Consider the following 264,870-nt stretch of genomic DNA (forward strand, 5'->3'; position numbering starts at 1 on the left):
TGTGATATCAACTTCAGCTGCCTGGGTCGGGGCAGGGCCGCCTCACGGCCTCAGTTCGCTCAGGGGGTTTATGCAGAGACCTTCAACAATGGATCCAGGCTCCTGCCTGCTTGGGGAGCCCCAGTCTGCTCCCACCTCCGCTGGTGCCTCCCGAGGGGGCCTGAGTCATGGGGGCTCCCCACTCCCCTCTCGACCCGCTGAAGAGACCCTCTCACTGACCCTTGTCACTTGTGGGTAGAGGGACCCGCGTGGCTGCTGGAGATTCTGTCCCTGAAGCCTGCTCGGATCTGCCCCCTGCTCGGATCAGCTGCTCTCGGCACCGGGCAGCCACAGCAGGACTGTGCTCGGCTCCCAGTCCGTGGTGTGAAGAACCTTTTGCAAGAGGTTTTAAGGCTCTCTGGAACAGAAATCTTGTCCGCTCCGCTGTTATGTGGCTTCTTCTGCTCCCGAATTTATTGGCAGCTCTTTTCTACAGATATTTCATGGGCTGTGGGTTCGGAGCTAGAGTATTTGTGTGTTTCTACTCCGCCATCTTGGCTCCCTACTTTTGACATTCTGTACTCACAAATAATGTTGCTATAAAAATATTTGAATATTCTCAAGGTATATTTCCAACAGTGAAATGATTAGATCAAAGGCTATTATGATTTTCATAACCTTTACTGTAGATTGCCAGGCTACTTTCCAAAAACATCGCAGGAGCTTTCAATTCCATCACCCCACACTGCCAGTCTTGATGAACTTAGTTGATTTTTATTATTTTTGCCAATTTCCTGGGTGCGAACAATAGTGTCTCAAAGTTGTCTTAATTTGCTTCTCTGAATATTGAAGTTAATAACTATTTTTGATTGGTGATTATTAACATTTGAGTTCTTTCAATGCAATCTGTCGAGGAACATATATTAAGCTCCCTATGTGCACTAGGCACTGTGCTAAGGGATGAGGACATCCAGAAAGGGAGAGGAGAAAATCCTGCCCCCTCACCCCAGGAGTTTAATTTATAAGTGAAGAGACAACATGTACATAAATCATAAATTGGTATATAAAAGATACACAACCGAGTTGATGCAAGGCAATTGTGGTGGGGAACATACCAGGAACTGGGAGTGGGGGTGGGGAGAGACTAGGAAAGGGCTCCTGGTAGTTTCCCATAAGGTGGTACTTGAGCATTTAAATCTTAAAAGAAGGCAAGGATTCTAAGAGGCAAAGATGAGGAAGGAGAGAGAGAATTTCAAATATGAGGAGACTCAGTACCAGGTAGAGCATGAAACTCCTTCACACTTCATAAAGGGATAACTGTGCTCAGAAAGATAAATGAAGTTCATTTTCCACATTAATACTTTTTTGAGTACAGGCATATCTCAGAGATATTGCCAGTTTCGTTCTGGACCACCAACATTAAAGTGAACATCGCAATAAAGTGAGTCACATGAATTTTTTTGGTTTCCCAGTGCACGTAAAAGTTATATTTGCACTATCCTGTAGTCTGTTAAATGTTTAATAATGTTGTGTCTTGAAAAACAATGTACATACCTTAATCAAAAAATACTTTATTGCTAGAAAATGCTAGCCATCCCCTGAGCTTTCATCAAGTTGTAATCTCTTTGCTTGTGGAGGGTCTTACCTCAACACTGATAGCTGCTGACTGATCAGGATGGTGGTTGCTGAAGCCTGGGGTGGCTGTGGCAATTTCTTAATATAAGACAATAATGAAGTTTGCCTCATCGATTGACTCTTCACCTGCACACTTAGAGGCTATCGTAGAAATATTAACTGGTCTCATTTCAGTATTGTTGAGTCTCAGGAATAGGGAAGCTGCAACAGATTGATGGGAGAATTAGAACACACAACATATATGAATGAAGTTCATCATCTTCTATGGGCCTCGTTTATGACACCCCCAAAACAAGTACAATAGTAATGTCGCAGATCATTGATCTCAGATCACCATAACAGATTTAATAATAAAGAAAAAGTTTGAAATACCATGAGAATTACCAAAATGTGACATAGAGACACATGATGTGAGCACATGCTGTTGGAAACGTGGCACCAATAGACTCGCTTAATACAGAGTTGCCACAAACCTTCAATTTGTAATAAACTCAGTATCTTCAAAGTGCAATAAAGAGAAGTGCAATAAACAAGGTAAGCCTGTACATCAATAGAGCTGGTGGTGATGTGGGAAAGCATATCCTCCCCCTACTGCACACCTTCGAGGAAGTTTAAATGACCTGATCAGGGTCAGCCAGCTTGGAAGTGTCTGAGACAGTATTAAAACCTAGGCTTTCCAAGGCTAGATGGTTATAGAAGCATAGGCCCGGATGAAGCTAAGACGATGGAAATAGAGAGCTTTCTCCAGGGTTCCTTTTTCAATACAATGAGAAAATTAGCCTAAGGATCTTTCAAATGTTAACATTCTGTTATTTGATGTTTCTCCTGGGGTACTTACTGTATTTGCCCAGAGACATCAATCCTAAACTAGACTAGCAGCAGCCATAGCTGCTTTAGCCATGCCAACACCAAAATACCCTTAGGTCGCAGCTTCATCAATTCTCCCTTGACTTCCAGGTTCATTTTCTTATGAGTCTATTTCTTTGGGTCCAAAAGTGGGAAAGATTTAGGGCAGGATTTCTCAACCTGTGTGCCATGGACTCCTTCAGCAGTCCAATGGACACAGGTTATAGATTCCATGTCAGAATAATATTTTTAATTGCACAAAATAAAATATTTGGAATTATTATGTAGGAAACCGATTATATTAAAATACAGCTTCCAATATTTCAATATGATTGTTATACATGTATATGTATATGCACACACAAGTTCACTATTCTTTCTAGTGGTTAATTACCCTAGTATGATCTGAATATATATGCATTCTAGAAAAATATTAAGAATAGCAAACCCTCTCTCACTGGTTCTGTCCTCACCTAAATTCTGCACTGAGAAAAAAAAAATCTCTTTCTCTCTCCCTTGGGTTTGCCTTCCCCTCTTTCAGTCTCACTGGCAAATTCACAGTCAGACATATTCATGTTAGATGATCATCTGAGGTATTTTTTCCATGTAAAACATATTTCCATATTAGCCATATTGCAAAAAGGTAAATAAAAATAAAATAAAAAGTAAGAAACATAAAGTGGGACAAAAAATCTGCCTTTAGCATTTTTCTTTTTTTTTTTTGCCAATGCCTTCGTTTCACTTGATTTTTTAAATTTTTATTTATTTTATTCAGCATTTTTCATCATGAGTCCTTTGGAATTTTCTTGGATCATTGTATTCATCAGAATAGTCAAGTCTTTCACAGTTGATCATTATGGAATTGCTGGTACTGTATACAATGTTCTGGTTCTGCTCACTTCACTTTGTATCAGTTCATATAAACTTCCCAGTTTTTCTGAAACCATCCTGTTCATCGTTTCTTATAGCACAATAGTATTCCATCACAATCATATATCATAGCTGGTTCAGTCATTCCGCACTTGATGAGCATCCCCTCAATTTCCAATTCTTTGCCACCACAAAAAAAGCAATATTTTTGTATGTATAGAACCTTTTCCCATTCTTTGATCTCTTTGAGATGCAGACCTAGTAGTTGCATAACGGGGTCAAAGGATATGCACAATTGTATAGCCCTTTGTGCACAGTTCCAAATTGTTCTCCATACTGTTTGGACCAGTTCACAACTCCACCAACAGTGCATCAATGCACTATTTTTCCACACTTCTTTGTCACCTGGGTGTTTAATGAATTAGTGTCCAGTAGAATAAAAAATTAGGGGAAACAATTGAAGAAGTAAAGTTTTTTTTTTAATTCAAATGCTAGCTCTTTGGGTTGTAACCTGAGAGGAGACAAATAGCTTCCCCTCCAGTTCTCTCCCTTTTTGTCTCTTCCCTCCCAGCTAAAAGGGAAACAGGGATTGAATAAGTGACAAGGACAATGAAAAGAAACTCTCCCTGCTCCAAGTACTGACGGGGGAAGAAGGTGCTATGGTTGCTGTGAATCACATCTGACCAACCTGCTCTTAGTTTCTTGCTCCAAATTCAGCCTATCTCTGCCTCACCTGCATCGGAACAACTCCCCTGCTCCAGTATTGGTCTTCACTATCTTTCAATCTCTTTTCCCACCTCCAAATTCTACATATGCTTGCCAAATGGATATTTCTAAAGTCTAGATTTGACTGTGAGATTTCCCCTTCTCAAGAATCTTCAATAGCTCCCTATTGCCTCAAAGATTAAGTACAAACTCCCTGCTTGCTATTTATGGCCCCTCATAGTGTGATTCCCATTTACTGTCAGCTATATGCTACCCACACTGGTTAATTTGTTGTTCTTTGACCTCAGCATTCCATTTCTTCCATGTTTTGAATTTTAAAATCCAGTCAGTAAACATTTAGTAAGCATCTAGTACCAAGCACCGTACTAATTTCTGGGGATACTGAAAAGAAGCAAAAGACAATCTTTGTTTTCAAGAAGCTCACAGTCTAGTGGGGGAAACAATAAGTAAATACATATACAAGTTATGTATAGGATAACTAGTTGTGTTTGTCCTTCGTTGCCAAAGAAGACCACGCTGTCAGAGAAATGATGACATGACTTGCACTTGACTTTGTTTTGAGTGAGGGAGGGCTGTGCAGGTCACCAGTCTCACTCTTCCTCCAGAACCATCTGAATACAATGACCAGATATTCATCAGGATGACTGGAGATGACCAGGATGCACTGGGAGACCTTGGACCCTTTAGGCCAAAGTCTTCCGAAGGTGCTCACTTAGGGTGAGGCAACGCCCATTCATTGAATAGGCCTGTTTAAGAAGTAGCCAGGGCATGGCCCCTTTGGAGAGGCAAAGAAAAAGAAAGACACCAGGCTGGGAGGGAAACAGCAACAATTACTATTGATAAATAGGAAATAACTAAGAAAGGGAAGGCACTGGGATTTTTTTTAATGATAATTACATTTTATTTTCCCCTTCAATTACATGTAAGAAATTTTTTGACATTCACTTTTTAAAAAAATTCTGAGTTCCAAGTTCTCTCCCTCCCCTTTGTTCCCTCATTGAGGAGACAAGCAATTTGATGTAGCGTATACATGGGAAGGCACTGGGATTAAAAGGGTTGGGAAAGGATTCTTGCCTTCCTACGAGGTTCGACTCATTTGCCTTTCCTAATTCCCTTACTTACTGTTCACTCATTCCTCTTCCAGTGATGAGGGCAAATAAATAACCATAACTGAAAAGTTTGGAACATGTGGATGCCGTTGCTGCTAATAGAAACATTGAAGTCAAAAGGAGAAGCCGATTTAGAGAGAAAGATGATGTTCTCTGCTTTGGATACATTTCAGTTAAGGTGTCTAAGGGTAGAGAATGGAACTTCCAGCTTGAGATTTCCTGTAGACTATGGGAGGGGCTGATTGGGAACTCCGAAGACAGATCCTGGCTCAGAAGATTGATGTCCCAGATACTCTTGTCTACAATTATAGGCATCGTTGAATCTTCATTGCATAGATACAGTGTTACTCTACCATTGTGTGCAGTTGATAGATAAAACAGTACAGACTGTACATAGACCATGAAGTTAACCTCTGCCCTTTCAAAGATGTGGATTCTGTAGCCTTCAACCAGCTTAGGAAATGTTATATGTGTGTCACTTTGTATTTCTATTCAGAAATCTTTAAACTCCTTATTCCAAGAAAATAAGACATCATATTTACCGATCTGGCATTTTGGGTGGCATCATAGGTTTAGAATTAGCAGAGTCCTTCAAGGTCATCACCTCCAATCTCCTCATTTTGCAGATGAGACCACTGAGGCTCAGGAAGACTTGACAGCTTGCCCAAGTTCTTTCGGTTAGTAAGCGTCAACTAGGGTTTGAATCCAGGTCCTCTGAGGCCAGATCCTTTGCCAGGAAATGCTAATAGTGTTTGAAATAATAAGAAGGAGGACAACAGTTGACATTTGTACAGTTCTTTCATCACAGATATGAGATTTGGAGCTCAAAGGGGCAGTTAGAGGTCATTTAGACCAACCCTCTCATTTTGCAGATAAGCAATCAAGACTTGCCCAAGACCAGGGAGGTGTCCAAGGTCTCAAATTCCGTGATATCTATGAAAGAAAAACTTTGATAACTACAGATTTGAATTCTTGAATTCTAAGCTGAATTTCAACAGCCAGAGGGGACCACAGTTAATAAGAGATTCCCTATTGTATGTATATAGGTAGAACTAAATGATCTCCAGGTTTCTTTTTAGAGATTCTATCATTCTGTTGGCCATGAATTGCTGTATGTTCATGCAATCTCTTCTTCTGTTTTGTTCTCATGGCCTATCATAATTCTTGGCATATATAGGGCACTAAATAAATGTTTGTTAAATTGAATTGAATCCACTTTATGCAGAACAAATTCCCATTGGAAGGCACTTTATAATGGTCACATGTCATTCCCAGAGAAGATGTTGGTCATCAATGATACTTGTTATAGTAAGAGGTAGAACTATCTGGTCTGGCTTTAATATCTTGCTTCAACACTGGGATTGTGGGTTGTTGATGTAAGATTACTTTGATGTTTTATAGTTTGGTAGCAATTTAAATTATACTGAAGGAAGCAAAAGTTTCCTCTAGTGGGGGAGATGTTGCCACACAAGCTTCTATGTTCTATTGAGTTTGGTTTCGTGATTTAATTGAATACCGACTAGGATCAGAAAGAACTCATGAGTGCCAAGTCTTAAGAGGGAGGGAGGGAAAGAGCCAAATGAGGGAGTGTAATCTAAATGACAAATGGAGACAAGTGAAATCACCAGAGTGTTTTAAAGCATACTCCACAAGCCATGTATATCTGATATGAATTTTTCAGACTTTTTAGCTGCCTTGAGAGCCCTGTTGGCACCAAGGGAAGGAGATGTGCCTTGTGTTACCTCAGTGAAGGGGAAACTTGAGGGAGATATGATCTGTTGTCTTTGAGTATTTGAAAAGTTGTCAATAGAAGAGGGATGAGACCTGTTGTAGTAGGCCCCAGAGAGCAGCACGAGGAGCACTAGAGAAAAGATAGAAAGCGGTAGATTTAAGCTTGAGGTAAGAAAAAACTTCCTAATAATTCCTACCCCCAAATGGAATGGGCTACCTCTCTCTCACTAGAAGTCTTTAAGCAAAGTTGAGATCACCACTTGAATTATTTTCTTCCTTCCAATTGCCTTATTTTCAGGTATGTACGGGTGAATATTTAACAACCCTCAAAAATGTATGCACAACATACCTTTCAGTTTGACCTCCTTTACTAATATTTTCTCCACCACTGTGGTAAGTCTAGAAAATCAACCAAAAAATAAATTAAGCTCTGTATAACAAGACCTAACCATATAGAGAACCCCTGGGGAATCAAACTGAAGAAGAAGTCAAGAAGTCTTGGACTGTCTTTGACTTCTAGACCTAAATGTGCTACTAACTCATTCTCTCTCCACCTTTCTGGGACTCAGTTTCTGCCTATGTAAGATGAAGGGGGAAAGTTGAATTGCCTGTTACCTGAAGTACTTTTTTCTCTGATATTCTAAGTGCCTATAATTTTGTGGTGAATCCAGTATGGCCACAAATACCATTTTTTTAAAAGTTGCTGCAATGCTTTTTTAAAAAGAATTATAGTCATCTCTGGATATTCCATTTACCTCCTTTCTCTACCACACCCTTGTAACAAAGAAAAACAGCTTAAAAAAACAACATATACTCAGTTACCCAGCTTTTGCTGAGAAGAGGGAAATATGTTTCATTATCTGTTCTTCTGGATCAAGATTGATCATCACAGTTACTGAAGTGTTTGGATTCCATTTAGTATTCCTCTTCTTTGAATTATTATAGTCAAATAAGTTGTTCTAATTCTGCTCATTTCACTGTCACTGTACAATTCTTTCTGTGTTTCTCTGAATTCATTCCACTCCTCTTTTTTTTAATTATAAGACAATATTCCATTACCTCCATACACCATAGTTCACATGGTCATTCTACAATCCATAGGCATTTAATTTGTTCCCAATTCTTAGCTACTAGAGTTGCTGTGAGTTTCAATGTATGTTTGGACCTGAGAGAAATGACTATTTCTCTCTTGTATTTAATAAATAATTATTGAATTAGGACTAAAGTTTTTACCCTTTTCTACCTCCTCTTCCAGAAATCAACCAGTGTGGGAAATCTTACTCAAAGACTTACCAAGCCAGAATGGCTAACATGTTATTAAAGACAGTGAAAAAATTCTAAGTTTAGGCAAATGGCTGCATTCTTGCTCACTGTGTTTACTTAGACAGGCTGACAGAAATCATAGATTTTGTAGATGATGGGGAAATTGACAAATCTCTTTGACCAAGATTTAGTTGCTCATATCATGTACCTCAAGACCTTCACTGGAATAAGCCCACATCTCATTATAATGTTCATCCTCTTATTATTTGTTAACCAATCAGAGTTGATTCTTACCCTCAGGCATACCTCCTTTTCAAAAGACTTTATAAACATTGAAGATTCCACAGGCTCAGTCTCTTTGCTACTGAAAGGACAATGAACCTGTTTTGTTGACTACTTTCTGGACGTAGTCAATAAAATTGATTTTAATTTACCCAGGAACTCTCTCAGAAATTTTGAATCATCACAGTCCTTTCTTTCTGTCTTTGACCACACCAATATCTTCTTATGTACAAATACTAACCCTCTCTTCAGAACACAAAATTAAGACATATTATCTGACATAGAATATTACTTTGTGAAGCTTCATGAAAAATACAGTCTTTTCTTAATACCAAGGTTGTCCTTGTATGTTAATACATATTGTTCAGTAAGAACAGAAACAGCAGAATATAATGAATAGAAGGTTGTCCTTGGAGATGGGAAGGCCTGGGCTCAAGTTCTGTCTTTGACAGTTACTAGTTGTTTGACCATGTGTATATCCCTTAACCTTTCTGTGCTCCAGGAAATTCTCCAATCTATAAGTTACGTACAATGTCTATGTGAATGGGAGAGGAATGTCTACACTTGGAGATCCACACAAATAAAGTCACAGGTCTAGACTTTCCCCTCTCCCCTGCCACACACACATAAACACACACACAAACACACACACACACACACACACACACACACACACACACACACACACACACACACACTGGTTCAGTATACACAAACCACAGTCAGTGGAATCTGGGATATGTGACCCTATGTGTGGTACCTTACATAGTCTAGGGAATCTTGACTATACTTTCCTCTATATATTCAATGTCTTACACAGGTGCAGAGTGGAGGATTCCTGGATATATGGTTCATGGAGATACAGCATCTCACTTAGAGGATCTCAAATGAATGGTTCTAGGCATCTATAGCCTCAGGCCTCTTCAAACCCTCATACACACTCAGACTGGAGGATTTAGGATGCATCACCAGGAATGTGGTGGTAGATATCTAACCCCTGGCTATCTAAAAATGCATAATACATCTTTAAGTTTAATGTGCATTAACATTTCCTCCATAACATTTTTTTTTGTTTGTTTTGAAGCAATCCGGGTTAAGTGACTTGGCCAGAATCACATGTCTAATAAAATGTAGGCCAAATTTGAACTCAGGGCCAATGCTCTAATAAAGCATAAATGCCCCGAGGGTGTAACTGTGGTTAATATTGTATTAGCTTTGAACCTCCTTATAGGTTAATATGTTGGTTCTCCCAATAAAATGTCAATTCTTTGAGTGCTGGGTCTGTTTTGTGTTTTCCCCTCTGTATGCCCAGCCCCTAACAGTGCTTGGTACATAATCCAGTACTTAAAACATGCTTGTTGATTAACAGATTAATTGTGTCTTACTTGCCTTGATACCATCAGTATCCTATCAACACAAGACTTTGCATATAGATGGTACTTAATAAATACTTCTGGATTGTACAAAAAGTACATATATGAGTTGTATGGTCAAAAAGTCATAGTTCTACATATATATACCTACATATACACACATGTGAATATACACACATATCTATCTGTCTGTCTATCTATTTTTTATCTGTCTACCAATGCTCATGAAAGGAATCAGATTTGCAAAGGCTGTTAGCTCAAGACTCAGTCGATTGATAGACTGCTTTCTAAATAGACCTGGATGCATGCCAGTCTTATCAAGCAAGTGCCCTTTGTTAGGTAATTGACTAGTGAATCAAAATAACTCTATCCAGACAAGAGGCAAGAAAACCTAAAGCAGACATGGACAGAAAAATAGGGGCCTGGGGGGTGGGAGATGCAGAGTCATGCTTCTGATTCATGACCAATTGGGAAAAAATTATTATAGGACAAGGAAAGGCCATACAAAGAATTCTTCTTCATGTTTTACTCTAGGAAAGACTTAGAGAAAGTGGGAAGCAATGAAGGCTTTGCTCTGTTTATAATAATGGTACAAAATAATCATAATTGTCACCTTAACATTTATGTAGCTTTTTGAGATTTGCAAAATGCTTTCCTCACAGCACCCTTGGGAAGTAAGTAGTGGACATGTCATCATCTCCATCTTGTTATTCAGTTGTTTTCAGTCATGTGCAACTCTTTGTGACCCCATTTGGAGTTTTCTTGGCAAAGATACTGCATCGGTTTGCCATCTCCTTCTCCAGCTCATTTTACAGATGAGGAAACTGAGGTAAACAGGGCTAAGTGACTTGCCCAGGGTCACATGGCTGTTAAATGTCTGAGGCCAGATTTGAACTCAGGAAGATGAGTCTTCCTGTCTCCAGGCCCAGTACTCTAACCACTGTGCCACCTGGCTGCCTTTATGTGCGTCTTACAGATGAGGAAACTGTGGTTCAGAAAGATTAAATGGTTTGCCTATCCCCTAGATAGTAAGAGTCTAATGGGGGATTTGAACATATATTTCCTAAGTCCTGTCTCTCTGCTATACCATCCTGCCATTCATAGTAAAGAAGTTCCAGGTTTGGTCTAAGTGATGAGCAAGCATTAATTAATCAGAGAGGGAAGTTTTAAGTGTCACACATTCCTGCTGCAGAACCAAATCAACCAACTGAGGAAGCTGGGGACTAACAGAGCTGCAAACTTCAAAGAGAATTGTAAATTATGCTGGTGGAGCACCAGTACTTTAATTATAGTTTTCAAAATTGGGACATTATATGTAAGGGGCTCAATGAAGCTTTGTCTCTTTTATGTATTACACTTGGATGGATCCACGATCTTCTCTCAGGTACCCATGTTCTCCAGTAAAACCTCCACAGAGGATCCACTCAATGCACTGGATACCTTCTTCTGGTTCTTTTTAATGTATACCTCATGGCTGTCAATCAGCATATAGAGATTAGATGAGAAATAGCTTCTTCCTCACTGAATTGAAAGTTTACAGTCTGCTGATGATTCATATCCAGCACTAGTCATTGACCAGCTATAGGCTCCTGGGCAAGTTACCTTACCTCTATCTACCTTAGCAACTTCATCTGTAGAATGGGGATAATGATAGTTACCTAACTCCCAGGATTGCCATGAGGGTCAAATGAGAGGAAAGTCTCAAGAGTTGCAAATATTATCTTTCCATGTAGGAATATAAACACTTCAACTTGGTATGAAAATCTATCTTACACTATGGGAAAACAGAGCGTATGGGAATAAGAGAAGGGAAGGGTGTGATAGAAGGGAGGGCAGATTTGGGGCAGGGGTAATCTGAATACATGCTGTTTTGGGGTGGGGGAAGGGGAGAGATGGGGAGAAAATTTGGAACTCAAAATCTTGTAGAAGAGAATGTTGAAAACTAAAAGTTAATAAATATTTTAAAAAATCATCCTGCAAAAAAAATTACCAGTGTGGACAAAAACACAGTGGTGACAAGAGCAGAGGACTTGATGAAAAAGTGAGTTCCCAGGGTAAAAAAAAAATCAGCAAACACTACAAATCAGGGATGGATTTATTAATTGTCTAGACTAAAGAATGTGATAGGAAAATGAAACTTAAAAGTGTGTTGCCTATATTGTCCCCCCTGGAGATCCCCTTGTTAAAAATTTACCAACATATTCCCTTATCTATGTCTTTATTCAAGTCATTAAGAAACTATCAAAGAACGCAAGTTCAAAAAAAGAAAAAGAATTCCCCTCTTTATCCAAAGTGAAGCTCAAGTAATGAACGCCTCCTGCAGGAAGCCTTCCTGACTCCCTCAGTTACACTACCGCACCCTCCTCCTAGAGTACCCTGCATTCAACTACTTTGTATAGGTTTACTTCTTCACTTTACATTTAATCTGTATGTAATTACGTGTGTACTTGTTGTCTTCCATGCTAGAATACAGGCCCTGGAAAATAAGGATGGCTTTTTGGTTTTTATGTCTCAGTGCTTACTGCTTGGCATATAGTAAGCACTTAATATATGCTTTTTTCATTGATTGGAACTCTGATCTCATCAAGTGGTACCATCTAGTTAAAAAAAAAGCTCTGAATTATGAATCAGAAGACCCGCTTAATATGAATTAAAACTGAAAGGGATCTTAGAGATCATCTAGTTCAACCCCTTTATTTTATAAAGAAGGAAACTGAGGCACAGAGTGATCAAGGGGCACAAATAGAATCATAGGCTAGAACTGAAGGATTTTTTGTTATCTAGTCCACAACTGCTTATTTTACTGAGGAGGACAGTGAATCTCAGAAACAGGTCAAGTGAAATAGGTAGGATCATGGGTTTGGAGCTGGAGGTGGCTAAATGTTTTTCAGTCCAACCTCCTTCATTTTACAGATAAGGCCTGGACAGGTAAGTCTAAGTGCCCAATGTTACACAGATAATAAGTGGCAGAGTTGGAATTTGAGTTCAGGTCCCCATGTTCTTTCCTCTGTACCACTACCCTCCTTAATAATTCACATTTTTAAAGCACTTTAAGGTTTTCAAAAGCACTTTTCACAACAAAAATACTGTGAGGTAATTAGTATGAGTGTGATTAAGTATTATCCTCATGCAGCTTTGTGTCTTTCCCACCAGTAGACCGTAAACCCTATGATAACAGAATACATCTTTGTTAAACTCTCCATCACCCTCAGGCTGGGTTTATATCCTGCCTCTCCCACTCACTGTACATCCATCCCTTTCCTCCTTGGGCCTTGGTTTCTACTTCTAAAGTTGGGGGTTGGGCCTCATGATGTCTAAGGTCCCTTCCAGTTCTGACATTCAGTGCCATTCTTTGAAAAGTTTTTCCATTAAGACACTCTCTGCCCAAAGCCCAGGTCTCATTATCTGTCTAGTGCCTGAGGCTTAGCAGTTTCAGAACTGTGCTATGAGTCCTAAGCAGGTATCTGGCCACCAGTGCTTTGGCCTGGAAACCTTGCAACCGATTTTTCATTGATTTCCCCCAGTGCCAGCATTCCCATTCCTAAGGGCGCCCGTGCTGGGCATGCTGACATTTGTGTAGACCTTTATGAGTGCAGTGTTTTTATCTTCATCGTTTCATTTGATCCTTGGAGCACTTCTCTGAGAGAAGAAATGACAGTTTAGAGTCTGCAGTAATAATTGCCATTAACTTCACACAGGCAAGCTTCATATCAGTGGGACTTTCCCTCACACCTACACTCCATTTTATGAGAAAGACAAGATAAGAAATGACAGGAAAATCAGTTGGGATCTGGGATGTTTGGAGGTTTTTGACATTGTTTGCTTTGCTTTCTCTAGTAAATATTTTCAAAGAGTATGTCTTACAGCAGACATCATTTGTGTGGCTGCATGTTTAGTGATAGGGCTCTAAAGAGAAATGTTTCTACTTAGGGCAAAAAACAGTTGGAGGGGAGTAGTGTGGTAGTGGTACAAAACACAGTTCCACCATGATGACAATTGCCTAGTTAGAGGGTTTGATCTAGATCTCAGTTCTGCCTGGGTTGTGAGAAAGAAGGCAGAGGAGAGTTCTGTCTTGGCCTCAGGACCTGGGGAGCGAATGCCCCAGGATTTGGTTGTACCATGTGGTGGCATCTTGGCCTTGAGGGGAAGCCAGTCCATCAACAGATATTTATCAATGTTTCAGGTTATCTCAAGACTTCAATCAGATAAAGACTATTCCTTAGGTATATTGACATATGGGAGCTTAGCTGAAATATCTGACACACAGACAGCATTCTTTATCTGAGAATCATTGCTTCATATATTATTTTGGGGAAGGGGATTTTAAAACTTTTTTAAAATTCTTTTTTTATTATGAACTTAGAAAACATCAAGCAGAGAGGAAAAAAAGATAATTGCATGTGAAGCAGAAATTCTATTACGTGAAGATTTTTTTTTTTGAGTGTATTAAATGGAATGGAATAGCAATAAATGCTTCTTGTAGCCAGAGAGTTGGAGGCTGAGTTTGGAGGCACAGAGGTACCTAGAATTCTTCTTTGGCAGCCCTCAGTCCAATTTAAGTCCTTTGATAAAAAAAAATACATAAGAAAAACCTAAGGAACACTTGGGGAGACATGAAAAGAGACTTCTCTACTACTCTCTGTCTTATCTTCAAAGTGGAGAAAGATATAATGGAAATAGACCTAGACTCGGGGATGAGAACCTAGATTCAAATTCCTGTTCTGCTGCATTCCAGCTCCCACCCCCACCCTCAGATTCAACCCTGGGGACATGACTTTATCTCTGAGAGTTTCAGCTACCTTGACAGTCAAAGGGGAAGGGAAGTCTTTGCACTAACTTCCTAAAGAGGTAAGGTTGTAAGGAAAATACTTCTCTAAACAGTACAATGGTATAAAAATGTAAGTCTTTACAAGGAACCAGGACAGCAAGAGTCTCCAGGTCAGGTAATCCCAAAAATCTCTGAAATCTATGAAAAAAGAATTTACTTTTCTTGCAAGATTTTCTTACAATTTACTTTACTTTACAAAATCCAGGATCTTGGCAATCTCAAGAAATGTATAGTATCAACCAAATCAAGATTTTGTTTTGATTTTTTTTCTTTCTCCAAAAAAGAACAAATATTCTTAGATTGTAAAATTTACTGGTATAGATTATTCATTCATCCATTCAACGAGTATTTACTGAACTCTTACTACACATGAGGTCATTCTCCTGTAGGGGAACATAGTTCTGTCCTTGAGCAGTTTATCGTTTGGAGGAAGAAGATGAGAAATACACAGATAGCTATAATGCCAGGCGGGAGGGTTTTGACAGTGCAGAAATGAGAAGAGATTACATGTTGGGGGTGGGGAATCAAGGAAAATACCATTGATGAGGTTGTACCTTAAATGATAACGTCTCCAAATTAGGCTTCATAAAGTAAGTGGGATGTGCTGCTGCTATCACCATATTCAGTGTAAAGTCTAAGGGAGAACTAGGTCACCTGTTCCAGTTTGGGACTTCTAGGATTGCATTTCTCTCCCCTCTCCTTCCTCACTATCCCCTTTCTTCTTTCTTTTCCCCTTTCATCTCTTTAACCGGCAAGATTAAAGCAGCCTTGGTACTCACATCTCATCAGTACTCTCTGCCCCACTGGACCTTTTGACTTAGAGGGCAGAGCCATGGATTCCAATACCTCCATTTAAAGAGAACACCCAGCCCAGTCTTCCCCTCAATCCCCACCACCCTCACTGCTTTTGGACTTCTTTTGATTTCTCCAACCCCTCCCCCAACTCTCCATTCTCACCCACTGGGTACTTTCACCCAAACCCACTTCATTTTCAACTTTCTTTTGTGTGTTCTCTTCCCCTATTATATGTGTGACCCTTGGCAAGTCACTTAACCCTGCTTGCCTCAGTTTCTTCATCTATAAAATGAACTGGAGAATGAACCACTCCAGTATCTCTGCCAAGAAAACCTCAAATAGTGTTACCAAGAGTCCAACGTGACTGAAATAACTGAACAGCAATTATATCTTAAGTTCCTTGAAGGCAGGAATATTTTCCTTTTTAACTGGTATTTGTATCCCTTGGGCACCTAGAAGGCACAAAAAAAATTGTTTATCAACTCTGATTGTGATTTTCACCTTTTCTTCTTTCTCCCCAACTTTCCCTTCCCTCTTTCCTTTCTTCATTCTTATGCCTTTCTTCTCTTTGCTCGTCCTTTTCCCCTCTCTTCCTTCTCTCTTCTTTGCTCTCCTCTTCCTCTCCCTCTCCTCTTTTTTCATCTCTTTCTCTCCTTTTACCGTCCTTCTATCCCCTCTCCCTCTCCTTCTGCCCATGTCTAGTAGGGGCTGATGGGTTATTTAAGCACATTTAAGGTGGTTCTTCAGCCCACCTTGTCCTAATTCTAGCCAAGCACCTACCCTGAGGCAGATTGTTTTCTTTTATAGACTCCTCAGGGTGGACCTTCTGGAGCTGACTTTTAGCATTCTGTTTAAATATATATATGTATTACAAAAATTAAGTGACCTTAGGAGCACAGGCCTGTCCAGAAGAAAAGCAAGATACTCCAATGATGTAAAGTCTTCCCCAGGTTTCTCAGGGAGAAGAGGACTGTGCTATCATGAGAGCAGATCAGTCTCCCATTCCTCCTCAAAGACTCTGGTGCAGATTAGGAGTTAGTGTGATCTCATGCAATGGAGTCTTGGTTCCCAGGATTTCAAAATTACTTATCAGTCACTGCCTCCAGCTATATGTAACAATTCCCCTTGAGTGGCAGGAGAGAGTTACTTTCAGCATTGTCCCAACCTTGGGATGATTCAGGCAAAGGCTGGATCACAAGTCCAGTGAGACCTTGCACAAGTCCCTTCTTTGTTCTTAGACTGTCCGGTGGGATGTTGGATTAGATCAGAGACATCAATCACACAGACTTGGTGCTGCTGAACCAGATTAAAATTTGGTTTTATTGGTATCAGAAGCACTCCAGCACACACAGGAGGGCCTGCTGTACAGGTTCTTAGATCTGCTTTTCTGAAAGGTAAGCAACTTTTGAGGGCTCAACAATCTTTTTTAATTACACTAAAAACAGGAAATACCGAGAAAATATAAGCAGAGAAATAAAGACCAACACTTAAGGCTTCTAACTAACCACAATACATGCCTGGGGCCACCAGTGCCTCATTAGAAATTAACAAAAGGTATGGCCCTTCCTACAAAAGAAGTCTCCCCTAATCAAGCTTCCCTTAAGGGGCATGGCCATTAATGGGCTGGGAAGATCTTTAACTCTTATTAATATAATTAACATTACAATTGGGCAATATTTAACAAAATAAAAATACAGTAGGACATAGATGATGTCAATATGTGGTTTTCTAAATCAATCTGCTACCCTCAGGGATCCTTATGTATAGTTTAGCTACTCTGTTTCTATCTGAGTTTGACACCAGGTGATTTCCAAGGTCTGTATTCCACTTCTGTACCTAATCCAGATATGGATGTTCTTAAGTCATAGGATCATAGACTTAGAGCTGGAGGAGACCTTAGAGGTCATTTAAACCAATACCTTCTTTTTACAAAGGAGAAAACTGAGGGAAGCCAAAGCATTTCACTAACTTGCCCAGGGACGCTCAGGTAGAAAATGGTAGAGCCCAGGGTTCCCAACTGGTTGCTCCTTCCAATGGACCACTCTGCTTTCTAGTCCTTTTTTATTTTTATTTTTCAATCAGCCTCACAAACCATTTCAAATAATTGTGAAGTGGAACAGTAACACTGTGCACTAGAAAGAACACTTGGGCCAGGAGCTGGGGAAGCGTAAGCTCTAGTCCTATCTCTACAGGCTAAGACAGAATGATGCTGGATGGTATACCCAGAGAAGTACGCATTTACAGTCCCTGCCCTCTGAGAAACCGGAGGCTGGGGAAAAGGAAAAGTATCGATTAAGCACCTACTATGTGCTAGGCACTGCACTTAGCTCTTTACAAATATCATCTCATTTCATTCTCATAATTACCCTGGGATATAAGTACTATCATTGTCATCATTCTACAGTTGAAGAAACTGAGGCAGATGGAGGTTAAATGACTTGCTCAGAGCCACACAGATAGTGGCTGAAGCCAAATTTGAACTCAGGTCCTTCTGATTCCAAGCCTATTGTTTTATCTACCGTACTATCTAGTGGCCTGGCACAGATACATTGATATAAATTTGCAGTGTGGACCTATCTTCCCCATTCCCACCATCCTGGTCAATGCATGATTAAAATCATGTGTATGGCAAAAACAGATACATTTAAATAGACTTTGGGGAAGATGGATCTTGAAGGCAATACACAAGAGAAGATGGAACATGCCTTTCTCTTTTCCTCCACTTCTTAGTCTATAGGATGAGGGAATGGGATTCAGTGGCCTCTAAGAGCCCTTCCAGCTTGGTATTCCATTCAGCTCCTAGTCCCCTTAGAGTGCCACAATGACTGAGCAGGGTTAGGGAAAGTAATCATTTTCTTTTTTTAAAAAAAATAGATTTTTCTATTGCTCTTTTGCTTTTATTTCACCTCCATTTCCCTGTATCACCCTCCTCCCTTTATAACAAGTCATTTGTTTTAAAGACAAAAAAGAGAAAAAAATTCAGGAAAACCAAACAACACTAGAAAATATCTGGTGTTTTATACAATGTTCCACACCCACAGACCCTTATGTCTTCTACAAAGGTTCATATAGCTGTGAAGGGAATTATGATTTTCATATAAATTGATATATGTGTAATGAATATACTAATAAGTTGCATTTCTCAGAGCGTCCTCTTCTGGCTTGGGAGTCGGTGGCTTACAATGCTGCTTGAAATGATCAGTCTTACCATTGGTAACCCCCTCATAATCACTGCATTTCTGTGCCTGTATACCTTAAGTGAAACGAATCAAAGATTGTCAAACTTGTTCCCATCACCGAACTCTGGTCCTATGTCCCACCTAGAAATAACCCCCAAAGGCTTGAAAATGGAGCATCTCTATTGTCCTGCACTCAGGCCCTGCCAATGATTGTTTTGTAATACCTTCCTCCTCCCTTCCCCACTTGTGATTTATGTATGTAAGCTGGGCCTTCACTCCAGCATAGGGAGCATTTGTCACTCCGAAAGTAATTAATGAAACCACTACTTGTTTCCTGGAACTCTTGTCTCTGGCCTGCTTTGTTCAGCTCCAAATCTTCACAGGTTAGAGACTAGTCCTGTCCAGACTATATCTAAAATCCTGTGAACATAGCATGTATCTCTCCTGTCTCATCTTGGGGGCCAAGCTTGTTCTTTATAATTTAGACATTTAATTTTGATGGTTTTATAGTGAAGGTTGCTGTCCTTTCTATTTACGTTGTAACAGGCATCATGTATACCATTTTCTTGGCTCTGTTTACTTCATTTTGCATCAGTTCATGTAAGTCTTTTAACACTTCCCGGTATTCATGTTTATCAGTTCTTATGGCACAGCAATATCCCATTACGTTCACATACCACAATTTGGTTAGCCATTCCCCAATTGATGGGCATTCACTTTAATCCCAGGTTTTTGCTTCCGTATATTTTGATGGAAAGAAAGTCTTTCTTTTGGTCAGTAACTTTCTTTTTGTCAAGGGGGAGGGGAAGTGGAATCTCTGAGTCAGAGGACTGTATTAATCACTTTATTTCCATAATTCCAAATAAGTAGTTATTTTAGGCATCTCTGAGAAGGTTTCATGGTGATTTCATGGGACTTTCAGGAGCTGAAATTTCAGGTCAAATCAGAGAAAGGAGGATTGGGTGGGGAACAGGGGTCATGTGTTCTAGGTAGTATGATCTCATTAGTTAGTATTCTTTCCTTCTGAAAATTGCTGTTTACTTACCTATTGGTATGGATGTTATATCCCTTCCAGTAGAATATAAGCCCTTTGAGGGAGGGGGAGCTGAATCTTTTGTGTCTTTGTATCACTTGGTTGTTTTCCTGGGCTTAATGATCTCCAGAAATTCATCATCCTTCAAGATAGAATCAACTCCGAAAGTCTCATCTCCTCAGATCATCTCCTACCTGACTGCAGGACTTCATCATGCTCCATCATACCCCTGTCAGGTCAACTTCCTCCTCCCCTTCCCCCTCCTGTTTTTCAGCTTCTTTCTATGTGTTGTCTCCCCCGTTAGATGTTGAGCTCCTTGAGGGTAGGGACTGTCTTATGCCTTTCTTTGCATCCCCAACACTTAGCACAGTGCCCAGAACATAGAAAAGATGTTTGTTTATTGACTGTGAGTCAGAGCTTGATACAATACCTTAGTATTGATACACATCTTAGCAGGTACTTAGTCAATATCTGTCAAACTGAATTGAAATCAAAACTGAATCTCAGGAAAGTTTTCTGTGGAGTTCTAAGCAGGGAAGAACGATAGAAAGTTCTCTGCATTTTTAAAGATTTAGAGATTTTCTATCACTGATGCTATTTGAAGAAAAGGTATTTTGCAGGGGATTGAGTCAAGTCAACAAGAGTTTAGTAATAAGCATCTCCTATGTGCCAGGCACTGTGCTAAGGGTTGGGGAAAGAAAGGCAAAAATAAAAACAAAACAAAACAGTCCCTCCTCTCAAGGAGCTTACACTCTAATGAATAGGGTGGAAAGAATTTCCGACTGGTAGGCAGGAGACCTGAGTTCTAACTCTTACCCTTCCATTACCTAGTCCACATTGGGTAAGGCACTTATTGCTTCAATTTCCTCATCTGTTCTTTGAAGAGGATACTCATTGTACCTGAGTGATTTGAGGTTCAGATGAGATAATGAATGTAAAAGTACTTTATAAAATCATAAATGTTGCTCCAAAAAACTAAAAATAAGAAAAATTCAAAGGAAAACAACTCTGAAGCTTTATATTATACTCATTAGCTTGTATAAGGTGACAAAAAGACAATAATGGTCAATTTTGGACATCCTATAGGAAGAGGCAAGGCAGTTAGGTGGCATAGTGGATAGAAGGCCCAGTCTGGAGTCAAGAAGACCTCAGACACTTACTAGCTGTGTGACCTTGGACAAGTCACTTAACTCTGTTTGCCTCTATTTCCTCATCTATAAAGTGAGAGGGAGAGGGAAATGGCAAACCACTGACGTATATTTGTCAAGAAAATCCCAAACAGGGTAATAAAGAATCCAATATGATTGAAAAAAAAAGCTCAACTCAACCACAACAACATGGAAAGAGGTGAACTAAAACACTGTGGGCGGAGCTGTAGTTCAGTCATTCTAGAAAGTAATTTGGAATCATGCACACAAAACGTCACTCAACTCTAAATACCTCTGTGACCTAACTACTGCCAGGCATATAGTCTAATGGCAGAGGAAAAATACCAACAATTATTTTTATATAGGTCATACATGTGTAGTCATGCAAAACATTTCCCTAACAGTCATATTGTGAAAGAAAACAGAGACCAAACAAACAAAAACCCTCAAGAAAAATAAAGCATTTTTCATCATAAGTCCTTCAGAGTTGTCTTGGATCATTGCATTGCTGAGAATAGCTAAGTCCTTCACAGCTGATCAACTTACAATTTTGCTATTACTTTGTATGGCATACATTTCACTTTGCATCAGCTCATGTAAGTTTTTTCAGACTTTCCTGAGAGTATCCTGCTCGTCATTTCTTATAGCACAATAGTATTCCATCATAATCACATACCACAATTTGTTCAGTCATTTCTCAATTGATGGGCATCTCCTCAATTTCCAACTCTTTGCCCCCATGAAAAGACCTACTATAAATATTTTTGTACGTGTTGGTCCTTTTCCTTTTTTATCTCTTTAGGGAAACAAACATAGTAGTGATATTGCTAGGTAAAAGGGTATGCATGCTTTTATAGCCCTTTGGGCATAGTTCAAAATTGTTTTGAAGAATGGTTGAATCAGTTCACAACTCCATCAACAATGTATTAATGTCTCATTTTCCTCACACCCCTTCCAACATTTGTCATTTTCCTTTTCTGTCCTATTAGTCAATCTAATAGGTATGGGGTAATACCTCAGAATTGTTTTAATTTGCATTTCTCCCATCAGTAGTGAGTTAGAGAACATTTTCTCATATGGCTATAGAGAGCTTTGATTACTTCATCTGAAAACTGTTCATTTTATCATTTTTTGATCATTTATCAAGTGGGGAATAGCTCTTATTCTCTATGTGCTTGAGGCCTTTATCAGAGAAACTTGCTTCAAATTTTTCCCCAATTACTATTGCTAACTGTATTTCCCTCCATCCGATCCCCCCATTTATTCTATTCTCTCTCTTTGACTACTTCCTTTCCCAGTCTGCCCTTCCTTCTATCACCCACATACCCCCCTTATCTTACCCCCTTCTTTTCTGAGGGTAAGATATATTTCTATACCCAATTGAATGTGTGTTATTACCTCACTGAGCCAATTCTGATGAGAATAAGGTTCACTCACTCCTTCTTACACCTTCCTCTTCCCCTCAACTATAAAAGCATTTTCTTGCCTATTTTATGTGAGATCATTTACTCCATTCTACCTTTCCCTTTTTCCCAATATATTCCTCTTTCACCCCTTAATTTTAGTTTTTAGATATCATCCCTTCATATTCAACTCACACCTGTGCCCTCCCTCTCTCTCCCTCTCTCTCTCTCTCTCTCTCTCTCTCTCTCTCTCTCTCTCTCTCTATATATATATATATATATATATATATATATATATATATATTCCTTCTAATAATGAGAAAATTTTTATGAGTTACAAGTACCATCTTCCCATATAAAAAGTCCAACTTTATTAAGTCCCTTATGATTTCCCTTTTCTGTCTATCTTTTTGTGCTTCTCTTGAGTCTTGAATTTGAAAATAAAATTTTCTATTCATCACTGGTCTTTTCATCCAGAATGCTTGGAAGTCCTCTAGTTCATTGAATGTCTATCCAACAATTAAAAAATAATAATAAAATAATGGCAAAGAACTGGAACAAGAGTGGGTGCCCATTAACTATGAAATGGCTAAACAAATTGTGACTGAATCTGAATATGGTGAAATATTGTACCTACAAAATGATGAATGTGAAGACTTCAGAGAAATTTTAGAAGGCTTGTGTGAACTGATATAGAATGAAATAGACTGAACCAGGGAAATGATTTCCACAAGGAACACAATACTGTAAAGGTGAACAACACTGAAAGAACTGGAACCATGCAATATCCAATACTGATTTCAGAGTCCTGATGGTTAATCATCCTTCTGGCCTCTCTTCAGAGAGTTGGTAGATGACAGGTGTGGAATAGGGCATGAGATATGGATGTGTCAGGATGTTTTGTTTGACTATATTTGTTACAAGGGAGGGTTCTAGTAGAAGGGCAAATGAGTGATGTATTTAAAAAGAGCATTAGTAAATTATTTTAAAGGAAAAATTATGTATTATACAAACATAATGTATATATAAGATACATGTATACATTTGTGTGTAAGACACATACATTCATATGTAAAATATAATGTATCTTATACAAGGAGTTTTCTTTTTATTCACCTCCTGAAGAAAGAGCTTACACAGAACATTGTTTTCCCCTTGTTGACTACAAATTCAGACTCAGGCTACCCAAGTTCAATTATTGGTCTCACACCTAACTCTGCCTCCTACTTCATTAGCACAAGGATGCTTGGAACAGGCTGCTTCTGTCTTCTCTCATCTCTACCTCAACCATAACAGAAGGAAATACAAGATGATGTTTCCAAGTTCTTGGAAGTCCTGGTTAGCAAAACAGTTTTGCCAAGGTTTGTCTGTCATAGCTAAGAAGCTTTAGTGAAGATGGAGGGAGGGAGGAAAAATGGAAGGAAAAATTTGGGTCCTGTAACCTACCTCTGAATTTCCTAGGACCCATTCATTAGGAATATTCTTTTCCATGCCAGTAGGGCACAGTTTTAGGCTTCTTCAGTTTGGAAAGGAGAAGGAGGATGACTAGAAGAAAATCACAAGGCTAATAGAGGACTTGTTAGTCTGATTGTTGATACTGTAATTAGGCATGCACCTTCTCTGATCCTCTCCTTCAAAGACATAAATAGCCTTGAAGCCTGAGAGAAAGAGAAGTTTAGGACAAAGTAAATTCCTGCTTCACACAGTAGGCCCTCACTGCCACAGACAAGGTAGTATAGACTAAAAATGTAAACAGCGTTGCCCCCCCCCTAAAAAAAAAGTTTAGATAAGCTCCTGGATGACACTACCGTGATGTTTAATTACAGGAAGTCAGGGATAATAATGACAGGAGACTTTATAGGATGCAATACTTTATGGTTTTATAAAGCACATTATATCTCTCCTCACTTGATCCTCAAAACAGTCCTGTGAGATGGTTTTGAGTATTCTCATGCCCATTTTACAGATGGGAAACTGAGGTTCAGAAGGTTAGATAAAGCCACACAGCTAATAAGAATTGAGTTCAGGTCTTTTGGTTCCAAATCCAGTGCTCTTCCCAATATCATAGCTGCCTTGTGTTTGTCCTTCATTCTCAAAGAGGACCATGACATCAAGATGATGATACGACTTGCAGTTGACTTTGGTTTGAGTGAAGGAGGGCTGTACGAGGTCACCAACCTCACTTCCTTCTCTTGAGCCATCTGGGTCCAGTGGCCTGATATTCATCAGGATGACTGGAGATGGCCCAGGATGCAATGGGAGACCCTGGCCCTTTCAGGCTAAGATCTTATCACATTCTCACTTTGAATGAGATATACCCATTCAATGAATAGGCTTTCTTTAATGACCCCTTTAATAAAAAAAAAAAAAAATCAAACTGGGAGGGGAAGACCCTCAGGGTTCCTTGGTAAAAAAGAAACAGTTACTATTAAGTTATTATATCCACTCTGTGCTAGGTAGGTAGGGTCTGATCTATGAGCTCCAGAGTGAATAGCTGCTTGCCTATTATGAAGAGAGAGACTGCTTGATGAAGACCTAAATTCTAGTCTAGGTTCTGTCACTAACTTTGTGACGTTGGGCAAGTTCTTTCCCCTTTGGAGACTTCAGTTATCTCATTTGTAAAATAAGGGGTTTTGACTAGATGATTTCTAAGATTTCTTACAATTTAGAGATCTGTGAGACTGAATTTACTGAAAGGAAATGTACCTCTAAGGGTCCTGGCCTTGGAGTTGAAATCTGGGTTCTAAGCCCTTTTGACATTTATCTCCTGGACCTAGGCATGTTGCTTCCACTTCTCTGAGGTTCAGTTTTCCCAGCTGTAAGATGGAGATAATCATCACACTTGCACGACCTGTCTCATAGAGGGGCTTTTGAGAAAAGGACTTTGAAAACTTGAAAGTCCAGTTGAAATGTGAGCTTTTGTTTTGGAGGACAATCCTGGTCTGGGGCTGTGTACTTGTGACAAGAGGGAGGGAAGGTTCGTGGGGTCCCCTTTGCATGCACCTGCTTAGACCTGTAGGTAGTCTGTCATCCGTATGAAATATTCCCTCCTCCTCCGCTGTGCAGGGTAGCCGTGCACATCTGTGCAGCGCCTTTTCCCCAATCTTTAGGGTCTTCCATGGCCACAGCCACCTCACCTGCACAAGACCCCGCCCCTGACGGCCCCGCCCCTTGGAGGCAGCTCCTCATTTCTCAGCCCGCTCCACTAGGGCCCCAGAAGCTACTGCAGGGAGGCTTGGGCTGGGCTGGGCTAGCGGAGGGGTGGGGGAAGAAAGGGCGGGGCGGTCGCCGAAGGAAAATTGAGCTCCCAGCTCCGGCTGCGAGAGCCGAGGTAGAGCTAAGGCGCGGGTTCTTTCTAGCATAGCGCCTCCCCTGCCCCAGCCCCAGCCCTAGCCCCTGCCCCTGCCCCAGCCCCCGTCCCCGCCCCAGCCCGCCCCTGCCCAGCAGTTCCACTGCCCAGGGACAGCGGCCCAGCGCTCGGGACCCAGCGCCCTAGAAGGCTGCATGGAGCTGTCACCGTTTGGGGGCTGAGTGGCTCCTGGCCAGGCTGGGCTGGGCGCCCGCCAGAGGCAGGGGCAGGGAAGGAGCAGAGCTGTACGGGACAGAGAGCAGGACGGACCGGACCGAGGCCCCCAGAAAGCGCTGCCCTCCCGTGCCCAGCCCGCCTCTTCCCTCTCTCCTTCTCCTCCTTTTCTTCCCCTCCTTTCTCCCCCGCTCCCTCCTCTCACTATCTCCCGGTTCCTGCCGGAGCCTGGTGCTCCCGGGCGAGACGGCGGGGGCAGCGCAAAGTGGCGCGGAGCTATGCCCGCAGCCACGGCGGCGTCGGGCCTCGATGTGTCCCGGACGGCGGTGCTGGCGGACGAGAGCGAAGATCCGGTCCCGAAGAACCGCACAGGTGAGACGGACTTGGGGGTGGGGTGGGGGCGGGGCGGCCCCCACACCGGGACTGACTGCCCCACGCTGTTTTAAGTTGAAAGAGAGAAAAGTGCCCAGGCGCCGGAGCCCCGCGGCTGCGGGAGCCCCACAGCTCTGAGTCTTCGCCTGCTCCGCTCAGGGACGAGGATGCCCCTGGGCTTCTGTGCCCTGGAGGTGCCAGCTGGCCCTGGGGAGCTGCGGGCGGGGCGGCGCCGAGAGGGGGAGGAAACACCTGGATTTGGCTGCCACGGCCTTTCGGGGAGACTTCACGACTCCCCGGACAGGAAAGCTCCCTCCTCGCCGCGCAGGGTTTAATACCGTAGCCCCGAGGATAAGGAGGGAAGTGATGTCAATGGTGGTGGTGAAACAGTCTTCCCTTTAGGTCAGATAATTTGTCGGGCTTTCTGCAGAGCCTTGCAGAAAAGAACTGGGATAAGTGACGAGATAACCGGAGGGATCTTCGACGCCGGGCTGGGGCAGGCACACACACAGACACAGACACACGCACACACGCACACACAGACACACACACACACGCACACGGTTTTATCGGACTAGCTGAGAACCACGTTAACCCTTTGTCTTCCCCTTTTAACCCGAGGTTCGGGTTTGCTGAACTTTATTTTTCAAACGAGGGCCCCCAGATCAGCCCTCCTAGCTCACAGATCTCCGTGGGCGGCGGTAGGTGCGGATGTGTTGCTTCTGTAACTCTTCCTTTCAGCTGTGGAGAAATGCTGAGGCAGTTTTGAAATAGGAACTTAACCCCCATCGGCTGTGAAAGCGGGCAAGCGCTAACCCAAGTGTTAGAGACAGAACTCTAACATGAGCAGACGTTTAGCCATAGATGACAATCCCCAGACGTGGTCTTTAGGTTTACGTCTAGGACGGTATCGGGTTTTGTTTTTAAACAAAGTTTGATGGAAGAGCGTTTAAAATAATTAAATAGATGTGATTTACCTTGGAAAGGGGTCAACGCACCCTTCTAAATGACCAATTTTGAGAATTGTGACTGGATCCCCACATTCCCTTGCAAAGAACAGGCACGCCGATTGGAGTGACGAATTTAGAATTGTAGGCTTAGGGCTGGAAAAGACCAGAGAGGACATCCAGTCCACTTTACAGATGAAGAAACTGTAGCCCAGAAAGGTTAAGGTGATGTGTCTAAGGTGGCACAGATGGTAAGGGGTAGACATTCTGACCCTTTTCTCTGATTTCAAATCCAGTACTCTTTTCACTGCACCAGATTTGGAGCCTTTAGGGAGGATCTGAAATGGATTTCTTTAGTGTAGGGAGTCTTTTTAAAAAGGGATGATTTCAAAATATTATGGCAATCTGCCTCCCAATCTTAAAATTCCATGCCTCAGCTCCCATCTCTTAGCACAGTACCAGTGACAGCTGCAGAAGATATTTGGGTCTTTGCTCAGGAAGCAGTGACATTCAGAAATCAGTCACTCATGTTGTCCTGTCTGTTTTACAATGACGTTAGTGGCAGGCTTCTGAGAAACAAATGCCTCTTCGCAGAAATTTGTTTTTGGGACCCTTAATGGATGAAAGCAAGTTACATTGATATAATTGAATTATTTCTGCTCCCTGGATGGGATTTGCTAGAGGACAGTGACTTTAAAAGCCCCAAACTGGAATGTGTTACTGCAAGTCAACATTACCAAGTAGTCCATGCAAGCAGGAATTCTCACAAAACTTAGTATGACTGGCAAGGACTGAAGATGGTTTTTAGTTCTAGGAACATTGAATTAAATGCAGTGCCTGTGAAAAGCACATATTGAAAATTTTCAGGGAAAGAACTCTTCACAGAAATGGCGTATTCACTCTCAGCCTTCTGCTAGAAAGACAAATGATACTCTCCTGACAAGTGTGCCACTTGTCTCAAAGAATATGAAGCCAGGATGTTGTTTCTGCCATGAAAATGGACAGAGTAGTAGGTGTGTGAGCACTTTAAAAAGAAGATTGAAACAAGGGATGAAAACATTTAGAGATTTTGATTGTTTCATATCTTCTGTACTCTACTGAGAGAATTTTCTCATTCTACAGGTATGACAATTATATGGGTGTAGTGAATAGAGTGCTGGGCAGGGAGCCAGGAAGGTTCAGATCCTACCTCTCACACTTAGTAGCTGTGTAGCCATGCACATATTAACTTCTTTGCACCACTATTTTCTTTTCTGCAAAATGGGCATAAAATAACTACCATACCTCTATCACAAGGCTGTTGTGAAGTTCAAATGAGATAACAAAACATGAGAGTACTTTGCAGTATATCCATTGACAAGCATTATTAAACACCTATCATGTGCCAGACCTTGTGGAAGGTCAGGAGATACAAAAACAACACAAAAAAGTCCCTGCTCTCAAGGAGTTTTCATTCTATCTGGGAGACAACTTGAGGTTATGGTATGTGTTTGTACGTACATGGTCTAATTAGCAATTATGTAAGTGTTAGCTATTATTAATTGTATTCACTCTCCTGCAAATTCCTTTCACTCCTAGTCTGTGACATATAGTTCAATGGTTATTATAGATTCTTTTATATGTAATGAACATATTAATGTATGACCCCAATTAGTTTTTTTCAAAAATGGGCCATCAGCCCTACTACTTTCAGGATAAAGACTATGTCTATATATGTTTTGTATTCCCCATAGCACATATCCTAGCCAGGACTGAACATACTATAAAGCCTCACTAGAGGCTTGTTAATTATGATGATTTTTAATAACATGATCATTTTAGAAGAGAGAGAGAGAGAGAGAGAGAGAGAGAGAGAGAGAATGAGAGAATGAGAGAATGAGAGAATGAGAGACTGGTTAGAAGCTAGTGGTTGACCAGATCTGCTGGATCCTTTTCCACTGAATGGTATCATTGGATAGGGCCTTTCAAAACTGTCTGGTCCAACTCTCTCAGGTTATGGAGGAGTGGTCTTTACACTGATATAAACAATTATTAAAGAGCTCTGCATTTCGTAGATATCTAGAAATTGACACTGCTTCTGATTACTCCCAGTAGGAATGCAGAGACAAGATTACTCATTGGGAGTCTTCTTGGTTAAAGACTTATAATAATATTGAAACACAGAATAAAATCTAATCATTCCTCTTCAGGATCATGATATTAAGAGCTGGAAGAGACCTGAGAGATCATTTGTTCCAACTTTCTCATTTTACAAATGAGGAAACTGAACCTCACAGAGGGGAAGTGACTTGTAAAAGGTCACACAAATTGTAAGTAAGGGAGCTGGAAGGAAAGCTGAATTCCTCTGAAACCAAATTCAGTTTGCTCTTCACTCCATCCCATTGTTTGCCCTACGATCAGTATAGTAGTGAGTAAAATAGTCTGAAACCCTTTAATGCTTGTATATAGAAATATATTTCATCTCATCATCCTACCCAATGCTTCTTAGAGATATATAGCTTCTATAGAAGCTAGAAGCTTTTCTCATTTTTTTCCTTCCCTTGTCAGTCCAGTTTTTATTTACTGCTTTATGTACTGAGACCTTTATCTTGGTTGGCTATGTCTGTTCTATATAAACTGAGATAATCTACAGAGCAGTATGGACATTGATTAAGAGCTCCCTGTGGTCACTGACCATTCTTTCTCCATCACTCATGAGTATTCTGTTACTAAACCAATTTAATATACTAAAGTTACTTAACCAATTTAATATCTGTCCCCTCATGTCTTTGGAATAATGACTGACCAGCATCAGAAAAGTCAGGAGACTTTTCTTCATGTCCTAAGCAATTCATGCTTCCAGGTGGTGTGTTTCTTACGTACTTCTGCTGACTGCATTACTCTTGGCTCTGGCCAGTTTAGGATGTATAATTGCAAATGTGGTTTTTTGTTTTTGTTTTGTTTTCCATCAGTATTCCCTTAAAGGCTTCATGCTTTGGGGAAAATGTACAGTGTGTGTGTGTGTGTCATACAAAGATAACTCTCCTGGGGCATTAGCACTATTTTTCTATTGGTAGAGATGGATTGCATTAGCCCATTCTCACTCTGTTTCTTATCCCTTTTCGGAGATGAAGCATGGTGCAATGGAAAGAATGCTGGACCTGGAGCCAGGGAAGACTTAGGCTTAAATCTTTTCACCTAACATGTATTGTTGGACCTCATGACCTTGGGCAAGTCATTTAATCTTCCCAAGCCTCCGTTTCCTCATCTGTAAAATGGGTGTAATAATGCTTCCAGTAATTAGTGCACAGTTGTATTGTGGGGATCAAAGGAATTAATATGTGTGTATATAAATATATATGTGTGTATAATATGTACATGTCATATATCTCTATATACATACAGATATATGATATAAATGTAAGCCGTTATTGTACAAAGTGCTTTTTAAGCCTTGTAGTTGTACATAAATGTCAGCTATTATTATTTTTCTTCTTATCCTTTTGGGTAGAGTTCAGAGAGAAGTGCTGTTGGAGCAAGTCTTTATTCTGCCGTTTTTCTTCTATATTTAATGTTATGAAGACTTGCATAAATGGATAAATAACTGATTTTTTAATGGAATAAAAATATCTGGATATAAGCTCATTTTTCATAGGCTCACTGAAAGCATCCTGAAGACAATTCCAATAGGAGACAGAAGAATAGGGGTTATTTGTCCTTCACCCTCTTCCTTTATGACTGATTTCTTCTCCAAGTCCCTTATATTTTGTTGGGCTTTTGGTATCATGCAACTTGGAGAGGCTGAGAATTTGGTACAGTGACATCAATTATTGAAAATGTTGATCTCAATTTTTTATGGAACAATGTTATGTTTGAGCAGTTGTGGGCAACAATCTGTGGTGATGTTCCAGGTCTCTCATTATTTATTTGTTGAGCTTTCAAAGATGTTTTGAGGTCTATGTTCCTTTGTCATCTGGAAGTATAGGACATATATCTAGCTTCTGATGTAGAATCCTAACCACCAGCCACCTCTTGTTCTAGGTGTTTGACAGATACTAAATTTTTTTCAGCTAACAGCAATGCGTTACGTGGTTTCTATGATTTCCCATATTTCATTCTTCTCAGATTTTTAGATAGAAATGGTCTTGGGACAAGTTTCTATCCTGCTGTTCCATTATATTTTCTCTTCTGAGGACTGATGAGCAGATGGATAAAATGACTGCTTTTTATAATTGAATAAAAGTATTAGGCGAGAAGGGCATCCGTAGGTTCACTGAAAGCATCTTTAAGACAACCTCAGTAGTACATATGAAAATAGAGATGATATGAACTTCATCCTGTTAGACAGAAAGCATTTATTAAGTATGCGCAGGGGTAACTAGGTGGCATAGTGGCTAGAGTGTTGAACCTGGAATCGGGAGTATTTGAATTCAAATATGAACTCAGACACTTGCTAGCTGTGGGATTCTGGGCAAGTCACTTCCCCCGTTTGCCTAAGTTTTCTCATCTGTAAAATGACCTGGAGAAGGAAATGGCAAATCATCACTCTAGTATCTTTACCAAGAAAACCCCAAATGGGGTCATGAACAGTCAGATATGACTACTTGATTCAACAACAAAAATGGGCCAGGTACTATGCTAAACACTGGAAAAAGATAGTACCTACCCTCAAGGAGTTTACGTTCTGATAGGAGAAGATGAACATAAAAGGGAGCTGTAAGGCTGGGGGGAACTGAAAATAAGGGAGGTATAAAAAAAGTCCAGATAGGAACAGAACCAGGGAGGGGAGTGAGCATGACAGCTCTAAGCGCAGCCTCAAATGAAAGTTTTGGGCAGAAATTCACCAATGGGCAGGGGGACGACAGACACTGGGGCAATGGAATCTCCAGAGTGAGAAGCCTGCTTGGGATAAAGGTGGAAGAGTAAAAATCAGGAGCAAAGCCTGGAGAAGAGTTTCCAAGTGATTTTAATTTTTTCCATTAGTTCTCTCCATTTTGAAAGCTTTACATTCAACTTAATTTGGAAATCATGACTATGCTATGATGACGTATTAAAAACCATTATTCTTCCATTTTTATGGATCACTTTTATTCCCTGACAATTGTGGGTAATGTTTTGGACTGTGATAATGGTCTGGTTCCAGTACAGCTTAAGTTCTCAAGGATATGTAGGGGTCTATATTTTGTAATATAAGAATTTTTCATCTGTCCATTGATGTGGGATAACAAGTATCTTGTGTATAATTCCTGGCCACTTGATTGTGTCTTTGTAGGTGTTGATTTATGTGAATTTTCTGTAACCATTTTCTGTAACCAGTCACACCATTTCTGCTGTTTCCTTGCATAGTCTTTACTGATCATTAAATCCAGACTCCTTAAAGATAACCTTTTCGTGATTTCTGGTGAAAATGACAGCCTTTTATTGCTATTATAAACTCCTTTCTTTCTGTAAATAAATCCATCATGTGAGCCAGCCTTTTGTTTGAGGTTTATCAATATTTCATTGGTATTGGTTGAGTTCCTACGGATTGTTGCCTTCCATGGGCAACATGGATTCCACGCTGGGACTGCAGCTATTTTATAGATTTCATTTGGAGGTAAACGCTGTTAAATTTGACACATTTTATGATCTGTGCCTTTACTATTACTACTGTTCTGTTGTGATGTCTGGTTCAGAAAAACTTCTGTTAAGTTTTAAATCTATTTTTCATCTCCTTTGGGTGTCTATTTTCTAAGGATGAAGCTAGCTAACTGCAGATATTTTTTGTGGGGGACCACGGGTATTCATGAAATGGTCTCCTTAAATTTGAAAGAGGTTATAAGATGTGTTTGTGGAAGGAGCATAAAGTCACTGACTGAAGTATTAGAGAATGTGCAAAGCACTTTGTCCTATCCCTTTGGGAGAATCAAATATAATTAAAGTTTGGTCCCTGATCTCATGGAGCTTACAAATCTAGCAGGAAAGTTAAGAAAAATACTCAAAAATGTAAACCTATACAACAAATAGGCACTAAGTATATTACAAAATAGAACATAAAAAGAGCTTTTGAGAAATAAAGATGCAATATGGCATTATAGATAGAGCACTGGGGTTGGAGTTAAGAAGACATGGGATCAAATTCCCCTTCTCTACTATCCAGGGCAAGGCACTTAACTTCTACATGCAATCTGTTATTCAGTAGTTTCAGTCGTATCCAACTCTTCATGACCCCATTTAGGATTTTCTTGGCAAAGATACTGGAGTAAGTTGGCTATTTCCTTCTCCAGCTAATTTTACAGATGGGGAAACTGAGACAAACAGAGTTAAATGACTTGCCCAGGGTCATACAGCAATTAAGTGTCTGAGGCTGGATTTGAACTTGCAAAGATGAGTCTAACTACTCTGGATGCTATTTACTAAGTCTTAGAATGGATTGTTGTCTGAGAAGATAAAGGAATGTTACCAACAGGGGTGCCGTGTGAGGAAAAGCACAGAGTTGAGAAAGTAATGGATTTGTCAAAACAAATGTTCAATGGTTTAGCTCGGCTGGAGAGTAAAGTACATGGAGAGGAATACGTAGGAGAAGGTTGAAACAGATGAAACTAGATTTAAGAAGGTTCTTGAATATAACTCTTCTATTCACCTTCTCTCTCTCAGCTGAGGAGGACCTTGCCTATGACTTTACTGAGAAAATTGAGGCCACACGATGTGAGCTGCCTCTTTACCCTATCTATTTATCTATAAACCTTCATATCATTCTCCAGGTGGCTCTTCTCACCAAGGCCCATCTCTACCTGTGTGCTTGAAACCTATTCACTTCCATCTTTTCCAGCAGATCAAAGGTCCACTCATTCTCTGATTCTGTTTATCTTGGTCTTTCTCTGTCTCACTGGTTCCTTCCATGACGTGCACAAATGGGGCCACAAATCCCACTTAACCTTACTGTTGCCTCATTGTGTTTTATGTCACTTGTGCTCCCCAACTCTTAGAAAAAGCCACCTATACCAATGGCTTCCACTTCCTGATCTTCCAATCTCAACCCTTTGCAATAAGCTGCTTTTGACAAAAGGGCCAACAATCTCTTTATTGCCAAATCAGATTTTTTTTTCCTCAATTCTTTTTTTTTTTAAACCATATCTGTACCAGGAGAACACAGTACACAGTGACAGCCACATTGTGCGCTGACTGACTTTGATAGACTTGACTCTTCTCAGCAATGCAGGGTTCTAAGACAACTCCACAAGACTCATGATGGAAAATGCCATCGACATCCAGAGAATGTCTGAATGCAGATCAAAGCAACTGTTTGCTCTCTCTGTTTTTCATTTTGTTTCTTCTTTCCTGTGGTTCATTCCATTGGTTATAATTCTTCTTTACAATACGACTAATGTGAAAATATATGTAATGTGAGTGTATATATAGAACCTGTATCAGATTGCATGCCCTCTTGGGGATGGGAGAAGAGAGAGGGGAAGAAAATTTAAAACTCAAAAGCTTGTGGAACTAAATGCTGTAAACTAAAAATAAATAAATAACTAATTAAAAAAACCCAAACATCTGTGCATTGATAGCGTTGACTCCCTTTTCTTCCTGGGTACTCTCCTTTGGATTTTTGTGACATCATTCTTTCCTGCCTGTTCACCTGCTTCTTCTCCAGCTCCTTTCCTGGCTCATCATGTAACCCACCCCACCCCCTAATAGTGAGCATACTTTAAGGTTCTGTCCTAGACCCTTTTATTCTCTCCCTCTCATCATTCTATCTCTGTCTCTCTCTCTCTAATCTGTTTGTCACCCATGGGTCTAAGTTCTCCATGCAGGTTACATCTATATATCTAGCCCCACTCTCTCTTGACCTTTAGTCCAGTGTGACCAGTTGCCCATTTGATATTTCAAACTGAATGTCCCAGAAACATCTCAGATTCAATATGTCCCAAACTGGGCTCATTATGTTTCCCCTCAAACCCTCCTTTCTTCCAAAATTCACTTTCTGTCAATGACACCAGTTGCCAAATATTTTCATTTCTGTCTCCGTGGTGTCCTTTTCATCTAACCCTTCCTCTTAGCTCCCACAGCTACAAGAACCTCAAACCCTCCCCACCTTTCTTTACCTAAATCATGACAACTTCTTTGTCTATTTCTTTTGGTTTTTCTATTTGTTTCCCTGGCTCGTCTCTCTGCACTCCAGGCTATTGTCTGCACAGTCTCCTAAGTGATTTTCTGTAAGTGAAGATCTGTCACTTCTCCCCTCTTATTAATTCTGGTGTCTCCATTTTGCTTCTAGGAAAAAGTGTCTATTCCTCTCTTTAGTTTCCACCCATAACCTGACCCTCATCTTATCTTTCTGACCTCAGTGGACATCATGGCTCTTTCTTCCTCAGGCACTCCACTCTGAAATCCAGCTAAACTGGCCTTCTCTCTCTTTCTTCCACAGCACGAACCACTCCTCCATCACCTGAGGCCATGCTTTTGTAACTACCTGATCTCATGTCTAGAATGCATTCCCTCTTCACTTCTGCCACTTGGAATATTTTTCTTTTAAATTTCAGTTTAATCACTTCTTTCTACAGAAGTCTTTCCGAATTTCTTCTCTCTAGCCCCCATCCGCTAGTGTGCTTTTCTCAAATGATCTTATAAATTATTCATTGTGCATACATTTATACGTGCACTTGTATCTCTATATTGTGCAAACTTCTTCTGTGTAGGTGTTTTCTTACCTATTTGTGTCCCTAGCACCTAGCACATAAGTATTAAGTAAAAGTGTTGATTGATTAACTAAAGGATAGAGTTTGCTTTTGGATATCCCATGGGTAATCAGGAGCTTTTAAAGTCATATGCAAATGTTGGTTCCTGTGATAATTATCCTCACTGTGGTCAGTCACATTTGTGGAAAGGGGAGTTGGAACTGGAGAGCACTTTGTGGTCATGGGATACAGTTTCTTTACCACTGAACACACTGTAGCTGCTTGTTGGATGATAGGTGGCACAGTCGATAAGAGTCCAGCCCTTGGAATCATGAAAACCTGAGTTTGAATCCAATTTAGCTACTTAGCTGTGAGCAAATCACTTCACTTCTCTGTACCTCAGTTTCCTCATCCATAAAATAGGGGCAATAGTAGTACCTGACTCACAGGGTTGTCTAAAGATCAAATGAGCTCACATGTAAAGGACGTTGCAAACCCTAGAGTGTTATAACAATAATAGGTAATATTTACATCTTTAAGACACTTATAAAAATAAAGCTTAACTATATTTTAGCAGATGGGAAGTTACTAGTTATTGATGTGGAATTCCTATCAGATTAACGTGTGTAGTTAATCCATTGATTAGTTAGCAAAGTTAGAATTAGAGAAAAGGTCAAAAGCAACGTCAAATTTGTCAAAAAGCTAAAGATAAGAAGTCATTGAGAACAATTACAAAGGATTCAACCCAACCTATTCAAATGAGCTGTTGATGACAAATAAACCGGAAAGAAGCAGTGATATTGATCGCTCTTTTCCTTTAAAGACTGAAATGAAATGGAAGTCACCAGAAGTAGAAGAACCAAGGAACCCAAAAACCATTTGTCCTCTTTGCCAAACAAGAATCAATGGCAACTGCAGGCAATCCTGACTTAAACCATTAATTCTGTTACGGAGGAGAATAGTAAAAGGTTATGAAAAGTGTTTCCTCTTAGGATGGGATGGAATTGAACCTGAGATGTCATTGCTGCAGAGGACTCCTGCAGATCAGCACCTGCTCCACAACTTTGTCTTTTAGAGTTGCCTTAGACACTCAGTGATTAAATAACTTGCCCATAAGACTTCTTGACCTTAAAGTTGGGGACCTGTCCACTCTGCCAAGGAGTTTCTTATCTCAAAACACCATAAAAAGCAAGTCTATAGAAAGTTTGGTGTAAGACTCATCTGAGCAAGAGGTTTCTAAGAGCTTTCATAAATATATGGGTTAACAGGAGGACAAGAAATAGACAAATGGAACAAATTTGTTAACACTTTTAGAACAATCTCTTTTATTTGGCAGGTGATAAGCCCTGGTCAGTCCTTATCTGGAACTCTGTGTTCAGTTCTGGTAGAACATTGATAAACTAGAGAATATTCAGAGGAGTGAAACCAGGATAATGAAGGATCTGTTTTATGCTATATAAAGTTCTGTTGTAAGAATTGGAAATTTTTAGCCTGGAGGGAAGGGGAAGGGAGGACGGACTTGTCAGTTGTGTTCAAGTATTTGAAGAGCTTTTATGTGGAAGAGAGAATATACTTCTTCTTAACCCCAAAGAGTAGTTAGGAGTAGTGAGTGGATACTACAAAGGGGAAAATTTAGACTTGATATCAGGAAAAGCTTTCTAACAATTAAAGCTACACAAATGTGGGATGGGCTGCTTTAAGACAGTTAAGGCATCTCCCTCACTTGAGGTCTTGAACCAAAGGTTTGATGGCTACTTATCTGTTGACAGAACAACCATACTTGAAACCTACTGCTTCAGTCCCTGATGTCTGTTACTTTAAGATGAAGTTAGAAAACACAGCTGCATTAGAACAGAAACACAAAGAGATCTGTGTTGGAGATGGCACAATCTTGAAAACATTGAGGTATTATTTTTATAAGTTATTTCAGTGAGAAGATACCAAAAGAATGGGAAAAAATAATGGAAGAAAATTTATTCAACCATTAAAAAGGCTATGAAGAGATCAGGTTGTTTTTTTCCATCTTTCTGAAATCTTTACAGGAGTGATCTACATACATATTAAGGGTATCCTTGATGAAAATGTGAGAAAGGAATAGGAAGGTTTTCTACTACAGACCACGCATCTTTATAGTTACACAAATGACCAAAAGATGTAGAAAATGCAAGATCCTGTGGGGTTTATTATTTTTCAATTACTAGAAGAAAAAAAAACATTTGTAGTTGGTTAAGGGTCTCTTCCAGGCTCTCCTGTAAGGAGTCTTAGGCATATATCTTATAATACATCTTAATGTATTAAGATGACGTAAGATTTCTTTATAATTGTAAGCACAGAAAGAAATCTTCAGTGACTCTGATTATTGTCTAGTTAGGCATAAAAAAGGAAATAAATGCTCACCAAAGATGTTTGCCAGTATCATGGAGGATATTCAGTGTGAGAGTCAGTGCTAGTGAAATTCCCTACAACTGGTCCTTAAAAATGTTCATGCTTACAGATGATATTATGCTAATTGTGTCATGTCCCAGAACGTTGTGTGCTTCTCGCTGAGATCATTACTCAAGAGAAGCACAATAGGCCATACAGGGAAAGCTAAGTGGATGAAGAAATGTCAGTTGTCCAGATAATGACGTGTAGTTGGATCATAGTTCATTGTGTTGATCTTCCATGTCTTGTACCTAGGATAGTCCCTGAAGATGGACAATGCTTAGGAAGAGAATGAGGGAAATAATGGAAGCCAAAAAAGAAGATACAACATTATGCGGGAAGCAGTGGTCAACAATTGCAAATGCTTTAGACATATTAAAGGTTGTTGTGTTTGTCCTTCGTTCTTGAAGAGAACCATGACATCAAGAGGATGACATGACTTGCCCATGACTTTGGTTTGAGTGAGGGAGCAACATTACCAACCTCACTTTCTTCTCCAGAGCCATCTGGGTCCAGTGGCCTGATATTCATCAGGATGACTGGAGATGGCCCTAAATGCCATGTGAGACCCTGGCCCTTTTAGGCTAAGGTCTTAGCAGACTCACTTTGAGTGAGATATACCCTTTCAATGAATAAACCTCTTTAAGTAGTTACTCAAGAGATGGCCCCTTTTAAGACAAGAAAAAACAACAATGATTTAAAAAAAATCAAACTGGGAGAGGAAGACCCTCTGTGTTCTGGGGTAAAACAGAAACAAGTCACCATTTAGTGATTACATTCACTGTGTGTTAGGTGAGCGGGGAGTCTTGTCTATGAGCTCCAGAATGAATTGGGCTTACGGCTTGTTCTTTGAGCAAGAATTGTAGCCAGTAGCTTTGGGCCATGGATATGTACCTTCCCCTGGGTAGAGAACCAGAGGAAAGAAGAGGGGAAGGGAGGGAAGGAGACTCCCAGGTTGTGTCTGTCCTTTGTTCTTGGGAGGGCTGTGCAAAGTCACCAGCCTCACTTTCTCCTCCAGAGCCATGAGATATTAAAGATAATGATAATTAGACTTTGATTTATTGAGATATCACTGACTTTTTGAGAGTAATCCCCATAGTTGTGGATAAGGCAACTGATTACAAATCCTTACAGATGAACATAGAGTGAATGGTTGTACCCGGGAGGCACAGGGTTATAAACAACTTTATCAGGTTTGACTATGCGAAGTATAAGGATAGATTGGATAATAGTTGGAGAAGATACAAGCACCAAAAGGCATTTTTTTTTTCCTAAGATATATTTGTAGGTTAAGGTGAAGGAACTATTGGAGAAGGAAAGATTGAAAATTCATGAGAGAGAGGATGAGTATCAGTGCAAGTTATTGGAAGAGTTGGGAAAGGAAGAGATCACATTCCCAGGTAAAAGGGTTAGCTTTAGCAAAGAGAATAAGGTCACCTTTTCTTATGAGGCAGGAGAGAAGAGAATGAGTTGAAGACCCCAAGAAATTCTGAGGTGGAAAAGCAAGTCTAAGGAAGTCTAAGGTAGCTTAGGACAATTGACCTGTATTGTTTCTCTAGAGTAGGAAGTACTGTCATTGGCCATTAGGGCAGCTAGGTGGTGCGGTGGATAGAGCACCAGTGCAGGAGTCAGGAGGACCGGAGTTCAAATCTCACCTCAGACACTTGACACTCACTAGCTGTATGATCTTGGGCAAGTCACTTAACCCCAATTTCCTCATCCTGGGTCATCTCCAGTCATCCTGATGAATATCTGGTCACTGAATTCAGATGGCTCTGGAGGAGAAGTGAGGCTGGTGACCTGCACAGCCCTTCCTCACTCAAAACACAGTCAAGTGCAAGTCATGTCATTATTTCTCTAGGGTCATGGTCTTCTTCAGCAACAAAGGACGAACACACGTGGGAGTGATGGATAGCGAGGTGCTTAAGGCCTTGAGTAGAGATGAAAATGTTCAGAATCATTTGTACGGAACAAGAGAGAATTAATAAAAATAGAATAAAAGTATTTCCAGGAGCCAGTGAAGACCCACTGAGGGCGGCATAACATAAATTTATAGTGTTTGTAATCAGCTCAATTTTAAGATTCTCCTACAATGTTCAGCAACTGGAAATGGGCTTCTAGATCTAAGGACCTGCCTGGACTTTCTGAATTCTGCCCCCTTTTAAGGTTATAGGATTTAGAGCAGGAAGGAGTCTTAGAGATCGTCTAGTCTAAACCCCTTGTATTGTAGTGGAGGAAACTGGAACCCAGAGAGATTAAGTGACAAGGAACTAGTGGCAAAATGTATAGAGTGTTGGGTCAGGAGTCAGGAAGACCTGAGTTCAAATTCCATCTCAAACACTTACTAGTTGTTCAACCCATTCCTGGCCATGTGTGAGAGCCACTTGGTTTCCAGTGGGAAGTAAGTGTATATTCTGCTCAAGGGAATCCTCCAAGAAGATAGATGTTTAAATGTGGTTCTTTTAGAAAAATCTCTTCATGTCTCACTGACTTACCTCCCATCCAGTAGAGCTGTCCCCTGTGGCCAATTTTTGTTGCTGCTTTTCAGTCTTCTTCAATAATGTCTGACTCATATGTCCCCTTTTGGGGTTTTCTTGGCAATGATACTGGAGAGGTTGCCATTTCCTTCTCCAGCTCATTTTAAAACGAGGAAACTGAGGCAAACAGGGCTAAGTGACTTACCAAGGATCACACAGCTAGTGAGTGTCTGAGACTGGATTTGAACTCAGATCTTCTTGACTCCAGGGTCAGCATTCTAGCCATTGTGCCATCTAGCTGCCCTAGCAAATAAGTCAAGCAACACAATTCAATACGTTGGCTGTGTCAGAAAACATATACTGTACTTCTAGTTTATCGCTTCCCTTCTGAGACTTGACCTGCCTTTGACCTCTTTTTCTTAATCTCTTCACAGTCAGTCTTCTGAATTAATGATTGATCACTACCTTGATCAGAGTTCTCAATCAATCAGTAACCATTTATTAAGCATCTCCTATGCTTAATAACGCTGTGCTAAGAGCTGGAGATACAAAAAGAGGCAGAAAACAGTCTGTGCTCTCAAGGAGCTTACCATGTAATGGAGGAAGTCACTCAGTGTTACTTTCCTTTGAGTTATTGTGGTCATGTACATTGTTCTTATTTTTTTACTCATTTTGCTTTGAGTTCATACAAGTCTTCCTAAGTTTCTTTGAATTCTTCTTATCATTTCTTATGGCACAGTAATATTACATTATATTCTTATACCACAATCTGTTCGGCTATTTCTTAGTTTATGAACACTCGCTCTCCTTCCAGTTCTTTGTACTACCAACCCCCCAAATGCTACTATAAATACTTTAGTACATATGGGCCATTTCCTTCTTCCTTTGCCCTCTTTTGGGTCTGGATGCATTTGGTCCAATTCCAGGAGTCTGTGGCCCTTGCTGTGGGCTGTGTCAAACTTGACTATGCAACCAGAGGCAGCCAGGTGGTGGAGCAGATAGCCCGTCGGGCTTGGTCAGGAAAGCCTGACTTGGAGACGTGTCCCAGACACTTACTAGCTGGGTGACCCTGGACAGATCACTTAATCTCTGTCTGCTTCAGTTTCCTCAACTAAAATGCGGATAACAATAGCACTCACCTCCCAGGATTGTTCTGAAGATCCAATGAAATCATCTGGGAAGTGCTTAGCACATAATGAGTGTTCTCTAAGTACTTATTCCCTTCCTCCTTTCCACACTACTCCTTCCATGTACTGTTGTTGGATCCCATCTGGACCTCTCCTTTCTTCCATCTCATCCCTGTTTCTTTGCTGGTTGTCCCTTATTCCTAGAATGAGTGTGCCCCCCACCTACCAAGTCTGTCTAGTGTGAGATTATCCCTTCCTTCATTAAAGGCTTATCTTAGGTGTGTGGGGTGTTCAGGGAGAACTAGAACCTCTGGTGGGTGGGCTGGCAAGCCCTTTCCAGGGCCTGTTCATCCACCCTTAGTGTCTACCTGGTACTCAACTCAACTGTGGTTCCAAGAAGCTGTAGCATGCCCAGTTTTCTTGTGCGATGGCTGATGAGTGAAACCTATGGACCTATACTCAGAATAATGTTCTTAAGTGTATAAAAGAAAACACACAAGATTACAAAAGAAACCAATTCTATTGAAATTATCAAAATCACAGTTTAAAAAAACAAATTCATGGACCCAGGCTTAAGAATCTCTGAACCATCTCTTAGGATGATTTACTAGCACAACTAAATTTCCTCTCAAGGTAACATACTTAGTTAGGAAGATTTAATAGTACAACCATACGTATGCCCTTTGATTCAGTACAAACACCAATTGTAGAATGCTTGGTTGATATTATGAAACAGTAACCCAAAGGGCAATGGAAAAACACTTGTGGTAATAAGGATGTTGCTGGGTGTTACCAAACACTGCTTCCACTTGAAAAGTGGCAAAACGATTGGGGTAAAAAGACTCGAGCCATGGGCACTGGCTTCAGATATGTGAAAGTCTATCACATGGAAACTGTGTGACTCGGGGCAAAGCTGGGAGGCAAGGGGGCAGATGTGGGCTCATTTGAGGATGTGGAGGGAAGCGTTGCCGTGACTGTGGCTTCACTGATAATACAGAGCTCTCTCTGAGGAAACCCCTTTTACCAATAAAGACCTGCACGTGCTTTGCAATTTAGAATCTAAGAGAATGACTTGCCAAAGCCCCCAGGCTAGTATGTCTTAGAGGAAGAAATGGAACCCGAGTCCACCAGACTCTTAAGGCTGGCTCTGACCACTGGACAACACTGCCTCCTCAATGTAAGGAAGACTTTTCCCAAAACCAGTGCTGTCTGATAATGGAAAACATTGCCTCATGCAGTGAGCTCCCTGTCACTAGAAGTCTTCAAGTGGAGGTTGGCTGAGTTGGGATGCTATAGGGATGCTTTTATGGAAAGCAATTTGTCTTGATTCCATCTGTGTTCCCTTTGAGATAACCTTTGAGGTTCCTTCCAATTCTTGAGATTTCTGTCATCAGGAAACCTCTTCTAAGCTCTCCATTCTAGCTTCTGATCTCATCATCCAACTGAAACTGCTCTCTCCAAAGTTCCTAGTGATCTTTAATGGTATTTCTTTAATCCTTAAGCTCTTGGGAACATTTGACATTATTGTTCTCCCTCTTCTCCTGGATACTCTCCCCTCTCTCCATGGTCATTGCACTGCTCTCTCCTGGTTCTCCCCCATTTGCTTGTGATGTCATTAGTTCACTTCGAAAATGCAGGACAAACAGCATGTTAGGTGCCACCTCCTTAAAGTCTCCCCAGATTATCTGCCACCTTGAGCAGAATGTAATTGCTTAGTCCCCCAAATTCACAAAACACTTGACCTGAATCTACCTCTCTTTTGCTTTTAAACAATCACATTCTCCTTTATATCACAGATTTTGTATACATGCCTTTTCTTTCTTATATGGCGAGAGCCTTAGGAGTGAGAGAACTGTCTTTATGTCTAGCACCAGCGCTGTGCCCTACACAAAATCCTTTGGATACTTGAGATCCTTGATATGGGTCCTTCCTTCTCTTGGACACAATGTAGCTCCCTCAGACTTTTTCATCCAGTGCCATTCTTGTCCATGTCTTCCATGCATAGTTTTACCCAATGCTTCTTCTGGATCTTTCTGCTATGATTCCAATTTAACCCTTGAGTTCTCTGTCCATCACCTCTTCCCTTGATCCATAACCAGTCTACATCTTCTTCCAACCCCTGGTGATATCTTTGTGCCACTTTTTAAGTAGAAGTGTTTGGTAACACCCAACAACATCCTTACTTCCCCCATGTGTTTTTCCATTGCCCTTTGGGTTATTATTTCATAATATCAGCTAAGCATTCTATACTTGGTGTTTGTACGAAATCAAAGGGAATACATATGGTTGTGCCATTAAATCTTCCTGAGTGTTATCTTGAGAAGTAAATTTAGTTATTTTCATAAGTTCTCCTATATGAGATAGTGTAGCTCAGGGGTTCTCAATCTGGGTCCACAAACTTTATTTTATGCTTCTTTGATAAACTGAATTTCAGTAGAATTGGTTTCTTTTACAATCCTGTGTATTTTAAAAGCTTAAAAATATTATTCTGAGGATAGGTCCATAGACTTCATTCAACAGCCACATAGGTCCATGGCACAAGAAAAATGGTATCATGGATAGAGCATTGGATTTGGAGTTGAGATTTAGTTTCAAGTTCTGCCTTATACCCTTACTAGTTGGGTGGTCAAGGACAAGTCATTTATGCTTTATGGGTCTCTGTTTGGGGATAATAAAGCTTGAAACATCCACTTCATAAGGTTTTTTGTGAGGAATAGCACTTTGCGAAACTTATGGCTCTATGGAAAGGCGAGCTGTTATCCTAATGGAAATAGTCCTTCAGCACAATTTATTTATTCAAGGGTTTATGACTAAATCATGACATCCCCAATAAGGAAGAGATATGGCTAAATCAGAAAATAATAACTAATATCTTTACAATTCTATATCAAGTTAAGATTTACAAAGCACTTGACTTAGAATCTTGTGGGGTAACTGATGTAAGAGTTTCCTTTCCCCATTTCATAGATATGGAAACTGAGTCCCAGAGAGATTAGGTGGCTTGTCCCCAGGATCAGACAAATCCCACAAAGGTAGGAATTGAACCCGGATCTCCTGAGTTAAATTCTAATACTTTCCCATTCTCTCAACATGCCCTAGTTCAACCTCTACCAAAATTCATCCTGTTTGTGGGGAACTCTGAAGGAGGGGAGCAAACCTTTGCTCCACTCTGAGCACCCAGCATGACCAGATGGTCTCACCAACTGCTCCTGCAGAGGAGTCCCCCTTAGCAAGCAGGCAGCATTTGCTTCTGTTACCTCTCAGGCAGGTTGTGGTTTGGATTGGAATACCCAAAAGGTCTTTTTCCTCCTTGAGCATCTCTTCCTGCCTGTGCTCGCCCTGGTGGAAACTAGAAAACTCTGTTGGAGACATGTGAGTCAAGGTTGAGCCTAGCGACCCCTCCCTGTGCTGCAGCAGACAAACTGAAATTAGGTCTGGCCTTTTTTTTTAAATCTTTCTGTCTGTTTCATAATAGCTTTTGGAGAAGTTGCTTGATTATAGACCAAACTCTGTGTTGCAACAAAGGGTATCTAGATATACCTTCAACTTATACAGTCAGGTCACCATTTAAAAAGAAAAAAAAAGGCTGATGAGCTTTCCAATGGTCAGAGGCTGGGGGATTACGCTGAATGAAAGTGACCCTTTCCAGGGAGAAGGGTCTGTGGTTCGGCACACTTTCCCAACTGTCTGTTGCAGCTTAGTTAAAAAGGGCTGATTCTCTCTAGAATCTACAGTCTCGGTTTCCCAGAAGTGACGGCAGGCCCCAGGTGTGGGTTTGGTGGGTGGGGCTGGGGGGAAGCTGAGGACCTGTTTAAAGAAACTTCTTCCACTGCTTGTTTACTCTGGCTGCAAGGTCAATTCCCCCTAACCCCTTCCCACTTCCCTTTGTGAAGATCTTTTAACTTTTCTAAATGTTTAATTATTCACCCAAATATTTGCTGCAGGCCAAGGTCCTTTACTCTGTTCATCTGTCCAGTGAGGAAAACAATCCAAAGGATTGCTATGGTTCAGTTAAAAGAAATGAAAAAAAATGAACATTAAATAATGTTTAATTATTTAAATATTTAATTATTTAAATAATGAACATAAATAAAGGTGGCACAATAGATAGAGGGTAGGGCCTGGAGACAAGAAAACCTGAGTTCAAATCCAGCCTCAGATACTAACTGTGTGATCCTGGATAAGTCACTTAATCCTGTTTGCCTCAGTTTCCTCAACTGTAAAATAAGCTGGAGAAGGAAATGGCAAACCGATCCAGTATCTTTGCCAAGAAAATGCCAAATGGGGTCACAGAGAGTGAAATGATTGAACAATAACAGCTGTCTACAGCCATAACAACAGACACCCTCAGGGCTGTCCCCTTTTACCCTGCCTCTCCTTTCTTTATCCCGGGCCATGCTATCTGGTTCCTTCCCTTCACCATCAAACCCACTGATCACCACCTCAGTTTCTTCACTTATTCCTCAACTTCTTTTAGTCTGGTTCCTACGGTTTGAGAGGCTAGATAGCACAGAGCACTCAGCGCAAACATGCTAAGCCAAGGATGCCACCTATGTGAACCTAGGCAAATGATTTCTCCTTATGTCAGGGGCTCCTAATCTGGGGTCTGTGAACTTGTTTTTAAAAAATATTTTCATAAGCATTTCAGTCTAACTGGTTTCCTTTGTAATCCTCGATATTTTATTTTATACCTTTGAAAACATTATTCTGGAAGGTGTGCATAATCATCACCCAAACCAAAAAGGTATCCATGAAATAAAAAAGTTGAAGAACCCATTGACTTATGGGACCACAGATTCAGAACAGGTCAACTAATCCAACCCCCTCCTTTTATGGATGAGAAAACCAAGGCCCATAGAGGGTTAACTGAATGCCTAAATTCAATGTAATAAGTAGGATTTGAACCCTCTGACTCTAAATCCAAGGCTCTTCCCACTGGAATGGGAATGGGTCTCAGTTTCTTCATTTGTAAAATTCGGTGATTTTGCTTGATAATCTCTAAGGTTCCTTCGTGTGAGCAACTGAAGCTCCTGCCTCGAAGGTTACCACATCCAATGGTCTTTTCCGAGGTCTTGCCCTCTTTGGACTTTTTGTGGCATTTGAAATTATTGGCTAGTCCTCTTCTTTCCTGAAACTCTTTCCTCCCTGTCTTTCTTGTTGTTGAACTACTTTGGTTTTTCTACCTGACTGTTCCATCTACTACTGGCATTCCCTCCTATTTGTTAAAGCAGTGTAGACATCTCCTAAGGTTCCTTCCTGGCCTGTGTCTCTCCTTCTACATCCCCTTCCTAAGAAAGGTCATGTGGTTCAGGAGAGAAAACTCAGAAAATGGAGTTCGAAGATTAGGGTTTGGACCCAGATCTGCCCCATTTATTAACTGAATAACACTTGGCAAATTACCACTCAGACTCAGTTTCATCTTCTCTAAGGTGAATTTAATAATACTGGTACTACTTGCTTCACATAATGGCATGGAAAACTACAGAATTTTAGACTATTTTAAATGACTAGAAAGTATAATGTTGGAATATTACTGTGGTATAGGAAATAATGAAATGATGGACTTAGAAAAACATGGAAAGACTTAGACCTATGAAGGAAGATGTTATCTACCCTCAGAGAAACAGGACAAGCAAATAATAGTGTGGTCTTAGATAGATGCATATGAGTGGATATGTGTATATATGAGTATGAGTATAGATCTCTAAGTATATGTATGTGCATGTAAGTGTATGGATATGGATATATGTGTATATACATGTATGTATTTGTATATGTGTGTGTGTGTGTGTATGTATAAACATATTTACCTTTAATTGTAACCTTCTGGGGAAGAGGAAGGGGGAGAAAAAGAGCAAAGTAAAAAGGACGCAGCAGAAAACAAAAGAACTTACAAGGAAACAAAGAGAAGATGGACAGCTTGGAACACAATGTGAAGTGTTTATTATGGAGGCTTTCTGGAAATGGAAATCTACTGCTGTATATTTTTAACCCTCTCTTACATTCTGCTGTGTACATGGCAATGCTTTTTTTCTTTTCCTGTTTTGTATTTAAGTTTCTATTACGTTTCTTTTTCTTTTTTTATTGTCTATTTAAGTTGAAAAGAAATAAATAAGAGAAAAAACCTCCAGAAATCAGAAATTATTGCTATTCCAATTCATTCTCATGCCTCTGTGCAGATGACTCCCAAGTGACTAGTGGGATTCTGAAGGTTGTTCTATCCTGGATGGTCAATCAATAGCAGTCAGTTTTAGAGCTGGATTCTTTGATCATTACAATATCACAGCTTTCGGGTTCCCTCCCCTGCTTTCCTCCTTTGCATGGTTGTAGTTGCTGTGTTTAAGTATCATGCCAAGAGCCCTAGACCTGGAGTCAGAGGTTTGGGAGTAAGTCCAATCTCTGACACTTATTATATGTATGACCTTGGGCAAATTACCTCATCTCTTTGGTCATGTAATCCAACTCCTCTACTTTATTTCATTTTAGAATAAGTTTTGGGAGCTAGCACCTTTCCTTTTTATGTCAGTCATTTTTTTTATTTATGAAGATCTTCCCCCTGCCTTTCAAACTCCGCTCAAGTTTGTCCTTCCTTGTCATCATCTCCCCCTCACCCCAATAAATTTCAGAAGCTCCCTATCACACCCAGAAGCAAATATAAAGTTTTCTATTTAGTGCTTAAAGCCTTTTATAATCTGCTACCATCCCCATTCCTCTATCTTTCCAGTCTTCTTCTACTTTACATTCTACTTATATCCTATATGCAGTCCAGTAACATTGACCTCCTAGCTGTTCCTCCCATAAAACTTTCCGTCTTTGATTCTGGTCACTTTCACTGGCTGTCCCCATACCTGGAATTCTCTCCTTCCTGACCTCTGCCTCCTTGCCTAAGTCACAGCTAAGGTTCCACCTCCTACAGGAAGCCTCTCCTGACGCCCCTTAGTTCTGGGGCCATCACTTGGCTGATTACTCACTAGTTTATCCTTTCTATGTCTTCTTTGTATCTAATTAATGTTAACATGTCTTCTTGAGAACAGGGCTATGTTTTGCCTTTCTTTACATCCTTAGCACTTTCACAGTGCCTGGTATATAGTAGGTGCTTATTTATTAGTAGGTACTGATTCCCTTTTGCTGTTACTGCGTCATTTTAGTCTTGTCCAAGTCTTTTTAGCCCACTTGGGGTTTTCTTGGCAAAGATGCTATAATGGCTTGTCTTTTCCGTCTCCAGTTCATTTTACAGATGAGGCAAACAGGGTGAAGTGACTTGCCCAGGGCCACATCTGAAGCCAGATTTGAATTCAGGAAGATGATGAGCCTTCCTAACTCCAGGTCCAGCACTCTATCCACTCTACCACCTACCTGCCCTACTGATCCCTTACAACAAAGAAAAACAGTTCAAATAGAATTAACACAGTGACCGTCTTTGTGTGGCGCTTGCTCCCCTACCCTTTACTGAAAGGATGGAGTTACTTCTTCATGTCTTTGCCAAGCCAAGATTGAACATTCTAGTTATTCATCAGTCAACTTCCTTTTCTACTCCTTCATTTTACAAATGAGGGAGTGGAGACTCAAAGATATGAAGTGACTTGTTCAAAGTCACTCAGAAGTAGCGAGAAACAGACCTGGATTTTAAACCCAGGTCCCCTGAATTCCAGCGTTCTTTCCATTTAACTATGACTATCTCAATCACTATTTTTGTGATTTACTAATTTTTAGTAATAAATATTTATTTTACCTTATTTCTTTTATTTCTAACCATTTCAACAACCACTCTTTATTAAGCACCGACTGTATACAAAGCATTGGGGTAGGCACTGGAGAATTGAAGATGAAAGTAAAATAGTCCCTACCCTCAAGGAGATTATACTTTCCGGAAGTTCCTCTTTTCTGAGTATCCCTAGCACCTAAAATCCAGCCCAGAGAGGCAGTGTCCTTCAGTAAAACAGGGATGGATCTAGAGTCAAAGGGCCAGAATTTGAATTCTGGGCCTCAGTTTCTTCATCTGTAAAACAAGGGAGAAGTGACTGAATAACTCCTAAAGTCCCTTCATCTCTAAAGCCGGGATTCTGTGTCTTTCCCTGACCTAACCAGCATCTCCTGGAGACTTCCCTATTTGATCGATGATGTCGCCAATCACCTAATGACTGTCTTTCCTTCATTCTTCTTTGTTTTGAAAACATTGAAAAATATTATCTTTTGTCTTTACATCAACTTCATTTCCAAATATATACCTAAGCCAGCCCTTAAAACTAAAACGATTTTAAAAGAGAGAAACAGTTCAGGAAAGCTAACCGTCACATCTGCTGAGTCTAAGCAATGCTTCATACCCATAACTGTGTCTCCCCTGACACTGGCACCCTCTCCACATTTTCCCATCCTTCTCACTCCCCTTCGCCCAAGAAGGGAGGGTGAGCATTTTCTCATCTCTTCTGGGTAGTATAGACAATATCTAATGTGTTGAGGTTGTGGCTAGAATTCTGTCCTGTAGAAAATCTAAGAATTGCATGTGGACCATCAAGAAAACTTGTTAAGAAATGACCCTTTGGGAATGGTTGCATCTTTCTTGGGGTATAAATAGCCATAAGCATTTTCCCCCCTGTGCACAAAAGATACCAACTTGTCCAGGCTAATTAAATGAAGGTAAATCTGTAGCTGGAGATGGAGTAGATGGACTCTTCTCCCCTCCCCCACTCAATCTACCTTTAGATGACTCTTACCCTTCTTCCCTTTTTCCACATTTTGTTCATGATTCATTTCCTCCTAAAGGCTTCAGATTTCAATCTTACAGATCCCTTGGTAAGAGGTGTCCTGGGAATGATTAAAAGAGCAGTGACATTATAAGGGATTGCTTGTGTCAAAGGCATTAGTCTAATATTATATGACCCTGTTCTGAGTGGAGTTCAGGGAGGAAAGTTTATGAATGCTGCACTCTTCCCTCTCCATCTGAAGGCAGCCTGGCTTGGGATGTCATTAGCAGCTAGACTTTGGGGACAGTGTGAGATTTTACAATTCCCAGAAACTGAGGTGTAATATTACATTCAATCTGTGTTGTTAAATGTAGACCGTAAAAATCTTTAACCTAAGGACAAATTGCAGCCCAGAGGAAGTAATTTCCAGAGAAACCCCTTGGATGCTGTTTCCATGGGAACAACAAACACAGACTTACTCTTGGTGCCAGATGTGTGCAGGACTTGTGTATTTTTCAATCACGTTATCACAATTGTCCCAGATGTATGAGCATGTTTGGGCTGGCTCATCCCAAAGCCAAAGTTGTCATGAGCCTTGTGAGAAAGCCATGTTAGAAGCCTTCTCACTCCTCCTTGTTAAGCTTAGAGAAAACTTTGTAAATGGTTGATCCATGTTTGAAGAGATCACTCTTCTGAAAAGTTGAGATCTTGGCTTGCTGTTACAGCAGCAATGGAATCACTGGTATCTTTTCCCTCTTATCTCTGAAAAACTTGATTAATCTGCTACATTTACGTAGAGCCCATCTGGGGAAATTTGGTGGCTTTTCAGGAAGAATTGGAGCTGTGGAACCTCCTGAGTAGGTGTTTTTCACATGGCTGAAACTTTCCCTTGGAGATGAGAAGTGATATTTAATGCTAAGAAAAATGCTGACAGAACAGAGCCCTGTAGGTCATGAAGTGCTGAAGAATTTTAGATTCCCAAACTCTGCTCTCTAAAACCCAGTTCCCTATTCGCTTTCTGGGCCCTGAGCTCTGAAAGAGGATGGAAAGGTTTGTCTTTTATGGGTTCAAAGGGTTTTACAGCTCGATCTCTTTCCTGGGTTTGGATCATTAAAATTCGGTCTTGGGGGGCCGTTTCCACACCATTTCCAGAATTCACCTCTTTGTGTTAACTGACTTTTTTTTCCTGACACACTTGGCACTAACCAGCCAGACCTACAACTGGATGCATGGAGATGGTGGCATCGATCTGCATTTTGCAAGGTACTTCTCTTCACAGCTGCATGGTGGGGCAGTATGAGCATTCCCTTTTTATGGATGAGGAAATCAAATTGAAGATTGTACAGCAGCAAGCAGGTGTTGGAGCCGAGGGTGACATTTCAGGTCTCCTGACTCCCCGCCCTCCATTCTTTCTACAATTTCATGCTGTCTTTCTAGGAACAATTGAATCTGAGGGATAACTCCATCTTACAGAGGGTTTTTAAATTATTTGATGCCCTTACAGGCTTCTCATTTCATTTTTAAAATAATCTTGTGAAGTAGGGACTGCAGGTGTTGTGGAAAATTTTATGTCACTGGTATGTTGTCTGGATTATGACCTGAATTTCTCTTGGATACAGTTCTAAGGTCTGATTGACATGGGTACTCCCTCCACCAATGCAGATAGTAGTTCATCCTTGCCCACTCATCTGATGAATCTTGTCTGTGTGCTTCAATATATCATTTTCAGTGTGTCCATTCAACGTGATGGAGGTCTTCCTCTAAATCTCCTGACGTGTGGATGGTTGATTCCAGTGGAGTACATGGGCTGTCCATTGACTGACCCTGGATCTCCCCAGTTTTCCAATCATGTATCTTAATGACACCCTTTAGGCTACTTCTCTTGCATTATTCATCATTAGTGAGGTGTTGTAGTCTACTTATGCCCATGATGAGTTTCTCCGTTGCCTTCAGGAGAAGCCCAAATCTTAAATCTTTGGAGACTGGTAGTCAATGACAAAAGTCCCCATATATTTCTTTTATTTAAAACAATATTTTATTTTAATAATGGACCATATCATGTTGATCTAAACTATTTCTTCATTGAAAAATGTACATTTCTTCCAACCTTTACAGCAAATACAGCTTTACCAAGTCAAGTTTACATGTCAATACCCTTGAGAAGTACTTAATCCTTCCTCATAATGCTATTTCCCCTTTAAGAACTTGCTCTGGGTCATCAAATTTATAACACACAAGGCACATAATACTACAAAAAATTTTTACAAAGATAATATAGTATGTGTAATGTAACAGAACAAAAGATCCCATTTCAAAGATTTATTTTTTTAATCTCAGACCAAATATTTCTTTTAAAATCTTTAACTTTTTCTGGTCAGTGACCATCTAATTTCACATAACATCCAATTTCAGAAAATTCAATAAAACTAAAGTGTAGATAATGCCTTGGGGTGATATTTGGTTTATAGAGAATCCATGTCAGTCCCTACAGAGTGGGCTTTCTGATCCAGCTGCAGCCTGAAATCCTGATAAATCTTTATCTATATGAAGTCCTACTCTATTGCAGTCTGTCTTACATAGTGCTGCCAAAGTAATTTTCCTTCAGCACAGACATGACCATATAACTCCCCTACTCAATCAATTCCAGTGGTTTCCTACTGCCCCTAGAATAAAATAGAAACTCCTGGTTTGTCTGTGGTTGGTGTCTGCTCTCCAGATGGGACTTGGTTGAACAGGTTCTGACTTGGTCTAGAAAGCTTTGTGGCTAATTTGGGAGATAGTAGGAAGTAATAGGAGTCATAGTTGGCATTTACATAATGACTTACAGTTTAAAAAAAAAGCCTCTTCCTCAGGGAGGTAAGGAGATAGAATCAGGAGTCAGGCAGTCTTAACCTCTGAGTCCAGCCAAGAAAAAGAGTATAATGGCTCTGAACTGAGTATGAATAAACTAAGTAGAAATAGATAGAAAGTCATGGGCTCATAAGATCATAAATTTAGAGGTAGAAAGGTACCCCGTCCAGACTAACCCCTTTGTTTCACTAATGAGGAATGTGGGGCCCAGACAGGTTAAATGACTTACCCATGGTCATACAGGTAATATGGTGGCAGCACCGGCATTTCGATAAATCCAGCTCTCCTTTGCACCGCATTGATTCTACTACTTCTGACATTGAATGACCCGAGGAAAACTATGTAGCTTCTCTGTGCCTCAGTTTCCTCTTCTGCTAAGAAGAGATAATATTACTTGCGTTGTTGAGCATTCCACGATTGTTGTGAACTGCACAGGAAAGGCATGGGAAAGGGCTTTGAGAAGCATAAATTGCTCTATAAATGTGTGGGCATCTTGCTGCGTATTAAAAAATTTTATTGAGTCTTTACTGCTCTGATTCCAGGACAAATCAGTGCACCTAAAAACCATAGAATAAACACATATTTAAAATGTTTCACTGAAAAATTGAAGGGTTGAGGTTTTTGCCTGTAGATGTATCAAATGCAAATTATTTAATGGTACAATTTTTTTTTTATCAAACAACGCTAGGGATACATCTGGTTTTGTTGAGTCTCAGGTCTTTAGCAGTTTACCCACTCGCAGGAAATGAGTTGAACGAGGTCGTCATTTCCTGGCTCATCAGTACAGACATTTGCATGCTTAAAAACCCCACTGGGTCTTGCACATTGTGGGTACCTAATAAATATTTTAGTGGCTAGATATGAATCCATTTTAATGTACTTTGACTGTAAATATCCACTTATCTCGGGTTCCATCAAAAACCTTTGTGTCAGAGCAGTTAAAGATGGTTTGAAGTGTGGACAAAAATATGAAGATGTAAACGTGTTTTAATTCTACTGATGTTGGTTCTGAAGAGACCGAGAAAACAGACTGGATTCAGAGAAATTACCTTGGGAGGCAGGGCAGAGGAAGGATCTCCCAGATTGGGGTTGGAAGGCAAGATCCAGACTTTCTAAGGACTACACTAGGGCTCAAGGACAAATATTAGGGCTGGGGAAACTTTTATGGTCTTTGTGTCATGAATCCTTTTGGCAGCCTGATGGAGCCCATGGACCCTCTCTCAGAATCATGTTTTTAAACGCATAAAATAAAGTACTTAGGATTGCCAAGAAAACCAATTACATAGAGATAGTAATCTATATTGATACCTAGCTATCAATATAAAGATATAAATACAGAAATAAACCAGCTTCAGAGCCCCCAGGTGAAGAACCCACCTGCATTAGAGACTCGGGTTAAGGGGAGGAAACCCCTTAGTTTTGAAGGGGAGCTGAGCATACAGATTGCAAGTGTGATTACTAGTAATGAGCTATGGGGTAGATCCTCATTACTGTTACTCTGAATCCTGTGTTTGGTCCAGTGGGTGGCCCTGGCTTCTCCAAGGCTGTTCCAGCCAAGTTTTAGCTCTGGCAGCTTATAGGTCTGTTTTCTGAGCCTAGATAAGTTGTGACAATCTTATCACCAGGTTGGCCACAAGGTAATGAATTTTGTAGCAAGTCTACTAAATTAGTTATATTTAACCTATACCACCTGCACACTAACCCTCTTTTTCTCATTGGAACTGGCACTCTGGGCTCTGAATGGTGAAATAACCTTATCTTGCCCAGATCCAGGCTACCATGCCACTTACGGAACATTTCCAAACCATACTGGCTACACTCCCATCCACTCTCCTCCTACCATTGGCATTGGGAATGTGCTTCCCTTTGGATAGAAAGATTGGAGAAAAGATAAGCCTAATAATTGTAATACTAAGTGAAAACTGACCAAAATAAGCCTCAAATGAGTGAGCTTACACAGTTTTTTTCCCATAATAGCTCTTCCCAAGCCATGACACTACCATCAAACTACTCTCATTTCTCCTCTTTTCTAACCGCAGTACTTAGATCATAAATTCATTGAGAGCAGAGACTACCTTGCTTGTTTAGGAGCTGTTGCTTGACTCAGTGCCTGGAGAGAGAGGCTCTTAAATACTTATTCTTTCTTTCATTCAGGTTGCTAGAGGGAGTCCTCACTGAAAAATCAGATACTCAATCAGTTTTACAGACTTTCCCCCCTCTTTCTTAAAAAATATACTATTTGTTATATGGGATAGCTTTTGGAGAGGGGGAGAGGGTGGGATATATGGGACACTAGTATGATATAAAGAACAGAAAATAAAAATTAAAATTATTTAAAAAGAAAAAATCAGATATTCTTGAGGTTTTTTAGATAGTTAAGTGACTTACTAAGGGTCACACAGCTAGTCGGTGTCTGGATTTGAACTCCAGTCCTCCTGACTCGAGGGCCAGTGCTCTAACCACTGTGCCCTCTAGCTGTCTGGAGGAGCTTATATTCTAACAAGGAAAGTTAACACTTATAATATGACAAAAAAATAAACATTTCATCTTAAATGAAGGTAGATCAGAAGATCATAGATCTAGAGCTGAACTCTTATTTTACAGATGAGGAAAATGAGGCAAACGAGGTTAGTTGACTTGCCAGAGGTCACACAGAAGGACAGCTGGGTGGCACAGTAGATAGTGCCAGGCCTGGAATCAGGAAGACTCATCTTCCTGAGTTCAAATATGGCCACTCACTAGCTGTGTGACCCCTGGAAAGTCTATTTACCTCAGTTTCTTTATCTGGAAAATGAACTAGAGAAGGAAATGGCAAACTATTACAGTATCTCTGTCAAGAAAACTCCAAGTGAAGTTACAAAGAGACAGACATGATAGAGTATTAATAAAATACTATTAAACTATGACACACTGTGGAGGAAGCTATGGACTGGTGCCACTAATTTGTTACTACAATTTTTTTTTAATGAACTTTTAAAAGTTGGTTTTCTCTCCTCACCTCGCATTGCAAAAATAAAATTCAAAACCCCTATAACAAATATGTATGTTCAAGCTCATCAAATTCTCATATTTGCTATGTCCAAATATATATATAATTTCATTCTGTACCCTGAGTCCATTACCGCCTGTCGGAAGGCGGGTACCATGCTTCATCATTAGTCCTTTGGAATCATGGTGGGTCCTCTTGTTGATCAGAATGTCTTATGTCAGGATTCTTATGGATAAGGGCACGATGGGAAGAGGGCTGCAATACAAGCCAATGACAACTTAGGTATGAGAAGTGGCATAAAAACATTATTGAGGACAAGCACATGGATCATTGAGTAAGAATTCAAGAAAATAAAAATAAAACAGGGTGAGTTAGGTTTAGTGTTACTCTGTCAAATTAAAAAAAAAACCCAACAACTTAGAGGATGTCTTTGAGGACTCTGAAAGGATCAATCCTCTATGAATATGGCCAAGAGTCCCACTGGATAAGACACAGAGGACTGCAACTTGTATGAGTGGGAGGAAATGCCCATGATGACAAAATCCTAGATCGATCAATTATGTGAATGTCCAGAAAGAGAAAGGCAATGGTTCTGCCGCTAAGTGGTACAATATATAAGAATTCCAGACTTAAGAGTCAGGAAGACCTGAATTCAAATCTAACTTCAGAAATTTACTAGCTGTGTGACCCTAAGCATGTTGCTTAACCTCTGTCTGTCTCAGTTTCCTCATCTATAAAATGGGTCTAATAATAGCATCTATCTCCCAGGGTTGTTGTGAGGATAAAATGAGATATCTGTAAAGGATACATGAATAAATGCTAGCTCTTTATTAAAAATCATTATAGTTGACTGCTTCATTCTGAACACAGCTGTGGTATGGAGGCCATTTGGGGGTACTGCATTCCAGAAGACACATTAAGAAGGCATTGAACCTCCAGAAAAGGCTGAGCAGAATGATGAGAAAACGGGAAACCATGACATAGGATGACCTAACTACAACAGAACTGTCACAGTCCTTTTAAGTCTTTTCTTTCTTGAGATAAATGTTCTCAGGCCCTTCAAGGAGCACAGTCTCCATTCCTCCTACCGTCTCAGTTGCCCTGTGGGTATGCTCTGACTTAGCCATGTACTTCCTAAAATGTGGCCAAGATTGAACCACAAGCCTCCAGATGTGGTTGGCCTCGGACAGAAGGCAGCAGGACTCTCACTTCCCCCTCTGTTCTGTGCTTCTCTTAGGACACATTCTATTATACTATAGCTTCTATTATTAGCTTTCTTGGTTACCTCGTGCTGTTGACTCACTGAGCTTACTGACCCACTTGAGACTCACTAACACCTGTGGGTCTTTTTCCACAGGGATTTTTATCTAACTATATGCACTACCCTTACCCTACACTTTTGTAGTTTATTTATTTATAACCAAAGTATAGGATTTTCTACTTATCCCTATTTCATCTTGTGAGGTTGGACCCCTTGGTCTAGCAGCTAGATCTGTTAAGGTCCTTTGTGTTCCTATTAAACTGCCAACTCTACGAGGTAGGAACTATATCCTAGCTACATTTCATGAGGATTCTCAATACAGGATGATTTCAGAAAAAACTGGAAAGACTTACATGAACTGATGCAGAGTGACATGAGCAGAACAAAAACATTGAATGCAGAAACAGCAATATCATGTGATGAACAGTTGAGAATGACTTAGCTGTCCTCAGCAATACAGTGATCTAAGACCATCCCAAAGGACTTATGATTAAAAATGCTATCCGCCTCCAGAGAAAGAACTGATGGCATCTGAATATCGACCAAAGTGTACTGTTTTCTCACTTTCTTCTTTTTTCCCCTTTGGTTTGAATTTTCTTTCACAAAATGACTAATATGCAAATATAGGTTTATACATGTGCAATCATGTAAAATATACCAGATTATTCATCATCTCAGGAAGAGGGGGGGAAGAGGGAGGGATGGAATTTGGAACTCAAAACTTTAAAAAAATGTTAAAAGTTTTTACTTGTAATTGGGGAAAAATAAACATTATTTTTAAAACAATGCTCTGTATACAAGAGATGCCTAATAACCATTTATTGATTTAATGAATTAAATGTTTAGCTTGAAGAAGACTTAGCTGGGTCATAATCCCTACTTTTCAATATACAAAGGGCTGTTAACATGAGTAAATGGGATTAGATTTGTTCTCTAACTATCACTGCGTAGAGAACTAAGATCAGTGGTCCAGAGTAACAGAGCTGGTTTCAGATCATTACAAGGAATGTCTTCCTGCCAGTTGGAGTTGTCCAGCAGTAGAAGTGGCTACTTCATTATCACTGGTAGTGTTCAAGAGGATGCTAATAACCACTTGTCAGTGATGCTTTAGTCAGGATTCATCCATTAAGCAGAGAAGAGATGTGACCTAAGGTTGATTCCAGATAGAGCCTTCTAGAATTTCATTATTCCCTATGACCAAAAGTGGCTCCATTAATACAATGAATAATTCTTCTCAATGGCCTCAGGATATAATCTGATGATTTCCTAAACTGAATCTGGCCCTGTGGAATGAATGTGAAGCTTTGATTAGCAAGGACAGGATGACTGCTTTCAAATAAGATCATCTACTTAATTTGGGGGTGGGGGTGGGTATTTATCATGATTTTATTTATGGGTTGGTTTTTTTTTTCCTATGGAAGGAAAAAATGGTTAGGTGCCAAACAAATTAATTCATTGAAATCATTAGAGAATATTTTTGAAATGTGGGCAATTAGCTAACCTAATTATCTCTGCATTCATTGCCTTTCAATCAGCTTTTTTTCCTCAGTATTTAGTTTCATATCTCATTTTGATGCACATTTTAGAAAAATAGAAAAGGGAGAGGGTTCCTATTTGGATTGGAATAAAGTGTGAGTCAGATCCAGATGTTGATGCCATCAACGCAGAATAAGTAACAACACACAAGTAAGACTTGCATAACCAGTCAATTCATTATCAATACCAACTCAATTTCACAAATATCAGTAAGTGCTTACTGTATAGACTATACTGACGGAAGATCTGGCATTTTTATTACTCTTTATATACATGATCACATTTGGTTCTCACAACAGTCCTATGAAACAAGTAATGAGGCATCTGAGTGGAGCAGTGGACAGAGCATGGGGCCCTGAACTTGGGAAGACCTGACTGAGTTCAGATCCAGCCTCAGACACTTCCTAGCTGTGTGACCCTGGGCAAGCCACTTAACTTTCACCTGCCTCAGTTTCCTTAACTATAAAATGCAGGTAATAATAGCACCTACCTCCCAGGGTTATTGTGGGGATCAAATGAGAGAATAGTTGTAAAGTTCTTAGCCCAGTGCCTGACACACAGTAGGCACTTAATAAATGTTTATTTCCTTTCTTCCCCTCTCTTTTCATGGATGAGGAAACTGAAGTACAGAGAGGTTGTGGCTTGCTTGCCCCAAGGTCACACAACTAGTTATACATAAAGCCAGAAAATGAGCCCAGGTCAAAGAATCACAGGATTTAGGGCTAGAAGGGACATCTGAGATTATCTAAGCCAATCCTTTCATTTTAAAGATGAGGGAAACTGAGGCCAGGAGAAGGTAAGTGACTAGTCTTTGGCCACACAATTCAAAAGCAGCAGGGCTGCCATTCTGATATTTGACTCCAGACCTCTTTGGTGCTCTTGCCTCACAGCTGACTCCTAAGATGTTTGTCCCAGCTCTCATGGACATAGTAGAAGGAGGAGACTCAGACACAGCCCAAGCACAAATAAATCCAATACAAAATAATAAATGCATCAGGCATGAACAAAAGGCTGTATGAAATGGTGGGAGGGAATGAGTGCGAGTTCAGCAAGTAAGGAGTGAAGGAGGGAGGCCCTTCCAAGGAGAGACAATATTATGGGCATAGACTTAGACAGGAGGAGGAAAGCTCAGGGGCTTGAGGTTGGGGAACAAGGACAGGAAAGCCTAGTTTGGAGATATTTCATATACATGTATATATACATATATATAAAATATATGTTGTTATATATTATATGTATCAATATATTCCATATATATGTAATAGAGGGATGTTGGTATGAAATAAGGCTGGAAAGATAGATTGCAAAAGGTCTCAAATTTATTGTTTCTCTTTCAGTTTTCAAAGAGGACCAGTGACATCATGGGGTGATATCTTGACTTGTGTGTGAATTGGTTTGAAGCGAGGCAGAGCTGCACGGAGTTCTCAGCTTCATCCTCTTTTTCAGAGTCATTAAAATCCAGTGACAGGACAAAAGTCTGGGCAACTGGCTGTGGCTCAGAGTGCAGTGGATGACCTTGGCATCTTTACTGTCTGATACTGTACTAGGTTAAGAAAGTTTAATCCTTATTCTAGAGGCAGTAGAGAGCCTTTGAAGGATTTTGGGAAGAGGAATATTCTGGTGGTGATCTGAAAGGTGATATTAGGGGTGGGTCTGATTCAGACTAGTATCCTGCTCAGGTTTGATTTTGGGGGCACTCATAAGTCATTGAAAAGTTAATAAAAGAAGTTGATTTAGCATTAACACAGAAAGGATATTAAACCAGGGTATGGAAGCACTCATCTGTAATACATCTGGGAACTCTCATTTACTTGTTCTGTAGGCCAGGCTGTGGTGACTCTCTAGGCCTGGGGATATCCATTTAAGTCTAAAGGACCCTAACCTCACATGGGTGAGGATCTATCTGATGCCTGTAGGTAACCAGGAAGCCACATCCATATGGTCAGAGGCTACCAGAAAGCTCAATCGTGGTAGATACAGTTTGAGCCTTCCGGTCAAGCAAGTCCCAGCTTTTGGGAAAAACAGAGCTCCCTGGTAGAGATTGTGCAGATAGCTTGCAGCTGGGAGGGAGTGGAGGCAGACTGAGTAAATCACAAACGAGCAGTTGTAGGCAGTGGCAAAGAGAAGGGGATAGTTGGGGACAATGCCTGTTCGGCTGAATTGCCTGATAGATATTAAGTACTCAATGCATGTTTGACTATCTGAATCTTTGGCTCTATGACCTGAGGCCTCTTCTCACTTTGAGATTCTGTGACTGTATTTACTTGAGGTAGAACGGGCACAGCTTTGTTTTTAATTAGGTATGAGAGTTAGGGAAAAGGAAGAATCAGAGACACTTATAAGAATTTAAACGTGAGACATTGGGTGAACAGCGGTGCCTCTGGGAGAAAATGAGAAAGCAGATAGATGATGCAGGTTTGGGAAAAAATGCCAATATCGCCCATCCTTCTTGTTTGTTTAACTCAATTTTATTTTCGGTTCTAAATTCTCTCCCACTTCCCTTCCCTTCAAAGAAATTTCAAAAAAGCAAAACAAATTTATTCTTTAGCCACATTCTAAGAAATAGAAGAAAATATCCTTCCGTTTGCTCTCTGAATACATCATTTCTCTTTCTGGAGGTGGATAGCATGATTCATCAGAAATCCTTTGGAATTATGGTTGATCATGGTATTATTCAGTGTCATTACTAAGCCTTTCAAAGTTGATCATCTTTACAATATCGTGTAAATTATTCTGCACGTACTGTTCCATTCACTTTGCATCAATTCCTACAAGTCTTCTTAAGTTTTCCTAAAACTGTTATTGCGCTCAATAGTTTTCAAACGAATTCATATACCATATGCCACAATTTATCTAGCTCTTCCTCAATTAATGGGCATCCTTCATTTTCCAATTCTTCGTTACTACAAAAAGAGCCATCATCACATCTTAAAAAGTTATAAGGGGCTTTATAGTACATTTATTCCAACCTCTATATTCCATCCTTCTTTCAGTAACACATCTGCTAAGTGTTGGAAACCTTGTTTGACCAGTGGCTTCCGCCCTATTTTAGAGGATTAGATAAAGTTCTTCACATGGCTCACTCTTTCAGACAGTCCTAGCCGTACATTCTTCATGACCTACTCTAGGTCATCTTGGTATCCATGGTCCTCCCCATCACCTCATCATCAATTCTCCACTCCACTCCCACCTGCCTCCTACCCCAATTCTGGAACCATGTTCAAATTAACTTTGCCATTATTTCTTGATGAGATGTGTCATCCTACTTCCCTATGACCCCACTCATCACCCTTAAACTCTGTAAACTAAAGCCTCTTTGCCCTGACCTCCCACTTTATACTTTTCAAGGGCAGAGGCTGTCTTTGCTTTTGTATTTGTATCCATCAGGCTTAGCATAGTGTTTTGTACCTAGTAAGTGCTTAATAAATGTATTTTCATTCATTATTCTTATGTTAAGTTGAAATCTCCTTTGAGGGGACGTGCTCTCTGCCCAAGGAGCCTACTGGTCCTCATTCTTCTCTCTGAGGCATTTTCTTCTCCCTTCTCTGGAGTTCTCTCTAGGTATTCAATTAAATTCAACCAATATTTAATAAATGTTTGTCGTGTACAAGACGCCGTGCAAAACCTGGACTATAAGGTTAAAAAGAGTCCCTACCCTCAAAGAACTGAGTTTTACTATGGGGTAAGTCAATACAAGAACATTTAAGGAGATAGTCTTTATTACCAGTCATGTTAAAATAATGAATGAGAAAGCTCCTTATAAAGTTTTAAAGGCCTTTGGAGTCTTATAATAGTAGGAATCCTTTGCCAGAACCCCAGATATGGTTTATGTTGGACACACTCAATTTTGAGGACATAGCAACAGATCATTCTTTTTGATTCATATCCAAACCTAGGATTTCTCTTTTACTAATAAACTATGCCTGAATTTATTACTAGTGAAGGGCAAAATTCTGATTTGTCACTCCACAATTCATCTCTGTCTTGTGGGACATTGTTGTCCTTCCCAATGACATCCTTTCCCCATCATAGAACTGCCTCTTGTAACAAAGAAGTACAGCCGCTTTAGCCTTATCTGAACATGTATCTCATTCTGTACCTGTAGTTACCCACCTATCTGCTGAAAGGAGGGAGTGCACTTCACCGATGAGCTCTTGTCTCCAGGAAGCAGGCACCCCCCCCTCCCCCCCCCCCCCCCGCAAGTCTACCCTCCATGTAGATAATCAGCCCTTCTGCTATATTTATTTCTTAGTTCTTGACTCTTTCTTTATAAGAAAGAGCGGAAGAGTTGAAAAAATGTTGAGTGAAGTCTTGTTTCAGTTTTCAATTGATTTCTAAATTGGATGAGAGTCAAGCATAGGATCCAGTCAGTCTTTGCTTAAAATGTATAATTTGTAGGGTGCTGGGCCCCAATTCTACCATTAACAGTTTCTTTCTATGTATTATGTGCTGTGCCTCCTCTCTCTGGGCACACCTGGAAGGAGGTCATTAATGTAGGAATCCCTTAACGCCTCTGATGTTCTTTCATACTGATCTTCTCTGCCCTGGTAGAAGAAACTGAGGGCCACATGAAAGGCCCTGGACATTTGTGTAGGATGTTTAAGCAAGCAATATTTTACTTGAAATTGATACCCAGTGAATAAATGAATAACTTTTCCAGTTTTGCCCTGGGTCAGCCCCTGTCCCAGAGGGGTAGGTCCCACTGTGATTTAATAGAAAGACTGTCATTATTCCTGGAATCAGGAGAGACAGTTCAAATCTCAACAGTTATTGTGTGCTATGGGTATGTCACTTAACCTGAATCTCAGTTTCCTCATCTGTAAAACAGACGTAGTATCTGTATTATTTATAGATTCATTGTGAGGATGAAATGAAGTCAAGTTCAGTGTAAAGCTTAAGGACTACATAAATGCCCTGATGGTTACCGTCATCCTCCAGCCCGCTCTCCATTCAGCCCCCAAAATGATTTTCCTAATGTGCTGGTCTGACTCTGTCACCCCCTTATTCAGTAAACTACATTGACTTCCTATTACCTCCAGGACAGAACATAAAATCCTCTCTTTGGTGTTCAAAGCTCTTCAGAACCTGCCCCGGCTCCCCTTCATCTTTCTCACCTTAAACCTTCACAGGGTAGCTAGTGGGCTCAGTGGATAGACTGCTGAGCCTGAAGTCAGGAAGACTCATCTTTCTGAGTTCAAATCTGACTTCAGACACTTACTAGCTGTGTGACCCTGGGCAAGTCACTTACCCCTGTTTGCCTCAGTTTCCTCAACTATAAAATGAGCTGGAAAAGGAAATGGCAAACCACTCTAGTATTTTTGTCAAGAAAACCCAAAAATTGGGTCATGAAGAGTCAGACGCGACTAAACAACAACGAAAACCTTACACCAACCCCCACATGCTCCGATTCAAAAGCCTCACTGCTGTTCCCAGAACAAGACACTCCATCTCTTGGCTTCTGGCATTTTCTCTGGCTGTCTCCCATGTCTAGAATGTTCTCTTTCCTCATCGCTACATCCTGGCTTCCTTTAAGTCCCCACTAAAATCCCACCTTCCGCAGGAAGCCTCTTCCAACCCCCTTCCTTCTTGTGCTTTCCTTCTGTTACTTCCTGTTCATGCTATATATAGCTTCCTCGTACGTATTTGTTTGCTTGTCTCCTCCTTAGATTGTGGGCTTGAGGGCAGGGACTTTTTCCCCTTTTCTTTACGTCTCCAGTGCTTAGTGCAGTTGCCTAGCACATAATTGTGGTTTAATAGATGCTTATGAACCGACTGCTTATTGACTGTGACTGACTGTTATCATTACTGTCATTCAGTGCTTATTACTAGCTGTCATGGTCTATCGCTAGGGTGGGCATGGGAGGGAGGAAGTATTAAAGAAATTTTAGAGACCATTCAGTGGTGACAGCAATGGGCAGTTTTACATTTCAGGCATAACTGGAGACATCGAAGAGGAAACTGAGGGGATGTAAAGATGAGTAAGAGAAGAGTAAGATCCAGTCACCCCAACAGGGACAGCAGCACACACTCCCCAAACTGGGGCAGCACGTGAACATCCCCATCATACATGGGGGCGCTGCTGACACCCCTAAAACTAGAAGACCTCCATCCAAGGATGGCTACAGGTAGCCTCAAGCATTAAGGTCAATCTTCACTGAGAGGAGGACATTCAGAATGGTTTTAGTAAGAGGGGTGGTCCCAGGCTGATGTGTTACTTCCCTTAAAGGAACTCCTTTGGTGAGGAATGAGGGGTGTCATTCAAACTTGAAAGTGAAAGCCTCCAGGCTGGAAGGTAGGATGAAGCACTGAGGAGTTTGAAGCATTGATCGAATTAGTCCCCTTGAAGGCATTTTTTTCCTGGTGTAGCAGCTGCATTCTTGTCCAATGGTTCCCTATGCCCTGAGGGCCCCAGAAGTCATCAGACTTCCATTCAACCCACATTTAATAAGCTCCTGGTTTGATGGAGACACCAGGATAGACCGAAACTACATAGGTTAAAGAAAAAGAGGTATGTAATCTGAGGAGGTCACTGATAAAAAGATCGACCCATTAGAGCTGCCCTTCTGCATGGTAACAAAGAACTGGGAGTAAAGTTGGATGTCTCGATTGGAGAATGGCCAAGCAAATGGTAGCAGACAGAGGGAATGAATTATTCTTCTGCTGTAATACGCTAATTAGGAATACAAAGAACCTCAGAAAGCCTTAGGAAAACTGAGCACAGCCAAGAAAACACAAGATGCTGCTGTAGAAGGACAAAGAACGTGGTCTCGAAGAATGGAGACGAGAAGATACCTCACTCCTTTGCAGGAGGAGGAGATCATGGGAATAAAGTATTGCATATTTTCAGACTTTTTCAAATCTTGATTATTTTGCTGATTGATTTTATCATCCTCTTTTCTTGTGTGTGTGTGTGTGTGTGTGTGTGTGTGTGTGTACTTTGTTATATGAAATTGTTCTTGGAGAGGGGGAGGAATACATAGAAAATTTAGGGGATGTAAAAAAAAAACCCAAAATAATATATTTTTTAAGCAATCCCTCTCTCAAGGAACTTACAATCCACTGGAATGTATTGTAACTTTTTAAAAATAAAACTTTAAAATGCCAGTTCGACGTCTTTGTTAGATAGACTAACTCAGCCTCGGGCCATACCAAATCATGCCTAGTTATGGTAGAAAACATGTCAGTGGCTACACATGTTGTCTCTCTCCCTTCTCTTCCAACTGGGAAAAGAAATACCTCCTCAAGGCAGAATAGTAGGTAAGAGACTTAGACCATATAGGAGTGAATCTTGCCCCTTTCTCCCAGCTGCCACATCAGAGTCTGGGCCCCTCTTAGTCTCATCTCATCGTCAGTTGGCTTTTCCCGTTCTCTTCACCTTGTAGAAGAATGGTGAGTGGAGTGGCAACGGACTGCCCTGGGGTGGGACTGCCTTCACTCTGTCCCTCTCTTTAATAGAGAGTTTAGGACCTGAAAGTGGGCACTAATGGAAAACAAGAAGGTAGAGAAGTTTCCACCCTTCTGTCTGATTTTTGCAGTTTGTATCTGGTAAGAAATAAACAGCTTCCCTGGGCCTCCAGGAATGAGGAACTAGAAACCTTAAATGAGGAACTGGCAGCCAAGTCTGCTTATTTTAGCCAACTTGACCAGTCCGTGTCTGAGATCATGGCCAGCTAAACTCTTCCTCCAGCTTTCTCTGCTCCAAGAACTTACTTCCTTACTGTGCTTTGCTCCATGAGGTGAGGGCTACATCACAGGAGATACCACAGAATTAATCAAACTAAAGAGGCAGGTCTGGATGACAGTAGTGTAGACCCCCCTACTAAGACCTAGCTCCTCAAATGAGGATTATGACTCAGGTTTCATTCATTTCATCCGACTCAATACAAAGGATGTGCAAAGCCCTGTGCCAAGGGTTGAGGATATAGAAACACAAAACACAATTTTTGCCTTCAAGGATTTTACAAGGATTTTCTTCCAGATTGGGGAATGGGGAATGTACCTAGATAAGGGAGAGAATGATAAGGGCAGAGATCCAAAGTACTCGAGTCAAGAAGCATTTATTCAATGCTTACTAAGTGCCAGCAGGCACTGTACTTTCTATATGTGGATACAAAAGAAAAAAAAAAGACCCAGACTTCTCTCAAGGAACTCACATTTTAACAAGCCAAACCCAAGGCAAACAACTATGCCCAACATATAGATGTTTGGCAAATATTTGAATGAATCAATGTCAGGTGAGTTCCACAAATAACTTATTAACCTCAACTTGCAAAATAGGTTCCTTTCCCAGCAGAGAGCTAGGTTTCTGATGTCTTGGGGATGACATCCCCATACTGAAGAATCTTTTCCATAGTCAGTATAGGAACCAGGAGGCAGGGCTATTTTGTACCAGGATCGGTTTTGTATTAGTAAGGAAAGTTGGTGGAATATCTTGTTTCCTTTTTTCCCCCCTCTTTTTTTAAAAAAAGTTTTATTGGTGTATTTTGTTTTAACATGAACATTTGCAAGTCATCCCCATTCTGTGTGAAGTCTCTCCTAACAAAGTAAAACGGTTAAGTACAATTAATAATACAAATAAACATGTATAATAAAAATAATATTAAATGCATATGAAAGTTCTTGTAATATTCCAACCTTAAATGCATATGAAAGTGCATGTAGCACCCCCCACCTTTCTATTTTATTTTTATTAATAGAATTAATTTTCTCTCCACCCACCCCCATTGAAAAAGAAAAGAAAAATTCCTTGTATCAAATATACATAGTCAAGCAAAACAAATTTCTTTAGTGTCTCTATGTTTACGCACATGCATACAAAACACGTGTGTACATATATACACATGTGCAATACGTGCACATGTGATTTTGCATATTCACCACCACTTTGTCATTGAGCGTATTGCATCATCTATCCTCTTGTCTCATGAATGGTGTATCCACCATAAATTTTTTTCATAGAAATTCTTCTCGTTATACTCATTTCATTCTTTGCCTATTTATTAAAATCCTCGGCAATGTTCGTTTTTATAGCTGATGTCATAGGACAGATTGTTTACCTCATTCTGTTAACTTCACTGTGTGGATCCTTAGAAGTCTTTCTACATCTTTTGGAAAATCATGCGTCCTCTTTTGCACAAAAGTATGACATCTCAGCCATTTCTCAGTTTATAGGCACCCTCTGGGTTCCACTTCGGATTGTTTTTTACCATCACAAAAGGAGCTGCTGTTAATAGTTTATATACACAGTATGTGCATTTTTTTAGCTTGTATATATAGTATTTACGAAATTTTTAGATGTACCTTTTCTTCTTTCAGCAATAAATTTTTTCTTTCTTATGAAAAAATGCTCCAAATCAATCCAAATGAATCAGACAAACGGAATATAAAGCACTTCTGAGATTCTATACCTCATACCCATCAGAGTGGCAAAGATGCCCCCTCCAAAAAAGGAAAGTGATACATGTTGGAGGGGCTGTGGGCAGATACTAAACTGTGTGTCCTTTGACCCAACTATCCCTCTGCTAGGCCTGTACCCAAATTTGTTGTTGTTCAATCATGTTTAACTCTTTATGACCTCATTTGGGATTTTCTTGGCAGAGATACTGGAGTGGTTGGCCATTTCCTTCTCCAGCTCTTTTTACAGATGAGAAAACTGAGGCAAACAGGGTTCAGTGACTTACCCAGGGTCACACAGCTAGTAAGTGTCTGAGGGAAGATTTGAACCTAGGAAGATGAGTTTTCTTGACTCCAGGGTCAGCACTATCCACTGAGCCACTTCGCTGTCCTTTACATATCAAAGGGAAACTTATTTCTGAGTTAGGGAGTTATATGTAAGGAAAGGTGGGGGGGAGGGAAATTAGTGGTAGTGGCGATGGTTGCTGTTGATTGACTCACATTAAATTCATATCTCACCATTTGACAGCAATCTTTGTGACCTAAACAAATTACTTAATTTCCTTTAGCCTCAGTTCCTTCTTCTGTCAAATGAGGGCGTTGAATTCCATGACCTTCTGTCTATGATCTTATGATCTATCCTAGAGAATAAGGCATAGTCAAAAGTGGGATAGACCATTGGAAACTGGGAGATCCAGAGAAGTAAGGCATGCTGGGAATGAAGGCAAGTTGTCATTGGGGAACTGGCTGATCTAATGGGTGAATCTGGATAGAATGGACAGGGGAGGGGAGGAGATGAGGGGAAGTATTTGGCAGCCAAATTTGTGACTTTCTAGTTACTGTCAAGAAACAGTAACAAAAATTTACCCCATTCTCCCCTCTCCTGACCTAAGTCTGTTCTAGCCTGATTTCTTGGGATCAGCTTGAATTTGTGATGACTCATCATGAGCTTGCCACAGCCTCTTTTGTGGTCCCCTTATCAGAGACAGCAAGCCAGGAAAATTCCTTCTAACAGTTTTATGAGGTTCTGAGTGAAGAAATGATCTCTGGAGACACCATATCATGTTCTTAGTGACAGGTCATGGTAGAAAAGTATACTTCAGTTAGTGCATATCCTGGGGCTGCTGCTGCTGCAAGCACCTTAACATTGTCTCCCTTAAAACAATTATTGGAAAGGTGACATTCCAAAGGAAGTGTAGGAACTGTTGCTCAGATGATAACCAAGACAATTTGCCATTTGAATGACTCAAGTAAAAACTAGTTCAACCGAGGTCTACTTTGCAGTTAGCAAACCACCTCCCTCTTTGGGCTCTCATTTATATGTAATGTAGCCTGTATCAGATTGCATGGGGAGGGAGGTGTAGCAGTAAGCAACCTGGCATACACAGGAGGGCCTACTGCACAGGTTCTTAGGTCTGCTTTTCTAAAAGGAAAGCAACTTTTGAGGGGTCACTTTAATCAAACGTGTGTGTGTGTGTGTGTGTTCATGTTTGTCCTTCGTTGCCGAAGAAGACCATGCCATCAGAGAAATGATGACATGACTTGCACTTGACTTTGTTTTGAGTGAGGGAGGGCTGTGCAGGTCACCAGCCTCACCTCTCCTTCAGAGCCATCTGAATCCAGTGACCAGATATTCATCAGGATGACTGGAGAAGACCCAGGATGAGGCAGTTGGGGTTATGTGACTTGCCCAAGGTCACACAGCTAGTGAGTGTCAAGTGTCTGAGGTGAGATTTGAGCTCAGGACCTCCTGACTCCTGCACTTGTGCTCTATCCACTGCACCACCTAGCTACCCTAATCAAACACATATACCAACGGGGAAAATACAAGCAGAACCAACAGACAGGGCTTCCAACTATCTGACCATAGGCATCATTACCAGAGACATATGGGTCTTCAAAATGGGGGGTGGGGAAGGGTGGCCAGGTGGAAGGCGGGGGCAGCCAGGGCCAGCTGCCCAAAGTCTCATCTGGCCTGTGAACCTTCTTCCAAAAAGTAAACTCCAAAGCAAAATCAGCAAAAGGTGTGGATGGACCTTCGTAGGAAACTAGTCTCCCTCAATAGCCCCACCCGAAGGTTATCAATGGGAAGGGAAGATTTTTTGTAACTCTTATTACAGGAGGAGAATGGGAGGGGCAAAAAATTTGGAATTCAAAATCTCATAAAAGTGAATGCTGAAAACTAAAAAATAAATCTATATATTTTTTAAAAAGATATTATATATATATATATATATATAATGTTGGACAGTTTACCTCAGACAGAAAGATCTGGGCTCCAGTCCAGTCTCAGATACACACTGGCTTTGTGACCCTGGACAAATCACTTAAGCTCTTAGTGCTGTAGCCCGCCCCCTAAATCTAAATTGTAGAGAAGAGAATGCTGACTTGCCTTTAGAGCTCCTTCACCCAGGAGTTTCTAACACCAGTGAAATCACAAGCCTGGTCCCTGGTAGTCTGTAATTCTGTGGTTTGGTATCTGGCCAGACCTGGAGAAATGATGCAGGTTAAGAATTAAAAAGGAAAAAATAGGCATTGCCCATGATGGGTCTTGTACTGTTTAATTTTTAAACTTTTTAAAAGCATAGTAAATATTTTATTTTTACGTATCAAAAATAAAGTTACTGTGTATGGACATAACAAACTTAGATGTCTTGAGGCTAGGGAGTTAGGAGAGTAGAGGGAGGAGGTAAGCCCAGGAACTCCTAGAATCTCAAAGCAGGAAGGGACCTTAGGGTACATCTGGTCCTCATCAGAACCTCAGAAAGGTCAGGTGACTTTGTCCAAGGTCACACAGTGAGTTAGTAGCAGAATAGAGACTGGACCCTGATTCTGGTGTGTCCTACTATGCCACAACTGCATTCTGGTGAATCTGGCTTGAAACCTGCATGATGTTATACGCGCATTTAGAATTGATTTGGTACCCAGTGAAGCAAAGATGAAATAGCGGGTTTTCCAAAATGATAATAGACTAATAGAGGTCACTGTAAAAAGATAATATATAGCTCAGATTTTCAGAGAGATGATCAGATAGCCAAGCTCCATTTTCCCCATGGTTGGGACTGCTCTCCAGTTCATGGAGCCAGGAACTTCCTTCCTTCCTTCCTTCCTTCCTTCCTTCCTTCCTTCCTTCCTTCCTTCCTTCCTTCCTTCTTTCCTTCCTCCCTCCCTTCCTCCCTCCCTTCTTTCCTTCCTCCCTCCCTCCCTCCCTTCCTTCCTCCCTCCCTCCCTCCTTCCTTCCTTCCCTCCTTCCCTCCTTGCCAACTGCATTTCTAAAACTTTCTTTGGTATACTGTCTGCAAAGGAGTAATTGATGACTTTTATTTTCATTTGCCATTTCAAAGACACCAAAGTGTCTATAAACTCCTCTGTCCTCAGATCTAAATGATCTTACACAGAACCTGATGTGGAACATTTAATTAGATATTGCACTAAGTAGAGCTGGGTCTAGAATTAATCCCTAGGCCCTGGAGAAAACATAAATTCATGTATTAAAACTCAAACAAAAGCATCCCAGAGCTGCCTTTGCTCCTAGGGAGTAGGAAGCAGTGGAAATTTAAAATGGTGAAGCTCATCAGTTATCTATCTCTCCCCCCCCACTTTTTTTTAAAGGCAGTCACTTTCACTTTTAAAATTTTTTAAAAATTAAATTCATTTATGAGGGTCAGCTTGGCATGTGACTAGAAAGCCAGCCTAACAACTGTGGAGCCATGAGCTCACATGTGACGTCTGTCACATGCTGGCTTTGGGATCGTGTTCAAATCATTTAATGTTTTAGTGCTAGGCAGTTCTCTTGAGGCTTGACATGTCTTTATTGATCAAAGGAAATTTCTCACCTGGTGCTTCCTACGATGGTAAAATCACAGGTTATTCCTATTAAAAAATACATGGAAATAATTTTGTTTTGATTCTACAGATGCTTTCCAATCAACCCTTTTTTACAAAGTACATTCCCTGAAAATTTAAGGGACATTTCTATCCTTTAATAATTGATAAATGAATTGTATTCTCAGGAAATGTATTTTATAAGAGAGGAATGGCTATTAATCTCATGTATTTATCATTTCTCTATAGTTATTGGATGTTGAACATCAAAGACTTAATTCAAACACTCTCCCCCCTCCATACTTTCTGTGATTCTAACTGCCTTGGTTGTGTTGGGGCAAAAATTGTAAATTTTACACATTTAAGAATGTCTATTTTGTACTTTCTTTGATAATTTTCCCCTTGTCTATAATTATAGATAGATTTAAAACCTTTAATTTTACTGTTATTATTTTCTGTCTCTTTACTGAAGCTTTTGTCTTTATTCATTGATTCTCCAGGATTCTCTAAGTAGATCAACCTATTATCTACAAGTAGAAATAATTTTGCCTTCTTTTTGCCTGTACTAGACTCCTTCAATTTCTTTCTCTTCTTGCTAGAGCTATCATTTCTATCACTGTGTAAAATAAAAAATAGAGACAATGGGCATCCTTGCTTTACCCTTAATCCTACTGGAAAAGCTTCTAGCTCATATTTCATGGTGGAGGGAGGAGCGGAGGTAATTCCCATCAGTAGCTTTAGGCTCTTCCTTGGTTTACTAGGAGAGGCCATTCAGAGGTTGATCAGTGGAGATCAGAAGTCTACTTTTTCTCCACTGAGTAAGAGAAAACTTCTCTTGTGTGTTAGAAGAAAGCATAGGAGGGTGAGGGTATGGAGTAGATCATAGGATGGTCTCTGGAGAAGAAACAGGAACTGAGGTCAGTGTTTTGAACAGACTTAAAAAAACCAAACATTTAGAGTAGACATTCGTAGGTTCTTAAGTAAACTTTGGAGACCTTAGAGACCATCTAGTCTAAACTCCTTATTTTACAGATGAGGAAACTGAGGCCCATGGAGGAGAAGGGATTTGTCCAAAGTCACATGTAGCAAATCTCACTGAAGGCAGAATTTAAACCCTGATCCTGGGACTCCAGAACTAACTGTACTTTTCTCCCGACCATGTTGCCTCTTAACCCAAAGTGCTGCTTCACACACAATAACAGCCCACATGTGGTCCCTCCCTCCACTTGGGGACCATATCCTTACATGTGGGTGCTCTGTCTATAGGAATGTAATTTTTGTAGCTCATATATTGTAAGGTATTTTGGGACTGGGGGCTAGATTTTTTCTAAACTCTAGGACAATTTACTTTTTGTCCTGTACAGTTTTCACTTATAATTTCTTGAAATATAGCTCTGAAAAAAACAGGTTAAAAAAATAATGGTTTTAAAGGAGTCCAGTGATTCTCTGGACCAACCCATTGTGTTTCAAATGGAGCTACTTGACTGTGCCTTTATGATATGGGGGGGAAAGCACTGGGTTGGGAATTCTTGTCTTGGCTTTTCCAATAATTCACTGTGTGACCTTGAGCAAGTCTCTTCTCTGTGTTCCACAGTTTCCTCATGTGTAAATTGAGGGAATAGACTAGATTTTCTATTACATGCTGTTATTATGCCTCTCAAGTCCTTTGATGGTCCTTACCATCTATAATTATACACAGACAGACATCACCAGAAGTAGAGCAAATACTAAGAGATCACTGGTGGAAGACAACACATTCCTCACCAGGCTGCCTTTTCCTGCCTGTTGGATGGGATTGAGAATGGTAGACACTGACCTTGTCATGGTCTCTGGCGTCAGTCACACTAAACATCAAATGCTACAATCTAGTCACGTCATTCTCCATCCACAAGATTCTTTGCATTTGTCCTCAGTCTTCACAAGAGATCTTTCTGATTAAATCTACAGGTCAGTGTAGCCGAGCCTTTCCACCTCAAGGAGGCACCTTCCAAGTAATCCACGGCAATGGCACCGCCATTGGGACAGTACTGATGTTCCATTGTCCTATAGGCCACCAGATGCTGGGACAAGGCATCACTAGCTGCATCTGGAGAGAGAACGGCACAGAGTGGACAAATAAGACACCAACATGCAAGGGTAAGGACACACTCCTTGAGCTTTCCCTCAACTTTGCCCCTCCCTCTGCACCTAACTGATCAGACAGTCTTCTGAAATCAGTCTTAGCAAAATGTTACTATCTGACTGACTGAGGACCAATTAATCTCCATACAAAGAAAAATAGTTTGTGTATTCTTCATCGTGCTTCTGCTTAGCCTTCTGTCATAAGGCTGATTATCTGTTCCAGAAAGACCTGCTTCTGTTAAAAAATGAAGATTTCTTTATTAAGCATGGGTTCCCAAGAGAAAATGCAAAATACATTTGTGGAAATGTTAAGTCACTTTCTTAGGGAAAGGTTATGATTAAGGCAGAAATACTTACGTAAACAAATAATTAGTTTGGAAAAGGAACAGTCATAGTAATTATTTACAGTTTGAGAGCTTTAAGATGTACAAGACTTCTCCAACCTTCCGGAGTCATGGTGCAGAGACTGTTAATTACATCGTACAAATGAAGGAATAAAAGATTACCTGCCAGCAAAAAGAAGTCTAAACAGAAAGTACAATGCAGGAATTTGCGATTGTTCTTTTCTCCTGCATTTTCTTCTTAAATTAAGGTAGACTCCCCTCTGATGTAGTCAATGGATAGAGGGCTGTAGGATAAAAACCTGTCTCTAAGAAGGATCAGGAAGTATCACTCTGAAGTGGAGCATAAATCAAAATATTTGCAGCTGTAGGGGCCCATTGGGACCATCTAATCTAGGAACTGGATCTGTGATTTCCTTAGTAGATGCCCCAGTGCAATCCTTAGAGGACTGCCTAGAGCATTGAGAGATGAAGTACTTACCCAGGGTCACACAGGCAGTATGTTTCAGAAGCTGGACTGGAACCCTGAACTTCCTAGCTTCAGGGTGAGTTCTCTATCCACTATAACTACCTTTTGATTTAACACTGATTTTGTAGAAGAGAAAGTTGAGATCTAGAAAGAAGATATTTGCTCACAATCACAGATCAATATAAATCAGTCGTATTTGACAGATTCATCCCAGAAGTACCACGAGTGTACTGAAGCCAGCTCATGCTTGTCTTATGAAGTCCATTTGTTAAATTTTCACTGTGAGCATTTACACTTTGGAAATCCAGCAAACACACCAAATCAGGATTTGATTTACTGGTTTATCTAAATTTAAAATTGGATTATCTAAATTTAAGAAAGTGATAAAGTGTTAATACCGTTCAAACTTTAAAAGCGTGTTGTGTCCATTTCTCCCCCTAAAGACGCACTTGCTAAACATATACCAAGACACCAATGGAAGAAACTCATTCTGAGTGATTGTTGCTGATAATACTGAGTTGAAAACCTCAAGGAGTTGTGATTTCATTACAGTGCGTCGTTTCCCCACTGGTATAGACTGCAACCACATTCCACCTTAGTGGATAATCTTTATGAATTGCTAGGACTGAAAAATTCGTTACCTTGTAGTCCAATGAGAAATGAGCTTCTCTCAGCCTAGTTAGGCTGGCCCTTAGGTGACACAGTCCATCACCAAGCTCCTGAGTGAAGCTTCTTCAACTTGAAAGGGCTTCTGGCTTTCTTGCATTCTTCACCCCATGTCTCCTGTAGCCTTCTGGAGGCCTCCTTTGCTTCAGTTCCTGGAAGTTTAAATTAGTGTGAAATCATGCTCCTCTCTCCTAGGTAAGTGATTTTGAAGCACTTTCACTAGCTATTGGTTCTGCCCTTTAGGGAAAACTTGAAGGCTGATACCTTAGACCTGTTCTTCTCCAAAACCATATGGCCAGTGACCAATGGGCTTAGATGATCGTTTTCTGTGAGCCAGGGCCTCATAGGCTCACCTCAGGGTCCCACAATTTCTGATACAAGCAGGCCCAAGAAAATAGGGATGGCTCAGAAGTTGTCTTGAGAATTAAGTTGTCAATGATCTTGTCAGTGACATCATTACCCCTTCCTTTGGTGGTATGCCATGACTTAAGACAGCTAGCTGCTTAGTCACGCCTACTGTACAGTCCTTTTTCCAGGAGCAAACCCAAACCATAGAGAAAGTTAGCCAGGTGACCATACTGCCTAAACTGACATCTCCCCTGGTTCTTTCACTTTGATTCCAGTGGTAGAGAAGAAAGAGCACTAGTTCTGGAATAAGGGAACCAAGTTCACATCTTGCCTTTGATACTTCTTACCTGTGTGGTCCTTGGCAAGTCATTTCACTTCCTTAGTGTTGGACCAAGGTCATCTGTAATATCTTTTTAGCTCCAAATGTGATTCTGTGAACAATGCAGTCAATTCCGTAGCTCAGAGGTCTGGGCTAGCTTAGCTCTTGGCTAAGCTGGATCCGGGCAGCCTCACCAGGGATATAGATCGGTGCCCTTGTTAAGGTTATTGGCAAAAGTTGTGACTTTCTTTTAAAACAAAATCAATGTCCATTCTTCTGAATTGTGGTAACAAAAGATCTCCAACATGCTGAATGGCCTTTTTCTATGCAAAGCCCTTGTTCCTTGTTGGGTCTTAATCCCATTTTGGCATGCCCTTGTCCCCCAGTTCCTTGGCAGTGTTGGAATAACCAATATACTCCGGAACCAATGATCTTTGCATGTCTTTCCCTGATCCAGCTTCTAGCTCCACCTGCCATTTACCTGTTTTCTGAGGTTAGTCTCAGATGAGACATCTTCACCTTTCCTCCCAGACAGGAACTACTAGGACCTGCTTCTTTGGAGAGGAGAACTTATCTAGGTATCTGTGATTTAATCAGCATGGATATTCCTTTCACCAACACAGACCACAAACCCTCTGTGACTCGGTAATCAGACGATCTTCAGTCATTGATGTTACAAACAAAGTCACCACTCTATGACCAATCTGGAAATCAACTTCTCTGAACTTGGCTAGGCTGGTTTTCAGGTGACAGACACTTCATGACAGGCCTGCGTTTGAAGGCTTTTTGTGTGGTTAGAATCCACCAGAATTTATATCTTGCTGGCACAACCTTCAAGAACCCAAGGTCCCCTCCAAACCACAATGAAGTACCAGAGGAACACTTAAGGAGAAGATATTCTAACAATAATGGCTTATATTTATACTTATAAAATATGTTTATAGAATTCTTTATAATATGACTGTCGTGTGTTCCTGATGTCAAGAAGTCACTGATCTGAAGTGCAGCTCACGTCTAAGGGCTGTGATCTTAGAAAGGGCAACACATTGATGACCTATGTATGGTGGGTAATTCTTTGATTCTGGACTCTAGGTAGGGAGGGGAGTATCCTGTATTTTGGACGCATTTCTAGAATGGAAATGGGACACTCATCAAGCTACCGTAGTCTGATAGATATGTCCCGTAAGAATATTTGTCTCCCTACGTGTTGATTTTGTGCTCAGCAAGCAACCTTCACAATCCGAGTTGTGGTACCCTGTGAAAATGAAAAATCTTTGTTCAGGCACATCTCCAAATGGAAGAATAGTAAAGGCTCTTATTTGTAATGTGCTTTGCAACACTTAAAGGTCCTTCTCTGTCCTTATTTCTCTTGACTTTCACAATACTCCTATGATAAGCAGTTATCATTATCTACACTTTATAGATCAGTGAACCAAAACTTGGAGAGTTTAGGTAACTGGACACCAAGGACACATAGCTAGTAAGTTGCGTAGTTCAATGTTCTCTCCATTGTCAATTTACTCCAAGTTCGGTTTCTATAAATTATTTTTCTAAAGACTGATTGCTTCTGGGTGAAGTTAGATAAGTATGGTCTTTAAGTGAAGACCAGGCTCTAAATTCAAGGTAATACCAGTGAAGGACAATCTCACCTTATGAGGTCCAGGCTGAAACAAACTGTCCTTGGTCTCTTCCCATGGGGCAGGAACAGCTGGCAGGCAAACAGCTGCTCCATCTGGAAATAGCGACATTTGTGACAGACTCATAGAACCAGTGCCAGCGTTTCCTGGGATGGGCTTATGCCTGTTGAAAGGGGAGAGTATGGCACCGGAGTTTGATCTGATGGTGCTTTCCAGCAAAGGGGCCCCAGAGAAACATTCTCATCATTTGTGGTGACAAGTTGCTGGAAGCACATGATCAGGCAACATCTGCTTTGCAAAATGCCTCCATTAGAAACCAAAGCAAAGCATTCCAGGAGTCTTTGTGGCTCGCAGTCTTATTCCCTTTTATAGGAAAGCTTCTGTAGGGTGAAACAGGGCTCTGTGGGAAGCTGAAAGCTGAGCTCATTTTCACCAGGCCTATGGCACCTTGTAAATTGTTTCCATGTCCATTCCTCATTTGTACAGCTCTGCCCGTGTATGAAACCTTTGGGTTTAAGGTTGCTGTGATATCCTCCATCATAAGCTGTGCCATCATCCTGCTGATGTCCGTCGCATTTTTAACCTGTTGTCTCCTCAAATGTGTGAAGAAGAAAGAACGGCGCCAAACTGAAAGGTACATCTTGGTATACTGCAGAAGTTAGATCCACACGGGACTGAGACCATGTAGTTCAAAATCCTCATTTTATGTAAGAATATTTTATAGAAGGACCTAAGGCCCGCTGTCAGGGAGCGATTGGCCACAGGCCTTCTGCGTAATAAGGAGCAGAATTGGAATTCAGTTCTGGCTCCAAATCTTGCCATTCATTACCCCAATCTTGATCCATCAAACCCAGGGGCTATAGTCTGCAACATTCCTGAGATTTGGGGGAAAGGTTTTATTTCCCTCCCCCTTGATTTTAATTTCATTGTTTAGAAAGCTATTTCCCAGTATTTTTTTAAAGAAATAACCTAAGACATTTGATTGAAAAAGAAGACAGCCCAGTACCAAGATACACAAATTTACAAAGTATGAATAGAGAGCCCATTCTGGGAGGCAGATCTGTTTTTCTGAAAGTGACATGGAAACTTGGTAACATAGGAACCAAATCTGTCATACCTGGCATGGGTTTTGAAAGAGTAAGCCAGCCAGGTTTGGTGGTACACCCCTGTAATTCCATCTACCAGGGAATCTGAGGTTAGTGGATATCTTCAGTTCAGGAGTTCGGAGCTTTAATGGGCTAAGTGTCCAAACTGAGTTCAACAGTAATATAGTGAGTTCCTGAGAGCAGAGGGGCAGTCAGACTGCCTGAGAAGGGCTGAATCAGCCCGGGCTGGACGTGTAGTAGGTCAAAGCTCCTGTGCCGGTTAAAGCAAGACCAGGCCCATGTACTTCTAGCCTAATTGAGATATGGAGAAGAAAAAAGGAAGGAAGAAAGGAAGGCTATTTCAAATGTAAAGGTTAAGGAAAAGGAAACTGAGTAACACTGTATATTAAGAAGATATAATCCTATAGAGAAACCCAAGGACCAGAAAGAAAAACTCATGGTTGGGAGAGCATTTGGGTGAAGGCTCTCTATAGAGGCAGAAACAGAAGGCATCCCATCACAAGGTGAAGGAACCATTGACCTGATTCCCACCAACAGAGGAAGGACAGGTATTTGTAAGTAGAAATGATGGGAGACCTTGAGGAGAAGTGTCTGTTATTTCTTAGAATTTATGATAGTGAAGAAATAAGCTGAACGTAGGCTCACAATGAATTTCAGGAGAGAAGATTTTAAAGGGTTTAGAGCAGGGGTGAATAAGACCTCCTGGACAAAAATTTGACAGAGAAGGTCAGCCCTGGAGGGCATGGGAAGCTCTCATGAGTAAAATTCTGAATACTGTAAGCAGAAATTATTCTGAAGAGAGAAAAGAGGAGCAATAGAAGCTTGGATGTATAGGGAGCTCATTTACCAATTTAGATTTTAAAATGAAATGTGAAGATGGAAGCAAGAGCATGTAAATAAGGACAGATGCGAAAGTCTTACACATAGCCCTGTGAGAATTGTGTCAGGGATGCTAGAGCCCATTTACTGATTTGGGAACCTCTTGAAGGTGTTTGATGGTGGTCTACAGAGTTCGCATAGTGGTGTGCTGCTAAATGTGCTGCTTAAGAACTAGCTCTCCTTCTGCCCCCCTAAATGTATGCAGAACATTCTTCAGTTTCATCTGCCCTATTAGGATTGTCTCCATCTCTTTCTTAAGCCTAGACAATCGTTAAAACAATCACTCAAGGCCTGAGGTTAGCATTTGCTACATTCTGAGGTATAAATGCTCACTCTAATAATCCGACCCTCAGTTCTACCATCAGATCTAGCTGACTCGAAGCATAACCCTCACTAAAAAATTTTTTAATGGCGTCTTAAGCAGTAAGTAATTGAAAAGAACATGAGGAGTATGTTAAATTACCCCAGGGGTTGACATTTTTTTGTTGTTTTCAGAAAGTTCGGGGATAAAAAATGTTGAAAACCACTGGTTTTAATGAGCTGGGGCAAGCAATGAATGCTCAGAACATCACAAAGGATTTTTTTTTGTGGGCTTCCCTTTTGTTTTAGAGCAGTGGTTGTCAAAGTTTTGGGTCTTAAGATGCCTTTATACTCTTAAAAATATGTTGAACCTGGGGCCCCCCATAGTTTTTGTTTATGTGGGTTATATCTTTCAAATTCTACCATATTCAAAATGGAAACCTTTTATCATTATTTTAAAAATAGTTTCGATCTTGCAGATCCTCTAAAAGACCTCCAGGGACCCTAGGGGTGTGCAGACCACCCTTGAAGAATTGCTGTTAGAGCAGTATTTGGAGTAATAATAGTAGCACAGCTAGCATTTCTACGGGGCCAGGTGCTAAGCTCTTCACAAATACTACCTCATTTGATCATCACAACAACTCTAAGAGATAGGTGCTTATCATTATTCCCATTTTACAGTTAGGGAGACGGAGGCAAGCAGAGGTTAAATGACTTACCCAAGGTCACACAACCACTAAGTGTCTGAGGTTGGATGTATTGGCAAACAATCCATCAACCAAGAAGTATTTATTAGGTGCCCATTATGTGCTGGGCAGTGGGGATACGGTACAAAGAATGAAGTAACTCCTACTCCCAAGGAGCTTATGTCCTAATGGAGGGGGGAAAAAGTACATATAAAATATCTGCAATAAAATTAATAAATATAGAGACCGTAGTTAAATAAGAGGTAGATTGAGAAAGAGGCGGCCCCAGCAGCTGAGGGATGAGGAAAGACTTTATACAAAAAGAAGATGGTACCTGAGCTGCCTCTGAAAGAAAGAGAGGAATTCTGTGAGGCAGAGGTCAGGAGGGAGCACTTTTTGGCTCTGCGGGATGGACAGTGCAAAGGCAAGGAGATGGGAGATGGCATGTCTTGAGTAAGAAGGAACAGAGAGGAGGCCAGAGTGACTGGATCAGCGGCTGGGAGAGGGAGTGATGGGGCCGGGTTGTGAAGAGCTTTAAGAGAGGCATTGCCGTTGAGTAGGAGAGTCATATGGTCACATCTAAGCTTAAGGAAAATTACTTTGGGTACAATGTATAGGACGGAATGAAGTAAAGGCTTGTTATATAATGTAATTTAAGAGGTGGTGAGGGCCTGACCTAAGGAGGGTCACATTTCAAAGACGTTGTAAAGGTAGAAATGGTACAAATAGGCAACCAATTGGATGTGTGGGGTTAAGTAGAGTGAGGACTCCAGGATCATGCAGAAAGTAATAACTTAGGAAACTGGAAAGATGATGGTGACTTCAACAGAAACAGGAAATATCAGAGGAGGAGGAGGGCTTAGGGGAAAGATAATAAGTTCAGTTTGAGACATATTTAAAGTACCTTCAGAACATCGAGCTTGAAATATCTGATAGGTCATTGGTGATAAGGGACCAAAACTCAGGAGAGAGACTGTGGTTGGATTTGTGGACCCATAACTCCTCTATGTAAAGATGATACTTAAGACCCATGGGACTTGATGAGATTATCATAAAAGAAAGTAGAAAGAAAAAAGAGAAGAGGTCTCAGGGGAGATTCCTTAGGGAGCCTCCACAATTAGGAGACGTGATGTAGGTGAAAAGTCAGCAAAGGAAACTGAGAAGGAACAATCAGACAGGTAGGAGGAGAACCAGAAAAGAACATTGTCATGAAGACTCAGAAGCAAGCATATCCAGGAGGAGAGGGTGGTCAAGAGTGTTAAATGCAGCAGATAAATAGGATAAAAAGGAAGTTTTCTGAGAATGGAGGAGAAGGGCATTAGACGGTAAGGAAGGAACTAGTTGATAGGGAGAGGTTGAAGATTTGAGGGATTATTATTGATAAAGCATGCTATAGATCAATGAGTTTTACTTGTAGTCTTAACAAAGTTTTGGGGTGCAGTATTAAAAAGATGGTGTGTGAGTAATTAGAAAAGGAAGCAATCATCACCAAAATCCAGCCTGTTTTCGTCAATAATAAACTAATCTGATTTTCTTTTTTGACAGGATGACTAGGGTATTAGATTAGGGAAATGCTCTAAACACCGTATAATTAGATAACAGCAAAGTATTTAAGTCTTTCATGTTCTCCTGGTGGGTAAGATACTGGGAAATTCAACAATAAAATCCTCCAACACAATTCCAAAAGACTTGTGATGAAAAATGCCAACCTTATTCAGAGAAAGAACTATGAAGTCTGCGTACAGATCAAAGCATCACTATTTCTTTTTTTTCTCATTTTTCCTTTTTGTTTTGATTCTTTATTCACAACATGAATAATGTGGACATATGTTTAAATATGATTGTATAGCCTTTATCAGATTGTTTTCTGTCTTGGGGAGGGAAGGGGGAGGAAGAGAGGGAGAAAAAATTTGGAACGCAAAAGTCTTATAAAAGTGAATGTTGAAAATTATCTTTACATGTAATTAGAATTAAATACTATTAAATGGGAGGGGAGGGGGAAGATAACCGGGAGATTGTGGTACAACCAGGAGAGGTACTGGGTTAGATTACTGTATTGACTTATTGACTGCACGATATGTAGTCATTGGTTAGTTGATATTCGCTTGGAGGGAGGTCTGTAGTAAAATGCTCTTGAGAATTTTCCTTGATCCTACAATGCCAATATTTTAATCAATTATTTGGAGGAAGGTATAGATTAATTTAGTCAATGGAATGAAATAGAAAAGCACTCAGTCAGCATTGCCAAGCTGGCCTGTGCTGAGTGCTGAGGATACAAATAGAAAGATAAGACAGTGTCTGCTTTCAAGGAGCTCATATATTCATTAGGAGAGATAATGCATAAAACAAGGTTCAGCTTCATGACAGATGAAAAGACCAGGTGGTGTGTAGGCTCTGGCAGGCAAAGCGGAGATCAAATGGTAAGGTCCCATCTACCTTGGGGAACAGTGGCATGGCAGATGGTGGCTGACTAGCAACTGGTGGGAAGGGGACCAAGGGTCAGAGTGGTGTGAGACTCTGGGGTACATCTAGAAGAGGTCAGAATGGGAGTTGCTTGGTAGGCAGATGAGAGGTCTCCAGTTCTCCACCGTGCTGTTTACTGGGGCAGAGTAGGGGAAGATCAGTAAGTATTTATTAATCAATCAACAAGCATTTATTAGTCACAAAGATCTTGGCAAATGCAGGTGACATGAAATTTGGAGGGAAAGCTAACAGCTTCCAGATAACAAAAAGATCTCAGTGGGCCAAAATAATGAGCCGAATAAAATAAGATTAAATTTAATAGGAACAAACATGAAGTTCTACATTTGGATTCCAATAATCGTTCTCATGAGTGTAAAGTGCATGAGATGTAGCTCGACAATAGTTTCTGTGGAAAAGAGCTGGAGTTTTTAGACTGACAGCTCAGTATGAACAGAGGTATAAGTAATCCTCTGGCAGTCAAAATAAAGTAGTGCCTTTCTGGGCAAGAGGGCATAGTATCCAGGGGGAGGAATTGAAGAGTTCTCTTCTATCTTGTACTCTAGTCAGTTTTTGTGTGGACCACGAAGTTCAGTTCTAGCACCACATTGCAGAGAACCTTAGACAAGCTTCCATGTGTGACCACAAGAGGGTGGCTGGGATAGTAAGAGGACTGGCAAATGAGGTTTCATTGAAGTAAGGAGGGTATTTAATCTGGAGAAGGGAAGCTTCAGGGAGGATTTGATAATGGCTGTCTTCATGTATTTGAAATGGTGTTCTGGGGAAGAAGAATGATTAGATTTACTCTTCCTGGCCCCAGAGCACAATATTGTGTAATGAGTGTTGGTTGCCAAGAAAGATTTAGGATGGATACAAGGATTAGAGCTACCTCAGAGCTGAAGGGAGTTGCCTCAGGCAGGTTCCTGTTCATTGGAGGATTGCAAACAGAGAATGGATGACCACTTACTTGATTCTTTGGCAGCAGAAATTCTCAAAGTGTAGGCTAGAATAGATGCCCCCAAAGCACTTCCTTATGATTCCCAAATTCGTCAATACTTTTGAGTAATCTTTGCAGCTGGCAATGCAGAGAGGCAGCCCTACGTTCTCTTTAGCTCTGGGCCCCCAGTAGTTTCATGCCCATAATTTTTAGACAACTGACAAGGTTGTATACCATATTCACACATTACAGTTAAATTAGTTGGCCTTTTGACCCAGAGCAGAGCCGAGGGCTTCTAGGAACTGACCGGTGACAGCAACCTGGGCTAGACCTGTTTTGGTTTGGGGGATCACCACAAGAGGGAGCCTCAGCTGCCGATCTTCTATTTCTCTACTTCCATAAAGTTCCAGTGAGATCTAGAATGTTTCCTCCTACTTCCACACTGCATCAGGGATTTTTAGCAACAGCCTGAGTCACAACTTTTCATTTAAGGGCAGTGATTGAAATATGCCTTTGTATTTCCTGGTGTGGTTGAAGACCAAATTTTTCAAATTCTATTAAATTTCTCTATTTCCACTGAGTCAGTATTAGAGAAAACATGTTAGTTGGGAAATGGGGGTGTGGGGGCAGAGAAGAAAGGCCATCTTTTGTAAGAAAGATTTTAAAAGAGAAGGAATAAAGGTATTTAGTAAAACCACCTATGTCTGACACCATAGTTAATGTTCCATACCCATAGTCCTTCATTTATGCATTGAAGGAAAGGCCATACATTGTCAACTTTTCTTTGGGGTCAAGCTTAGTCATTATAATTACATAGAATATAAATTTACGTGGTACTTTGGAGTTTGTGAAATTTTATACACACACACACACACACACACACATATAATTTGAGCCTCACAACAATGCTGTGAAGTAGATAATATTGGTATTATACTAGTAAGGATACTATGGGTATTATCCCTATTTTACCAGTGAGGAAACTGAGGCTCCAGAGACACTAAGGGACTTTATCCATGGTCACACAGTGAGTACTGGACAAAATTTGAATCCAGAATTTTCTCACTGCATCTAGCACTAAATTCTTTTTATCCCTACTTTGTCAACAAAGAAACTGAGGCTGCAGAGAGGTGAAGGGACTTAAGTATGGTCCTATAGCTTATTAGTGCCAGAGGAAGCATTCAAACCCAGACCTTTCTCTCTCCCGGTCTAGCACTAGACCTACTACCTCCCACTGCCTCTGCCCACTCCTCCGATTCCGCCATAGTGACTCTTTCTATCTCATTACTGTTTCCTTCAGAAAGCTAAATTGGCAGCCACAGTAAGCCTTCCTGGGGTGCAGTGAACAGAAACCTGCAGGGGCAATCGGACTGTTCCCACACAAGCAATTTTACAAAATGTTTTCAAATGAAAGCTTTCACTGAAGGGTTGCTGTTTAGCAATGACGTTTCTTCATAGAAGATTTCTACAAAAAGGTTTCTTTTTTTGCTTAACTGAAAGTAACTGAGCCTTAGTTTCCTCTTCTGTAAGACAAGGATACCATCTAACCTGCCTTTCTCAGAGGGTTATAACAAGGATCAAATGAAAGAAGTAAGGTGTCATATAAATTGCATCATCATCATTCTCTGCCAGCTCACAGCTAGTTACTAATGGTAAGTACTTCTAGCCCATAAATGGTGGAACTCAGATTCAGACTTAGGTCTTCTGAATTCAAATCCAAGGCCTTTTCTGCCATACCATCCTGCCTCCCTAGTGAATTTCCTAGACCTGGTGTGGAAGAAGGTGTGACCTTTTCTCCCCATACTTAGGCAGAAGCAAGTCTTAAGGGTCCTTGGGAGGATCTACAGCATGTGTTGAGCTACACAACTTTGAAAAAGTATCGTTTGGCCTTCCAGAGACATGCAGTTGTGGTACCAACTCAGGAGCGAGGAACTGGAGGACATACAGGCCGCTCACTTTGGCTACAAGGGCCGAAACAACAGTAACAACAATTGGGCCAGGAACAGGCCAGCTAGTGTTGAAGAGGACACTGCGGCCTACGACAACCCAAGCTTTTCCAGGTGAGAGCCTCTTGTGGCCACTCTCCTGCAGAATGAGTGAACTGTATGTTCACAGACACTTGGAGGACCAGGAATATGAATGGGGAAAAACATTCCATCTTTATTTCCTTTGCTTTTCACTAGGCTTTAGTTTAATTTCCTTTGTATTCCTATGTATTTTATTTTATGTATTTAAAAACATTCTGCAAAGAGGTCCTGAGTGGGATTGGCCCTAGCTTGAACGCTAAACACACTTGGTCATCACGGACTTGTCCTAAGATGATGACACTGGACTAGGACAATTCCAACTGTGACCTTCTGTGTTCCAAGGGCCCTCCCTGCTCTGATATTCTGTGTTCCGAGGGCCCTCCCTGCTCTGACATTCTGTGTTCTAAGGGCCCTCCCTGCTCTGACATTCTATATTGTAAAGGCCCTCCCTGCTCTAACATTCTGTGTTCCAAGGGCCCTCCCTGCTCTGACATTCTGTGTTCCTAGGGCCCTCCCTGCTCTGACATTCTGTGTTCTAAGGGCCCTTCCTGCTCTGACATTCTGTGTTCTAAGGGCCCTCCCTGCTCTGACATTCTGTGTTCTAAGGGCCCTTCCTGCTCTGACATTCTATATTGTAAAGGTCCTCCCTGCTCTGACATTCTGTGTTCTAAGGGCCCTTCCTGCTCTGACATTCTGTGTTCTAAGGGCCCTCCCTGCTCTGACATTCTATATTGTAAAGGTCCTCCCTGCTCTGACATTCTGTGTTCTAAGGGCCCTCCCTGCTCTGACATTCTATATTGTAAAGGCCCTCCCTGCTCTGACATTTCTATGTTTGAAGGAAGACGTATCAAACCTGCTAACACAATAGAACAAAGATAATGTTAATCGGTGGTTTTCTAAGTCCATAGGCAGCTTGAAGGATCCTTGTAATACTATTTAAACAGCAGCCTCTGTTTCTATTTGAGGTTGATACCACCATTTTAAAGGTCCTCCCAGCTCTTACATTCTTTGTTCCTAAGGCCCTCCCAGCTCTAATATTTGTCATTCTAGGATTCTATTTTGAAAGCTTTAAAACTTATAATATCTCTTGGTCCTTGACCCTGATTCTAGTAGGGGTGTCATTTTCAAGTGCACGCCCTTAAAATACTCTGTCATCTAGACACATGTGCTTTTAGTTCTGATTTGTCCTTTCCATTAGCAATTGTCCTCTCACCAAGAAGAAGACCTGGTAATTCTATCTTTCTCCCTTGACGTTTGACGGTGCTTTATAGAAGCCCAAAGTAATTCACCTGTCAGGCAGCACTTACTGTTAATTTGCTGTGGACCTTTAATGGCCTATACCCCCCAGGGAGTATTGATCAAAGTTGTATAACATGCTGATCAAAACACCTTTTGTGCTATTAAGAGCATTTGGACATGGTGTGGTTTGACCAAAATCTGTGGATTGCATTTTTACCTTTTAAGACTTCAGAAAATTGATAAAGCTAATGATACATGATTACCCTCTAAACCAGCTTTACAGAAAGATTAGAATCCATTTAGAATAGCGGCAGGTCTTGTGATGTTGACATTAGCAAAAAGAAAAAAGTGCATTTTGTCGGGGTTTCTTTACTTCTGGTCCAAAAATGCCATGATAAACTTGTTTTTGAAGAAAATGAACAAGGTATCCAGTGGCTGATGCCATCTCCTCATATTGGAGAGAGTCAGAGTTTCTAAAACATAAGTAGAGTCGTGTACATTCAAGTCTGTTTAAGGTCAGTTCAGTTGAATTAATAGTATCCCACCCCACTTTTTGCATTTCTTGTCCTTCTAAGGTCAATCTCTGTTTCCAAGGTGTGACAATCTAGTTCTCTCAAAGTACTGGTGTTTCTGCTAGATAACCATTCAAGCTGTTACAAGGTGCTATCAAATCCCAGCAAGTCAACAGTGGATTAAACTTGACTAAGAGACAGATTACTTAAGGCCCTCTTCTTGAAGGATAATTCCTAGCTTTAGCAGGCCCTTGGCCAAAAATGGCCAAAAATGAGAGAGTGACTTTGTTCCTTCCAGCTGAAATCTGTGATCCTAAGGACTCTGGCCCACCTTCCATGGATCCCATCTTCCCTTACAGATGACCAAGTTGGAAGGAACCTCAGAGCTATCTGATTTAATCTGACTGACACTCCCAAAAAACAATCATCCATCCACTTTCTGCTTGGAAATCTCTAGTGAGAGTCAATTCTTTACATTCCAAGGCAGTACATTCGGCCTTGGGATTAGGAAAGTTTTTCTGTGTGCGTGTATGCATACATGTAGATTTTTATTTATTTCAATATAGAGAATATTAGGTTTTTAGCAACCATTTAGCCTAAAGATTTATCTCTGCCTTTTCTTCTCATCTTCTCACCCTCCTAGCCACCCTTCTGGACAGACTCTAGCTTATCAACGTCATTCCTAAAATTTGAACTGAATACGGTTTCAGAAATGGTCTGATTAGAGCAGTACAGTGAAATTTATCACTTCCCTCATTCTGGATGCTTTACTTCAATGCCACCCTGAACTCTGGGAAGAGAATAGACAACATCCTCTTGCTGTGAAATTCTGAAGTAATTATGCTCCCCCTACTTCCGCTTCCCAGACTGTCTAGGGCCATCCTCAGAGGTGAGAGGGCTGGTGGTAGCTACAGAACCAGATGAATCATACTAGGTCTGAGAATAGGGATGGGATGATGCCCTTCTAAGCATCTAGCCTATGCCCTGGAGGACCTCTTCTCCAATCCTCCCCTCTTCCAAGGATACTAGGACTTCATACTACTCAGAACAGGCTGTTACAGAACTCTATGGAAACCCTGATTCAAAACCTTTCCTTAACTCCTTCCCCTCCTTTGCACTCGCTATCAAAGCCCTCCTATTCTATGTCCAGTAATTTAATCTAAAGTCTTAATGGGCAATGATAACTCTCATATCACCCTCCCAAGTAACATTTGACTCAATGGAGTCCTAACTGAGAGATGGAAGAGATTTGAAATGTCTGTTCCAACCTCCTTCATCTCATAGATGAAGAAAGTAAGGGGAAGCAACTCAACCCAAGCCCAAGCTAATTAGAGATTTCCTTTTCAGAAGGGGAAGGAGGGAGACCCAAGGGAACCCATATCTCTATGGGTCCTGCGTTCCACCCCATCATCAAAATGGTCATTGTAATGTGAAATCTTCTAAAAGTCACTAAGTCTTAAAATGCCAGGAAACTTTAATCTAGGCTTGAGGTTGAGACATTTTTGGCCAAAGGAAAGAGAGGAGTAGAGTTTTCTCTACTCCTACGTACCCTCCACCATTGGAGGATGCTTCTGACACTGTACCAGTAGAGGTGAGTTCAGTTAAAGATACTGCTTTGAAGGAAGGAACTCTCCTCTATCTGCTGCTGGCTCCACTTTCAGCAGAAGCAGAGAGGGTGGAGAAGGCTTGGGGAACAATTCCAGGAAAGCACACTGGGGTTTTTGTTTACCTCCATTTAAGTGTTCCAAGTTTCATGATGCCTGGCAGATGGCCAAGGCTATTATGGAACAAGTGACCCACCCATACCCGTTGTTCATTTTCTTTGGTCTTTAAAGGGCTATCAAAGTGAGGTGGCCCTTTTGGTGACTGATATAGAGCCAATGGGTTTTCTATTCCCTCATGATCTCCCCACTCTGTTTAGTGGCATTACCAACTTAAAATCTTTATAGGCTCTCTCGCAAAAGGAACAGTTCACGTTGATAGGCACTACTTTTTTTAAATCACAAAGCACTTTCATGTATCTCATCTAACTTAACACTTCCAACGGCCCTATGAGGTGTTAATGTCAGTATGCCCTTTTACAAATGAGGAAATTAAAACTCAGATAAGCAAAAAGATTTCCCAGGGTCACATAGTAAGTGGCAGAGTTGGGCTTGGAGTCAGAAAAACCTGTATAAAATAAAATACTCATCTGTAAAATGAGAGAGACCATTACTCTCAATGGTCCCATTTAGTTCTAAATCTACAATCCCACAATCCTACATGACACACAAGAGAATTTTAACTCTTTGTATAACTTGTTTGTGTATTCTTCACACGGCTATGCCAAATACTTTTTTTTCTCTCCAGAAACCAGGAAGACCATGCAGAATGGATGGAAAATGACATGAACTCTCAGCATCAAAGTGAAAATGAGTTGTGGTCCATGGAGCAACTAGGCCATATGCCACATGGAAGATGTGTCCTGCCACGAGTCAGCCTTGGGATACAAACAGTGAGCACAATCCACCTGCCTGAAGTTTCTGAAGAAGATGTGAGGATTCCTCGGAAGCCTATATCATACATCCCTGGTTAGCCAAAAAAGACAGAACCTATTCGTGGGGCCCAGACCAGGACTCTGCTAGGAGACCTCACTCTTTGTGCCTTAAAAACTCCATTGACAGGACAGTGTCAGGCATTTGTTGGGAAAATTAATCTCTGTCTGAAGATTCAAACATGCTTCTAGGTTTAACCTGAGTAACATAACCATTGTTGATAATGAGCAGTGATGCTGGCTCTGAGCTGGCTAATTCATTGAAATCATAGCTGTCACCAAAAAATCCTATTGTGATCTTGCACTGAAACGTTACCAATAGCAGCCTGTCAGTTTTACTGCTTTGAATGTCACCCAGGAGCGGAACATCTTCCAGCTGCTGAATTCCTTTAACCTGAATTTCTTTTGTAAACTTGCAAATGGGGAAACATTTTGAAAACATATTTTTGCACAGTAGAATAAGAAAATTACAATAAAATATTTCTTTCTAAAGATGATGTGTATATACATACATACACACATGTATATGTTATATATACATATTTGCACAGTACTAACTTTTGTATCTTTGGTTGTACTGTCATTGAAAAATGCGGGGTTAAGATTTCATCTAGCTGACATCTTAGATTTCTGCATTATAGCCTCATTTTCTCATTTCATATAATTCTTTTCATCCTTGGACTCAAAGGGACCATGAAGGAATGTGTTGCCTGGGTCAGTGAATCTTTTCCAGTGGTGAGAATCTTCCAATAGTTAAGACTCCTATCTGGCCCCTGAATTTCAGTGCTGACCAATTTTTACACTACACCTCTACAATAGAATTGTCTATAATTAGCTCCTCTATTTTTATTCTGGCCTCTTTTTCCCCCATGCAGGTCTCATTTTAATGAGCATGTTAGTCATGATAGGACTATTGTGTTCCCCATTTTCCCAAAACCAAGATTTCTTCTCTAAACGGCAAAAACCCTGTCCCCAGATCCTGATTGGCCCCTGCCTCCCTTCACGCAGCTTCCTAGTCACCTGAGAGGATAAAAGAGACCTATTGCTGTGGAGTCAGGGCCCCTCTGATTTGGTGAGTGGCATACCCTTTGTGGATGACCAGGGGCACTTTCATGTAGAGACAAGTGGGGCCGTCTTTTAGAAGCTAAGTATTTTGGTTTCCTTGTTGCACATTTTTTTTCTGTATTAAGACAAAGTATAATGTTTCAGTGACCTATGCCTCATTTTATTCCCAAAATTGAACCTGACCTAACAGGTCTAGCATTGGTTCAGCATAATATCTATCTATCTATCTATCTATCTATCTGTCTGTCTGTCTGTCTGTCTGTCTGTCTGTCTATCTTTCTATATCTATCTATCTATCTATCTATATCTATAGATAGAGATATATATCTATATATACCTTGTACATCCTCTTAATGGAGTTCTCTCCAGATAGAGGTGGTCTACAGCCAAATTTACCTAAGAAACATTCTTCCTGAGCTCTTCTTTCCATTCCTTCCTCTTCACCACGGTATTCACTGGACTTGGGCTGTCCCCCAGGCTGTTCTACTTGGGACTATACAAAGCCCATATTCTGTACTTACCCTCTACTAACTTCCACCAAACTTATCTGACCTGAATCCTGAACCAAGCTGAAAAACTCCATAGTATCCTTGCCAAATCTTACAACAAAAGTTCATTGAAGATACTTAATAATGTGTATAATTGTTCTTGTGTTGTGGAATCATCAGGTATAAATAGTAAGCATGTCGTGTGCAAGTGTCAGGAATTAAGATGAGAAAGTCAATATCACTAGGGAATTTAAGCTTATTTTTTAAGGGCCTTTTCCCCCAGAGATATAAAAAATGTGGCCAACTTTCCATTGCAGAGATTGTGATAAGAGTAAGTAATGAGAGCCGGTAGTAATGCATATATTTATAGATAAATAATGTCTGTGAAATATGAAGTCATTTCTTGTTGACATCCAACTCCCCATAGCATTACTTTTACACATCCAAAATATTTTTTGCGGTCAGCTAGAAGAGAGAGTGGAATGGAAGAAATGTGTGCAGTAAGAAAAGAGACAACAATGGAAGCAAACGCTGGCAGTGGGACCAGACGACCCAAGTTCAAATCCCACCTTTGATGCTTCTTATGTGACCTTGGGCAAATCACTTAATCTAACGATGGGTGGAAGGGGGTAGCATGGCTGGGGCATTGGACTTGGAATCATGAATACCCAGGTTCTGTCCCTGCTTCAGACAGGTATTAGGTAAGTGACCCTGGGCAAGTTACTTAAATTCTCTAGACCTCAAGGTCTCTTCCTAATCCTATGATCTGGAAAATGAGAGAGTTGGACTCTATATACTATCTGAGGTCCCCTTTAGCTCCAAATCTGATACATATGAGCCTTCTCTGGAGTTGGCTTCAGTCTTCCCCACTTCCACTACTATCTATGACCCAGGAGAACCCATTCCAGGGGTTATTCTTTTCAATGTGACTTCATGGACAGAAACAGGTATTAAGAGACAGGATGGCACCCCAAAGCACACAAGAGAAGAACACCTTCCCCTCAAAGAAGGGGGAGCAGTCCAGAGACTTGAACTGGATAGGACAGCCCATGAGGCTTCAGTAAGATGGCGGGAGATGGGGAAGATGAATCCCAGTCTCCCCCCCACAATTTCTCCTTTGAGCAGGGAAGTAGATTATATGACTTGCCATTTCCTTCTCCAGTGGATTAAGACAAGCAGAGGTTAAGTGACTTGCTCAGGGTCATACAACTAGTGAGTTCCTGAGGCTGGATTTGAACTGAGGTTTTCCTGACTCCAGATCCATCGATCTATCCACTGAGCCACCTAGCTGCCTCCAGCCAGGCATATAGTAGGTTCTAACTAAATGCTTGCTTCTTACCTTCCCTTCCAGGGACAGCCTTATATATAGATATGAAAGTAGGTCTTTCTTTAGTTGAATGTTGTAATAGAAAGGAAAGCCTTAAGCACCTAATTTTGTTATCCTCACTGCCTGTATTTTGGCAGGCTAATAAATCAGTCTTCTTAAAAGAGTTGAGACAAGAGTTGAATAAGAAATCCCTTGGTCTGTTTATTTTTCCAGCCCTTGCTAAGATGCTCTGAGGGAAAGGACAGAGGTCATTTTGGAGGCTGGAGGCACTGTAGGAAAGTCTAGACCAAGCTCATTTCCTGAAGAGCTTTTATATCATGATGCCTTTTATGTTTAACATCAATTATTTTCAATCCATCCCTCACACCCAACCTTTCTTTGTAACAAAGGAAAATTACATCTGAAAGCAGGTACCAATATTCCATACCTGGTGTCCTGCATCTCTCTGACGAGAGAACTTGCATTCTCTGGGAACAAGATTGCTTTCCATGAGTTGTATTTCAGTATTTTCTATTTTATTTTTGCAAGGTATGACAAGGGTGAGTGTAATTCTGGCTTTCTCCGTGGGTGGACCTGGGTATGAGCATGCTAATCTGCTCAGTGAGCGCTGGGCCTGAAATCAGGAAGATGTAAGTTCAAATTCAACCTCAGACACTCACTAATTATGTGACCCTAGGCAAGTCACTTACCCCCATTTGCCTCAGTTTCCTCATCTGCAACATGAGCTTGAGAAGAAAATGACAAAGTACTCCAGTATCTTTGCCAAGAAAATCTCAGATGGGGTCACGAAGAGTCAAACATGGACTGAAACAACTGAACAGCTGCACCAACAATGGGTGTGGGGTTGCATTTCCTTCCTGTGTTTGACACAGGGGAACCCCAAGGTTCCCCACCCTTCACCACTGTTATACCCACAGCTTGCTCTCCATCCCCCAGCCTGCTATTTTTCTTCTCCCCCTCCGTTTGGGAAGGTCCCCAGAACCTGGGGTAAGGAAGGCCCCTGAACTCCAGGGAGTGAGTTACTCCCTCTCACATCCAACCTATGTAGACTATCTTCCTAAGATCAGACCTGCGTCATAAGCAAACTTTTCAAATCAATATCAGGCAGCTGACTTTACGGCAATATTCTCACTAGCTGGTGATCATCTTTTGGTAAATATTTATTTAGACAGGGAAGGGGAAAAAGTAACATAAAATAATACTCTCTCATTAATCTTATTCAGGCCTTGTCGGACTCCACTCTTAATTTTGTCTTGGATGTGCCTTATACATGTCTCACCAAGAAAATCAAGATGCTGAAAATTTATGTCTTCTGCATCGTTGGAAACCTCTTAGCCTTCTTCACAGTCCTCTTCCTTCAGAGTTTTGCCGTGACACTGGGACTAGTGGAGAGTTGGGCTAATTGACAGAATCTCCTCCCTCACACCCCCCTTCACATTTGGGGAAAGAAGAGAAGTCTTAGGAGGTGGAGGGGATAGAAATATAGCAGTCGGGCCAAAGTGGTATGGATGAAATCCTACGTGAAAGGTACTGAGACAATTCTACATTGCTGAAACTTATTTGGACTGGTGACTAAGCTAGTGATTCATCACTTCCATTTTTTCTCTTTGAGGTAGCTAAATGGCACAGTGGATAGTAAGAGCTCTGGGCTTGGAGTCAGGAAGACCTGAGTTCGAATTTGATGTCAGACACTTACTAGCTGTATGATCTTGGTCAAATCACTTAACCTCCATCTGTCTCAGTTACCTCAACTGTATAACTGTGAGAGAAAGAGAGAGAGAGAGAGAGAGAAAGAAATAACAGCACCAACCCACAGGGTTGTTTTTGAGGATTGAATGAGATAATATTTGTAAAGCACTTAGCACAGAAGCTGGGACATTAGTAGATGTTTAGTAAATGCTGGTTTCCTTGCTTCCCTCCCTGTCACTGATGAGGTTGGGTACTTCTAGGTCTATCTCCTTCCTCCTCATTTCTTTGATTTTAGCAATTTTTTGTGTATTTAAAAATCATTTTGATTCTTATGCAAATGTAGTAAATTATTAAGACTTACCCAGGAGAGGAGATAAGTGGAAAATTCAGTATTTTTCTAGAGTATGATTTCTGGCTAAGGACTTGATGTTAACAGGGCTGAGTAATTTTTACAACTTCCCAAGGAGAGAAAATACTTTTACCAAGGTTTTTCTGGGTAAATGAATGAGTCACAGAAATTGGGCAGTTTGCTGGTCAGCATCCAACAGCCTTGGCCTGGTAGAAAAGAAAAATGAGTCATCTGGGGAAGAAGGGGATGGTGGGTATGGCTAAAAAGAAAGCCACACCCCAAGGGGAAGAGTAACCAAGGCCATAAAAACCACATGGTGCAGGGAGCTAGAGTGAACCAGATACCTGCCTGCGGGCTCACCTCTTCATCTGAGGGACCTGTCCTTTGCATGCTTCATTGACTTCACTCCTGGCAGGTGGCAGGTGAGGAACAACCAGACCTTCAAAGAGGGCATTTGTTGTCTTTCAGTTTCCCGGTCTACTTTTCCAAGTAGATCAAGAGTGACCCAGACTTCTGCTGTGATCAACCTTCAAGTAACTTCTCCAGTTCTCTCCAGCTGGCCCGCTGGTGGTACTTACTTAGAGAAACACATTTCAGGAAACATTCCCAAAGATGGAAATGGGAGAGAGAGAACATATATATGCATGTATATACATATATACTATGTGTATGTATCTAGAGATACATGAATGTATATTTATACATTGGCATATGTATAGATTTATATGCATACATGCATGTCTATGGAGATAGACATGCATGTGTATACAATATGCCTACAACGATATGTATATAGATGTGTGTTGCACATATATGTTACATATATGTGCAGGTATGGAGAGAGAAGCGATTCTCACACAATTAGAGAAACCTCTCTTAGAGATCCACTGAGTCAATTGTTAATGTTACCTAGAGATTAGTCTCCCATCAATTGATCACCTTATCGTTTAAAGGTGAACAATCTTGGGGAAGACAGTCCACTAAGGTAAGAAATTCTTTATTGGATCAGCCTACCTGGGGAAGATTTCTTATTCTTTTTATAATGGGGAAAAACAATCATTACTTAGAGCCATCTATGACCCCCAGTTCAGGCCTTTTTCCCACTGAATCAGAGAAAAATTCCCAGAATAACTTCAAAGGGAGCTAGTTAAGAGACCCCAGACCCCTGTTAAGAAGGAGCCAGGCCTCCAGTCTCCCCCTGCTTCTTCTGCTTCTTGGCAAGCTATACCAACAATCTGCCCAGTCAACTGACTTCTGTAGCAGACAGCTTGCAGGCGTGTTCATAGCAACCTGAGATACCATAACAACCAGTGGGGGAGGGAGGCTTGTCATTGGAGCCTGGAATGCTGGGAAGGAGACAGCTTGTCCACTAGAAAGGGAGTGAAGGGGCCCAGGACCTTGGGGAAGTTACTGAGGGACCCTTCCTTCAGCTGTCTGCATTTCAGGCCTCCAGGGGTCTGTCTGCTAAATAAACCTAAAACAAATGACCAGATTGACATTGTCCAAGGACATCCTGGAAAGTCAGCTCTTGAACGACTTTCCCTCATTCATTCCCTTCTCCTCAACTGGATTTGTTCATCCAAGGAGCCAGAATTCCCAATTACAACCCTATTGTTGCAGTCATCGTGTGACGTCTTCTACTGTTTCTGCTTGCTTTGCTCTTAAGCAGTTCATATGTCTGCCCTTTGTTCCTCTGAATTCCTCATATCCCTCCTCTCCTCCAACACCCCAGTGTTCAGTTACATCCTCATGCAATGCTTTGTTCAGAGGGCTGTCCCTCTTGGTATAGTGGAAAGAATGCTGATTTGAGTGGCAGAAGATTTTAGTTCCAACCCAGATTCTTTTAATTTTTGCCTGTGTGAGCTTGGGTAAACCACTTAACTTTCCTGGGCTTCTGGATCTTTGTCTGAATAGGAGGGACTTGGGTTAGATGGCCCCTTAGACCTCTTCCAGCTCTAGCCCTAAAACAACATGGATACACTTCCGGGGAGAGGTGTTGCTGTAAAAAAAATAAGTACTGCTTTGCATATTTTGAATCATTTCCCCCCAAAATCCAATCATTCAATAAGCATTTATTAGGTTATCTGTCAGTCATTATGCTAAGGTGCTAGAGATACAGTGTCTCTCCAGAAAAGGAGAGAGAAATGAGCAAAGATAGTTCCTGTCCTCAAGGAGCTTATGTTCTAATAGGGGAGGCTTAGAGGGAGCAGTGCTAGCACCTGGGTAACCAGGAAAGGCCTCCTGCAGAAGATGGTGTCTGAGCTGAGTTTTGAAGGAAGCCAGGGACTCTAAGAGAGAAAAGAATATGTCAGACATGGTACAGGAAACATCATACAGGAGGAAGAACAAGGCCAGGACAGCTAGATCACAGAGGAGATGGAGAGGAATGGTGTGTAAGAAGGCTGGAAATGTAGAAAGGGGTCAGTCTGGGAAGGACCGGTCCATCAGTCATTCAATGAATCTTCCCCCAAACAAGTAGACATGTGCTGACTCTCTAGACTTGACCACCCAACACAAGCTAATGACCTAACCGGGGCTGATTATGAAAGGGAGTGCATGAAGGACCTTGTGGTTCCTGTGATCATGATGTATTAAAAGTTTGAGACATAGTTTCTGGGTAATCAATCTTGCTAGCATATAATGAATAAAATCAGTCAGTGACTCTCAAATGCCAAAACCCCTCATGGAACCCACTCAATACTGATACGCCCTTGGACGAATGAGTGTTCCTGAGGGTGGGAATCCCAGTCTTTCTCAGGCACCTCAGCGTTCTCTTGACAACTTCCCTCTTCCAGGAGAACTAAGTATTATTCACTCAGTTATTATTTATCAAATGACCACTATCTGAGTCCATCATAACACTGAAGTCATCTCCAGCTGCTCCTGCTCCTGGCTCATGCTCCCTGAGCCAGGCTCCAAGATGCTTTTTTGCCTCTTTTGCTTGAGCTTAATGACCAGCATTCTGTTCCATTCTCACCCCTTCAGGGAAACTATATGTTCAAGTGTTCACCTTTCTATTTCTAGCTCCCAGCCCAGAGCCTTGCACACAGGTAGTGTTTAATAAGTGTTTGTTGACTTGGATAGAGTTGGATCTGGGTGAAAGGTGAGAAGTTTGATTAATTGTCCAGTGGTGTCCAAATATCCAGGTGTTTGTCATCAGGCAGGAAAAAAAACCCAACAACCGAAGGGTTGATTGATTGGAATTCTCCTGTTTTCATTGGATACTTAGAATAATACAGCAATTGTCTTAAACTTAATTTTCTTTTGTTCTGTCATTTGATATTTAATGTGTTTACTTTTGGGGGAAAAATGAACTAATTCATTATTTTGTAAGTTGTGCCATATAAAAAGTTCGAGAGACCTAGGTTCTGGATAATTAATCTTGTTAGCATTTAATTAAAAAAATTGATCAGTGACACTCTCAGATACCAAAGACCCCTGATAGAACCCACTCAATGTGTATATGTCCTTGGAAGAGTGAGTGTTCCTGAAGGTAGCAATCAACTCTGATTGGTCAACAATTAATTAAGAATGAATGTTATAATGAGAGGTGGACATATTCTAATGAAGGACTGGAGGAATATGACTTTGACAAAGGATTAGACAAAGGATTTACCTCTGTGCCCAAATCTGCCTGCGTGGAACACTATGGGGTAGAATTCACCTTAAATTAAATTCTTTGTAAGGTTTTCTAGTTGGGTGGGGCAACAATTCCACCTAGCTAAGATAGTCAAGGTGAGGTATATTGGAGGGAAATGTCAGGGATCTTCCCAATATTTTGTATTTAATAATAATTTCTCTCAGAATGTTTATTTTATCGCTGCTATAACCAAGCATCAGTGTGGGCAGAGGCAAGATGTGACCAGTCTGATCACCTGGTTCATGGACCTTGGAGGGGCATTTGCTGCACTTTTATTCCAAAGTTTGACCCCAGGTGACAGCAAAACAGGGGAAAGACAAGTCAGGAAGGGACTCTTGCAATGTGGACCCAAGTTCAGACTCTGCCTCTTCCATTACTTGGGAATGCCTTCTTTGATTTCCTTATCCTTAAAACAAATAATAGCACTTGCCTTAAAGGCCCGTGGTAAGGATGTAACAGCAATCACCAATATTTCTATACCACGTTAGAGATTACAAAGCACTTAAAGTACGTTGTCTCATTTGATCCTCATAAGTCTTGTTGGCTAGGTCCCTGTCTTGTAGATGGGAAACTGAGGCTCAGAGAGCTGAAACAAGTCATCCAGGGTCACGTAGCTAATAAGTACCAGGTCTGAGATTGGGACTCAAATCTCTCCTGACTACAAGCCCCGCACTCCTTCCAATCATTCTTAATTCAGTCTAGCAAACATTTAGCAAGTACTTATTATGTGCAAGGTGTTATGCCGAATACTGGGGACACAGATTAAACCTTGACATGTTCCCTGTCCTCACGTTGTTGACATTCTACTGGGGAGGGTAAATGGGATACAACATGTATACGGATAGGTATAATACAGGGTACAGGTATGAAGTACAGAGATGGAAAGGAGATAGAAAAAATGTTTTAGGAATATTTGGGAGGGGGAGGGAATAGTCTTGTCAATAATATATCCTTACTTATATCAGTGATGAGATATCCTTAATAAATGATGGCTGGGGTGGTAAAGTCCTGGGTTCCAGTCTTGCCCCTTGTCATATATTAGCTAACTGACCAAGGACAAGTGATTTAATTACTCAGTGCTCTCTAAAACTCTAGGAGGGCAGCTAGGTGTCACAGTGGGTAGAGTATTGGGTTTGGAATCAGGAAGACTCATTTTCCCGAGTTCAAATCTGGCCTCAGACACTCCCTAGTTATGTGACCCTGGGAAAGTCACTTAACCCTGTGTGCCTTAGTTCTTCATCTGTAAAATGTGCTGGAGAAGGAAATGGCCAACCACTTCAGTATTTCTGCCAAGAAACCCCCTTAATGGGGTCATGAAAAGTCAGAAATGACTGAAAAGACTTAACAGTCAAAAAGCTCTAAAGGAAAGATAAGTTGCCGATGTAAATCAACAGAGAGCTTTTCTACATCCGTGGATATATCAATGGATAGGTCTCCACTGATCCCTCCCCCTTCCCAAAAATGTCCTTAATCTTCTTTTTTCATCACCTATATCTACTGTAAATGCCAATCACGTTGTGCCACAGTATGGGAGAACGTCCCATCTTTTGAAGAGTCTGGTTTAGCTAGGACTCATCATCACCTGTGGCATTTTCCCCACTTTCCCACGCCCCCTGCTGGTAGAAACTAGCCTTGCATCCAGCTTTCACTTTCACCTCACCCAAGCCTGGGTGCTTGGTTCGGTGTAGGAGGCAGTCTGGCTTCCTGGGAGCTGCTGAGAGCTCACCTGTCAGCCCTGGCTCCAGTGACTCCACAGCCTCATGGAAGATGTTCTACAGAAAATGTAAGTACCTGGCATTTCAGGAAAATCCTTCTTCTGACGAGTTAGCCAAGGACAAGTTCAAAGGCTTTTTTCCCCAAGTCTCGGAGGTTTGCTAGTTAGGGAGACAATGGAAATGATATGGACGTTTTACAGAGAAAGGTCAAATGCTTTTTTCTTCCTTCCAAAGTTCTTTTGAACATCCCCCTCCCCCCAGTATTTTTTTTTTTTTTTGGTGATTGTTTGAGGGAGCTTTGTCCTTTCCTCATTCTTTAGTGTTATTTTCTCCCTAGATCTATTTTCTTGACATTTGTCGAGATTTCACTAAACAAACCTCCTATTGTGCTGGGGTAGTGAAAGAATCCTCTGATTTGTTCTTCAAGTTAAGCAGCTGTGGCAAGAGACTTCTTTTTCTTGATCCCAATCTTAACTTGCTCAGGCTTTAAGGTGGTCCCATAACTCTAGTGTTCAGGATTGAGTGAGTAAAGTCCAGTCTGCCCTTTTCCATACAACCCATGATTTTATAGACCTAGACCAAAAGTTCACACCTGAGTTTATGGTTAAACTTGCCAACCAGACTAAGGAGACACAACCCAAAGAGCAGGCTCTCTGCCCTCCTCTTTGCGATCCTGTGTCTGGGCTGTGGGCTGAAACAATCTGAAGAATGGAGGGGTTGACAGGTATGACTGCCCTTCAGTAGTGTGGGAGGCCACACTGTTGACATTTGGGTGCCCAGGTTCTGGTATGTTTAAAATCATTGCATTTCGTATACCTCCTTTGGTCTGCAGATCATAGGCTCATAGAAAGCTAGAAGGGACCTCAGCAGCCATCTAATCCAGCCCCTTGGTTTTAGATGTGAGGAAATTGAGCCCCAGAAGGTTTAGTGACTTGCCCAAGGTTACACAACTCACAAGTATCAGAGGTGGAATTTGAATCCAGATTCTCTGATGTTAGGGCCAAGGCTCTTGGACCACCATGGCACTTGGACCTCATCTCAGGCTATTTGGGCAAGCAAAAAGAGCTTGCAATGTAATTCTCCTGCTAGTTGCCATTTCCTGCAGCTATGGGTAGACGGAGAAATCCTCTCCTCATCTCTCTTAGGACACTTTTCTCTGGAAGTCCAAGAGAGAGGAAACACTGAAAGGAAAGAGGGAAAAGAAAGGAAACTGAGGCTCAGGGACATTAAGTGAGAAGCAGCATGGTACAAGGAAAAGAACACTGTATTTGGAGTCAGAGGATTAGAGTTTGAATCTTGCCTCTGATGTATGTTACTGGTGTGATTTTAGGCAAAGCTCTTAAACTTCCTTTGACCGATAGGTCAGTATCTCCTGATAGGAGAAAAAGGCTTACTAAACCCTGTTCTAGAAATGTTCTTTCATTCACAAAAATAAGGCTGTGAATATAAACTAGCTAACTTTTTTCTCAGGGATTTAGTGTAATGACTGGTGTTTTCATATCCAGAAATCAACTAACATCTATTAAACACCCACTATTTGCAGGCACTGAGCAACAAGTACAGAGAATTAAAGAATTCCCATTTATAAGGAATCCACATTCTAATGGGGGGAACAAGAAGTACATATGGTAACACACAAAAAGTTCTTTTATTCACAAAAATAAGGCTGTAAACATAGGCAGACCAACTTATTTCTCAAGGGTTTGGGGTAATGACCGGTATTTTTGTTATCAAGCAATCAACCAGCATTTATTAAGTACCACTTAGTGCCAAGCACTGAGTTAGCTATTGGGGAGACAAGTCCAGAGAATTAAATAATCCCTATTTGCAAGGAGCCCACATTCTAATGGGAGAGACAGAAAAGTACAGATAGAAACATATGCAGCATATATACAAAGTGAAAAATACAAACTGGTTAAATTCAAACTAGCAGTTGGGGGATCAAAAATCAGTATTTTAAGTCTACAAAGTGCTTTATTAAGCCTATTAACCTTATAGATAATTCTGTGAGACAGATACTAGAGATATTGTCACCCTCATTCTGCAGATGGGAAAACAGGCCCAGAGAAAGTAAATGAATTGTTCCCTGGTGATATACTAGTAGATGTCAGAACGAAGGTCTGAGGGAAGGTCTTCGTGGCCATATTTTGTACTCTACTCTTTACACCACACTACCTCAATATAAAAAAACATCAGTCTCTGTGGCTGAAAATTCTGTCCACCAGAGTCCTTCCTACCTTAAACAAAATCGAACCCCTTTGCCAAAATATACCTGAATAACTCAAAAGATCCAGAAGAATCAACATACATATCCATTCTCTTAGGAGAGGAGGCACTCTAGTTAGCCTTAATTCCTATAAACCTGAATCTTTCCTTCTCTCCCATTCAAGTCCTTTTCTTCTTGGAGTAGCATTAGATTTACTTGTCCGCCCCAATGTGAAAAGTTATAAATGGGAGGCCTGTCAGTAACTGACTCTAGAAAGACCTTGCTTGAATCATTCAGAGACAAACCCCACAATAATGCCCTTGATCCAGATCCTTCTCTGACCTTGGGGCTGCCATCTCTAGGCTTTGATTAGTATCCAGACTGACCTCTCCTGGGATGGAATGAAAATGGTGAAATTTTCTGTCTCCACTCCCACCCCCCATTTTTCAGAGAAGGGAGTTGGAGGCCCAGAGAAGGAAAGAGACTTACCCAGGATCACACATGTAATTCATAATTAAGGCAGGACTAAAATTTAGGGTAAAGATTTATCAGTCTGGAGACCCTGAGGCACTCTTGCTTTGCATTCATAGCGATTAATGAAGATTCTCCCAGTCTCTGATACAAGTATGGAAGACAGGCCAATGGGTGATTTTTCCTTGGATGTACCAAAAAGGTGTGAACCAGGCACTGTAGTCTACTGAGCACTAGCCTGGACTCACCTTGTATCTATACTTCAAGTTGTTGTTGATCCATTGTATGTGACTCTTTGTGATGTGATTTGGGGTTTTCTTGGCAGATATTGTAGTGGTTTGCCATTTGGTTCTCCAGCTCACTTTACAGATGGGGAAACTGAGGCAAACAGGGTTAACTGACTTGCCTAGGGTCATGCAGCTAATAAGTGTCTGAGACCAAATTTGAATTCAGGAAGATGGGTCTTCCTGAGCCAGGCCTGGCACTCTATCCACTGCTCCACCTAGCTTCCCCAAGGCACTTCAAGGACACTAATCAAAAAGAAAAAAGACATGATGACAACCACAGATTTGAAGATAGGACATGTCAGGAGCCCTAGGTTCCAGTCCTCCCTCAATTGCTAACTACATGTAAGTGTGACCTGTTTCTTAGCAAGCCACTTTCTCCTTGTACCTTACTTTCAGCCTTTGTTAAATGGGGATAGCAATCCCTGATTTGGCTTATTCCTAGAGTAATTATGAAAAGGTTATAGTAACTTAAAGGGATTATTAATGTTTCTCTTCCAGCCTTCATCCAAGGCTAACATGGTATAATGAAAATATTGGTGCACACGGAATCATCAGAACTGGGTTAAAATTTTGGTTCTTCCACTTACTATCTGTACGACCTTAACCTCTCTGGGCCTCAGTTTCCAAAGTATTAAAAAAAGCATCAGACTAGATCAGAGGTATCAAACAGGAAGCCTGTGGGTCACAGGTAGTCTGTAACATTCCTAAATACAATCCCAAATTGGGAAATAGTTAACAAAATAAATGAAAGTACAATAAAACATAGATACTATTACTATGTGGTTTTCTAATTCAACACGTGGCCACAGAGGTCCTTATATGCAGTTTCTTTTTGAGTTTGAGATCACTGGTCCAGATGTCCTCAAAGGGTCTGTCTCCTTGTAACCATAGCACTACCTGATGGGCCACCTTGCTAAGCATCTCTGTGGTAGGGCCATCTACTGCCACAGGAAACTTATCCTGACATGGATTGCCTCATGGTTTCTACTGAAGAAAGAAGAGGTGTTTTTTTTTAAAGTTGCTTTAATTGCTTCTTTCAGTTTAGAAAATATGAACTCTAGACCCCAGCCTTCCTTAGTATTGACAATCCAACTCTCTTGCCTGCCTCTCATCTCTGTCTTGTATAAGAAATCAATGAGAATAAGCTTCTAATCCTGCAGTTAACATCAACTGGTCATGTAAGCACAAATCAAATGTGCCTATTTTGTGTTTGGAACACAAAAGAAGGCACAGAAGTTATCATCAACTATTGGAATTAAAAGCAAATTTTGTTTTTAGAAAACACAACGAATTTCTTTCAACAGCTAGCGACTCATCGACTGTCAGAGTTGGAAACGATCTCAGAGATGACCTTGTTCAAACCCTTTCATTTTTCATTTTCTGAGGCCCAGAAAGGGAGAGGCTTGCTGAAAGTCACCAAGTAAATTAATAACACTTGGGAATAGTCCCCAGGTCTCTTGATTCCTGTTGATTCTCTTTCCCCGTGCATATGCTGAAGTGATGTCCATTTTCCCAGATGTGGGCAGAAGGTGACAGGTGGGAGGAACATAAGCAGGGGTGTGCCAGAAGCAGCTCCAAAGGTTCTTGGATTGTTAAGTTTTCCAGATGAGCATTTACACCCCAGAAACTGGCAAGTGCTACAAAATAGTGCTTCATTAATTGTTTTGTTGATTGACTAAATGTAAATAAGTCAAGGTGAAAATATTATTAATGCAGATTAAACTTAAAAAGAATTTGTGCCTTTTTAGAGAGCTGATTGTTAAATAATTTGGCACTGGTGGACCTGGTTTCAAATCCTGTTTATACTGTATGACCTTGGAAAAGTAATTTATCATCTCTGGGCCTCAGTTTCCTGCCCTATAAAATGAAGTGGTTGGACCATATCAGGCGGTCTTAACCTTTTTTGTGACATGGACCCCTTTGGCAGTCTGATGTAACTTTTGAATTCAGAGCAATGTTTTTAAATGTATAAAACCTTAAAAAACGGGGTGGGGGGTGAAGCATCTAGGTGGTACAGTGGATAGAGTGCTGCACTTGGATTCAGGAAAACTCATCTTCCTGATTTCAAATCTGCCCTCAGCTGAGTGACCCTAGGCAAGTCATTTCATCCTGTTTGCCTCTGTTAAATAAGCTGGAGAAGGAAATGGCAAACCACTCCAGTATCTCTGCCAAGAAAATTCCAAATGGGGTCATGAAGAGTCAGACGTGACTGAACAAAAACATTTTTTGAAATGTAGGATTTTTATAAAGGAAATCAAAAGTTAATGAAAATAAAGATGTCATTTTTTTCCCTATCCAAGTTCATAGTTACCCTGAAATCTATCCATAGACTTCTTGAGGGCCTATGGACTGAATGATCTCTGTATAGTTCCTTCCCAGCTCCATATTTCTGCTCCTTTGATTATTCAGGGCACATTAGATGGCTCAGTCTAGATTTACAATTCAAGTCATAACTCAATTTTCAAGATTTCCACATTTGATGAAAGAGTTCGATAGGGTCAGCTTCCCATTATCCCAGGTACAATCACAGACAATTGGTGAATTTTTTTATGTTTGAGCTATCTTTGGTTTTCTTAGAAACACTCTCCCCAACCTGAAATCAGTGCGAGATTTTCTGGTGAATGACCTGACCTTATTTGCTTTTATGACAGGGAATGAGAGAAAGCTCCTCAGGAGGTGGAATGAGTCCATTGTGAGCTATTAGAGTGAGCACTGCCCCACAGCACTGAGGCTGGCCTCAGTGAGCATGCTTAGGGACACACAGACTTGATACCTGGTCCTTCTAAGGCTGAACTCCCCTCCTTGTTATTCTGCTCACACCACAGGATGCTAACATGTATGGTACCATGGCATCTGTTACAACTTGGTCTGGGATTAGAATACCAGGATCCTAGATCTAGGGCCGGAAAGAGCCTCAGAGGTCATCTAGACAAACCCCTCATTTTGCAGATGAGGAAACAGGTTGAGAAATTTGCAAAAGGTCAAAGAGACCTTGAATCCACATCTGCTTCTTGAGCCACTGTTCATTCTACTTGTCTAGTCCTTGTTGTACATGACCTTGGCAGGACCCCCTCTTCCCTTGGCCTTACTTTCTTCCTTTGTATAAAACGAGGGCAGGACTAGAAGGTCCCTAAGGCTTCCCTTACACCTCCCAGAGACAATGTTTTTCTGCTATGACTCCAGACCCCACCCCAGGCCCCTGCCCCACATACCAGCATGTGGGTGGAAACTAAATAATGTCACTAGGGTATAATTGCCCAGATCTGAACTTGTATGGCAAAGTAAGGTGAGGAAACTTGTTTCCTGGACTCTTTTCTGAATGCACCATTTAATATGCCGATCGTGACTGTCAATGATGCCCTCAGTTTTATTTATAAGTTCCTTGGTGTGCCTACTGGGCCATGCTCTGCTTCTAGCAATGTAGTGGAAAGAACGCTGAATTTGGAGCCAGAGGACCTAAGCCTATGTTCCAGCTTTGCTACTTCCACTTTTGTGATCTTGGACAAATCACTTCCTCTCAGTGGGCCTCAGTTTCCTTATCTGTAAAATGAAGAGGGTGGACTAGAATATCTCTAAAGTCCCTTCCAACTTTAAATCTTATGATCCTATTTTTTTTCCCAGTTCCCCATCATTCTTTTTGGAGCAAGGCCATGTGACATGGGGGCAAAGAGTTCTGGGCAGAGAGTCAAGTACTGGGGGGGGGTTTTCCCCTTTAAATTTATTTTATTTTCAATTTAGGGAACGAAACAAGCATTTCCATAACAACACAATAAAAAAGATGTTTGCATATGAAACTGCCGATCTATCGTGTACAACTTGCTATTCCCTCCAAATATACAACAGTTATCATGTAAATTTCTTTTTTCCCTTTTTTCTTCCCTCCCCTACTCTACAGATGGCTACCATGAGACACAAATAGATATACAGATATATACACATCTATATATATGTAAAATTATTCTATACATACTTCAATTAATCAGTTCTTTTTCTGGATGCAGATAGTGTCTCTTTTCATATGTCCTTTATTTTTAATTTGTGTATTTATAATAGTCAAAATGACTTACTTGCTCAAAGTCATTCTTCAGACAATATTGCTATTACTGTACATACGATATTCTCTTGGTTCTTCTCACTTTACCCTTCATTATTTCCTGCAACTCTTTCCATAACTCAAGTCAAGCCATCATCTTGATGTCATGCTCCTCTTCAGCAACGAAGGAAAAACACAACCTGGGCCATCCCTTGAGTAACTACTTAAAGAAACCTATTCATTGAATGGGTGTATTTCATTCAAAGTGAGAATGTAATAAGACCTTAGCCTGAAAGGGCCAGGATCTCCCATCGCATCCTGAGCCTTCTCCAGTCATCCTGATGAATATCAGGTCACTGGACCCAGATGGTTGAGGAGAAGAAAGTGAGGCTGGTGACCTTGCACAGCCCTCCCTCACTCAAATCAAAGTCAACTGTAAGTCATGTCATCATTTTGATGTAACGGTCCTCTTCGAGAATGAAGGGCAAACACAAAAGGATAAATGAACTCATCATTTTTTATAGCACAGTAGTTCTTCATGTATGAAGACTAGAGGATCTTTAAGGCTTTTCTGGCTCTTGTGTATTGGTAAGGTTATACTCTCAGGAGTCATAGAAACCTTTCAACATAAGGATGACGTTGTGAAATCAGCTCAGAGCTGGAAGTCTGGAAACTCAGGTTCTCATCTTGGCTCTGCCCTGAAAATCGGTATGAGTTTGGACGACTCCCTGGGCCACCTCGGTTTCCTTCTGTCTACAAAGACCATAGGCATTTAGAGAAGGAAGGGACTTTAGAGATCATCTAGTGTCCCTTCCTTCTCTAAATGCCTATGGTTCTCTGTGGTTTTAACAAGGTTGATTTGGGGGGAGGGAGGTATTGGAAGAGGGTTTGCTCTTGTGTTAATATTTGCTCAGATAGCTGCTTATAAAAGGCAGTTATTGCTTCCTTTTATCTTAACAGGCTAATCTTTCATTATTCAGTGTTTCCTGCAACTTTTTTTTTTTTTATGAATGTGTTACACGAAGTAGGTAGAGAGTATTCAGAGCACTCATGGCTTATGGCCAGTGCTAGGGTTTGGTATCTCTTGGGTGTGGCTACATATAGGCTGGTTTAGAAGGAACTGACTCATGTATAATCCTTCACTTATTTTCCATATTTAGCTTCCCCTTTTTGAGTTAACTTTCCAAGTAGCCACATGCACCCTGGGCACCCTTACTCAAGAGAATTTTTCTCTTCCTCTGCAGGTGAGGCCTCTGGGTCTCCACTCTACCCAGATGGGTTACTAGAGCTGGGATTATAAAGGATCCCTCTTCAGCAAATCTGTTAATCCTAAAACTGTAAGAGTTACCAGACTTCCAGCCCTCTCTCTGCCTGACACAGGGCTCTAAGCCACAGAATTCCTGATAAGAAGAGACTGCTGGGTAGTAGTAGAAGATCACTGGACCTGGGTTCAAATTCCATCTTCGATATTTCCATATATGTGACCTTTGGCACACTCGGGCTCTGTAGGCTTCCTTGTTCTTCTTTGCAGCATTGAGAGTGTTGACTTGATGGCTTCTGAGGTCCCTTCCATCTCTGACATCCTGACATTCTCTAAGAAGGGGGATCCCACTATCTCGCAGGGTAGCCTCTTAGTTCGTTGGACAGCTCCAGTTATGGGAAGTTCTTACCTAGTCTTCTTTATGAGTCTAAGATGTCAGCGAGTAGTCAGGCCATGGTCTGATTTCTCTCCTAGGCATGAGAGATGGTGCTGTGGAGTGTGTTTGAATCTCTGCCCACTGATAGGCAAAAAGAATGGGGTGGAGGGGAAGCTGTAAGTGCAGTAAGATGGAAAAGACTACGTAGAGTGGGAGAGGGGAGCAGATCTGGCCGGACAGAGAAAGGCTGGAAGAGGAGGAGGATTCCAGCAGGTCGGCCAATGCTTGTCTGGGAAGGGACCTAAACTGGGGGGTTAGGGACTGGATGGAGAAGAGGAATCGGCTTAAGGTGTGAGGGCAGCGTCGCTGGGCAGGGTCCCGGGGACCGGGAGAAGGATGGAGGGCAAGATCCCTGGCAGGCGCGGGCCACGGCGGTAATCCGAGGCCGGCTGGGGCGGAGCGGGCAGGCGGGGGCGGAGCCGGGGGCGGGGATCCCACTGCCCCCGCCCGGCCCCGCCCTGCCCATCCTGGGAAGCCCGGGCCCGGACACCCGCAGGAAAGTGTGCAGGGCCGGCCCTGTCCGGCTCCTGTGCTGCTGCCGCTGCGGTCACCGTCACCATGTCAGGTCAGTGCAGCCTTCTTGGACTCAGCGCTCCTGCTGAGCGCAGCGGAGCACAGGCAGGGGCTGGGCCCGGGCCACGGGGTCCCAGGCCGGCCCTGGTACAGCCCCCAGGGCCTGGGGATCGATCGATCGGGACTGGGAGAAAGGAACGGGAAGGATCCCGCAGCCGCGCGCTCGCTGGGCTGTGCGGGCGAGCTTGGTTTGTCTGTGCCTGCGCGGGCCCCGGAGAAGAGTGGGGGGCTGTGCCGGTGGGGAGGCGGGGGTCGTGAGCGCCCCTTCTGGGAGGGAGAGCACAGCCACGTTCCGTCCTAGCCCCACAGTCCTCGGGCCTGGGTCGGTGTGTTCTGTGTAGGGGTGGGCTTCACCCACCAGCAGCCCCCTAGTGACCGGGGCCGGCTTGGTCACTCGAGCTTGGGCTGGGCACAGAGCCCGAGGGCATCCTTGGTAATGGCCTCGGGTTTTCTGGAGAATCCCTCTGCCAACAGGAACAGACAGCTGTATCCGGAAAAGGAGAATTGGGTCTGACTCACTGCAGCCGACAGGGTTTTCCCCTGGCTGTTACTTAAACATGTGTGAAAATCGATGGCTCTCAGTTGTCAAGCAAGTGACTTCCAACTTTTGTTCCGGAGGACGTGCGTCCGGTCTAGTAAACTGCAGGACTTATCTCTCTCTCCTAGAGGGGATAATCAGCCTTGCTCTCTCTGGTCCCAAAGTGTATGTTTAGAAACTCAGCTCTGTCCCTAAGCAACAGAAAGGTGACTTTTCTTCTGGGAAGAAACTTGTTGACTGAAAAGTTTTGGAAGGGTAATTAGAGTATAGTAAGTGTAAGCTGGTATGGGGCGCGTGTGTGCAAGTGTGTTGAGTTCCTTGTAAATAGAGCTCAAAGATTTACATACATTTTTACATAAGGTATTTTACATACATAATCCCTCTTGATCATAGATCTACAGCAGGGTTCCTTACTGTGTGTGTTTGTGTGTGTGTGTGTGTGTGTACGTATGTGGTACCATGGACCCCTTTGGAAGACTGGTGAAGTCTCAGGACTAATGAGAATAACGTTTTTAGGAGCACAAATTAAATATGTAGGATTACAAAGAAAATAAATTATAATATTAAAAAATAAAGATTTATTTTCTTATCCGTGTTTGTGGACCCCCTGAAATCTACACATGGACTGACTCCAGGTTAAGAAACTCTGATGTATAAGAGATCCTAGAGATCACCTGGTCCAGCCCTAACATTTTACAGATAAGGAAACTGAAACCCAGAGATTGTGTCTTTGTCCAAAGTTATATAGAACTGAGATTTAAACACAAGTCCTCTAACTCCGAATCCAGTGTTATGTCTACTCTGCTTTGCTATCTTCATGAAATCACATATGGTACCATTTTTCTCCCAATCACCCAGGCTTGCAGTCTTGGGGTGGTTCTTTCCCTCCCCCTTGTCCCTTCTATCCAACTCAGTTTTCTGGAGGTGGGGCAGTGTAAGTATTACTGTTCTCATCTTAATGAGGAACAGACAGCCTCAGAAAAATGAAGTAAATTGGGGAAAATCATAAGACCTTTAAATGGGAGAGTTGGCATTCAAACCCAGGTCTTTTGGCTTTTAAAACCATTACCCTTTCTCCAGCCCCAACCTTGTTAATTTTTTAGGTGCAGCCTCTGGAATAAGCATAAATAATGCAATAGTCCTAAGACAGACATAAATCTTTTGCTTTGAATGATGACATTCTACTGATAAGGAGAATGTTGACCAGAGCAATCTTTGTACTGCCTGTGGTTGGGACTGGGACTTCCTCTCGGGGACCATTTCTTGAAACTCTCTGCAAGGACCCTGCCTTTCTCCAGAGGGCAGATCTCTATTTATTGTTGCTCATACTAACCCGCATGATTTCTGCCTTCTTGTCTTTGGATCTTTAGATGGTGGGATGAAGGGCAGAGAAAAAGCAGTGGACAAGAAATGCTTGCTCAGGCTCGAGCATGGTGATTCCAACTTGAATGCTCACATGCAGCTTGTAGTGCTGAAACTCTCTCTCCCCCTCAATGTTACTGATGGGGAATCAGATTACAAAGATGGGGAAAACGAGGTGACTTCCAGGCTCTGATATTCCAGTTGTCAAAGCGTGTTGAAGGCGACATGCATCAAATACCCCAGGAGTGTTGTTGAATTTAGAAACGAGTGAGTTGGTGTATGCCAAGTCCAACTCAGCTATTATGGGCCTTGCTGTTAACCACCTTGTGGAGAGACTTTCACAGCAATGCTTCCGTATCTAAGGGTTATATAAGTTCATGAACTTGAGCCCAGCAAAGGAAATGCTTTCATGCACTTGTAATATTAGTAATAATAACAACTCACATTTGCAATTTGTTCACCCCAACCTTGTCAGGGTAGGTGAGGTAAGCATTATTACCTATATTTTACTGATGAAACTGAGGCTCTGAGGGGTTAATTGATACAATACAGCTGGGACTGGAACCCAGCTTTCCCACCTCCAAAAAAAGCACTCATTCTCATTATGCTAGGGTAAGAAAGCTAAACAATTTATATTCCATTAGTTGCTTTTTGGTTTGTTTTTTTTTTAATAAAGCCCCACAACTCATGGTGCATGGAATTGTTTCTTAAATTGTCCTTAAGTATTGTAGATGTGTAAAGACAGAGTTAACAACCGGATTGCCTTTCCTGCTGAGGCATCAGGTTTGGGATTCCTATAGCCAGAGCTTGATTGACTGCCTCCAGAAATCCCTGAGAAAGCTGCTATTGACCGACCCCCATAGGGAAGAAGACTAGCTAGGCCCTCATTTGACATCTTCTATATTAATGGCATTCAAAGAAAAAGAGCTTTTAAAATGCACATTATGTTAGCAATATATCAAGTTTTTTCCCTTCTTCCTCATCCCTCCCTAAAGCATATGCGTATGTATGTTCCTCAATTTGTTCTCTCTGCTCCCATTTTTTTTTCAAATCACGATCATAGCCTGCCTATTGAAGGTACAATAATGGACTGGCAAGAGTGTGAGCTGTAGGTAGGTCCTAGTCACTAGCTCACGCTAGGATTTTGGCCAGGACCCCTCAATGAACCTTTGCCAACAGTTTGCTCATCTGTAAAATGAGGGCTTGGATTCTAAGGTTCCTTTCAGCACATGGTCTAGGATTCTACCTTTCCAGACTGTTCTACTGGGTATAGTACATTGAAGTCCAGGCTTCTTAGGAGCCCAGAAAGTCTTTCAGGACTCTTTCAACTCTGGTGTTCAATTCAACAACTATCGTTAAGCATGAACCATGTATATAGCTTTGTACTGTCCCAGAAATACAAAGAAAAGCCAGGCAGAGCTGCAATATGTATGAATAGTATGATACAAAGTAATAAAAAATAATACCTGTATTTATATGGAACTTTAAGGTTTGCAAAGCACTTTACAAATACTATTTTATCCTTACAACTATCCTGGGAGGTGCTATGATTATCCCCATTTTACAGAAAGCTGAGGCAGATAACTGAAGTAAATTATCCAGGGTCCCATAGTGAATAAATATCTGGGGTTGAATTTTCACTCAGGTCTTCCTAACCTCCAAGTCCTCTGGGGAAATGAATATTCCAAGTCATCCTCAATGCTGATGAAGGCTCCATAATGAGCCTGGAGTCAAGACAAATGTTCAAATCACGCCTCTGATACTTAATACTTGGGTAACTATGGACAAGTAACTTAACTCCTTTGAAACTCAGTTCTTTATCTGTAAAATGGGGATAGTTATGCAGGTAGTGCCTATTTCACAGGATTGCTGTTAGGAACAGATGGAATAATAGACACAAAAGATTTTGCAAACCTTAAGGTGCTATAGAAATACCAACTTCTTAATATGGGATGTGAGCTTGGAGAGAGACTTCTAATGGAATGCTCCAAGGATTTGTGGTTGGTTTGGGGACATTCAGCATTTTTAAAAAATCTATGACTTAGATAAAGGCATAAACAGTTTGCTTAGTAAATTTGCCAGTGACACAAAACTTGAAGAGATAGCTTACCAATATGTAGGGTGACACAGTCAGGATCCCACCAAATCTCCACAGGCTAGAATGTGAGGTGGAACCCAAATATGACATTTAGTAGGGTTGAAAGTGAAGGCTTGCCCTTGAATTTCAATGATCAATTTCACAGGGACCAGATGAGAGAACTATATGGCAATTCTGCCTTTGTGGCAGGCATTAGAACAGGGATTCTCCATCTGATATGATCTGAACTAGTTGATCTTTCAGTTCTGTGAGCTATCAGGCAACATACAATAAGAAATTTGAAGAGAGATCATTTTTGTTTGGGGGAATCAGAGAAGACCTCATGGAAGTGATGGCCCTTGAGCAAAGGCTTTAAGGAAAATCTGGATTTCAGCCGATGGGAAAGGGACATATTCTAGGGTGTGAGATTGCCAGTCTAAATGCACAGAAGTGAGAGGTCAAAGATTAGGAAATGAGTATTATAATAATAGTAATGATTAGTTACTAATAATTACAGTAATTAATAGTAATAACTGACTTAATACAGGGCTTTAAGACTAGTAACATTATTTCATTTGATCTTCACAATAACTTCACCAGGTAAGCATGTTATTCGCCATTTTACATATACAGAAACTGAGGTGAAGTAACTTGTTCATATTCCCATAGCTAGTAAGTGTCAGAAGTGGGATGTGAACCTGGTTCTTTCATATATTCAAGTACAGTTATCCCTTCCACATTGCCACTTTCCCTGTCATGCAGTTTCCATATATTGGGGTGGGCATAAGAAATTAAATGGGAATTTGGGGGGAGTTTTGTGGAAGCCACAGATGACATGTGGAGGCCAGCAAATGACACAGACAAAGTTTAAAACCTCAATGCACAAAATATATGTATAGTATTGTATAATATCAACCCAAATTTTATAATAACATACTGTGAACACCCCATAAAAGAAAAAGAAAAAAATTCAGACCTCTTTTATGGTGCAAAGGGAGGGTCAAAAAAATTTTCCCAGATTTTCCAGATCATGAAGGTGCCACATTCCTAATCCCCAAAATGTGAAAGGGATAACTATGTAGCACCCTTTTTGCACCACCACATTATATATTGGTAGTAGTTATTCAGCGTGTTTATAATGCAGGGTGTGTTTAGAGGATAGGGTGAAAGAAGTCTGGAGGGGTAGATTGGATGCCTGGTATTCCTGATTCCATGTGTCCTTAGGGCATACCTCCAATGAGATGCAAAGTTGGCCATTTCGAATCAGCCTAGATGGAAAATGTTGAATCATTGAAAGGCTGTTCTGTTTTTACATAGGATTTTGCTTCTGCCCCATGTGCCACATGTTCAGTTGGGAACCAGGTATCGCATGCAAAAGTCTCACGTTTCTCATGCTAGAGCCCTGACTGTATGCATTTGGCCCATGACAAGCCAGAGGAGGGAGACCAGAAGACTAGAACGCATTCCACACCTGTTGAAGGAACTGGAGATGTTCAGCCTAGAGAGGAGAAGACACGACTTGGGTGACTCAAGTCTTGTCTTCAAGTATTTGAAGAGCTACTGTGTGAAAGACATTTTAACTTGTTTCTTTGAGCAGCATGGGGCAGAACTAGGACCAATAGGCAGAGCCACAGGGAGGTAGATTTAGGGTCAAGATCATGTAGCTTATAGTATATAGTTAGTGATTAATAAATAAATGCATTTTCATTCATTCAAGAATGAAATGTTTTCGGATAAGGGACAGATCCTGGACCTGTGATTTCATTGGTATAGGAAATTCCCAGATGAGGAAACCTCCTCTACCTTGGCAAGTCAGCACTTTCTCTGCAACTTACAGTCCTAGAGTTGCCTAGAGCACTAATACATAAAGCAGCATGCCTAGTCACACCCATACCTAGAACTTGAATCCAAATCTTCTTTCCTTCCATTATACCCTTTTTTTGTTCAATCGTGTCCAACTATGACCCCATTTGGGGTTTTCTTGGCAAAGATACTGTAGTGGTTTGCCATTTCCTTCTCCAGCTCTTTTTACAGATGAGGAAACTGAGGCAAACAGGGCTAAATGACTTACTAAGGTAGTAAGTGTCTGAGGATAGATATGAACTCATGTCTTCCAGACTCCACATCTGACACTCTACTGCGCCGCCATACTGCCTCTCAAAACATCTAAATCTGTCTGAAAGTAAAGTGAGCCACCTGGTAAGGTTGTAAGTTCTCCATTCCTGGAGGTGTGCAAGCAGGACCTGAGTAGTCACTTGTCAGTGATATTTTTCAAGGAGGTTCCCTGCTCAGTTAGAGGTTGTACTACCTGAAAATCTGGACTACCTTCCAGCTTCGATATTCTGGGATTCTACATCCCAGGTCTTTGATAGTAGCCTTTGGTAGACAGCTTAAGAATGGTGAAGATGCCTTAGTGTTGATGTTTTTCCAATTGAACAAGGTCTCCCTCAAAACCAGTATTTTAGAGTATTGCCCAATGCCCTTCCCTCCTTCTCTGTTACTGTTGTCCTCTCCTCCACACAGTGCCTGCCACATGCCAAACCTCTCCTCTCCTCCATCCCCCAACAAGCGAAGCCTATAATCTAGCATCTGGTTTGTGGGTCCTTGCATTGGAACCCAGAGGAAATTTTGAATGGTGTCATTACTTCTAACCAAATGCATTTACTGGAGTGGCCACAGCCCATCCTTGCCCTGAGTTTGTGCCTGATTATTTTAGAGTCTCATAAAATATCTGAGCTGAAAAGGATCTTAGAAGTCACATAGACCAACCTAGTCATTCCACTATTCATAGAGTTAGCTTATTTTAGTGGATAGAGTGCCACCTTCCATCTCAGGAAGATCTATATTCAAGTACCATTTCTGACAATTAGTGATCCTGGGCAAATCACTTAAACTCTTGGAGCCCAGGCAGCTATTGAGACCATAAGTTGCAAAACAGAGATCTACATTGTTAGAGGGTATTTCCTCAATAGAGTTCCACACATGATATTAACATAATTTTTTTGTCCCTTTTTTAAAAATTTTAATTGAATTTTTTTTTACAATTAAAAAATCCATTGTATTTCCTTCTACTCTGAAAAATAAAACAATGAAAAACAAAAAAATATACGTAGTCAAGTGAGAAACATTTCATGGCTTAATATATATATGTGTGTGTATGTGTATATATTATATATATACATATATGCACACACATATACATGCACACACACATATGTGTCATTCTATACTATCATTTCTCTGTCAGGAAATGAGTAGCAAGCTTAATCATCTGGAATTTCCAATGGTCATCTTATTGACCAGAATTCTCGAGTCTATCAAAATTACTAGTCTTTACAAGTATGCCGTATACATTGTTCTTCTGGTTCTGCTCACTAAAGTTCATACAAGTTTTTCCAGTTTTCTCTGAAACCATCCTTTCATCACAGGACTCCACAATAGTATTCCATTCCATTCATACACCAGAACTTGTTCAATTATTCTCCAATCAATAGGTAGTTCATAATAATTAATATGACCATTATTGACACCATTAATATTATTATAGATATTTATTATTAATATGATTGTTTATACCAATTATCAATGTGGATGTTATTGGTATTAATTATTAAGACTAATATCATTATTAAGAGCTGGCCTTGAGGAAGTACATTAGGGTTTACAAAGCACTTTGCATGCTTGGTCTCATTTGATCTTTAAACAACTCTGTGAATTCAGTAGTGCATTTCTATTTTACAGATGAAGATACTTTAGAGATGTAAAATGACTTGCTTGAGACCATACAATGGAAGAATTGGGATTCCACTGGGCAAGATTTCCTGTGACATCTTAAATAGTATAAGTTACCAAAATGACATTCAGCAGCATATTTAGGGGGTGGGAAGATGAAACAAAACAATTGGGGGGATCAGGAAAGGTTTCTTGAAGGAGGTGGTACTTGAACTGAGCCTTGGAGGGCTTCTAAGAGGTGACGGTGAGAGAGCTTTCCAAGGATGAGGCATGGAAACAGCCTATAGAATATTGTGGCAGAGGAACCAGATGAAAATGTAACTGAGAAATATTTAACAAAATAAATAAAAATACAATACAACATAGATAATGTTAATTTGGATTTTTCTAAGTCAATACGTGATCTATGGGGGTTTGTTTTCATTTGAGTTTGACACCACTGTTGTATAGGAGAAAAAGCACCTAGGCCAGTTGATTGGAACATAGAGGTTGTGAAGAGAAATAATATGTAATTTGCCTGGAAATATGGGCTGGGGATGAGTTACAAAGGGCTTTAAATCCCAAGGAGAAGAATGGGGAAGCACAGGATCTTCTTAAGGAGAGGGATGACATGATGAGACCTGTGTTTTAGGAATATTCATTTGGCAGCTGTGTGGATGTTGGATTGGAGAGGAGAGAGACCAAAGAACTGTGGAAAACAAGACTATATAGATAGATAGAGGGGGAGGGGGGGGAGAAGGAGGAAGGGGGAGAGAGAGAGAGAGAGAGAGAGAGAGAGAGAATCAAAGAGTACTTTTTCAACTATGTGCCAGACTCTGTGCTGAAATAGCCCTGCCCTAGAGGAGTTTATATTCTATTGGGGAAAGCAGCATGTATACATATAAGCAAATACAGAATATGGAAAAGTAAATTAAAAAGAACTGGGGGGCCACAAGTGTTGGGGTAACATTTCTGTAAGTTACCACCAGCCTCTCCTCACCGGTAGATTTTTGAAACGAGTGGATTAACATGAAGAAATAGTCTCCTTTGAGGATTGCCTCCTCTGAATCCTCACCTAGGACAAATCTGTATGGAATTTGGGGTAAACCTGGAGAGAATCAGTCCTCTTAGCTTCTCCTTGAAGCTTCTAACCATATTCAGAGCAGAGAAGTAGGACAGAAGCAAAAAACCCACAAAAACAAAAAACCCATGAATCTGGAACACGGAAGATCCCCCAAGGAATAAAAACAAACAACAGAGCTGGATTTCAGGGTAACAGGGATGGGGGGGGTATCTTCCAGTAGAACCAGTCATTGAAAAACTGACCTCCAAAACTGTGAGCAGGCCAGCCAGGCAGGATAGGTCACCTTCCAGAGGGATGAGAGCTATTGTGACTGCCTGATTCAAAACTCTTTATAAGAGAAGCTTAACCAATCAGAAGATAGAGAATCACTCCCTTTGGTGAACTGGTACCAATGTCCTTGGAGGCCGATATCCAATAATAGGCTTGGTTCTGGGTGGCAGAACCCTACTACTGGGGCTTGACAAATCCTGAATGACACCTAGCAATCTCATTGTGGCAGGCAGCAGTACAAAGACTGACTTGGGAATCAGAGGACCTGCTGTGGCTTTAGAGAAACCTGGGAAGATTGTATGAATTGATAATGGATGAAAGGGGCAGAACCAGTAGAACAACTTATACCATGACAACATTTTAAATACAGATAACTTGGAAGTATTTCAGAGCTTTGATAAGTATAACACCCAACCAAGATTAGCCAAGGCATAAATTTATGGATATGGCAACATGAGGATGAGTTTTGCTTGACTATGCATATTTATTACAAGGGTTTTGTTTTTATTTTTTTCAATGGAGCAGACAGAGCAGAGATGGAAGGAAGAGATGGCCTGGGTTACGAAAAGAAAAAAAAAATAATTGAAATATTTTTAACGCACAGAACAAAACAGAAGGAAACATAGACTAGCACCACTGCTTTGAAAGTTACATGTTGAATTTATTGTTAACTTAAAGGGAAAAACAAGTTTCAGGTAATAGAGATTTACAGCTTCCTGTATTATCCTCTTTTCCCGTTTTACTTTGTATATGAAAATGCTCACTTTATTTGTTTTTTGAAGTTCAGAATTTTTTAAAAAAGAAAGAAAAGTTCCCAGTATGTTGTTGCCAGTAGGAGTCATGGAGATACTGAGATGGACTGGGGTGTGGTTCTTTCCATTCCAAAGCCACACTAGTGCCTATACCAGGTATCTTGGCAGAGCATGTGACTCTCAGAGCTTGGCAGAAAATCTGGGCCATATACCTGTTGACTTAACCTAAATTCTTATGCCTTCCCACAGCCTTTCTGGGAGTCGGTTGCACATCTAACTTTTTTCGTTAGCCTATTGTTTCTCCCCGTAAGAAAAAAAATGATTGATCAAGTATGCAGAAAATGAGGTGGAGTCAAAACTTGGCCATTCATTTGGTGGCATTGATTGGCAGGGCACTCAGTGAAGTCAATAAGACTAGTAGTTTCGATGATTTGAAGGATCATAGGATTTAGAGTTGGTAAGGACTTTAAAGGTCACCTAGTCCCATTCCTTTTATTTCACAGATGAAGAAACTCTCAAAGAATGTGATTGCCCACAATCACATGGGGAGTAATAAGAACTGGAATTTGAACCATCTTTTAACTTCAAATTCAGTGCTCTTTTCACAGGTGAGATACTGTGATGAGGTTTGCATGGGTCTGTTAGCTTTGCTCTATTTTATGGGCAGAGCTATGCTTCTAGCCCCAGCCAGCACCTCCCAGATGTGTGTGTCTGTTTCTAGTTGTAACTGGGCAAAAAAGTGTTCAGTAGGTGGAACATATCCTCCCTCCAAGCAATACTGTTCAAAGTGCCTGTCTTTTTGGGAGTGGGTCTATCATCTATAAAGAGGGTAACAGGCACTATCAGAGAATCATGGAACTTTTTTATTGGAAAGGACTGCAGAGACCACATAGTCCAATGCCCTTATTTTACAACAGAGAACACTGAGGTTCCTTAAAGAGAAAAGGCTCAAATAAAGTCATGTAGAGTCAGAGGCAGAACTGGAATTGGAACTCTGGTGTTCTACTTCCAATTCACTGTACTTTCTACCCTACCACAGTCCTTCTCAATTCAGGTTGTATAGATGGTTGTATTAAAACCATATGGTGGACTTCCTCAAAGAGGCAAAATATACAGAAAGAGACACACATCTTTGGGCTTGGCCAGTTTGGAGATTTGTTTAGCTTGACTGTGCATGTTTGTTACAAGGACTTTGTTTCCTTTCTTTTTTTTTTCCTTCAGTGGTGATAGATGGAAGGAGAGAAAATAAATACTTGTTAACTGAAAAGTTAAAATTTAATTTAAAAAGTCATACAGTGTAATACAAAGGAAAATGAACATGGCTCTTTATTCGTATTTATAACTACCCTAGAGAGAGTGGTTGAACCTGATGATACAATGTTGTTTAGAGATGATTTAAAAGAATTTGGAATGTTTAGGTACAAAAAAAGACTTTAAGAGCATGTGACAGTTCCCTTCTAGAATTTTAAGACCTGTCTTCTAGAAGAGGAATCAGACCTTGACCCCAGAGGGCAGAACAGGGAGCAATAGGTAGAAGTTGTAAAAATGATGATTTTAGCTAAATATAAAGAGACCTTCCTAATGACTGGAGCTGCCCCAAAGGAGGATGGGGGATTTCATAGTTGAGCGACTTAACTCCTCATAGGCATAGTCTTTGGAGGTTTGGTTTGAAGGGTAGAACAGCAGCCTTAGAAGCAGCAGGGCAAAAAGTAAAACAGATACAATGATAGCATGTTGGGAGGGAAGAAGAAGAGGAAGGTGGTTATTAAGCCAAGTTTGAATTCTAGTCCTTCAAGAAAAACTTAGCAACAAGTCCTGTCTCTGCTCTCCCCCTTCACCATTTCTTTCACCTTGCTCCTGAGGGACCCATTCCTATCTCCTTACCCCCTTTGATGGGCTCCTTCCATGGTAGGATCCACACCCTCTTTTAGCATAGTACCAAAAACATGAACTATCCTTTATTCTGAAAATATAATTAATGAGTAAAAATGTAAGAACTGGAGAGCACTTTAGAGACCATCTATTCTGGTCCTTCCAGTCAGGAAGATGAGTTCAAATTAGACCTCAAACACAATTATTAACTTCAGACTAACCTCCGACACTTACTAGCTGTGTGACCCTGGGCAAGTCATTTAAGTTCTGTGTGCCCCAGTTTTCCCCATCATCACCTACCTCTTCGAGTTGTTGTGAGGGTAAAAGGAGATCATATTTGTAAAGTACTTTGCAAATTTTAAAATATCATGTAAATTTTGTTGTTGTCCAACTCTTCATGACCCCATTTGGGGTCTTCTTGGCAAAGATACTGGAGTGGTTTGCCATTTCCCTCTCCAGCTCTGTTTATAGACCAGGAAACTGATTGCTTAAAAAATGGATACACTAGATCCACTGGAAAAGGAAATGGCAAACCACTCTAGTATCTTTGCCAGTTGGACATGACTGAAAATGACTGAACACAAAAACTGAGGCAAACAGAGTTAAGAGACTTGCCCAGAGTCATATAACTAGTAAGTATCTGAGGCTGGATTTGAAGTCTGAGCTTCCTGACTCCTCCAATCCTGGTGCTTTAACCACTGCACCACCTAGCTCCCCTGTGATATGTAAATAGTACTTATTAATACTGTTATTGAGCTGAGGCTCAGAGAGGTTAAGTGATTTTCCCCAACATTAAACAGCTAGTAAGTGTCTGAGATGAGATTCAAACCCAAGTCTTCTTGGCTGTCTGTCCTCTTCTCTTTCCACTATGCCCTACCATGTTTATTGTTTAAAAGGAAAAGGATGTGCTCAGGGTCATGAATCTAGGAAGTGACTGTGCTGAGACTAGACCCCAAGTCATCTTACTCTCAGTCCAGAGCTCTCTCTATGACACCACATTGTGGATAATAATCATAACAATTGATTTAAGTGCTTTAAGGTTGCAAAACACTGAGGTGAGAGTAATATTTTTCATATAGCCTGCACACCATTATTTACAGTAATTCTAAATACAAAATGCCTCATTAATCCCTTTTTTTGAACCTGATTGCACTGAGGTTATCCAGTCTTCAGCCCATTCTGTAATCTGTGTTTTCCACGCCATTGACCATGCACTCTGAATGGGGCTCCCGGCCTCTTCGGTCTATTTATTCTAGCCTTGTTTCAATAAAACTAACACCGTGTGAAAAGATTCTACTGTGGCTTAAAACCAGTTTTGTTCTTTTGAGAAAAGGAAGAACCTAAGAGATCGGACTGACAATTTATATTTCTTAGTCCTGAATTTAAAATATATATCATTTTCCCAATTACATGTAAAAACAATTTTTAACTTCTTTTTTTTTACATTTTAGGTTCCAAAGTCTCTCCTACTTTCCTCTCCCTCTCTTCTCATTGAGAAGGCAAGCAGTTTGATAAAGGTTCTATATGTGCAGTCATGCAAAACATATTTCCATATTAGTCATGTTGTAAAAGAAAATACAGACCAAAAACAAACAAACAAAAACCCCAAAGCCAAATAGAGAAAAATAAAATTAAAAGAAAAAACCAGTATGCTTTGATCTGCAGTCAGATTCCATCAGTTCTTTCTCCATAGATGTAGTATTTTTCGTCATATGTTCTTCATAATTGCCTTGAATGTTTGCATTGCTGAGAATAGTTAAGTCATTCATAGTTGTGCACAATGTTCTCCTGGTTCTGCACACTTCATTTTGCATCAGTTCATGTAAGTCTTTCCAGATTTCTGAAATCAGTCTGATCATCATTTCGTATAGTATAATAGCATTCCAGCACAGCCATGTGCCATAACTTGTTCAGCCACCTAACTGATGGACATCCCTTCAACTTCCATTTTTTTGCCACCACAAAAAAAGCTGCTAGGGATGTTTTTGTAAATATGGGTTCTTTTCCTTTTATCTTTTGACAATCCTAGTGGCAGTATTGCTGGGTCAAAGGGATGTAGTTTGATAGAACCTTAGTCCTGAATGTCAAAGTTGTCATGGATTATAGGTTCTCCCTGTACCATGTGGAGTAGCAGGATTCTGCTTGATCTCTTTGGGCTATGGCTTTATAGGCAATTTAAAACCAACACCTTGGCAAGAGAAGTCTCGAAAGGAAATGAACAGGAATTGGTAACCAGAAACTACCTGGAATATCGTAGAAAATGCCTGTGGCAGAGATGGGAAGGGAAGCTAGGGCACAGAAAGTCAGAGCTGGAAGGGGTCTGCAAGATTAGTCTATTTAAAACTGTTCTGGGAAGTGGTCTCAGGCCATTTTGTATATATTAATTAGCCAAGAGAACTCCAAACTCCTTTTTCCTCATTTTCTAGTCAGGTTCCAGAATCATAGATTAGAACTGGCAGGAACCCTAGGAGTTCAGCTAGTCCAACCCTCTCATTATTTAGATGGGGAGAATGAGGAGGAGTTGGGGGTGACGGGTAGCATGGAACTTTTGTCCATTGCCATTCAAATAATAAGCAACAGTCATGCTAGGGTTCAGATTCTAAACTTTCTACTCCTTTGACTACAGCTTCTGTAAAAGAGGACAGCAAAGACAGGTTAGGCCAAACACAGTTAACTCCTCTGAAGGAGAAATCCAGACATATTGATCGCCTGAACAGTGGCAGGCATCCAAATGTATTGTGAGGCTCCGAGGGGGCACCTTCCTGGGATTCTTTTTTCTGGGAATCAGAAGTAAATTGAGATGAAATTTTGGCTTGATACATGTTCCTGGTGCAATACAGGGCTAGCTCATTTGGTAAATAATTGATGTTTCAGTATTGAAAAGCCCCATGGAATGGCATATTCAGATCAAAGATATTGACTTGGGAGCCCAGTTAAGTGCTCCTTTTGAAAACATTAGCACATGGGGGCTTGGGAAACTATTTGTGTCTGGCGGGTTTAGCTGATGCCATGGCTTGCAAGAAGTTCAGTACTAGGAACTTGAGCAAAATGGTAACAGATGGTTATTTGGAATCAAAGACCATGGAATGGCAGAGCTGGATGAGGCTTTAGACATCATCTGGTCTAATCCCCTCTTATTTTATTTTTTTTTAATAGTTAAGCGCTTATTTTTTTTTTCCTCCTGCCTCCCCAACCCCTCTCTCAAAGGAAAACAAAACCTTTTTTAACAAATAAGCAATCAAACAAAACAAGTTCTGCTCTTGGCCACGTTCAAAAATGTGTACCTCGTTCTGCTTGTCAATCCATCACATCTCTGTTAGAAAATGATTCTTCATCATTAGTCCTCTGACATTATTCTAACTCTCACATTTTACAGATGGGCAAGTTGAGGCTCAGACAAGACTAAAGTCATGCCATGAGTTAGTGTCAGAGTCAGCCCTAGAATTCAGCAGAAATCACCTTATTGAAAGTCAAGGGATGACAACTCACTCCCAATTGTATCAGAATTGAATGTGAGGGAATGAATACTCTCTGTGGTCTCCAGAGAAGAAACACTCTACCAATGAGAAAATCACAGTAATTAGCTTCTATTAGTAGTTCTGGGCCAAGGACAAACCATTTGTGGCTAGAAAATGTCATCCACAGAATTGTACAGGAAATCATTTTGTTGCAACCTGGACAGAAAGCACAAGAGATGATGGTCAGTTGTTTCTTCATGTCTTTAGCTCTACAAATACATGGCAGCATAATCTTGTAGTTTGTCATTATAAGAGCTAAAATCATCTTCATGTTTGCTATAAACTCAGTTTGGCTGAATCACTTTTTCTGCTTCAGTTTATGGTATATTGAAATGTAGAAACCAATCAGTCAGCAAGACTTTATTAATTATCAAGTCCTAAATGTTCTCATATCCTAATATATCATGGCCCCCTTCTGTTCAAAGACATTCAGTGGCTCCCTTTTGTCTAGAGAATAGTCTCTTCCCACTTTAATTTTGTCCCAGTTTAGATAACTTGTCATTTCTTGGTCATCAGCCTGCTTTAAAACACCATTTTAATAGCTAACATTTATGTTGCCTTTTGAGGTTTTGCAAAGCGCTTTACAACTGTGATCTCATTTAATCCTCACAGCAACTCTGTGAAACTGGTGCCATTCTCATTTGTAAAAGAGGAAACTGAAGCTGAAAGAGGGTAATTGCCTTGCCCAGAGTCATACAACCAGTTAACATCTGAATCTGGATTTCAACTCAGGTCAAACCCAACTCCACCCAGCTGCCTCATTCTTATCTTGTCACTTCATTGCTTAAAAACTTGTCAGTGATTCCTCCTTGCCTCCAGGATGAAGACCAAACTGCTTAGCTTGACATTCAAAGCCCTTTCCAATTTTGTGGCATCCTACCTTCCCAGGCTTACTTCTTCCTATGTATTCTGTGCCCAGTCAAATGAGACAAACATCTACCTTCCAGACAAGCTTTCCTGCCTCTGTATCCTTGTTTTTGCTAGGCTCTACATATCCAGAACGTCCTCTTCTAATTCTGCTGTTGAAATCCTTCCAAATTCTGCTAAAATGCCACCGTCTCACACCCCATTTTTCCCCTCCCACATCCCCTGCCCCATCTGGGAATGATTTTTTTCCAGTTTACCCTCACATGGGACCATGGTGGCAAATAATGGTGCAACACCATTAGCCCAAAACGCCTTAAAAGTAGGAAATCTTTATGGATCTGTGTATCTTCCTAGTTTAGTAAACAGCGCAGGTGCCAACAATTGCTCTTACATCGAATTCCTGTCGCCAAACCAGTTATCCACCTGGGGATTAGAGGCCTGTAAAACTGATCCCCTGAAGTGACTTTGAAAATGAGATTCAGGAAATGTGGAATTGTCAAATACTTCACGTAGGCGTGTTTGGCTTTCACAACCGGTGAACGTGGCTCATGTCAAAACAAGCTTTTCCAGCGTGTGACAAAAATTTATAAAGATGCGTTTGTTTTTGTTTTTCAGATCAGACTTACTGTGACCGACTGGTCCAAGACACACCTTTTCTTACAAGCACTGGTCGATTAAGTGAGCAGCAAGTGGACAAAATTATCCTCCAGTTAAACCGTTTTTACCCCCAAATTCTCACCAACAAAGAAGCAGAAAAGGTATTGGGCACGGCTGTAAATGTTTGCATTGGCTTTCATTTTTTTTTTACTACCCGGCTTTTCTTTCTGTCAGGGCTGTAACTTGGGCTTTGTATCCATCCATGGATAGCATTGCCCTAGGGCAGGGATGGGGAGCCTTCAACTTCGAGGTCACGTGTGGCCTTCTAGGTCCTCAGGTGCCTCCTTTTGACTGAGTCCAGGTTTTACAGAACAAATCCTTTGACTGAGTTTTATTAAAGGGATTTGTTCTGTGAAGTATGGATCCAGTCAAAGGACTGCCCTTGAGGACCTAGAGGGCCACATGTGACCTCAAGGCTGAAGATTCCCCACCCCTGCCCTAAGGCATGCTTATTTGCCATCCCCAAAGGTGGACCCTGATAGACTGTTCTCTTCTTGGCTCCACCTTTGGTGATAAGGGTCTTATCTTGGGATACCCTTTCTCCCCAACTTTAGACCATAAAGGTGAACTGTTCCCTCTCCCTTCTCCACCTCACCTTACCCTAGGTGCAAAAGAAATTCCTAATTATGACTGATTGTACTCATTCCTGCGGGAGCCAAGCTAGAAGGATTCACTGATGCTCCAGAGTTAGGTCCTTTACTTCTTGATCAATTTAGTGGATTGATTATGGATGGTCAGAAGGCAGAAGAACTTCACTGGTTCTCAGAATCATTTTGAAACATGAGGACATTAAGATTTGTACCCTTGATCTGAAGTTAATTAAGAAGCATTCAGTTGATTTCACAAAAACAAGAGAGAGAGTATCTGGGAGAAGGTAGTCCAGACAAGCAATCGAGAGATCTCCTGTAACTTTGGAGAGACTGTTTGTAGTTTGTAGTAGTGAATGATGAGCACAGGAGGCAGAGAAATCTAAACCTTCCCACCATCGTTTCACATGGAACAAATGAGAACATTGTTTTATCTTGGGATTGTTTTGCTAAAAATACATTTTTACTGATATCTTTCCCCCACTCTATCCTTCCCCCATCCCTTCTCTTATAATAAAAAATTTTAAAAGAGAAGGGAAAAAAGTTTCAGTAAAGCTAACCAACATATTAAAAAAAAAGTCTGATGTGTAACACCCATAGTCCCCTCCTCCCCATCTCTGCAAAGACCTGGGGCCGATTCCTGATTACTGAAATTTTCACAGGATTCACTTTCAGTTGTTTGACTTTCTGGTATAGGGAAGGAAAATGCTGGGAAATGTAGGTGATGTAGAAACAGGTTTCAGTCATCTTTTTTAAAGCCCTTTTCTAACGGCAACTTTGTGCAGAAGATGTAGAAGTAAAACCTCCATTTTCCAGATAGGGAAAGTGAGGCTTGGGGAGGTTATGTTCACACTCAAGAGAGGTGGTAAGCTAGGGGCATGAAGCTTCACCCCAGGATTTGTGATTTCCACCCTAGCATTGTCCTCCCTGGGTCCCAGGGCTTCATTCCTCCATGAGTGACATTTACATGCCAATTCTTTTTCATTTCGGGGCATTCACTCTCTAGAGTTTCATCTCTGATCCTCTAAGAAGGAAGCAGTTAGATTAAGCATTCCTTGCTCTGCTTCCTGAGGCATTCAACATGCCCCACTTGTGTCTCTCTCCAGCGGCTGGTCCTTTGCCCCACTGCTTGAGGTGGAGAGCTCCCTGGCACCTCTCCTCACCCCCTGCAGGAAGCCTGGCTAACCTGACCTTTTGCCGGGCCCCAAGGGGTTAAAGATCAGACTTGTTAACCTGATTTCTCTCCTCAGCACTTAGCAACTAATTGGTTTCTATTGGAAACTGTTCCAGTTAATGAGATTTAAAGTGACAGTGGGCCTCATAATTGGATAGAAACTGAACAGAAAATTACTGGTCTCATTTATTTTGGTCCAGACATATTTTTCCCCTCCCCACTCCCTTTTTTTTTTTTTTTTTTTGGCAATTAGTGTTGTTAAATGACTTGCCCAGAACCACATAGCTAGTAAGTATCTGAATTCGAACTCAGGTCCTCCTGACTCCAGGACTAGGATTCTATCCAATGCGCCACCTAGCTATACCTAATCAGGGTGTGGGTAACCTGCAGCCACAAGGTCACAGGTGACCCTTTAGGTCCTCAAATGTAGCCTTTTGACTGAATCAAAACTACACAGAACAAATTCCCTTAATAAAAGGATTTGTTCTGTAAAACTTGGACTCAGTCAAAAGGAGGCACTCAAGGCCCTAGAAGCCTTCGAGGCTTTGAGGCCACAGGTTGCCCACCCCTGACATGAATTCCTGGTGAGGAAATTCCCTTTACCAGTGCAGATTGCCAATATTTCTGCAGTTTGGAATCTTGGAGAGTTGCCTGGAGACATTGAGATGTTGAGTGACTTGCCCAGAGTCACATATCCAGTGTTGGTCAGAGGGGAAACCTGAACCCAATTCTTTCTAACTCTGAATTTGCTACCTGGGATGCTATGCTATTTTTCTTATTGGTCTGTTAAAAAAAAAAAAGGCTATTACACACCCATAAATTGGCAAAGATGACAAAAGATGGATTCAGTGTTGGAGAGTTGTGGGAAGGCGGGTGTCCTGGGGTGCTGTTGTGGGGGCTGTGCAGTGGTCCAGCTAGTCTGTAAAGCAATTTGGAATTCTGCTAAGAAAGTGACTAAAAGGTCTACACCTTATGTTCCTGGGATCCCACTGCTAGATATATACTTCAAGGAGGTGAGTGACAAAAAGAAAGGTCCCATACACACCAAAATATTTCTGGTGATACTTTTTGTAGTAGCAAATAACTGGAAACAAAGTAGAGGCCCATCTTTTGGGAAACAGCAAAACAAGTTATGTAACTACAATAGAATGTTACTTTTCTGTATGAAAAGATGCATATGATGAATACAGAAAAGCATGGAAGACTTACAGGAACTGATGCAAAGGGAACTAAGTAGAATCAGAAAAATAATATCCACAAACACTATAATAATATTAATGGAATGAACAATGAAAATACATTTAAAACTGATTATGTCGAAGTTATAACAACCAAGCTTGGTCCCAAGGGAGAGAAAAAGAGTATATCTCCTTCACATCTTTGGAGAGGTAGAGGGGTCTACGAGTGTGCAACATTACATATTATGTCGCACTTGGTTACTTAGGTTGGTTAGTTTTTACTAAACTTTTCCCCCCTCTTTTTAAATTCTTTATTATAAATAATAGTTCTCTAAGCATGGGATGGTAAACATACTGAGAGTTGTAGGTAAAATCAAAACAGAAGTTGGCAACTCACCGGAAAGAAGATATTCCTTCCCATCCTATCATCCTGATGAATATCTGGTCACTGGATCCAGATGGCTCAGGAGGAGAAAGCGAGGCTTGTGACCTTGCACCTCCCTCACTCAAAACAGAGTCAAGTGCTAGTCATGTCGTCATTTCTGTGATGTCATGGACTTCTTTGAAAATGAAGGACAAACACAATAACAACAAATCTCTTTGAGATAGGACAAGGCAAGAATTCTTAATATTTGTTTTGGGAGACAGTAGCACAAATAATAGTAATAATAATGCATTTCTATAGAAATTCTATGTTTACAAATATTCTATATGATGATTTTTTTGGTAGCAAGGATTAGGGGATAGGGATGGTCCGGAACTGTGATTTCGTCAGTGTAAGGAATTCTTAGTGAATTAATTCTTAATTAATTAATTCTTAATTCTCTCCACTGATGGACAATGTATCTGTAACTTAAAATCTTAGAGAGTTGCCTGAAGCATTGAGAGGTTAAAAGACTTGCCACTTGTTATACAGAAAATATGGGTCAGAAGCAGTTTCAGAGTCTAGGTCTACCTGATTCTGCTCCTCTACTTCTCAGGACAAATATGGATATACCCATTTTACTGATGGTGGAAGCAGATTTACAATAAAGTGACTTGCCCAACCTAATTTTTGATGGAGTTCTGGACCTGTAAGTTTGTTGGTATGAGAAATTATTGGTGTAGGGATTCCTTCCATTGATCTAGGTCAGGAACTAGTCCTGATCGACTTAAAGATTTGTCTGGAACACTGAGAGTCTAAGTGCCTTCCACATGGTAACACAGCCAGTATGGGCTGGAGGTTAGACTTTTTCAACTCCTCTTAATTCTAGTGCTTTCCCTTTTTAAATTATTTCCCATTTATCCTGTAATATAACTTGTTTGTGTATATGTGTTTGCGTACTTTCTCCCCATTACAGCTCCTGGAGGGCTAAGACTGTCTTTTTGCCTCCTTCTGTATTCCCAGTTCACAGTGCCTGGTACATAGTAGGCACTTAATAAATGTTTGTTGATTGGTTGACAAACACAAGTCTTCTTAGCTCTGACCTGGCCTTCGGTCTTCTACATCAGACTGCTTCTCACCCAGGTTCATACAGTTATTAAATGTCAAAGGTGGTGTTTGAATTCGTCCCCTTACTGTACCCTGCTTGGATTTTTAAAGGCTATTCAGTGAGCCAGTGACAGAAGTGATATTGTCCTCCTGGTCAATGATGGGACCACTCAGCCTATGATTTTTGAACTGTTATCTCTGGAACCCCGAGTTCCCAAGGCAGCTTTGTATTCTTGGGAGTAAAGTGTGGCCATAGCAGCTGTATTTAATTTCTTTTGTCCTTCACTCCAGGCTTGACTCTGAAACTAGACCAGGGACTTAGTTTTTCCAGTGCTTGAAAAGTAACCTTTAAAAAATGAATCCTTAGAGTAGGCTATTCAGACTTCATATTTTTCCTTTGAGTCATAGCTGCCACACAGTGGGTGGCTAATAGTACCCTTGTCCTGTCCATTCACCCAGTAAATGGGAAACAGTTTTGCTGCCACTCTGAGGAATTAGGATCTTAGATGAATTTCCTTTGAAAGATTTTGGTTACAGTTGTATATAACTTGAGTTCCTTTCATTCTACAGCCTTGTAATCCATCATCAAGCTTGTATTAAGTACCCACCATCAAATTCAATCAATATTTATTAAGCACCTACTACGTGCCAGGCACTGTGTTAAACTCTGGGGATACAATTGATAAAAAGAAAGACAATCCCTGCTCTCAAGGAGCTTACAATGTAACAAAAGGAAACAGGAAAACAGATGGCAGAGGAGAAAAGAGAGTACCTTGTTCCCTAGAATTGAAACCAAGCTAAGAGTTCAGTTTCTGCCGGCTATAAAGGAAGGCATTGGGAGGAGTTTGGTATTCTGCCTTCCAATCAGAGGGAAAGGAGGCTGAGAGAGGTAATCAGAGCTTGAGTTAGCATAGATTAGAGGTGATGCGTTTATCCTGGGAGGGGCATCTTGTTCAGTGGAGTTGAAACCAGAGCAGCAAATGCAGAATACCAGCCAATGTCCTATGTGCTCAGAATAGAAAGACAAAATGAAAGAAATATGGCCCCCAAGAAGTTCATATTCAATCCAGGGAAATAACAAATACTCATATAAGTATTTGCAAGATATGCACAAAATAAATACAAAGTTATTTCAGAAGGAAGCCCCTGGCAAATAATAGGGGACCAGAAGGGGAATCAAGAAAGGCTTCTAGGAGGAGGCACCATTTGAGCTGAGCTCTGAGGAACCTAGGCATTCTAAGAAGTATAGGAAAGGAGAGCGTCCATTCCAGGCATGAGAGATAGCCTGTACAAAGGCTTGAGGATGGAAGGTAAAAATGCTCTGTGTGAAGAACAGCGAGAAGACCAGTTTTAGCTGGATCGTAGAGCGTGTGAAATGATGTAATACAATAATAAGCCTAGATAATTAGGTTGAAGCCAGGTCCAAAATACCTTTCAGAGGAATTTTCATTTTATCCTGGAGATAATACGGAGTCCCCTGAGTTTCACGAGCAAGGAAGTGACATGGTGCTTATGCCAAAAGGTGGAACATTTACAGTGGAACAAGTGTTCCACCTGAAGCACCAGGTTGCAAAGCTGTAAGGGACCTGAAAGAATATCTAGTGTAATCCCCTTACTTTCCAGATGAGGAAACTGAGGCCTAGAGAGGTTAGATGCAGGACTATGCCAACAATTATCTAACAACCGGGGGGGGGGGGGGGGGGGGGGGGGGGGGGGGGATGGCAATGTAGACGTAAGACACTTTTAAGTTTAAACTGCATTATTAACATTTTCTCCTTTAACATGAACACTTTCTTATAAGTCTATAAATCAACCAGAGAATGTCAAGCCTTGATTTATAGTGTTTGCCTATTTCTAACGTGTAAATGCTCACACTGAAAATTTAACAATGAACAGTATGAGCTAATTCTAGCATGCCTGGTTCAGTGACTAATCCAAAATCATGTAGGCAGCAAATGACAGAAGTAGGATTGGAACTCAGATCCTTCTATTCCAAATCACATGCTCTTTCTACTACTCCAGAATCAGAAAGGTTAGACCTGAGTCCTGATTTTAACAATTACTCAGTGTACGACAGAGGACATATGGCTTCCCAAAGCTGGACCTCATTTTCTCATTCAAAAAATGAAGATGAGAATACTCCTACAGTCTACCTCTCAGGGTTGTTTTGAGAAAATTCTATAAATCTTTTTGTTTAATTTGTGAAATAAAACAAGCATTTCCATAGCATAGTATAATAAAAAAGATGATTATACATGAATCTATTATGTATAACTTGCTATTACCTTTAAATACATAAAAAGGTATAAGTAAGCTTCTTTTTTCCTTTTTTTTATTCCTTCCTCACCACCCTAGAGATGGCTACCATTAGACACAAATAAATAAATACGCACACATACATATATGTACATATATATAACATATACACATACATATATATGTATAGGTGTGTGTATGTGTGCATGAATATGTATATATGTAAAATTATTCTATAAATACTTCTGTTTATCTGAATCACTGTAAAAAGTGACTGATTGTTAATAATCTGATGCTTTTATGAATCTATAGTCTCCTCATTGTGTGTGCCCTCTCCATGCAGATCACAACGCTTTCATCCCTGGCCATCCTATGTGATTCTTATCCATGTTTTATCATCATTATACCTAGCATTTCTATATCACTTCAAGGTTTGCAAACTACTTCAAAAATGTGGTCTCATTTTATCCTCCCAACAGGAGATAGGGGCTATTGTTATCCCCATTTTACAGATAAGGAAACTGAGAAAGACAGAGGTAGAGTGAGTTGCCCGGAATTATGCAGCTAGGTTGGCTTTGAACTCTGGTTTTCCTGATTTCAGCACTCCATCCAGAGCACCTCCTGGCACATCCTATGTTGACTCTGGTTTTTTTTGTATATGTGGGTTTGAATTTAGACCATGTTCTATTCATTCTTTCTGACTTGCAGTTCCGAAACCCCAAAACATCTGTCCGTGTACGTCTATCTGACCTCCTGACCCACCTGCAGAGGAAAGGTGAAAGAGACTGCCAGGAATTCTACAGAGCTCTGTACATCAATGCCCAGCATCTGTACGGCAACCTGCCTAGCAGGAAAGCCATGAGTAAGTTTAAGCCACAAGAACCATATTGAAGTTGCATTTGGTGGCTGCCATGTTTCAAACATTTGCCTTTAGCTTGAGAATTAATTGTGTGGTTTGGTGTGCATTTTAAAAAATCTGTTTATTTGCAGTTGTTGCAACTCTACTTGTTTTTTAAGTCCCTGGATGTCAAATCTGCCAAAAGAGATGCTTCTTTTGGCTTTACCCACTTGCCCTGTTGCTCTCCTGTGGATGCTTTGTCAATAGCTCATCTCTCCTCTCCACAGTGCTTCTGGGAGGGATAGATGCTGGAACAACATTAGAGGAAATTCCAGGTTTGGAACAAGCTAAGGCTGTTTGGAATTTGGGGTATGAACTGACTGGTGAGAATCAAGGACTGGGAGGGATTGGGCCTTAGTTTTGGGATCTAGGAAACTTAATAGCAGCCCACGGGGCTCTGAGTTGAAAGCCTGACTAGTTTCCTTTTTAATCTCTAAAATTTCTTTTTAGTTAATTTTGGGTAGAATTTGTCTATACAAAGGAAACATCTGGGTTGCTGTTGACATGTAAAAATACCATATAGGAAGTAGACAATCTAGTATGGCATGTATGTGTGTGTGTGATATACACAGTCACACACACATATATGTGTGTATGTGTGGTGTGTGTGTGTATGTATATACATATATACACATATAGCTACGCACACTTCCCCCCCTCGCCCCCATGCATGGGAGCACGGGTATTTCCTTGACTTATTATAGGATCCCAGATCTAAAAAAGAGATCCTTCAGCTGTGACTGTTCCTAAATAAGAATCCTAACTACAGCATCCCCAAGAAACAGCTATCCATTCTCTACTTGGAGGATTTAGTGATGGAACACTTCCTGCTTCATCTGGTTGCCCCTTCTACTACTGGACAGTTGTCATTTCCTTAATTCAAACTAAAATTTACTTTCCTGGAACTTGTCCCAATCGATGCCAGGTCTTCTTTTCCAAGCCAGACAGAATGCTGTCATTCTAATCCTTCTGGCCCATGATGGCTTTCCAGGTATTAGAAGACAATGAGCAGTAGTCCTTCCAGGCCTCTTTTCCTCCAGACTAAACAGACACCCTCAGAGCCTTCATCTGGCATGATTTCTAGGCCTCTGATCTAGATTGACAATATCCTTCCTAAAATATAAAGTTAGAATTGGACTTGTGGCCTGACCAGCCCAGTGCAGTCAGACCTGTTACTTCCTTTGTTCCAGCATCTTTGCTGCATAATGTGTTAGTAGCCAGCATTTAAATAGCACTTTAAGGTTTGCAAAGCACTTTGCAAATATTATCTCATTTGGTCCTCAAAACAGCTCTGGGAGGTAGCTTATATTATCATCCTCATTTCACAGATGAGGAAACTGAGGTGGACGGAGGTTAAATGACGTGCTTTGTCAGATCACACAGCTAAGAATCTTCTGAGGCTAGATCTGAACTCAAGTCTTCCCAGCTCGAGGCCCAGTGTCCTCTCTGTTGAGTCACCTAGTTGATTTTCAGGGACCGTCTGATAAGCTACAAATCCAAAAAAGATCCCTCCAACCGTGTGTTCAGCCGTGCATATCATATTAATGGTGTGAATGTAGCCCCAGGGCCAGTGAGACCTCACTAGATCAGTCTGGTTATTATTGTATTATAATCATATTACGTTACTGGAATATTATAGTATCGAGGCAGCACATGTCAATTGCTGTTGGGTAAAGCACAGCATGTAGGTCCGTGGAGATCAAGGGGTTATTGTTCAGGTTCCCCACCTAGAGTTAATATAGCAGAGACTTATTGATAACCACTAGAATCACCAGATAATTCAATATATATATAGAGAGAGGATCATAAGGGAATTGGGAGAATTCATCTAGATGAGGGACCCAGAGGAGTTGAGTAACTTGGTCGCAGTCATACAAGCAATAAGGAGAGAGCCCGGGATCTTGGCTACCAGGGCTTCTGGCTACCAGTCCAGTCATCCTTCTGCTTCACTACCACCATGCTCTCTCACTTGTTTTTTATTTCTATCTTTTAAGGCAAAAGTACATTTACTTCAAATAAAAAGCAAAGTAGACCAACAGGGTTCACTTCTATGGAAAGCCCTCTCACCTCTTGTTTCTCAAATTACCTCCTGCTCTGGGAGGGTTCAAGTCCTGCCATTCCATATTATTTCTTTTTACCCAGTGTTACTCATTTAAAAGATAAGCTTCCAGGGGAAGGAGAGACACTGGGACACTGGGGAAACTGTGAAAGAACCAATGAGGCCTCACCTGATTCTGCTCTGAGGTTATTCCAAGCTATGCCCAACTTTGTAGCAGAACGTTATTTGGTTGCCCTTCACCTTAAGCCCATAATTAAAGTTTATATGGATACAAAAGATTCCTGGTTCAACCAGGAACCAGGAGATGAACTTGGAGTCATGTAAAGTGGGGAAGGTAATATCACATATGTGTCAGGGCTGAAGGTACCTGCAGCCCTATCTTCACATGAAACTAGAGTAATAGCCTATTAAGGGCCTGATTTTGTGAATTAAGCTTTTTCAGAATAGTTTAAGCAACCAGAGTGGGCACCCATACTTCATCACCTGTATATACATTACTGTGAAGACATCTTTGGAGAAAAAAGCAAGTAAATTTTATTTCATGACTGATTTACCAAGCATAAATTATGCTGAAAAGATGCTTTGTGGAGGAAAGGAGAAATGGAATTGATGGTGGCCCCAAGTTTCCTCTTTGCCTCCAATAGTATGGATAACTTACCATGGGAACTATGTTGAGAGAGCCTTGGACCCACCAAGTTACCTGATCTTTACTTATAATTGGAAAGCTAGTTTGAGAGTTGTTTATAACCCCCAGCATATTAAGAGTATCAGATAGAGCGGGTCCCTCCTTTTTTTGTGACCCCATTTGGAGTTTTCTTGCCAAAGATACTGGAGTATTTGCCATGTTCTTTTCCAGCTCATTTTACAGAAGAGATAAACAGGGTTAAGTCACTTGGCTAGGGTCACATGGGCTAATGTCCGAGGCTGGATTTGAACTCAGGAAGATGAGTCTTCCTGACTCCAGGCCCAGAGGTCACCTAGCAGCCCACAAGAAAACAGAGAACCTTACAATTAAAAATTTTTCCTTCATATTTTATTAGCATGAAAGAAGTTTTGTTTTTTAATTTGTAAACTGTGACTTGACTCTTTTTTTTTTTTGACCTTTCCGAAATCTGTCTTTTTTTTTTAATTTTTTATTTTTTTTTATTTTGTAATGTTTAACAATCACTGCCATATAATTGTGATTTTATCCCCCCCACCTACCCCCCACTTCCCCCCTCCCTCCCCACGACTGCATACAATTCTGTATAGATTCTACATATACTTTCCTATTGAGTATATTTTCACTATAGTCATGCTATGTAGTCAGACTAAGATAAATGAAAGAAATCGTATAACAAATCAGAACAAGATACACAAACACATACACATACACAAACATGATCTGCTACAATATGTGAGTGACTTCCATATTTCTCTCTCTGAGTGTGGCAGGCATTTTGCCTTGAGATCCTCCATTGGGATTTTTTTTTTTTTTTTGGTAAGAAGTTCTTGTGTTATTACAAAAATCTAAGTCTACCAGAAAAAACTCTCACACACTGTGGTTGTTGCTGTGCATAAAGTTCTCCTGGTTCTGCTCCTTTCACTCAGCATCAGGTCATATAAGTCCTTCCAGGCCTCTCTGAAGTCTTCTTGTTCATCATTTCTTATGGCACAATAGTACTCCATTACATTCATATACCATAATTTATTCAGCCATTCCCCAATTGATGGACATCCCCTTGACTTCCAGTTTTTGGCAACTACATAGAGTGCTGCTATAAATATTTTTGTACATGTGGGACCCTTTCCCGTTTTTATGATCTCTTGGGGATATAGTCCTAGTAGCGATATTGCTGGGTCAAAGGGTATGCACATTTTTGTAGCCCTTTGGGCATAGTTCCAAATTGCTCTCCAGAATGGTTGGATGCGCTCGCAGCTCCACCAACAATGAATTAGTGTTCCAACTCTCCCACATCCTCTCCAGCATTTATCATTTTCTTGTTCTGTCATGTTTGCCAATCTTATAGGTGTGATGTGGTACCTCAGAGTTGTTTTGATTTGCATCTCTCTAACCAATAGTGATTTAGAGCATTTTTTCATATGATTATAGATATCTTTAATTTCTTCCTCTGAAAATTGCCTGTTCATATCCTTTGACCATTTATCAATTGGGGAGACTTGACTCTTTTTTAAAGGCTTTCTAATTAAAAGTAAATTAAGAAGAAAAATGAAGGTAGGAAGTAAAGTTTTTTAATTGGCAGTATACAAATATCCTACCCCCTTTTGCTAATACTTTAGGTAATTATAAGTTTCTTAATTGAGAATTATAAAATTTGGGGGTTTGGGGTTTTTTTTTTGGTGGGGCCAGGTCACACATTCAGTCCCATTCTTCCAGTCCCATAGAGCTACAGAAGGAGAATGTGACTCCTCTCTCTCCAGGGTTCTCATTTTCACCTCCTGGGTGTGCATATGTTGGGGGTGGGGGAGGGGAGATGGTCCTGGGACCATTTTGGTGAACGGGCTCTTTTAATTTTTCCCAATAGACCAGTGTCAGGGATAGAGATGACATACTTATAGCAAAATTCATTTTAAAACAATACATTATAATGCCAAAACCTCACAAATATTTCAAATAATAGCATTTGTGCTTCAGTTTTCATTATAGTTTGACTTGTGAGTGGATCAAGGGGTTATATACATATATACACTGCAAGTTTTTGATTGGCTTCATTTTGGGAAAATATTGCTCCTCAGGGGAGTTTTCCATTATCAGCATGGAAAAGATCTTCAAAGTCAGTAGCAAATAGAGAGATTTGACTGTCACTGGGGTGCCAGGCTTAGGGTGGGATCACAAGAACATGCCTGTTGTTGGAATGAACATCTGCCTTCTCTTAAAAACATGGTATTTGAAGCCTCCTTCTTTGGGCTCTCTGACCAGTATGGGCCTGGGACAGGCTTGCCTTTTGTCTAGAGGAGGAAAAAAAGAACTCCATTTGCTCCCCTCTCAGATTCTGTACCCCACCAGGGTCTATGTCCATACCCTGTTCAGAGAATCTTTTAAACAGGGTCAGTGACTGGCTATACAACATTTGTTCCCTTGAGGCAGGGTTGGGGAGGGAGAAAGGTAATCTGTATTCTCTTCCAAAGGATGAAACTGTAGAGAGGCTTACCTGTGCAAATTTTATAAGTCCATAAGTCAAAGAATCAGACTTTTTAAATAGATTAGAGCAAACAAACCAGAAATTTTTGCCAATAACACCACAATCAGTCAGTCAACAAGTATTTATTTAAAACTTCTTATGTTCCAGGGATTGGGCTAAGAGCTGAGACTATAAATACTATAGCACATGTTACGGTTTCAGGTCCCAGTTTCCTGACTGAGAAATTAAGAACTCACCATTTTTTTTTAGAAGGAAACACCCTAGCCTTCTGAGAAAGTGATAGCTTGGTACTCAGTTTTCCCAGAGGCTACAGCATACAATTGATTCCATTGTTGGGAATTATTTTGACACATGCTTTTCTGTAAAGCAAATATTTCTCCCCATTACTTCCCACTGGAAAATATGCCAAAAGCATATTTTAAAACTTTTGGACATTTGAGATGTGCAGAAAAAGCTTTGATCAGAATACAACTACATCTGAATTTATAGAATTTGGTAGGTATTCTGTTGCAAATAATGTGGTTATTCTGATGCCATCTGGCTAAGTCCCCTCAAGATGGGCAATACTTATTACTATCCAATGTTGTTTTGCCAACATGTATTTGCAGCTCTGATTTTGATTTAGGCCCAAGCCATGCAGGTCAACTGTCTCCTGGGCTGAAGTTCAGAATTACAATTGCTTGTGATCAAACTTACTTATGGAGCAACAATGACTTATGGTCACTGTCCATAGGTTCTCCAGTCTCAACTCTCTGCATGTTGCAGACAAGGTGTCAAAATGCTTAATTGCCCCAATACACTTGATGGTTTTTCCTCTTCCTTCCAGGTTAGCATGCTTCCTGTTACCTAAGAGAGTTAGCACCTGTAGAGTGTAAGCTTGTTGTGGGCAGAGACTACTATGTCTTTGCATTACCTTCGTCTAGTGCAGTGTTTTCTACCTTTCTTGATCCAGACCTGTAATTTCATCTTTCTGAAGGATTTCAAGGTGGAAGCAGACCTCTATAAACTTAATATTAATTTACAAATTTAGCTTCTTTTCTTAGAGAGTTACATCATACACACAGTCACATAGCCTGGTATCAGAAGCAGAGCCTGAACCTAGATCTTTCAGACTCTATCCCTTGTACCATGTTGCCTCTCATCTTACATACCGTAGGCACTTAATAAATGTTTTTAAATTGAATTTTAGCATACTTTTCATTGTAGAGAAGTCCTTAGTTTCTAACTCTCTCTGAGGAGTAGGGCAAGAGGGAAAATTCTAAATTTTCTAAGAGTCAATTTCTAAGTAAAATTTCTAAGAGTAAATTCTAGATTTTCTAAGAGTAAATGCTTTCTCCACCCTTCTCCATATCACATTACTGAGGTACCTGTAAAATGGGAATTATTCGTGTGATGTTTAAGCTGAATTGGAAAAGCAGTTATTAATGATTTTCTTTCATTCACTGTTGCATGACTTGATACCAAAGCGCATGTCTCGCTTTAAGTTCCAAACTAATGGTTGGTGTGTTATTTTATTTCTAGAAACCTCAGATTCCACAGAGCTAGACCCTGACAAGGAGAAATATAATCTAAATGGCAGGGGTAAATAAAACCTATCAGCCCCTCGGAGGGCATTCCATTAAATTCTTCATCTCCATCTACCTCTCTATTCATGTACTTCTAAAGTGCCAGTCATCATGGTGATGGGAAGCTGCTTCTTCTGGGTTTTGATGTATTCCTAAATAACAAGAAATTGTTCAAAATTTTTCCTCCTTGCATCCATATAAATTCTTTGTTTTTCCAGAAAACAAAGCTTTCTCCAAATGGATAAAATATGTTCAAAAGGGACACTGACTAGACTTCCTGTGTCTTCTGGGAAGAGGGATGGGGTAGGGTGAGACTCTAAACCAGTCAACTAAATCGGGATGCTTTTGGAAAAATCAATTCAAGAGACCAGCCTATTTCTTTTTCCCTCTCAGCCCATCCTCAGCCTAATCTCATAGTGTGTGAAGTGGGCAGCTTCCTTTACTCATCTTGTGGGTTTTGCAACGGAGGAGCAGGAGAGGCAGGAAGGGGGAAGCTGTCTATACTCCACTTCTTGCTCACTACCTTCCCTACTTTGTAGTATTCCTGTCATTTGGGCTCAGGTTTGTTTCTACTTTGCTTTCATGTTGCCTAAAAAGAAGGGCCAGATTTTCAGCCAGCTCCATTCTGGCCTTTAAATTTGTGCCCATCACTTTCCCACGCTGAACAATTTGTGTTCTAAAGCTTGCTTTTGTACCAGTCTTATCTCTTGCTCCACTGTGGAATATATGGATGGCACTTTTTTCCAATAGAAATGCATGCATGTCTATAACTTATGAATCTTATTCTTTCCTGTGATTCAATCCATACTGACCATGTTGTGACTCTCTATTTTGACTCGTCTATCTCTGTAAGGAGAAAGCCAATTCATGCACGATCAGTTCCAGATGACTTATTACTTATTCCTTTCCCTTTCCTTTTCAGGTCCCATGTTTTTTCTTGCTTGTTTCAGTGTGGCTGCCGGACTAGCTTTTTTGATTTATTACTGCTCACCAGGTAACATGAAATTTTTTTTTCTTTTTCATTCTTTCTTTTTTTGGAGGCAATCAGGGTTAAGTGGCTTCCCCAGGGTCACACCACTAGTAAGTGTCTGAGACCAGATTTGAACTCAGGACCTGACTCCAGGGCCAGTGCCCTATCCACTTCAGCTGCCTCTGCTGTGAATTTAAATAAAGTCTATTTCTCTCATATTTTATTACAAAACTTTGAAGTCCTGTGTAAATAATTACCATGATATCTATATGTACAAAATGACACTGCTGAGCTCACCCAAACAGGTGGTATGAGTCATGAGGACACAAAGCAGATGTCTAGTTTGTGGGGATCTTGTCCTGTCATCCCAGCAGTGGAAGATACCATGAAAGAACCTGGTTTTGCATGGGATTCCCAGGACCACAGAATCACAGCGCTGAAAGAGTCCCTTGGTCTAGACCTTTGCAGGAAGGTGCTAAGGACAACCTGGGCACTAGCCAGATGAAGCCCTTAGAATAGTACCCCACACACACTTTGACTAAGAAATACAATCTCCTCCCTTCTTAAAATACTAGTTTGTCAAACCCTTCCTATTTTCCTCACCCTAAAGTCCTGAGTAATCACAGTCTCTGGGCAATGTGTCCCAGACCCACAGATGTGAATGTAAGGAGATCTGTAGCCTAGAAGATGTCAGAGTGGAAAGGTGACCTTTAGAACAAATAGTCAGGCTGCTGATGGACCCTAGACCCCGTTAGCATTTTATTCTGGTCCAGGTTCAAAGGGACCTCACCCAAGAGAGCCTGCAAAACAAACGGAAAACTAAAAACAACCTTCGTCTCTTTTACCAATGAGAAATGAAATTTTAGCATGATTTAAATGAAGGAATCAAGACTGATGAGTTGAAGCAATGGTTTCCTTCTTTCCTAATAACAAGTAAAATCTTTGTACAGTTATCTATAGTATCCACCGTTGTTGGTGGTTATGTTTTCTGTTCCATGTGTATGCAGATCCTGCAGGGTGGAATGCTGACTTTTTAAAAAAAATATGGATAGCTTTGAAAACTAAAAATAAATAAATTAATAAATTTTAAAAAATATGGATAGCCTTTGTTTTTGCCCCACCTTCATTTCAAAATATCTCCATTGTCCCTTTCCTCCTGAGAGAGATATCTATTTTAACAAATAATAAAAACAAAGAAAGTTGGGACAGAGAGAGGTGGGAAATAGCTTAGTAAAATTAGCCAACATGAAAACTGAGTGTGATAGTGTATGCAGTGTTCTGCACTCATAGTCCCCCACCTCTGCAAAGAATATAGGGAAATACATTTTCTCCTCTCTTCTTCAGAGCCCAAGCTTGATCAATATAATCACACAGGAGCACTGGCTTCTTAATTGAACATTTGAGTCATGGGATGTTATTCCATTACTGGTGCCATAAACCTTGAGTGACAAGAAGCCAAGGGCTGTGCCCCTACACAGGACACATCTTCACTGGGTGGAGAATATGAACCAAGCAACCACAGTGGTCCCTCCTAACTGAGATTCTGTGATTCTGTGTCTCTCTAACTCAGTTTTCCTATCAGTCTGCAGGCAGCAAGTTTTGAATCGTCTAGGACAGTGCTGGGCACCCAGTAGGTGCCAAAGGCATTCGAGTGAGTGAATAAATGACCGTGTTAAGTAGCTAAAGGGAATATAGCAAAACACGGATACCTTATTAAAAAGACCCATAAAAATGGAGCAACAATGGGGGTGGGGTAGGGACACATAGCTATTGAAATTGAATAAATGCATATAATTGGTGGATAAAAGCAAACCCCCAAATCCCACCTTCGACAACAGAAACTTCACTCTTGATGCACCTGGTAGTTGGCTGAGTGGGGCAGAAGAAGCTCATGGAGATGTGGCATTGTCGATTCCTACCTTGGACTTCACATATATCTGTTTGCCCTCTCATGCATGCACTGAACATGCATTATTTTGTATTCTAGTTATTTAAGTATGTGCCATAGTCTTTCCTGATCCCTCCACTAGTTCTCCAGGGAAAAGGATCCTGGTTTATCTAGGTTTTGTACTCCACCCAATGCTTAACATTATGCTTAAGACCCTCAGTAGTCACTTAGTAAGAGTTTGATGAATTGAATTGAGACGCTTAGGGTGCTTGAATGTTGTAGTTAGATAATTTCAGTAATTACCAGTAATCATTTTGCTCCCTTCAGACTCTACAAAGCTTTCCTCTAAGTCATGTTTCCTGGTAAATTACAGAACGGAGGGATTCTCTAGCCATATTGGAAATAAAGGAGGACCGGGTCTGGACTATATGCTCATATCAAGACTTTCTAGCGAACAGAACACTTTGTTTTCTGATTCTGTTGGAATAATGCAACTGGATGGTATTTCTCCATCAGATATTTCTTCTCTCAAGTTTTTCCCAGTGTCCTATAAATTGCTGGAAAACTTTTAGATGAGAACATGGTTAACTCAGTGAGTGTTTGATGCCATCAATTTCTGTCTTCCAGGGGATTCTGCCTGTGCTCAGTAGGAGCTTGCCAACAGAAGTAATTACAAACCTACCTTTTGGGGCAGTAACAGGAGCTAAGAGCTCTCCCTCAGTGACCAAGAGATAAAAAAGAGTCTGACATTTCACTCTTTGGCTGTTCTCTTCCCTGTATCCCAGGTTTCATCTTGCCCAAAGTTTACACAAAAACTAAGGATAGTTTCCTCCATGCTTTTATTGTTGCAGCCAATTTTTAAGAGGGAGAGATGCATACCCTTTCCCTGTTTAGCTCATTCCAATTGGCCCCTGGCCAACATGGAACGCACCTCATGTCTGATCAGGAGAGACCTGGGAATGGGTTGCTGGGAGCACAGTGAGACAGACCCCTGGCAGGTGGTTGCCATTCATCTAGAATGACTGAATGATTTTTGTTCAAGAGAGAGAGGTAAAAAACAGAGAGACAGACTACAATAGCCCTAATGGAAAGCAACTACCATAATTATTCAACAGTCTTTTTCAAAGACTTCTCCCGGGGAGGCATCTTGAGGAGAGGGTTTTGGGGGAGGTTTTGCCCTTGATGTGCTCTTTTGTTCTCCTCCCACTCCTGTCTTTCCGTCTTTTCTTTCAGATCCCAGAGTTCTCAGGGGAGCCAGAAGAGTGATAGGATTCTCTCCCATCATCATTGGGAAGCATGTCAGTCATTATTTGTTAGCCTACTTAGAAAAAGGCTTCAAAGAACCATGAACCGAACGTGCTTCTCTCTGTCTTCTCATCTCCTGCTCTCTGATGGAGTATATACATCTATACAGCATCTACGAAGTTCCTATACCAAAGATTGCCTGGCCTGACCTTGCCTCAGCAGTGACTGTATCATTGCAAGTATATTCCAAGAGTCAGCCCTATATCCCCTGCTTTGTTGGTGGGAACAGATCGTTTATTTTTTTAATGGCTTATTTTTAAATATTTATAACTTCAATAAAAATCACTTTGAACTCAAACCTTAGAGCATGGCTGACTATATCCAATACACAACGTTTTAAATGGGAATGGGTCTTAACAGTCTTTTTTATCAGATGTTCATCTTTTTCTTGAAGAGGATGTAAAAGTTTCCTAACGGTAAGTAATTGGTTCTTACTAGCAGTATTTGCAGAGATACTTCAAGGAAGTGCCTAGTGGACTATCTGTGGGAGAATATAACTGTCCTCTATGATGTAGTTTTCAAGGACTACTAACGTTACTTGAATATCCCTGATCACTTTCTCATGGATATTGGATCTAGAATACATTATGAATTCATCTAAGCCCTTCTTGAAATGTTTTTATGTTTTTGCCTTGAACCTCTTGGAATAAAACAGTTCTACATGCTTACAACCTGGGGGTAACTCAGTGTATGTTCTCATTTAAAGTCACTCCAAGAAAAGCAAAAATATTTTTTAATTAAGGTTATCTAGTCTGCCTATCATGCTAGAAGGCAGAAGATTTATTCAGAAACAAGATACATTATAATGTGTGAGAACATATTGGAAGGAGATTCAAGTGCGGTCCAGGGAAGACCCATGTAGATAAATGGATGCTGAGAAACACAGCAGTCAGACAAAAGCTAAATAGGGAAGTGTTCGTAGTCCAGGCTATGAGCTTCAAACAGGGGGCCCATACTTAGAAATGGAAAGGACTTTGGAGGTCCAATCTCTTCATTTTATAGTTGAGGAAACTGAGACCCAGAGAGGTTGATGGAGACCTGAAGTCTCGCAGGTAGTGAGTAGTTGAGGGCAGATTTGAACGCAGGTCCCTGACTCTAAATTCAGCATTCTTTCCACTGTTCCCCATCTGGGTAGTTCTTTCAGCTGCTCTATTGAAAAGATCTCATTAAGTATAATTTTTGCTCTCATACTTAGCCACAAAAGGTTATGGCCCCATTTCCTTCTCTTCCTGGGTCTCAGCTTCAGAAAACCAGAACAGGTAAAAAAAGAAACTGAACAGTTCCACCCCTCTCCCTCCCCCCTGCCCCCATAGCTACGTGGCCAGACCCCATTCTGAAAGCCTAAGGAGTTAGTTTAAGAGAAAAGGCATCTTCCAAATTCCCAACAGGCTTTGCTTTTCCTTTATTAGTGGTTTAACTAGCAGAGAAGACTGGAGATCTCTTACCTTCCTCTCACACATGTTTCTTATGGGTGGGGGATGTGAGCAGGGTAGGTTAACCCATAGCATAGCTGCACTTCTACCCAAAGGCTTTTACAAACCCACCAAGATTACTGGTGGATGGGAACATGGGATACTCCTGGATGGTGCCCAGAGCAAGAACACCATGACCTTGCTGAGTGGTGCCTATCAGAAATGACAAAAGAGAAGTTATAGAGACAGCAGAGGCATCAGGGTGATGTAGTGGATGGAATGCTGGACTTGGAGTCAGGAAGATTCCGGTTCAAATCTGACCTCAGACAAGTACCAGCTGTGGGACCCTGGACAAGTCACCTCTGCCTCAGTTGCCTCATCTGTAAAATGAGGACCACAATAGCACCTCTCTCACGAGGTGTTGTGAGAACCAATGAGATAATATTTATAAAATACTTAGCACAGTACAGACACTTAGTAAATGCCTTTCTTCCTTACAGCTAGGAGCAAACAAGGCCATAAGGTTCCAAGCATTTATTAAGTGCTTAAATTGTGTCAGGCACTGTACTGGGGGTATAAATATAAGCAAAAAAGAAAGGTCCTGCCCTCAAGGAACTTACATTCTAACAGAGAAAGAACACACATAAAAAGAAGCTGAGAAGGGGCAGAGGGGAGCACAAGAGGAAAAAGGCATTGTAACCAAAGTCCTCAGAGGCAGAAGCACAGCTGGCAGAGGAATGAAGCCTGGCTGGCCTGGCCTATCTCTAGAGTGGAGGCCCCAGGAAGAAATTTATTGATGAGTGGAGGAGGCCAGCATGATGGAGTAACGTTCCAGGGTGCTTCAGCCCTTGGTGCTGATGGAAGTGCTAAGGTGAGAAGAAGAGAGTTGAGTCACGGCAGTAAAGTCCGCCATCTTGAAAGATCAATTCTATCCCCTCCTCCCCCCATTTGAGCTCACTTATAGAGGTTTCCAAATCAATAGGGACCAGACCTGGGATTTCATTGGTAGCAGGAACTCCCAAGGGAGGAAATTTCCTTACCATTGTACCAAATTTCCTTTACCAGGAGAAAGAGCTCCAAATTTGGGGTCACAGGATCTGAGTTTGAATCTTGGCTTCTACAAATATTGAATGACTTTAGGCAAGCCACTTAATCTTTGTGGCTTCTGTTTCCTCATCTGTGAAATAAGGCAAATAGATTTAGTTGAACTCTAAGAATTCAACTCTAGGCTTATAATTCCATGGTTTATGCCTTTGAAAATTTGTAGCAACAGAAGCCAAGGATTTTAAAAATCTCAGATAAGGGCAGAGCCAAGATGGCGGAGTAGAAAGACACACATATGCTGGCTCTCCCCACACAGCCCATAAAATACCTGTAGAGAGGGACTCTCAACAAATTTGGAGCAGCAGAAGTGGAGAACAACAGAGTAGAGGAGATTTCCAGCCCAGGGTGACCTGAAAGGCCCACAGGAAATGTCTGTTGCACCAGATGTGGAGTGGAGCCCAGCCACACTGGTGCGCAGCTCGAGAACAGCCCTTTGAGATAGAATCTCCAGTTGCAGCAGCAGCAGCGGTTCACAGATCCTTCAACCCACAGGCACCAAAGGTCAGTGACAGGGTTTTTTCAGCTGGCTGGGAAGGGAGAAGGGCCTTCCCATAGCTCTGGCCTCAGACAGCGGCCACAGAGACCACATCAGTTCCCACAGCAGCCCACATCTATTGTTGGATCGTAAAAACCCTGGGGGCACTGAGGAGCTGATTATTACCTCAGCCCTGTGTAGAGGCCCTGAGGGAGCTGATCTTTATCTCACACTAAATGGAGGCAGAACTGGAGGCCAGGTGGCTGTGGAGAGGAAACTTTGCTAAGATTCTGGGCACAAAAATCTCTCCCTGCTCCCAGATCAGTGTACACGCTTGATTGTGCCACCTTAGAGGAACTGAGATCTTACAGATCGCCAGAGTATACCCTACTCTTGACAAAGGACTCAAAAGTCAAGTAACTGATTGGGAAAATGCCCAAAAAAGGGAAAAAAATAAGACTATAGAAGGTTACTTTCTTGGTGAACAGTTATCTTCTCCCATCCTTTCAGATGAGGAATAACAATGCTTACCATCAGGGAAAGACATAAAAGTCAAGGCTTCTGTATCCCAAACATCCAAAATAAATATTCAATGGGCTCAGGCCATGGAAGAGCTCAAAAAGGATTTTGAAAATCAAGTAAGAGAAGTGGAGGAAAAATTGGGAAGAGAAATGAGAGAGATGCAAGAAAAGCATGAAAAGCCAGTCAACATCTTGCTAAAGGAGACCCAAAAAAAATGCTGAAGAAAATAACACCTTGAAAAATAGGCTAACTTGATTGGCAAAAGAGGTTCAAAAAGCCAATGAGGAGAAGAATGCTTTAAAAAGCAGAATTTGCCAAATGGAAAAGGAGGTCCAAAAGCTCACTGAAGAAAATAGTTCTTTAAAAATTGGAATGGAACAGATGGAGGCTAATAACTTTATGAGAAACCAAGAAATCACAAAACAAAACCAAAAGAATGAAAAAAGGGAAGGTAATGTGAAATATCTCATTGGAAAAACAACTGACCTGGAAAATAGATCCAGGAGAGACAATTTAAAAATTATGGGACTATCTGAAAGCCATGATCAAAAAAGAGCCTAGACTTCATCTTTCATGAAAAAACTGCCCTGATATTCTAGAGCCAGACGCAAAATAAATATTGAAAGAATCCACAGATCACCTCATGAAAGAGATCCAAAAAAAAGAAACTCCAAGGAACATTGTGGCCAAATTCCAGAGTTCCCGGGTCAAAGAGAAAATATTGCAAGCAGCTAGAAAGAAACAATTCAAGTATTGTGGAAATACAATCAGGATAACACAAGATCTAGCAGCTTCTACATTAAAGCATCGAGGGGGATGGAATATGATATTCCAGAAGTCAAAGGAACTAGGACTAAAACTAAGAATCACCTACCCAGCAAAACTGAGTATACTACTTCAGGGGGGAAAATGGTCTCACAATGAAATTGAGGACTTTCAAGCATTCTTGATGAAAACACCAGAGCTGAAAAGAAAATTTGACTTTCAAACACAAGAATCAAGAGAAGCATGAAAAGGTAAACAGCAAAGAAAAATCATAAGGGATTACTAAAGTTGAACTGTTTACATTACTAAATGGAAAGACAATATTTGTAACTCTTGAAACTTTTTTCAGTATCTGGGTAATTGGTGGGATTACACACATACACACACACACACACAGAGCACAGGGTGAATTGAATAAGATGGGATCATATCTTTAAAAAAATGAAATTAAGGGGTGAGAGAGAAATATATTGGGAGGAGAAAGGGAGAAATGGAATGGAGCAAGTTGTCTCTCATAAAAGAGGGCAAGTAAAAGACTTTTCAGTGGAGGGAAAAAGTGGGGAGGTGAGAGAAAAAACATGAAACTTATTCTCATCACATTCAACTAAAGGAAGGAATAAAATGCACACTCATTTTGGTATGAAAACCTATCTTACAATACAGGAAAGTGGGGGAGAAGGGGATAAGCAGGGTGGGGGGAGGGATGATGGAAGGGAGGTCAGTGAGAGGAGGGAGCAATTAGAAGTCAACACTCTTGAGGAGGGACAGGATCAAAAGAGAGAATAGAAGAAATGGGGGGCAGAATAGGATGGAGGGAAATATGGTTAATCTTACACAACATGACTATTATGGAAGTCATTTGCAAAACTACACAGATATAGCCTATATTGAATTGCTTGCCTTCCCAAAAGGGATGGGTGGAGAGGGAGGGAGGAAGAGAAGTTGGAATTCAAAGTTTTAGGAACAATTGTCGAGTAATGTTCTTGCATACAACTAGGAAATAAGAAATACAGGTAATGGGGTATAGAAAGTTTTCTTGCCCTACAGGACAAAAGAGAAGATGGGGATAAGGGAAGGAAGGGATGTTAGAAGGGAGGGCAGACTGGTGATAGGGGTAATTAGAATGCTTGGTGTGTTGGGGTGGGGGGAGGGGAGAAATGGGGAGAAAATTTGGAACCCAAAATTTCGTGGAAATGAATGTTGAAAACTTAAACAAATAAATTTAAATGCAAAAAAAAAACCCTTCAGATAATTAGAACCCAGTCTATTTACAATACTCAATCAACTGAAATGTTTTCTTCACACTAAAAAGGTCAAGAACACAAGGTGATATCAGAGACCTTATCCAAGAATCAGTTTCCAAAAGATGCCATAGGCTGATGTAGTTTCAAACTGCTCTCCAACTTCAACCAGCCTTATTAAAGACCAAAGGACTCTGCCCTATCAGCCTCATGAACTGGATAGTGAAAGTATTATTATCTTCATTTTATAGGTGAAATAAGAGACAGGAAGTGGTTTGTCAAAGTCACATAGCTAGTAGGAGTCTTTAGATCATCCAATGCTACTGGTATTCCCTATGAGTCTTCCCAAGATACTTGGGCAGAAAGAAAGGGTCCTCTCTGTGACCCTGCTCTCATATTCAGTTGGGAAAACAGGGCTCAAACATATCCACTCACAAGGAATGAAACTGAAAAGGTTTTCCCAGGCTGCTGTCTCAGTGGTTCTCAAAAGCCAAGGACCAAACAAAGACAAATCATTCAGGACACGGGTGGTCTCTGGTGATTCAGGGGAAGGAAGATGTTGGCATTGAGAAGGTACTGTCACTACCTGCTCTGAGTCTCTGAACAAGTCCTTTCCTTCTCTGAACTTCACTTTCTTTCTTTGTAAAATGTAGAAAAATCATAATGTGTCATCTTTCTGAACCCTTTCAGTATTGAAATCCTGGGACTTCTACTTTGGAGAGGCAACTTGGCATAGTGAATTTGGAATCAGCTAGACCTAGTTTTAAATCCTAACTCGGCTATGCAATAGCAAATTGGGCAAATTACTTGACCTTTTTAGCCTTGAGTTTCCTCACCTGTAAAATGGGGATAATTTACACTACCTACCTCCCAGGTGTTCTGAAGACAGCACCTTGGGAATCATCAATGCTATGGAGACCATTATTATTTTAACTTCCATCTACATTAGCATCTGTTACATCTGCTCACTGCTTTCTCCTTCATTTTCTGGAGGTTGGATAGGAAAGATAGAAATGGTGGGGCTTGGTGAGGAAAGTCAAAAAACAAAATTGGAGAGTCCTGAGAGGGTGCAAGCCCCAGTAAGAATTGTAAAAGGGAAGGGAATGTTTTATATTTCTACCTATGAGGATATGCACTTCTGGGTATTGAACTTATAATATACCTTCAGGAGATGGTTACTCTTTTAGTTTGACTCCCCCCCACACCCAGCCCCACTTCACTAGTCTGGCAGCAATATAAAAAAAAAATCAGAGGTCAATGAGAAACGATACGGAGCAGCAGACTCCCTTCCACGTTCACAATCTTTTACTAGGTCCATGGGTAAGCACATATGGCTATGGTACATAGAAGATGTTGAGATGGCATGGACCACAGAACCTCTGGGGATCAACTTCCAGATGCCATGGACCTCAGGTTTCAGTTGATGATGAGCCAGGAAGTGAATGTAATCCCTGCAGGAAGTAGTGAGATGGGTGCACAGGACAATGATGACATACCAAAGCCTTCTCCACATCTCTGCTATATTGCTGAGACCAAGTATGCCTTGGGATATGTTTGTCTGATTGATGACAGCACAAAAGGAGAAGCATTAGAAGGTTCAAAATAATATAATTGGCCATGATTTACTCACCTACTGGGATAAGAATGCTTAGACTTCCACTTTCCATTTCATTTAGTAAGTGTATTCTAATCCATATGTGATTGAATTATCCTTTCCGATCACATTGATGGGGAAAGCAATTACAATCCTGTAGGAATGCAGACTAACACCATTGAAGAGATTTATGAATTGCAGTCATTTATATCCCCGGACAGAAAGCCAGGGAGGCAAGGGGGGAGGGAGGAAGGGATTAGTGGAGGGAAAGGGCCAGCTCTGCTGTAAACTCATCATGCAGATATGTAGGGGACTGGAACTGCCTCATTGTACACTGAGCAAATTGGTAGTGAGCAAATCTGCTCCACTGAAACCTGGGAGCATGCATAGGGCAAGTTAGAGCAACTTGGTCTTAGACTGTCACCTGGTGACACATACAGATATTGCACCTCCAATATTTATTCCAAACATGTCCCCTAGAGGCACATGAAGTTTAGGTTGCCTTTGTGGGCACATGTACTTTATCAAACAGTAGATTACAATAGTCGTTGACTACTGTGTCTTGTGTACCCAACCTATTCCACCACTCTATTCCACATGCACTTTATAAGTACTGTACTTTATTTTTATTTGCACTTTCTTCTTCTTCTTCTTCTTCTTCTTCATCATCATCATCATCATCATCATCATCATCGTCATCATCATCGTCATCATCACTTTTACTGTTGTTATTTCTTGGGTGTGTATGCAAAGAGAAGTAAGGAACTTAGCCAGTTACCGGACTGATTTGATGCCTTTTGGCATGAGATAGCCAAACACAGAGGCCAAACTAAAATAACTTTGGTTAAAATTATGGAAGTTGTTCCTTCTCTCTTCAAATGAGTATCTTTTCTATGTTAGAAAGACATTTAAAAAAAAAACACACATCTTTATTGATGTTTATTCCTATGTCAGTCATTTCTGGAAATACTCTCTCCCCACCTTACTCCAAACTGACCCTCCTTTCTAACAAAGAAAAACAGCTAAGCAAAAATCTTGATCCAATACGGATGCCTACCACATTCTGCCCTACAAGTGCCCTGCTTTTCTGCCAAGAAGACAAAGGAATGCTTTTTCATCTGTTCTCTAAGGCAATTACTGGTTTTCCAGTTGATCAACTTGGCTTCCTTTTAACAAGCTTTTCATTAACCTTATTATAATCATTCCACAGACTATCTTTTGGTTTTACATATTTTACTCTGCATCTGTTTACACAAATCTAAAAGATAGTTTCTTTCTATGTCAGATGTCAGAAAAAGGAGCAAGTTTGGGAACTAAAGATAATGAGTTTGTTTGGGGATGTGTTGAATTTGAGGTAGGGGTGTTAACATCCAAATGGGATTATCTCGTAGGCAGTTGGAGGTGTGGGTCTAGCACTCAGAAGAGATATCAGAACTAGAGATAAGGAAGTCATCTGCATATAGTATCAGAAATGTAGAGCTAGAAAGGACCTTAATGATCATCTCATCCAAATCCTTCATTTTACAGCTGAGGAAACTGAGGCCCAGAGAGGTTAAGTGACTTGCCCAAAGTCACATAGCAACTGACAGAGTCAGGATCCAAACGTTGGTCCTCTGGCTCCATTTCCAAGCAGTCTTTCCACTGTACCATGATGCTATGTTTGAAGTCATAGGAATGAACAAGATGGCCAACAGAGATGGAACAGAAAAAGAAAGGTCAAGGGCAAATTCTTAAGGAGCACCCACTTTTAGAAGTCTAACCTTGCGGAACCTGTTGGGCCCACCCGTACCTGTGCTGTACCATTCTATCCCTAGACATACTGTGAGAAGCAAGTATAGTACTGAGTGAAGAGTCTGACCTATATGGTATTTGATAAATAACTTTTTGTGAGGTCCTCCTCTGTCTTTATCTTACTGTTCTTTGTCAGTTATGTTTGGTGGGATGAAAACCCTAGAAGAGAAGAGACCACTCACATTTGTTCAGTCTGTCAGTGCTGTTTTCCTGCTGGTCCCTCATGCCTGGAACATTTCTTCCTAGAATGTTCCTCCTACTGATTTCACTAGCTTCCTGATAAGTCCCAACTAAAATTCCTTCTTTTATTGGAAGACTTCCTCAGCCCTCTAAATTCTAGAGCCTTCCCTCTGTTAATTAGTTCCTTTTTATCTGGCTCACAGCTTGCTTTGCATATAATTGTTTGCATGCTGACTCCCCCTTTAGATTATAAACTCTTTTGGGGATTGCCATTTGCTTCTTTTTATATCCCCAGCACTCAGCATAATGCCTGGCATATAGTAGATGTTTAATAAATGCTTATTGATTGATTAAGATTTTACTAAGTACCAAGCGTTGTGCTAAGTTAATTTCAGTGTTTGTACAAAGTCAACCAAGCAAGTCAGTCCCTATGCTTAAGGAGCTTATGTTCTAAGGCAGAAAAGATAACACATAAAGCAGAGAGAGAAAGGGGGCAGGCAGGGAAAAGAAAGGCTGGAGAAGGAAGCCTGCTAGCTAAGAGGTACCCTGGGAGACAGGAACATTGTTGGAGGCTGTAAATGCATGTTTTGTACCCAGCTAAACCTATTCACTTGCCTCAGATTTAATGCCCACAGGCCTATTTTTATTTTCATAATGAAGTATAATTTCTTTCTGCTCAGACCTTGCAAACATAATTAGTTCCTTGCGCTTAGGCTGGAAAGACAAATTACCACCATGCTTATTCAGGCTTCATCCAAACATATTTTGGAAAACAGAAAAGCTTTTAATTGGCTATCTACTCACCTGAATGATAATAGCTAACATTTTCATAGCTAAATTTCTTTCCTAGTTGACATCTGTATACCACCTTGAGGATTTACGAAGTCTTCCAATAGCCTTGGGAGGTAGGTAGCTCAAGCATCATCTCCAATTTACAGACATGGAAACTGAGTCTCAGAGATGGAAAATGACTTGCCTAGGTTTCTGAGGTGACGCAGTCAAGACTCACATCAACATCTTCTCATGCAAAGTTTCATGTTTTGTTTTGTTTTTCCCACTGTATCATGCTACTTCTCAGAAAATCATAGATTTAGAGCTACAAGGCATCTTAGAGGCCACTGAGTCCAACATGTCCACTTTATAGATGAAGTAGCAATGGTTCAGAGATTTGATCAGCGTCACACAGTTAGTGTCTGGGGGCAGATTTCCTCCTGACTCCAAATCCAATGCTCTCTCCAATGTTCCACCTAGCTGCCTGTGCTGCCACAAGCCCAATTTTGACCTTAAGATCCTGTTTTTAACCATTAGGAACATTTCAGATTCACTTACTAGCTGCATAGCTATGAAGGGCAGCTAGGTGATACAGTGGATAAAGCAGGAGTCAGGAGGATCTGAGTTCAAATCTCACCTCAGACACTTGACACTCACTAGCTGTGTGACCTTGGGCAAGTCACTTAACCCCAATTGCCTCATCCTGGGCCATCTCCAGTCATCCTGATGAATATCTGGTCACTGGATTCAGATGGCTCTGGAGGGGAATGAGGCTGGTGACCTGCACAGCCCTCCTTCACTCAAAACAAAGTCAAGTGCAAGTCATGTCATCATTTCTCTGATGGCATGGTCTTCTTCAGCAACGAAGGACGAACACACACAGCATAGCTATGAGCAAGTCATCTATCTTCTCTGGGACTCTGCTTCCTCAGCTAGAAGGTAGGGATGATACTTGGGTTCTCTACTTCACTAGGTCATTATAAGGAGGGAGCTTTATACATCTTCATGTATTACATGTGTAATACGTTATTAATTACTCGCTTAAATTTCTCTATCTACTTATATTACACGACATTTTTAGGAAGCTCTAACTATAGAAATAACATTGTTTGAGGTACCTCATAGCACTGTTGCTCAGTTGTCTCAGTAATGGGGTTTTCTTGGCATATACTTGGAGTGCTTTGTCCTTTCCTTCTCCAGCTCATTTGACAGATGAGGAAACTAAGGCAAACAGGGTTAAGTGACTTGACCAGAGTCATACAGCTAGTAAGTGTCTGAAGGCCATATTTGAACTCAGGTCTTCCTGACTCCAGGCTTAGCACTTTATCCACAGTGCCACCTCACTGCCTTGCTCATAGCATTAATATTAGGCATAAAATAAGAAAATGCACTCTTTCTTGCCAATTCATGACTGGAGGAGGAGATCCAGTTCAGAGTTTGAGGTAATGAGGGTTTCCCTATAGACTGGGATTCCACAGACCCTTGCAAGTTTTGATGGATAGATTTCATGGGGACTATGAACTGAGACAGGGAAAGAACATCTTTATTTTCATTTATATCTCACTAAAATTTAACATTTCTTTCCATTATGAATATAGGCAACAAAATGTTATTCTGAGAAGGGGCTAGTTAGGCTTCTCAGATTGCCACGTGGGATCCATGCTTTACAAAGTTAAGAATTCCTACTAGAGATGGTGATTTCCTCCAAATGCTCCAGTTTTCTGATTTCAAAGTGCTCATTTTTACAATGCCCCCACCCCAAACATTACAGAGCCTCCTAGATGGGATCCATAATCACTCAAAAGAGTTTATCATAACTACCTATGCAAGAAAAACCAAATGGCTAAAAGAATGTCTATGGTCCAGACTACAACCTATAAAGTCCAGTATATATCAGAGACACAGTGCAAATGGACAACAGTGAAATAAACAGCAAAGGAAGTATGGATTGCATTGCCTTTGATAAATATCAAAGGTCTTTTCATGTCCTTTAAACTTCTTGTAAAAACAAAGACTCGTCTTTCCAATACCAGTATTCATCCAGTGTTGTATGCCAATGAGTAATGATGAGTTACAGTTTTCAAATAACTGAAATTAAGGCTCACTCAAAAGAAAATGAAGAGGCATGGGATGTTCATGAATGGGATACAGTGTGTAACAAATCGGGAATGGTGACGAACTGAAATAAAGTATGTTGTGAAAAAAAATGTATGGGCAGAAGAAGAATTGGGCTGGTCCCAATGAGAGTGAGTGATAACCAATGAAAAGCCCTCAACACACTGGGTAGATCCCCTGTGGAGAACTTGTGGGGTGACTGTTCAAGTGTGGAGGGATTATAATATGTGCCCCCAAGAGGCAAATCAATGAGACCACAGATCCATAGTTGAGTCTCCACCTATACCTCAGTCCTGACCACTGTAGTTTAGAATCCTGGCAAAGTTGGAGAGTCATTCACAAGACCCTGAGTTCTAAGGTTGCTTCCAGGCTAGCGATGTTCTTTACAATATGTCTCCCTCTTCACCTAGCCAACGGTCTGAGGATCACATCCAAATTTCCAGCATCTCAGAACCTCTGTGATAAACTCACTTGCCATCTGCTGTAAACAACAAAAAGAAAATGAAAACGGGAGGGGACTCTGGCAGTCATGCAATGGTTCTGCTTCTTTGTCCCAGAGGGTTTTTCTTGGGACTGAGTAAAAGGCTTATTATCCTTGGGAAGTGAGAAGGAAACAATAAAGGGAGACTAGCCAAGACAACAGAGTAAGAAGCAGTACAGCCCAGGTCCCCCCTACAACATCTCCAACAATAATCTAAGAATATGGTATGGATCTAAATAAGAACCTGGTAGTAATCAGGAAATCAAAGGAGAAAGTATAGCAAATCATATTTTTAACCCAAGATCACAAATCTGACCTAGAGGCAAATGGCCAAGGCAAGATCTGTGGAACAGTGGGAAGCTGGGATTACAGACTCGGTATCCGGAGCTAGGAAAGTTGTGCAGACACATCCAGATTTGACTGGGGACTCAACCCCCTGCCCAGGCCAACAGGGAGGTGCCTCCCAGAGGAGTCTGGAGGGTAGATTCAGCACCTTAAGCCCCAAGTCTAAGTTTGTCCAGAGCAGATCCTGGACTCAGAACATCAGCTCCAAGTCTACTAGAAGAGTCTTTCTGGGAACACAGCCTCAGTCCCCAGAAGCCTGAATTAGGTATTGCTAAAGTAGGCCAGCAACACCAGGACACCCAGGCCTGGGTGTCAGTCACCAACACCACCACCACCCACCCAGAACTACAGCAAAGTGTCTCTGAGAGCTGCCAGAATTGCAGACTCAGACCCTAGAGTTCCCAGCTAGGCCAACAACACCAGGTTTCTTAAAGCAGGTTTCTGGAAAAATAACTAAACGGAAAACAAAGTAGAATTATTGGGAGATGCCCAAGACACAAGACTAAAAGGGTAGAATAATCCCAAAATTCCTGCAAGGAAAGACTTAACAGAAAATATAGTTTATTCATAAGGTCAATTAGAATTCCCTGAAGAAATGATACAGGAGTTTAAAAATTGGTTTTAAAATGATATTATAGATTAAATGAAAGGGATAAAGGAAAGAATTACAAAAGAAATGAGAGCTATAGAGGAAAGACATGGAAAGAGAATCAATAGCTTAGCAAAAGAGGTACAAAAACCTTACTCAAATAATAGACTCCCTGAAAATAAGAATGGACCAAGCAGAAGTTAATGGCTCCATAAGTCAATAAGAAATATTTTGCTGGTATTTTATTTTTCCAATTACATGTAAAAAATTTCAACATTCACTTTTACAAAATTTTCAGTTCCAAATTTTTCTCTTCTCCCTCCTATTCCTTCTTTCTAAAACTATAAGCAGTTTGATATAGGCTATATATATGCAATCATATATAAATATATTTCTCTATTAGTCATCTTATGAAAGAAGAAACAGACCAAAAGGAAAAAAAATGAAAAAAATAAAATGAAAAATAGTATTCTTTAATCTGCACTGAATCCATCAGTTCTTTCTCTGGATGTGGATATCATTTTTCACCATGAGTCCTTTGTAATTGTCTTGGATCACTGTATTGCTGAGAACTAAGTCATTCATAGCTGAGCATCACACAGTGTTATTGTTACTGTGGTCAATAAGAAATATTAAAACAAAGTCAAAGGATTGAAAAATAGATTATGTAAAATAACTCCTATCAAAAATGACTGACTTGAAAACAGATGTAGGAGAGATAATTTGAGAATAATTGACCATGACCGAAAAAATGAATATATTTCAAGAAATCATGCAAGAAAACTAACTAGAACTCTTAGACCAGAGAGGAAAATAGAAATAGAATTTACCAGTCATTCCTTCTGAAAGAACCCCAAAAGTAAAAACTCCCAAGATTGTCATAGCCAAAGTCTAGACTTTCCAGATTCAAGAAAAAACTGCTTCAAGCAGCCAAAAAGAAAGAGTTCAAGTACTGAGGAGTCACAATCAGGATTACGTAAGACCTAGCAACCATCATTATAAAGGAGTCAAGAGCATGAAATATAATATTCCAAAGGCTTATAACTATGAATAAGTTACCCAGAAAAATTAAGTATTACCTTAGAGGAAAAAACAGATTTTTAATGAAACAGAAGACTTCCAAGCATTCCTAATGAAAAGACTAGAACTGACTAGAAATTTTGATATTCAAATGTGGAATAAAAAGAAGCATGAAAAAAGTATGTACAAGAGAGAAATTGGGAAAGATTTTATAAGGATGAAGTACTTGCATTCTAATGGGGAAGATGATACAATCATCTTCTTTAATGTCAGCAGGGTCATAGGAGGAGTGAAATAAGATGGATGGCAGGGTAGCTAGGTGACACAGTGGATCAAGCATCAACCCTGGAATCAGGAGGACCTGAGTTCAAATCTGACTGCAGACACTTACTAGCTGTGTGACCCTGGGCAAGTCACTTAATTCTAATTGCCTCAAAAAAAAAAAAAGATGGAGGACTTGGGAGTGATTTGGTTTATGTTTTGATTATTTAAAAGAAAAAAGGAAAGGGAAAGGGCAGGATATATTAGGGTAGAAAAGAAGGACAAATGAGGAAGACATACCACATAATTGGAGGGTACAAGTAGAAGTCGATACAGATAAGGGATGGAGGGTGAGCAGGTACAATTTGAACCTCACGTTGAACTGGAGAAGTAAAGAAGAAGAAGAACCATTTACACTAAAAAAGCAACAAGGTAAAAAAAAGGATTGTAAAAAACTTAAGAACTCTGATCAATACAATCCAGAAGACCTCCTGACAGAGATGGAATGGATTAGATACATGGGGTAAGACACATTTTGGGACATGGTCAATGTGGGAATTTCTTTTGCTTGACTGTGCGTATTTGTTGTAGGGATTTTGTTTTTCTTTTTTCCAATAAGGAAAAAGAGGTGGATCGAAATGAGGGTAGATGGCTATTAATTGAAAAAAAGTTTAATTAAAATAAATTTCAAAATAAAATAGTTTAGCAAACAATAACCACAAAATGAAAACAACATGGATGACTATGGTGCTATCAGTGTCTGGCATTGACCTGATAACTTTTCTCTGGATATGACTCAGATATGGCTCTGAGGAGGACCAGAAAGACACAAAGTACCACTGAATCCTCTTGCTTAATCACTTAACAAGCATTTATTGAGTTCTTGTTATGCATTAGGCACTTGTGAGACACTGGAAATAAAAATACAAAAGCGAAACAGTCGTTATCTTCAAGAATGATCATCATCTTGATGGTGGATCCTCTAGAGGTCAAGTAAGCAAGAAGTATAAGTTCCAAGATGGTACTCCTGGCAGGAAAAAAACTCCTTCATTAGCTTTCTTTGGTTCTTTTTTCTGACCTGTTCAAAAAACACCTACTCATACTATAGTTTTCAGTTTTCATTGGGACTTTAGATCTCTCATATTAGGTAGCTACTGTAGACCTAGCACAGTCTGGGGGAGATACAGAGAATAGCTTAAAAGTAGTCCTCTGTCCTTACAATCCAGTTATCCAAAGGCATACTCCTTTGGTTGTTAACAGTTGCTCTCAAGTTCCCATCCGTGATCCCATCAATTTAGAAGTTCTCTTCAAAGATAAAGATTGAAAACCATCCATTCCCTGCCATCCCACTTGGCTCTTGTCTAGTGTTTTCCAAAATTCACCATAAGGGAAAAAATAAATAAATAAATAAAATTCACCGTAAGGGGACTGTGTGATTGCTGGAGGCTTTCTTTCCTTTCCCCCAACATCATGGTGGTACCAATGGAACATTGGCTGACTGCCTATCCCATAGTCCCTTACCTTCACCATTTAACCAGCCTATCTTCTCATCTTATCATACGTTTCCTTGATGACTTCTTTAACTCCTGTTCAATTTCAAAGTTCCTCATTGAATGTAAGTTGCAGCCTGCTCACACCCTCCATTTCTGTTTGTATGTTACTCATTTCAAATTCTTCACATATGGTAGTATTCTGTGTCTTGCAGTCATATAGCAACACCAGTAGAACATCACTATTAAAAAGATGGACTTTTCTTTTCCCAGGAAGGTTGGGGTCATTAAAGGAGCTTTATAGTTTCCCAAAGGCATTCCAGCCCACTGTCTACCTATTTAAATCTAGACTCATCACTGAGAAATTGGTGGCAATAGTAGGATAATGGCTTTGAATGAAAACATTTCTGACCCTCATATTTTTATCCCTGGTAAATATTGGAAAAAATTACCAAGAGCCCTTCACCATCGTAGCTACTTTCTTCTCCAGTTTGTGAACCACTTTACAGACATCTTACTTAAATCACACAATGGCCCTGGTAGGTAGGTATTACCCCCACTTGACAGATGAAGAAACTAAAGTTCAGAAAGGTGGGGACTTGCTCATGATGGCACAGCTAGTGGGTGTTAAAGGGAGGATTTGAGCCCCGCTCTCCCTGACTCCAACAGCATAATCTACTATGCTATTGTGATTATTTCGGGAAGCCTTAAATACCATCTCTATGACTGTTGTGACATGGGGCCTCAAACTGTCCGATGATGCCCCAGCCTGAACAGAAGTTCCAGGAACTCACTGTTTGGTCCTATGTGGCACAGGGAGGTCAATGGGATTCAAGAGCTTTTCTACAAAGTGATGCACAAACCAAATTATTCATAACTCCACTCTGCCTCCCACCCTGCCCAGCACAAGCTACTTCAATTCTCAGCCCAGTGAACAAGAGGCCAAGTGTCCACTCAAAAAGCAACTGGCACAAAGACCCTCTGGGGTTTGGGTAGTTCTATTTTGCCTGGGTGTACTCCAGGCTTGTTCATTAGTCAAAGACTGTAGGACTTGAATGTGTATATCTTTAGACTAAAAACTCGCAGTCCTGACAGGTTGTGATTTAGATTTCTTTAAACGCTGAAATGCTTCACAATAATATCCCAGAGATCAGAAGACTTCAATATCGGCCCTAGAAATGACAACGGAAATGTGAACTGGTAAGAGAAATTAAGGAGTTTTAGCTTACCAGGGGCAGCTAGGTGGCACAGTGGTTAAAGGGCTGGACTTTGACTCAGGAAGACCAGAGTTCAACTCCAGCCTCAGACACTTACTTATTAGCTGTGTGACCCTAGGCAAGTTACTTAACCCTCTTTGCCTCAGTTTTCTCATCTGTAAAATGAGCTGAAGAAGGAAGCAGCAAAGCACTCCAGTATCTTTGCCAAGAAAACCACAGAGGGGATCAAGAAGAGTTGAGCACAGCTGGAAATGACTGAACAGCAATGCCTGCCTCTAAATAGTTTCCTTCACTGTAGAAAAAAGACTCAAGAAGAGTGCTTCTCCTCTCTGAAACTAATGGTAACTAGAGTTTGAGCTCTACATGAGACTGAGGAGATGTAAAGGTCCTAGCTGCATTTTCTCGTTTGAGTAGCTTTTTGTGGACATAGCAATTCTGAGATGGGCATTTCCAGTTTTGGAGGTAAACTTATGAGTCTGAGAAGTAGGAATTCTTGAGACCCTCAGTTAGAACTGCATGGAAAAAGAGGGAGTTTTCTGGAAGTATATCTTTCTCAGAGAAGTTGACCATTGACAGAAAGATAAGCCCAAGCAAGCCCTGATCTGACTTGCTAGAAGATATGGAAGTTGTTTGGATGGTGAAGAACTGAGATGAAACAGAAATACCTATTCCACCATCCCAGTAATTGTTCCTGTCTTAATATTTTAAGCATCACCCTTCCAGGGGAGTATAATAGGAGTTATGGATTATTATATCATGTTTTAAGTCTTTGTCAAAGAGTGCTTATAAATCTTTTGTACTTTGTGTAAATTTCTTTGTCAATATCTGTCTTGCACATAGTCTACTTTGTACAAAAGAGCCTTTCCCTTAATGCGCCCTAGGGACCAGGCTCCTCTAGGACTGAACCAGTCTGTGCTTGAGATTAGAACTGGAGCCCTTTAGTGGGAAAGGGTGTTCCCAGCCACAATGGCTCAGTGGGATCTGTTTTTATACTTATGTCTACACAGAAACAAGCAAAATGACAATAAAGACAGGAAATATTAATTAACCTTTTACAGTGATCATAGAAAAAATGACAAAATAATACCAGTAGAGTAGTAGATGAAGTGTTGGGCCTGGAGTCAGCCAAACTTGAAATCAAACTCTGCCCGACACTTTACTAGCTATGTGACCATAGACAAGTCCCTTAAGCTATCTGTGTCTCAGTTTCCTCATCTCTAAAATGGGAAAACTAGCGAAAATGTCTGTCTCACAAGGTTATTGTGAGGGCAAAATAAGATGAAGTCTACAAAACACTTTGGAACCTAGAAAGAAGGACATTTCACATAAGGGGTGGCTTTTTGAGTAGGATGAGCAGGATATATTTAGAAATGAAAGAGATATAAAATATCTATTTTTTAAAACATTTTTCAGAAATATGGCAGCCCAGTCCCTCCTCATCAACTTCTCTTTTCATTGACACTCTCCATTCAAACAAACCTGTTTTTCTATATAGATTTCATTATCTTTCTCCTAGTTCTAGAAAGCAGTCCATCAACATGTAGGAATTTGTTTCATTACATTGTGCATAAGCATTGTGCCTTCTACAACATTCCCAGAGCCAGCTTGCTACACTGGTCCTTCCGAGCCATCAGGTACTCTGAGGGCTTTGTCTCCTACTGCTATCACCTCAAGTCTCCACTAGCTATGTTCCCACCCTCCCACTGTTATGGAAGCAGTGACTGGTGCCCTAATTCAATTTATGTACTTATCTAAAAAAGTTTCTATTGATGTTTTTTGTTTTTGATTCACAATTTTCCTCAGTATTCCTCCCTTACCATCTCCCAGGAAGCCATCCCTTACAAGAAATAGTATTTTTTAAAGACAAAAAAAGAAAAAGGAGAGGGGGAAAAAATCAGCATAATTGATCAAAAATTGATCAAAAAAATCTGAAAATATGTGCAGTGTGTAACATTCACAAACCTCCCACCTCTGTAAAGGGATAGGTTGGGAGAGTCTTCTCACATATCTTCTGAGCCATATTTGTTCGTTATAATTTTATAATATTCGTTTTTTACTTGTCTGGGTTGTTTTTTCCCTTTCACATTAATGCAGTCATTTTGAATGTTGTTTTTCTTGACTCTGCTTACATTGCCCCAATTCCATTTAACCCCTCATATTGGGTATCTTTTACAAAGAAATATTTGGTTTAAACATATAGAAGAGCAAAGTATCAACATTTTCCCCCACATCTCAGTCATACCCTCCCCTGTCTCTCCTTGGCAGGTAAGGGTGAGTGAAGAATAAGATTATAAGAGTTCCATTCTCATGTAGTGTTGATCCTACCAAGTTCATGTCTAGATTTAGCATGACTACTGAATGAAGATTCATCTCAGCTTCCAAGGACCTGCCTGGTCCTGAAGGATACTCCCAACTTCTTGCTCCTTAGGGCACTGATGCTGCACTGGCTCTGGAACCCTCACTCTAGAAGGCTGGGATACCAAAGTACTTTCCAAACCTTTTGAACTCATCAATCAAAGAGGCTTTGCTCCTTTTGCCTACGAAGTTCCATCTGAGATACTCTGCACATGGGGCAGACCTCCATTATACATATTTGCAACAAAGACTTTTCCTTCTTTTTTTTATTAGGGTTGGAAAAGAAGGGAGCCTACCCCTCCAAAAAAGGAAAATAAAGAAAAGAATAAAGAAAAGAGGGTTATTGAGGGAGTCTTCTTTTTTCAGTGCTGAGAATAAAAGGGAAATTCAGAAAGAACATATACAGGATTGTTTTGAAAAGCTCCATGTAGTACTTGTATTTTTTTAAGCAAGACTGCATTTTCATGTTCTATATTTTCTATATAGATTTCATTATCACTTCTCCTAGTTCTAGAAAGTAATCCATCAACGTGGAAATTTGTTTCATTACATTGTTCTACTCTGTATATAAAAATGCCTATTTGCTAAATTCAGAATAAAAAAGAAAAAATAATCCATTAGTATTTTGTTTAGTATTACATTAAGTTTATAAGTTAATTTACAAGTAGTGGCATCTTACTATAGGGATCATCGATGTTTAGAGGGCATCCTTTCAAATGGTTGTTTTTAATGTCTATCGAAACAGTTCTGAAAATGTCATTATAATTCCATAGATTTCCTCCCTTCTTCCCTCCTTTCCTTCCTTCCTTCCTTTTTTCCTTCCTTCTCTCCTTTCTTCACACCTTCTTTTATATTTCACTGATGTGGAAATTTGTTTTGCTTGACTACACCTATTTGTAATGGATTTTGTTTTTCTTGGCTTCTCAACGGATGGGAAGGAGGAGGTGAGAGAAAGAGAATTTGGAACTGAAAATAAAATGAAATTGAATTTAAAAAAGTGATATTCAAGAAAAGAGCCATTAGAGGGAAGCAGAGAGATCTTAAAAATTAAATAAATGTCATTGAAGAGGCCGAAATATCCCTACTTGTAAGTGATATGATTCTGTGCCTAAGAAATGTCGGAGATTAAAAGACAACACAAAATAACTGAAAAAGAAACAACAGACTTTAAGAAGATAGTGGGACAGAACATGAAGCCACAAGAGCTACCTACGTTTTACATGAAAACTACAAAAATTTTCCCCTAATTTCCTGTTTCTCTTCTAATTTTAGCTGCATTTATCCCTATCTATGTTACCAGTTAATTCCACAGGGAGTTATTACTTGGGACCAACAGATTTTCAAGATCTCCTAGAATGTCAGAGTTGCAGAGACATTTATAGGCCATCTGGTACAACCCCTTAATGTTTTCTTGCCCCATTACTCATGGTAACATACCCTCAATCTTCCCGGAGGAGAGAAAAAAATATTCTGGATGTATTAGAATGAAGATAGATCTGCTCTTGAATCTCATGCTAAGCCTTCTAAAACTGGGCTTAAGGCAACACTGGGAGAGGTTGCTTATTCCCTGCCCTCTCTTTCATCCTTCTCACTATCCTTTCTCCCTCCCTAACATCTTCATTCACCCTCATCTCTCCCCAGTCTCTCATCCCATCCCCCTGCGCATTTGTTACACTTTGCTCTTTATCAGAGTTAGATGGGGAGTATGTTTGGTTCCTGACTAGGAAGTGAGACTAAGTCTCACAGAGGCAATTTGTACCATGTCCACCTCCCATCCCAGGGGTGACATTCCTCAACATGGCAAGCCCAACAAGTCATGCTTGTTGAGTCAATCTGAGTGAATCAAAACTTCTCCAACTGTGAAATATGCCCACAGTCACAATTTTGACGTAATACTTCCTAATGACTTGAGCCCTGCTCTTTAGAGGGCCAAGGATCCCCAAATTCCTGTCACCATCTGGTCCTGACCTCTCTGATGGCCCTTAGAGTTGCCCCCTCCTGGCCTGGTCTCTGATCTAATCACCAGGGACAGACACTTTTTACCCAAAAAAGATCAGGACAGAAATAATTAGATCAAGAGGCAATGAGATGGCAAGACTGAGAGGCTGAGTTGTTGTGGTTCAGCTGGGTCTGGTTAGTTCCCCCCTCCCCTTGGATCTGGTGCAGTGGAAACTTGGCTCTACACCCATGTGGGTGGGGGTGGGAGTTTCCATGAAACTCTGAAAGACCAAATAGACACACTGGCCAGGCTATCCCAGTCCCCCCAGGATGAGATGATTCACCTTTGGGAAGCAGGAGATGATACTTCCAGAACTGACCCTATGACTGAGCATTTGTCTCTTCAGCCCACACTCCCCTTGTTCACTCACAAAATGCTGATGGTGGTGGGGGTGAGAGGGCCAGCATGGGGTAATGTACCAGAAAAGTTAACATATTTTCTTCCTCTTAGCTCTCAGAAGGGATATACCTCCTGGGGATCACTGAAGCTGCTGTTCTCAAAGAAACCCCCAAATTGTTGGGCAAGCAGGGTATGCATACGTACTTAGCCATATGGGAGAATAGCCAAGGAAAGGATAGAGGAGGCAATACTGAATCTACACACACAACACACACACACACACACACACACACACACACACACACACACACACTCTGTAGGAAACAGAAGTAACAGAAGTTCGGAATTGAGCCCAGAAAGATTATCTCCTCCATGATCTCACATGGCCTTGTCATGCCAGCCTGCTTTTACTTCCACAAGGTCCCTCCAGGATCCACTCATCCTCACACTTCAAGTGAGTAAGGGTAGCTGTGCATCTATTGGCTTCCTTCTCCTTCCTCCTTGCCAGGAGGCCCAGGGCATGCCTCCTATTCCCAATGTTCTTAGGTCCTGGCTCCCCAGTTCTAACTATGGTCACTTTTCCTCCCAGGATGGTCAGCGTTCTCTATGCCTAGGATCTTATCAGTATCTCCTTCAACCCTAGGTCAAAACAATTCATTCTTTAACCTCAAAATCAAAGGTATTAGGAAGAGAATGACCCTTAATTGCCCCCTTTCGCTGTACCCCACCACTCCCCTTCCCAGACAAAGATGTAAAGGCATAGGTACTGCCCTGCTCTGGGATTAGGGGAAGATGATGATGAGGTCTGAGTCATATTCGGAGGAGGGGGAAGGTCTGCTGCCTGAGTTCCTGGAAATGCCCACTCACCCAGTGCCCACATAGCTGGGGTCATAACCTCTTCCCTACCAGACCCCCCCATATTACATGGCCCCCCATGGTCTGAATTCTGAGGGAGATATAGGGATCAAGTTCTAGTGAAGCACAGAAAAGCTGGAACAAGTTCTGAGACCCCAGTGCTCTGGAAATGTTCATATACCAGTACTCTTCTTTATCTGTATCTCCCAGAGACAACGGGATCAGCATCAGGTCCAAGATATCCACCAAGGCAGACCAAGAATTGGAATCACCTTTGGGATCTGCTCATAGGAAGAAGGTGAAGCTTCCTGGCTGTCCTAAGGCACCTGGGGAATTAAGTGGAAAGAGGACTAGTATGCCTTTTTGAACTCTGACCTATAACAGGGTGAGGGGAGGGGAAAGAAGTAGGGTTAGTGCTAATTCTTAGAGGGAAGACCAGAAGGTATGGTGAGTGGAGAAGGAGAGGATGGGTCTCTATGTGTCCACTTATCTGTGTCTCTGATTCTTCTGGTGTCTCAATCTCTTTGTCCTTAATCTCTAAAAATGTGCGTTCTCTCTCTCTCTCTCTCTCTCTCTCTCTCTCTCTCTCTCTCTCTCTCTCTCTCTGTTCTTGAATCCTAGGATTGGATACTGAATTGCCCAATGAGTCTGTTCTGAGCTTTTATTTCCTCTCTTAGCAGACTGCCCTCCTGGACAATGATGCAGCTGACCCTGATGATGCTGGTGATCCTTGTAATAAATCAAGGTCTAACCTGGAATCTGACTACAGAGGAACCCCCTGCTTCTCTCCCTACAGCCTCTCACCAGCCCCAGTCCTCTGGGGAAGACTATCTTGTAGAAAGCAGAGCCCAGGAACCCCTTGGTCAAAGGACTGCAAGGAAACCAATCTCTGCGCTCTCCACCTGCTGCCGAGGAGCCCGGCTCACCCTCTCCCTGGATATCCCCACAGGTCTCCTACAGATCTTGATAGAGCAGGCCAGAGCTGAAGCCTACAGGGCCCAAGCAGCTCTCAACGCTCAAATTCTGTCACAGGTTGGCTGAAGGTGATGCTCCTTGAAGGAAGAGAATGAGACAGCCTTCTGTGGATAGTTCTATATGTGATATAGCCTCCTGTGGCCAGTTTTCTATATGAGTATGGACTTAAGTAAACAATATCACACATGACCTTATATGGGCAAGATTATTATGCTTTTTTGATCTCTGACCTTTTACTCAGGTGGGGACAGGAGTAGGGTTAGTGCCAATTTTGGGAAAGAAGGTATGGTGTGGTGTGATAAGAAGGTGAAGGAGCGTCTCTGTGTGTAGTAGTGCTTTATAACCCATAACCCAGTGCTTCATACGGACTTGACCCAGTGGACCCCTTCTCCCCTCCCCCTTCCCTTTATGTTGTACCCTCTGTTTTTACTTCCATGGGACCTAGGAGGGGAAGGAGGGAAGAGAAGGACATTCTCCATCCTTTGCCCTATCAAAGGAAATGGCAAGTCTCGTCTTGTCTCCTTGTGTCTCTCCTCTGTCCTCTAGCCCATGAGTCATGAGTATGCATCTATATGAGTATGTGACTGATATTTCACCATTCTATACCTCCTACACGCTCATGATTGTCCTCATGGAATCGCAGAACTTTAAAGAGATTACAGAGAAAAGTCCAACTCCTAAAGCAATTTCTTCTAGTTACCAACCAAAGCTCAGCCGGCCTTTGTTTGTAAATCTCCAGCGATGGGAAACTCATCCAGTCCTGAGACAACTTATTTCCCCTTTGGACAGTTCTAGTTGTTAGAGAGATCTTCCTTTACATCAATCCTAAATTTACCGTTCTATAATTTTCTATCCATTGCTCTGAGTTCTGTTCTCTGGGGTCAAGAAGAACAAACCTACCCCCACCAATGTGATTCACCCCTAAATTTTTTCTCTGCAAAGTAAATGTTTTGTCAACTGATCCTTGTATGGGATAATGTTGAAACCCTTCATTATCCTGAGAACTCTATTCTGGATTCTTCTCAGCTTGTCCAATTCCTTCCCAAGGTCCCCAGAACTCAACACCATACTCCAGATTTGATCTAACCAAGACAGGGAAAAGTAGGACTCTTGCTCCCTGGACACTATCCCTCTTGTAAAATGACAATATCGCCTTCATTTTTGTGGGTTGTCTTGTCACACTATTGACTTTTACATTTAGTTGCAGTCCATTAAAATCCCACAGCTCTTTTTTTTTCATGTGAACTACTATCTCCCCGCCCCCCCCATATACTCAAGTTTGGTTTTTTGAATGCAAATACCAAATTTTACATTTCTATTTATTAAATTTCTTCCTATTAGATTTAGCCCATTTCTAAAATGGAAACGTACAATGTGGGGGAAATGACCCTCCCATAGATTACATTTACAAGTGCTTTGGAATCCTCCATTAAATTCGAACAATATTGTTATCATAGCTGGGAAACGCAGGCTTTCTTTACGGGTGTAATCCCTTTTGAGAAGCTATTTTCCCAACCCACAGGAGTCTCTGAAGACTTGGGGAGAGCAGACCTGTTACCTTTTCCATGAGCAGGTTATTGATCCATGCCTCATGATCCCTGTTCTTCACTCTGACCCAGTCACCAAAGGAGATCCAATAGATTCTGGCTTCTGACCAAGATTTCAACAAACTCTTCCACTTTTTCTCAGATCAAGTCCTCAGATGATCTATATTTCCTCTGTCTTTGCTAAGCCCTCAGAGTAACTTCTATGCAAAACTCTGATCTGACAGACCTTCAGAGAAACCCCTATAATCCCTCTGCTCTGATCAGAAGAGCTCTTATATAACCTATGCCGTTGTCAAGTCCTTAGAGGAAATTATATTTCTTTTGCTTTGACTGACTCCAAGCATTTCCTGTGACTGTAGTAGCCCCCGAAGGAAGGAATATTGAAAAGAATCACAAATTCTCTTTTTCCCCCGAGAAGTAGAATATTAAGAACAGGGGATCCTAATCCTTTTTGGGTCACAGACCCCTTTGAGAGTCTGGTAAAGTCCATGAATCCCTTCTTAAAATAATTAAATAAAATGCTAAACTTTAGTTAGAGATGAATGAAAATTAAGTTTATATGTATATATATGTACACATACATATTTTACTCATCCAGCTTCATAGATTTCCCTTTAATCTCTCCATGAACCCTGGGTTAACAATTCTTGTTCTAAAAAAAGGGGGATTCTAACTCGGATGCAGGAAGGGGATACAAATATGTAGCAATAAATGATGTTTCCGTGTCTATTTGTTTCAATGTTCCTCTGACCAGTTGTTAGAAAATTTCCATGTTTGGAATGGAAACTGAGCTGGGAGCCTAGCAGAAGGCTGTCATGGCAGTGATAGATGAATTGTCCCCGCCACTCCTTTGGCCTTGTTTCCTACTAGGCCTTATATATGAAGGAGGGTTTCTGAGATGAGACATTAGAACTGGTCCAACATCACCAACTGCCCCTTGGACAGCTTGAATTGGATGTTCTGCAGGTGTCTGAAACTCAACATATTCAAAGAAGATCATGTTATTTTCCCTCCTGAACTGTTTCCTATTTCCAACTTAAATATGACTGTCAAGGGAGCCAGCATCCTTTCAGTCAATGTCTTCAAACTGACTGTCTTCAACTGCTCACTTCCACTCACCCCACATATCTATCTAGTCTGTTATCAATTTTTGTTGTTTCTACCTTCACAAAATGACTCATATATGTTTCCTTCTGTTTGCCCTAGTACAGGCCTTCAATCCTCCAGCCTGGATTATGGCAATAACCTTTAAATCTTCCTGCCACAAGTCTCTCTCCACATCAATCAATCCTCCACTTATCTGCCAAAGGGATTTTCTTAAGTGCAGGTCTCACCACATCATTCTCCCTGCCTTCTTCCCTGACACACATTAAGTTCCAATGGCCTCCTATTACATCCAGATTCAAATATAAAGTTTGGCATTTAAAACTCTTCATGACCTGGCAGTAGTGTCAAACTCAAATAGAACTCATGGCTAAACCATAAATGGGCAAAGCGCTAGACCTGGAGTCAGGAAAACTCATCTTCCTGAGGTCAAGTCTGGCCTCAGACACCTACTAGCTGTGTGATCCTGGGCAAGTCACGCTACTCTGTTTACCCCAGTTTCCTTATCTATAAAATGAGCTGGAGAAAGAAATGGCAAACTACTCCAGTATCTTTACCAAGAAAACCCCAAATGGGGTCACAAAGAGTCAGACATGACTGAAACTACCAAACAATAAAAAGATCCATACTGGTCACATATTGACTTAAAAGCCACAAATTAACATTATCTATATTTTATTGTATTTTTATTTATTTTTGAAAATATCTCCCAGTTATATTTTAACCCATTTCACCCCATTCAGGAGTGTTGTGGGCTACATGTTTAACACCTCTGCTCTCCAGACCTTTCTAGATCCCTCCAGCTGTTGGTGCCACCCCTTGAACATTATTTTCCATCTATGTTGCATATATATTGTAGCACACGATTATTGATATGTTGTGTCCTCCCTTAGGATGTGAACTCTGAGGCCCAGTTTTGCCTTTATTTGTATGCCCATTTTAGGAAGTTTTTAATAAAGGCTCATTGATTAATGTGTTGATTGGTGAGAAAAAAGCATCCTCCCTCTCTTCCATAAAGTATCTCTCTTATCCCAACATCTTGCCACTTGATGGATCTTACACATACTCATGAACTCAACCTCAGGCACAGTCACCTAAAATTATACTTTCACACAGTTGCAGTCATAGTTACATGCAGTCACAATCACATTTAAACCTATGGGGCCTACTCACAGGTGGAACCTGAGATCAGGAAAGAGACTGGCCTCTGCCTCCTCCTAGGGTCTCTGTATGGGATGCTCAACCCAAGATGGGCTGACTCCAGAGAGATAGCTAGCATTTATATTGTCCTTTACAGATATAATTGCATTCAACCCTTACAATGACCCTGTTGCATGCCTGGACATTGCAATAAATAATCTTTTGATTGATTTCCCTGCCTCAACTCTTTCCCTTCTGCAGCCAGTCCTCCACTCAGCTGTCAGAATGATTGTTTGAAATAGAGGGTCAGATTTATAGCAGCTCTTTCCAGCCAAGAACTGGAAATCAAGGGGATGCCCATCAATTGGGGAATGACTGAACAAGCTGTAGTATATGAATGTAATGGAATACTATTGTGCTATAAGAAATGACAAACAGGAGGACTTCAGAAAAAGCTGGACAGACTTATGTGAACTAATGCTGAGTGAAGTGAGCAGAACCAGAAAAACATTATACACAATAATAGCCACAGTGTGCGAGGACTGTTTTTGACAGACTTAGCCCTTCACAGCAATGCAAGGACCTAAAACATTTCCAAAGGACTCGATGCCAAAATGCCATCCACATCCAGAGAAAGAACTATGGAGTTGGAACGCAGAATGACACAGACTAATTTTCTCTCGTGTTATGTTTTAATTTGTTTTACTTTTCTCATGGTTTCTCCCCTTCGTTTTAATTCTTCTATGCAACTAATGTGAAAATGTGTTTAATAGAAATGTATGTATAGAGCCCATCTAAGATTGCATGCTGTCTTGGGGAGAGAAGAGAGAGGGAGGAGAAGAAAATTTGGAACTTATGGAAGTGATTGTTGAAAACTGAAAACAAATAAATTAACAAATTTGAAAAAAATAAAAAAGTGTAATTGACATGGGTTCCCAATCATAGCTCATTATGAATAAAAACAAAATCTAATCAAAGCTCAAACATGAAATATTTATAAAAAGGTATCTAAATAAATATAAAATAAAAATACATCATTATCAATCAATAAATACAAGGTCAGATCATGTCATCCCCATGTTCAGTAAACTCCAGTGGCTCCCTATAACCTCCAAAAATCAAATATGAAACCTTCTGCTTGGCTTTTCCATCCCTTCATATCTTTGCCTCTTCCTACCCTTCCAGTCTTCTTGCCCTCTCCATGTACTCTAAGATCTAGTAACACTGTCCTTCACAGGCTGACTCCTATTCTTGGAATGCCCTCTGGTTTTCCTGGCTTCCTTCAACACCCAGCTCAAATGAGCTGTCCCAGAGAGGCTTTCCCAGGTTCCTCCCCAGCGCTAGTCCCAGCACTGAGGTGAATTTCCTTTTACAGAGTTATTTGCATGTTATTTCCTGCATTAGAACACGAACTCCTTAAGAGGAGGGATCTCGTTTTGGTCTTTCTTTGCATCCTCAGTGCTCAGAAAACATTGTATGTAATAAATATTTGTTCACTAACTATTATCCCTATTTTTTATTATTCTTCTTGGGACAGCTAAGTGTCAAAGTGACAGGCTTGGAGTCAGGAAGGCTCATCCTCCTGAGTTCAAATCTGGTCTCAGACACCTGTGTGATGTGTTTGTTTCAGTTTCCTCATCATGAGCTGGAGAAAGACATGACAAACCACTCCGGCATCTTTGCTAAGGAAACCCTAAATGAGGTCACAAAGAGTCACACATGACTGAAAAAAACAACTGAAAAACAACACCTCTGTTTTCCCCAGGAATAAACTGAGGCTGAGAAGTTAAGTGGCTTGCTTGAGGTCATGCAACTCGTGTCCACGGTGGGATTCAAACTACAAATGTCTTATTCTGGGCACTTAAGTATTTAAGTAAATAGAACTCTGGACCAGTAGTCAGGAAGACTCATCTTCCTAAGTTCAAATCTGGCCTCAGACACTAGCTGCCTGACCCTGGGCAAGTCACTTCACCTTCTTTGCCTCAGTTTCCTCATCTATAAAATGAACTGGAGAAGGAAATGGCAAACCTCTCCAGTATCTCTGCCACGAAAACCCCAAATGAAGTCAGAAGAGTCGAACAGACCTAAAATGGACTGAACAACTGAAATCCACAGAGAACTCAGAACATGGGGAAGATGGAGAAGTCGCCGAGGAAGTCCTCCCCGCAGGTTTTTAGAGCAGCTGGCTCACATCCAGGGCACACCTGCCCAGATTAAAATGTAATTGAGAAATAGATAACAAAGTAAATACGAAACACCACAAAACGTAGCTAACACTACATTTTATAACTATGTAACAGGCGGCCCTCAGAGATCCTTTCGGACGGTACGGCTGGACAGCACTGGCTGTCTTTCAGTGGACGCCGGGACAGGGACCGGCTTTCCCAACTCTGCCTCCAGGTCGCCTACGAGGGGCTGGCCCGGAACGAGCAGGGTGAGCCCAGTGACTCAGTTTCTCCACCCCAAGAACTGGGGCGTCCAGGAAGGTGCGTGTTGGGGGGGGCCGTGATCGGGCAGATCGCTGTCAGACTAGCCACCAGACCTTGTTTATTACACACAGAACCCCCTCCCCATTCCTCTGCCCCCCCCTCCCCCCCGCCGCTTCAGCCGGGAAGTTTCCCTCTGATCCCTTCTCCTATTCACCTGCAGAAGCCCATGTGGGCTCCGAGTTTGTGGGGGCCAGCCCGGAGGGGGCGGGGCCTGAGGCGTGCAGGGGCGGAGCCAGGGTGTGTTCTCCAGGGGCGGGGCCCTGGAGGCGGGGCTGGGGCTGCCCCTGCGCCCTCGGGCCCGGGTGGGTCCTGGCCCCTGGAGCAAACAGCTGCTCACGCTCCGGGGTTGGGGGTCGTGCCAGATCCCGATGTCCGCCCGGAAGAACCAGCGAGCGCCCCAGGAGGGTCTGAGAGGTAGGAGAGGTCATGGGGCTGGGGCTGGGGTTGGAGGGGTCCCAGGCAGGGCTTTCTTGGCTGGCAGCTCGCTTCGCCTGACCTCGAGCCCACCTTCCTGCTCTGGGCACTAGCCCCCAGTTGGCAGGGAGTGTGGTGTCCGCCCGCCCGTGGGTACACCTTTGGGTATTGCTGGAGCGTAGACTGTAGGGGGGAGGGCGGGGCCTGCAGCCGAAGGAGTGGGTCAGTTTGTCTGTCCACTGTTTGCCTGTCCGGCGTCGCTGTTGCTTGGGCTGAGACGTCCGAGAGCCAGACTCCCACTTTCACTCCCTCGGGGCTCCTGAGAGATTCATCTGAGTGGCCCCCAGACTTCTCTTCCCACCTCCTCAACTCCCAACTGCTGCTCTGGGGTGGGGGGGGTGGGGCAGAAGTGGGAGCTAAAAATAGCCTTTCTTCCCTGGGGTTGTCCTGAGCTGTAGTGGGAGGCACAGCCCCTTCAGGACTCATCCGTGGGGAGGTTTCCTCTCCTTCCCACCCCAGAGCCTCTGAGCCCCCTCCCCCCCAGATTTTTAAACCTTAGTTTACAGTTGTACAGTGTCTTGTGAAAACTTCCCTCTTCCCCCGCCCCCCCCAGACCTTCTTCTCTCCATTCTGTAAGAAAAGGTATTAAGAACTGAATGGGTGTGAGACCTTATGCTCCTCTGTGCTGAGATAAGGAGACAATCAGGAATTACAGCACCTCCAAATTTTAGATTTGGCCAGGACCATCTAGTCCTGCCCCTGCTAAAAAAGATTCTCCAATACGCCAGAGCCAGGAAGTGGTCATCCAGCCTCTATTTGAAGACCTCCAATGACGGAGGACCCATTGCCTCCGGAGGCAGCCCACTGTGTTTTTGGATAGCTCTTATTATTAGGTTTTTCCTCTTAACAAGCAAAAATGTGCCCTCTTTGCTACTTCCACACCTTGCTTCTAGGTCCTTCTAAGACCAAATTGAATCCCTTTTACCTCATGACATCCTTTCCTGTACGTGAAGTCAGCAGCTCTATGTCCCTTGAGTATCCTATTCTCCTGGCCAAGAATCCCCCGTCCTTTTAGCTTACCCTCTTGTAGAAAGGACTGAAAACCCTGCTCTCAGAAAGTTTACAATTTAATGGAGGGGGAAGGACAAGACCCAAATAGCTATGACCCCAGGGAGAATGAGATAAGTGCAAAGGAGGGATACAAACGAGGCAAAGTATTGTAAGAAGCTTGAGGAAAGAGAAATCACTTTCAGGTAGGAAAATCAGGGCAGTCTTCTTGTTCGAGAGGGCATCTGAGTTGGATCATGAAGGAAGAATTTCCACAAGTATGTAGACAGCAAGGATGGGAAATGGAGATAAAGGTACTACTCATTGATGGCATGAACCAAGAAGAGGGCAGGACAAGAACAGGAGACAAGAGTCATCTAATTTGGTTGGAAGGTAATGTGTGTGAAGGGTAGTAGTAGGAAATTAGCCTGAAAAAGTAGCCTGGAGACAGGTTGTGGAGGGAATGGCTGAGCTAAGGAGTTTGTTTTATCCTATAGGCAATGACAAGTTATGGACCATTTTTAAACACGGCGGTGACATGGCCCAGTTAGTGCATTAGGTTTTATGATGGTCCCTTTTCTCTTCTGTGCAGTCTTCTTTCACATGTGTGCAAAGCATGTGATCCCCCCCCCCCCAACATCTTGACAGGATGTGTTAAGGCTCACATCTGGATAGTATGTGTGACAGCCTTCTCTGACATCTGTGTGGAATTCTGTAAAAGGCTTTCATAGTCATTGATCCTTTAGGTCTTCACAAAAGTAACTATAGAGGTTATTACCCACCCCTAGGATGGGGAAACCAACCAAGGCCTAGAGAAGGGAAACCTTATCTTCACTGTCACACAGACAATGACAGAGCCATGGCTAGATCCTTTCCAGTTGATTGGACCAGATGACCTCCAAGATATCTTCTAGCTCTAAATTTATGGTCATTTTAACTCTGACCTTCAGGGCTTTGTAAAAGATCTCACAGCTTGCAGGTTTTGTGTACCAGCACTTTTTTTCAGTTCATTCATAGCACTTTTCTCTTCTCACCTTCTAAACATTCACTGGCAACTAACTCTCAGCTTTTAGGCAGTTGAACCTTCTGACTTTCCTGGTTCCTGAATACTGCTCAGCTCCCTGGACTCAGAAATCTGTCCCTTCTCCCTTAAGCCTCCAGCCTTCATTTCCCTTCCATTTCCCCAAGGTAATTTTGTGACCTAGTTTGTCTTCCCACACCCTCTCCCTTCTCTTTTCTGTCTTCCCACCATCCAGACCACATACATGATGGTGTATCCAAGGGTCGATCCACTCGTTTAAAGAGAATCAGCAGATTTAGAAATGATTCATAAGAGCAAGAAAATTAGAATGAGTAAAAGCCCTGTCAATGGCAGATTAGTCTAGATAGTGCCCTGATCTTTACAGTTCTCTAGGAGGAAACTGGCCCAAGATCCCAGCGTTCAGAGCTTTAGTCTCCCTGGAAGTCCACGAAAGGCATGAAGACTCCCCGGACACTTCTGGGCCGATTTAGGATTTGTCTCCATGCTGTGCTCTGGGTGGTGTTCATTGGCCCATTCTGTAATCCCATGCTCCTGGCCAATCAGTGATTACAGCACAATCATTGCATCCACTAAGTGCCTCCTTTTTTACCCAAGGGGGATGGGACAGGGAAGGATATAAAGAACTGTCACGTACAGGTAGTTTCCCCGCCCCCATCACCTCAAAAATAGACTATCCCTACTATTCTTTCTCCATCACCCCCCCCTTTCTGCTGGAGAGCACAGTTCAGAGTAGAAAAAAATCCACATGAGCTGTAGGGGTTAGGGAAAGCTTCCTGGAGAAGACAAAATGAATTGGACCTGGAGGGATTGCTAGGTTTGAATGGGGTGCTGGTGGTAGTGGGATGAGACTAGCTGGTGAGCAGTAATGACTATAGCCTCTTTGGTGGGGGGGGTGGGGGGGGGCGGAGAGGATGAGATGATTATGTAAATAAAAAGCAACACAGAAAAAAAAAAAATCAGGACTCTGATTAATGTGGTGACCAAGCTAGACTTCAGAGCGTTGATATGGAGCATGCCTCTCTTGCTTTGGCAAAGAGATGGTGAACTACAGGTGTGGAATGAGGCATTGTCCCATATGACAAGTGTGTTGGTTTTGCTTTACTGTCTTCTGTTACAAGGGGGCAAGGGAGGAGGGAGATGGAAGTGATGACCATTGGGAAGTGACTACCATTTTAAAAAAAGTCAATAAATCATTTAAGATATAAAAGAGAAAGGGTGAAGAAAATAGAGAAATGAAAAGTATGTTGAGACCAGTTGGCAGAGGACCTTGAATGGCAGATTTAAGTATTTGAAACTGATTCTACTGGCAGTGAAAAGTCATCAAAGGCTCTGAAGGTGAGGAATGTTCCAGTGATAGAAATGAAGAAAATTCATTGCTCCCCTAATGATGAGGTTCTGAGTCAAATGGAGTATTCTGGGTTAGTTACGTCTGCCTACTATTTGTGGAAAGAACTGAGAGCTGTTTGTAGTTGTTGTAGGACTTTGTGTGCTTAGGGTCGGGGAGGTCCGCTTTTGATCTGCTGCAGGGGGCTGGGGTGATGCTCAGAAGAGCTGGTTGTGGGAGCAGCAGTTATTTAGGCTTGAATTGCCCTGAGCCAGGATCATCACCTCAACTCTGCAACCTCCTCCACTTCATCTTCCTGGGAGCAGGAAGGTTGAAGGCTCTTGGGAAAGTGTCTAACAGTGATCCCAGGGAGAATCCGTCCCAGGCTCCCATGGCCTAGGTCCCAGAGGAGAGGTCATTCTGGAAGTAGGAAGGAGGTCTGCCTGAGCATCCATGTATGAATGTTTGCTTGTGTGTGTATGTATGTTATGTGTGTGTGTGTGTGTGTATGTCCAATATCTCCAGTTGTCCTTCAGGCTAGAGCAAGTTGAAAGTCATCGATGGTCCTGTGAAGGCTTGACAGTTTCCTGCTGGCAGCCCATGAGCTCCCCTCCTCTGCCTAATGAACTTTGACTCTTCCCTCTCTGAGCCATGAAGATAGGGTGGGTTTATCAGGCTTCTTTCTTCGCTTGAGCCCAGAGCCGGCAGCACTGTCAGAGTAGCTTAAGGCAGCCAGAACACCTATTGGTCAGCACCCAGGCTATAGCTGGAGTGTGCATAGACCCGTGTCAGGAACAGCCTCTCAGTTCTTGGTTTTTAATATTCCTGGATCTCATCCCTCAGTAATGCAGAAATAGAGGCTTGGTGGTCACTGGTGCACAGCTGGGGTTTGTGACCTTTTTGTGTGTGTCTCAGACCCCTTTGGCAGTCTGATGAAGCTTACAGACCTCTTCTAAGAGTGTATTTTTTAACAATTCATAATTTATGGAAATGCTTAATTTCAGATAGAGGTTAGTAAAAATAAAGACGTGAGTTTTTTCCATTCACGGTCATAGATTCCCCTGAAATCTATCCAAATCTACAGGGTACCTGGGAGTAAAGCAAGTTTGCTGGCTATACAGTGTCTGAGAGGGAGGAGGGTCAGGCAAAGTTTTTAGTCCTGAATATCCCTAAGGAAGTCAAGTGTGAATTGGAGGACTCAGTCAAGGTGCTTAATTTCTCAGAAAGGGGCAGTTTTGATGTATTTAGCAGACTTTACATGGAGGGGAGAGTGGAAGCAGGGAAGGATGGGGAGGGAAGAAGCTGTTTGGGTCTAGAACTGTGTCTTTATATCTGGCTTTTAGTAGCTAAGTGAAGCAGTATTTAGACCACTGGATCTGGAGATATTTGAACCTGAGTTCAAATCCAGCTTCAGACACTGTGTGACTCTAAGTTAATTAACCTCTGTCTACCTCAGTTTTCTCTTCTGTAAAATAGAGATAATAGCAACTACCTTCCTGGGTTGTGAAGATAAAATGAAATATTTATAAAGCACTTTCCAAACCTTAAAGCTTTATATCAATGCTATTATATGCACACTGGTCTTTCCATCTGTGATGTGAATAGGAAGTCTCTGGCCTCTAAGAAGAATGTGATGGAAAGGCCCTGTAATATAGAGAAGTATCTGCTCTTTCAATTCCTTTCTGGAGGTGGTCTGGACTCTGTGACCTTGATTATGGCCTCATGTTTAAGAAAGTGATTCATATATGACAGTTCCTAAATGTATATACTCAGACCCTGGGGACAGGAGGTGTGGGAGGAAGGGGGGAAACTGTGTATTTCAGGGTGGACGTGCTCTCCCTCTGGTATCTCCTGGTCATGCCTTTCACTACCACCACAACCAGATTCTTGGAATCTCCGAAGCTGGTCTTGGGACAGGCATTGGCCTTGGCCTGGTTAGAAACAGACACACATGATGTCCATCATGAACAGAAGACCCAATCAGAGACTTAGCCCAGTAATCTAGGGCTCAATGTAGAACATACAGATTTGTAGGGTATTCATTTATATACAGAGGTTCCCAAACTTATTTGGCCTACTGCTCCCTTTTCAAAAAAAATTACTAAAAACAATGCCCCCCTAGAAATCTACTTTTTTTTTAACCCTTTAACTTTTTTGTTTTGTTTTTAAATTTGTGTCACCTGAGGCTACTATTTCCCCCCTGAATTGGCCCAGTGTCCCCCAGGGGGCGGTATTGGGAACCTATGGAAGGATACTTAGAAACCGTAGGATGTGCATGACAATCACTTCATAAAGTGCTAGTAATGGGGAAGCATAAATAGAGAAAGGATAGGAGGAAATTTGGGGGTAGAGTCCTGTCATCAGCTGGGTAGGGATAGGCAGGGTAAATATAAAGCTGTCATATGTTCATAGAGTTAGAACTGATCGTAGTCCAACGTCCTCCTTTTACAGATCAGGAAGCTGGGGCTCAGGATCACAGTGGCACAGCCCAGATTCAAACTCAGGTTCTCTGACCCAGATTTCATATCTAGGAAGACTTCTTGGAGATGATCTTTAGCATCTGTTTCAGTGAGGAGACAAAGATGGCCTGGGAAAGAAGATGGATTATGGAGTCTGGGTTGAGCTCCAGTCTAAGTCTGAGGGTGGGGATGAGGCACGATGGTGCTGAAGGGCCTCAGAGGGGTATCCCACAGTAGCCCTTGAGCTATGAAGACAGATCAAGATAGGAATCATGAATTAACCCACGTGGAGTCCACCTCAGTGATCAACTGGTCATGCAGGGACAGAGCTCACACTTCATGAGCCTGTGCCTGGGCAAGAGGGCAGAGTCCAGGCTCCTCTTGGCATCTGGACTGGCCCTTCCCACCACACCCCATGGCCTTTTCCCTTGCTCTGCCCCTCCCTTGCCCTCCTCCGGACAGTCTCCTGAGTCGGAAGCAGCTTAAACTATCCTGACCTAGCCTCACTGCATTCCTGATCCTTGGGACCCCACGAGTTAGTTCCTTAGTTCTCTGCACGATCGTAAACACTAAACTAATCCAAGTTCTTTTCCAAGAGAAGTCATCTTCCGTAGTGATCCAGCGGTGACCATCCCTGACCACCTACACCCTCCTCCAGAACCCCAAAGAGGCATTAGACACCTTAACCACCCCCTTCTCCATTTTCTGCTGGAGAAGTTGAGTGGGAAACGATCTTGTCCGGATTCTCGGGGCTTCTCCCTTGGGGATCTTTGGGAGGGAATCAAGGGTAGGGGTTGGCCCTGGGGCTGGAGGGTGGCAAGGCTCTGTGTGCTGGGGGCGGAGAGCCTGGCACCAAGAGAAGGGGCAGGGACACCTGTGTAAGTAGAGGCAGAGGGCAAAGGAGGAGGGAGGTGCCCCGATGCCCGGGGAGCTCTGGGGGACGTGGTGGCCTCTGAAGTTCGCTCCGTGGCTGGCTCAGCCCGGTACCAGCAGCGGAAGGATCCGGGATCTTCAGGCCCGCCCTTCTGCCCGCCCTCTCCCAGCCCAGGGGGCGGGTCCTCTGGCGCTGGGCGGGGAGGCAGGAGGGGGCGGTGGCCTAGGGGGCGGGGCCTAGGGGCGGGGCGGCAGGAGGGGCGGGGCCTCGGGCTCCGCCTTCGGCGCGGCTCCGTCTCGGGCCGGCGGCGGAGGAGGAGGAGGTGGCCCCCAGCCCTGAGGCCAGCCTGCCCGCTAGCTGTTCCCGGCCGTGCTGCGCCCGCCGAAGCTGCGGCCCTTCCCCATGGCCTCCCCCCGGGAGCTCACGCAGAACCCCCTGAAGAAGATCTGGATGCCGTATAGCAACGGGCGGCCGGCGCAGCACGCGTGTCCGCGCGGAGGTGAGGGGTAGGCTGCCGCTCGCGTGCCCGTGGGGGGGAGGGCAATACCTGCGTCCTCGGAGAGAGGAGGGGGCGCGCGGGTCCGCGGGCAGCGCGCATGTCCGCAGTGCGGGGCGTGGGTGCACCTGGAGGGATGTAAGGGGGCGGGGGGGCACAGGTGAGGTGCGCTCTGGCCGGTGCACCTTTCACCTGTTACTGAGGGGAGGGTGGCCGCGAGGTCAGAGACCCGGGGCCGAGTGAAGGGGGCATGGGGGGGTCAGAAAGAGCCGCTGGACCCTTGGAATATGGAGGGGGTGAAGGCAGCCCCAGGCGGGGGTGCGGTCCGGGGGACAAGCCCTGAGTTCTGAGCCCCGTGCAGCCTCGAACTCGTCGCTGGGCTTCTTTGGGCCTCAGTTTCCCCAAAGGGATTTCTAAGCCTTTTTCAGTTCCGACGTTGTCTGGTTGCCCGGCGTGAGCGGAGTCAGAAGCCTCCATCAGCCAGGGTGGCTGAGGCTCCTTCCAGATGTGGAGCTATTGAATGGTCTGCGAAGCTGCCTCTGCCCCCTCCCAGGATGGCCAGCCTTGGCAGGACAGGATTTCAGAGCCAGGCTTACTGCACTTTGACCTTTGGATGTGCCAGTCTGTGTGCTTGTGAGGGAGCTACCTAGTCTGAATGTACTTGTGTGTCTGAGCTTCCATTGAATTTCCAGTCTCTAACGTATGTGTTCTGAGGTTGTATTTGTATGGACATCTTCTTCCCACCCTCTGGATATGTGTGAGCTTGAAGCCATTAACCTTGAGTTAGGGCAGCCTAACCTAAGCTGGTCCTTGGCAGAGGGTCCTAAGAAGAGGGTCCAGGATTCATGGTTCAGAAGAGGAAGGCCATGTACCGGCTGGTTTGGAGCCTAGCTGTTCTTTTTCTTTTTTGTTTTCAGTGTTCTACGATCACTTCTGTGTTATCTTAGAATTTTCCCCTACCTCCTCACTCCCTCCCTGAGAGGGCATACAGTTTTATATAAGTTCTATATATACATTCCTATTAAATACATTTTCACCTTAGTCATGTTGCATAGAAGAATTAAAATGAATGGGAAAAATCATAAAACAAACGAAAACATAATACAAAAGAAAATGATCTGCTTCATTCTGCGATCGAGGTCCGTAGTTCTTTCCCTTAGGTAAGCAAAGGTATTTTGCCTTAAGAGACCATTGGGAATTATTTAAGTCCTTGCATTTCAGTGAAGTATTAAATCTGCCAGAAAAATTCCTCTCACACTGTGGCTGTTGCTGTGTACAAAGGTCTCCTGGTTCTGCTCATTTCACTCTAGGCAAGGTTGACTAGGGCCCTTGAGCAATTTGACAAGTCCTTGGTGGCTAGCGAAGGCCCTATGCCCTTCATTGGTTGGTCAACAATGGGTCTAGGAGGGACACTGTGTGAGAAGCAAAGGACCAGAGGGGGAGGGGGCATAATAAGTGTCCTCTCAATTCCCTCTACCTTTTATGATAGGATTTCACTTCCCCTCCCCGACAATCCTTGTAAATTTGTCCTACCTCTTACTTGCCTCTCTACGTCATCCTCTGGTCTGGCCGGTTGTGGAACCCTCACCTCTGAAACTGAATCTTTCAACCCTGAGGTGCTAGATTAAGGGAACAGTCACGCTTGGATGGCTCTTCCATTTGATTTGTGGGCCCTATCACTGCACCCCAGGCCTCAAGTTGGCCACCCCAGTCTAGGTTCAGCACCCGAGAATAGGGAAAGACCTTTACCCCATCACAGTGAGTCTCAGCTATCATGTACTTCCCTCCCCCAACCTCAAGTAATACAGTTTTGCAACTAAAGGCTCTCATGGTGCCAAAGTTGGATTTTTTCTGACTCACATTCCTAAAATCTGCTACATTTCTCCTATCAGATATGCTAGCAGAAAAACTTGGGAACTTGGATTTCTGTTATGAGATTAGCTTTCCAAGCTAGCTCTGTCTTTATACTCAGTGGGGGTTGGAAACCATACTATCTATTTATATACAATACATGTGCCTGCATCCTTTTGGCAGAATTTCTTTTCTGTTTCCAGGGAAACCATCCACATTTCTCTGTTTGAATTCACACTTGAAAATAAGTTTCTGCCTCTCCTTTAGGATTTTTCACCCTTTATTGGTTCTACAAATATTTAATCTCTTGTGTACTGGGAAGAGGGGGAGGGGAGGAAGTTGAGAGGGAGATAAGACAGATTCCCTGCTCTGGGAGAAGATCATCCTCTGGGGTTGCAGAGGGAGGATAAAATAGGGACATAGAGCAAAGCAAGTTGTGTTAAACACCGTGAGTGGTTATAGACACTGAATTGAGGAAGCTCACAGGGAGAGACTGCTTTTAGATGATAAGATCAGGGAATAATTCATAGAGAAAGTGACATTTGATCTGGACCTCCTGGCCAACTGGAATATAAAAGGGAATTTTATTCAGTGAACTATGGGGAGCAACTGAAAAGTTTTTGAGCATGGGAATGGTCAGATGTTACATTAGGAAGCTATATGAAGCATAGATTCTAAGGGAGAACCTACAAGTACAGGGAGATTAGGTTAGGAGGCTGCTTTAATAGGCCATTTTTGACATGTGTGGACCTAAGCTAGTGTGGTAGCTATGGGAATAGGTCAGTGGGGGAGAGGTTATTGTGCAGATACCTTCAATAGGACTTTGAACTTGATTGGATATGAGAGATGAGAGGAGGAAAAATCAAAGATGATTTCAGAGTTTAAAGCCTAGTGTTGGCATTAGTTGGCAGTAACAGAAACAATTAAAATGATTTGCAAACTACTCCCTAAGAAATAAGTGGTCAAAATATACTAACAGCTAGTTTTCAAAAGGAAAAACTCAAACTGTCAGCTAGTATTTGGGAGGGAAAAAGGAAATTGCTAGTAATCAGGGAAATACAAATTAATGCAATTTTGAAATGCAGTGATGAAGTACAATTAAGATACTCACCTTACATCACCAAACTGGTGAATATGATAAAGAATAACATTCATTCTGGTAGCTGAAAGTGAGTTAATTTACTGCTGGCAGAGCTATGAAATCTTGTTTTGAAAATATTGTGAAATAATCTGGAATGTTGGTGAAATACTGTTTTGGAAAGAAATATGTATGTATACCATAAAAGTTACAAAACATGCTTTTGCCCCAGCAATCCCACTTTTAGGATTTTAATTGTAGGGGGTTTACTGACAGGGAAGAAAAGAACCATATGAAAATATTCACAGCTGCACTATTTGTATTAGTAAAGAATCGAAAGTAAACTCTGTGCCCCTCAGTGGGGGGTGGCAGAGTAAGTTGTGTGACATAGAATACTGACCTGTAAGAAATGAGGACTGGAGTAAGGAACACAAAGAAGTGGAGGAACACTTGGCTTCCAGGATGGAAGGATGAGCCAGAAGAATATACACACTGACTATAACTGCGTCAATAAGGGCATCATTAAGATTCAGAAGAGAAATACTCCAAAGGCTCTGATCTCATTGATATGGCTTATCCCTCTTGTAGCACAAGTCACCATCTAGCTCATCTGTCTCATCCAGTGCTGTTCTTAGAGCACTATGAGCAACTGGAAATTTACCCAAGGAAATTTTGTCTGGTTTGGGGAATTTATTTTTTTTAATTAATTTGTTTTCAATTTTCAGTAATCACTACCATAAGTTTTAGATTTTATCCTCCTCCTCCCTCCCTGAAACGGCATGCAGTTTTATATGGGTTCTACACATCCATTCTTATTAAACATATTTTCACATTACTCATGTTGCATAGAAGAATTTTAAAATGAACCGGAGAAACCATGAGAAAAAAAAACAAAACATAATGCAGGAGAAAATAGTCTGTGTTCTCACTCCAGAGTTCTTTCTCTGGATGTGGATGGCATTTTGCCTCAAGAGTCCTTTGGGAATGTTTTAGGTCCTTGCATTGCTGTGAAGGGCTAAGTTTATCTATCTATCTATCTATCTCGATAGACTTAGAAACAATCCTCCCACACTGTGGCTGTTACTATGTACAGTGTTCTCCTGGTTCTGCTCATTTCACTCAGCATCAGTTCATATAAGTCTTTCCAGATTTTTCTGAAGTTCACCTGTTCATTATTTCTTATGGCACAGTAGTATTCCATTACATTCATGTACCACAACTTGTTCAGCCATTCCCCAGTTGATGGGCATTCCCTCGATTTCCATTTCTTGGCCACCACAAAGAGAGCTGCTATAAATATTTTTGTACATGTGAGAGCTTTTCCCGTTTTTAGGATCTCTTTGGAATACAGCCCTAGAAGTGATATTGCTGGATCAAAGGGTAAGCACATTTTGTAGCCCTTTGAGCATAGTTCCAAATTGCTGTCCAGAATGGTTGGATCAGCCCATAGCTCCACCAACAATGAAGTAGTGTTGGGAGTTTATTTTTTATTAGAAACTTAATCTTAAACATCACTTCAAAGAACCTTATGTAATAGTGATTTGCATTTAAATGAATTAGACTTGGATCTAGAAGGGACATTAGAGGACAGTTAGTTCAACTACTTCATTTTGCATAGGAAGAAACTGAGGCCCATAGAGGTTAAGAAACTTCAATTGAGATGTAGCGTTACAAGAAAAGTTAAGCTAGGAAGTAATCATCTATCTTACTTTTTGCGGATAAAGATGGGCAGGCTTTCTATTCATAACCTTGTGGGTTTCTGTCTCCCCTTATTGGCCAGTATAGTGGGATCTATGTTGCCAAAACAAAAATTACCAATAAAACATTTTATATATAAAGTCTAAGGGAGGAATTTTACATATAAAATCTGAGGGAAGACGGGGGAGTGGGATGAATTTTGCTTTAAACAAGTGGAGTTTTCAGTGCCGGTAGACTCTCCAGGTGGGAGTTGGATTTGTGGCTCTGGAACTCAGAAGAGAGGTCAGTGCTAGAAAAAGAAAAATGGGGAGCATCTGCATAAAGGTGATAGTTGAAGCCATTGAAGTGAATGCAGTATTCTAGGGAAGGAAGGGAGGGGCAAGGATAGAGTTTTGCAGGAGGGAGTGATGGTCATATTTAGGAGGCAAGATCAGGAAAAAAGATGCAAAGAAAGGTTTCTGTAAAGAATACTCAGGGAAGTAGGAGGAGAACCAAAGGAGATTAGTGTCTTCCAAGAGAAGACAGAAAGTGGAGGAAGGAGCCAGTCAATGTTGTCAGATTTGAGACTTGGAAGAAGATAAAGACTGTTTAGATAAAGCTGTTTAGGCTTGGATGTCAGGTCATTTGTGACCTTGGAGTGGACAGTTTTCTTAGACTGGTGGGATTTAAGCCCAATTACAGGAAGCTGAAGAGTAGAAGTGGGAAACAGCAAAAGTGTTAGTATTTTTTCTCTGGATATTTTAGCAAAAGGAACAAACCAGTCTTTCTCCTGGCTTCCTTGTCTCTTAGAAAAATGAATTAAGAAACTAAATGTATAAAGCATTGTGCTAAACAGTGAGGATACCAAACCAAAAATGAAACTTCTCTCAAGGAACTTTCTTTCTGTTTGAGGAAAAAAAATGTGTCTCCAGATAAGAAAATAGGATAGGAAATAGATACAGAACAGCCTCCTTCTTAGAGGGTTGGAGGGATTGGGGAGGAAGATCACTGCCTACTGGGGGAGATAAGGAAAGACCTTGTAGAAAAGCTGGCATTAAAGCTCAGCCTTGTAGGACACTAGATGTACCAGAAAGGAAAGGCGTGGAGGGAGGACATTTCAGGCAGCAGGGACAGGTAGGATTCACAATGTTGTTTCCAGAGTATTAAGAAGTAGACTGGTTTGTCTGCAACACAGTGAGTAATGTGAAACCAGTCTGGAAAGTGTTGCAGCAAGATTGTGAAGGATGTTAAATGTCATAAGGAGTCTGTTTCTTAATCCTAAAAGGAATGGGGAGCCACTGAAGCTTCTTGAGCAAAGGAGTGACATGGTCGCACAAAAATGGAGGAATCCCTCCTTAGCAAGGAGAGATTTCAGTCTTATCTGTGTGTCTGTGGTTCTTTGTATGTGACAGGAGTCCCAGAATGAGTGCAGGCAAGGGAGAAGATAGATGATCACAGCCCCATCATCTTCCTCCCTCCAGCACTGGCACTTACGGTGTTAAGAATAGGTTCCTTCACATGCTCATTCACACTTCTGACCCACGACATTCATTCTTGGTCCTCCAGTCCTTAGAGATCATTAGTTCAATCCATTCAGTGAATTGACTTGCAGGGTGCCAGTTTTCTTTCTTTACGCTCTCTCTGAAGAAAAGGCACACATTTATCGGTTTCCCATTTTGTCAGGTTAGCCACTCTGATAGGTATGATCTGGTACCTCAGAGTTGTTTTAATTTACATTTCTCTGATCAGTAGTGATTTAGAGCAGTTTGTCATATGACTATAGATGACGTTAATTTCTTCTTCTGAAACTGCCTGTTCGTATCCTTTGACCATTTATCAGTTGGGGAATCAGTCCTGTGTTTTTGCTACATATACCAAGATGCTACATATACCATGATTTCCTGGCTACACATCGAATATTTCTAAGTGAACAGTCATATCATAAGCTTTCAGCCCTCAGAAAGCTATTATAGGAGAAGAGTGGATAAGGGTGAAGTTAAAAATATTTTCCTTAGGATTCCAAGGATTTGTGGAACTCAGGATAAAAATAAATGTGTTTGCCTTCTTTGTCCCATCTTTCCTTTGTCAGGTCTCATTTTTCTAGTTCCTTTCGAGTGAGAAACACAAATTGTAGCTTCATAGAGATGTAGTTAGAAGACAGCAGTTTATGCACAAAAAGGCCCCCAGCAGGTCAGTGGATTGTAGGCTCAGTATGAGTCTGAAGTGGAAATGGCAGCAGCAGCATCAACAAACACAACTGTCTACGTGCGTACAGAGAGGCTCATTCCCATAACACCATTCTCAGCAGTCTAAACTGCAGAGGAAGTGAATTAAGATGGCTCCCTGGGAGATAGAAGATCGGGAGTGCAGTGGAGAAGACCTCAGAGCTTTCTATCCCTGCAGGATTGTCCAACGTCGCAGACTTTTGGGCATGGGCAGCTTTCCGCAGTAATTTCCTTTTTTTCCCCTTAATATCTTTCATGCTTTTAAAAAAAATTTAATTTTTTTTGTTACATTTTAAGTGCTGAACTCCCTTCCTTCCTTAATTCCTCCCTCCCCACCATGCAATAGGGATGGCACCCATTTGACAGATGTGTAAAACCATACAACGCATACTTTTGTTCATCAGTTCTTTCTCTGGAGGTGGATAGCATCTTCATAATCCTTTGTAGTTGATTTGAATATTTATAACACTCAAGAATAAGCTTAGTCATTCACAATTATTCTTTAAACAGTATTGCTGTTACCATATCCTTCATTCTCTTGGTTATTTCCTTTTTTTTTTTTTTTTTGACAGATGGAGAGTGAAAAACAGATTCCCATAAAATCTCAATGTTCTCCCATCATTGGTGATGGCGTGATGGGACTTGTTTGGGGGGAAGGTGTCAGTATCCACATTATGTCTTCTCTCCAGTGGTATGTTTGACAAAGATTTCAAAACTGAGGAAAAAGTGGGATAGTAAAATCTAGTGCACTGGAAAGAATTTGGATTGGAGTGAGAGCACCTGTATTCTAGACCTCGCTGGTGCACTAGGCAAATCTCTTTCAATGCATGGTGTTCACTTTCCTCGTCTGTTTAAAAAAAGAAAACAAATCGGTCTAATTGGATTGCTGTCGTTTGATGATTCTAGTATCACATGAAAAAAAATCTCATTTGCTTTATGGAACATCCCTTTAGACCTTTTCTTCTTATTTTCCGACCATTTGTCTCCCTTTATAATCTTTGACCTTTTGAAACTTCCTTGTTTACTTTCTGGCTGCAGTGATGATTTGGAGGGTCACAGATTCCTCAGGGTTGGTGGCCTTGTTGTTGCAGTGAACACTGAAAGAGATTTGCAGTATGAAGGTCAGTTCTGAGCTTTGTGTGGCTGGGGGAGGGGCTAATTTTCTTCCTTTTCTTGTGAGAAAATCATAGGGATCACAGATCTAAAAATGGAAAAAAATCTTAGAGATCATCTAATTTAATCTCCTAATTTTTCAGATGAGGAAAGGGGCCCAGGGAAGTTGAGTGACTTGTCTAAGATCATTAAATCCAAGCTCTAAATGAGTTTCTTCTGTCATTGGCTGTTAGGAAGCCCTGAGCTGAAGGCAAGGTGTAATCCCAGTCTGAGGAAATGAACATTAATGTTGCTGACTCTTTCTCAAAGTGATTGAATTCTATTCCTAAGTTATCACAAGTAGTTTTAAAGATGCATTTTGTTATTAATAACAAAATTTACGGAAGGTAGCTGGTGGCAGAATGGTTAGAGTGCTGGACCTGGAGTCAGAAAGAATTGAGTTCAAATCCGCCCTTAGATGTTTACTAGGTTTGTGGCCCTGGGCAAGTTGGTTAACCTGTTTGCCTCAGTTTCTTCAAACTGTAAAATTGAGATAATAGCACCCACTTTTCAGATGTGAGGATCAAATGACATAATTTTTGTAAAAAAAAAGAAAAACAACAACAACACTTAGCACAGTGCCTGGCACATAGTGGGGACTATATAAATAATTATTTCCTTCTCTTCCCCTTTCATAAGCTCTCCTGTCTTCTAAAGTACTTTGACATTTTTTTCCTCCATTCATCCTCAAAACTTACCTATGAGGTAGGTAGTACAAATGTTATCTCCATTTTACAGATTAACAAACTGAGGCTCAGTGACTCCTGTAGATTATGAGCTCCTCAGTGACATACACTTGTCTTTGCCTTCCTTTGTAACAAAGGGCTTGGCACTTGGTAGAAGCTTAATGAATGCTTATTGATTGACTCACTGACTCACTAAGGCCCTGCCTCAGGCCTTTGCACTTTCCCTTGTCCCGTCCTGCTCTGGCATCTCCCGTCATTCCTGTACCCTTTCCTGGTACATTCAGAGAATCTTCATCCATAGGGGAGCCACTTAATTTCCGTGATTCCCTTTGAAGCGAGGCAGGGGAGAGTGTCCCATTCAGCCTTTATGAACTATGTCCAACTTACTTGTAAGACTCTGTCTTTTTGGTCTAGTCTAAGCAGGTCCTCAGAAACAGACTTCCTAGGACCCGGGAGCATAAGAGCTTCATGGCCTGGCCCATGGTGCTCAGAGATGGAGTACAGAAGCCGGAGATTAGTGACTTAATGGCTGAGCAAAATACTGTAGAATGGCTTGTTATTGTGTTCGTCCTGCGTTTTCGAAGACCATGACGGCAGAGAAATGAGGGCATCCAAGAATGAGTATAGGACTTCATGGTTCCTTAGCTGCTGGGAATGTGAGTAGCAACATAGGGTAGTGGCTAGAGAGGCGGCTTTGGAAGATCTGGGCTCAAGTCTTACCTCTGACATATGCTGTGCATGTGGCACAGTGCCTGTCACATAGGACAGAAGTACTAAAGGTTTGTTGACCAACTTTCCCTAAATAAAAAAACCATTAAATGTCTCAATGCCCCCAGGCAACTCTTAAGTTGCCGGGCGAGTTTCCTTATCTGCAATGACTGAACTCCTGTCTGATCTAAACACAGGAAGTATAAGCAAAACAAAATGCTACAGGTACATGACACTCTTTAGGCTTAGAGATTTTCAACTTGGTGCCTTTTGTGGCAACAGAAATGTCAGAATATTACTAGGCAGACTCTGTCCTGCTTCTGTCAGTGTGTGCTCACACGCTGCCTAAGTGTTTTGGGGGATGACAGGCTCCTGGTTTGTGTGCTCCTTGGCCCCACCCCCACCCCTTGGGCCCATCTCCTGGCAGCCGTGTCTGAGGAACAGTTGGTACCCTGAAGGGGTACCAACTATCTCTTCAGGATAGACATGAAATCATTCTGGTGGGTGTGAAATGGACAGACTTTTACCATTATTGGGAGTACCTCAGGAGGCCATCTCTCTGGAAAACAAAATGTTAAAGGAAGGCATAAGACTGTTTCTCATAGAGAAAAGCTCATGGGGTTTGACTTTCCCTGCTGCTAGGTTTAGAAAAATAACTGGCTGTTGGGAAATTCAGATGCATGGGGTCAGACTTTTGTTTCAAAATCGCTCCAGGATTGTAGAACAAAGGGTAGACATCTTGGGTGGAACGTGGGTTTTGAAGTTGGAGGCCCTTGATTTATGTCTCCAGCATGCTACTACTGAATAACCCAGAGCAAGTCACTTAAAGTCTCTGGGTCTCACTTTCCCCATCTGTAAAATGCAAAGGTTGGGTTATGTAATAGTGGCATGAACGTGATAGGACCTTCAAGTCTGTACTTCCTAGTGGAAAGGGATATAGGCCTGGCCAGAACTGGAGTGGTGGGGATGGATCTCTGCAGGCTGAACCGTGCTCCTAGGGTCAAAGATTTATGGGTACCAGGTGGATTGGGAGTTGGAAGTCAGCTAGATCAACACCCTCTTTGTACCAATGAGGAACCAAGACCCAAAGAGATTAAATGATTTGCCTCTCGTCAAGTAGGTAGTTAAGTAGCTGTGCTGAGATTTGAACTGTGGAGGTCATTTGATTTCAAATTCAATGCCTTTCCCACTGTGCTTGAGAATTAGTCCTAGCCCTTCCAAACTTTCCAAGGAGCTAAACCTCTCTCCCTTTCTTTCTTTTTGAAAAAAATCTATTTTAAACTTAAATACAAAATGAGAAACACACTAGAACATAAGACAGGATTCAATATAAATCAATAAATTTCCATTTCAAGAAAGCCTATGTAATAAATACTGGGCATTGTTCCCAGAGCTCCTCAGCTCTTCATGCTTCCTTCTAGGTAGTCTTTTGTTCTCTGCTGTGCACTTTTTTTCTCCTTTCCCCTCCCCCAAGAGATGGCTGCAGTTAAAACATGAATATCTCTCTACATCTACATAGACATCTGTAAACATACACACATATATATATACATACATACATGTAAGACCTTACTATGCATATTTCTCTGTTAGTTCTTTCTCTGGAGGTGGATAGCATCTTTCTCCATAGGTCTAAGTCTTTCCATGTTTTTCTAAATCAACTAGCTCATCTTTTCTTATATCTTGAGAGGGGAGTGATCGGGTAATGGACCTGGACCTCTAAAAGGAAAAGACCATGTCTTTGAAAGCAATCCAGTCCCTGAATTTTCCCATACATTTCTGTAGCCCAGATCACTGTCTGCCCAAGGCACCTGGCCCACCCCAGCCTTAATACTCCTTTCACAGTCACTCTTGACCCACCCCAGACTACTTGAATACACCTGAACTCCTTAACCCCACCTAGATCATCTAATTAGCCTACTTGACATACCTTTCACTGTGGCACCTGGCCCACCCCAGACTACTTACCACTCCTTAATCCCATCCAGAGCCTTTCACTGTCCCTATTGTATAGAAGCATCTGCCTCTCACTAATAAATTACAGGTCTCTGTTGGCATTACAGTGAAATTTACCCTTCGACCAGAAGGTTTGAGTTCCTGAATTCATTCCAGACCAGTACCCTTATATACCACAACTTGTTTAGCCATTCCCCGATTGAAGGGCATCTATCATTTTAGCCAATCTGATAAGTGTAAGATGATATCTCAGAGTTGTTTTAATTTGCATTTTTCTAATCAATAATTTAGTTGTGTCAATGATTTAGCGCATTTTAATACCACTAAGTATAGTTTTGATTTCTTTTTAGAAAAACTTCCTGTTTACTCTCTCCCTTTCCAGCTCCCTCTCATTCCCATCCCAGCCCATGGAAGAATTTGATAGGTCAGGTCATAGTGGTTAAGTACGTGCAGTTTCTGGGTTGGGTTTGAGACCTTTTAGAGGAAAGAAATAAACACTACCTACAGGGCTTCAGTGGGGACCCGGACACGTATCCATTTTAGCTAGGGCGGGATCCAGCTGACACACCACAGTCCCTTAAGTCATTTTTCATGCTTAATTTGTGCCCTAACTGATAGACCAAGTTTAAAACTTTCCACGAAAAAGAGTAGGGCAGATGGACCAGTTCTCATCAACTGGTCGTAGAGAAATAAACTCATCCATTCCAAAGTGACATTCTTTCTAATAAGCAAAGAATTTAATATTTGTAAAAAAAAAAAAACCAAAAAAAACAGCCATGCAAAATAATAACTATTTAATATTAGGAGTGGATTTTCAAAAAGCCTTGCCTAGAAGACATTTTCTCATTTAAAAATCTTAAAACATACTTTATCTGCTTGAGCTTAAGTAAAATCGCAGACAAAAACATTTCAATCCTATTCTTAATCAATGGGAAAATTAAGGTTCCACAATACTTATCAGACTAGTAAAAATGACAAGAGGACAATGGAAGAAAAAGGAAAATATCTATTACAAATATATGTCTGTTGTAACTCTTCTTTTCATTGTGGCAAAGAATTAGAAACTGAGAAGTGTTACACTTATTAAAGGGAGAATAGCTAGCCAAATTACGGTTCATTAATGGGAAGAAATGGTGAAGGGGATGGTTTCAGAAAAGCCTGGAAAGGCCTGTATGAGTTGATGCAAAGTGAAGTGGGCAGAACCAGAGAACAATTCCTATAATAAAAATAATATTGAAAAGATAAGCAACTTTGAAAGACTTAGAAACTCTGATCAGCACAACGACCACTAGACCATTTCCAGAGGACTCATAATGAGACATGCTCTCCCTCTCCACATAGGAACTCAGAGTACAGATTAAAACATTTTATTTTGTTTTGTGGACTTGGCTAATTCAGGAATTTGTAATAAGTGTTGTTTTTATTGTTTTCTCAATGGGTGGAGAGGGAGAGGTTGAATTAAAAAAAAGAAGAAGCTGAGGGGGATATTGTCCTCCTATTGGAATGGCTAAACAGTTTGTATGAAATGAAATATACCGTAAATGTACCATAAATTGTTAAGTATTTCAGAGGATGGAGAAGACCGAATTGACACATCAAAGTGACCTAGGATTAGAACAATTGATACAAGTGATGAAAACGACATTGTAGAGAAAAGCAATTTTGAAAGACTTTAGAAATTTCATCCTTGAGCCCAAGAGTAATGACGAAACATAACCCCACATCTCCTGTCAGATAGGCAAGGGACTAAAAATACAGGAAGAGACATTTCTGGACCCTGCCAGTACAGGAATTTGTTTTGCCGCTTTATTTAACTGCAGGTTTTTTGAGTTTGAAAAAAAATTATTCATTGGGAGATGGTAAGAAGGACAGAGTATTGGTTTGGAACTTTACAGGAAAGGGTTGACCTAACTTTTCCCCTGTCCCGGCAGAAATGGCCGCTGAATTGAAGGCTTCTTTCTTCACAGATCGGGTGCCTTTGTCCTGTTGTGAATGCTATTACAGAAAAAGTCAGTAAACAGCTTTTAGTTCCAGGCTGAAGCTTGGAGAAAAGCTTCTGGCTCTAGGGGTGGAGCAATAACGCCTTTTATCTCAAAGTATTTAAGCTTGTTTGGCTTCGTAGAGAAAAGACCAGAACAAAGATCTGGTCCCTCACTGTTCTCCAAACTCCCTGCTCTGCCTGGGATAGTAGACATGGCCATATTATTCGTCTGTACAATGGAGAGATTCCAGTGATCTTTCCTACGCTACTTCAGTCACATTCCAAAATGGTCAAACCACAGATCTCACCATCCCTCGGAATTATGTCACCTCCAAGATTTAGAACTTTGAGACTCCACATCTCTTCCTTCTGCTCCTCCCAGTCACCATACAGACTCTTCAGTCACTGTGACTTTTGGTGCCTCGACCTTTCCGTGGTTACCAAATCTGTGTTTGCCAGTCTGGCTTCATTTGACTCTGCATTAAGCCTTCATGCCACACTCTGCCAATTCTATGTTTCACTAGCTACTGTTCTGGGATATTTTTCCTTCCTGGCCTGCCATCCTTACTTGCCAGTCTGAATCCTTGAGTGCCATTCACCATCTGATCTCTGTGCTCCTACACCAGGACTCCTGAGTTTCTGTCAAAAGAATTGTGTTGATTTAACTTGTTACAATGTTGTGCATGAGTCCAGTGGGTCCCTTGAAGTTGCTTAGCCAGTCTTGTACTCTGCTCATATCAGCTCCTTATCTCATTCCCAACAGTGACTATTCCAAGTCTTTTCTTGTGGAATCCCCAACTATACCTTCCAGTCTCATGATTACCTCAGATGAACTAGCCTCTTTCTTTACTTGGAAGATAGTGGTTTTGTGACACTGTCCAGGATTTAGGGAAGTAAGAATCCTACTGTACTTTGCTCTGGTTATTCTACCTCTGGAGTATTGTGTTCACTTCTGGCTATCATATTTTAGAAAGGACATTGGTAAACTGGAGTATGTCCAGATGAGAGCAACCAGGATGGTGAAGGACCCTGAGGTCCTAGCATTTGGGGATTAGTTGAATTTCTGGAGATGTTTAGAATGGAAAATAGAGGATGTTTGCTGGGGAGAGCACAATAAGGGGGTGAGATTCTAGTGTCCCCATTTGAAAACTTACATGAAAAATGCTCTAAATTACTATCAATTAGAGAAATGCAAATTAGAACAACTCTGAAATACCATCTCACATTTATTAGATTGGCTAACATGGTAGAATAGGAAAATTACAAATGCTGGAGGGGATGTAGAAAAATTGGGATACTAATAACACTGTTGGTTGAGTTGTGAATTAGTCCAACCATCCTGGAGAACGATTTGGAACTATGTCCAAAGAGCTGTAAGGCGGCACATACCCTTTGACCCAACAATACCACTACTAGGGCTGTAGCCCAAAGAGACCAGAGAAAAGGGAAAGGGACCTATTTGTACAAAAATATTTATAGCAGCTCTTTTTGTGGTGGCAAAAAACTGGACATTGAGGAGATGCCTATTAATTAAGGAATGACTGAACAAGTTGTGGTATGTGTTTGTGATGCAGCAGCACAGTAACATGAGAAATCATAAGTAGGATCGTTTCAGAAAAACCTGGGAAGACTCAAATGAGCTGATGCAAAGTGAAGTGAGCAGAACCAGGAGAACATTATGGATAGTGACAGCAATATCCTAATGATACTTAGCTGGGAAAGACTTAGCTACTCTGATCAAGACTCTGATCCAGGACAGTTTCAGGGACCCATGATGAAAAATGCTGTCCCCCTCCAGGGAGAGAACCAGCGAGCTCTGAGTGCAGACTGAAGCAGACTTTTTTTTACTGTTTTCTTTTGCAGAATGGTCGATAAGATTCACATGTAAAATTGATACCATGTTGCTAGCCTTCTCAAGGGGTAGGGAAGAGGTGAGAGGAAGGGAGAGAAAGTGGAACTCAAAATTTTTAAAAATGAATCTTAAAAAATTTTTTTACTTATAATTGGGAAATATTTAATGAAATAAATAAAAAACATACATTTTTAAAAAGAAAGCTTATGTTGTCAAAGAGGGATTAGGTTTGTTACGTTTGGCCCATCGGGGGCAGAACTAAAAGCCATGGGTGACAGTTGCAAAGAGGCAAGTTGAGCCTTGATATGTGAAGCAACTTGCTAACTAGAGCTATTATCTCAAGAGGTAAGTCCTCGCGGTAAAGTCCTCAGACAAAGACAGAATGAGCACTTGTAGAGGGACTTCTTTTTTGGATGCAGGCTGGAGTGTCTGTGGTTCTTTAACACGGACTCTCTCAGATTCATCCTTCCGTCAACTCTTCTTTCTCAAGTCACCCCCTTCAGACTCCCTCCATTACTGTCTCTGTCCCACCTGTATAAAATCAGTCAGTCAGGCATTTAGTAAGCACCTACTATGTGCCAGGCACCTTAACCTAGGTGTTTTCCTTGACTGGGATGCTAAGCACTAGGGAAACAAAGAAAAGCTGAGGCTGCTACAAGAAGAGTCATTTCCTGCTTCAGGAGCTCACCTTCTGATGAGGAGACAATATGCAAATAACCATGTACGTATCAGATATTTACAAGACAAAGCGGAGATGCTCTAGAGAGGGAAGGCACTAGCTTTGAGGGGGAATCAATGAAGAATTCTTGTACAAGATAGGGATTTTGAGGGAGACTTGAAGGAAGTCAGGGAAACCAGGAGGTGAAGATGAGAAGGGAGAGCACAGTGGACTGCCAGGGAAGATGCTCAGGGGCTGGAGATGGAGTGTCTTGTTGAAGGAACAGCTGGGAGGTCAGTATCACTAGATCCCAAAAGATGTGGGAGGAGCAAGATGTGAGACGACTTGAAAAATAAGAGGAGGCCGAGTTATAAAAGGCTCTGAAAGCCAAACAATGCCATTTCTATTTGATACAGAAGGTAATGTGGAGGCACTGAAGTTTATCAGAAAAGGGGTATGTGTGTGAGTGGGAGATATAGTCATGCCTGTGTTTTAGGAACATTAATCTGACAGTTGAGTGGAGGACGGACTGGAGTGGGGCGAGACCTGAAGCAGGGAGGGCAACTGAAAGTCCATTGCAGTTATCCGTGCATGAGGAGATGAAGGCCTGAGCCAGAGGAGAAGGAGACATATTAGAGAGGGAATGTATGAGAAATGATACAAAGGCAAAATCGGCAGGACTTAGCCAGAGATTGACTATAGGATGAGAGGACAATGAGAAGTTGTAGATGACCCCTAGGTCTGAGTAACTGAGAGGATGGAAGGGTCATTGGGGAAAAAATAGGGAAATTAGGAAGACGGGAAGGTTTAGAGGGGGAGGATAATTAGCTCAGCTATGGACATACTGGGTTTAAAATGTCTACAGAACATCTAGCTTGAGATATCTAATAGACAAGGGCAGTTAGGTGGTACAGTGGATAGAGCACCAGTGCAGGAGTCAGGAGTACCTGAGTTCAAAACTTACCTCAGACACTTAACACTCACTAGCTGTGTGACCTTGGGCAAGTCACTTAGCCCCAGTTGCCTCATCCTGGGTCATCTCCAGTCATTCTGATGAATATCTGGTCATTGGATTCAGATGGCTCTGGAGGAGAAGTGAGGCTGGTGACCTGCACAGCCCTCTCTCACTCAAAACACAGTCAAGTGCAAGTCATGTCATTATTTCTCTGATGGCATGGTCTTCTTCAGCAACAAAGGACAAACACACACCATCTAATAGACAGCTGGAGATGCAAGATTGGAGAGGAAGAGAGAAGGGCTGGATGAGCAATCTAAAAACCATGAGAATAGCGATGGTAATTGAATTCATAGGGACTGATGACATTACAAAGCAAAATGGTAGAGAGGGAGAAGAAAAGAGGACCCGGGACAGAGCCCCGTGGAGCACCCACGAGTCTTCGTGTGTGAAGATCTAGCAGAAAATACGGAAAAGGAATAATCAGATAGGTGGGAGAACCAGGTGTGTCATGGGGAGAAGAGGCTGTGGACAGGTCAAAAAGACTGGAGATGGAGAAGAGATTATTAGAGATGACAAGAGATCAGTGATAATTTTGGGGAGAGCAGTTGTATTTGAATGGTAATGCTCCAGAGAGCTAAGAAGAGAATGAGAAGAAAGCATGCAGAGGCTCTGATTGTAGATGGTGTTCTCAAAATTTAGTTACAATGGAGAAGAGACATAGAGGCTGATAGCTGGCAGATAAGGATGGGACATATGAGGATTTTCTTGTCTTCTCAATAAATGGGGGAGGAGATGGAGGAAGGGAGAGAATTTGGAGCTGAAAATAAAAACTAAAATAAAACGAGAAAGATAACAGAAGGAACAGTGCAAGGGATGGTTAGCGTTAGAGGGGTGGGGTTGAGGGGAATTTGAATAAGGGAGTAAGAAGAGGGGGACCAGAGAATGGGGTTGGAATGACATCTAGGGTACAGAATTGCTCAGTTGGGGAGGTGGGAGTTTGTTTATCTTCTCATCCATTACTGATTTGACTTCACCTGGGCCTTCAGCAGTAGTGTGTAGTTGGAAATCTGGGAGCTAGAGAAAGGAAGGAGCCCGTATGGAGGCAGGCTAAGACAGGTGGCTGGAGTAGGATATCCTGGCTTGGCCCTCCTCCTAGTCCCTCATTTAGTTACCTTTCCATCTCTGTCCTTGGTCTCCTTGATATGTTTGCTTCTTTACTGGCTATTCTCTCTCCAGTCCCTTACAAATTTGGCTCTGGCTCCTACTCCTACTGAAGATATTATCTCTAACCAGTGATGTGCTAATTCCCAAATCCAGTGACCTTTTTGTTTTTTTCAACTTTTATCTTCCTTGACTTCTCAACAATACTTCATAATGTTGATCCATCCACTTCCGTGGTTACTCTCTCCTCCCTTGGCTCCAAAGATACCACACTTGGCTGGTAGCTAGGTGGAATAGTGGCTAGAGTGCTGGACTTGGAATTGGGAAAACCTGAGTTCCAATCCTCCCTCAGATACTTAACTAGCTGTGTGACCCTGGGCAAGTCACTTAAACTCTCTGTTCCTCCGTGTTATCATCTGTAAGATGAGGAGGTTGGCTTGTAGCCTCTAACATCTCTTCCACTTACCATTTTAAGGTATATATTCCCCAAGTGTCTATCCTTAGCCCTCTTTTCTCCTCTTTCCACATTCTTTCCCTTGACAATACTATTAACCCCTATGGCTTATTCACTGACTAATGACTCAAAAACATACACCCTGTTCTTTCCAGAACCACATTTCCAGGTGCGTCCAAGACATCTCCACCTTAATTTATACTGCCACTTCAGACTCAGTACAACCCACACCAAACTTCCTGCCTTTTCTCTGAAAGCTGTTACTTCTCAGCTTCCTGAGTTGAAGGGCTTGGTGTTATCAGTAACTCTCCCCTCTTCCTCCCTTTTCATAACCAGACAATTTCCAAGCCCTGAAACCTCTTTTATAGCTCTCCTTCCATTTCATTCCCATTGCTACCACCCTACTACCGATATAGGCACATAAGTAATGTAATAGAGAGAGCACTAGGCTTGGCATCAGGAAGACCTGAGTTGTCTGGCTTCAGACATTTACCAGCTGTGTGACCCTGGGCAAGTCGTTTCATCTCTTTTTACCTCAGTTCCCTCGTCTTAAAAGGGAGATAATAATAGCACATAACTTCTCAGGGTTATTATGAGAATCAAATGAGATAACAATTATAGGGCACTTAGCATAATGCCTGGCACATAGTAAGCACTATATAAATGTTAACAGCTGGGTGGCACAGTGGATAGTGCCAGACCTGAAGTCACAAAGACCTGAATTCAAATCCCCAAGCTCTGTGACCCTGAGCAAATCACTCAACCCTGTTTGCCTCAGTTTCCTCATCTGTAAAATGAGCTGGAGAAGGAAATGACAAACCGCTCCAGTATCACTGCCAAGAAAGCCCCAAATGGGGTTACAAAGTCAATATACAACTGTAGTAGTACTGTAGCAGCAGCAGCAGCAGCAGCAGGAAAGGTCCTCATTCCCACCTGCCAGAAGTGCTGCAGGAGCCTCCTAACAGGTCTTTATTTCTCTACTGTCTTCCTTTACATTAATCTTTCACATGATGCCAGACTCATGTTCCTTATGCAGAGATCTAGCCACGTCAATCATTGGCCCAGGAAGCTTACATGCTTCACTATCACTTGGCCTAATGAAGCCCCAAATTCTTAGTTAGATTTGGGCTCCTCCAATTTGATAGTACCCTGGTTTCTAGCCTTATTTCTTAGTAATACGCTCAAACCCAACTGGATGGCTTTGCTGCCCCCACCATTTCCCTTGTATATTCTCATATACTTTCAGACTTTGGTTCATGTTATTCCTTATGCTTAAAATGCCCTTTCCTTGCCTTTTGTTTTATTCTTGCCTATCCTCTGAAAGCCCAGGTGAGATAATCCACACTGTGGGAATCTTCTCCTCATTTCTGTCCCCAGCCATCATAGCTCGCCCCCTTAGAGCTCATACAACACTGTGCTTTGTAAGTCTATCATGTGCATCAGTAATATTGTATGTTATAGGTTCCTTGATGTCACATCCCTTATCAGACACTGAGGACAGGAGCTGTCTTATTTAAGCTCTGAGTCTTCCGGTGCCTTGCACAATCTTCTGTGCACAGAAAGTGCTTAATAAATATTTCTCTTGTATTGTGTGAATGTGCATAACCACCTCTCTGAGTGACCATTTCCTTGTTTTCCAGTGATGCAAGCTTTCTTGCTGTAAACCCTGTGATTTAGCTTCTAGTGGGAAAGGGTGTGTTTTTGAATGATATGTTCTACTAGTATGATTTAGGAGGCCTTGAGTTATAGGGGTCAGAGCACTGGACTTGGATTCTGGTGAGAACTGAGTTCATACCCCACTTAATCTTATCACCTACTACTTAATTCATATCACCTAATTTTTCTGATCATCAGTTTCCTTACTGATAGTACCTCTAGTGCTTATTCATCAGTTTAGAGCTGGAAGAGACCCTCGAGGTTATTGCAGCCAACTCCCCTATGTTACCAATAAAGAAACTGGCTCAGAGTGGTTGTGACTTGCCCAGGGTCACACAGGTAGACTTAAAAAAGCCAGAATTAGAACATAGGTTCTCATTCCAACTCTTGTTTTCTCTTCATTGTTGTGAGGATTTCATAAGAGGACGTACTCAGAATGCTTGACAAGTTTTAAAAGTGCTCTGTGAATGTCCATTGCTAATAATGATGGGGAGGGTGAGTGTGTGTCTGTGTCTGTGTGTGTTTGTGTGTGTCTTAATTTACTGGTTGGGGGCTGGGGAAACAGTCAGTTCATTCTTTGCTTCCAGAAAAGCTGAGACTGAGATCCTGTCTTTGTGCTTAGAGAGTAGAGTCTTTATCCCCTCCCCCAGTTCCAGGCTTTCGCCGTTTGGCCCCAGAAGGCAATTCATTGCTGAACTTGTTTTTCTTCCTCCTGAGTCCGTTGTGGCTTTTTTTTTGCAAGTCTCGTTTGTAGTTTATGCTCTGCCTGTGGTGGAGCAGGTGCTTCTCCCTGACCCATGATGGGGCAAGTACTGTCCAGGGGGCCTCCAAAGTGTTCCCACACCACCACCCCCAAACCCAAATGGGATGGAGCAACTTCTGCTCTTGGCAGAAATCAGCCCAGGTCAGGGGACAGAGGGGAAGTAAACAGGTCCTGTGGGCTCACAGCATATGAGGAACTTCAGAAATGGTTTTATCTAGGCCAAGTAGGTTAGCAAAAAGGTGGAGGGGGGTGGGGGGGAAGCCAACCAAAAATATCAAACCTCAAAACCTGAGGATGCCCTGGGCAGGAAAGAGATTGACCTCCAGGTGCTTAGGAAGTTAAAGATAAAGCCTAAACTAAAGCCTAAATGTCCTGGCTTCCTGCTAGGATTATTTGCTTTGCACCATACTTCCTTCTTCTGGGGAAGAAAAGACCTTGGCCTAGTCTAGGACGGTCTCCTGGGCAGAGTCTGGTTCCACCATGGTTGGGCTGCTGAGCCTGTCTGGAGGGACCTTCTTGGAAAACATGTTTCCTCAAACTCACCAAGGGCAAAGGACAATCCTTGAGGGTGTCTAGTTTCAGTCTCTTAGACCCAGAGAGAAGAAAGGCCTGGATAAGTGGGAACTGAAGAGCTAATGGTGAGAAGTGAGTTACAGGAGGCTTCTGGAGGCCATTTTCTAGAGTCTGGCATACTGAAAGGGGTTTGTGGGAGACAATCCTGATGCTTCATCCAGTGCCCATAGCAGCATCAAGCAGCAGCATCAACATGGGGGAGGGGAGAGACAGAGAGGGTAGTGACGTCCAGTTTATCCAAGTGGCTTGAGCAGCTTCGTTGCACTTCCCAGCCGACTTCCCTGATGGGATTTGGGTTGCCAGGTTGGGGAAGGTTGGAGGAAAGTGATGAACAAAAGCACCTCTGTGGGCAGCTTTTCCTCCCCGTCTGCCCTCAATGGGCTCTGGGCCACAAGGGACCCTTGGCTTCCAGGACTATGTTATTTTCCCCTTTTGGTTTAGTTTATTGATGGTTCAGGGGCCCTCTCTGTGTTAGGAACTCAATGGAACCTCCTCTAATCTGTTATCTGTCAGAAAGAAAACCTAGAACATGACTGAGCCTGAGTCCTGAGGGTAGGGCCTTCATCACTTTTCCCCTTGGTCACATCCCTCACTTCTTCCATCCTAGTCTAGCACTGTGTTCCTAACGTGTGATGGGTCTCTCTGTACCAGGTACATGTTGAATTCAGTAAACTTTTATCAAATGCTATGTTCATAAGGCAGTTGGGTACTATGGATAGAAAGACAAAACATAAAGGTGAGACAGTGAAAGGTCACTGATCACACAGATGGATGTGCATTGGATGTTGTTGATCCCCAGACAGACCTTTATCGGGTGTGTGAGACTAAGGCTGTTTCAGAATGTGGCCCCAAGGTTTCCATCTCATGGCAAGATGATTCCTGACTATCTGTGTTTTTCTCTCTTACAGTCTGTGTGACCAATTGTCCCACACTGATTGTCATGGTGGGCCTGCCAGCTCGAGGGAAGACCTATATCTCCAAGAAGCTGACACGCTACTTAAACTGGATTGGTGTTCCAACCAGAGGTGAGGACCAGGGAAGCCTCACCTAGTGTGTGGATTGTGATTTATGTCCTCTCTGAGCTGGACTGTCATTACTAGTACTTCTAGGAGGAAGCACCTCTTCATCTAGACCAGGGGTAAGGCCTAAGGATGATATAAATAAAGATTTGTTCTGTGAAGTTTAGATTCAGTCAAAGGGCAACACTTGAGGACCTAGAGGGCCACAGTGGCCTCAAGGCTTCAGGTTCCCCACCCCTAAATTCTAGACAGTCTTACAGGCCTACTTTTTAGCCAAGGGACTGATGGTTACAGGGTTTGCATCATCAAAAGGACCAGGTTAGGAAAACTCTTAACATTATCCTACTGTTCCCTGAGACCACTTTGAAATAAGAGGAGTGATAGTCTCATTTTTTACTTTATGCCTTGGTACTCTGAAAGGTGCACAAGTTCACTGGTGTAGTTCCTTTGTAGTTCTGGAATGGAGCTGGAAACCTCCCAAATGAGTTGCTTCATTGCTTGGCGGCCAAGCTTCTCATAATGAGTTTTTCCACACTTAGGTAGGCTGGCCCATGGGCATCATTTTTGGGAATCCAGGGTTAGCTCTGTAGCATGGCAAAGCATGATAGGAAGACTTTAGTGGAAACTTTCAGTTTTATCAGGAGAATAATTTTCTTATAAATGTATTAGAAGTCAGGCTGGCAGGCTGGAGCTAAAATCCCTGCTCCATATCATTATTTGCAGACTAAGTTTGTAACTTTAATGGCTAGTCCACATCAAATGCACATTAACATGGTATTTTATATTCCAAAAAAGTTCCCCTTTCCACCCTTCCTCCTTCTAATCTACTCTCAAATAAGGATCTCAGAAAGAGGCCCTTTAAACCTCAGGAGGCAGTGGGTGATGAAGAGGAAGGGGTACCCTCACAACTTTTACTTTGGCCAGACAGTAGTGATGATGGACACCTGAGAAGAGGGATCCCTGGGTCTAAGGGAAGACTTTCTGGAGATTGGGTGGGGTAAGGGTTCCCAGATACCATGATGTAAATTTACCTTCTGGGTCTAGACATGTCTAGGCACCTCTTTAGTTCTGGCATTTGGAACAAATGTTGTGAGGCATCTCTATTACTTAGGAAATGGCTCAAGCCTGAGGGCTTGGACTGTGAATCATCTGTTGCTCTGGGGGGTCACAGAGTTGAGGACGCTGAAGTGTGCCAGAGATGGGAGGCAGAGTATGAGTATTTGGAATACACTTATTCTGATCCATGGTTCTGGGTCATAAAGAAGCCTGTGTGCTGATTGGGGGTGAGCTGATTAGAGGAAGCCTGGCAGGAGCCCAACCAGGGGCCCCTGCCCACTGTTCTTTACAAGGTAATAAGCAGAGCAGTCATTCTCACACACAAAAGGGCCTGTGGTCTTTATAGACGCCTTCATTGGTGATCCTAGAGGAGGCAACTCTGACCCTGACTCTTCTGAGGGAGTGAGTTCTCTGCCAGTGGATAAAGTGGTCTGTCAAAGTACTAGAGCTGTTGAAACTCCCACTTGCCCTGCTATTTGAGTCTTTTCTTTTTTCATGTCAGAATTTAACGTTGGCCAGTATCGTCGAGACCTGGTGAAAACATATAGATCTTTTGAGTTCTTTCTTCCGGACAATGAAGAAGGTTTGAAAATCAGAAAGTAAGTTGAAATCCCTTTTTTCCCCTAGAAGACCATCACGAAAGAGGAGACAGGGTTGGGCTTGCTATGAAGACTCTTCAGATTAACCATTCATTTGGTATTAATTAAGGGGAAAGGGGCCTGTTTCTTCCCCACCTTGCTCTCATTACATGACCAATCCATCATTTTTACCCCTCATTTCTTCATTTCTGTGTCTTTCTTCATCAAGTTGTCAGCCTGCTCAAGCATTGATCTTTTGTGACCTTTAACTTTAATTCTTTGAAGACCATGGTATTGCGTGACTCACAGCTATATAGCATCACCAGCAGAAGAATATTGTTATTAAAAAGATGAGGAGCTTGGCGTCATTAACGTTTTCACAAGAATAATCTACCTATACATCCAGGGTATCCTGGGTGAAGGTTTGAAAAGAGAGCTGGCAGTCTTTCACAAACAGTCTTTTACCATCACACAGTTGACTGAAAGGTATGCTGGGTGGGGATCCTGTGGCCTCCAGGCCATATGTGGTCTTCTAGGGCCTTGGGCATAGCCTTTTGACTGAGTCCAAATTTTACAGAACCAATTCTTTTATTAAGGGGATTTGTTCTGTGAAATTTGAATTCAGTCAGAGGGCCACATGTGGCCTCAAGGCCACAGGTTACCCACCCCTGGATAGAGAATACAAGGTTTCACTGTGCTTATTTTGTGTTAACTATAAAAACTTGATCTGATAGCAAAAATTGCCACCTTACAGGCTCACTTTTATTAAAGTGAAAAAAGAATTCCCTAAACCTGGGTCAATCAGGAATTCTTAACTCATTTTCCTGAATTCAAATCAAGCCTCAGACACTTATTACCTGTGTGACCCTGGGCAAGTCATTTAACCCTGTTTACCTCAGTTTCCTCATCTATAAAATGAAGTGGAGAAGGAAGTGCAAACCATTCTAACATCTTGGCCAAGAAAATCCCAAATGGGCCATGACCAAAATAACTGAACGACAATTTAACCTGAGATCCATGAACTTATTTTTTTAAAAAATATTTTGAGAACTACTTTAATGTAATTGCTTTCCCTTGTAATTTTTTGCATTTTGTTTTTTATGTTTCCCCTGGCTTTACCAGATTGCAAAAGACTGTGTCATGGTATGATACAAAAAACAGTAAAGAATTCTTGCTATAGATAGTGAAGTCTCCAGACTTCACTATCTATTTGTAGATATCTGTTTGTAGGTGACATTGTTGCTGATTGCACCACATTATAGAGCCTCTTAAACGAAAATCACTTAAAATCATCTGGCTTAATTATTTACATAAGGAAAACTAAATGGATGAAGAATGACTATGATATGCAATTGGATGAGCAGCCCATAGAGTTGTCCATCAGTGCTGGTAAACATCAAACTGGCATATATATCCCTTTTGAAGTTTCATGAGGGTATGTGTGGGAGACTATGGGAGTGAATGGCTAGATGAGACTCTGAGAAACAGGGTAACAGCTCTTTAGGGCAGAATAACAGCTCTTTAGGACAGGATAGTCTGGTCTTTCTTCCTTTTCTAGCAAACTAGGTCCAGAATTGAACAGGAGGAAGAAGGTGAGCTGAATTGTCTTGGGAAACTGCCTGATGGTTTGAATAAATAAATGCATAAATCTATGTGTTGGAAGGTACAGCTCTAACTCTAGTACTCAGGTCAGGTTCAATTTGGGGATAAAATGAGGCCCTTATAAGTCATTGAACACTTACAAAATGAGTTTACTTTTCCCTAACTCAGCAAGGATTTACAACAGGGATATAGTGGCACTGAGCTTCTCCACATGTGGACCTGTTTTCATCTCCATCTGGAAATGCATCTTGTCAACAAGTCATCAGAGTATGATGACTTGCATGGTCTTAGTTACCTGCCAAGTCTGAGATGTCAAGATTCCATATGACCAGGACTTTTTTTAATCTCCAGGTGACCAGAAAGTTGGATCAGGGAAATCAGAACTGTTCTAGTGTTGGAGAAACTTTGTTTTCTTCTAGGTAAATCTTCCCCATTTTGTGGGTAAGGAGAAACCAAGCTGTATTAGGGAGATATTGGTCCTATCACAGAGTATACATGTCTGGGCTCCAAAGACCATATAACTTGGCCATGGACCCACATGCATTTTCTTGGAGGAACACAGACAAGTTATGTGAATTCCTGACTACCTCTCCCAGAGGGCCAGCTGCTAGAGTCATATGGAGAAGGTAAAGATGACTTAGAAGATAGACTGATTACTGTTACCAGAAGAGCTCTAGTCCAGTTCCCGAGAATCCCACCTGGCTGTTCACTCCAACATTTTCCTACATGTTACCCCAAGAACCTGGCAAAGGATGGGTCAGCTTGATGTTTACCAGTATTGATTCAGGCAATCACATTACCTCTACCCTACATGTGATCCCAGCTCTGTCTGTCATGTTTCTCCTCTCCATACTTGTTGCCTGCTGCTTCCTCCATACTTTCTTAAAGTTACTGATGATCACATTCGCCTGGCTTGGTGGCTGCTTCAAATATTAGAATGCTCTGCCTATATTCTCAGCTTCACACTCCCAAAGGGCTGTCTCTGAACGGCAAGTTAGATGTTCATCTGTTTCTGCTTTGAAGGTATCTCAGGGCAGAGTTTTCTGTAGGGGCATAGGTAGGAGAGGGTATTGATTTTATGCTCTTCTTGACAGTGGTGGCATAGTTTTTGGCTAAGAGAAAACATTTGTCAGAACCAACCCAAGTCATTGTCTGGTGGCCCTCTTTGGGGCCATTCCTCTAAAGCGTTAGCTTCTAGGCACTTTCACCGCCCAGAGTCTCCCATGACTGGGACTGTCTCCTTCCTCATCTTCGTCTTTCTGTGCTTCCTTCACATCTCAACCAAGCTCCTGCCATTTCCAGGCCTCTTTAATCTTAGTACCTTCCCTCTGAGGCAAACACCAGTCTACCCTGTACATATATAGTTTTGTACATAGTTGTTTGCATATTATCTTCCTTGTTCTAGCCCCTTAAGAGTAGGCACTGTTTTTTGCCTTTATTTCTATCCTAGTACACATATTAGGGGCTTCATAAAAACTTGCTAAATTAACTTGTTGACTTTACAATCCATTCCTTCCACTTCTGGGAGAACATAGGATTTCCTGATAAGATTTAACCCTTTGGTATAGATAAATTGGAAGAATGGAAAGCCAGCTGTCCTTTGAAGAAAATTAGAACAAGATGTGAATCTCTTGGTTACATTTGCTGCCTTTCTCAGAAGACCCCAAAGTGCTGTCATTTCCTTCCTCTTGAGTGTTTGTGCACATACGTTCATGTTGTGTGTTTGTGTAGCCAAGAATAGTTCTTCCCATTTTACAGAGGAAGAAGCTAGAAATCAGAGTAGTAGTGGCCAAGCAAAAACTAGAATCTGATTTTAAAGTGCTGATTCTCCTCTCGGTGGCTATCAAAAAAGATTTCACAAGTTGTTTTAGACCATGAAGTCTCATCTTCAGCAATGATGGGTGTCATTGGGACTAAAATATGGCTCCATGAAAGACAGGAAGACGTCAAGTAAAGTTCTGCGAACATCAGAGTGTTTGGTTAGAAATACTCCCTGAGAACTTGAGCGAATGGTAGCTGAGAGGTCACTGATCTCCGTGAAAGGAGGAGCTGTAGAGATTCATTTGTCTGGAGACAAGCAAGTTACACGTATTGTTTGAGCAGTGGTTGGGTGACAGGAAGGAGAATGCTTGGTTCCCTTATCCTGGAAAAACAGATCCAGCAGGGTCAGTGTCTAAGCCAAGAACTTTTTATTTCATATTTTTCAATTAACAAGCCCTTATTTTCTGTCCCTCTTATTTTCCTCCTCCCAAGTGAAAAAAATAAAAATCTCATAACAAATATGCCTAGTCAGGCAAAGAAAATTCTGCATGGGCATGTCCAAAAATATCTTTCTGATCAAGGTTAAAGACTTGCTTTATCTGAGCAAGAGTAGAAGGAATAGTACAAAATGAAAAGTGAAAGACACATGAATGAAAGTCATGAGAACCAAAGATGAGCCTAAGCTGACAGCAGTGAAGACAGTAAAAAGCATAAAAATAAAGGTACAATATACCTTTAAATGCTATTGATCCTAATATATTTCTTAAAGTGAAAGAAGAAAATTTTAAACTTCTGGAGACATCCCATTTTTCAAAACTTAAAAAGCCAGTTCTACCAGAATCAAAAGCTCTATTAATATTAAGATCAAGATAACTTTGGAAACAAAAGTATAGGAAGAGAGCTTTTAAAGCACAGGTCATTTTCCTAAGATAAAGCATGTTTTCTGAAGCATATGTGACCTTCCAAGACCAATTAAAATCCTTAAGAACATTTTCATCCAGCATCCTGGGTGAGTATGGAGGCAAGAACATTGAGTTCAGGTCATATAAATATAACTTATCCATGCCAAAGTGGCTTTTTGCCTAATAAACAAAGAAAATTTTAGTAAACAACAAATATCCTGAAAAATACCCATGCAAAATGAAAAAGAGAAAAATAATTTAATGTTCACAATATCCAGAAACATCATCCAGAAGGGTGATCCAAAGTGTTGACCAGTATCCCCCTGGGGGAAGGACTTGAGCCCAAGGCATATGTGATCACATAGTCTGAGGTAGCCAGTCATAGGACTTGTCTCCAATGTAATCTCATCTACCCTTATTCCCAAACACTCTCCGACCTCCTGTCTAGTAAATTCCCATCCTCCTCTCTTTTAAGCCTAGGGTCTGCCCCTTATGGCAAAACTGCTCCCTGAGCTCACACAGTATCAAGCACAAATGCCAGTGGCAAAATTCCACTCTTTCCTACACATTCATCCTCTGGTGCCCCAAGTATGTTGCACCAAATGAGCAGTCAGTGATCAGAGATTTCTTTATTCTGTCTTCACCCTATTCCCAACACCTCCCATCCCACCCTCTTGTTTTTCATACTTTCTTGTTGTCAATGGCCCCACTATCCTTCCGGTCATCTACAATTTCAGGGTTTAGCTAGGCCTCGCTTAAATCCAGTTCACTTGCAAGTCATGACATTACTTTCCTGACATCAAGGTCCTCTTCTAGAAGGAAGGACAAACCAACAACAACAGTTTCTTAGCTGTTCTCCCTGCCCTTAGTGTCTGCCCTCTCCTGTCCATTTTCCACACAGCAGCCTAAGTGATTTTCCTAAAGCATAGATCTGACCATGTCACTCTTCTACCCGGTAAACTGCATTGGCTCCCTAGTGACTCTAGGATCAAATGTTATTTCATTCTTTTGAATTGTTTCTTTTTTATGTTTAAGTTTTATACAGAGCTTAATTGTTTATACAATAAATTATACAGCAGTACATGTATGTGGGGCAGTTAGGTTGCACAGTGAGTAGGGAAGACTCATGTCCTTGTGTTCAAATCGGACCTTAGACGTTTCTCAAGAGGCTTAAACTCTTACTCAGTGGCAAAAATACTGGAGTGATTTGCCATTTCCTTCTTCAGCCTATTTGGAGTCAGGAAGAGCTGAGTTCAAATCCAGCCTCAGACACTTATTATCTCTGTGATCCTAGGCAAGTCACTTAACCCTCTTTGCCTCAGTTTCCTCATCTGGAAAACGAGATGGAGAAGGAAGTGGCTCTAGTATTCTTACCAGCAAAACTCCAAATGGGATCATGGAGTCAGACATGACTGAAAATGACTGAGCAGCAACACCACGCATATGATTTGTAAATAAAGTAAACGTAGACATATTGGGAGTGAGCGAACAGAAAAATGTGGAGATCACTAGTCTAGAAGAAAGTGAATTCTTATTTTAAAATCTTTAAATATAGCTGGCGGAATCTGAGTAAAATTACATACAAAAGCACTTTAGTTAAACTTTTACGCAATGGGAAAATAGCATAAACATCTACTGAATGAAGGCCCATGTTACTGTCACAGTAAGGATGGTCTGGAGACAGGTCAGGCACCGCTCAGTCTGTGACTCTCATGGTGGTGAGACCCTGGGGATAGCATTTGGGGAAGAGGGCAAGATAGATCCCTTTGGGACAGGATCTACTATCAAGATCTTCAGGTTCAGAATTTTTATTTTCCTAGTCTACTCAGAGGTGTACGGAACTAGTTCATGCCAACCAACTCCCCCGACATACTGATAATGTGGGTAAGGGTTAGTAACATTTCAGATAGAACTTGAAATCAGAAGATTGAGTGCTAGCCACACCACGTGTTCATGAACAAGTTACTTGACCTCTCTGAGCCTTGGTTTTCCAGTCAGTAAAACTAGAACTCACAGGCTTATTGTGAAGAAAGCAATTGGTTAGGTGTTCTACAGATACAAGTTTGTCTATCTTTGTCTTATCGTTAACGAGCCAGATGTCAGTTCATTTATTTACAATAGACTAAACAGTCCTGTCAGGAGAACCAGTTAGTGGCAGTATTCTGCCACAGGCTCTTTCCCTCAGTGAGTAGGTAGGTGGATAGGTCCCCCTTGAAACACTGAACTACAAAATCAGAATGCTTGGTATACGTAAAAGTAGTGCAAAGGCATTCAAATGTTGTTGAAAATTTTCACCAACCTTCTTCATTCTCGGGGTATTTCTGGCTATGGAGCTGGTCCTGATTGTCTAAATTGAGAACCCTTTAGTTCTGATTTTTGTACATTCCTTCTTAGTCACGTCTTCTCATGACAGATCACAGTTTACCTTGTCAGTGAATATTTGATCTTACATCAACTTTATATTATAACATTGGGTAAAAATCAGCCTTTGTGACAGATCTTAACACTGGTGACCAGTATTACTCAACATTAGTCCGTATTTCAGAACTTAATACTTCCTGGCCTTTTCTGGGGTGTTCTATAGACCTTTCTACTGTATCTACTGCAGGAACTGGACTGGTCAATAAAACATAATTTGAAAAAAGACAAGGTGTTAAAAAAAATAACTAATAATGAAACACATGGTCCCAGATGTCTACATCAACAGTTCACAAAGTCTAGGTAACATGCAAGATGAAGTAGAGATTCTAATTCTTTTTGTTCTTTCAAATGAAAAAAGAATTATTGATGCCTTTTGTTTCTTTATCACATTCATTTATTTTCTGCTTTTTCTTTTCCCTATACACTGCACACCAGCATATCCTGCTTTTGTTCTGGCTGGTTCCCCCTGCCCCTGCCTAGGACATATTCTTTCCTCCTCACCTTCAAAACATTTTTCAGGTGCCACCTCCTGCCCTTTCCTGTTCCCCTGAGCATCTAGTACCTCCCCCCCAGTCCCCTTTCCAGCAATCATTTTGAATCTATTGGCTATATGGCTTCACTATAGCTATGTGTACTTGTCTCCCTGATAGAATGGAAGCTCCTTGAAGGCAAGAATTTTTTCAGTTTCATCTTTGTATCCTCATCCCTTGGCAAAATGCCTCACACATATAGTAGGCCCTTAGTAAATGCTTCCAGATTAGTTGCTCAGTTACTTTTATTCTTTATATTTGAAGATTTGTACTTGTCAGAGGCTAAGTTTCAGTAAATTCTACTGAAAAAAATTGAAGTTTACCTTAATTATAATGTTTAAATTATTGAAGAAGCCATTTTTAACAGTGTGAGGTTTTGCATTTTTTTTTCTTTAATGTAGTTTCAAACTCAGAATATATTCATGGGATTTTGTCTTTCCCAGACAGTGTGCAGAGGCAGCCCTCCGAGATGTCAGGCGATTCCTCAGTGAAGAAGGCGGACATGTAGCGGTGAGTGTGGTGCCCCACCACGGCATGCAGGGTAACACGTTGTGCTCATGCTTCACTTATACGTAGACACGCCCCAGTGAGCTCATGGTTACACTTATAACTCGCATTTTCATTGGGCCTTTCTTAAGGTCACATTCCCTGCCCTTGTGTGCAGGGGAAGGGTTGAATGCCTTTGTGTAAAAAGCATTTTTGTGTGGGGCACGTGGGTCCTTTGATGCTCAGGTAGTCCTTGAGGCAAAACTTCCCATGGTCCTGTCTGCCCCTGTGTTGTGATGACACTGCACCTATCACCCAGGGCAAGAGGCAAGCTGGACCTTCTCTACCTGGGAAAGAAAGAAGAGGGAAGACAAGGGAGGGAAGCAGTTGACTCTCCTTGATAGCCCCAAATGGGGAATTTGTCTGTTTTCCTCTTCTTTGAGGCTGCCAAATCCCAAGACCCCTGTGGGAAATGAGGCTTTTTACCCTGTGAAAGTTGCTTTCCTACTTCTGAGTTCTGAGAAGGAAACCTCAGGGAAGCATATCCTTAGAGTTGAACTATACCATTCTCAGGGCTGAGAGTTTGGACCCCAACGAATGTTGGAATTTCATTAGATCCTTAACTCCACATGCCTCCAGTCTGAAGAAGGTGTTCTAACATCTCATAGGATAAAAAGCTTTAATGGTTTGTGACTGAGGAGCTGATGGGTTGGTCAGGAATGTTTCCATTTCTTGTAGTGAATAGAATGAAAGACTTGACCTAGATTTTAATCCTGCTTTAGACACTTACTAGTTCTATAGCCCTGGGAAAGTCACTTAACTTAACCTTTCAATCTGTAAAATGGATATAGTATTAGTACCAACATAGCAGGGTTTTTGTAAGGACCCAATGAGATAATATGTGAAAAGTGCTTTGCAGACTTTAAGTTAAATGTGAGCTATCATCATCATTATTTCTTTGTTTCTAGAGCAAAGATTTTTAACTTGGGATCTGTGAACTTGATTTCAGATATTTTGATGGCCATATTTTAATATAATTGGTTTCCTTTGTAATCCTATGGATTTGATTTTTTGCATTTAAAAACATCATGAGAAAGGATCCATGGATTTCACTAGACTGCCAAAGGGATCCATGACACAAAAATAGTTAAGTGCCCGTGATCGAGAGCTTGATATAGAAATTCCCAAGCCAGGCTCTGAGGAAGTGTTCTGGGGATTGACCATTTAGACAGATATGGCCAATCTTGGGATTCATGATGTCCCCGATGGGTACAGAACATGTCTCTCCAGCTTTGAAAAATCAAGAATTCACCAGGATGTTTCCCAGCCCCCTTCCCTGCCCCCTCCAAGAAGTATTTGTTGGTCAAGTGACAGGAGGGCTGTAGGGGCCTAGGACCCCACGTACATGGTGATCAAAGTACCACTATTCTATTCTGTCAGCTCAGCACTTTGTGTGGACAGAACACCTGCTCTCTTTACTCATAGATGCATGTGTGTTTAATCCTGGAGGGAAGAAGGAACTCTCATTTTGACAGAGGGTTGAGGTGATGAAGCAGGTGGTTATTTCCAAACCAGACATTGAAAGCATGGTGTCCATCCCAGCCTTTTATTGCTGTTTTCAAATGTTAAGGACTGTTCACAGTCATATTCTTCCATTTGACTCTAGGTTTTTGATGCCACAAACACAACGCGAGAACGCAGAGAAACCATCTTTAAATTTGGAGAGGAGAATGGTTACAAGGTGAATCTCTGGCTGCCTGACTTGTTGGGGAGAGAAGCTGTCTCTGAACACTAATGCCTTTGTGGTTTGTCTCTCTGCCAGGGCTCATTTGTGGTCCATCCCCTGAACTAAGAATTCTGGTGCATTAGGAGGTCCGGCCAGAGCTTGTGTCCTTAGCTGGGATGTGACCCACTGAGAGAGAAGCATATTTCTGTCTGAGGCCTCATATTGTCTGAGCCCTTCTGTCTTTTGAGCCCTGAAATAGGCATTTCCTAGGAAAGAACTTCCTCTTAGAATCTGAGCTTTGAAAAATTTTTCTTTTTTTTTTTAACACTTTAATAATATTTTTTCTCCCAAATTACTTATAAAAAGAATTTTTTAAGTTTGAGTTCCAAATTCTACCCCTCTCTTCACTGCTTCCCACAATGGTAAGCAGTCTGATATAGGTTGTACGTGCGCAATCCATAAAATGTTTCCACATTCGTCGTTTTGTACAAGAACACAATAACATCAGTTTCTCCTCTGGAGGTGGAGAGCATTTTTTATCATGAATCCTTGGGGATTGTGTTAGATCATTGTATTGCTTGAGAATAGCTAAGACATTCGCAGTTCACCATTGTGCAGTGTTGCCATTTCTTTGTACAATGCTGTCCTGGTTCTGTTCCCTTCACTTTGTATCAGTTCGTGTAAGTTTTTCCAGGTTCTTCTGAGATCTGCCTGCTCATCATTTCTTACAACACATTATATTCCATTACATTCATATACTGCAGCTTGTTCTGCCATTCCCCAATTAATGGGCATCCCTTCAATTTCCAATTCTTAGCCACCACAAAAAGAGCTGCTGTAAGTATTTTTGTACAAATAGGTTCTTGTCTCTTTTTAAAAATCTGTTTAGAATACAGACTTGAGGGGTAGTCCTAAAAGAGATCAGGGATCTAGGTAGCATAGCAAATAGAGTACTTATCTAAAAGGCAGGAAGGTCTGAGTTCAAATCCTGCCTCAACTCTTTAATAGTTATGTGATCCTGGATAAGTCACTTAATCTCTCTGCGCTTCCATTTCCCAGTGTGTAAAATGGGGATGATAATAATGGCTCCTGCTTCACAGAGTTGTTGTGAAGCAAAAATGAGATGATCTGTGTAAAGCACTTTGTAAACCTTGAGGTGCATATAAAGTTAGCTAATATTATTATGAGAGGAGCCTCCTACTGTGTGATCCCTAGGGGAGCTTGTTTCCTCAGAGAGGGAAGGGACTTCATGCTCCCTAAGTCCTGGGTAGTTAAGGTCTGCCCTCTGGGGAGAAAGGGGTCTCAGTGTCCAACCCATGACTTTAAATTTGAAGTTGTCTCAGCAGATAACACCCATAGCCCAACGTTGTCCTTTTTCTGTCTCGATTTCTTCCCGTCTTGGGGGTCCTTAATTCCTTGGATTTGAGGCTGCAGACCTTCTTTGTTGAATCAATCTGCGTGGATCCTGATGTCATTGCAGCCAACATTGTGGTGAGTGAATCAGTCTGAAGTCTTTGCTTGGCATTAAGAGGACTATGGTATAGAGCTAGTGTAGACCCTGACTGAAGAAAGGATTCTTCTCTGCTCTTCTTCTGTTCCCCCCCACTTCTCTGCACCCCCACCTCCCATCTGACACAGTCAGTTGTACTCAGCATTGTGAGAATGGCCAGTTTCCTGGGAACAGTTCGTTAAAAAAAAAAGATTGGGGGAGAAGGTTTGTTGTGTGTACCTAGAGTGGAAGCTGGTGAGATTAAATAAGGAAAACACCAAGGGAAAGGAGAGATGTGGGCCTAGCCCAGCCTAGATTGAGAATAACCAAGATTTTCAATTTTATAAATTAGTCTTAATACCATAACTCAAGGATCAATGACCAATACTCCTGCAGTAGGCAAATTCTTTTGTGCCCCCTCTCCCCTCCACCTCCCTTTTTAAATCCCTCTCCTACCTCCTTTTCTGAACCTATCCTTCCTCCTAGGCTCTAGTACCCTGACACCCTCTGGCTGTCTGGAGTGCCTCATCTTACCCAGGCTTCCCACCCTGCTAGTCCCTCTCCTGCCCATTCCACTTTCTTTCCCTATCAAAACTTGGATGTTGCCTGATGAGAGAAAGGTGAGATGGAGATTTAGTTCTCTCTGGAGAGACTTTTGCATTTTACCAGAAAAGTCTTTTCATTAAAAGGACTTTGAGGAGAGGATGTGTGCAGAGCCAGTTTTGAGCAGAGTTGCTCCTGGGGTAGCATTTTCCCCTTAGTGCTGTGACCTTAAAGCAGGAAAAATGATTAACTCGCTTTTATCGTCTCCTTCCCCTGGACTTTTCACTGTCCCGTCCCACTCTCTCCCATAGCAAGTGAAGCTGGGCAGTCCCGATTACATTGACTGTAGGAATGATGAAGCCACGGAAGATTTCATGAACAGGATCGAATGCTACAAGAACTCCTATGAGACACTGGATGAAAACCTGGACAAGTAAGTGTCCCCGTTGCCTGGTCCCAGGAAGAGTCAGGCCTCCTTAAGTAGACTGGTCAGGAAGCATCTTTCAGTAGCCTGGTTTTTCTCTCCTACCCCTTCTGGAATATCTAAGGCAAGTCTCCTTCCTGAACTGCTTGAGGGTGAGGGCAAGAAATGATAATAAGACGACAATAATAGCTAGCATTTATTATTTAACATTTGAAGGTTTACAAAGATTTTTATCCTCACGCCAACCCTGGAAGGTAGGTGCTGTTAATCTCCATTTTATAGATGAGGACACAGACAAGCAGAGTGATGTCCCCAGGGTCACACAGCTAGTAAATGTCAGAGGTAGAATTTGAACTCAGGACTTCCTGACTCAAAGTCCAACACTTTATTCACTCTACCACCTAGCTGCCTAGAGAAAAGAAAAATGAAACCTTTCAAAAATCCCATTGAAATAGCCTTTCCTGATCAAGCTTCTAGAATAAGCTTAGGTGATCCCTGCCCACAATGCAGTGAGCAGCTTCTGGTCACCCTCACTGCCTGCCCTGGATAGTAGCCAGTGAGATGCTGAATTTCTTGGAGGTTGACTGCTATGGGCTGAGTCTGCAGGTTTGGACTGTAGGAAGAACATAAGGCCAGATCTGAGCTGTTCATATCCAGGCTCATCCCTTTGCGTGAGTCCCTGGCTAGATTCCCTCTGGCTCCAGTAGCTATGGAGGCTAACAAGTAGCTCTGACAATTATTGTCCTGTGTGCTTTCATTGCTGTGATGATTAGTGGTGACTACAGGAAGTTCCTGGGGTAAACAGGACCATTGCTCTCCATGAAGAGCTGCGTGAGAATGCTAAGAATTATCCAGAGTTTTGTCTCATAGGCACCATCCTAGACCCTCTTGCACCTGTACTCAGAATGCAATGTACTCAGGTTGCAAGGTCGGTGGCCTGGACCCAGGTGAATGACCTCCTTCTGTAGCACATGGGCTCACTGAAAGCTGGCTACCAGTCTTTCCTTGCAACTTTCGTCCTTTCTCTCCTTCCCATTGAATAACCAAACCCAGCATTAGGCATAAAGAAGACCTCAGTTTTTACGCTGGGCCTCTTAGCACATTTCACCATCCACATTCAGCATAGCCTAGCACAGCATTAGGCACATTGCAGACCTCTAGACAGACGTGTCAGATTGCATGTGTCTTTTCTGTAGATGACCACTGCCTCCTTTGTAGAAAAGGGGAGATGTGGATTGAGAGAGATTGTGAACAGTGTAATGGAGAGAATGCTGGACTTAGAGTCAGGAAGGTGTGGGTTCAAATCCCAGCTCAGTCACTTACTAGCTGAGTGACTTTAGGGGAGTCATTTCCTCTCTCTGCTTCAATTTTCCCATCTGTAAAAGGAAAACATTGAACTTGATAGCTTCCAAGGGCCACCCTCACAGCTCTGTACTCCTGTGGCCTGCAGACTTTAGTGGGAGACACTAAGAGTGATATCTACCAAGCTGGCCAGGTCCCTTTGAGGTGAATGGTGCTTAAAATGGCTTCTTGGTTTGACTCACAGATGTGGCATGAGGTGCAGGGGTTACAGGGGACAGGAAGAGCATGGTGGAATGAAATCTTGGGACAGACTCAACTGACCTTTTGTTTTATGAAAAGTCAACAAAACTCCATTAAAAGTGGCTCCTTGGGCTAGATATTCTGCTGCTCTGCAGGTCAGATTGTTTGTCACGTGTGGTGTGCAAGGGAAGCCCTCAGTGTTATACTAGAAACCTAGAGAGCACATGTGTGATCCTTGTCTAATCCCACCAGCATCACAATGGCCTCCTACCATCCTGTCCTCTGTCAGCTAATGGATCTAAGCCATTTGCAAAGACTTTTTGTTATGAAAGTGTGTGCCATGAATGAGGCGAGAATAGGCGCTAGAAAGAATTTGATTGGAATGCCCTTTTGAGCCAGTGGAGTTTGAGCTGGAAGCTTGAGCTATCCTAACGAAACTCTTTCCATTTTTCTTTGTCTTCTTTCTCCTTGGCTTTCCTTCTCTTTGTCTCTTCTTCCCCTCTCCCTTTTTTCCTTTGACTGTGTCTTTCCCTTCTCTCTGCCCTTCTATATGTTCCTTTCTCTTTCTTCCCCTTATCTACTGCTCCACTTTCTTCCTTCTTATCATGTCCCCTTTTCTGTATCTCTCTCCTCTCCTTCACTTCACTGTCTCATCCCACCCCACCTCTCCATGTCTCTGTCTCTCTCTCCCTTCCCCATTTCCTTTATCTCTGTATCTTTTTCTCCACTTTCTTTCCCCCATGTGAGTTTCTACTTCTCTTATCTTCTCTCCTTTCCCTTCATTTTCTTCTCTCTCCCCAATGTCCTCCCTTCCTCTCTCTGGCCCCCTTTCTATCTCTCATCCCCTTTTCCCTCTTTCCCTCCTCTGTGGGGGAAAGGGATCTCTCCTACATTAAGATCATGGACGTGGGACGGAGTTACCTGGTAAATCGAGTGATGGACCATATTCAGAGTCGGATTGTTTACTACCTCATGAATATTCATGTGACCCCTCGATCCATCTACCTCTGTCGCCATGGAGAAAGTGAACTGAATCTCAAAGGAAGGATAGGGGGGGACACGGGCCTATCCCCAAGGGGGAAGGAGGTATGTGATGAGAACTGATACTCACATACCTCTTTACCATGTAGAAAGTGTTTTAGATCATCACAACAGCTCTGGGAGGTAAGTAGGGTAAGTGACCATTGTATTTTACAGATGAAGACACTGAATCTAAAGGAGGTTAAGTGACTGACCTAAGGTCATCCCACAGGAACACTCAGGCTGGTTTGTGTGTCTGCTCTGTAGAGTCTTTCCCACCTGGAGCTTCCCTCCCTTCCTGGAGCCTAGCTGGACTGAGCTCAGGTGGACGGCACAGATTTTGTGCAGGGAATTATGGCTGTGGGAATTGATAGAGTCCCATTCTTGCTGTGAGAAGTAGAGCTGAGAACCTCCAAGCTGAGCAGAGGCCATTTTCCATGTATTTACTGGAATCAGTGCTGATTACCTGGGCCTAAGTTAACACAACTTGGACTAGGATGGACCTCCTAGCTTTTCTCCTTAAAAATGTGCACTGCTCTGTTTCCGAGGTTTTCTGGAATCATGGGGATCCTCAGGTCATGATGGAAAGCTTGTGGAACATTGGAAGCTGCCTTAAATGTAGCCACTCTGGTGATGGCTCAACTCACAGGATGCTGAGGCAAATTGTCCTTTCTGGGAAGTCTGTCAATCAGCAAGTATTTATTAAGCTCAAGTTAGTGCCAGACACTGTTTTCCAGGCTAAGCACTAGAGCTACAATGAACAAAATAAAGCCATCCTTCCCAGCCGAGGAGACAGTATATAGGGTGTCCCAAAAATTTAGGTGCATGTTTAGGCTTCAATAACCTCAAAAGTATAAATGCTGCAAACCTACAAAAATGTCATTATGAAAGCCTAATTATTTAAATTTTTCTACTTAGCTTTGTGAATTTTGAATAATAATTTTAAAAATTTTAGTTTTAGCCAAAGCACCCTGTTGTTAAAAATTGTGTGTGCAACAGTTTTTTGGTTTTATTTTGTTTTTCTGGATGACACTTTCTCAGATCAGTGGGTAAGTGTAGGTCCTCTTCCTTGGCCACCTCAGTCATCAGATGACTGAGTTTAGAATCTCCATTAGACATTCTTTTGGAGTCACAGTGAAACTGTCATGTATACATAAAATGAAACTTGTTTCTGTGATTTTTAGGCTAGGATTACAATTGCAGTCTTTTTCAGTCACTGAGAGTGGCACCTGATAAAAGTTTTTGCAAAGTTTGGGAATTAAGGCATAAAATGGCAGTTATGTTGAATTATAATAAAATATTTTAAAAACTTAATGTTACAAATGAAGTTATTAAAGCTTAAAAACGGTACTTTTTGGGGACACCCTGTATAAGTATGTGTAAGATTTAGGAACAGAGAACAGTCCTGTGCTCTGCCACTTGTAGCTTAGTGTTACCAAAAGCACTGAGAGGTCAAGTAACTTACATGGTTTCATTCAGCCAGTCTGTGTCAGAGGTAGGTCTTCCTAACTTTGGGGCTGGTTCTTGCTACCCCTCCATACAATCTATAAAAAATAAATACAGGAAATATTTTTAGGGGGGTTCTAGTAGCTGGTGAGGTCACGAAGGGTTGGACATGAGTGAACATCCTCTGGGATATTGCTGGGAGGATCAGGAAAGGGCTTGGGTAGGAGGTGGCCCTTGAACCGATTGGATATGAGAAGTGATGGACTTAGGAATCAAGAGTGACTAGAAGCCTGCAAATTTGGGCCATTTAAAGAAAGGTAGCATCTGGACTGAAATAAGGAAGTTTGGAGGAGGGGAGGTTTGGGCAGGGGGAGGGGGGAGGAGATAATGAGTTCTGTTTTGGACATGTTGAGTTTAAAATATCTCTGAGACATCCAGTTCAAAAGGTCTGGAAGGCAGCTGGAGATGCAGGTCTGGACCTAAGGAGAGAGGCTAGGGCTATATATATATATATATATATATATATGTATATATATTTGAGTCATCTGCATAATTGGTCATAATATAACCTATGGGAGCTGGATTGATGAGATCACCAACAGAGAGAGAACCTGAGGGCCCAGGGCCTTGTTACATATTCCTAGTTAGGGGTGGAGGTCTAGATGATCATGATCCAGCAAAGGAAATGGGGGTGTGAGGGGGTGGGGTGTCGGAACCAAGAGAGGGCAGAAAAAAACCAAAAACCAGAGGAGCTAAGAGTGTAGATTACTGAAGAAAGGCCAAGAAGAATGAGGATTGAAAACAGTCTATTGAATTTTGCAATAGAATCATTAGTAACTTGGGAAAGAGAAGTTTCTCCTGAGTGATGTAGTTAGCTACCAGATTGCAAGGGATCGAGAGGAGGACAAGGGCAATAAGTGTAAACAGGTTTTGTTTTGGGTTTTTTTAGAAGTTTGGCTGTGAACGGGATGAGAAGATAAATTATGTGAGGGAATGGTAGAATGCAGGGACAACAGGCAGAAGCAGCAGCCAGGACTCCCTTAAGGAGTTCGCTAAGACCCTTTCAGACTTCATCCCGACAAGAACCTCTATGCTTCACTTGCCGGTCACTCCAGAGGACACAACCACTCAGCATTTGACTTGGTCAGGAATAGATGCCGATAATCCCTCTGTACAGACCTACAGTTAGGACAGGCTTTGTTTGGCTGAGGGGAATGGGGGATGATGTTCTCATGTTTTTATGAAACACGAGTGAAGGGATGCTGTGATTTTTTGGATTGGGTAGTTTTGGCTTTGCGGGGAGTTCAGGGAACCCATGAATGAAAGCCCATGACTCCCGAGTCTAACTTTGCTTTGTGCCCACAGTTTGCTAAGAGCTTGGCCCAGTTCATTAATGATCAGAATATCAAAGATCTGAAGGTTTGGACCAGCCAGATGAAAAGGACAATTCAAACTGCGGAGGCCCTGGGTGTCCCCTATGAGCAGTGGAAGGTTCTCAATGAAATTGATGCAGTAAGTCCGCTTTCCCCAACCTTGTGCCCATTATAGTCAACTTCATACTCACTCATCTACTTACCCCATCAACCAGTGGAGACAGGATTCCATTCACGTGGGAAGTGTGGGTGAAGTCTAGAGTAGATCTTGCCTGTAGATTAAATAGGGACATATCCAGGCTGAAGTGGAAAAGAACTGACTTCTAACTCTGAAAAATCTATCTCCAGGACTGATGCCCTGGGAGAAGTCCTCCAGTCTCCACACTAATAGGACTTTTGTCCTAGGTCAGGTCCCCATCACCTGTCACCTAGACAACTAAGTCAGCTGCCTAAATGGTTGCCTCCCATTCTCTCCCCCTTTGGTCCTTCCCAGACAGGCTGCCAGAGAAATTTTCCTAATGACTAGAGCTGTCCATGTCACTTCCCTACTCAAAACCCTTTGTTGTCTCAGGACTCTGCATTCTTCAGCATGATTCAATGTTCTCCTGCCTGGGATTCAGGACTCTGCAGAACATGGTCCAGTCTTGCCTTTCCAGCTCTTATCTTCTACTTCTCTTTACTTTCCATGGAGCACTTTCCATGAGATGACTACTCACTGTGTACACCCTCTGTAGATTCTTCTTCCTATAATTCACTTCCCCTAGCTAGGAAGCCTTCCCACCTATTCTCCACCTATCAAAATACTCCCCATCCTTCAAGGCACAGCTCAGATGCCACGCTTTTCCAAAAGCTCCCCTGTTAATGTCATTCCTAGAGGCCTCAGTTTCTCTAAACTACTAAGGACCTACTGTGATCCCTAGGACAAGCTGCCTGTTGTTACAAGTTTTATTTTCCTTGTGTATCATGTTTCCCTATCCAGGCTCGGAGTCCTACCAGTCAGGAATGGGGGTGAAGTTCCTAACTTATCCATACTGGCTGGCAAGCATTTTGATTCCTGAGCCCACCCTTCTCACAAAGTAGTGGCCCTTCCTATTGGACCTCATTTTTCCAGGCTGGGGATGAGGGAACAATACCTAGAATACTGAAGGCTCAGAGTAGGGGGAGCAATACCTGGATGACTGAGAGCTCCAGAGTAATTCCTGATTACCCCATAATAATGCTAATGTCTCCAGGGCTGGAGGATAGAGCTGATACCTGGAACTCTAGGGATAGGAGAACTATGATTGGGGGGTGATAAAGTTAATGCCTTCTGGCCTTGTTTTCAAGGGTGTCTGTGAAGAAATGACTTATGAAGAAATTCAAGAGCATCATCCTCTGGAATTTGCACTTCGGGATCAAGACAAGTATAGATACCGCTACCCAAAGGGAGAGGTGTGTGTCCTTCCTTCAGGCCCTGATCTAGGACTTAACTCAGACTTCTTGAGTTTAGGCTTGGCTGGAGAGAAGAGGGTTTGTTCTGTAGCATCATTATCTAGGTCATGAGTGCTTAAACTTTTGTTGCATCATGGCCCCCCTTGGCAATCTGGAAAAGCCTATGGATCCCTTCTCAGAACAATGTTTTTTAATTAGTAAAACTACCTAGGATTGCAAAGGAAATTGAATATGTTGAAATACAGCCATCAAAATATTAGAAAAGCATTTCACATACCCTTAAATAAGAACCTCAGATCTAGCTAGAGATGGGCCTCCCAAGGTCTGGTGGTCTCCTCTGGGATCTCTGTTTATCTCTTGCCATGGACTTAGAGAAAGGATAAAGAGTTGTGGCTGCAGCTGCAATAGCCCCTGGATGACCTTGACCACCAGTAATTCCCCCCATTCCCATCCCGGGCAGAGGTCTTCCAGGAAAGCAGCATGACCCTTGTCTGTCCATTCTGAGGTCACTGAACAGGGATGGTTCTGACTTGGGCACGAATTCCCTGGAACTTTTCAACTAGATTCCTGAGGAGGATCTGGCCACTTCAGCGTCCCTAGAAATAATTTCCAGTGTTGGAGAAGTGCCAGCATTCACCCCCGTGAACTTAGGACATTGCTCTCTCCCCTAAAGGTGGTAAACTCGAGCCAGGAGAATGTCTCGAAAATTGAGCCTGCTCTGTGGGGGCTGGATTTAAGATGGTTTGGTACCTTTCCCATGGGAGGTGACCAACTGCTAGTGCAGACAGTTTTCCACCCATAGCCCCTCCCTCTCTCTTGGGTCAGTACCCTCAGCCTTGTCAGCGTCAGACCTCAGCTATGCCAAGCCCTTAGGATACCAAAAGGGCTCCCAGCTCGTGAAATGCCTTTGCCTTCTCCCCCAGCACTGAGAGGTGCAGTCACCATCTCTAGCTCTGGGTGAACCTGATGTCGCTGCTGCCCTCTTCTGGCCCTTGTTAGTGGTGCAGACTCAGTGTGGGAATTTGATTTGCTTGATTAGGCATATTTGTTACATGGACTTCTTCCCAGTAGGGGAGGGTTGAAGGGTGAGGGAGAATAGGAATGGAGCATCAAAAAAAAAGGAAAAGAAAGAAAAGCAAAGATGCCATTGGGGCATCGAGTTTTTAAATCCGTAGAGGAGAGCAGAAGGAAGGCCAGAGAGAAGGAGAATCAGTAAAGGCAGCTTTGAAAGCTGCAGATTCAACATATTTTATACTTAAAAAGAAAAGCAAATGCTACATAACAGAGATCTGAAGTTTTGGGTGTGTTCCTCTTTTTCTGATTTACTATGTATTGTACAAATTTTCGTGTTATTTGGCCTTTATTAAGTTCAGAATACAAAATTAAAATTAAATTTTTTAAAGTGACAGAGGCTTCCAACTGACCCTCTGCTAGGAATTAAGCAAGACAGATCTGTGGCCTGAAGGTTCTCAAGGACAGTTAGCCTCCCCCCAGGTACTGAAAATTGAGCTTAGTGTAATGGTTTGATTTGAAAAATTGCCCCCCAACAAATTAATAAATGGTCAAAGGATGTAAACAGGAAGTTTTCAGAGGAAGAAATACAAGCTATCAATAGTCATAATTTTTTTCAAATGCTCTAAGTCACTAAAAATTAGAGAAATGTACATTAAAATAACTCCATGGTACCACCTTACAATAATCAGATTAAAGAAAAAGGAAAAAATGCATAGAGGAGCTGTGGGGCAGCAGGTCCTTTAGTGCACTGGTGTTAGAGCTATAAAGTGGCCTGAAAGAAAGAAAAGGACCTGTATTTAAAAAAAGCATTTATAGCAGCTCTTTTTGAGGTAGCAATGAATTGGAAACTAAAGGGATGCCCATCAGTTGAGGAATGGCTGGACAAGTTATGGTATGTGAATGTGAGGGAATACTACTGTGTTTTAAAAAATAATGAAGGGGATGGTTCCAGAAAAACCTGAGAAAATTTTTATGTACTGATGCAAATCGAAGTAAGCAGAATCAGAACAATTTATATGATAACCACAACAGTTGTAAGATAAACAACTTCAGAAGTCTTAAGAAGTCTGATCAACACAACAACCAGTAACAGTTCCAGAGGACTAATTGTGAAACATTCTGCCCATCTCCAGATAGAGCTGATAGACTCAGAATTTAGACTGAAGCATGTTTTATTTTGATGTGACTAAAGTGGAAATTTATTTTGCATGACAATACGTTGAAATGGGTTTTGTTTTTCTTGCCTTCTTAATGGGTGGAGGAAAGGAAAGACAAAGGGAAAAGATTTGAAATTGAAAGTAAAATTAAATTTAAAAAAGAAAGAAAAATTGCCTCCATAGCAACCCCTCAAAGGCCACAGACTTCTAGGAGACATTTGAAGAAGGCCAGGTGTGGAAGCCCTTCTTGTCCAAAGCTAATTAACCCTCTCTAGTTCAGCATCTAATCTAGAATGGCCCCAGAGAGTGTCACCAAGAGGCCCCGGGTGCATTTAGGTCTCTTGGAAACATCATCCAGTGAAGTCCACAGTGTCTTTCAGGGCTCTTGGGTCGTAAGAATAGCTCAGAACTCTTTCATGGAATCTGTCTCTTGTCAGAGACAGGGACAGCTGCTTTGCCCCCAAATCTACAGGTGCTTCTTAAGAACTCACAACCTGACCATGCGGATAACAGAGATTCCATTGTGATAACACATGCTCTACAAAATCTGGAGTTCTTTTCCTAGGGTCCATAAAGTCGTTATTATTTAGAAAATTGTAATTCAGTGTAATTGGTCTCTTTTGTAACCCTATGTATTTTGCTATGTATTTAACATTATCTGAGAAGGGGTCTATGGGTCTCACCTCAAAGGAGTCCATAACACACACACACACACACACACACACACACACACACACACACACGGTTCAGAACTTCTGGTGTAAAAAGATACTGATAATGGGGCAACTAGGTGTTATAGAGCTTAGAGCACTGGCCCTGGAGTAGAAAGACCTGAGCTCACATCTGTCCAAACACACTTACTAGCTGTGTGACCCTAAAGATACTGATGGAATGGGTTGAAGCTAGTAAGGAGAACATATTATAATTCTTAAAACATCTGATTTTGTCCATGTGAATCCTCCATCTATGCAGATCACAACTCCTCTGCAACTTAGCAGATGGCCTTTGAGAGTTTCCATGGCCTAAGACTATCCCTTTGGGATGGTGTTAGCCAGAACTTGGCTAGGCTGGTCCTCATATGACAGGTATACAGCCCATTCATTAATAATTGGAGATATGGAAGCTGAGGGAGAGAGAAAAGAGACAATGACGAGTCCAATGCAGTAAACCTGAGTAAATTAAACCCTCTGAGACTGAGCCAGACCTAACAACGCTTTTTCCTTGCATACCCTTGTAATTGGTATTGCCTCCATGCCACAATAAAGTGCCAGAGCTGGAATTCAGTGTAAGAAAATGCATTTAATTAGGGATAACCAGAAAGTTCTAAAGTTTGTTGCTTCTGCCAGGAACAGTCCCTAAGGGAAGGGAATTGGCTTCAAGAGGGGAAATGTGGCCATCAGCAGTAGCTGTCTGTGGGGCGCTCACTTCTTCAGTGAACGTGCCCCACGTTTATGTAATTCTTTTTTGATGTTGTACATGCCTGGACCACCCCTAAGCTGCCCATCCACTTGTGTCATGAAAAATCTTTGATTGAGAGAAACTGAATGAGGCACAGAAGTCTGAGCATAATCTGCTTATTGGCAAAGCTAGCAGTTACAGCGTTTGCTCAGTGATCAGAGCAGACTTTTATAGGGTTCAGTTGTATAAGTTCGTTATATAATGTCAGCTGGTGCCAACTAAACTAAAAAGACTGTGATTGGTCCATAATTGTGCTGACTTGCAAAAGTGGTCTTCCAGAGGCCATGGTGACACGGAATTAGTCAACACCCTTTGGAAAGTCCCTGACTCAATAGTCCCCTGTACCAGAGAAATTCAGTGCTAGGAAAATCATCTCCTGACCAGGTGGAGTCATCCTCCATTCATCTTTATCTCCTTCAGGAGGGTGGTTGGCTCATATTTACGTGCTCAGTCTCCTATCGGATACCACAGGTCAAACTAGAAATGTGCCTGGCCTGCAAAGGAGTTGCCACCAAAAGCCTAGATCACAACACACACTCCTTGGCATAGTCAGGCAGAGGGACTGGGCTGGAAGATAAGGAACAGATCTCTCTCCTTACCATAGACCACGAGGATTCGCTTTAAAACTGTGTGCAGTAGCCACTGGAGATAAGGCAGCTGTTCTGAGGAATGCCAATGCAGGGGAAAGTTAGCCACATCACAGAAAAACTGACTCATCACAACTTCTACTGAAAGGCCCTTGCCCAAAATGCACCACAGGCACCTCCTGTTACACAGACATCTCAGGAGGTTGTACTGGGTGTTAGCACTGCTTAAATGGTATTATTATTAAAGAAGGAATGGGGCTTTAGAATCCCTAACCACTAAAGCCTTCCCTCTTTCACCTCATTCTCACAGAGTGGGGGTCTCCTTGCACCAGAAAATTTTGTAGTCAATTTCCAAATATCAGTGATTTTCCTTTGATTCTCCTTTACTTAAATAAAATAGTGAATTACACCAATCATCAGTGTGGAAGCAAGGCCACACCTGATCTTGGCCTGCTCCCGTGAGGTTTGCTGCCTTGGGCTGCTCACCGTGTAGCTTCTGACATTCATTTAAGGTGAAAACAGCAACTACTACTATTATTACATGGTTTTAGAATAAGGGAACTGTAGCTAGACCAGAGTTCATGTGAAAAGGATCGGGGACTTTTAGTATAAGTTCAGTATGGTCTGCCTCATGAGTTGTAGTCAGTGCCCTGTCATTGACTGTGTTCAGTGTTTGGATGGCCACCTTTTGTGGTCCTGCAGTTGTTTTTTTTTTTTTTTTTTTTTTTTTCTTTTTTTTTTTTTATTAATTTTTTTATTTTTTTTAATGTTTAACAATCACTGCCATACAATTGCGATTTTATCCCTCCCCACCCACCCCCCACTACCTCCCTCCCTCCCCACGACTGCATACAATTCTGTATAGATTCTACATAAACTTTCCTATTGAGTATATTTTCACTATCGTCATGCTGTGTAGTCAGACTAAGATAAATGAAAGAATCCGTATAACAAATCAGAACATGATACACAAACAGATACACATACACAAACATGATCTGCTACATTATGTGAGTGACTTCCATATTTCTCTCTCTGAGTGTGGAAGGCTTTTTGCCTTGAGGTCCACCATTGGGATTTTTTTTTTTTTTTCAGAAGTTCTTGTGTTATTACAAAAATCTAAGTCTACCAGAAAAAACTCTCACACACTGTGGTTGTTGCTGTGCATAAAGTTCTCCTGGTTCTGCTCCTTTCACTCAGCATCAGGTCATATAAGTCCTTCCAGGCCTCTCTGAAGTCTTCTTGTTCATCATTTCTTATGGCACAATAGTACTCCATTACATTCATATACCATAATTTATTCAGCCATTCCCCAATTGATGGACATCCCCTTGACTTCCAGTTTTTGGCAACTACATAGAGTGCTGCTATAAATATTTTTGTACATGTGGGACCCTTTCCCATTTTTATGATCTCTTGGGGATATAGTCCTAGTAGCGATATTGCTGGGTCAAAGGGTATGCACATTTTTGTAGCCCTTTGGGCATAGTTCCAAATTGCTCTCCAGAATGGTTGGATGCGCTCACAGCTCCACCCCTGCAGTTGTTTTTAATTGTGTCTTTGTGGCCCCATTCGGGTTGTCTTAGCTGAGGTACTGGAGTGGTTTGTTACATCCTTCTTCAGCTTATTTTACAGATGATGAAACTGAGGCAAACAGGGTTAAGTGACTTTCCCAGCATCAAACACCAAGTAAGTGTCTGAGGCCAGATTTCAATTCAGGTTTTCCATACTCCAGGCCTGGCTCTCTATTCACTGTGCCATCTGTCTGCCCTGGCCATCTATAGGGGGAATCTATAGAAGGGATCTCTGTATAGATGAGAGATTGAACTGAAGGCTCCGAAGCCCTTGTTGTGGTTGTGACATCAGTCACTGGAGCATGAGAGGCCCCTGTGATGACACTGTAACTGGTGGTTAGGATGTACTTGGAGGAGGGAACCCAACTGATCCCCTTCCTCTTGCTTCACTGGATCTGTTTCTGCCTCACTGACTAGAGAAAAGCTCAGATTTAGGAATAGTTAGGAAGGACATTATTGTTTTCAGGACTGTGGCATTGGGCAGAGGTGTGTACATACTTACTTCCCTCATTTGCTCAACCATGCCCCTGGGTCCTGGCCACTCTCCCTCTTTGTCCCACTCCATCTTATTCCACCCCTGCTGGAATTGAGTCTGTCACCTCTACTCAGCAATTCTGTTCTCCTTCAGTCTTATGAAGACCTTGTACAGAGACTGGAGCCAGTAATCATGGAGCTGGAGAGGCAGGAGAATGTCCTTGTGATCTGTCACCAAGCCGTGATGCGCTGCCTGCTTGCTTATTTTCTAGACAAGACTGCAGGTATGGGTACCAAAGGTGGTACTGCCCAACCCTGAGCATGCCCAAACACGGCCTCCTGGGATGTCACTGTGTCTGTGCCATGTGTCATGAAAGGGAATTGGGAACAGGAGATGGCTGTGGTGGGCTTTGGGCAAAGGCTTTTCAGTAGAGGTTGTTTGTGCTATGAGGGTTTGCAGTTTCTGTGATGTCACTAACTTTCTTCCCCATTTATATTTCTCAGAACAGCTGCCTTATCTCAAGTGCCCGCTGCACACAGTTTTAAAGCTAACCCCAGTGGCCTACGGTAAGGAAAGAGACCTTCTCTTTATCTTCCAGCCCAGTCAGTCTGGCTGAGTGTGGCAGAGTGTGTGCTGTGACCTAGCCAGGGGACCGATTACTGAACAAATAAGAATGGCGCTCTGAGACAGCACCTAGTAAGGAGAGGGTTAGAAGAGTGGCGTGCCAAGGGAGTTCCCGAAGTGCCTGTCTGTGTTCATCATTGATGTTGTTTAAATTCAGAAGAAAAGGAGAGTGACCGTGTCCCATGGATTCCAGTACTCACCGTCTCCTATTGCAAAGATTGTGGCTTTTAAAGCAGATGGCGCAGGGACCCAGTGTTGTTACTGGGTCTCTGTGCTGGCTGGGTATTTACTGGTGGTGTATAGGGGTGGGACATGTCTTTATTTTAGCTCTTCTGTAAGAGGGAGTCACAGACACACAGACAGAGAGACACACATGCACGCATGCACGCACACTCACACACTTCCCAAGCAAATTTCTTCCTAAGCCATCTTGCCTTGGTGAAGGCCTGAGGAAGCCCCAGCTTAAGGTGGAGAACACTGTAGTGTACAGCCTCTGATTTTGCCATTACAATCAGGAGGGGATTAGCTGATCCTACTCAAGCCTGAGTAATCCTGAATTTGAGAAGTGCAGTGAAGGAGGGAGACTGTAACATGAGTTCACAGCTGGTACACATGGTTTAGCTACTTCTTGAGCTGGCTTTGGGAAAGTCTTCCACTGCTAAAGAGGTTTCAGATGTTATCCCTTTCAAGTGAATTCAGCAAGCATCTAAGAGCCTACTGTGTGCAAAGCCTTGTTGGGGTTGGCACTGAGGGGTGATACAAAGGTGAAAGTAGATGGACTTTGTGTCCTCATGAAGTTGAGGGAGTAGAATAGAGGCTAATTGAATAGGGAGATTATTCATATACACAGATAACCAATTAGAATGTTCTACATACAAGTAATAGAGTATTATGAGTATTAATTAGAGTCTAGAGTATTATGGGGAGGCTTGGGGTTGGGAAATTGCTAGGAATATCAGAACATTTCACGGAAGTGGTAGCAACTGAGTGGGGTGTTTAAGGAAGGGCAGGATTTCAGTAGATGCCAAGGGGATGGGCTGGGGAGTCTGTTCCAGGTGTAGGAATTGGCATGAACAATGTCAGGGAGATGGAAGAGGTAAGGATGGAGTCATGGAGGACTGTGCATAATCTCATTTGGCAGGAGCACAGATTATGTGAAAGGGAGTAATGTAAAATAAGGCTAGAAAGATAGGTCGGGCCAGGCTCCAGAAGATGCTGAGTGCTTTGGTCATGGAGTTTATGCTTAGTTCGTTGAGCAGTAGGGAACCAAGGATCAAAGCAAAGCAGCAGTGTCATCAGAGTTGTGCTTTAGGAAGATTGCTCTGCCAGGATCATGAAGAACGGATCAGAGAGAGTCCCAGAATCCTGAGACCTAGTTGGGAAGCAGCTCAGAGCACCTGGGCCGAGTCAAGCAAAATAGAAAAGTTCATGACAAAAAGAAAGACCCCGCTCCCCCAGACACCAAGATAGCTCTAGCAGCTCTTTGTGGCAACAGGAAACTGAGAACAGACGCCCATCAGTTGGAAAATGGCCAAACAAATCAAGGCTCCTAACTGTAACGTGATAGGACTGTACTATAAGAAACGATGACTAGGTCAGAGACACGTGGAAAGATAAAAATGAACTGATGCAAAGTAAACAGATTCCCCCCCAAAAAAGCCAAAGTATTGATGACTGACAGAGTCAATGGAAGGAGCAGCAAGAAAACAGTTGAAGCTTCTGGCTGTGACGTTCTTAAAGCCCAGAGGAGTTACTGGTCTGCAGAAGCAGTGCGCTGTGGGTACGGAACACTGTACAAAACACCAGACGTTTCAGACATGTTGATTAGTTGTGCTGAATTTTTTCCCTTCCTGTTTTTTTACTTATTATTCATTTTGGATCTTTTGGAAGGAGGAAAACAGTAGGAAATACAGTTGAAGCAAAAAAAAAATGTCAATGAGAAGTCATTGTTCAAAAGAAATAGAGACGTTAACTTCTCAGTCAGGTTAAGGAAGCGATGATTTTAATTTTGGACGTATTGAATATGAAACGCTGGCAGGACATCTGTGTTGACATAATAAGCATTTGGAAATAGAGGATTAGAGCTCAGAGAGAGGTCAGATATACATCTGAGGGTCGCTTACATGCCAGTAATAATTGGGAGTGATAAACCACCAGTGGAGAGGCTATCAAGGAGAAGAGAAAAAAGGACCAAAACCAGAGCTTTGGGGGGCCCTGGTAGGGAAGCACTCACAAATAAGGATCATCGTGGTTTCTATCCAATTAATTTGCTTTATCTTGTATCCATAGGTTGTAAATTGGAATCCATATTCCTGAATGTTGAAGCTGTGAACACGCACAGAGACAGACCCGAGGTAGGAGTGGGCCCCACTATCAATAATTATCCATTGTAGATTGAGTGCCAGAGACTATATTAGGAACTGAAATTACAGATTCAAAATCAAGACAGCCCCTGCCCGCTAGCAGCTTATACTCTTGATTATCAGTGTAGAATCAGCACCCCCACACAGACCCTTGGTTTTCCTCAGGACCTCTGCCAGTTTCTGACCCATAAGTTGATCCTTTAATCAGGACTGGCACAAGGCAATGTCAGGAATGTAGAAGGACAATTTCCAGCCAGCGTCAGGACACCCTGACACCAGTGCCAGGATTATAAATGCTAATGTTTGTGTAGTACTTACTGTGTGCAGTTATCATCGCATTCAATTCTCACATTATTGTCCCTATTTTACAGATGAGGAAAATGAGGCAAAAAGCAATTAAGTGACTTTCTCAGGGTCACATGGCTAGCAAGTGTCTCAGGTGGGATTTGAACACAAATCTTCCTGAGTTCTGGCCACAGCCAGAGCTGAGGAATGTTTTGGTTGGTGGAAGGGGTTAAATGAGATCAGATGGGACACTCAGCTTAGATCTGATGTTCAGGGTTTATCTGCTTGGCATCAGGGAATTGGCTCTAGGTTCTTAGGAGTTCTAGGAATCTGTTCTAATTTCCTTGAGGATTGTTCAGGCACATTATCCCTGACCTGGACAGTGGCAGCAGGCAGCCATGAATTGATTGGTACAGAAAAGTAGTCCAAGTGCACTGTGTTTTCAAAGTGACCCCACGAGGTCACCCACATCCTGTCATCTGTGATAGATGGCATGCATAGATTCAGTTTCCTTGACACTCAGGAGCAGGCCAGATTCTCCTTCCCCTTTGATCCCTGTTCCTCTGACCTGTCCTGCTGCTGTCCCTACAGTTATGCCCATTGGTTTGGTGTTCCTGAAGCCCTTGGTAGTTAGGGAGTGCACCAGGTGCTGGAGAGACTAGTCAGGTGCTTCAGGTGGTACAGAGAAACATGGCACTGCTCATGCTGGGAATGAAAAAGGAACAGTTTCCTGACGACACCACTTAATAACATCTTCTGTCAGAGATTTTTATTTGGAGCACAGTGGAGAAGGGAGAGCCGAGTGTTCACTGTGGTCTATTGACTTCCTTGGACACTGGGCCTCATCTCTTATTTACATGATGATCAGACATGCTTATTGTCTCCTATGCACCTCCTGACTGACCCCTTAGAGTGTAAGGGGGAAGGAGGTACAGACTACGGGACTGTGTGGGAAGAGAGCAGGACCAAGGTGAGAGCCAAGTGGAATGAGAGGAGCGAAGTTCACCATCCATTCAGGCCTTTAAACTTTAATCTGTAACTGAACTCTCCCACCTGGACAGCCTTTCTTGGTTTCTCTGCAGTTACACATAAAATCACAGCACATTTAGTGCACATTCCAAGGACTCTGCCTTCTAGATCCATAGCTGGGCAGGGGAGGATAGTGCCCAGTTAGAAGTATTGAATGCCAGTGTCATTGAAACAATACTGGCTGCTCAGCTAACCCTGGAGCCTAGAAACATGGGTCCAGCACCACCAGCACCAAGGGAAGAATCATGACTGGACAAGAGGATGAATCCAGGGGCCCTCAAATCTCTGAGGAAGGAATTCCTGCTTGGGTGCTTGGGAAGCTTTCCTTATGGACTGTTTGAGAAAGCTCCTTGGACTTGTTTGCAAAGGTACAGAGCATCTTCCAGATAATTCTCCATAACTGAACAGACACTGCATGGAGGAACCCTCCATCCAGAATTAAATGGCCCCAGGGGCATCTGGTCTGCTGCAAGCCAAGAAATGTTCCTCCTGCTTACTCCTCTCCAAAGGCAGAGCTGGGTACCAGTAGTTCTAAAGATGCTGTTGGGCAATACACTCAGAAGCACTGTCTAAACAAGGCTAATTTTTTAAAAAATGCCATTTTGGTGGTATATTTTGTTTTAACATTGCCTACATGTCTCCCAGCATCCCATCCCCCCTCTCCTCTCAGAGAGCTATCCCATATAACAAAGAATATTTTTAAAGAAAAAGATGAAGAAAAAATCAGCAAAATCGAGCAGTACTTCAAAAAAGTCAGAAAATATCAACTGTGCTCCACGCCCAAGGACCTTCTGTGTCTGCAGAGGGGGAGGTGTCTTCTTGTATCTCTCCTTTGGACCATCTTGTTCTTTCTCATTGTGCAACATTCTCTTTCAGTCGTTTTATAGTTGTGCTTATTTGGCTCAGTCACTCACCTCAGCCCAGAGGACTGGCTGGCGCTCATTGGTTTGAATGCTGGGATTACCCTGTGTCTTCGGGACAAGCGAGGGATGAGCATCAGGCTGGGGACAGTCCTTGCATACTTGGGTGACCATTTTATAGCCTGTAACTGAGTAGTGATAAGTAATAATTCATATTTGTGAAGTGACTTAAGCTTTGCAAAGGGCGTCATCTTTATCATGGTATCGTATTTGAGCTTCCCAGCAGTAGATCCTACAGGTTATTATTTCATGTTCATTTTTCAAATGACAGATACATGCCACACCAGAGAGACCAAGAGACTTACCTGTACTCACACAACTGATAGGTTTTTGAGCTAGAATTGGAACCTAGACTGACTCCAAGTCCAGCACTCTAACCACTGCCTCTGAGAAGTCTTTCTAATGCTAGGATCAGACTTCACTCAGGGAACATGCTGGAGCGGAATAGTTTTCCTGATGCCAAAATTCTGGAATGCTAGTAGGAAAGAAAGGAAGCAATTTTCTTAAAATAGTTAAAAAAAAACAAAAACAAAACACTTTACATATCCACCAGCTTTCAGTTTGAGTCTCTATCAGGGTTTCCTAAGCCCTCAAATCTATGATAGGACACACTCAACTCAGGACTCTGCATTCTTACCTATTGCCTTGAAGTAGCTGTGAATGGTGGGTCTTCCTCTGGACTGGGGATTATATTCTGGCATCCCCCTTAACCCAGCAAGGGTTAAAAAAAAAATACATCCTTATGTGGGTGTGGCCAGAGAAAAATTTCATTACATCCTGAGGCTGCTGGGTCTCTCTAGGGCCTTATGGGGAGATAGAATCTGAATTTTGCTTTTAGAGGAAGTAGACTTATATGTCTCATCAGCAGGGCCACCTCCCCCCCGGAAGTTCAGATCAGAACTGTGAATAGCCTCATAGCAGACTGAGGATGCGCTTGGACCCTGAAGGCTTCAGCTTTTTCCATTGCAGTGGCCTACTTGAGGGCCTTACTCCTCTCTGTTAGGAATTGGTCTCATGGGATCCCAGAGCTGAGGAGAATCTCAGAAACCATTCAGACCAAAAGTCTGTGAACTTGTTTTGAAAATATTTTGATAACTATTTCAGTAGAATTGGTTTTCTTTGTAAACTTGTATGTTTTATTTTATGCATTTAAAAACATTATTCTCAGAAGGAGTTCATAGGTTTCAGCAGACACTGCCCAAGGGGCCCATGACAGAAAATATTTAAGCTCCCCTGCTCTGTACCAATCCATACTTGAGCAGAAATCCTGTCACAGCGTCCCAAGTAGCTAGTTGTCCATCTTTTGCTTGAAGACCTTCAGTAAGGAGAAACCTACTCTGTTTTTAGATTCTTTTTAAATTCAGTTTTGTCAGTGAACACAAATTGAATTTCTCCAGCCACTAGCCTCCGTTGGAAAAAAGAGAGAGAGAAAGAAAACCCTTGTAACGAACATGCATGAATAAGCAAGGGGAATTCTCACATTCTCCCCTTTGCTCCTCCTTCTGCTCTCTGAGGCAGATTTAGGCACAATAAGTCAAATCCCACTCCCATAGTGGACAGTCCTTCAGATATTTGAAAACAACCATCATGTTTCTTTTTCCCTTGCTGTCCCCTGAGAAGTCTCTTCTCCAGACTAAAAATCCTTCTTCTTCACCTGATCCTTGTGTAACCAACCATGGTCTCCAGTCCTCTCACAAATCCTAGTTGCCAGTATGGTGCTTGAAAAAGGACACAACCCTCCAGATGCCAGCTGGCTACGTCAGAGTACAACAAAACCAGTACTTCTCATATTCTGGACACCATACTTCTTTTCCTGTAACTTAAGATCATATAAGCTTTTTTGACTTCCATGTCAAACTAATTCAGCTTGTAGTCCACTAAAAACTCCAGATCTTTTTCCACGCAATTTGTTGCCTGGCCAGGCCTCCCAATTTTGAACCTAATGAAGTTGACTTTTTGAAGCTGGAGAATGGCTTTCTCAGAAGATGAGCAAAGACAGTAGTACAGGATTTTCTATTTTCTCTCAAGGAATCTAAATGAGCTTGATAAGAAGGATGGAGCTGTGTCCTACTCCTATTTGGAAAAAGGACCCTTTACGTCATTGCCCTGATACAGTAATAACTGAGCTCACTCCCAGATTCCCCTTTCTAGCTAAAAGTACAGCTGGAACCCAAGCAGAGCTGTGTATGGGCAACACCTCTGTATCACCAGCACTTAGCACAGTACCTGGCCCATAATGTGTGCTTCATAGGAATGCTTGCTAACTAACTGTGTTTGCCTCTGTCCCCTCCCGTCTTCAGCACTCAGGTTGTACAAGAGTGCTGTGACACAAGCCTTTTCGTGGGGAGGGGGCATCCCTTGTAGTTCCAGTGCCTCCCAAGTCAAGTATATATGTCACTCCTGAGGTGGTCGATTCATTCACCTATCCACTCCCTGGGCAGTTACTACATGGCCACTTCTGTGTCTGGCTCCGCTCAGGGAAGCTGGAGAGAAGGAAATCAGCTCCAAAATTGGGATCAGTCTCCATATTGGGGAAAGAAACTCTAGGTCACAAGTTGAACTTAGAACAGAACACACATTTGGGGATCTTGGAAGTCGGCTGTCTCAAGAAGACAGGTGCAGCTTTTCCTAATAAGATCAGGTCTGGTGGTTTATAGATAGCATTGGAGAACGTGTGGAACGTCTTGTCTGTCTTGTTTTCTCTGCTCTTCAGTCAGCAGTTGCTGAGTAAGTCACTGTCCCCTCCTCTGGGGACTCCAGAAGTGTAGGGTCTCTTCAGACCTCTCCCTTGGAGAGGAAGTCTGTGTGGGAGGGATGACCAAACCCCAGAGACCCAGGATACCCAAGCTCAGCACACAGTCTTGTTTTGAGGTTTGGGGAATTGGTGAGTCCTTTCATCTGCAACTAGAGAAAACCAGTGCTATGGGCAGAAATCCTGACTGATGTGTTGGCTCCAGAGAGGATGAGCAGGCAGTGCACAGGGCTATTGTCTTAGTTTCCAGGGATTTGAAATATCTGAGGTAAAATCACTAGATGTGTGAGTGCCTGGAAAATTAAAAGAAAAATCTCTTGACCCCACTCCGAGCTTATTTTTTTGTTGTTGGGGGGAGGGAGCAGGAAGCAGAGATTCTGTGGGGAAAGTGAGTGATTTTTTTTCCCTAATATGTTCCAGGCATGGAAGATGGCCATCGCTAAAGATGACAAATACTTAAAATTAATCCTGGAAATTACTTTTCTGGAAAAACTGCCTGTTGTAAATTCTGGGTTCCCATTGTGTAGACAGGACTCTGTATTTGAGAAAGTAGCTTTTTAGTGTCAGAGTAACTGTTCCTGTTGCATGATAAGTGTTCTCCTGTATTTTGTTATGCAGAATGTAGACATTTCAAGACCTCCAGAGGAAGCCCTTGTCACCGTCCCTGCTCACCAGTGAACCTGTGTCCTCATCAACCATCAAATTGTGGTGCAGTTTTCATTATTTTTCATAAACTCAATCATTCTAGTCACTTTTAAATCAACTCAATCAGTTGTCTTCAAGAGACTTTCCCCTAAGGGGCTCGGCTCCAAAGGAGCTGCCCCCAATTAGGCAGGCACCTATTCTGCATTAATCATTAGAGTTGATCTACTGACTCATCTCCAGAGCGTTCTAATCATCTAATCTTTTCCACTCCCATGTTTGGACTCTAATGTGCAGTAGCAGGAAGACCTGTCCGAAGTGTTAAACTCTGCCACTGTGAAACCTTGTGTCCTCTGTAGGACGGACTTGAATGTTAGCAAATTCCCTGGGTTTGACTACCCTAGGGGCGAGCCAGTGCCATTTCCTGACTGCCTTGTTTTCTGAGCTGTTGAACTGGTACAGTTTGCTGATTGACAAAATTCTCAAGCACATCCCCCTAATAACTCCTGGGGAGGGGTTGGGACCAGCGGGCACGTCCACCTTAACTTGTTGCCAACAAAGAGCCTTCCCCCTGGTGGCATTTGCCTTAAGCAGCGTCTCTCCATTGAGCACCCTTGCTTTGGAGGGATCCAGATTTCCTTTCCCTTTTCAACACATAGAATGACCATCAGCTTCCTACATAAGAGCTGTCAGTAGCCAAACTCACCTTCCACCTCCAGTTGCATTGCTAAGCACTGTACTCCTTTCTGTGAACAGATTCACCTACTGCTGCTTTGTATACACACTGAAATCCCAGACAGTAAAGAGACAGCTGTCATCACCCCCTTCTTGACTATACACATATCACATTTCATATAGCAAAGCATCAGCCATAATGAGCCTTTGCCAGGTGTTCACACATTGACATTCAGCAAGGGCTGCGTGGTGCTAGTCACCTCTTACTAATTTTGTAGCCACTCTGACATTTATAAAGGGGGTAGCAGCCCCCGTTGATGATACACACACTGGAGTTCTTATAGGGAGGCAGCTGCTATAGTCATGCTGAGTCAGTTGTGTACTGACTGAAATTCTCGTGATTTTAAATACAGTAATGAGATTAACATGGAGGGGTGACAGCCAAAGTTCCCACTTCCTGAGTGTAATCACAAACTAATTCACAGAGGAAGGTGGATGGTCACCATGGACCCTTTCTAACTATATTTAAACTAAAATGCCTCGGAGGAAGAAGAGATGTGAATGACTCACATCAGAAAAATTTCTCCTGCCCCCTTTCAGTCTTTGGTTGAAGTACATTGACATCTTCCCTGTGGATTAGTTTTGTGGCTTGAGTCCTTCCTGAGAGATGTGGAGACCAGGGCTGGGACCAGAAGGTTCCAAGCCCTTTATGGAAGGGTCATAGCTGTGTTTTATGTGTCTAAGGAAGCTTAATAAAAATAATAACCCTTCACTATTGTCTACTGCTTTCCCATACATTCACTTGTTGGAGCTTCACAGTACCCTGTGAGGTTAACAGGGAAGGCATTATTACTGTTTTACAGGTGAGAAAACCGAGGCCTTCAAAGATGAAACTGATTTATGTAAGGTGACACCAAGAGTTCGTGGGGGACCCTGAACTTGAACCCAGGTCTCTTGACTCCTGGCACAGAATACTTGACAATCTCCTTTATATGGATATTTCTGCTTTATTGAAGCTTTGTAGAGAAATGAAGAAACCAGACACTCCCTCAGCTTTGGGAGTAAATGAGTCACATAATCAAAGCCAGGTCCGTCACCTCCTGCTCAGTGTTGGCGTTTCCACTGCTAAGAAGTTTTTGCAGCTTGAGTTTTTGGCTCTTCAGCTGTTCTAAGAAACTACACACATAGGTTATTACTAGGAAAGGAAACTCTAGAAGTGGTTGTAGCCCTACAACGGTATGATAGGACCTGAGTGGCCCTTGGTAGTTGATCCTCTGACTCCCCTGAGGTTTAGTGGGTAGGACCTGCAGGATGACCCAGAGGAGAGTGTCTTCCAGAAATCACTATCCTTCCAGATACTTGCTCACTCTCATGGTCAGGTGACCTGTGACATTTGAGATTTTTAGAAACCAGCCAGTGCTTCTGCCCTGGGCTTGAACCTTTTTCCTTAAAAAACCACCTTCCTGATATCTTGGACCGTATAGACTTATCAGTGACTACTAAACCCCAGCAACCTATGGGTATGTGGCTCTATCGTTGGCCGCTGGTATGGGTCACACACAGGCCTGTCAGTGACCATTGTTGCCCTGGGTCATAGAGCTGTCCTGAACAGGTATGAGTTCCCTGTAGCAGGACCAAATTGGTTCTTCTTTGTCAGACCCTACTGGCCACCATGGCCTTGATCCATGCATACCTTCCTAGTTTTCCTGTAGCCACATGTGCCTGTTCTCAGAGGCATTAGAATGCAGTTGAACTTGGTTTTAGACAGGAAAGAGCTGGAGTCTGAGACCAGAGAGGTCAAGAGGGAGTTGCAAGGAACCTGGGTTGAGTTCCTACCTTCCAGGAGGGGGAAACGTGCTTTTCTGCCTGATCAAAGACCCCTTCCAGGACGGCCAATTCTCACAAGGCCATGTTTCCACTCAAAACCACTGAGAAAAAAATCCCCACTTTCTGTTCACTCTGTATTTTAGCCTGTAACACCTGAACTACACACACCTTCCCAGGAGGCCTTTCCTGTTTTGTTTTTTTCCAAACCTAATTGTATTGTGTCTTGTGCACATGGTGCATGCACTGTATGAGACTTGAATTGCAATAAATACTCTTTGGAATCCAGCGTGTCCTGGGAAACTTGTGGCTTCATATGTGCTGGGACAGCAGGCTCAGCCTCAGGATGGGGAGGAGGGGGCACTCCCCCATTTCCCACACTGCCTGAGGTGAGGTCATCTAAGCAATTCCTGCCCAGAGTGCTGACTCAACTCTGGGAAAGCCTTCTTTCTCCATCTCTGGTTGGAAACATGAATTGCTGGTGTAAATACGACAGGTGCCTGCAACATATCCCGTGGCTGTCCCAGGGAAGGATATTTAGTTTTATGGTCATGGCTGTACCTTATCAGGATGTCATGGGTCTGACTACCAACTTCATCTAGGTGTGACAAGGTGAGGTGAGGCCAGTGACTTGTACCTCCCTGAAATGTGACAGATGGACCTGATTGGACTGAATTGGGATGTGTCAGCTCCCTGAGAAGAGATGACCCTAATGGTTGCTGGATAAAGTGAGAAGAGTCTCACTATTTTGGTTGAGATAAAGAACCCAAGAGGAGTGAAAACAGGTCCAGAGAGTGGGCATGGGGTGGAGGGGATTCCTATGCTGGCTTTACATAACTCTCAGGTCTTTCTTGCCGAATGTGAGATGGGGTGGCCGCCTGGAAGAGGAACTACAACATTAAAGGGTGGGGGAGGACCTGTTTGAAATCTCTGAATCATGGAATAGGAGGGACCCAGACAAGCCATCAGATCCAGGCCCTTGCCTTTAGTCACACATTTCTATTATCTTCCTGGTGAGCTGATTGCAAACATAGATCATAGAGCTGGAAGGAAACATGGGAGTCACCCAGACCAACTTCCCTGTCTATAAATGAGAAAACCAAGACTCAAAGGTAGAGGTCTCCATCTCCCTATCACTCATTTCAAGGCTATCATGTAAACCCAGTTCCACCAAGAAGCAGGAAGTAGGTGTTGCATGGGTTGATGATGATCACCAGAACTTTCAAAATTCCTGGATTAGGAAGTCTGTCAGTATCATCCTCTTCAATGTCCTTTTTTCTCCTACACCTCCTTCCTAGCACATGGGGCTGGGTCCAAAGTATAGCTGATTCAGGAGGAGCTGGGGGTGGGAATTCCCAACTGAGGACTATATGTCACCCACTCCTCTCTGGGTCTGAAGAACTCAAGTTTTCTTCCCAGCTCTACCATGTGACCCCAGCTCTTCCCCCCAGAATATACACTGTCCCCTAATGGGCTTCCCAAAGCAAACCATCTCCAAGTCTGAGGAATGTTCCTTGCAGGAAAAGAGAAGGTGGGCTATGGCAGGTATGATGGAGTAAAGATAAACAACTTCTGCTGAGAACACGTACAAAGAAGGGACTCTTGGGTTGCCGCTGCCTGGCCTAGGTTTCCTCCAAGAGACTAATCAACAAGTTAAACAAATCAGGAGTTGGCAGACCTCTGCTCCTGAAAGAGTCCTTTTTCTTCCAGAGAAAGGCTAGGCAGTGACAGCAGAAAACCATGTCTCCTGATCCTAGCTCCTCAATGTGATCCCAGAGCCATTTAGAGAAACCATGATTGGCAAGGCTGAATCCTTGTCTCCTATGTCCCAAGAGGGTCATGGACTCTCAGAATCCATATCCTTTTTCCTTTGGTCCAGAGGGGCCTTCGAAAAGGATCAATCAGGTATTTATTAAGCATTTACTGTCTGCCAGACACTGTACTAAATGCTGAGATGGCTATGACTCTTTCCTCTTTTTTCCTGTGAAATGTGGGGGCTTCCTATAGGGGGACTGAACACCAGACAATAGGAGGTTTTGGCAGATGAGATTGGGCTTGCCGGAGAGAAGCCACCTTCTTAAGCTTTATTTAACCTCACCTCATTAGACTGCCTAAAACTCATTTTCTATTCTATTCATTTCTGTTACTGTGTAATAGACTCTAGGAATGTGGGGCAGCTAGGTAGTACCTTGGATAGAGCACCAGCCCTGGAGTCAGGAGGAGCTGAGTTCAAATCTCAGACACTTGACGCTAGCTGTGTGTCCCTGGACAAGTCACAACTCCAATTGCCTCACCCCACCCCCAACCCCAAAAAATTTCCAGGAAAGTTCTCACCCCTGAACCTCTCTCTTCCTCCTCTGCATTTCCCCCAGCCTCCCTACCTCTGAACCATCTGTTCCATATCCGAGACTTCCCAGGTTTTAGGGTAGCATGTGTTGAAGTTTGCTTCCCTCCATTCCTTAGGTTAAGGGTCCTCTGGAACACAACAGACATCCCCAAAGATCAGCTGGCCTTGGATCACTGAAGAGTGGACATTGTCTCTCAGTTGACGGTCTCCTGGAGTCGTAGACAATGGAGGTGGCTGGGAGGGTAGGGGAGAGCAAAGGAAGAGTCCATTGGGGCCCTAATGGTCCTCTCTCTGTGTTTGCAGAATGTGGACATTCACCGCTCCCGGGAGGAAGCCTTGAGGACCGTTCCAAGACACCTGTAGCCTGACTGAGGGAGGCTTGGGCAGAGAAGAGGCCCACCTAGCCCCAACCCGCCACACACTCCTTGTTTTCTGCTCCCCAGCCAGCCTTTGGGTAGGACTGTCTGTACCCTCAGACCAGATGATGTGTTCAAGGGTCCAGCTGCAAGCATGCTTCAAGTAGCCCCTGTGGAAGAATGCTGAGGACAGCTTGTGACTGTATAAACTGACCCCTCCTCTTTCTGTGATATTTTCAGCACATCTCTTATTCTAAAATGCTGCTTGAAAGTAGATGTTTCTATTGACCTCTGCTCTAATCTTTATAGGCGGTTGTCTGTCTAATGTTTCCCAACTTGATGGGGCAGAAATGGATATTTTGAGGTAGGTTCAGCAAATTCATGTGTTGTATCCCCTGTTGTATCCCTGCCCACAGGATCCCAGGACTGGAGAACTGATGTATCTCTAGTACCCAGAGGGTATTACTTCCCCAGAGGAGGCCCCAATCCTTTCCTTCTCCTGCCCTGACTGGGACTCTTGTCATGTGCCCTGTGGTCTATGGGGATAGGGATGGATCTTGGGATGGGTCTCTGATTCAAGTGTTCCAAAGTCACAAGGGCAATACTGGCTTTTGGTCTGAGTTGGTGAATCCAAAGGTGGAGATAGGAGGGTTAGAGTCAGTAGTGATAGGGTTGGAAGGGGGAGAAAAAGGGTGAGAAACTGAGCTTGGGTTATCAGCAAGTCTAGGTTCTCATGTATTTTGGGTGATCAGATGTTGGCTGAAGATTTGTAGATCTGAGCCATAGCGTAATCAATGTTGGTTAAATGGAATTGAATCCCATACCCAGAATGACAGAATTTTTCCTCAGTCCTCTTGGCCATTTAAAGGCTCCTTTCAGCAGCCTAATCCTGGATCAATTGTTGGGGGGAGAAATCCATAACCAGAGCCAAGAAGATGCTCCAGAGTCATCAAGAGAAAAAACAGAACCTGCAGGTCCCCGTAAGTTCCTTCAGCCTCTCTGCCTTCTGAGTCTGTCCACCCATGTCATGAAAGATAAGATCCACAAGCCAGGGCAGCTCTAGGGTCTGAACTGAAGAAAGTTCCTGTTGGATCTGCCAAGGTTCAAATCAGGCAATCCTGAAACTTCTGTTTTTCCTCTTGGTTACGGAATCATCTGGTTTATGGACCCCTGATTTTTCCAACAAGTGAGACAAAGCCAGGCTCTTGCAGCAAAGATGGACTTTTAGAGCAGAGTTGTTCCTCTGGGGAAGATCCAAGGCTTCAGAGCAAAACAAGAAAGATAGGAGACTCAGGTTTTCTTGGCAGAGCTAGACCATCAAAGTAGAACTGGGCTGTTGGCCAGAGCAGAGCCTTCAAACCACAATTTAGCCAAGCCACTGGGCTGTGAACAGACAAGGGAAAGGGGTGGGGCAGCAGGAAATAGTAGAAGAGGGAGAGTCAGACAAAAATTTAACTATAGGTCACTCATCCCACAGGGATTCACTGATTCCCATTTCTGTCCTCCTTCCCCTGTGTACCCAGACCTGTGTCAAAAAGAATCAAATATATATGGTTCCTTTCCTGTCCTTCAGTGAAATATACAAAATAGCCATAGTTAGAGGAAAGGAAGAACTGAGAGGCAGTATTTTAAGGAGCTCTGGAGAGCATGTTGTGGGGGGAGGCATGAAAATAGGGTCCAGATGGGTGTTGGTGCCATCTGATTTTAGGTAGTGTCTGAAGACCTTGGGGAAGTCATATTCATTCTATGTGCCTTGGTCTCTTACTCTGTAAAATGGAAGGATTGGTCTAGAACCACTGAGCTTGCCCTGACTGGAAGCCATTAATTTGGACCATGTTCAGAGGGGGTTGAGCAGAATAGTGGGTGGCCTGGAGGAGCAGTTGAAAGAACTGGGGAAGAGAAATCTTGAGAGTCAGAGGGGACACAGGAAAGCCCTTCAGATATTCAAAGAGTTGTCTGTTGAGTGGAAGAGGTATTTAACGCTTGGTCCCCATGGGAAGAACAGGGAGTAATGGGCCAAAGTTGCAAAGAGCCAAATTAAGACTTTTGATGAAAGAAAAACCTTCTTAACAAGCAGAATGCTCCCCAAATGGAGCTGCCTTGGGAGATGGTGGGTCCTTCCTATCACTTGAGATCTTCAGGTAAAAGCTTCAGATCAGTTTATCAGTTTAACCAGTATCAGATCCACTGTTGATATTTCTAAAGCAGATTTAACCATACCACTTCTGTATTCTGGGATACTGCAAGTGATAAGCAGAGTAGCTGTTGCACAAATCAGAATTCATAAATTTGGGGGATCAACCACCTCCACTGGCATTTCTAATGGATCATCAACTTTCTAACCACTTGTCTTCGTTTGGATCTATTAGGACTGATCTGGCAGCAGTTGGCAGTAGTTGAAGGATTCCAAGAACTAGATCCCAGTGTCTGTATTCAAAGCCAGTTTGGTCCCTGAACCAAAAAACACAATATCAGAACTAGAAAGATTGTAGAGGCCATATTCCTTAGACTCATTTTACAGATGAGAAAACTGAGACCCAGAGATAGGAAATGATGAACAGAAATGACTTGCCTAAATTCACACAGATAGTAATTGGCAGAGTTGGGATTTGAACCCAGGTCTTCTGTTTCCAAGTCCAAGGCTTTTCCTGTTATACTGTGCTGCCTCTCAAAGTCAAGTCAATCCTTGATGGGCTTCTGAACCCTCTGCTCCTAAAGGTTGGCTCTGTGCTGTCTCCCACATGGCGGCATGACTGCTGACCAAGTGGGCCAATTTGATTTTGACATGCCTGGGAGTATCAGGAGACACACTTGTAATATAGCATCTGTTGCTATGACCAGGTCCTGAAGGTAGAATGTAAAGTCTTTGAGGGCACAGGCTGTCTCACTTTTGTCTTTATATCTCCAGCACCCAGCTCAGCACCAAACTCTTAGTAGGACTAAATAAATGTTTGTTAAATTGATGCGTGTGCTGAGTCAAGGATTTTGTGGGGAATCAGTGAGTAGGACTGTTGCAACCTGTGCCAAACCCCTGCCACCCCCTGAGTATCGAAGAAACTGAATTTTGTCAAAGAATCACCTGCTTCTCAGGCATACCATGCCATCCCTGGGGTCAGAAACACTCACAAAGTGGTTCCCTTCTCCCCCTATGCAGCACCTTCCACCACTGCTAAAGTTTCTTACTTGTTGCACAAAAATGTTTACAGCTTCACGGTTTCTCTTCCACTTCATCTCTATCCAGGCTCCCTGTTTGTCTTACACTTTGGGACTTTTGGCAATCTACTGAAACGTTCTTGGATTAATTTTTTAATGCATAAAATACATATTGTTTACAAATGAAACCAATACTATTGAAATGAATATATGTATATAACACTTCTCTCTCCATATATATATGTATATATACATATATACATATATACATATATATATATATATATATATATATTTTAAATAGGCCTCGATTAAGAACTCCTTGTCTTGGGGGATTGGAGATGATGCAGGCTAATTTGTAACCCCTTCCACTGGCATAAATATGCTGCTTATAATTGGGAGAAGTGCATCCCTGGTAACCTCCATGAATTCCAGATCCGGATCCCCCACACTTGTGAATGGGCATTACGCTGTAGGTAACCAGAAGCCTGGACTATCAGTCCTTGCCCCACCCCAAATCATTTAGGTATTTGACTAGGATTAGACCCATTAATACATATTTCTCTTGTCTTCCGTTGGTCCTTGTTGTGACTGGCTACTTCTCTAAATGAATCACCCCTTAGTAATCATGGATTAAATGGGAGAGCTAGGTGGTCAAGTGAATAGAGTGTTGGGTCTGGAGTCTGGGAGACATCATCTGGGTTCAGATATGACCCTGAGCAAGTCACTTCACCCTGTTTGCCTCAGTTTCCTCATCTGGAAAATGAGTTGGAGAAGGAAATGGAAAACCATTCTGGTATCTTTGCCAAGAAAACCCCAAAATGGGGTCACAGAGAGTTGGACAGACTGAACAACCACAATAATCATGGAATAAAAAGAAGGATTTTTGAAATTAAAGACGAGAATATCAAACTCACATGTGGACATGGCTGTTCAACCCTACATATGGATCCCTAACGGTATAGACTTAGGAAACAACATATTAACGTTATCTGTATTCTTTGTACTTTTATTTGTTCTGTATTTCCTAATTACCTTTCGGTCTGGTTTGAGTCACTCTTAGGAGTGTTGCAGTCCATGTTTGAGAGATCTGTGACCTGCAGGGGCAAAAAGGAGAGCCTCCAGCAACAATAGGTAACATTGGTGTGGGACTTTTGGATTTGCAAAGTCCTTTTTATTTTTTTCACTTGACCCTCACAACCTTGTGTAGGTGTTCTCCCCATTTTGCAGAAGGTGAAATGACTCATCCAGGTCACCCTGCTCTAAGCATCAGAAGCAGGATTTAAATCCAGTTCTTCTTGACTGGGGAATCCAGGCCCCCATCCACTGCATCAAGCTGCCTCAGAAGATAGGGGGTGCTTTGGAGAAGAGGTTATGGGCCTAGTATATACATAGATGTGTACTCTCACAGGCTACATGGAGCAGGTGGAAAACTGCTGCCAATGCTATCCCAGTAAACCACACCCTGGAGCTCTGGGTAAGCATTCAGGGAACAGAGATGGAGACCAGACTCAGAGCTATATTGTCTTCAGCTAAACAAATAAGGAAAGGTCATGGCTAGGATACCATAAAGTGAAGCTGCCACAGGCTGGTTGTTAATGTGCTCTTACCTCCATGCCTTGATTCTGTACCCAACTTCAGGCTTTTTTTCCTTAACTCTAAATGATATGATATGATCTAGCCTTCTGGACAGATGAATTTGTAGACTGGTCCTCAGATAACAAACATTGATTAAATGATTTCTATGAGCTGGGCACTGTGCTAAGTACTAGGAAAACAAAGACATAGTACCTTCCTTCAAGGAGTTCACAGTCTAAAGGAGTAAGCACATGCAGAAAATGGACATAAAGGTTATATGTAGTGACAGTGAAGGGACAGAGGGAAGACACTAGCGTGGGAAGAGGGGGCAGGGTGAGGACTAGGAAAGTGAAATTTGAGTTGAGCCTTGAAGGAAGTCAGGACATGGAGGTGAGGAGGGAGAGTATGCCAGCTATAAAATGTCTGGAATAGATCACGTAAAGGCACTGAGACAAAGAATGGACTATGATGTGTAGGGAAGAGGAAAAAGATGAGTGTCACTGAATGGTGGAATATGTGGAGGGAAGTATAGTACAAAACAGGAAAGGAAAGAAGAGGCCAGTTTGTGAAGGGCTTTAAGAACCAAACAGAATTTTAGATTTGATCCTGAAAGTAATGGGGAGCCACTGGCATTTGTGGAGTAGGGCAGTGACATTATCAGATCTCCACTTTAGTAAAATTACTTCAGCAATTGAATGCAAGATTGAAGTGAGGAGAGACTGGCAAGGAGATCAAACAGAAGTCTATTATAAAATTTCTGACGTGAAGCAAGGAGAGTCTGAACTTGGGTGGTGGCTGTCTGAGTGGAGAGAAGGGGATATATGCAAGAGACATTGTGAAGGTCTAAATGACAAGCCAAGCCAGTGGATAAGGTGTAGTAAGAGTGAGAAATTCAGGATGGTACCGAGTTTGCAAGTTCGAGTAACTGGGAGGATGATGGTTCCCTCTACAACAACAGGGAATTTGGGAAGAAGTAAGGATTTGCCGGAGAAGATAATGTGAGCCATCTTGGATGTGTTGAGTTAGATTTAGTTTGAGATATCCACTTAGTAATGCAAGACTGGAAATCCTGGATACATATACCTATGTCTGTCTCTCAGTTGAGATGGCAGTCGAATCTGTGGGAGCTGATGAGATCTTCAACTGAACTATAGAGGGAGAAGGTAAGACAGCTAGGACAGAGTTTGGAGGCCACCTACAGTTAGCGGGTGTAGCCTAGTTGGAGAGTCAACGAAGGTGATTGAGAAATCAGTTGTGTGTGCTTTTTTCTCTCTCTGATATGAGGCTTTGTGCTTGGGTCTTCAAAGGTTTGGGTTTTGGGGGTTCGGTGTGAGTTTTTCTGACTTAGTTTTGTTCATTCTGTTGTGACTTGATCACTTTCTAGTCACTGGCGTGAATAGTTCCTGTCGCCATCCCAGCCTTGTCACTCTATAGTCTGGGCTCAGATCTGGTTGATGATTGAGCCTGCTTTTATGGCCAGTATTGGTGATGCGAGCGTGCATGGAAATAGCCCACCTCCAGCTCAGTGCACACATGCATGACCCAAAGAAGCTCGCCTTTTCCCAGGTTGATTCACATGTCATAAGCATGTGAAATCCTGGGACCTGGGACACTCAAAGTGTTGATGTGGAAAACCATCGAGGGTGTTTGGAAAATGGATCTGAAATACTCCACCACCACCTCTTCTTCACACACCCCCATCTCCTTATATTTCTAACTTTTACCATTTTCTAGAGACTACACATTTGTTCTTGTCTCTCATGCCAGTGTGACTTTTAATCTACTATATTTTCTTTACCCCATGTTAAGGCTTTCCCCCATTCTGAATGAACCCAGAGTATCTGGTTGTAACCTTTTGTTTGCCCCCTACTTCTTTTCTCTTCAGCTGCTGATGAATGAGTGAGGGTTGTTTTTTTCCTTCTTTAACTCAGTCAAGCAACAAGCTTTTATTTAAACAATTTGCTAGGATCGCACAAGGAAGCTAGCAATGGGGAGGAGGGGGAGCAGGAAAGGCCTCCTATGGTAGGTAATAACAATAGAAGCTAACATCTAAATAGTGTTTATTATATGCCAGCCCCTGGGCTAAGCATTATACAATTATTATTTCATTTTATCTTCAGAATAACCCTGAGGGGTAGGTGCCATCATTATCCCTATTTTATAGGTGAGGAAACTAAGACAGAGGTTAAGTAACTTGCCCAAAGTCTCAGAGCTACTAAGTACCTGAGGTTGGATTTGAACATACATCTTCCTGATTCCGGGTTCACTGTTCTATCAACTCCACCACCTAGCTTTGAGCTGAGCTTTGAAGGAATCTAGTGTTTCTAAGAGGTAAAGGCAAGGAGGAAGGTGCATTTCAGGCACCCTGTGCAAAGACAGAGACTAGATGAATGCTGTAGGAAGACCAGTAAGTAAAACAGTGGGTTTGAACCAAAGAGTTTGTTAAGAGGATGTCTTAGGTCTGAAAAGACAGCCTGGAGCCATATGGCAAATGGCTTTAAATGTCAGAGTGGTTTGTATTTTATTCTCTGAGTAACAGGTCACCACTGGAGCCCCTCAAAGACAGGCAGCATGCTGCATAGAAAACAAATGACAGATGAAGAGAGTGAGGGGGAGGGCACAGAAACCAATTAGGAGCTTCCTGCCATAGTCCAGGCAAGAAGAATTGTGAGGGGCTGAATGAGGATGGATGTGGTGAGTGGGGAGAAGGGAATAGAGGCAAGAGATGCTGGGGAGGTGGAATTGACAAGTCTTGATACAGAAAGGTGAAAGTGAGACATGGAGCATGATTGAAGTTGTAAACCTTGTTGACTGGAACAGTTGTCATCCCCTTGCCAGAAATAAGGAAGTTTGCGTAAAAGACTGAACTCAGTTTTAGATACGTTGAGCTTGAGAAATCTGGAGCACATGTGGTCTAAAATGTCCAGTAAGGAGTTAGTGGTGGGAGTCTGGAGCTCAGGAGAGAAAGTAGGTCAGGATATACAGATCCCAGAATCACTGGTATAGATGATGGGGTGCTCAGGGCCTAGCCCTTAGATCGTGTCTCTCTGGAAGCCTCCTGAAATTTCTCAGTAGGCCCGTGTCCTGTGAGAAAATTTTCTCTTGTTGCAGAACACATTTGCTTTTCAAAATAGACAAGGGTGCCTGGCCCAAGGATTTTTGTCCCTGGCTGGCCCGAGATATCTCCTTTGAGCCAGATCCCCAAGGTCTATGCCTCTGACAACTGCCTCAATGTTTTATCAACAAAGTTATCACCACAGACTCCCTATACTTTCCCATCCATAGCTCCCAAAGACACCTGATCCTTAGATTACCTAATTAGCACCTGTGGTATTCCTTTCCCATGTCCCTTTTCTATATAAGCTCTAGATTCAGTCCTATTAGTTTGCAAGTTCTCAAAAGGAGCTTCACCTGCTACTATTTACATGATAATAAACTGCCTCTTGACTGAAAGATGGCTGAGTGTGTGAATTCATTCCAGGCATCTCTGCCTTGGCACTGTCAAGGTCCTAGCACCCCCATATCTTTTCATTGAGATGGTAAGTGAACCTGCAAAAGCTGATGAGGTCACCAAGGGAGAGGTGGTAGAGAGAGAAGAGAACTCAGGACGATGGTACCTTGAATTACATCCATAGTGAGGGTGACAGGACCAGAATGATCATTCAGCAAAGCAGGCTGAGAAGAACCAATCAGACAGGTGGGAGGAGAACTAAGAAAGATCAGGGGCAAGAAAACCCAGAGAAGAAAGAGTGTCCAGAAAGAGAAGGCATTCAACAGCGTCAGATGCTTCAGAGAGGTAACAAAGACTTGGCAATTCACAAGTAACTCGAGAGAGTGGTTTCATTTGAGTGATGGAGTTGGAAGCCAGACTGCAAAGGGCTAAAGAATGGGGGAGAGAGGAGGAAGTGGACAAAATGAGTGTCGATGGCTTTTTCAAAATGAATATCATTTTAATTTCCAACAATGAGTACAAATATGAAAATGAATATCACAAGCCAAAGACGAAAAACAAAAACTAAATTACAAAAGTCATTGTGATAAGGTTGAAGGGTGCTGGGGACCCCAAAATACCAACATGCCGGGTCCTGCTCGAATGAATTCGACTCAAGTCTTCTTAAAGCCAAAGAAAGACAAAGTTTATTAAAGATGCACCAAATTGGGCTGGCCCTTAAGGAGCCTAAGCATTTGTAACACTTGTATTGCAGAGTGGGCCAGATAGAATCTCAGCGAGACAGAGTCTGTGCTGGATCCCACCTGAGCACCTTCATGCAGGCAAGATGAAACCTAAACATAGAAAAAGACTGTAGGAGGGATCTAAGGGTGGTCTGGTAGTCTAGGGTGATGGGAGGAGGGGTTTAGGGAGGGTCTTGAGGAGAAGTCCAAGGAGGGGGTGACTGATCAAGTGTTGGAAACAGCTGGAGGCAATCAGGAAATATCAGACAAGGGAGGACCTTGGATTGAGTCAGAGGTTGGTATATAGCCTGGGCTGTCATCTGGAAGTTGATGGCCCAGACCCTGGAGGACACAGATCTGGCCAAGATGTTAAACAGACAAGGACCAAGTAGGTACAAAAGGATGATAGCCAGCAGAGGAATAAGAATAGGGGGAAGTGAGAAAAGAAGCCAGGATTCCCATGAAGAGGATTATTTGGGGGCACTAAAGCTATTAGAGATTTCTTGCATCCATTGTGCCTTTTCCAAGATATATTCAGTACGGATCTCTACTTGTCCAGAATTATTGATGTACATAACAACAAGATGTGTTTGCTAGAGTACACACACCTCCACTGGAGGCAAGCCGGTAGTCTAAGGCTATTCTATTATCCAGAACCACCTTTGCTAGAGAATCCAAAGATTGCTGGATTTTCCAGAGACCATAAGCTGTCTCATTTGCTAACTCGTGAACGGGCTTTGTAAGGTTAGAGAGAATGAGTTCATGCTGCAGATGACCATACCAGGATGTGAGATACTCTGTTCCTTTTTTAAGGAACCAGGTAACATTTCCCCAGAATCTGTGCTTTGTTCTTTTTAATTTAGAGACCCAGGGTTGTGTGGCATTGAAAATGGAGAAAGGGGGTGCTAAAAATCCAAGGGTGCACATCCCAAAATCCTTGTAAGGGGTTAAGCATTGAGTGGTCAAGATGGTAGTTCTGGGATCTTGCCATGTGGTGGCGCTTCATCTCACCTCTTCCCCAGGACTCTTTTTACTTGGTTCACTGACCCCACAAATAAAGGTATAACTTCTGGGGGCACAGATGGGGTGCGTCTTTAAAAGGTTCTCAGTTTGGATGCCCCAAGGATCAGAATGCTTGCACATTAAACTCCCAATTGAAAGGGGTGTCTTTAAGAGATCAATAAGGGTTTTGTAGCTAGAAGGAGCTGTGGCATTGTGGCTTAACTTAGGGGTGAGACTTAGAAAGGGGTGACCTACTAGAAGTGTAGGGGGGATACAGTCATAGGTGCAAGTAGGAAATGATCCCTCGGAATAATTGGTACAACTGGCCGATGTAAAGTTTGGGAGGTATTTATCACTTTTTGTATCTATGCTCATGGTGCAGGTTAAATGACCAGTTGAGACTTCTACAAGCCCTCTCTTAACAGGGGTCTCAACTTAGTGGCTGTGGAACTTGTAAGGGAATATTCCCCTGAGAAGAAGCAAGGTGTTGAGATGGAAAGGGTAGCCCGTGGGCGGTGGCCAGCATAAAATGGGTGGCATAGACCTCTGAGTAAGTCATATTGGGGAGAGGAGCTTTCGCAAAAACAGCTGGTGGTGGGAGGTGAGTGTTGCTTTGTGGGTGTGAGTGACACACCCAACAATCTTCAACTCCCTCCCTACCTAATGAGTTTTCCAATTTGACCAAGAAGTTATCTTCCCACTTTCAGAGGCCGAGTGTATTTGAAGTCTCGGGCAGCAGGAGGGAAAGGGTTAACACTGTCATTGCCAATTCAACAGGAGTGTTGAGTGTCACAAGAGACAGAGAAGTAAAAAGAAGAAATATTTTCCCTGGAGGGGATTGAAGAAGATTATGGCAAGGCCAAAGCATAGAAGGGCATGTTTGAAAGGGGAGTTTTTTTCTATCAGATATCCCCTTTCTTTCCAGATTGCTCCATGGGCATATAGAACAAGGAAAACATATTTTGAGTAAATAAAAACATCCACTAGCCTGGGGTCAGGTGCTAAGGAATGGGTTAAGACTCTCAAAGCCTGTCCTCTCCTTTCATCAACATACAGAGTGAAAGGTTTGCCTAGACTGGGTAGGGCTAGTGCTGGGGTGGTGAGCAGATTAGTTTTCAGTCTCAAAAGCTTTAGCCTGGTCTGAGTCAGTGCCCTGAGTAGGGTCATAAAGAGGTTTGTCAATAAAGCCAAAATTAGGAATCCAGAGTCCACAAAATTCAGCCATGCCTAAAAACACTCGAACTTGTTTCTTGGTGGCTGGAACAGAGACAGACAGGATTGGCCTCTCAGAGGTTAAGGAGTGACGGGTGGGCATGAGTTCATGGCCCAGATGCTTTATGGAGTGGCATGCTATCTGGACTTTGTTCAAAGAGACCCTATAGCCTCTAATGCCCAAGAAAGTAAGGGCTTCTGTGGCAGCAGCCAAAGAACCCGCCTGGTTGTGGCTACAAATAGGAATGTCACGAACATACTGAATTAAGCCACTACCTGCTAGTTTCAGGTGCCTTAAATCCCTTCCCAAAGCCTGGCCAAATAAATGAGGATTATATTCAAAGGCAAAAATAATTTGTGAGAATTCTCCATTAGGCTTTTTTGCAGGAAGGATTGCAGTGTTGCATGAACATGAACAAGGGACAAGGATTCTATACCTAAGTAATTTTTCAGTTAAAGGTTGTAGTCCTTCCCAGGTCTCAGGCTTAATCAGATACTGACTGAGATGGAGGAGCACTTTAAGGTCTGGGAGACTAACAACAGCTGGGGTGGCAGAAGTAGCTCGCCCTGGAATTCCTGAATCCCAAACGATTGACTCAACTGTCTCCCACACACTCAAGTAAACATGGGGAAATTTAGTGAACAGAGGGAAAAGGGAGATAGGAGGATTAACTAGAGAAAATTGGCTCCCCAATTTCACCATCAGGTCCCTTCCCAACAAGGGGGCAGGGTCAGAGGAGGGCATAAGGACGGAGTGTTTAAACAACAGATCCTCAAGTAGGCTGGGGAGGGAGTATGTCTGGAGACATTCCTTAGTTTCCCCTTCAATGCCTATGACCTGAGAGGTCAAGAGGCGGGTAGGGCCAGAGTTGCTGGTTAAAGCAGAGAACTTAGCCATGTTAAAGTGGGTAACCTTACCTTCAGCCTCCGTTTTTGCCCAGGGCTTGGAGAAAGTGGGAGCATTGCCAGTACCCAGGCTTTTCTGTCATTCCAGGTCTTGAGAAGATTGGAGGACAGGTACTGGGGAGAGGCTCCACCACTTTTCCAACCTTAGGAACAATCCTTCCTCCAGTGTCCCTCCTGGTCACATGGGCACAGTTCCACAGGCATTGGTTCCTGGGGCTCCCACTGGGGGGACGCTGTGGAGGGGCACTCCCTGGACCAGTGACCCTCCTTGTGGCATTGAAAGCAGGTTTCCCCATTGCCCAAATAGCCGGGCTTCCTCCAAGAGGGCACCCTGGAGGAATACTTCCTGGGTCTTTTCCTGGCCATGGAAGCAGCTAAGAATTGAGCACACTTCCTGGCCCTGGCCCTTCTTCATTTTCTTTCCTCTGCTGCAACAAGGCCTCTGCACTTAAAGACTCCGAAGGCTGTCCCCAGTAATTGGGCCTGAGGTGTTTGAGGTCCCATTGCCAATTTCTGCAGTTTCCTCCTAATATCTGGGGCACATTGATTAATAAAATACATGCTAAGGATTGCTGCTCTTCCTATGGAGTCAGGATCCAAATTTGTATGCTTTTTAATAGCTTCTACTAGCCGATCTTGAAAAAGGGCAGGGTTTTCCTCTTCTCCCTGAGTAATTTCCCTAACTTTTTGAAAACTTAGTTGTTTTTGAAATGCAGTTTTTAGGCCTTCTAACAGGCAAATTACCATACGGTCTCTCTTTCCTCTGTCCTCACTCTTGATAATCCCATCCTGCGTCACTAGTGGGAACAGCAGCTGCTCCTGGGGGGTATTTTATGGGATCATCATCCCCAAACTTTTGGGCATGTTCCCAAATTCTCCCCTTCTCCTCAGTGGTACAACAGGCAGAGAAAAGAATATGCAGGTCTTTCCAAGAAAGTTCAGATTGTACGGATATGTCCCTAAAACCCTCAGTAAACTTAGTGGGGTTTTTCAAGTATCTCCCCAGTTTCTCTTTAACCTGAATGAGATACAGAGCATGCACTTCCCTCAAGGGAAATTCCTTGAAGGCACTGTGGGGGCAGGGGCTTGGTTAGAGAGATAAGAAGTCCCAGTTTTCAAGAGGGAGGGACTGGGGAATGCTGACTCAACTGGTTTGGGCTGCAAGGTCAGGGCATCTGGCTGGCAAGGGGAAAGATCAGCTGGCATCTGAGGAAGGGAAGGGGTCAGAGGGGGAGATACCCCAGAAAGTGCGGTGGGAATAGGGCCTGAGGCCAGAGTGAATGTTGTCCCAGGGAGAGGGGCTGCAGAGGGAGGCACCTCAGCAAGGCCTGTGGCTGGGAACTGAGCAGGGGTTGCCAAGGCGGGGAGGAGCCATGGGAGGAGATACAGGATAGGAGATGTGGAAGGTAAATGAGGCAGGAATCCATGGGGGTTGGGGTAGAGGAAAAGGGAAGGGAAACCAAGGGGAAGAAGGGATGACCAGGGTTGGGGGAGGTAAGAGAGCTTTGGGAGGGGCTTGAGGACTTTGGGGTAGGGACAGCAATTGGGATGGTGGGTACTGAGATAGGGCAGAAGGATGCTAGAATCAAAGGAGGAGGATGCTAAATGGTGATCAGGTAGGGAGTATCCAGACTGGGAGATGGAAAGGGAATCCAAGGAGTCCGTGCCCACTTTCCGTCCTCCCTCATCTTCCCCCCGCCCAAGGCCAGCCAGACTTCCAGGGCCCTTCAGACTAATGGGTCAAAAGCCCTCCTGATCCAAGGGGAAAAGGTGTTGGCTTGGGCCTGTACCCCATCAATTGTAAAGGTAACCTTAAACTTTTGTTACTTGCAGATCATTAATCATGACAAACTTGAGATGTGTTTAACTTTTAACAAAATCTTTTTCCCTTCTGTGGCTCCTTTTAAACTTCCTTCCGGCTTCTTTGACTAGATTTCATTGCGGTTATTATCACTAGTGTCTTTTAATTACATTGTTTTGGTCAATGAATTTCCTACTGTTTTTGGTTCAGCTTTTCTTACCTAGCAACAAAGATGGGATCCGAGGATTCAGACCAGAAAGAGATTCGAAGTCTAACCCCTTCATTTGACAAATGAAGAAATAGAAAACTAGAAGGAGAAAGCTAATTAGTGAGAGGTAGAGTCAGGGTTTGAACCCTAACTGCCAATTCCTAAGCCAATGCTTCTTTTAAGACTTCAGCAGTGTCACTCCATTTCAATCCTCCCGTAATAACTCCTTCACAGTCATCTTTTCATGTGGTACAGCAATATTCCACATATAATAATAAGTGACATTTACATAATGTTTTATGATTTGCAAAGGGCTGTACATTTAATAGGGAAGCTAAGTGGTGCAGTGGATAGAGCACTGGGAATGGAATCAGGAAGACTCTTCTTCAGAAGTTCAAATCTGGTCTCAGATACTTACTAGCAAGGTGATCCTGGGCAAGTTACTTAACTCTGTTTGGCTCCGTTTCCTTATCTGGAAAATGTGCTGGAGAAGGAAATGGCAAAGAAACTGGTGTGGCAAATCATGCCAGTTTCTTTGCAAAGAACACCCCAAATGGGGTCATGAAAAATTGGACACAACTAAAACAAGAACTATCTTTGAACCTTGTGACAAAAATCCTATGAAGTATTTAGTACAAATACTATCCCCATTTTGGGGCATGGAAACTGTCATACAATATTCCTTACAGTTACACAGGTATTAAATGCTGGAGACAGGTCTCCCTTGATTCCAAGTCCAGAATTCTTGCCCCTGTGCCCCACTATCTCTCCCCTATAATATGTTCATCAGATCCCCAAGAAATGGACATAGTTTATTTGTTTCCAGTGTTTTGCAGTTACAAGTCATACTACTAAGACTTTTTGCAGTAGCACAGAATTGGAAACAAAGTAGATGCCCATAGATTGGGACATATTGTGGAATAGGAACATCAGGGAACATTATTGCATTGTGAGAAACAATGAGTACGAGGAATACAAAGAAGCATGAAAAGACATATATGAACTGATGCAAACTGAATAAGCAGAAATGGGAAAATATATGCACAATGGCTAATGCAGTGGAAATGTAAACAACAATTGAAGCTTGAAAGTTGAGAAATGATAGTGATCAAGCTTGACCCCAAAGAAAAGGCAAGAGAAGAGCCCTCTTCCCCCATGCACTTCTTTGCAGAGTGGGTCAGGCAGGGCATGGAGTTAGGATACTGCAGAGAATATCAGATTTTTTTTTCTATAAGTTGACTAGTTTTGCTGAACTTGTTTTTCTCTTTTTTTCCTCTTTATTATAAAAGATGACTCTCTGCTAAGTATTTTGGGGTACGATATAATGGGAAATGTAGGTGATATAAAAACAAGACATTAATAAAATATACTTTTATAAAACAGAGTTATGCTAGGAATATTTTGTTTTAAATAGGGTCTCCCAGCCTCTTTATAAACTCCTTGGGATATAATCCTGTCAGTGAGATCGTGGAGTCAAAAGCTCTGAATATTTCTCTGGATGAGCTGGGTTTGTACCTCACCAATTACATCATCCAAATTTATAATTAATGATGGTTTTTTCCTGCTTTGATTTGATTTCCAGGCCATAGCTATCAGCCATGTCTGTATTGTTATTGACTTTCCAATTTTTATAATTGAGTCACAACTAGTTCTGGAATCCTTTCTGTCTCTCTGAGCCATTACTGGTATGGGGTATGAGAGGCTGTGTTCCAGGGTACCAAAAGTTAAAGGGTGCTGACAGTGTTTACCTTCCTTTAGTGACACGGAAAAAATTGGCTGTAGCATCTCATTAGCTTAAATAATTAATTAGAATAGCACCTGATAGCTGTGTGCATGAATTATTTCTTTACAGGTGACTCCCTCACCCCATCCACACACAGAGTGGCCATACTGTCAGTGAGCTCCTCCCTGACCTAGCCACCTGATCCACCTGAGACAGTGGCTTCCCTAGCAGTGGCCTCTAGAGTCCCAGGGCCTCTCTCTTCCTGATCATAGGGCAATATGCCAGGGTCTCTTTTTCCAACTGCCACCACCACCACCACCACCTGAAAGGCAGGAGGATTCTCAGCTGCTTGCCAAGATCTTTCTTACAGTGATTCCTAGGAAGTAAAAAGGGAAATGCCCTCCCTTGGATTCCTGGCATTTCCCCCACTTTCTCAGTTCTTTCCTCACCTTACTTTGTTTCTGCTTTGCATAGAATGATCAGTTTGTCCCAAACCATCAGTGGCCTTGGCTGCAGGGTGAGGAATTTCAAGACACTTATCTCAGCCAGGTGAAGTGAGAGATAGTCTCATGCTGTCCTACCTGGTGCACTTTTTCAGACTCTCCCTAGCCCATCCCCTCTAGGGATTGCTATGCTTTCTTACTGGTTCATTCTGAAGCTTTCCTAAATCTGTGACCTCTTCAAAATATGAACTCCAAAGCAATAGCCAGAAATTCTGGTGCCTGAGGTAAATTCATTTGGGGGGAGGGTAGAGGTCTGGGGAGGGAGAGCTGTTCAGTAATGGTGGTAGAGAGGATGGTCTGAATACAAATTTAGATGTGCTGGGAGAGAGGATAGCTTGTGGCAGAGGGGAAGAGAGGCCCCTAGGAAGAGAGTGGCACAGTGGCAGAGCGCTGGAAGTGGTCATGTGATTTGTAATGCAGCTGGCAAAAGATTGCAAAATAAAACTCGGGGATGATGGTTACCACAGAAAGGAAATGAGCCCCTGTCCAGGAAGTAAACATGCATCTCCTGGGATTGTCAGCTTGCTGGAGTAAAGTCTTGGTCACAACATACCAATTACAGTTCTGAAGCACACCCAAGACACATGAAGATCACAGTCTTCTAGGCTTTTACATCCTGTGTGGTTCTTGTCCATATCCTTCTACAAATCCTTCCCAGATTCCTCATCGAATGTCCTTCCTTAAATATCTAATGGACTCCAGCGAAACGTTCAGGCAATAATAGCTATTGTGACCGGCTTCCCCTCTTTTCTCAGTCATGTACATCTTTGGTAATAATGCTTTTTAGGACACTTCACACGCTGAAATCAACATCAGTAATATGCTGTAGCCCGCATTCATCTACCATGCACCTTCCCATCATTCTTTGAGTTACCTCACCTACATTCTTGAACCTCCAATCACTGTGGTAGGCTGTGATTTATATCACTTGGAGGATGTGGGTTTTCTAGGCAAGGGAGCAGTACTGCTTCTGCATAACTGGCAGTAGGCTCTGTTTTGGCAGACTTATTCGAGAAGGGATGGGGTAGGTAGGGACGGAAGGAAAGTTGCCTGGTGTTAGGCAATTCCCTGGGTTGCCAGCCAGTCTATGGAGTTGGAAGAGACCTCAGAGATCATCTACCAGAAATAGGGAACTTGCAGCCTTTAGGCCACACGTGACCTTCTAGGTCCTCAAGTGCATCCCCTTAATAAAAGGATTTGTTCTGTAAAACTTGGACTTAGTCAAAAGGCCACACCCAAGGACCTAGAAGGTCACATGAGGCCTCAAGGCCACAGGTTCCCGACCCCTGATTCTAGTCTCTAGTTCAAACTAATTTTACAGCTTACAGAACTGAGAGATCCCAAAAGATGAACTGATTTGTCCAAGATCACAAGACCAGAGCTTAGAAATCACACCAAGGTCTTATATATATTACACGTCTATGTCCAACGCACTTTCTGGTAGGTGATGGTTGTTGGCCCAATCAGCCAAAATCGTACTCTTAGTTAAAGCACTGATCTGACCCATGTCACTTCTGGAGCTCAAAAAGCTTCATGCCTCCCTATGGCTTGAAGATAAATAGGAACTCTATTGGGCATTTAAAACTACTTATGATCACCAACCTATATTTCTCAGACATTTTCTATTACTCCCCCTCATTATACATTCTACAATCCTCCTGTATACCCTACATATACAACATTCCCTGTCCTGCCTTCATGTCCCCCACTCCTGGAACACTTTCCCTTCTTAGTTTCAACTTTTGGAATCCCTGGCTCCATTCAAAGCTCTGCTCAAGTGCTCTCTCTCCCATGTTAGCCATCTTCAGATTGTTTTCCCCCACTCCCACCTACTCTCCTGGCACCTAGATTGTTTTTTTTGCGTTTTGTATGAGGGGGTTTCTCCAAAGTCCCTCTAAGCCTGGGGCTGGCTTTATAGTGCATAGGATATGGAGAAATGACTTCTACCCAGGAATTCAGGTAAGCAAGCAACAGAGACAATGACCTTGCCCCCTAGTCTTGGCTTCTTTTTGTTTCCTTGCCTGCTCTCTCATCTACATGGGAGAACAGAAGAGACATAGATTCAGAAATTAGACCCTGGAACCCCAGAGCTGCATGGTTGTTATTGTTAAAAACATGCTTAGCACACAAAAAAAATGTATCAAGGAAAATTTATTACAGCAGAGTTCAGAGGAATTGAAAGCATAGGCCAAAGTGAACCCCACCCCTCTTTTCAGGAGAAGGGAGTGCCTTCTACATTAATTCCCTCTGAATGAATAGGTAGCTCCCAAGTAAGGTTACAGGAAGACTACAATTTCTTCAGACCAATGTAAGCCCTTTTATACTGTTCCAAATTATGGACTTCCTGCCACGCCATCCATTGGCTATGTGACTTCATGTTCTCCTCTCTG

General features: G+C 42.0%; 3 protein-coding genes across 19 annotated transcripts; all 3 read left to right on the forward strand.

Annotated features, from left to right (window-relative positions):
- The first annotated feature begins 25,523 nt into the window (after positions 1-25,523).
- SUSD3 (sushi domain containing 3) lies at positions 25,524-91,319 on the forward strand. Its single transcript, XM_072654358.1, has 5 exons — positions 25,524-26,095; positions 74,195-74,383; positions 78,635-78,782; positions 86,412-86,576; positions 90,644-91,319. Exons 1-5 carry the CDS (start codon positions 26,002-26,004, stop codon positions 90,867-90,869), a joined length of 822 nt encoding a protein of 273 aa, XP_072510459.1. The 5' UTR covers positions 25,524-26,001; the 3' UTR covers positions 90,870-91,319.
- Positions 91,320-101,038: 9,719 nt separating this feature from the next.
- On the forward strand, positions 101,039-145,867 carry CARD19 (caspase recruitment domain family member 19). 8 transcript variants are annotated; one of them, XM_072654372.1, is made up of 7 exons: positions 101,059-101,168; positions 127,034-127,176; positions 134,450-134,603; positions 141,363-141,422; positions 142,329-142,400; positions 143,959-144,027; positions 145,498-145,867. In XM_072654372.1, exons 1-7 carry the CDS (start codon positions 101,153-101,155, stop codon positions 145,611-145,613), a joined length of 630 nt encoding a protein of 209 aa, XP_072510473.1. In that variant the 5' UTR covers positions 101,059-101,152; the 3' UTR covers positions 145,614-145,867. The 8 variants fall into 8 exon arrangements, with proteins under 8 accessions (XP_072510502.1, XP_072510473.1, XP_072510494.1 ...); XM_072654382.1 differs by lacking the exon at positions 101,059-101,168 and adding an exon at positions 110,257-110,359; XM_072654401.1 differs by lacking the exon at positions 143,959-144,027 and having other exon boundaries at positions 101,039-101,168.
- Positions 145,868-176,000: 30,133 nt separating this feature from the next.
- Positions 176,001-249,184, forward strand: PFKFB4 (6-phosphofructo-2-kinase/fructose-2,6-biphosphatase 4). 10 transcript variants are annotated; one of them, XM_072654463.1, is made up of 15 exons: positions 176,001-176,159; positions 205,699-205,815; positions 207,368-207,464; positions 215,103-215,169; positions 216,812-216,886; positions 218,306-218,362; positions 219,215-219,336; positions 221,748-221,955; positions 224,701-224,847; positions 226,035-226,139; positions 232,558-232,687; positions 232,908-232,970; positions 235,318-235,382; positions 245,982-246,069; positions 246,169-246,495. In XM_072654463.1, exons 1-15 carry the CDS (start codon positions 176,114-176,116, stop codon positions 246,231-246,233), a joined length of 1,452 nt encoding a protein of 483 aa, XP_072510564.1. In that variant the 5' UTR covers positions 176,001-176,113; the 3' UTR covers positions 246,234-246,495. The 10 variants fall into 10 exon arrangements, with proteins under 10 accessions (XP_072510564.1, XP_072510616.1, XP_072510572.1 ...); XM_072654456.1 differs by lacking the exon at positions 176,001-176,159 and adding an exon at positions 183,186-183,404 and having other exon boundaries at positions 245,982-246,095; XM_072654447.1 differs by lacking the exon at positions 176,001-176,159 and adding an exon at positions 183,186-183,404.
- The last annotated feature ends 15,686 nt before the right edge of the window (positions 249,185-264,870 follow it).

The sequence above is a fragment of the Notamacropus eugenii genome, chromosome 1, assembly GCF_028372415.1.
Source record: "Notamacropus eugenii isolate mMacEug1 chromosome 1, mMacEug1.pri_v2, whole genome shotgun sequence".
Taxonomy (NCBI): Eukaryota; Metazoa; Chordata; class Mammalia; order Diprotodontia; family Macropodidae; genus Notamacropus; species Notamacropus eugenii.

Bases quoted from the DNA above. Each gene is read 5' to 3' on its own strand.
- SUSD3 (XM_072654358.1), top strand. From the start codon at position 26,002: ATGCCCGCAGCCACGGCGGCGTCGGGCCTCGATGTGTCCCGGACGGCG. The intron at 78,783-86,411 runs GTACATCTTGGT...TTGGCCTTCCAG, and splicing joins GAACGGCGCCAAACTGAAAG to AGACATGCAGTTGTGGTACC. The intron at 86,577-90,643 runs GTGAGAGCCTCT...TTTTCTCTCCAG, and splicing joins GACAACCCAAGCTTTTCCAG to AAACCAGGAAGACCATGCAG.
- CARD19 (XM_072654372.1), top strand. The intron at 127,177-134,449 runs GTATTGGGCACG...TCTGACTTGCAG, and splicing joins CCAACAAAGAAGCAGAAAAG to TTCCGAAACCCCAAAACATC. The intron at 134,604-141,362 runs GTAAGTTTAAGC...TTTTATTTCTAG, and splicing joins GCCTAGCAGGAAAGCCATGA to AAACCTCAGATTCCACAGAG.
- PFKFB4 (XM_072654521.1), top strand. From the start codon at position 183,308: ATGGCCTCCCCCCGGGAGCTCACGCAGAACCCCCTGAAGAAGATCTGG. The intron at 207,465-215,102 runs GTAAGTTGAAAT...TGTCTTTCCCAG, and splicing joins GAAGGTTTGAAAATCAGAAA to ACAGTGTGCAGAGGCAGCCC. The intron at 235,385-239,300 runs AGGAGTGGGCCC...GTGTAACCAACC, and splicing joins CACAGAGACAGACCCGAGGT to ATGGTCTCCAGTCCTCTCAC.